This window comes from Epinephelus lanceolatus, chromosome 8, assembly GCF_041903045.1.
Source record: "Epinephelus lanceolatus isolate andai-2023 chromosome 8, ASM4190304v1, whole genome shotgun sequence".
Taxonomy (NCBI): Eukaryota; Metazoa; Chordata; class Actinopteri; order Perciformes; family Serranidae; genus Epinephelus; species Epinephelus lanceolatus.
In genome coordinates, this window is record NC_135741.1 from 27,744,371 (window position 1) to 28,010,607 (window position 266,237).

The window sequence follows — 266,237 nt, forward strand, 5'->3', positions numbered from 1 at the left end:
TTAATTCTATGAACTTATTGTATTGTTTTACTCCATCGCTATATGAGCTTTTCATCCTAATGCTGGATTACAATAGCATTGTACTTTGTTTTTCTCTTAATTGTCCAAACTTTCTCTTCATTTTTTTTTTTTTTTTTTTTTACAATTCCCATTTTCCCTCCTATTGCTGCCCTCGCTGTGCAAGGTGTTTAGGGAGTTTCTATCTTTGATTTTCTTTTCCCAAGCTTTCCTTATTTTCCCCCTAATGTGCCAAGGTTTTTATTCTCTGAGTGTTTTTGTGGAGTTCTTGTATAGGTCAGGATCTGTTAAACCTTTAAAGCCCACTGAGACATTTTAGGGCTATAGCAGTAAACTTGACTTGACTTTAATATGCACTGCACACACACACATGCAAACCCACACACACACACACACACACACACACACACACACACACACACACACACACACATTCAATGACACATTTATGAGTCACACACCACTGTTGACATTGCACGAACTGGATGGAGCTGGCTCCCATGCAAACTTTACCTGTAATGTTAGATTTGACATCTCTACTGTCCATGATAAGAAGTTAGGGACACAGAGTTTGACTTGTCTGGGCTCATAATACCTAAGTTCTTATAACTTTTCACACTCCAGTGGTTGCAAGCTTCCCTAAGGAGCTGTGTCCTCTGCATCTTTCAGTCTAAATCACCTCATTTCATTTGCCTCCATTATACTCCATCACACCTTATATCTCCCGTATGACTTCAAGAAACCTAATTTGCCCTCCATTGTCTTGGCGACATGCAGTGATACACAGCGGGGGCGCCTCTTCCTCAATTAGTGGTCAGTCATCCTCCTCTGGAATCCATCACGTCCTGCCTACCTCGTTTATTCGTACTTCACCCTTCTTCTTAACTCCGCATTTTCTGCCTGAGAGAAATCTCCCCTGACATGCACGATTACTAGAAAGCCTCTCACTGTCCTTTCCCATCATACTTATTCAGCTGTGATGGAGCCTAATTCTGCTCTATAGAAGGCGGAGTGTGAAATCCAGTCTTTTCTATATGTCATTTGCTGTATGTGGATAGACATGTTTGCACGCCCAAGACAGCAATTTCCACTCAGTCAGTCATTTCTTCCTCTCTCTGTATTCTTTGGCGCGTAGAAAAAAACAGCTCTGCAGAATGATGAGTGTATATAAACACTTGTTTACATAATGTTTTCGTGGCTCTGCATTGGTTACACATAAACCCCCATGCTGTTAAGCCAACAGACCTTGCCAGGGCATGAAAGAAAAATCCCAAGGTAGCGTAGAGTATCATTGACCCCTAGCCCCCTGAGCTCTTCTTGCTCCACTGAAGAGCTCGCCCCTCACACTTCGCTGCTGTAATCATTAATTTGTAATGATTCCTGGATGGAGGGAGCACGTTCAGACACCATTCAGAGCTCCAGGAGAAGGCACTCGCTTGGCATTTATGTGTCAGTTGCTACTAGCGCCTCGGCAGGGTCACGTCTTTGGAAAGAAACTTCACTGTACTCTGCACCTTTTTTTAGTTACAGTACATTAATGCTGCTTTTGTCCTCAGAGACCAATTTTCTCCTGTCTGCTGCTGAGTGCTGTAGGAGACAAGAAGGGCTACTGCGGTGGCACTGCTCTCTGGCACCGCACACCGAGACGGAGAAATAAGCTCTGTTTGCAAAATATATGGAAGTACCTACTTTTGTTTTATTGTGTACGCATTCAGTATATTTGATTTATCGTACGACAGGAATATTTGTTATACAGGAGGAGTTCCTTCAGAGATTTTGCTGTATAAGATTCACAGAGGAGCTCATAAGCAGTAGATTTTATAACTCTTATCAAAGACGGAATAAGTAGTAGCCTTGAAGCACAACTGCAGTGTAGCATCCTATTAAATGTAATGAATTACCAGCTGCCTTACATAACCAGTATTCCACTAGACCTGGTGGGCTAGTGGGGCTTGTGAGTTGGCTTATTCCCAGTATCTTGAAGATGGTAATGAAGAAGATGAATGAAGATGGTAAATCTTATTGTCATTTCTATTATCTTTTATTGAAGGACCATGTGTTTCTCTCTCCCCAGACAGTAGGTAGCTCAGTGGTATATACAGTTCTTGGAAAGCTTCCATGCCACTGAGTGGAGTATAATCAGAAAACAACACAGCAGGTCATAAAACCACAGCGCTATCACAGAGAAATTTGTTGTCTGTACTGTGGTGCTCTTTTTTTCTGTTCTGCAGAGTACAGGGAAAACTTTCCAGAGCCTTCAACACAATTACAAATCTTCATCACTACTTCGGTCACAGGGGCATCATGTCGTACTGCACATAGAGTGTCATCAAAATATTTTCACTCGTGCGGTAAGAAATGTGAGTTTCCCAAAGAAAAATGTTTCTAAATTATACACTGAATAATTGGCACATTATTCAGAGTAGTTTCCCACACACTAGCAGAGCACAGGTACAAGAGTTGGTTACTTTACTGGGGAGTTTTCTTTCTTTCTCTCTTGTTCCATTACTCCACGCCATAGTTAAAAAATGATCAGCAGTAAAACATTTTCAGATGATCATTGTCTTGTTTTGTAGATGCATACTGCCGTCAGTGCTAACCTCTGTGACAGCTTCGCCTACAAATCACGTCTGTATGTTACTAAGCCGCCGTCCTAATTACGTTGTTGTGGCAACGTAATTGCTGCTTGGATTATGTTCAGAGACAATATATATATATATATATATATATATATATATATATATATATATATATTTTTACAGGTAATGAAGTATTACATTTGTGTACTGTGTGCGCTTCACAAGGTGGTTGTTAGGGAGGATGGTGGGTGAACAAAGTGCAGGACTGGTTCATATAGGGTTGAAGGAACAAAGGCACTTTGGCTATGGTTAGAGAAAGATAATGAGTTTGGTTAAAAGAAAATCATTCTACAGTCACTACAAGTGAATACTGTAATGCTAGATTGCCTATTTTGGTGGAAAACAACTCAAGTAAATTGTCATGTTCAATATCAACATTTCTGCGACATGCCAGATACGTTTATGAGCAACATTTCCTTATTGTGTAAATAGAAAATGTAATTTGCTTGACATTATGTTTCCCCAAAGTGTATTTCAATCAGGAGAGACAGAAGAATGAAGTAAAGATAATATTTAATTCAGAATATGAGCTTACAGATTAACAGATTTAACAGAAGTCTTTGGTGCTTGGACACCAGAGGGAGATATTTTGTGATCAAGACACATCTAAGAGTCCAGACACTGGTGGTGATGGTGGTGGCTGATGACTCTGAGGCTGCTGACTGCTGAGACGTATGAGGCTGATGAATCCGCAAAGACTACGTGGGCGGTGATGGGGAGGCGGAAGGTGCACATGACGGCAGCAAGAAAGAACTACGGCAGAGACAGAAGCATATTTAGAATAAGGAGCAGTGAGGTGATGGTGTTTAGATGTGCTATTGCTTGATTGTGAATCAGCTGATGACTCAGTCGACCTACCCAGACAATGACAACCGGAGACAGTGAATGAACCCATGTGCACAGAGTGAATGGCAGGATGTGAAAGAAACTTACAGCCTGAGCATGGAAAGTATTGCCCTCTGACTGAACTTTCGCTAGAGCTTCATTTGCTGTTTCAAGATAGCTGTACTGTAACGTGATTTCTAGGAGAAAGTCCAAAAAAATTATAACTATAAAGTAAAGTTTTCAGTCTGTTCTGCATTTGTAAAAATTGAATTTCATGATTGTACTAAACATCTAAAGCAGCTTTCTAGTTTTAAGCATCTTTTTCAGTTATTCTGCTTATCATTAATTATGGAGTATAACTAAAGTCAGCTGTCAACCTCCCCCTCATTTAAAGTGGTCATAATCTACCGTCAGTGGTAAATTATTGGTTTGTATATGGACTATATCCTTCAGCGAGTTGTGGAATTGCCTGTGGTTGATCAATCTATGGTAAACAAGGCAAACAGGTTGGTTAAATAGAGAGGAAATGCCCCGCAGCAACAGTATGTATTTATTCTGAGTGGTTATTTCAGGCTTTTCCAAAGGCATTATTTCTAAACCTTACACTCTTGGATTGGTGGAGTGTGCAATTTCCGCTTGCAGTGCGACCACAGATAGAGGGACCTTTTTCAAAGGGTGACAAAGCAGAAATCTCTTATCAGAGTCCTCTCTGTGACATCCCACTTTTTAGACAGAGGGAATTATGGGCTGCGATCAATCGGAGAGAGAGAGGGGGAGAGAGGGAGAGAGAGGATGCCCTGATACAACAGAGGCGGCTATCAGAGCAACTGTAATTTCAAGCATGCATTATTCAACAACGCTGTAAGATCTGTGAAGCTTCAAGATTATTTACACTTTGAAAAGCACTGGCAGGGCAATTGCAGGCATGTCCTGTGGAGCCCAGAGGTAATATCTCAGCATTTGAGGAGAGAGATACAAGTTTTGTAAATTTGAGCACGCACAAAATATATTATATTCTACAGCTTTTCCATCATCATTAGCTGAAACTGCCGACCATGAATAATATACAAAATGCCAATAAGATGACAGAATTATTTGGAGGAAATCTTTGTATGCCACATTATCCACAAACCTGACTTATCCAATGTTTATTTCAAGATGACAGCAGTCAGTATTGTTCTCCTGTGAAAGTTCATGGGCTATTTTTTGCAGTAGTGTCTGTGTGTCCAGGCCTTTACATTCATTATGGTAATTATCCATGGCAGCTAGCGATGACTCCTGCATGCTGTGTGTCCACCGAGCTGGCATCACAAGAAGGGCATGGCCCACGCACTGTCTTGCATTAACACGCACTCTGTTGTCTGCGTGTGCGCCTGTGTTTATTTGTGTCTATGTGCCCCTGCTACAGGCATTGCCTACAAATATAACTCAAGCTTTCCATCCTTCTATTCCTAAGTCTTCCTCTCACTCTCTTTATCCTTTCTGCCTGTGTCTGTGTCGGGGTGCTGGGTGTGATGCTAGGGCTCTGTAGCTGTAAGCGTAAACATCTCTCCATCTCCACAAGAAGACAAACAAGGGGGCATTATCAGGCACAGGGACAGACCCTGCATTCAATCTTCAACTATAAAATAACCCCCTACCACCTCCTCATTGATATTCATGAGGTGAAACAGCAGCTTGGAAAAGAACAGGCGGTCTGTTTGCAGTCTTATTCGTCTCATTTGTTTAATCAAACATCACTGCATAGAATTTATCACACTTTGTCACTCTCCTGGCTCCTGCCTCATATGAGCGTCTTGACACTGGACGATTCAAAACGCACCTGTTGATGTTAATTCTTCCCGTGCTTTTTTCAATATCAACCACATGAAGAATGTCAGCTTTAACATTTGAGAAATATGCTGATTTGAGTTCTTGCACAGAATTAGATGAGAAGCACTGTCAATTCAGTTAGCGTAGCGTAGCTTAGCATAGCTTAGTTCAATGACTGGAGAGGGGGGAAACAGCTTGCCGGGTGGCTGTGGCTCAGAGGTAGCACGGGTCATCCACCAATCAGATGATCGACAGTTCAATCCCCGGCTCCTCTAGTCCGCATGTCAAAGTATCCTTGAGGAAGATACTGAACCCCAAATTGCTCCAGATGGCTGTTTCATCTGTGTGTGAGTGTGTGTGAATGGTTATTGAGTAGCAGGGGGCACCGTGTATGGTAGCCCCAACCACCAGTGTGGGACTATGTGTGTGAATGGGTGAATGGTGCCTTGAGTGGTCTAGAAAGTCTAGCAAAGTGCTATACAAGTTCAGTCTATTTACCATTTACTCTGTCCAAATGTAACAAAATCCACCTACCAGCACCTCCAAACCTCACTCATTAGCACCTTATATCTTGTTTGATTAAAAACGCTACAAACTATTGTGTTACAAGGGGTGATGTGGCAGACTATTTCTTGAGGTGAGGCGCAAAAAATTCCTGGAGTCTCTGCCGGTTGCCAGGCAACGCATAAGCAGATAAATATTTGTCACTCTGAGCTAATAATTTGTCATTTTAGCTATTTAAAGTGTTTAGCATATAAGCGAGTCACTGAGTGACACTATATGATTTAGTATAGTAAATTAATCTCTAGTTTCTTGTCATCACATCTATCTATCTATCCATCTATCTAAATAAATAAATCTTTAAAGGTCTAATGTGTAAGATTTAGTGCCATCTAGTGGTGGAGGAGAGCTACTGTGGCTATGTGAAAAAGCTAATGGCCCTATCTAGAGCCAGCATCTGGTTTGTCCTGTCTGGGCTACTGTAGAAACAACATGGCAGACTCCTTAGGAGAGGACCCGCTATGTGTGTAGATATAAACGGCTCATTGGTAACAAAAATACAGTGTTTCTTATTTTCAAGTGATTATGAACTAATGAAAACAAAGTTATGAATCTTATATACTATTTCTGCTAATAGACGTCCCTAAATCCTGCACAGGGGACTTTTAAGTAGCTGGCTAACTTAAAGCAAGACTATGTAACTTTTGCTGAACAGTGCGTGTGGAGAAAACAAAATAAAACTTGTACTAGCAGATAGACAATGGATGTAGACACAAAATATATATGGACTGTGGAACAGTTAGTTTGACGGAAAGTGATCAGCACCAGATGGAAACTGGTACCTGAAGTAAAAGTGTTAATTTGTTTAGCAAGTCTAGGAGCAGGTAAACAGTGAATGTGTTGCCGTCGATCCATGTGTTGCTTTTAAACAGCGTCTATTCATAGTTACATCCTGGTGTTGACAGTTGCTGGCAGTCTTCACTCGATATATATATATTTGTGTAGTGCAAACAAAAGTGGCTGCTCAGGAGCAACATCTGGCAGTGTCACATTGGTGTAGTCGCTAGTTGGTTTGTTTGTGCATGAGTATTTATGCAATACACACATATTAGAGATCACAACTTTGGGCTAAACCACAAAGAAAACACAGTGTGTGCTCATAAACAGTGTGGTAGTGGTTTTATATATACAGTACAGGCCAAAAGTTTGGACACACCTTCTCATTCAATGCGTTTTCTTTATTTTCATGACTATTTACATTGTAGATTCTCACTGAAGGCATCAAAACTATGAATGAACACATGTGGAGTTATGTACTTAACAAAAAAAGGTGAAATAACTGAAAACATGTTTTATATTCTAGTTTCTTCAAAATAGCCACCCTTTGCTCTGATTACTGCTTTGCACACTCTTGGCATTCTCTCCATGAGCTTCAAGAGGTAGTCACCTGAAATGGTTTCCACTTCACAGGTGTGCCTTATCAGGGTTAATTAGTGGAATTTCTTGCTTTATCAATGGGGTTGGGACCATCAGTTGTGTTGTGCAGAAGTCAGGTTAATACACAGCCGACAGCCCTATTGGACAACTGTTAAAATTCATATTATGGCAAGAACCAATCAGCTAACTAAAGAAAAACGAGTGGCCATCATTACTTTAAGAAATGAAGGTCAGTCAGTCCGGAAAATTGCAAAAACTTTAAATGTGTCCCCAAGTGGAGTCGCAAAAACCATCAAGCGCTACAACGAAACTGGCACACATGAGGACCGACCCAGGAAAGGAAGACCAAGAGTCACCTCTGCTTCTGAGGATAAGTTCATCCGAGTCACCAGCCTCAGAAATCCCAAGTTAACAGCAGCTCAGATCAGAGACCAGATGAATGCCACACAGAGTTCTAGCAGCAGACCCATCTCTAGAACAACTGTTAAGAGGAGACTGCGCCAATCAGGCCTTCATGGTCAAATAGCTGCTAGGAAACCACTGCTAAGCAGAGGCAACAAGCAGAAGAGATTTGTTTGGGCCAAGAAACACAAGGAATGGACATTAGACCAGTGGAAATCTGTGCTTTGGTCTGATGAGTCCAAATTTGAGATCTTTGGTTCCAACCGCCGTGTCTTTGTGAGACGCAGAAAAGGTGAACGGATGGATTCCACATGCCTGGTTCCCACTGTGAAGCATGGAGGAGGAGGTGTGATGGTGTGGGGGTGTTTTGCTGGTGACACTGTTGGGGATTTATTCAAAATTGAAGGCACACTGAACCAGCATGGCTACCACAGCATCCTGCAGCGACATGCCATCCCATCCGGTTTGCGTTTAGTTGGACCATCATTTATTTTTCAACAGGACAATGACCCCAAACACACCTCCAGGCTGTGTAAGGGCTATTTGACCAAGAAGAAGAGTGATGGAGTGCTGCGGCAGATGACCTGGCCTCCACAGTCACCGGACCTGAACCCAATCCAGATGGTTTGGGGTGAGCTGGACCGCAGAGTCCAGCTCACCCCAAACCATCTGGAGAGCAAAGGGGCCAACAAGTGCTAAACACCTCTGGGAACTCCTTCAAGACTGTTGGAAAACCATTTCAGGTGACTACCTCTTGAAGCTCATGGAGAGAATGCCAAGAGTGTGCAAAGCAGTAATCAGAGCAAAGGGTGGCTATTTTGAAGAAACTAGAATATAAAACATGTTTTCAGTTATTTCACCTTTTTTTGTTAAGTACATAACTCCACATGTGTTCATTCATAGTTTTGATGCCTTCAGTGAGAATCTACAATGTAAATAGTCATGAAAATAAAGAAAACGCATTGAATGAGAAGGTGTGTCCAAACTTTTGGCCTGTACTGTAGATAAAGGCTATATACACACACACACACATATATATATATATATATATATATATATATATATATAGTGTGATGATGTAAGTTGAGTCCTATTGTACAGTGTGTAGCCACAAAGCAAAGTAAAACTACATAGTAACATATCCAGGAAAGTCATTTGAAGTTTGTCACTTTGTCAAATCCCACTGCAACAAAAGACAAAAAGTATTGTGATCTTTTCTCCTTTTTTTACATCACTCGCACACTCAACATTTTAAATACACCCAATCCGTCCTATTGATTGAAGCATTAACTACAGTTTATTTAATCAGAACCCCCCCCCCACCCCCCCCCCCCCCCCCCCACCCCCACACACACACACACACACACACACACACATAACACATACACACCCTCAAAAAGTAATATTTTCACCACAAAAATCAAAGATGTGTTGCTATGGAAACTGTGAATGTCAGTGTGTGTGACTGAAAGTCTGTCTTGCAGGCATGGTGGCTCAAACATCATTCTGGAGCTACATCTTATCACACTCCCCGCTTGTTAAAAGTTTGTGCCACTTTTGTGCCTGATCTCCATTCTGCTTCTCACTTCCAATCAATGTGCTTGACATTTCTTTTTAGCCTGAGTGGAGCTCATAGACACATGCAGCTTTAAAAGGTCTGCGGAAAATGTGTCAATTAGCACCTTCTCCGGAGTTGTAGATTGTATATAAAATTCATGCTGTCGCTTTGTTATCTCAGATGCCAGTGTTTTGCTTTTCTTTTGATGATGGATGATGCAAAACTTGCTGTTTCTTTTCTGCTTAGCCTTTTGACATAGAAGAAAATTCACTTAGTTTACTGTTGCACTTACTGTAAGTTGCTTCAGATGAGTCTCTGCTGAATGCCCCAGAGGAATACTTCACCCACAAAATGACCATCTGAATATCAATTTATCATGCGATGTTACGTGTTACCCTAAAGCTGTGAAGAAAACTTTCTGTCTCTCGCCACATGCCTCCATGGAAAACAGTGAAAATATTGATTTACTGATTGATTGGTTACCATGTGTAACAACAGCAAAACTATATCCAAAAACATCGGGTTACAAACTCTCACATAACTCATGCAGTATTACCTATAGCCCTTTTTAAACAGGAACTGTGCAAATTTGCAGGAAAGCCCAATCAGTCTTTTTTCAGCATTGGCAGTATAAAAACAAAATCGGGGAGTGCGGCAAAATGCCGCCTACCTACTTTTGTTTATACAGAATGTGCCTTTTTCGGGGCAATGGGGGGCTTGAGCAAATAACAAAACGTGTAGCTCAGCGTGTGACGTAAGCAGTGACGTGGGAGGGAAGCCGCTGCTGGTCAGCCCTTCTGCGATCCTCTTGTAAGTTGGCCCGTCCTTCACCGTTCCTGTCATCTAACTGTTAATGGCCTCTTTGTTTGTGAGGGCAAGGAGGGTGCGCAATTCTTTGTCTCCCCAGTTGCTCATCTTTACAGTGTCTGTCAGGTTTGCGTTTCCCTCTTGCTACTAGCTGCTGGCTAATTCCTGCTATCAGCTGTTTCCTGTTTATCCACCGCCAGTGGCTCGCATGTGCTGCGTCATCAACAGCTCCTCCTGCAAGTCTTCAACAGCCCCTCCGCCTCGGTCTTTTTAAACTAAAAGGGTTCCACCAATTTGACTACCCTACGAGGCGGGAAATTGGGCACCTCGGATCAACTTGCCAATAGTACTTCCCAAATACATGCATTTTCACTAATAAACCTTAGTATTGAATTCTGGCTTTGAACAGTTTCACTTTCAGTTCAGTTTTAAATAGTAAGGTTTTAGTGAAAATGCACGTGTTTGAGGAGTACTGAGCATACGCCTGGATAACTGAGACTTGGATTATACTGCAGGAGTCGTGTGGGGGTTTGGAAATGCGTGTTTTGATACAGTTTTACAATCAATAAATCAATACGCTTGCCATTTTCTGTAGCAGCATGAGAGTTTTCGTCAAGAATTCAATGTAACACAGCATGACTAATTGATGTACAAATGGAGATGTGAGTGAGTTGATGCACTGTATGCTCGAGCATACTCACATAATGTAGATCAGCTATAAATCTGATGTATAACTGCCTCCCCTGCTCAAGTGAAGCTGCTGCATGTTTCATTATGTTGTGACTATTAATGGCATCTACTTCAGTAGTGATGTTGATATTTCACATATAATAGCATCTCATCTTGATATGGACTATGATGACCTTAAGTCAATTAGCTGTGGTATTAACATCTATGTATGCATCATCTCAGTGACATATACAGCACGGGGACATTTTCCGCTCACTGCAAACCTCAGTGAGGAAACCTTGACTGTCAGAGCTGTAAGATTTGTCTGACAGTGAATCAAGCTGGCTGCACCATGAAGTTCAGAGTGAAAAATAACGCAGAGGTCTGATAGATAACAACATCCCAGGATGTTGCAGCAAATCTTTTTTTTTTCCTTCTGTATCAGCACACAGTCCTCAGTATTGGCTATATGCCTGCATAAATCACTCAATTTTCATCGGGCTTATGAATCTGTTTAGCGGATCTTTACCACTTCGAGAACACAAAGTCTGACCCCAAGACACGAGAAAGCCACTGCGTTTTATCATTATTAACCTCAGTTTACCCCAGAGGAGATCGCATCTCTTCAGAGCTATTGTGTTTCCTGCTAACTCCTGCTTGAAACACAATCTTTGCAACGATGAGCTGTGAAATTTGCTACCTGTGAATCCGTGGTCATGCAAAATTAATAGGGGAGTCGAGTATTGACCTGGGCAGCATCTGACTTTGGAACATGAAGAAATCATACAGTATGTAAGGAGGTTTTTATATAAGTGTAATTAGGTAGCAACACCTGGAGTGTTTTTCTTCGCACTTTTTTGTGACAAGTCTCATTTCCAATGTTGCTCTGCATTTGTGGGGAAAAGGGGCTTCTTTGTTGTTTTTCTCTCACGAAAATAGCAGTTCTCATGAATAAGTCAAAAACGTACTTTTATTGGATACATTGTATTCATTATGAACACCCCATTTTGCTCTGCAGAAATGACTAAAAAATGTTCTAAACAGACAAAACTGGTATGAGGATATGAGCAAAACGCCTTTGCTCTGTCTGCTTTTGAATCTAAGCCACTTTGTTCGTTTGATTTTGTGAGAAGCAAGGTCAGAATTGCTGCCAGAGATTTCTGTCTCCTCTATTTATGCGTTTGTATTTTTGTCAGGTCTTTGAGAGCGGATGACTAACGACACAGAAGGATCGACAAGCCGCAGCCCCAAGCTGTGAGAGAGATATGATTTATCCCTGTTATTAACCTGTGCCATTTCCCTCCACACTTATTCAAATTCATGACCAAATCCATCTCTTTTCCTTGCACCATTTTTTCATCAGTGTGCTTTTGCATTCTCCCTGTTTTAATCTATATTCCAGGATAAAGATTTGCTGTTTATACAAAAGGAGCCATTTAGATGGCACCTGGTAGTGTGGCAAGGGAATGGATATGAATCTCATATGACAATGTATTCGATTAGAAGCAGCGTGAGGTGTGAGCTCGAGAAACGGCTGTGCTTAAAACTGCACCAACGCATGCATACAGACGAGTCGACTCCAGTCAGGTAGCTTACTGCTGGCACCCTGTAAGCCACCACACCACACAAACATTCAATCAGCTTAAACAGAGATGTACAGTTTTTGTTTACATTGAATTTCAAGTCTTTATGACTATGATTCTTAGCAAAAACACTTATCAGTAGAAAGAGGAGCAGTTTTGTTTTAGCAGACAGCAGGTCAAGATGTATTACAGCTTTCGCTGCGAGGCATATCAATACCTCTAACTGTCTGTCACTCCCACCACTGTTTCCACAATATACTTAAGTCATAAAGTGTCTGTACAGCACGGAAAAGCATGTTTATTTGTATAGCACCTTTCAAACAATTCTTTACACAAGGAGAAGAAAGGCATTAGAAGAACATTTAAAGAAAAATGAAGCCAATTAAAACAAAGCACAGAAGGGCAAAAGAACAATAGACCAGACATGCAGTTACAGTGCAGTAACAGTGCAGTAATCAGTTTACCCAGATTTAATTAAGGGAATAAAAGTGCAGTAGAAAAATGAATTAATCAAGGGAACTCTTGTATCAAACATGTAGAATGTTGTATTTTCGACACCAAAAAAAAAAAAAGCTGTATTAGATCAGATCATGATTTACAAAGCCGGAATGAAAAGAGACCAATGGCGGAGAAGGAATTCAGATCCTTTGCTTTAATAAAAAACACTAATACTATACTATTAAAACTGCAATTTACAAAAAAAATCCTGCACTCATAAGTAAAAAGAAAATGTACCTTAAGTATTTTAATAGTACTCAACGCAGAAAAAACTATGACTGTTATACTATTACATGCAACTACATGGCTTCATCTGCATATTGTATTCATGATCAGCTTATTTATTTATCAATTTAAGTATTTGTTTGTTTTGCAAATAGTGAGAAATCTTCATCACAATCACTCAGTGTGCAAAGTGACACTAAAAATAAACAAAAAAGAAAAAAGAAGCTAAACCATTAAAAATAATTACATGGAAAAGCAACAAATTGAGCTGGAAAGCTGGAAGATTGAAATGTGTGGCAATTCTGCATGAAAATGGCAAATCAGAATAATTGCCAGTTAATTTTCTGTCAATGGACTAATAGAGTCACGGACTAATTGTTGTAGCTACAGTATTAAATAGTCTTAAGTGGTTTACAAAACATCATGTTGAATTTTTTGTTTCACTAACCCTTGATTTGTTTTTTATTTTCACATCAGTAAAGTGACTGAAGTGGAGAAAATATATTTATTTCCCCCTGAAATTACCTCAAATTGGATTTTAAGTGAAATACTTGAGTACATGTACTAACTTACTGAAAGAGACAAAGCATCAGAGGACACAGTAATGAGAGTCATAATGTCGCCATGCAGTTGAGGAATTATTACTGCCATTAACTTATACTGATATGCATATTTTTGGTGACAATAAAAGTGATAATGAACACATTTAAGTTCAACTTTCAATATATTATTCAGTTATATACAGTACAATGGCAGACTGATAAAGATGGTTGCAGTATATATACTTTTTATCTGTGCCCATCCCCGACTTTAGAGAATGCGACAGAGTGTAATGTGTTTTTACAATGTCTGGGCTTTAGACAGCGCTGCCTTTTGGAGAGACAGGTTAAAAGAATCATAAATCCAGCCGTGAAACCAGTGGTGATATAAATAGTTGTTTTATGCTGTTGTAGGTCTAACAGCTCCATTTCTCATCCAGCTCCTGGCAGTTGAGGCATGTTCTCAGTGACTGTAACAGCCAGAAAAATCCATTGCAAGCATGACCTGAAACCCAAAGCAGCCATTCGGTGCCCCTAAAAGATCTGGGAGGAACTTTATTCGGTTTTGGACTTTATTATTTGAGTTTCACCTCGCTGTGTGGGTTTATTTTACACAGTTTCTCTCTCTCGCAGTTTTTCCCCGTCACCACAGGCACCTCAGCAGTTTTCATTTTGAAACTACAAAGAGATTTTTTAACGGATCGCTAATTACCTACAAGGTCAACACTTGAATCCAATGGGTACGAGTGCACCGCACAGAAGTCACCTCGTGACGCTGACTTTCACAAGTGACCCAGTTGGAGCGTGTTATTACATCCATATATGGGATGAAAAACAGTGCGAAAAAACAAAAGTCAACCACAAAGGAAACATGTCCTTGACACAGTTATATTTATAAATGATGCCTTCTCTCACTGGAAACCTTTTCAAAGAGTGTTTTTGTAGCCACTGTATACATGCAGTGTAAAGTGTGGTCTGCTGAAAAAAAAAACTCTCAAAAACTCCTGAATTTTTTATCATCAGCAGAGAAATTGGGTAATTGCTGTGCGCCTTCTTTAATCGGAGCGCCTCAGGACACAGTTGGATACCTGGGGAGTCCTCTGAGTGAAAGTTCACTGCTGGAGAAGCAGCAAGTTCACAGCAGGGGCCTTTCTCCAAACCCATGTATGCATATCAAGTATATCTCATATGCATCCTGCATGGTGATGCATCTTTTACACACCAAAGCAAAGCTGGATAGACGATTTTCATCACTTCTATTTAAAGTTATCAAACAGCATTTGATGTTGTGTGTTAATTCAAAGGCTAGAGTAAGTGCTTCGCTCCTCATCTGTTGTGAGCCACCCAATCAGTGAGCAAAACTAACAATTCACAATAAATTTAAGTTTCCGAGATCAACCCCCTATGTAATTATTTTAAACTCTTTGGAGCTCTGAGGTTTGAAGGGTGTTTTGACAGGCAGGGTGCGTTTTGCCGAGGAAGCTAATTGACTTGCAGCAACTAATTAATTCAAAGGTTGCAAGGTTGTGATAACAGTGTAATGAGAGAAGGGAATGTCAACACCAGTTGATATTAGCCCCGTTAACTATAGGAGAGATAATGCTCGACAGCTTTTCTACGGGGAACTGGGGTTTCCAGATGTAATAACAGATGGTGATGACACAATGTGGAGGCAACAGAGATCTTGCGGCTGTACAACATCGTGTTAGAGTGGACCTGCAAAGCTCAGGTTCATGGGACACTAGTTAAAAACAAAGCTTTTCTTAATAAATTCGACACAGCTCATTTTTCCAGTTACAGACACAAAGAAAGTGCAAAGTTCTGCACAGCAGTAAAAGACAAACAACTGCAAAAATATACTGCAAAGTTGCAACATTATTGAGTTTATACTTAAATGAAAGGCATGAGTGAGTCTCAAACTGACCCTTGTTTAGAAATGTTTTCCTCTAAATATTGAAGTTAGCAACACTGAAAGTTGTTTGGCCACATGTATACACTAAATTAAAAAGCAGATTTCAGCCGTCTGGAGTTTATTGTCACCCTGACTTGACATGCAGTAGGTGGATGTGGCTCGAGCATCAGTTGTAGTAACACCTTTCTGCATGGACTACACCCACTCGTTGTAATCCAAACTGTCAAAACCCCCGCTGGCTTGTCTCAGTGTCGAGGCAGGCATTTCTACCTGAACGGCAGCGAGCCTTTTAATAATCCCTTCCACTGAAAACCTCAAGCATTCGACTTGCGTTAGAAAGTTAGAAGATCACGGAGATCCAGCAAGTAGGACAATCGCCAAAACAAAATTGTCAGAACTGTGACACTTTATTTGAATATTCTGGAGTTGATGCTGCGACATAAACTGTCAGGTGTTCAAAATATCACCTGGCATTTTGCCACATATTTGACTGTGATTAATATCTGCAAACTGCTTTTCACATTATTGTCAGAATCACTCATAAAAGGAGACTTTTTTCCAAACATATTAGTGTCAGTTAATATCTGATTTAGGCTAATTAAAGGTTCAGTGTGTAGGCTTTGCCGGAATTACTGTCAGTAATTGAATACTATAGGTGAGTTAACTTTTGTGTTTAACCTGAAAACAAGAATCATTGTGTTTTCATCACCTTAGAATGAGTCGTTTAGATCTACATGGGTAGCGGTTCCTCGTCTGCCATGTAGCACCGCCATTTTTCTACAGTAGCCCAGAAGAGACAAACTAAACATTGGCTCTCGATAGGACCTATTGCATTCTTGCGTTGGCTACCTTGGTCAGTAGCCCCTCTATGAAAAGAGTGTCAGAAAAACACTGATAATCAAAATGCAGAAGTTTATATTACCAGGTACCCTATATTTTTGGATAAAGAGGAGACCTCTGCAGTTTTTCCCTGAGAAAAGTAACTCAAGCACTTCTAAAGTACTTTTGAGTATTCTACATTTCCTATTGGGCAATGGACCACAGGGCGCTAAGCCTACATTTTTTGTCTCCAAAATTAAAGTTATGGACCACTTGCCCTTCACTGAGATCCAATTCTCCCATCACAGCCGTCACTTTGACCAGTAGAAACACACAACGATCTGCTGCCGTAGACAAGTGTATGACAACAACACCCCAGCGTTTTTAATATTTCCTCTAGGGATGTTACCACACAGAGTAAAAGGGGGAAATGATGGTGTGAAACAGTAGAGGCACTTTGTCAACCCGCTGAGTTAACGTTACTGTCATTAGCATCAAGCTAGCAAACAATGGTACATCCTCACGGTCGGACATAAAGTAATAACATTTACAAATAGCGGCGGGGCTTTTGCTCACCACAACTGCAGAGGCTCCCAGCTTCATTTGAAACAAACTACATTATAGATGGTCCGTTATTTATTAATCCCTCTGTGTGTTTATATATTTACTTTTTATCCGCTCTGTTGTCTTTATAAAGTTAACATATTGCACCATCATTTCAAACTCAAAAAATTAAATCAAATTAAACGCCCCTTATAACCTCGGCTAGAGAATCCCTCCATTTTCTAAATAGGCTTTTATTCTGAAACATTTGTCAGAACTTCCTATGGAAGATACATTAGCTTGACAGTTTACGTATGGCACTTCAAATGGAGCTCCTGCCATCTGCTGACGCTTTTAGGTGACTACAACAACATGTCGGCTGGCACATGAACAGACACAGTGACTCAAATAATAGTCAAAGTAATAAAAATAGGACAAGAATAATCCGATGACATCACACACGCTGTGAAAGATGACCGGGGATAATTGGTGAGTACCAGCGTGTAGTGTGTACCAGGCATAATGCAAGTCCTGAGTCTGAAATATGTCTGTCAGCGAGTCCTACTCCACCTATTTAGACTCCACCATAGACAACGGCAGCATTTCTCCGACCATGTAGCGAGCCACAAGCTCCGTGGCTTCTTTCGGACTGATAGGTTTAACGTTATCTCCGTTATTAGAACCAAACGACAGCCGTTGCTGTTTCGGAGCTGAAGGATCAGAGTTCTAAAAGTAACGGAAGTAACTGATGTCTTGTTTGAAAATATACTTAAGTATTTGATTACTCAAACTCCAACTCTGACCACAACAACATGAAGCTCCAGGAAATACCCCACCAAAGGTGAGCCCTCCGTGGCTGTGAAGGTCGGCTGTAGCCTTGCGCTGGCTTAACAACCAAAGCTGGATTTTAATCGTGGACAGCTGCAGCTATGAAGAAGTGAGGAAGCTTGTGGTAGGATATGTGGCGGATGAAATTAGTGACTCACCGTCTTTCAGGTAGAGCCTTGTGAAAATACCGTTCACAGGCAACAGAAAACCCCCATGGGAAAAGGGAAGCTATCTAGCCTTAGATAGTACACTTACCGGTGATTACCCTGACATTCACACAGAGGCACACATCTGAATTTTTTGTGGTGTAACGGAAAAGTAATATAACGAGTAGTAGTGTAGCGAATAAGTGTTGGCAGTGAATAATAAGTAAAGTAATAATATTACTTTTGAAAAGACTAACAACTAATGAGTAATATATTCATTTTTAGAGTAACAAGCCCAACACTGGTCAGCTTCCACTAAAAACCCCCTGAACAAAGAACATTTTAGGAATCAGAACCGCAAGTTTACACTAGGCACATGGGAGAAGTTTCAGCTGGTTACAGTTCTCAGTCCTCACCACTAGATGCCACTAAATCCCACACACTGCACCTTTAAATACAATTTGACCAACAATGATATTTTACCCTGTATAGGAGAAATGATGGCGAGTGTTTAATATATATGCCATGGATCACTGCCTTTGGGGTCTGAAAACAACAACAAACTATGAAACATAATTGGTGTTTCTACTCAGCCAAAACAGGAATCAATCTGTTGTAATAGGGACAGTTGGGGCCCATTTGGTTGACCATGAAGCGAGGCTGACCTAATTGGCATGTCAATGTCTGTTACTAAGAAAACCCCTATTTGTCTCACTTTAAGCTAAGGCGAATCCTCAAGGGTATGACATGTTGGTATGTTTAAAATTGAAAAAAAGAAGCTTAATAAACCAGATGAGACACTGCTGAAATTAACTGCTGTTTAAAACACATTGTTCCCTGTGTCTCGGAAAACAAGTGATGCTGAAAACCTCAAGAGCCATCTTAGCTCAATCATGTTTTCCTGAGCTTGAACATATTTTCTAATTATGCCCTGTCCCCTTTGGCTGACAGAAATGTTTTGTGCGCAATAAAGTTGTGACATTTTAAAATGAGGGAAGCCAGACAATTAAGGCTTATAGTGGGTTTGCCTCCTCATGTATGACCCTATTGCATGATGGGATGGAAAGCTGCGATCAACCCAGTAATAATGCTCTTAATTCTTGCCTCATATGCTTTTTTTCCTTGTCCAAATGTCACACAAGATGGGGGATTTTTTTTCTTTCTTTTCTTTCGTCAGGGAATGCTGGGGTGAATGTGGCATGCTGCATGACTCTAAGGCCATTGACATCAGTTTGACCCAAGGGTCTGCCTGCAAAATGTCAAGTTTCTTGGCAATTTGAGGGAATAAACCCAAGAAATTCTGATAAAACGACAATAGGCAAGATTTTCACAGTGGTTAGATATTTTACGAATCGCCATCATTTGCTTGTGTTAATGTGAAACTACAATCTCATTATTGTGCCTGTTCCTAGTGGCTAAATCTCCTACAGGAAAGTGTGGAGGAGACCTGAGGACAAAAAAAAGGAGAGACAATCTATCATGCCATCTTGAGTCACTGTCAGAAAGTAACACCCATCCACTGCCTGCTCTTCAGTGGCTGCATAAATAGCTGCTGAGATCGCTGATTGATAATTATCCTTATCTCCAAATGTCTCCTGTTACGAGGAAACAAATAAGGGGAGAGGAAAGCGGGAGCTGGCAGGCAGAGGTCAATGGGAGGACTTCTACATTTCATCCGGCACACACTGAGAGATGGAGGTGCCACAGAGTGACAGTCTCCGACCCGTAGGTGAGATCTGAAAGGGATGATAAAGGCAACTGACGGAGAGAAAATTGGCAGATAATTACAAAGGCTAGAGGGGCACATTTTGTCTCCCCCTGTCCCTTTCTCTCTGTCATATAAAACACACACACACACACACACACACACACACACACACACACCCACACACACACACACACACACATACACCCACACACACACAAACACACAAGCATAATGCAACAACAGTGACAAGTCAGTGTGAACACTGCAACATCCACAGGTGGGCACTGAAATTACCCCTAACTCCTGTTCCACCATTATACCTGCTTGTTATTTGTTTGCTTTGGCTTGTTTTCAGGAGAACCAGGGAAAAGAATATTTTATTTCATGATCCTTCACAGGAAATATCCTCCATTAAAAGTATATACGTCTCTGCTGGAGATGTGAACAAATTGGCTCTCCCTGTATGGTGACTCTGCTGGTTTAAATAACATCAAGGATAATAGAACATTTGATTTTATGTCATGTTTGTGAAGTCGTTTCACCTCATTTGGGCTTTGAAACTGTCATCTACTGATCAGATAACATGAACTCACATTTGTTATTTACTAAAGTAACAGAGGGAGACTGCAGTGCCATTGTCAGACAGGTGCGGCACGGCAAAGCTATCAGCAGCAGAGAGCATATCCCAAAAAAACCTGTTTTCCTATAGGTATTAAGCCCATATGCGATCATTTCACACCTCATGATTTACATCCAATGCCTACACAGTGCCAATGCAGAAACAAGGGTGTGGAGGCTGGGAAGGTGTATGGTGTAGCAGTTACACCACCCACTGTGGAAAGCTGACTACTTTTTCTCTGAAAGATGAAACATTTGTATTTGTCTCATTTGTATGTGATTTTTTAAAATAACCCATATGACGTGAGAAGCAGCTGGCAGCCTGTCTGACTGGAGTTCACCTCTTGTTACAGACAAGCAATAGAGTGCTGCAGGGATGACGTTTCTCTGTCAGCAAGTAGGAAGTTAGCATCGTCCTAGTTCCCTTGACAAAAAGCCAATGTGATTTTTCCACTGGAATTTGGATGATTGCATAAAATAAGTTCTGTGGCGAGCAAATGCTCATTATACTTCAACACATTCTCACTCAGACCTCGTCAAATATAGACATGTGGTCATGGACTTTCCACATCCCGAGACGACATGCAAGGTACCACGGGTGCGATGGTTGTTGACACCGTATCAAGTTCTGCCTGTTACATGCATTGTCTTCTTTGAAAATACACTTCCATTTTGACAGGAAATTTACCGTTTACATACAGTCTCTTTCAAAATAAATGACGTTTTTTCCTTCAACAACACATGGACATGGTTAGGTTTAGGAAAAAAGAACAGGGTTTGGCTTTATAATCTCACACGATGTGAACATTGTTCTCCCAGGTGAAAGTCAGTGTTTGTTGGACCCATCCACTATCCCTCCCACCTGCCCCTCTTGAAATTTTGCTGTCTATATCATTAGTGTTGTCTTGGTGCATTTCCCCCTGACACTGCTGGGCGCACGTTAAACTGCAGGCAACCAACCACGTATCATGTTGGTGTAAAAGGACAGCTTTTTTCATCAGCGTCTGATGCCGCAAGTCACTGCCCAAGCACCGGATTTCGATGACTTTGGAGTGAGGCCGGGTTGGATACTCACGCCAGGGCCACACCGCCCGCGGAAGCGCTGCGAATAACCGCGAAGCACCGAGAAGCGAAGCCAGTTTCCTTTTGGCGCCCATGTTAACCGATTGTGTCATTCACACAGGCCACGCCATGCAGCTCCGTGGCCGGCCCTGCAGCAATTGTTTCGGCGTCTGGTCTATTTTCTGCACGAGCTGCAAGCGAATGTGTCAAGCTGGGCAGGAAGGAACAACAACAGCATCTGGTCAATTTTCAGAATAAAACAAATTTCAAAATAAAACACCCTGTTTGACAAATGCGATGTATATAATTTTATGAGGTTATTTACTTACCCATGATGGAAAAACAGCCCCAAATGTGACGGAGACAACAGCTGGGAGCAGAAGCGCTTGTCAACTGGCGTGGAGAAATGCGCGTCTGAAGTGAACGGAAATGCTCCGGCTCGCTCAAGAATTTCAATGTGCTGCGCTTCGCAGCTCTTCGTTGGCAGTGTGGCCCTGGCGTTACAAACAAGATAACTTTCAAAAATGAACACAACTTCTGTGATTTTTGAAGCCTAAATGCAATCGGCAGAAGTAAAAAGCTATCGTTAGACTATAAACCAACTACACCACTTTTGCATGACTTAACGTCATCACCACAACCATGCTGTATGTAGGACATGTTCAGGGTAATGACTCTCTGAACTCTCATTTAGCTACTAGTTAGCAGCAACCCAGTGACTTTGAGAAGAGGGAATTACAAATGCAAAAATGCTAACTCATTTACAGGTTTAAGGAATGATTCCTGCACCACTCTTTTCGTGCTGGATTTTTATCAACTGTAATTATCTTTTTAACAACAACCAAGTGTTTTTGTTGCCTAGCCTCAACCATACCTTGTAAGAGCACTCCATAGATGTACTATCGGACTTCTATAGCATTGTCATTGACACATGATAGACTTCTTGGGGAAAAACAACAACAAAAAAAACTACATTACCCTCAATGCAACTTGCCCACCTACAGCTCAGTCTTAGATCTGGGTATGCTAGTACTAGCTAATGTAGCATTGAGCCACTAGCCTCAAGCAGAGAGATTTTTAATTTTCAAACTTGTAGTCTTCAGCTCCAACCAACACGGACTCAAATGACATCACATAAGGCAATTTATCAGCTTTTGCATATTTCCCACTGCAGCCACTAACAGCTTTATATAAGTCATTTCACAGTAGTACTCTCCAAGACCTGACAGCCAACCTTAACCACACTACCATATGCAAATATTACAATGTATGAATATTTTCAAATAACTTTTTCTTTTGCTATCCACTCTGACTATAATTGAATATATGTGTCAGATCTACTGAGGGACATCTTTAACCTGTGCTGACTTTCCACCTGTTCATTTACCTCCATGTATAATTTCCCTGAACGCTGTGTTTGGGGCTTTTGTCCCCTCCTTTTCTCCCATCAGCCACCTCTGTTACCCATTAATCATGTCATGCGTCTCTCACTGGACAAACCCCAGAGAGTGCTGAGGGGATAAGAGGACTGAACTGCACTTGAACTGGAAAAAATGCACCAGAGCAGCTCGACCAGCTGCACCAAATCATGTCTTAAGAAAATCATGTAAGAGAGAAAGGAAGAGAGGGAGAGAGATTAAAGTGCTGTGCCGTGGCGCCGGCTCACTGGCAATACGGTCCGAGAAGGATATGCTTGCCTCTTTAGTAATGTTATTCCTTCTGAAGTATATTCTTAATCCCAAACATTGTTTTTTTTTTCCTTCACAGCCACCCTCGCTGATTCAGACTGACAGAGGCAAGGTGGGCGCAGATTTATCACATTCTGTTTCAGAAGTGACGCCTTGCTTCATACGTACAGTCCTCACCCAAAAAGTAAGAAAAATGGCAGAAGACATTGTTCTTTTTAAAGTAAATTACATGTAGCTGAATAAATCGGAGGCATGTGATGTGTGGGCGCCTGAGCTGTAAATCTTGACTGACTCAAGAGCCGAGCCCTCTCAGGGCTGCTGGGAGTTGGATTTATTGTTTTCCACACATGAGGTTATTGTTTCGTCTCTGTGCTGCTTTATGGACAGCAGCAAACGAGGAATTCTGTACTTGTTTACTTGATTAGTTTAAGATACATAACGAGGCTTAGCTCCTAATGAGACTCACAACTTACACATTAAAGGAATAGTTCAACACTTTGGGAAATAACACTGTATCCGTCTGCTGAATATAAGGCTAGACCACTGATTCAGTAGGTGTCAACGGTGATTCAGTATCGTCCGTTCGTACATGTTCCAAACACCTTTTGTGAGAATGTGAGGTATTTGTCAAAAGCAGTGGTTTATTATAATCCACTCTGCATAATGCCAAATCAAAGTAGTATGGAAGAAAAGGATTTCTTGGCATCTTGATAAGCAGCTTAAGTTTGATTGTTCAATTTCACTGCATATAAATACTTTTCTGGTTTTAGAAACTTATTATATTCAGTCAATTTTTCATTATCCTCCAAGTGATTCATGGATTTATGTGATGAGATGCAAAAAAAACCTGATCTATAATTCAGCACAATAAGACAATGATTTGACACTGATACATCTGCAGATCAATAGCCTTGTTGACAGCGAATCCAGATGAGCCGGCGCTGCTGTAGCAATCGAGGGCTTGCTCCATTATGCTAAACCTAAGACTAGGGAGGGTAGCCCTAATTGTCCAAACAACACACAGCGCATTCCTCATTTGATGCGGCATTGACATCTAACATATTGGATTCCATGCTGGAACAATCAGGCCAGGACTGCGGCGTTGGGGCACTCCGAGACCCGACCAGGAGCCAGGATAATTAACATTTATTGATACATGACTACTGTAAGCCTGTTTGCCCAGTGAATTAAACCAGCTCATTACAGGCTTAATGGTGGGTAGGGGAGATAAATAATAGATGCCAGTCCACTCACTGGCACTTTAGCATGCATCAGGAGACCCCCTCCGCCACTGCCTCCCCCTCCACCTCCTTCCACCATCCCTGACATCAATTTGCCCTACACAAAGTCAAGACATCCTCCCCTGAAACCAAAACTGACATCACCACTTCAATCCAATCAAGTGGTCTCATGTGGGCTCGGTTGGATGTTTTAATGATGGCGGTTGTGGATAAAGGTTGAGTTTGGTACTAAATCCGAAATATGTGCACGTGCAGACACATTTTCAATAAAATAGGATATAATTATTAGCAGCAGGAATGTTTATGTTGCAGCTCTTTGGGATTTTTGTTTGTTTGTTGCGTTTGATGATAAAAAACACAGATGTCAAGGCAGAGGGAAAAAGTTGTTTGTAGGTGTCAACACCACAAAAGGGTGTTGCTCTGTTTTGCCCTCCCTCCCTCCTGCCTTACCTCGGCTCGCAGAAATGAAACACGAGAAAAACCAATACATTTTAGTGGAGCGTTACAGCAAGGCATCCTGACAAACAGATGATGCTTTTTGTTGTGCTTCTTATCTTCTGTGCCTCCCCTGTCCTTTCCAATTGTTCTCCTCCCTGACAACATAACTTTCACACTCCTGCTCCCCCACCTCTCTCCTGTAACCCCACATGAAATGCTGCCTTATCGAGCTTTAACCCAAAACACAGTGCATTTTCATCTGCCGCTCTGCCTTGTAAAATCCACTCAATACAAAGGCTCACAAACAGTCAGTGCTGGGTGCAAGGTGAGAAGTTTGAAAGGAACTAGTCATGGTTGGATGAGTGCTTTAATTCTCTATTTATGCACACCACTACCAGCCGTCTTTTTTTTTTTTTTTGCAATTGACCAGGTTATTTCAGACTTATTTTTACTGGCATTTAAAACAGTGAAAAATATGTACTATGCTTTGATGAAAGTTTCACACTACTTTAGATGTGATGCAGCCAGGGGTGTCACGATTCTTCAAATCTATGATTTGATTAGACTTTCAATTTTGAGGTCATGATTCCCTTTGGTTTTCAATTTTAAGCTTTTTTTTTTCAGCACTGAAGGCTACGTTATTCTTACACTATTGAGTCTTGATTTGTAAAGATCAACAGATTGTTGGTTTTATGCTCTGACAACACGCTCTACAGTTTCAAATTCTTTAAAAGGCTTGGCTACATGGTATGAAGTGTGATACAACAGCCTGTTCTCATTCCCAGGGCTTCAAATACTGCTGCTTTGTCAACCCACTTGGCGTGTGATATCAACACCAACGGCATTCTTTAACATGATTATGAGATGCACCATACATTCAGCAAACCCCAGTGTAAACCCATCTATGCCAAAATTTGACACAGAGAGTCCACATAGTGTGGGAGGGATGGGAGACGGATGGATCAAACGAGACTGCACTTTCAGCCAGGAGACCACAGTTCATGTGAGGCCAAAAGTCAATGTTGTTTAAAAGTAATGTTACACAATTTATACGTGGTTGTCGCACCTTATCATCAGTCCTTAAACCTAACCAAGAAGTTTGTTGCCTAAACCTAATTGTGAGTGTTTCCTAACAGTAGCCATGTGTTACAATGCGTTTCAGCTGTGCGTCACATAAATAGGCCAAAGGATGCCATTTGTGTTGCAGAGAAATGTCGAGTGGTGTGACAAAGCTGATATTTGATGCTCTAGGAATGATAATGGGTTACATATAACTACTATATTTTTGGGGGGGAATGTACCACATGGAGGCCATATGGCCAAATTAAATATTTATTTAGAATTTAATGAATAAACACAAAAACAACAACTGCTAGATGGCAGAAGGGTATGTAAAAGCAACATGTTAAATTCTCTCACCTGTAAAAAGCCACTTTCACTTTCAATTCACCCAAACAGGTGAGGGGTGAGGGTGAGGGTGGGGTGGGCGGAGAATAGTGATTTTGCTTTTGATTTCGATGACTGAAACAACGCATTTCATTTTGAAATCACACCTCTAGATGCAGCACAAATAACTGTAATCTAGCATGTTCTTTTCACCCTCAAAGAACAACTTCTGATGATGAATAGATATTATTTTCATTAAGTATGGAAGATTTTCCCAATATTACCTGCTTTGCACATAATTTAAATTGTATATCATATATATATCAATCAGAGAGTAGATTTCTTGTTTAATTTGATGATGAGTGATACAAAATTTACAAAGGGAAGTTTTTCTAAATTATGTGTAAACATTTTGTCTTCGGAATGTGTTATTTATTTCTTTGACAATTTTTCTACATAATCACATTAAACTGAACAAACAGAATAAAAGACATCTGTAAAATACAATCTACTGTTGTTAGTGACATTTTCAATAAGAATGGGAAGACAAAAGACATTTGTCTCATATGTTTTTCATCTTTTAGCCTATAATAGCTGTTCTTTGTTCTCCCTTTATTCAGTCAGGTGACATTCCTTCAAATAAAAGATAGCATATATATTTGCATATTTTGTATATTTTTTGCAGCAGCAAAGTGAGAAGTTAAACTAGTTGAGGTCAAAAAACAAATTCTCAGCTGTTGTTCAGTTACCTTTTAATAAATCATTTCTGTTTATTACAACCTGGAACTCATAGGTTTGCCCACGAGTGAAAATATAGATCTTAACTGCTTCCTGGCCCAGTCTAATGAAGGTCAGCGTAAGTTCAATCAGGAAGACACAATTCTCTCTCTCTATCCCACTCCCACTGCTTCCTCCAATCAGCTGATTATGGGCGTTCCCTCTCCTAGTGGCCTTTCAAACTTTGCCACAATCTCCTTCAGCTATTCATATTGCTACTGCCAACCTTTAAGGGCCAATCCGAATTCTCTTCCCTTAACCTTACCCTTTGGTTTCAAGTGCACTCACCAGATAGATTCCCCTCAACAACAAAGGGGTAGTGTAGAGGGGTAGGGAATTTTACCAAGAATTGGGATGCCACTTCATGCAAATGACCGTAACAGACGTGTTCACCTACGTCACGCCTATCGTCGACGTAGGCTTCTTGCACGGAGAACTCTGTAGATATTCATGTCAGCATTTTTTCAAACATTCATATTCTAACTCAGCGCTTACAGATAACAATGCATAATGCAGAAACATAACACATTCTGACATATTTTGGAATTTCTGCATGCTTATTTGCGAAAACAGCACTTAAAACTGCGTGATGGCTTTCTCATAGAGGCTGCCATCTTCCTGGAAAACTCACCTGGCTGGATAGTTTCGCAATGCATCCTGGGAAATTCAATCTTCCCCTCAGTTGAGATGGGTTCGTAAGTGTGCATTGCACTGCCCTTCAAATTAAGTGGGGATTTTAAGGGCTGAAAAGCACTAAAGTTTGGGACACCCTAGCCCTTCGCGGGAATGCACAAACACAAGGGGTAGTGCCAATTTTGAGGGGAAGTGTGAGTATTGGAACGGACCCTAGATCTGTTCTTCACTCTGTTCCTGTCAGCTGTCATTTCAGGCATAATCGTCACGCCTTCCTCCGCCTCATGCGTCTCCAGTCACTTGATCCAGAGCCCAGGACAAGCTCATCTAAAGCCCACTCCTCTTCACATCCAGATCCTCAACTCCCTCTTCATCTCATCACCACCATTACCACCACCAGCGTCTAGACTCTGTGGGAGGGGGTTCGCTAATCTATTATGTCACCACCCTCCTAGGATATATGACGATGGGGACTAATCACCAAAGATTTTCCACATTTCTCCTATGTCTGTGCACATGTAAATAAATATTATTTTTCTCAGAGAGAGTCTCTCCTGATTGAAATGTGATCGAGGCAGTCTGGATTGGTGACTGAAGAAGAAGTCTCTCTTTCCACTTGACACTTGCTTCTGTTACTGTGTGACCAGGTCCCTACTCATTTTACCTGAGGGTCATTATTGCACCATAAATCTTAATAAAGGCCTCGTTGTTTGATTCATGCCCTGATGCTCTCACACACTTTAACATCCCCATCTTTGGAGGAGCTATTTGAAAGCTGTGTTGAGCTGTACTTTTTTGTCATTATCTCAAATATTTTAACAGGAAATAAAACTAAAATCCGCTTGCTGTATGACAGTTAACCCGTATGTACAATTATGAGGAAAAATAGGGCAAAAAAACAACAACTGCAGAGCAGGTGCATTTGTTTTCACTTATTGTATCACAGGTGATATAAAATATACTGTTGGAGATTTCACACAAGCTTAAAGATTATGAGATTTTACATGCAGAATGTTTTTCCAATTATCTTCGACAGTTTTTCAATTTGTAAACATGAAGACGTTTCTCAGATGCTGGAATCAAACAGGACAGATGTTTGCTAAGACACAAACTGGAGCTGTTCCCCTGACAATGAGCGACTGACTTTGTAAACTTGTGGAATGCTGTGAATGTTTATAAGGAGTTGTATTTCACAGCAGCAGACTGGAACTCTGAGCCAGCACCTCAATATAGTCATCGTCCACACAAATGGTCATTCAATTGGCAAGCACATGCTGCACCTCAAAGAACTACACTCCAATTATCCGTCACAGTCAGGTTGTACTTGATTCAATATTATATAAAGATCTGAGCCAGGGTTCTATCAATACACTTTGTTTTGTGTCCTTTTCTACAAAGTATCGTAAAGGTCAGGGGAGGAAATTTTAACACTCCGACCATGTCTCACGGACACAGGCAGCATTCAGTAGTTCACTTGTAAGAGACGTACTCTCATTGTCCTCATTATGTCACTTCTGACATTTGCGATACTTTTGCTGGTTTGTTTGTTCTGGTTTGTAGGAGGACTCCTCCGGTGCCACCCATGAGGGTCTATCAGTATCAAAGCAACACGTCAGAAACCTGACACACATCACAAGGCTTTCTCCAACACTGCCAGGGCTGTGCTGGGAGTACACTGAAGTCTATGTGAAGCAGGCTCTTGTGAATCATATCAGAGGGATCTAAGAGCCCTCTGTAACTTATACAGTTATGGTGCAAGTGAGCATATAGATGTGAGGGCACAGGCAACTGTATGGTGTCAGTTTATTGACTGCTTTCCAGTCAAAAGAAGAGAAATAGAAACACAGAAGCTGGCATTGTGTTAGAATGAAGCTGGCAGTTTTGGAAATGTCCTCAGACTTTGTGTCTTAAACTTCTAAACAAATAGTGCACTGGATGCAACATTCTTACCAAGGTTTTGTCAATGCAACATAAACTATCATTTAAATTTGGCGTGTAACTTTATTTAAATTCTAATACAGCCGGCTGCAAGACATCTATCTCTACAGAAGGCCATGCAGTCCAGCTTTCTGCATATTTAAGAATACTGCCACAACAGCTGTCAGAAGACGACGACAACAAAACAGAGCCCTAAAGACTTCATTATGCAACAGAAGACAACATTGTAAACATAATGCAAAACACCTGCCCTGCCAAAATGTTCGGGGTAGATGATGTTTTTTGTTTTTACAGTTTCAGTTATCACAACAGAAAAAGGCAGATTACATTTGGATTTTTTCCAAGCAGTTAGAAGACTGGCTTGCAAGGAGGCTGAGGGCAGAAGCTTCACAATAAGCACAACATTTTTTGTTTGGAAATGTTGTGTCATTCAAATATGGTGGTAAGCAATTTGCTCACTATCTTCAATGGTATAGTAGCATGGTGTTATAATATGAATACAATGGTAGCATGCTACAGTAGTTATGAGTGCATTTTGCCTGATTTAGACCCAACCTTGAAACTGCAAACTTTATGCATTACAGTAGCACAGGACTGAGGACTGGGACAACAAGGACAGAGACAATTAGGACTGAGTGATGCGATACTTTCTAAGGTGTATGTCTGAGAGAGACAAAGGTGGACTATCACATACAATGCCTATGCAGGCTTAGCAGGTATAACTTACTCAAAGTGATGCTTTGTCGCTTTTTGAAACAAACATAAATGTCATAATTCAACCACTTTTTTGTAAAGCTGATATGTCTTCTTCTGCCAACTCTTCTTTTGCCTATGTCTGGAAACCAAATTTGGATGGATACTTTGCTTATGAGGCCTCATAGTGGTGCAGTGGTTAGCACTGTCGCCTCACAGCAAGAGGGCTCCTAGTTCAAACCCAGGGTGGTGGAGCCCTTCTATGCAGAGTTTGCGTGATCTCCTCATGTCAGTGTGGGTTTTCTCTGGGTTCTTCCCCACACAGTCCAAAGACATGCAGGTTAGGTTAATTGGTGACTCTTGGCTGTAGGATTGAATGGTTGTTTGTCTCTATGTGTCAGCCCTGTGATAGTCTGGCAACCTGTCCAGGGCATACCCTGTCTCTTGCCCAATGTCAGCTAGGCTTCAGGCTCGAGGCACTCTGTGGCCCCCAGTAGGATAAGCAGTTACGGAAAATGAATGAATGAGATTGGCTTATGATGTAATGTACAGACCGAATTACAATGCCATATGATATCACCACTGTAGTGTTGTGCAGCGCTGTGGTCAGACACTTGACTCTTATAAGAAGGTTTTTGTACAGCTTGAATGGTGCTTTTTAGAGCCAACACTATAAGGGTTAGAACCATTCTGGCCCTGTGAATGGATCTTTTCTACTATCTGAAGTATCAGCACTCAGTTAGAAGGAGCATTTACAGAACTGTGTGGCTCTTCAGTGGCTGCGACTTTGATGATTCCTGACTCTGACAGGCCAAGATGACTTTTGGAACTTGTGGCGAAGTGGTATCACCTCCGCGTTTGGAACAATTTAGCCATTCCAAGCTGTGCTGGAAACATCACTGCCGAGTCTCTGTAATATTGCCTATGGGTGCATGCCTGACTAATGGTTTCTTTCCCTTTTTGTTTCTGTCAGTACTTTCTTTTTTTGTGACCTGCAAACGGATGTTTTCCCCATCTTACCATCTGTCCCTGTAATCTAGGAGGCAAAATAAGCTGATTCACTGTCTCCATAGCTGCTTTTGCGAAAGAATATGGGGAGTTATTTTTATATGCCAGGCCTTCATCCACACACAAGATGCTCTGCTTCTTGCAAATAGATTTTAAATTGACATCAGCAAAAAAGTCTAAATTATTTCCTTTGCACAAATAAAAGATAATTTAAAATGATAGGTGCTTGTATTTCAGGCAATAATTACATTTCAAGAATGAATCCTGCCTTTGTTTATTTTTGCTTCCCTATTCATTTGCATTTGAGTCCTCACCAAAGATCACACACAGTAAAGTGAAAAACAACCTTCAAAGCTCTCCGACTGAACTCTTCATTCAGGCATTGAGTGTGTGTGTGTGTGTGTGTGTGTGTGTGTGTGTGTGTGAGAGAGAGAGAGAGGGGTGTCCCCCTCCACTCAAAATATGTTTTTCTTATGTTTATGTCCCCTAAAATGTCTTGTTTATCATGACAGGGGTGTCTCTGAAGGGGGCGATGTGTGTGCACCCATCAAAATCTGTAATTCCCAAACGTACCCCAGGAAAGCTAAATTAGGTACGTCACTAATACAAAAGCCCATTGCTGTCTAATACAGGAAACACTTATCGACAGGGGAACAGACTTTGATACAACACTAGCAAAGACATCTGACTCTTCCAGTCCAGAGCAGACTCCTCAGCACAGATAGCAGAGTTTGCATTAGCATAGTTAAAGCTTTGACAGCAAACATGGTAGAGTGTGCAGTTTTTGAATGTAAACTGGACCATGGAGCTTCCTTCCACTATCTATCAAAAACCCCATTGTAGCAGATATTACTGTATGTTATACAAACACTGATGCTGTTTCAGCTGCACTGCCAGTTAGCCTACAAGCTAGTCACTGATTCTGGTCCACAACAGAGTCCTCATCTGAGTCTGGGTCCGACTGATGCTCAAACATGTATGACTGAATCTGTCTGATGTTTCCTCAAATACTTATGCGAGCCATGTCAATGTTCACTGGTCAAGCTAGGGTGAAAGCATAAAGTGAAACCTAGCACAAGCAACAGCGCTGGTGGGTGGGGCGCGAATTTGAAAATCGTGGGAAAGTGAAGGAATAACCTGCCCTTTTCTCCCTATGATTGGCCATTACTTGTTGCCTTCGTTGGTTGGATTAGTCAGGTAAGAATGTCAGGGTAAGGCAATCAGAGGCAGAGTAAGGGCCTGTTTATACAGTTTATCTTTGCATTTGCACCTATCATTTACACGTAACCGGCGTTTTTCTCGTCGAAAACAGAGATTTTCAAAAACGGCTTCCAAAGTGGGTTTCTATGGAGACGTGTAAAAAGGGAGAACAGAGATTTTGGAAAACATTGACGTTGCAACCTAGTTCACGCATGCCCATTAGGCACCCGGGAACCACAACAACAATGGCGGATATATGTTTACGTTTTGTTAGCACTTTTGGGACTACTTACAAGCTTACAAATGAACTTAGCACTGCTGCATCAACATCAACATCACCGCTACATCAGCGCACAAAGATGTCTGATGTGCCCAATATTAGTAAGTGCATAGCAGTTAACTATGCTACATAATGTTAATGTAGTTTATCATTGTTTTTATCATTGGCACCAATAGGAAAACAAATCACTGTGCATGCGCAGAATGTTCTTCTATGGTGTTTGACATGTGGTGTATCGCCACCTACTGGCCTGGCATGCTAATTGCAGCAAAAAGCTGCCTTTTTTGCGTTTTCGTGTAAAAAGGGATATCGTTTTCACAACTGATCATGTAAACCTGGAATTTTTTTTATACGGGATAAATAAAAATCTGTTTTATTTGTATCGGTATCCGTGTAAACAAGGCCTAAGGCAGAGTAAAGGCCTTTGAATACTTAGTCCATTTTTATCCAGATTCATTCATTCATTTTCTGTAATGGCTTATTCTGTCAGGGGCCGCAAGGGGGCTGGAACCTCTCCTAGCGGATATTGGGCGAGAGGCGGGGTACACCCTGGACAGGTCACCAGACTATCACAGGGCTGACACATAGAGACAGACAACCATTCACATTCACACCTACAGGCAATTTAGACTCAACAATTAACCTGCATGTCTTTGGACTGTGGGAGGAATTTAATTCCCCGGAGAAAACCCACGCTGACACAAGGAGAACATGCAGACTCCACATAGAAGGGCTCACCCACCCTAGAGTCAAACCCCTCACCCTGGGTTCTAACCAGGAACACTCTTGCTGTGAAGCGACAGTGCTCACCCACATTTCCTCCTTTGCCTCTCTTACCTATCTGGCTGTCACCACTCCCGTCCTGTCTTTCATTTGGCATCGCAGCTGCATGAAGGGGCGGAGCTGTCCTCCCTCTCTGTCCTCCACATTCTGTGTCCTGTCCACATCCTCCTCCTCTTCATCATCATTTACCTGAATATTACCATCTGACCTGCTGAGCATGAGCTATCTGAGTCATGAAACGATTATGTGCGCCACGGGCCTCTGTCTTGTTTCAACTGCCTGCTGCCACATTTTCTTCACTGATTCTTGGTTAAAAAGCTCTCTAAAGGCAGAAAAATGCAGAAAATCAAACCTGTTCTGAAAATTTTAATGACAGAAATAGTTTCGGACTCAGTGTGCAACTGTGATTTTTAGACAATTTTGGACAAAAAAAAAAACTGATTCAGTGTGCAAAGGCATTAAGACGCTATCCTAGGATTTGCAAATTTGTGAAACTAGTAATCATTGCATCATTGCATACTTTAAAACATGTATGAAGTGAGACTTTAAGTTTCCAAATACAGGTATTGTATGCACTGAAAAATGCTGGTAATCATATTACAGTTACAGAATAAGCATCGTGATTCAGTATGTACAAAGAAAGCAAAATCCAAGCAAATCCAGTCAACCTTGTTTTTCCTAAAACACATTTTGCTAATGAATAATGATTTCATATGGATATTATTTGTGGTAAATGGAGCTCTTTCAGAATGTTTGCCTCCTTATTTCTTCTCATAAACAATAATATCACAATACAATCCTTGTCATTCACGCGCAATGAGCATTTGTTCTGCATATTGGCCAGACACCATTAAGCTCTCTGACTGACTGTAAAGCTGAAGGTTTGTTTTTGTGTATCTTCAGAAATGGACACACTGTCTTGAGTATTTATTTTATTTTTCTAGCGCTTTAGTTTTCCGTGACCTAAAACTCTGTAGAGGAGGCCGCAACGATCCATCAAGAGACAGAAAATTGTAGGAAAACTAATATGTCTTCCCAAAAAAAAACTAGATGTCACTGGTTCTGGCTTGGCCTCCAGACATGCAAAAGTAACACAATAGTAGTTTATCAAACCTTATGGCATTGTTTGCTGTGCTTATCACCCAGGCCATAAGCATTTCATACCTCAGATTCGAGACAGCTGACAATGATGAACCACTTCATTTAGGAGATTTCTGCTGAGAAAATAACAGGCTATTTCCTGCTCACTGGAAATCAGATAATTATGGTATGTTGTTTTGTTTATAACTTAGTTTCTCCCACATTTTTCTCCTGGTTTAAGAAGCAATTAATACTGCAACGTTTATTTACAAAACAGCATGGGCAGCAAAGGTAATAAGTGCATAGCATAAACACACTATAATCAAGACAACAACATTAAAAATGCAATAAAAAAATCACCCATCTAACAAACTAGAAATTATCACTACATAATGCCACAATATGTCGTGATTCCATAATTGTCTTTATCCATTTATAGTTAAATGTGTTAAATGTATTAAATTACAAATTTTCTAATTGATAGTAAAGTGTTGAGTGAATATCAACAGTTCAAACACATATATCCATGTTTTCACACCAAGTGTGGGTGATGTAACTATGAGTCTTCAACTGTTTTAATATTGTTGCATCACAGAATAGGATAAAAATTAAAAGGATGCATTTCTCTCTGATATATAACAAGAAAACACAACATGAAAGTAGAACATGTTGTTTCCGCCTCCAGTCCCACATTGCACACCAGTTTGAAGGAGCACCCTGGTCAAGATGAGTCAAATAAATTTTCTTTTGTAACCATTTAATCCCAGTCTGTTGTTGAAAAGAGGCATTTGCCTTCATCTGCAGCCGAACACAATAAAATCCTTTCACTGTATTTACCAGTTTTACCCGTGAGGATTGTTCTGCTAAATTATTCTTGATTAGGCTGATGATGGAGACAGGCAAAGGTAAAGTTCTAGAATAACTCATTTCACCCTAACAAGTGAGCTTCACCTCATTTAGTCAATGTTAACACCCACGATTATTGCTGGCAGAGGAACAAATGTAAATTACAATTAAATTCCACATTAGCCACGCTCCACCGATTTTAACTGCACAGAGGAACAGACGGAAACTGGCGGCCATGTTGAATTGAACTGCTGCAACTGCTGCAAAGTCATTTTCGAGAGGAATGCTGGTCAATCTCTGCTGAACAGCAAAACAACATGTGTCCAACAGCTTTCCATTTGGAAACTAATGGAGCTGTTGCGCCGAGATGTTGGAGACAAGTAAACCTGAATGACACCAAAACAGCTGGTGAGGTGTGATGATGATTAACTTCTGCACCGCGGGGTTATATAAAACAGGAACAGCAAGACACGCAATACCAGTGTATACACAGAGATGCACAATGCACAATACACACACACACACATCCAACTCACTAACCTCTCAAGAGAACACCTCCACAATCGTCTGTGATGTTTTTATCATTCAGCGTTTGATCCTACTCTCCTTCTCGAGTCTACCCTCAAGCCTGGCCAATTCGAGTGGCCAGGTGCAGCCTCTTCAGAGTAGCTAACACAACAGACCCTCCAATCACCATGTTCTCACCAGCACCACAATCATATGCGACAAATCATTCTGCTTTTTTACACTCTGGCACTGAAAACATCAAATCAGCTATCCGGTTTTTCTCCTTGGAAATTTTGTGACCCTTTACTGCAGCAATCACGCTGACATGCAAAAGACCTCTTCCTCTTACTTCTTTCTGAGAACATTTTTCACCAAGATATCCCTTTATATGTCAGATGATTTAACAAAGTCGTGAGGCAGGCTGGTGTTATGTACTGTTCGTGCTTATAACTACAAGAAGTAATACACCACAATTGTATTTTTCATATATAATCCACAAAATCATGAGCCAGTAATTCTTGTATAACTCATATATTTGGAAAGGTTGCAATTGCGTGACCAAATCACAGACAGGAGTAAAGAAAATGTAGTTTGCGTAAACAGACAGGTTAGGGAGTTGATGGGTACTTTTCCAACACAGGACATTCTTCCCCAGGAGACAGTTGTTGGGAACCACTTGAAACGAAATGAACTTTCAGTCATTTTAAGGTATGTTATCACTTGGGCTGCCCCTTAATAGTCCACCAAACGACCTCACATTTTCCAGGCAGTTAAAGCCACAGTATGTGTACGGCCCCTAATTTCCAGGGCTGGTACCTGCGGTTATTACACAGGCTAGTTAATAACATGTCGGGCAGGAAATCCAAAGTGTGGGATCATTGTGAGAAGGTGAAGGACGAACCCAAGGTGATATGTAAACTCATCTTCATTGGTCGACTACAAACACGACGTATCATCTGAAACATGGAAGTAGCTACGTGCCCATTAGCCACTTAGCACAATCATTACTGCTTTGCCGACAGCGTCATTAACAGGTGACTTGCTCAGTGTGTGACGTGCACTTGTAGATAAAATACTGTTACTTTTTAAAAAAGTAACCAGTTACTTTACTGCGTTACTCCCTGAGTAAAGTAACTCAATTACTTTAAAAGTACTTCCAACGTTACTCCCTGAGAAAAGTAACTCAAGCACTTTTAAGTACTTTTGAGTATTCTACATTTCCTATTGGGCAATGGACCACAGGGCGCTAAGCCTACATTTTTTGTCTCCAAAATTAAAGTTATGGACCACTTGCCCTTCACTGAGATCCAATTCTCCCATCACAGCCGTCACTTTGACCAGTAGAAACACACAACGATCTGCTGCCGTAGACAAGTGTATGACAACAACACCCCAGCGTTTTTAATATTTCCTCTAGGGATGTTACCACACAGAGTAAAAGGGGGAAATGATGGTGTGAAACAGTAGAGGCACTTTGTCAACCCGCTGAGTTAACGTTACTGTCATTAGCATCAAGCTAGCAAACAATGTTATGTCCTCATAATGGAGACGGACATAAAGTAATAACATTAACAAATAGCGGCGGGGCTTTTACTCACCACAACTGCAGAGGCTCCCAGCTTCATGTGAAACAGACTACATTATAGACGGTCAGTTATTTATTAATCCCTCTGTGTGTTTATATATTTACTTTTTATCCGCTCTGTTGTCTTTATAAAGTTAACACATTGAGCCGTCATTTCGAACTCAACACTTCCTGAATTTCTTTCAGATTAAAAGCCCCTTATAACCTCGGCTGAGAGAATCCCTCCATTTTCTAAATAGTCTTTTATTCTGAAGAAATTGTAGGAACTTGGTTGTGGAGGATACAGTAGCTTGAATGTTTACGTATGGCGCTTCAAATGGAGCTCCTGCCATCTGCTGACGCTTTTAGGTGACTACAACAACATGTCGGCTGGCACATGAACAGACACAGTCACTCAAATAATAGCAAAAGTAATAAAAATGGGACAAGAATAACCCAAAGACATCACACACGCTGTGAAAGACGACCGGGGATAACTGGTGAGTACCAGCGTGTAGTGTGTCATGTCTGTCGGCCAAGTCACGGCACGATTTTATGACTTCACAATCGTGTAATGTGACATAGTGACTTTCAGAACGGGCAGGAAAGTTGTGTAGCGTGTACCAGGCATAATGCAAGTCCTGAGTCTGACCTGTCTGTCAGCGAGTCCTACTCCACCTTTTTTAGACTCCACCATAGACAACGGCAGCATTTCTTCTACCACGTAGCGAGCCACAAGCTCCATGGCTTCTTTCGGACTGACAGGTTTAACGTTATCTCCTTTATTAGAACCAAAAGACAGTTGTTGCTGTTTCGGAGCCGAAGGACCAGCGTTCTAAAAGTAACGGAAGTAACTGATGGCTTGTTTGAAAATGTACTTAAGTATCTGATTACTCAAACAGCAAACTAACGCGTTAGGTTACTAGTTATACCCTACTCTGGTCGTCACCATGTTTCTTTTCCTAAACCTAACCTACACAGCTTTACGTTACCTATGTAACTTCATGTTAAAGGTATACTATGCAGTATTGTTGGTTACTGTTTGTAAACACACTCACTAGCGAAAGTGAAAGAAAAAGCCAACACTAGATTCACTGTTGTTTGGCGATTCACCTCATTTTATTTGCATTTAATCGGTGCTGCATTCCTTGGATGCTGGTCTGGCAGCTGGTTGCAACCTTGTTGTTTTAAAGCCCCGACTTCACCTGAGCGCTGTGGGGGCCAGGATCATAAATGTCCCATACACAGAGAATAAGAAAAAAAACTTGTAGAAGCTACTTATTTGCCTGTGATTGATTACGGTAACATATTGTAAATGCATGCAACCTCCTCCATTTCATGTAGCCTTGATTACCATGCATCTCTATGTTTCATTACAAATGCAAATTCACTTACTCATCACTGCATTGTTTATGATTTGGTGGGTTGGATGTCATTGACCACTATCTATAAAGCAATATTGGGTAAACTTCCGGCCTACCTCTGCACCTTCTGTGTGTCAGCTGTGGTGGTTACCAGCTATGCTCCTTAAGTGGTTGCGTTTTAGTGTACCCTTGGTTTTAACAGATCTGGGGAAAACTGCATTCCCCTGCTATGCGTCATGGACATGGAACAATCTTCAAAAGGATTTTAAATTAGAAACACTTACATGCACTGATGAATGTAAGGGCATAATAAAGAATGTAATGATAGAGACGTGCTTTTTTTTTTCTTGAGAGGCCACAATGTTTCAGTAGTTGTTGTTGTTTCATTGTTATTATTTGTATTGTATGCTGTATTTGTTGCATTTTATATTATATATGTATTGATTGGCTGCTACCTTGGCCAGGTCTCTATTGTAAAAGGGATTTTCAAGCTGAATGGGACTTCCTGGTTGAATAGGTTAAACAAATAAACTGAATAGGAAGAAATGAAGAAAATACAGGCAGATGGCAATACACCGCCAAACTTCTAGTGAGTCATAAGTGGTGATTGAGAGGCGTTACATTTGTATAATGTCATTAGTGAGGTGTTAATTTGTTAGGTATCATATGATCTGCTGTATGGGAATATGTTGCAATGAGGAGTTTTCTCAGCAAGCACTGTTGCATACGGCACAATAGACTTAGGATGCCTATCATCTGTATTTTTAGAATAGTTCATCAACTGACAATATAGAAGTGACTCGATGAAGCAGCAAAGAATTACTGCCTGAACCTGCAGCTCCCCTCGGCTTACCAGGCTCTACAGCAAGTTATTCGCTCATTGTTAAGCTGTCAGTTATTGCAGGTTTAGGTCTAACTTGTGGTCAGAGAATTTACTGTACAGTCGTTCAGAAAAAGTATTGTTCACTATGATGTTGTAAGGTCAAGCCATTGACCCACAACAATGCCTTGGGGGTATACATCCCCAAGTCTGGGTTAGCAAACAGTTGATGGGACTGAATGGGGTCAAAAAGTGAGGTTATTGGGATAAACACCAAATCAAAGTCAAGCCACGGTCTTTTGTTGGAGCTGTAGCGTGACCTATGGCTACTTTGTGGTTGCAGCTGAACAGGAAACATAATAGGATGCATCTGACATTTCCCACAGCTAGACAGGGATAACACGAATCCATGCCAGTAACAACCAGCATGCCACAATATTACCACAGTCTCGTCTATGTGCTAGCCAATGCACTATACAATCACAGACAACATCTGTTTAATTACATACCATTAAATCATTAGCTGATGTTTGTATAATGAGGTCATCTGCAGGGATGTTACCGCCTGATACACACCTCTCGCCACACACTGGCTCCACAGCCAGCGTTCGTCGGCCCAGTGTATCAACCTATCTAACCAACCGCTGCCTCCCTCACCCCCACCCCGACCCCCACCCCCACCCTCACCGCCACCACGACCTCTCTCAGCCATTCTTCTGCTCCATTGACTACAGAGCCACTCGCGCCCCTCTTGTTCTCTACTCAAGCAGAATCATTGGCAGTGACAAACATCATTATAATGTTCTTCAATGAGCGCTCCACCTTTAGCTGCATGTTGTAGCCTGCGGGGGGCTCTTCTCCTGAGTGGCGTCTATGTGCTGACCCGTGTTCGCATGCTCGCAGTTTGAACGTCCACTCCAGTGAATCACACACCCAATTCACTTCCCCGCCCTCTCTGCTTCCAGAATACTGAGCATCAGCTGGATTTTTGGGGGGGGAGAAGGCTGACATCATGTAGCATTATTTGCTGTTTCATTATAAGTTAGTGAAGTTCTGGTGACTCTTACATGACTGATTGCTGAGTATACAAATCAAAAAAAGGAAATGAAGCATCGGATTTCTCTTTTTTTCCTTTTACATTTTTGGAAAGGGCTTTATCTCATTTCCACTTTGGCTACACTCGTCCCTACTCAATTCACCTCAGTACTCGTATTTTTCTTGAATTTATTTTCCACTGCAGATGGGACCCCATCAATGTAGGCCGGATTCTTAGGGTGCTTTCACACCTGCCCTGTTTGGTTCAGTTTAATCGAACTCAAGTTCATTTGTCCGCTAAGCGTGGTGCATTTGGACATGTGTGAACACAGCAATCGCACTCGGATGTGCACCAAAACAACCGAGACCAAGGTCCCCTCAAGAACTCTGGTGAGGTTTGTTTGTGGTGAAAAGTGTACTGACCTCGAGCCGAACCAGCTGCAATTGCATTGTGCATCATTTGTATTAAACAAGCATGAGCATGTTACAGTCCTAGAGGATTATTAATGTGCACCTCCTCCTGTACTGCCTTAATATGCACATTCGGCACATCCAATGCATCAAAACATTGTTTTCTAGTTGGAGCCGTGCCTCGTTTTCAATGACAGCAATATAGTCCACGATGACCAGCGCTAAAATCAACCTGCCTAGTTGTCCCTTCATTGTGACATTAGAAAGTGTCACATTTGTCTTGCAATTGTACTCTTCAATGTTTTGTTTACTTCCTGGATTTTCAATCAAGAGATGCTTTCTTGTGGAGGCATTTTATCTGGTCTGCAAAAACTAGTCCCTGACTTGTACCAAAGCAAGCAAACTCTAGGTGTCAAAGCACCCTTGGCTGATTGTCATAGTGACACCTCTTGAAACTGCTCTGGCATCATCTTGAACGCAGCAAAATGCACACTGCTCCATTCCTCCCCTCACTGGATCCTTTCATCTGCAGTCAAACAGAGAAATGTCTGAACGTTAGCACGCTGTCATTTTTGAAATTTTAGGTTGAGTGAATTAAGAAATTGTGGTCGCTATAGACGGAGACTTGGCTATGTAGAATTGGTGGGTTTGTGCAGAATGTCACGAGACGCACCAGGGACGGTTCTCTTTGACCAATCGCTCCACTCGCTCCGAACATCAAACATGGTGGTACCAAAAAAAAGCACCAGATACAAAGTCCCATGCACGATGTGGAATCAAAGCTTTAAGTACTGATGATTTACAACACCTTGTGGAGCTGCAGCAAATTCATCTTATAACAATCTGATCTCAGCATTGTTGTGATATGATGAACCAGTGGATGAACTTCATTTTAATTGTACAATACACAGAGGCTATACACTAACTATGTGCATACTATGTAATATGTAAGTATGTGCGTGATTATGTTGACTTGTTAAAAAATATTCTGTATCTTCTGTCATTTATTACTGTTCTGCTTAATGTGAATTGCAGTGACGTTATATGCATTAAATAGGAATCTGTGGTCTGTTATCAGCACACTGTCACAGAGTCTGTTGGTGGCTTAAGTGTTCATCACGACAAAGCTGTGTTTGGAGTAAGTCTACTGCACTCTGTTTCAAGTATTAATGCCTCAGGGCCTTTGTGAATTTGACATAATATTGAGCTCCCAAGAAGAAGAACAAGTTAGGCATGTCCATGGGCAGGCTTTTTATATTTATAGCCTAAAGTTATTATTTTATTGATGATTTAAGCATTTAATTCTGACAGCAACATTAATGTTGCTAAACCTAAAATTCACATTGGGTCTCAACAACAAACAGCACAGTATGTCCAGCTTCTTTTTGCTTATGCATCTAATGTGGATTTTGGAGGTACATCAGTGATATGGCTCTGGTTAGGAAGCATGTGGTGACTTTGAACTTTCCTAACCTTGGCTAGAGGATGCTGTGACCAACTGTGAGGCCGGCTGTCCGTCTCTCACTGGGCCCCTTTCTTTAAGAGACAGGCCCAGCAACGTTGCCAACACATTTCTTTTTTTCTGATGAAATATATCTAAAAGCAATGGACAATGCTGTCATTAAGTTATTATGACAACATCTTTGTTGCCAAATTAAACCAACTGCTTTAGTAGCCACTAGAAAATGAAAAACAATCTGTGACAGTATGGAAATAATCTTGCTTATGCTGACATTGTAATTACCTTGTTAGTGTCATTGAATCTGGTTGTGCTGGTCCTTTCTGGGACAAATCATGAGGAACAGATGTACCTGTTGTCAGAGATGGAAGCCCCTGCAGGGCGGTGCTAGCTCCGTGCTCTGGGATCATGTGTCCACTCTGTTACCGAGTCCAAGAGGTGTGTGACACATTTGTGACAGGTGGATTGCCAGGTGTCCCAGTCGGTGGCAGGTCTTTCATGTGCTCAGGCTCGAAATGTCACATACTGTATTTTCAAGTGAGTGCTCATGAGGCCATTAAAGTGCATATGCAGATCTGAATGGGCCAAATAGAGGAGTGGGAACCAGTGCAGCTCCATGTGTCTCAAATGCTCCATGTCCATTTTCACTTGTCTGTTTTTAGATATTTCAGACCCCTCAGCACAAAATGTGTTCATTTTTGCTTTTACCAGTATTTTCTCCTCACAGCTGAGCAAGGCCAGACAGATAGTGAGCAGAAACTCTAATAAAACCGTGTTCCAAAAGCTGTGGCTTTATTGATGGCTGTTTTTTTGTAAAACAATACAAAGCATGTATCTGTTTACTGCCCACATAGTGCATTATGTGTATGCATTTGAAATAACAATGGGATTGTAAATAGTTTTAAGAATGAAATGCTCTTTGATTTAATGTGATGTAATTGACATCACATAATCTACTTCATAAATGCCCATGAATTTTAGCATAGACAACAGCAGTCAGGTGTGAAGCGTTGGGGATGAGACTCACCACCTCCAAATGTGAGGCCATGGTTCTCAGCGGGAAACCATTGGTTTGCCCCCTCTGGGTTGGGAGAGAGTTACTGCCTCAAGCAACAGAGTTCAGATATCTCGTAGTCTTGTTCACGAGTGAGGGTAGAATGGAGTGTGAGATGGATCGGCGGTTTGGTGTGGCATCTGCAGTGTTGCGGGCGCAGTGCCAGACTGTTGTGGTGCTGAGCCAGAAGGCAAAGCTTTCAATTTACTGGTCCATCTATGTCCCAACCTCCCCTATGGTCATGAGCTCTGGGTAGTGACCCAAAGAATGAGATCACGGATACAAGTGGCCGAAATGAGTTTCCTCTGTGGGGTGGTTGGGCTCAGTCTTAGAGATAGGGTAAGGGGATATCTGGAGGGAGCTCGGAGTAGAGCCGTTGCTCCTTAGTGTCGAAAGGGATCTGTTGAGGTAGTTCGGGCATCTGATCCGGATGCCTCCTGGGTGGCTCCTATTAGAGGTGTTCTGGGCCCGTCCCATTGGTGGGAGGCCCCGGGGTAGACCCAGGACATGCTGGAGGGACTCAATCTCCTCTGGCCTGGGAACGCCTTGGAGTCCCACAGGAGGAGCTGGCAAGTGTTGCTGGGGAGAGGGATGTCTGGGGTGCTTTGCTTGGCCTGCTGCCTCCGCAACCCTGCCCCAGATAAGCAGATGAAAATGGATAGATTCTCTTTATGGGTACGCAACTCAAGTAAGTATTAGTATAGAAACTGTACAGTTATTAGCTTAGCAAAGACCGACATACCCTTTGAGTTAGCCTTAACACTGCAGGTTGCTCTCTGTTCAACTGTAAACAAAATTGAGAATGGAAAATTAAACTTCAAGCACTTAAAATCAAGCACTACCTTAAATGCTCAGTAGGGACCCGTACTGCAAAAACAATCAGGGATCTAAAAAAAATCCAATTTTGCTCACTAATTTACCTCCAAAATATTTAATACACTGGTTATCAAACAGGCTCTCTAACAACACCAAGCTATGTATCTTCCATACCAATGTGAAGACACTCTGTGGTTCTGAGATGTGGAAAACCATCAAGGCACTCACAAGCAAGACACAGGAGTTTGTGAACAATACCTATGCTACATCCTAAAGCTGTGGTGGCCCATCAAAACCACAAATAACAAACTGTGGAGGATTACCAACCAGAGAGACATAGCTACCATTCAAAAAGAAGACAGTAGAAATGCGTAGGTCACACTCTGAGGAAGGACATGAATAACATCACAAGACAAGCCCTGGACTACATCCCACAGGGGAAGAGGAAACAGGGTAAGCAGCGATGTTGCAACTGGATTTCTTTCAGTCCTCTACAACCTGTACATCAAAATGAATCTTGCAACCTGTAGCTTTTTGCTGTAGTCTGTAATAATATACACCATTAAACAAAAGGAGTCGAAATATAAATAAACGTAAACGCAGGATCATTGGAATTTCAGATTATTTCCTTCAACTTAAGGCTATATATTCTATATATCTTTACTGTAAATAGTTTCTGTTTGTGATACAAAACAGAATCTTTTGATTAAAAACAAATTTTTTGATTGGTGGGAAGTGCATGAAGCTTAGTTTAGCTAAAAATAATGAGAGAGAGAGAAAGAAATATATATAGAGAAATGAAAGTATTAGGATGTTTAAATATATTTCATATGTCTATATTAAATCAATTTGATTTTTTAAAGGTGAAACAGTTGCATTGCAAATAAATCTGAGGTTCCAAAACAAGCCCAATTCAATATGGCTTCTGGTATAACCCACGCCCACTTCTGGTCTTTTATCTGAATACAGACACAGAGACAGATAACCTTGTATTGTTGAACTCATTTACACACATGCCCCGTGCACATCACTGTCAGTCCTTATAATGTGGTGCAGGTGACGGCAGAAAACATCAGACTGATAGTAAATAAGTAGATGCACCGCACACAAGCGGGCTGAATTGATTCTTGCTTGATTTAATCTTCACATTTCAAATGAATGAAGATTGAATTAAAAGAAGAGGCAGTTTAGCCTCAGTGTGTGGTGCATCTACTTATTTACTATCAGCCTTATATTGTTGGTTGAACAGATACAGGTACAGAAAATGGCGGTACACCTCTATGTCCTATGTCCCTGAATGAAGTAAGGAGGTTTAAGTCAGTCAAAGTAAGTCAGTTAATACACTAAATCATAAGAAATGTGATCAGTGACATTACTTTTTATAGACAGTATTGCACGTTTCTGTGGTTTCCGAAAAGCAGCTGCATCTGAAAATACAGTATGCGCTGATTAGTAATGTGAAAACAGCTTCCCCTTAGAGGCAGGTACAAACTAAATGGCATGCAAAGTAGAAAGGTGAGATGACTCCTGAAGTCTAATGTTACTCTGTGTGTGTGTGTGTGTGTGTGTGTGTGTGTGTGTGTGTGTGTGTAGGTGTAGGTGTAGGTGTGTGTGTCTATATAGGAGGCAGTACACCTGTAAGCCTTGCACTCACTGGAGCAAAGCCTATTAGAACAAGCATAAGACATATCCCTCAGACTGTGAACTGTGAACACACACACACACACACCCTCCCACACACACACACACAAAGTCATCTCAGGCAGACAAGACATTGTACAGCGCAGGCATGAATTACCATCTTGATCATACCCACAGCAGCCGCGGTGTCATGCAAACTTATTGTTCTGTCTAATGTTGAGGGTCACCTTCAACAAGACAACAAGTCGAGCTGTCTGCAACTGTGATGCTTTCTTCTAGCCCAGAAATGTATTTCTCATCCGCTGCAAATGCTTATTCATCAATTGATGTCGGAGAATCCTGTGACTGTCAAGGGTAAACTTATTGTTCTGCCTCCAGCAGAGGTAGCTGGGTGCGAGAGATCCACTGTAAACACGAGGTGTGGCATTCCAAAGTCCACTTAATGCAACAGTGATGCTCCTCCGAGCAAAAAGTTTATTTCTAATCATTTCTAAAAGATTAGTCATTCCATTGACAGGCTAGCTTTTAGTATCCTGGGCTCTTTTGTGCATTGTCCAATATTTGGTGCAGATTAAATATTGATTTCTATACATTTTGGAACACAGTGAAAAATGTTCCCTTGAGTTGGATTATATGGGGCGTTCATTTTTCAGATTCCTGCAATTTGACTCAAGATGTGAGATTATACCATACACTACGCTCTCTCGGCCTTATAGTGGTTGAGTATTCCGTAAGCCTTTCTCAAGCCACTTCTCCCCAGCAGTGATGAAACTCCACTAAACTTACTTTCCAGTGCGCTAAGTCCTTAAAGCAATCAAGGATGATGAGAAAATAGACAATCTCCAAGAGAGTATCTCATGCTGATTTGCTCGCCACGCTTATCCAAATAGTCTGGCTCCTTATCAAATTGGATTGGTTTATTTGAATGGGAGTGAAGTCCCTTTTGGTCAGCAGAAGATTAATATTGATTTAATCTGAAATTGTTAAATATGGGACAGATGGTGACAGTAGAAAGACCTTGAATTCTGAAGCCATTGTCTATAATATAATACACAGTGTTCTTTTGGTGTCTGCCTTCTTTTCTGTACAGAGACACATCTGGAGACTATTAAAGTATCTTCTAAGCAGCATTTGAGAGAAAAATAGCCATAGTTATAGACCTCTTGTACATTACAAGACCAATAATTTCTCATGCAGCATTGAAACTGAAAATATATAGGATCTTTATGCGTCTCCTGCAAACTGCACTACAATAAAGTAAAATGCTGGCACTCGTGGGGCTGCGGTAAAAGGTGTACGACTTGATGATCCTAAATGAATGTCTGTGTGAATACATGTTGTTTTCCTTACTCTAATATTTTCCAAATTAACAAACCATTGCTGCTCTCATCCTCACTAATAATACGCTGCTATGATCACAAAAGATGTTGCATATAATCATTTCTCTGGGGTCAGTGATGTTACTGATTGTGAAAAATGAGAACTGGCTGGTTCAACTGTAGAACGCAGGCTTTTCCAGCATCCTTGTCCGCAGCTCATTAAAAGCTCCCTCCTTGTGCTGGTAGATAATTGCAAAGGATTTACTGCAAGCCCTCGCCTTGAAATAGGGTAAGCTTCGTCGGGGCCGAGTGTCGGCTACCTGTTTTGTAGGCGATCACAGCAAAGTTGACACAGTCGCCACAGATCAGGTTCAAATGAATTTCTAATTACAGGTATCATAAGCATGGTGATGACGTGGCCTCTGCTTTCATCTGAGCACCAAGTAGTGAACTCCGGAGTATCCACGAGTGCACTACAAGCTTGATGCTTGCCGTGTTGTTATTCTTTTATCCCCCTACCCCACACAGGAGCAGCCTTTGAGCCTCTGCAGATGCTGGTGAGAGCTTGGAAATCAATGCACTCAAACAGGGATAAGAGGGACTTGGTTTTGGATAACTCAGGATGTCTTAGTGTGCATTATTCATTAGACAGGAGAGACACAGTCACAATTGCTGCCACTGCAGAGGTGTACTGGAGACAAAGAATATGAAAGCTTAACCATATCAATCCCTAAATCTCAGAGCAGAAGTGCTGCAATTCCTGGTGTTTAGCTTTCTCTCGCCCCCTCTGTGTCAGAGTGGGTACAATACAGCGTCATACGGTGGTGTTAACCTGTTAGAGATGGAAACAAGGGCAAGGCTCTTTCTGAAGCAGGCCTGCTGCATTCTCTGGTTTGATGTGGACAAAGCTAATATGTGATTATACTCACTGTAAACCAGGACTGCCACTAATGCTTACTTTTATTATCAGTAAATCTGCCCATTATGAATGTCAGAAAATAGTGAAACATGCTCTGTGTAATTTCCCAGAACCCAAGGTGATGTCCTCAGATGGTATCTTACCAGCAGTCCAAAAATCCAAAGCTATTCAGTTTATTATCATGTGTGGCAGCAGCTGTGGAGCAGTTTCATGGTGTGTGGATCTGCTTTTGTATTTTCACATTTAAGGAGCACAAAACCAGCAAATGTTTGGCTTTTTTGCTTTAAAAAAATATTAAAATGATTATTATTATCATTATTTTGTGATCAAAATAGCTTACAATCAACAACAATTAATTATTGATGATCGACTAATTAACTAATTTACTAATTGGTGCAGCTCTACTGTACACAAAATCTTATCAAAATAGTTTTGGGGGGAAGACCTTGAGTGCCCTAACATTGCTCCAGATCTTAACTGAGATGTTATTCTGGCCATGAGAAGGACAAGTGGAAAACTGTACAGGCAATCATCAGAGAGTAATCTACTCAAAAGAAATTATACCAGTTTATTTCAACCTGGTGTATGTCCCATAAGTGTAGGCAGTGTGACTCTTCTGTCGTGCTAATTTGCCACTCACCACCCATCTGTACAGTTTTGGAGAATGTTGCAAAGTTGTTGCAGGAGCCTCCTGCAGCTTTCCAAATAAACTTGATATTTACGTAAATCCTTTCAAATGCCTGTCTCTGACCTAACCATCCTGCAAAGTCATTCACTCAAAGCAGTTTTCTTACATCTGTGAAGCTGTCCTGTTGATATACTATCTTCTGAGGAGACACAAAAAGCTAAATGCAATAGCAGATTAAAGCTACAGTTGGTAACTTTTATGAAAATATCCTTGTGTCATATTTGCTTCAACTTTCACTATATTCTGAAAGACTTCTTTCTACTTCTTCTGATGGCATTCACTAGAATCGACCATGATGTGTGAAAACAACCAACAATCAAGGAGTCTGTAACACAGCTCTCAATCATGTCAATAACTGCTCTTCACATCAGTGGCCTTGTGAAGGCCTCCTCAGAGGTTAAATACCTGGGTTTCCACACCAGTTTGTCAGACTAGTTCCAGCCTAGTCAGACAAGCATGAACTGATGAAGCCTCTTGGATAAGAGCTGAAATGTCTTCTAAGACAAAACTAAGTCCAGTTGCCTTCGATTCAATTGCCTTGAGATAACTGCTCTTGAACATTGGTCAAACTGTCAAATTAGGCAGCACTGATTAAATATGAATCAAGATTCTGTTACTGCTTTGCCTATTTCTTGCCTAATGTTTTCAGATACATATTTTAGTGTACTGTTTACCTGTAAAATGAGAAAGTTTGTGACCTGGCTACCAGTGTTAGGCAGTAACGCGTTATTAGTAACGTGTTACAGTAACGCCATTAGTTTTGGCAGTAACTAATACTTTAACGCGTTAGTTTTTAAATTCAGTAACTCAGTTAGTAACTCAGTCGGTTTTACATCTGTCAGGCTGTCCTGTTGGTATACTGTCTTCTGAGGAAACACAAAAAGGTAAATGCAATGGTGGATTAAATCTGATTAAATATAAAACAAGATTCTGTTACTGCATCTCATGTTTCTTGCCTCAAATGTTTTCAGACATATATTTTAGTGCAGTGATTCCCAGGTGGGTTGTGGTCCAAAAGTGGGTCGCGGGTCCATTCTGAATGGACCGCAAGTGTGAAGTTTGTCAAAAAATGCACTTTTTTTTTTTTAAATACAATGAATTTCTGGCACAAGCTTTTATTTTGAAATGCTGTTTCATGCTGCAGAGTGAGTGAATAACGGAAAGCTACTCAGCAGAGACTAAAAACTTGCTCGACAACATGGCCAAAAGCAAACATGACATTGAATATATTAAAATTTGTGAACCTTGAACTAATAAATAAGGACAAATCTGGACCTTGTGTCTGAACCAGTTGGGATTTAGTGTACTGTTTAGCTGTAAAAATGAGAGAGTTTGTGACCTGGTCGCTATGTTGGAAATAGTTGACTGAGGTACATAACACCGCACACCAGCCAACCTTCTCATTTTACAGCTACACAGTACAATAAAATATGTTTCTGAAAACATTTGAGGTGAGAAAAGGCAATGCGGTAACAGAATCTTCATTCATATTTGATCAGCGCTGCCTAGTTTGACAGTTTGACTGCAGTTCACAATTGACATGATTGACATCTGTGTTAGTGACTCCTTGGATCTGATTGGTTGTTTTAGTTCACATACAGCAATGCTATTAGAAGTGCTGCAAGGCAACAGAGCAGGGAGAGGAACATGATTTTTTTTTTTTTTTTTTACAGATTATCTGTTTCATGTAGTGCTGTGTGAATACAGAGACAGTTTCAGCAAATATTGCAAAGAATTATTTGTTATAAAAATTACAAACACATGATTTACTTACACAAAATCAACAGGAAGAATAGGTCAGTGCTACTTGACCAAATTGCTAGATCTCCATACGCTAAGATGAATCGATTACAACATGTAAAAAAAAAAGCATCTTTATGTCAGGAGCTGCATGTGTGACCCATCTGTAATAAACTCTGGTTATTCTCCTTGATCCACAATCATCAGACATTACAATGATAACGTTAGCTGAGAGGAAGAAAAGGGACGTTGCCTCGGATGTACACTCCATACAGTGAGCCACAATGGCCACACTTGGGGGAAATATGGCAGTTGCAAATACATCATAATTTTCCTCTGATGTCCCCTCCTGTTTGTAGACGTATTTTTTTTTTAATGTACTGTAGGTGTCATCACAGCAGTTTTTAATTTGCATTTCCCTCAGGGAATAACTTCTTTTCAAGCTCTGAGATGAGAGCGAGAAATCTAATCAAAAGCAGCGTATACCTACTGTAAGAAGCAAATTCAACACTGATTATCACAACAGTAGAAGAGTGTATTGACATTCATTTTGAAATAACCTAAGCTCATTAAGTTCAGGCTAAATATATGAATATATTAATCATGTCGCTCCTACACAAAATGAGCCTGCATGTGGGTGGCCTTGGTGTGCACTAAGAGATTGGTGCACAGCCACATAAATATGGCAAAAAAAATATGGAATAGCAAAGACATACATCTCCCATACAGCTCTCATATTCAAATTAGTGAAAACACCTCAAGGGCATGCATTTACACAGGCGTACGCACACCCACCCTGCAGCACATACACACACAAATATACAACTTTTTCTGATTTTAATGCACAACAAAAGTGGAAGTTGTCATTTTGTCACTGTCAGTTTGTTCTTTGAAGAGGTAACTGTCACTTCAAATCTGGAATATTTCTTAACTACCATAGTGAGTAAAAACTCCGGGGGATATGTATCATATAAATCTTTTTTGGTGCATTTCGGATTCTCTTTCAAAAGTGTGATGTGTTTCAGAAAATATTTAATTTGCATAGGTGCACAGTACACCAAACACACACACACACACACACACACACACACATCCACAAATCAAAATTCAGAGGGAATTTCTGCATGCAGGTTTTGCTTTGATTGTGTTACATTCAGTGGGTGATTTGCCACATTCCTTCATCCCCTTTCACATCGCTCCCTGGTTGCATTGAGACAGCTGGGTACACAGGCACTGGATCGTACCCATACCTTTATAAATAAATTTTACCAAGTCTGGCAGCAGAGGCACTTTGGATCAGGATGAGTTTGACAAATTAATTCTGCTTATGTGTCATTGCATCTGCTGCATTTGGACAGGTATAAGATCCTGCATACAGACTTATTTTAATAACTGCTATGTGTAGGGTGTCCTGTGTCTTTAAATGATTCATTAGGAAATCATTGTGGCATAAAAAGGAGATTAAAGCAACAAAGTTCCAATAATGATTCGACTCCAATGACTTCACGACATTTAAAATGGCAATAATTGATTAATCTTTAAGTAGTCTGGGTTGTAACCTCCTTTCACAGGGACAACTACCTCCATTTCATGGTTCAAGAACTCAGCTTTTCTTAGTGAGAAGACAGATTGGCTCAAGGTTAAACGCTTTGGCTAGACAGTCATTAGTGTGCAGCAAGTGAAGGCTGCTGGTAAGAAAGAATACCTCTTGATTTTCTCTGAGATATCTCCCACACAGACAATTTTGCCCTGTGGAGCCAGAACTCACAAGTCAATATCAAAGCCGTTGTGTTATACTATTTCAAACTAACATGAGTAATTAGAGGGGGGAAAAAAAATAGTTACGTCTTATCGTGGAAGTATTTCCGAGAGTTTGCTTGGTTTTAAACATGTGTCACTGGATAACGAGTATCTCTGTCAAAATACTTGTTGTGCTTAATTAAGCTCATGTCAGTTGCATTCATGTAGACTGCACCTGATCCCTGAAGTGTTTCGCTGACAGAGGAACTGGCAGAAGCTCTTTCAGCATCTAAACACAATAATTACTGCACGCACACTGAGAATGTCCAGATCAGCTTACAGTTAATTTATTCAGCTTTACAAAACTGTGTGCAAACACTGTGGCTTCTTCTGTTCGGGTTTGCTCATCACACAATCAGCAACAGGTGGATCTGATATAGTTGGTACATGACAAAAAGTTGAATCTTGTCCAAGAATAATTGGCTGAACATTGTTATTCTATCATAAAAATGGACTCATATCCAATACTTCACTTTGACCGTTTGGCTCTTCAGTATTAAAGGCGCGTATCCAGTATATGCCTCTCCTCTCATTAGCTGTTTAATGGTGTTGCCTCCTCTTGGGTAAAGTAACTCTTTTTAAACCAAGAAATTTGAGAGCAGAGGCTGACCCACATTTCAAAAACCCTGTTGAAAATTATGTTCATAACAACTATCAGCTGCTATCAGCAAATGTGGGTTACAGGAAATGTTCTGTTTATTATCAACATAATGAGGAAACATTTGCAGGATGTTGAATGAACGTGCAACCTGTTCACTGCTGTTACAAACTGTTCCTATTCAATGTAACTGCAGTTTATTCATTTATTTATTTTGTTCCTTAACAAAATCCACTTGTTGGCCGCACAATTTTGATTTGGATTTGGGGATCTCAAAAGACCTATTTATAATACACGGCATAAGAGTATACGATGTTGAACATTTTGAATGATTTATGAAAGCTGCAAGACCGATGTGCTCATTGATAACATCAACATTTTTAAAAATAACCTTGTAAATAGCCTTTATTGTGTAAGGAGCATGAGTTTTCTTGGTCTTTCCTATGTTTTTCTCGTTCCCTTGTTGTTTCATTTGTGGGATATGTGACGTATGTCGCACAGGCCGCTGTCATTTCTTGAGAAACACACGCATAGCTGATTAATTTCCCCACACCTGTGCACACCTGTGAAATGGGTGGAGCAGTTTCTATTTAAGCTCAATGTTGGAAATGACGCAGCACCTTGACTGCTGACAGTTTAGTTGGAGTTTGTATGTTCTCCCCATGTCAGCGTGGGTTTTCTCCGGGTACAGTCCAAAAACATGCAGATTGGGGATAGGTTGATTGGTGGCCCTAAATTGTCCGTAGGTGTGAATGTGAGCGTGAATGGTTGTCTGTCTCTGCGTGTCAGCCCTGCGATAGTCTGGCGACCTGTCCAGGGTGTACCCTGCCTCTCGCCCAATGTCAGCTGGAATAGGCTCCAGCCACCCCGTGACCCCCAAGAGGATAAGGGGTTAGAAAATGGATGGATGGGTGGATGCTCCAGGGCTGAAAATGAAGCCAATGTGGAAGTGCCACAAACTGCACTTCCTGTCCCCGTTCATGACAACTGTACTGAATTTTTATATAACTCGCCTGTTTACATTTTATAAAGGCCTAAACCTACGCATAACTAAAAATACGAGCGCTTTGAGTGACAGGCTATCTGCATGGCATCACCATATGAGTCAGATCCACCCCTCGATCCTCCTCTCTACAGCCTTATCCAAATTTGGTCACCTCTCCAAAGCTCCAAAAATACAAAATGGAGACAGCCAAAATGTCGTCTAGCTACAAAATGTGTGTCCACAAACCAGTGGAGGACATCACTGTGGCTATGTCCATTATTTTCTGTACTGTCTATGATTATGCTGTGGCTAATGCTACCTCTTTTTAACTGCACTTTTTAACCTCCAGTAAACCTGAGCCGTACACTAATCGTGCTTCCTTCATTTATATTTTGTGGAGGTATAATCTACATTTCCTTCATTGCTTCTTCATGTTCGTGGATTATTAATTCAAAATGGTGTTTTATTCAAAGAATGCTCTCAACAGAAAGTCCTTGTTAATTTGCACATGAAGGACACTCTTTCCCCTGTGTGAGAATGAGGCCTGATGCAGACCTGCTCTTTCAAACTCTCAGAGTTTGCCTACATTGCCCAGCGGTATATTCACAGTCAACACAAGCCAAATAGTTTTTGCTCCTTGTTTCTCTGCCAGGAACTCTTTTGTGGACCTCACCTCTGCTTTGAACACTATTACCCTGGACCTGCTACACAGCAGTGTTGCAGCTTGACATTGCTCACCTCAATGAGTGGGTGGATATTGGACTTTCTGACATGGCGAAGGCAGCTACCTGTCAAACCCCAGGCAGCAAGCACAGGTGTACCACAGGGAGGTGTTTTTTTCCCCCTCTCCTGCACTCACTGAACATCTGTGATTGTGTGTCCTCACTTGTCCATCCAGCTTATTCAGTTTACTCTTGTAAACTAATGCTTGTCTTGTGAGCTTCAGATCCAAAAATCAACCAATAGGCTTGATGAACGCACCTACTGTACATGTGAACTGTGGAGCTGAGGATTCACTTTCATATGGAATGTAGAGCTGCGACTCATGATAAATGAATTTTTATTGTAGATTAATTCACTCATCGGTTACCAGTAGTCTATAAAATGTTAAAAAACATGAAGAATGTCCTTCACACGCTCCCTGGGCTCAAGATAATGTCTTTAAACTGCTTATGCGGTCCAACCAACAGTCCAAAACCCTAAGGTATTTAATTTACAATGCTATAAAACTGCTGTAAAATGGCAAATAATCACATTTGAGAAGATGGAACATTTCAGCACCCCAAACCTTAGTGACATGCCTGCCTCACTTTGATATTAAATGTGTAGTGTGGATGTAAACGTATCACTCCTATTCCTCCTTACTCCATTACATGGATACATTTTAATGTCAGCCATTAAACATGGCCGGACACTGCACTTTCAATTTGGTATTATTTCTTTTCCTTGTATCATAAGTAACCGTCTCATGTCAAATAGGATAAGTGCAATCATATGTTTTTGATCCATTAGAAGACAGGAATTCACCATTATTCATTCAGTTTGCTGCTTTAAGGCAACAGGGGTATATTTCTAATCCTTAAAGGGACAGTTCAAAGCAAAATACATATTTTTCCCATCACCTGTAGTGCTATTTATTAGTCAAGATTGATTTAGTGGGAGTTACCGAGTGTTGTAGAGATGCGTGCCTTCTCTCGAATATAATGGACCTAGATGGCACTCAGCTTTTGGTACTCAAAGCAACTAAAAATACATGTGAAAAACTCAACAGCAATGTCTCTTTACAGAAATCATGACCTGGTTACTTGAGGTAATCCACAGACCTTGTTGTGAGCAGTTTCAGATAGGAACTATTTTCTTATAACCAAACTAAACCCACCAATCATATCATCACGCAGAAGGAAGTGTGCATCTACTCATGAACGGGAGGGAAACCCACACTGACACGGGAAGAACATGTGGACTCCGCATGAAAGGCTTCCCCCACCCTGGGGTTTGGCCCCCTGAGGTGACAGTGCTAACCATTGCATCATCATGCCGCTCTGTAGTGCCATTTCTTAATCTAGATTGCTAGAGTTGGAGATATCGGCTGTAGAGATGTCTGCCTTCGCTGGAATACATGAAACTAGATGGCACTCAGCTTGTGGTGCATAGAGCACCAAAAAAAATACCTTTCAAAAACTCAACAGCAATTTCACTTTACAGAAATCAAGACTCAAGATGATCCACAGACCTTATTGTGAGCAGTTTCATGTAGGAACTATTTTCTGTCTACTGAACTACACCTGCCAACTGTATCATTGTGCAGAAGGAAACGTGCATCTACTGCTAGCTCACCTAGCACCACTGAGCTAGCTAACATTACAGCTCAGCTGAGGAGGACACCATTAATGTTCACATCTTGCCCTGTCACAAACATGAGCCTTTTGTCCATATGTAGGTGCACGTTTCCCGTTTCCTTCTGCACGATGATCTGGTTGGTGGGTGTAGTTTGGTTATAAGAAAATAGTTCCTACATGAAACTGCTCACAACAAGGTCTGTGGATTATCTTGAGTAACCAGGTCATGAGTTCTGCAAAGAGACATTGCTGTTTATCTTGAGCACCACAAGCTGAGTGCCATCTAGTTCCATTATATTCGAGAGAAGGCCAATATTGCTAACACAACTTACACCAAAACAATCTAGATTAGAAATGAAAATCGCCTATTTACTCCGTGTCTGTATAGCAATCCTTTATCAGGCTCTAAGGTTTAGCTGTCATCAGCAGCATTAAATGGGCAAGAAAATATGTCCAAACAAAAGCCAAAATAAAAGTTTAAATAGTGGATGCCAACTGCAGCTGACAAAGTTTAACATCACAGTCATTCCTGGTCCAGGTTTGCAGGTCAGGAAAGCATCCTCACATCAGGCATCAGCCTCTGGTTTCACTCCACGTCCTCCTGTCCTACGGATAAGCTCCAGTGTGCTGTCTGCATTGCTGAGCAGGCGAGTGAGCTGTTGACTGCCCTTCATTTGATTAAAAGTGAATGACATCATGCAGAGACAAGGGCAGGGAGGATTGCCCTAACTCAGTCGATGCACACCCAGGTTACCATCTGTGCCAAAATCTTTGCTTTAATACACAGGACAGGTCCTGTTCAAAGTCCCCCTTCACCTCAGTCACTTCTTACAAGTTCCATTTAAATCAGTTTCACCTAAAATGCAAAAGTATTAAATTCAGAAGTCAAAACAAGGTTTTGATGTGTTGCACTTCAGAGAACATGAATTGGAGTGTTGTAATTTTAGATTATACATGTTGATTTTGCTGCTACCATGGAGAAGTAACAAATAGTGAGTCACAGAATTAAAAGATAAATAGAGGATAACAAATCATATATTTCTCTGAGTTATCTTAGTTTAATAGTCTAAATCTGTAGTTAGGTTAACTTGAGAGTAACAGGAGCTTTGCATATAACAGTATGACACAAACGAATGAGCTAGGGAAAATGTTTGCGATTAAAGTCAATATTTTATTTAAGATCACCGGTTTGGATGTGTCTAAAGGAGCGTGTGGCAGTGTAACACCTCTGCAGAGAGTAACCTGCCTTTTTTTTGCTCTCAGAGAAAAACGCTTGTCTTCCTGACTCCTGGTGGCGTTGACAAGTTGCTCATTTCAGCATCTCATTTACAGCCTCAAGACAAACGTAATTCATGTATTTAAATGACATCTTCCGAACAACAATGAAAAGCTCATTGTCACACAGAGCTGGCCGCATGCAGTATCTGCCTCCGTGGAGAGCAGAGGGAAATGAGTAAAACTGCATGAGGTAAAATTCAGTTAGTTTTCCTTTGGAAGACCTCATCACAGTATAAACGATAAGAAAATTTCCCTCCAGTCTTGAGCATTAAAGAATTCATGAAATATTCAAGCCCAGTTGCAGATATTTGTGTTTAGGGTGGCTATACTATTAAGTGTTCCTTGGAGCTTTGATGTGCCATTATTAGCTGTGTGTATGGGTGGCTAAGGAATACTAAATGTTCATTCAGTAGGTTAATCCAAATATTCTTTTTCCCTTTGCCTTTCCAAGGCTCAGCGGGGCATTCAGTAATTTCTGCTGTAATTATCAGTCTCCCATTGGCTCAAACAGAAGTAGATTCTCTTAAATCCCACTCAACATTATGAGTGGATTATGAGCCAGAGGCATAGTGCATATAACAAGTTCTGACTGTTTAAACTTCATGAGCTGGCAGTCTGTCCTGTTTTGTCGAACAGAGTTACAAAATGATAGAAACAAATACATAATCATGCCCATACCAACTGACAAAGATGTGTTGCTCCTGATACTACTCTGCTTCTTTATTTCTTGTATTAATTTTGTGTTAATTCGCCATACCACACACACACACACACACACACACACACACACACACACATGGGGGGGGGGGGGGGGTTGAAAAAAAAGTTAACACCTCATGAAAAATTGCTGCAACTGTGAATAATTTTCCTACAGTTACAACTGCGGCTACAAAGGTAGGTTATTTAAGGTGGAATGCTATAATCATCACATTTTTTGTATGACTCAACGCAGCAGGAGGAGGCAACCAACAGCGGCTGAAAACTTCTTTTACCAAACTAAAGTTACATGTAGGAAAAAAAAAGTTTATATGTCAGTTAAATATGCAACTACATACATTTTAGAAGGAGAGAGCATTCAAGATGATCATGTGTTTTGCATGAAGGATCGAAATTTTAAGTCTCTATAGCTGTCAAATAAATGTAGTGTAGTAAAGGGATAAAGTGCAAGTACCTCAAAATTGTACTTGAGCAAATGTACCTAGTTTCTATTGTTGCAACAATAGTACAGTACACAGTGTAAAGCAGTGACACTCAGTCTATGGCCCGCTAGCTAAATATGGCCTATAATAAGGTGCTGGCTGGCCTGCAGACTATTTTCTATTTCACATTGAAACTAAATTAATCCATACTGGGAATTAATTCTGTACTTCTCAAGTAAATAAGATGCCAGAGTGCATAAAAAGAGCTTGTTTGTTAAGAAAAGGTGCCAGGGAGGTTCCCCCAGGCTGCCTGACAGAGGTCAGGGGCTTAAATCCTAGAAACCAGCAACCTGTCATTTTGCAAATGCGGCCCCCTGGCAAAACAAGTTGAGTATCTCTGGTGGAAAGGGTTGACCAAGGCAGCTGCTACCTCTGCGATTTAGCTACTTAAACCTGCAGTCTTTCCAATAAAAAAAAAAAAAAAACATTTATAGGTAGGCTACCTAAACTTTTCTGAAGTATTTCCCTGTCACAACAAACAACTTTACACTTTGATGTCACTACATGTGTTTGACAGCTGTTACCAGTTACTGTGCAGCCTGCACGTGTGTTTTTAATTACTCTGGCTAATTTGTCCTCTTGTCAGGTGTGTGTTAGATGGAATTAGATGATGTCACATGAACTAATTATATAACTCAAATACAAGAACAGTATCACGTACAGTACAACAAAAGCAACAGAGGGGTGAGGAGGGTGTCAATCAAGCACAGTTTGCACCGGCCCACACAGTCCTGAGAAGCAGAGCTCTAATTAGGCAACATAAGTGAAAACACCTGTGTGTGCGTGTGTGTGTGTGTGTGTGTGTGTGTGTGTCAGCAATGTAGTGGTAGCTGATAAGGTGGGTGTACAACTAGGTGGATGGGTGGGTTATTGAGAAGGAAGTAGATATACTCTCCTATATATTCCAATAGGAGGGAACACTGTAAAAAGTATAGAGACAAAGGTGGGTGTAGCCCTTATACCTGTGTATACCTTCCACTACACCACTGTGTGTGGACTTTGGAGGCACTTAAGGATTTTTTAAACAAAATATGTAATCACTATACAATATGTGGTGCCTTATTATTGATCCCACCACCAAGCAGTAAAATAGTAAGACTAGCTTTGCCAACTACAGCATTAAAATCCAGCATCAGTAATAACAGTCCATATCCTCCTGAGACCCTGCGTCCTCCTTTGAGGACATCACATTTTTGGTTTCCTGCACCTTATGCTTTATTCTGCTTAACTTAGACCTGTTGTCCTCCTTCGTGGACACTTTCTTGTGCCATCTAGTGGTAGTAAGAGCACAATACACTAATCCATGTAAAAACAAGATGGCGGCCATCTCTGCTCAGTCAGTCTGCCGCTGACCCTGACACAAACGTGGACAAGGTCCAAAATCTGATCATAAATAGTTGGAACTTGTTTATTTATGATTAATAATGTTTGTAGTTTGATATGGCAACAAATTTGACTAATTTTAGCAACAGTAACAAGCTAAGACACTGTAAATTAGGAAGTAGGCCTACTCGTTTGAGGACAGTGGGACTTTATCCTCAGCTTGTTGAAGGACATTGGGACTTTATTATCGTTGACAATGTGTAGTTTTTTTATACTTATCGGGTCCTAGTGATCCCAAATAGCTAGGAGACAGTAAAAATGTATACCAAACAAAAGTTCGAGTCTCAGGAGGATACACAGATATACACTTAAAGGGTCCTATCTGCATAATAGCATCTTTAACTTTACATTTTTTACAGTATTTACACTTTTAACTCAACATTTTTTAAAGAGAGTATTTTACTCTGTTCACACTGTGGTATTGCTACTCTATGTAAAAGCATCTTAACATTTTCACATTTTAATTCCTGACTGTCCAGAAGGGAAAAAAAAAGAACAAAAAACAACAAAGATCCCACACAAAACAAACAAATAAACCAACAAACATCAACAGCAACCAAATATTTCTCCTACATTCAAAGGCTCGTGAGTCTTCGTGTCATGTTGGGGATGGGACATCGTGGAGAGCTGTGAACCTGCAGCGTGGACAAAAAAAGAAAAACCACACGCACACCTACTGTATACCCACCTCTGATGCCCCATGTGCCACTGCCGCCGCGCGCGCAGGCAACTCCAGTCCTCATCCTGTGGACCAGCCGGACGCCTACACTGAACACCGCCGTCAGCCACACCGTTAAACTCTCTCTGCTCCTCAAATGAAATCACACAGCCATATTTAGAAACCTCCACACCGCAGAGCTCCTTGCTGGAAGCCACGGCTGCGGGTTTAGTTCGGAGGAGCCTGGCGGCGGCGCGAGCAGGACTGCCGGGGTGCCCTAAATGAATGTGCCGGGGACCGGAGTGTGGAGAGCGGAGGACCGGGCTGCGAGCAACCACTCGGACTCTGAGCACACCGAGGGCACTTAAGGGTGGGGAAGAGTGAAAGGGTAGCCTGCCTCTCCGAAGAGGCGAGAGGAGAGTTTTGGGGCCGTTTCTACGAGAGCAACATCCGCACTTTGAAGAGACCAACTTCACTGTCGCCGTCGACTCGATGCTGGGAGCTGTTGGCGCTCAGGGAGTGAGGAGATGCGCGGTGTAACATGGATATCCGAGAAGGGATAAACAGCCGAAAACACCACAGGGGACACACTCAGGTAAATAAATACAACTATTTGCTTTCCTCTATATTGTGCGTAAATTCTAATTGTCAACATTGCCAACGTTTTATTGCTTATTTTCGGTGTGTGCGATCATCAGGCTGCTCAGTCTACACAAACTTCCACTTCTGGCATCGCAGATAATCACAGGAAAATAGTGGGAAATGTGTTATAGTAGACATTCACCGAAAAACCAGCAAACATGCCGGCATGTTTTTGGGGTTTCAGACTGCTTATTTTGTATCTCTCTCAGTCAATAGTAGGCGGCACACACATAATAACAACATGTCCAGTGTGTAATTGCACATGCCAAGGCATACATTCGCATCCATGCCTTTTATAGCCATGTGTCAATTTGAAAACTAACACATTTGAGACACCAGGTCCCAGATGACAATTTCCACACAGCCCCTTTGAGATAATAACATTTCCTGTGCCCTCTAATTGCCAGGGGTATCATTGATAGCATGCATTTTTTCTGTAAGAGGGGCACAAATGCACCTATTAATTCTTCCTCATTTATAACCTCCTAGCAGAACTCATTTGTCGTCAGCCATCAACAGGGGATTGGACTCAGTCCAGTCTCATCATCTCAGCCTTTCTTTGATTGCACCCAGCTCCGAGCCTGATTGCTGCTCAGATTGTCTAAAGTCCTTTGGCGTGTGACTCTGGTGGAAATGGCTATCCTCATGAAATCAGGTGTCCATATGTCTGAGAGGAGCTGCCCTGCACATCATGATTCTGTCATTAAGTACATTAGATGGTGGCTCAGGATGGGGTCCTTTTGACAATTAACACCTCTGTTACTAAATGTTTGTGTCATCCTCCCCTTTGTTTGCAGGGAAGTCTCAGTGTTGTGAGCACTTTCTTTTGTTTCATGTTGACATAATGCCAGCTGGATGTGCCCTGGGCGTAACTGTTCCAACCAAAAAGCTGTGGTTTAATTCCCTACACAAACACTACTTTGGAGCGCAGTTACTCCTCTTACCTTTTAGTATCCAAGCGGTTGGGATAGTAGAGCTGCTACTACACATCTCCTTGGGGATGTGTGCTTATGGCTGGACACGTTTCTGGTGATGTCACTGGCTCAGAGAGAGGAGGAGGAAGGGGGTGGGGGGGACATGAAGTTCATAGTACCCCACTGAGCGGAGCCTGGTCTGCATGAGAAGTGGAGGAACTGCACACAGACTGTCGAAGGTTGATGCAGGCAAAATTATGTGCATTCTGATAGGTACAAGGAGGGTTTCTCATTTTTCCAGCATTTTAGCACAACAGCAGGCAAGCATAGGTTGGATGATCCACATGGTTTCTTCAGAAATCTGTTTTATGTCTCCGCTGTTCATTCAAAAATAAAGGAATGTAGCCGACCCCCCAGCATTTTACCTGCAGAGCTAAGCCAACCTTTATTTTTATTTCAAAGCAAAGTACAGGTATGGTTCAAAGGAAGCTACTAAATTCTACACGATGTATCTTTGAGAGTCTTTACAGTAATAATGTACAATCTGTAAGTTGGACAGCAGCAACTCAAAGCTGAAACCACCTATTGCCTTAAAATGCTTAAAACTAGCAGCTCGGATTTGTCCTTATCAGAATGCAGTACCTCAGTGTTTTGCTACATGTGTTGTTTTTCTCCATTTCTCATGCTCACCAGCTCAGCGGGGTACCATGGAGTTCACCTCCCAACCTCCTCCTCCTGTTTTCCAGTCAGTGACATCTTATATGTTATAATAAAATAACAAAATGAGGGAAATGAAAGCATGCACAGGAAATCTTTAAAATTTGGACGGTGGTGCTGATGGACATCACAGCAGGAAGTCTCCAGGGACAGCTCAGACAACATGAAAGTAAGGTAATGAATAACGGAAAAACATTTTCACTTGCTATTAGTGGAGTTTATACTTTTGAAATTGAAAGCAGCATTTGCGAGTTGTGGTTTGATTGAAATGCAGTGTGGTGTCAACACAGACCCTAGTTTTGCATTGAGGCGCAGTTTAAATGTTTCTCTATACAGTATAGTTAGCTGTATAGTTTTCCATACAGTGCCATCTGCCAGATTCTTTTCTCCCAGTTTGTAAGCCTCAGTGCTCGCAGACACTTAAAGTTTCTTGTCTGTAAGAGGATCTTTCATTCCTCACAGTAATAACAGCTTACTCTTTCTTTGTCGTGGGCTTAAAATTGCTTCCCCGTGATAACTGCTGGGTGCTACCAAAGTGTTTCACCAAAGACCTAAATCTGTGTATTTAAGGAACTATTAATTGGCAGGCTCTTAAATCCTAATGGGATTCTTAATTAGTACCCCAGTAAAGGCAGGTGCACTGGAATTGTCAACCACTTTCAGTCACTAATTGCGAGGCAAATACACAATATGTTTGCTGCGGGTGCTTAATTAGAGTGATTAAAATCTAGGCCACTCCAGTTTATTTCCAATAAAGTAAAAAGTCACAGAGATTTATCAATTCACTTACATGTATTGCGTGTATTAGGGTGTTTAGAATGAGTGCACTGCTCGTGGTTGAGCCATTTAATCTATTATGCTTTAAGGGTGTTCAGAAACTTTCTGCTGAATTGTGATGCATGCCTCTATAACGCTGTGTGAATTATTACCATACCCTGTGCTCATTATGTTAAAACTTGGGCTTGAGAGCATGCGTGCATGCAGGAAGAACCTTTCAGCATTCTTAGTTGCAGTCGTCACAGGGGAGAATGGGATGAGCGCTTTCGTGGAGCGCCCCTGTTGTGGTCTGGAGAAATGAAGAAGCTGGCATGTGTTATGTCATGCCTGCGGCTTGTGTGCTTAGATCAAAACACCATTAGTCTCTTTGTCTTGTGCCACTATTTGAGGTAGAATCTTGGCTAGGGAATATGTTGGCGCTTCCTTGACTCCCGTGGAGTGCCATTTGTGAGTGAATATGAAAAATTGGGTTGGCACGTAGAGGAGCTTCAAGAAAGTTTGGAGCTCGTTGGGTTATATGCACATAGATTCTTGAAGAGCAGGATTGGCACAGGGAAAGTTTAGGTTTGTTTTGTGGCTTTTTTCATGTCTGCGCAGCTTTGAAAGCACCACTGAGTTCAATGTTTACAGCCAGTACAAGCCGAGGGAAGCATGTTCAAAATACCTTTGGAAGCACTGTCGTTATTTTTCTTGTTAAAGTCCCTGTGAAAACGAGGTTAGAGCGCCCTTAGCTTCTGTGCTGTGACGTATTTCCCAGTGAGAAGTAATATTTGAATTTCAAATCCTTTGCATTTGATTGGGCCGCTTAAGAGTGGGCGGGCTGAGTTCACTGCTGACTCCACACACACACACACACACACACACACACACACACACACCTCCCTCTCCGTTAGATCACGGGGAGGATGAGGGAGAGATGAATGAGTTAGACGTCCACCCCATTGTTTGGAAATGACAGCAAAGGTTGTGCCCACTGATATCCAAACACACATCTCTCTCCATATTAGCTACTGCCATCCACAAACTGTGCAGTACAGTGTTATATGAATGATGTGGCTAGCTAGTCAGCGAAAGTCTGATTTGACTGGATGAACTTTTGTAAACGCCCCTGAGTGCAGGATGAGTCATCAAACATTTGAAAGCGTTTGTCCGGGTTTACAGAAGAGAATATACATAATATACAAAATATACAAAATACTCTGATACTGCTATTATTTTTACTTATATTTGGCATAAAACAAGAGATAAATGATGAGTTAACTCAGGGACACAGGATTAACACTGGGAAATGTATTTTCCATGTCATGCAGACTTTAAAATCACACATGTTTTGTGGGTACAACAGATATGACACCTACACATAGCAAGGACTACGTTCCAGTTTGATGACAAGAAAGAAAAACATTTGCAAACCTTCAAAGAGAAGCAGTTTAGCTATATTTGTCACTATATAAATATGTCCCATTGTCACACACATCTTCATTGCTGTCTTATACAATAATTGAATATTTAGAGTAAGAAAAAAACAAACTGTAAAATACTATTATCTGATTAGGGCTTGATATCATTATCACCGCCACTCTTCCACAGAGCTGCTCGGTAAATCTTTGATTCATGTGTGCGGCGAATCAAAGTGTGCAGGATTAGGGAGGAATTTCACGTTCCCTACTACTACGAGTCTCAACTGGAGCACCACCAGAAAATGAATTTTAAATGACTGGAGGCACTCAGAGCCGTGAGATGAGCCTCACATGCAGGAAAACACTGATCGAGCTGGTGTCTGCAGATTAAGTGAAGTCACAGCTCAGGTGATTAAAGATGCAGCATTGTATGCCATTTTTCCTGGTCTTGTCTCGTTCCTGCAGAGTGTGAGAGTCTGGTCTCATTCATGATTCAGAGCTTTGGGGGGTGTGGGCGTGCGCAAGTGTGTGTGGGGTGCTCATGCATTTTAGCGTGAGTTTTTATCTTCATCTGGACTCTTCAGCCAAAGGGACATGGAGTACCCCTCTATTAATACATTTTTGAGCCCTGAAAAATTGATGGCAGCAGAGAGATCGGGTGTAGTGGAGAGGGTCGAATCAACTGACATCACTGTCAGCGTCTATGGCTGACTGAACTACAATCTGTGGTTTATCAACTCCAGCTGGTGCTGTCAGAGAAGAAGAGGAAAAGAGGTGTCACTTTGACAACACTGAAATTTGGAGGAGCGCTTTGTCTCCGCAGATCTGAGGCTTCTCTCAAAGCAGCTGAATTTCCTCAAAAGTCAAATAGCGTTCAGTTTTATATCCAAGCTTTCTGCTTTACCAATACATGGCATTGATTCTCTGTAATTAAATAAAGTCCTATTAGACTGGGGAATGAACTCTGACTGGCCTTTCGGGTGTACAGTGCATGCTACAAGGAACTGATCATCAAGAAATTGTTGAGTATAAGATATCAAAAAATAGTGATGAAATACACATCACAATTTCCTGAAGTTTGGGTAACCTATTGCTTTTTTGTCTGATCAACAGTCTAAAACCCAAAAATGTTCAATTTACAATAAAATGAAGCTGAGCGAAGCAGCAAATCCTCACATTTACCCAGCCTGAATGAGTGATCGCTTGGCATTTTGGCTACTTGATAATAACTAAATTGTTGATTAAGCTTCAAAGAAAAATGTGCGCTAACACCAAGGTCTTCATATAAGACCAGACGTCATCTGGTATGTGGGATATTATGAAGTTGGACGTGACATTTGGGCGTTTTACACAACTGTTAAGGGAAATTTTACCCACGGATCATGAAGTCAGAGATGACATCTCTGCAGCTGCACCTGACATTTTGCAGGTCTCTTCTCATCATCATGACTCGCTTCCAATTAAAATGTTTTGATTTTCAAACATCAATCACCGGCAGTTTGGAACACTTTTAGTAAATCTATGTCTGAGCTTTTGAATTGGGCAGAGACCATTTATATTAGGGCTGCACAGTTAATGGAAATGTTATTGAAATCACAGTATGGCAAAGTGCAGTATCCAAACTGCAGGAGCTGCAACTTGTGATTAATGTAAAATGTGTCATAACATATTATTATAGATGAAGCAGTGTGGTGCTACAGAGATGAAATCATATTCCAAATGTAAGGGAACATGCTTGGTGTTACAGACCCCAGCAAAAATGACATAATCAACGGTACATTTTTTAAAATATTTTCATACTACAATCACAATATCTAGCCAAAATAATTGCATGATAATTTTTTTGCGTATCTTGCAGTTCTAATGTATATTTCCCCCAGAAATCGACATGTTTATGTAAGTGCTTGTGCTAAAATATCAAGTTTCATAGGCAGGGATATGAAGCATGTGACAGTAGGGCTGGGTATTGGTACCTGATAGCCATATCGCAACTTTTCCAGTCAAGTGATACCTGTATTTGATCCTTTTTGTACCCATATCTTGAGGAAAATTAGTATTTGCAGCCAATCACTGCAAGCGTCCTTTGATTTAACTTGACATGATTGGCCCACTACTGTAGCAACTGCAACCCATGCAGTCTGTGGTGTGGTGAGGTTGAGCGCGGTGTATTTGATGAAGTTGGCCATTCAGCGAGCCGAGATGTGGCCATACTACCAGTGTTGGGCAGTAACACGTTATTAGTAACATGTTACAGTAACGCTGTTAGTTTTTATATTCAGTAACTTAGTTGCCGTTACCAAACGGTGCCTTACTCCGTTATTTTTGGCCAACATTTTAGCCCTAAACAATAAAAGATAGTCAAGTCAGATAGAGGTATATGAACAATTCTTACCAGAGCATCTTAATGAAACACGTCTTTCACCATCTCTGAAGTCACTGTCGACCTGCTGGCCTCACCACAGTGCTGTAACGTTACATTAAGCGGTAGCGCTTCTGTAGATTTTTAGTCCCAGTAACGTTATATCCAGTGACGTGATATCCATTGTTATCCAGAGAAAGCTTTTGTTGAGGACAGACAATGTCTGCGGTGGGCGACAGACTTGACACCATCATGTAGCTCTTCAAATGTTCTCTTTAGCTCATTTTCCATATTTGTATCCAAGTACCGTAGTTATAAAACATTTAGCTGCCTGACAGCGAGTGACTCCACTGTAGAAGACAGTTGCATGTTTCTTATACCGTTTTGTCAAGTTGTAATCTTACAGTCTCTTGGCTAAACTCCATCCGCAGTCACTTAGGCGATGTAGCTACGGGCCAACTAAAACGTTACTTTTCTCAGTAATGCATTACTTTTTGGTTTAACTAACTAACTGAGGTACTTTTTAATGAAGTAACTAGTAACGGTAACTAGTTACTATTTCGCAGTAACTAGCACAACACTGCATAATACTGGCCTGTGGCGTCTGATAAAAATAAATGCATTAAATGTGGAGGGATTATTTCAGTAAAAACTGGGAAGATGAGTAACATGATAAAGCACCTCATCAAACATTGAGAAAACTTCCCGATTGACAACTGCACTGTGTTCAGGAAGGCAAAAATTTAGGTACTTTATTTGTATCGATATGACTTTAAGGGTACTGGTAATGGATAAGTATTGTAATTCTTCTAATGAGACCCAGCCCTACTTGACAGGAATAACGGTGTATGCAGCATGCCCATCACAAGGTGAGTTGTGGTGAAAGGAAGACAATTTATAAATGTGTGTCATATATTACTCTCCAGTTGCGAAACGAGAGGCTGAATTCATCGCCGGTGTGTCACATTTAAATGCAGTTGAGCTGTACAAATTGGGTCAGGAAATGTTTAGGCCAGGACTGTCATTCCAGCCTTGATCATATTCCATTTTTCAACTACTGGCTTTTTCCAGCGACATGAAAGAGGGGCGTAACTTGAAAGGCGAAATTTGAAAGCCTTCCCTATCATTAACTTTCATCTTATACAGCAAACAAATGAGAGAATCAATTTGGGATGAAAGTAAGTCATTGGCCTTGTCACTACCACTTAAGGTCACAAGGGTAATTAATTTGTGCTGAAGAGGAAGTCAAATACTGCCGCGGACACTCCCTGACTCCCTCAGCCATCATGTCAGTGCTGAGCTTCTTTGGATCAAAAGGCTGTCTCTTGCCCCCCTCTGCCCCCCCACCCCCCACCCCCCCACCCCCACTAACCTGCTGTGTGATGTCTGGTGTCTGAGGATTTGCTGAGTAATAAAGATCAAGAGATTGCTATTAGAGGCCATCAGATACCTGCTTTCATGAATGGGGTGTCTCAATGGTTCACATGGTCTGGCCATGTACACTTGTGGCGCTGTCAAAGCGGACTCAATTCATTTTAGATGACAAGAGTGTCAAACATTTACATGACTGACAAAACAATAGCTTGAGCAGTTTTTGAAAAATGTCACATTGCAGCAACAGCTCAATCAACGGCCTGTGTTTACTTTGTTAGTCAAATGAAAACTTGAAAATGTGTCTAATTTAGTTTTGATAGGAATGTTAGACGTTAACAAAACATTTAAATAACATGGTCCATATGTGGAGCCGGAATAAAAAAACAGTTTTGCTGAATTTCTAGGCTCCTCTTTTTTCGTTTAAAGACATTGTGCGGAGTAATTTATTCAGCACATCTTTCACAATTATTCCCTCAAAGGAGGAGCACTCCAAAAATATCCAGGAGCACAAGAAGGGATTTGAAGTCTCTCTGTTTTATTATTAAAAGCCAACATTTACTCATGACATTTGCATCCTAATAACTGCAAGATAAGTTGGAACTAAGATGACACTCTAAACCCAATCTCCATAATGAGATTTATTGGGGAAAAGTGTTGCCTTTTAATGGTTTAGTACACGCAGAAGGAAGAGAAGTGTAGGCGAACGTGTCAGGGACGCACTTGATATATTCACATAAGCATCAGTATGCTCAGTCATGCCTTTCAGTGGTGCAAAGATAAGAGGCACGCAGATAACTGGGAAACTATGAAAGTGTAATCTTTCAGTTGTCTCTCCCTTTTTTGGCACTCGCCTTTTGATAGACTATACTGTATGTTGTTATTAATTTTTTTCCCTCTCATTAATTTCAGCATGCCGGTGGTGTGCAGTCAGAGGAAACTGCGCCATCAGTCAGTTAAATGTACCAGGGAGAGTCAGTTTGAGCAAAGACAATGGCTAATTTCCTCTCTTCATCTTTTCTCACTCCATAACCAGCTCATCATATGCAAACATTTATCTGCCGCTTCATCAGAAGGGATCACAGCCATCAGCATGTCGGGGGGCGTTAGAGTATTTAGACGAATAAACACATCACTGTTTTATCAGTGACAGGAGGAATACGTCTCATTATCAGTTCACAACTTTTTTTTGGGGACTTCATTTGAGTCTTAGCTGGGGATAAATTACGGTTTAGTCCTTGAGAAAATCAATTGTGTGAGTCTCCCGGGGGACGGAAAATGGTTTTGCCCTGCGTGCAGTCATCTCTTTATGTCAGAAATACATAATCCCTCTAGCTCAGACGAATCCGAGGAGCCAGGACAGTGCTTTATTACATGCGAGGGAAAGTGTCTGACAACCAGCTTGCTTTTTTGTTTTGTCTCAGCAGGTTTGAGTACAAGCAATCCCTTTATGTTCCTCTCGCAGACATGATCCCTATTATGCAATGTTAAGCACACTTAAGCAAACTCTACAGCACAAGTGTTTTGTAAGTGCTTCGCTTGGACAAATTATTTTGTGTTTGCAGAAGACAGAGCGACTTCTCGATCGTTCTCGCAGATATAAGCGCACATTATACCCCCCAGACAATCACAGCGTCTGCAATTCAAAACAGAGCTGCTATTAACTGTCACCTTGACCTGAGAAGTGTTTGCAAAGATTTAATGTTATTAGAAAAGATTTTTTTTTTACCATCCTCTTGTATTTTATATTATAAAAAGTCCTTGCATAGTAAACAGAATCAATTGCTGTCCACTACTATTATATGGTGTCTAATGGCTTCCCCCTCCTTTTGCTTTCATTTGACAGAAGAACGGTGAAAGTGTTGGAAAGGACAAAGCCAGGATTCTACACACCTGTGATTTGATGTGAGCTTGTATTGACCTGAGACCATTAAAATGAAGTTGCTATGGAAACTTATACTGCTGCTGTCATTGGTGGAGTGTCTGGCAGGTAAGCCTCCCAAACATGCACTTTTTTATGTTGTTAGCATAGGGCTTATGAATTGTTATTTATAGATTTTTTTTGTGTCTGTGTGTGTGTGATGGCGCCTTGGCATACAGAACAGATGGCACTTAAAAGCAAAATGGAAAAAGTAAAAGATTTTATGGCAAAGAGCGCCCAAAGCTTCCCTCCAATTTTTTTTTTTTTTTTTTTTTTCTTTTTACAAATGGTAGGAAAGGTTCACCTTGTTTTCAGCTCAAGGCAGCAAATCAACATTCATTCAGTTGTGCATAGCAGCCATCTCTTTTTCCCCCACAGTGAATCCTGTTGGAAGAAGAATAAGCCAGGTTGCTATCTGTGAGAGACAGCCCCTATCTCGCGGTTGAATATGTAGTCATTCATTTTAAAAGGCCCCTCAATTGTTACCCTAATTGAGATTGCACTGGCAGTAGTGCAGAAATCTCGCCATTGATCTTGCTTTTAATGAGAGACCTAATTTTCCTCCCTTACAAAATGTTCAGGGTCAAATGCTAGTTCTCTTCAGAACGTCAGAGTCTGAAGCTGAGAACAAGATGAATAAGGGCTTTGTCGCATGAGCACAGTATCTTGAAGAATGAGTAATCTTTCATGTTGCCTTGCTCCAAATCAGCAGCCCCTCCTCACAGCCGGGACCTAAAATAATTAGCGTGCGTGCGTGTGTGTGTGTGTGTGTGTGTGTGTATGTGTGTGTGTGTGTGTGTGTGTGTGCTTGTAACTGTCACTGTGTGTGTTTTTTTTGTGCATGCGTGTCTCTTTTCAAAAGCACAACAGCACGCCGGCACCTAAATTTGCCTACATGGCAATTAGCACCACTTATCACTAAATCCAATACACATCAGTGGATGTTTAATGAGGCTTTCCGCAGGGAACTGTGACTCACTGTGGGATTAGGATCTACACCACAAGTCTGGATCACATATTATGTCCTACTTAAGCATTGTGTTGAATATACAGACGAGTGGCTGTCTTCGAAATCAGTGGAAATCCTGCCACAAACCTGACAGAGTTCTGATCTCAGACACACAGCTTGAAGGATACAACTGAAGTCTGCATTCTGTGCTGCGCCATAGATCCCCGCCACAAAATGCACTCCTGCAATCACGAGGTGGAGAAACCACATTCAGGGTTATTTATTCACAGCAAATTAGTGCTTAACAAAGGAGCAGAGGGCAAATCGTTTCTGAAAAGCATTGTGTTGCACAGCCCTTGCCTCACTCTTGAGGCTCACACTCACAGTTGGTAACACAGAGTAACCTAGCATTAATATTCAGCAAGGGGTTACATTACATATGCTCTGCTTGCAAGACAAGTATGGCGCAATATAACGATAGACCTCCAAAGCCTCTGTGTTCTGAGGAAGACTTGATAAGCATTTTAGTATGCAGACGCGCAGTACTGGGTAGAGGAAGGCACAGTATGCGGGTGTTAGATAGGTACTCCTAGGTAGTTTATTTATCCAGACTTGGAAGTGTTTTTTTTTTCAAACAGTAGGCATCGGCTGTGTGGGAGAGCACTGGGGCCAAGGGGAAGTCATTCCCATAGTGAGTTCATCGGGAGTTAACCAGCTCTCCCCCCGTTCCTCCCATAGGGTTTGAACGGCCCGAGGCAGGGGCGTGTACTGACAAACACACATAGTGTTTGTGTGAATATGTGAGTATGAGAGAGAGAGAGAGCGAGGGAGCAAAGAGGAGGCGTTAAGGTACGGCTGGATGCGGTTAGCCCCACACAGACACAGCTAACCTTCACACAGCAAGCCACTTCCAGCGCTGGATCAACAGTCTCCATCTGATAGAAGTGGTTTTGTGACATAGTCATAACCTGGCTGGTAGAGCATGCTCACAAAGGTGTGTAACCAAGAAAGCTCTATTTATTCTTATAAAGTCACTCATTATCTGTAAGACCTACAGAGGGGAGATGGAATTTCTGTTCTCACTGCGATATATATTAAAATATATTAAAGAGACAGTGTGCAGTGATCTGGTTATTAAGAAGAAGCTTGCTGGACATATTCCGTCTCACTACACAACTTGCCAAAAACATAAATCATTTGATGCAAAATATTGATTCCGAAACATTTTACGAGAAGATCGATGAATTTACAAGCATCTGCCGAAAAATAATTGGCAGGAGTGCAAATCAGAGAAACATCTGTAGTTGGCATTGAAGGGCTACAATTTAGGAGCACTGGAAACAGAAATGTAAACAAATCCAGGAAGATTGCCACTAAGGCTCTAACCAGTAATCAAATGTGTTGTGCTTTCAGAACAATTCAGAATTAATATGGGAAAAATCTTCCATGGTTAGTTGAGTGGGTGTCAACAGTTTCGGAGACGTAATGCATTTTTGGCACAGGGTCTAGGTGTTTAATTTAATGAAAGAATCAACAAAATCTCTTGGACTTGTTGAAAGTGGAGTGATATGATTAGATGTCTGGCTACAGAAATAACTCAGACTGTGTTTGTTGGCCAATCAAGTGAGTATTCAACAAAGCTGTAAAGAGTTTTTATTGTGTCTAACAAAAGTGGCTTAACACAGCCAGTCACTAGATGATGAGTTTGTCTTACTGGAAAACTGTAAGCATTAAAGGGTAACTCCACATTTTATAAGTCTATGTTAATTCAACACCAACATGTCTACAACCTTACAAAAGTTATTGATCGCTGTAATTGTTTCTCCTGCCCAGCCCGTACTGGTTGTGAGGGCATCCATTCCTAAAGTGATGTAATACATGAGGGACAAAATTCTCAGGCTTTGCTCCATGTAAAAATGGATTTTCAAGTTTTGAAGCTAAAATAAGCCCTCAGCAGTCTGAGCTGGTCAGATCATGTGGGTATCTATCTTTTGTTCATTTTAGTGTGAAATTCACTTTTTTTTTTAGTTACTGTTTCTTCAAACAGTGTGTCTTTGCTGAGCCGTAGGGAGGCACAGTTACAAATAGGGATGAGATGGTTACCAGTTTTGTGATAAACCACAGCAAAATTCCTGACAGTTAGTGTTACCGTTTTAAAATGTTATTTCTCGTTAAAACTGTGTTTAATTACTGTACTTAAATACTGTTAAGTATCAGCATCCAGCCTTCTAAGACTAAATCTGAAGTGTGGTCATATTTTGTCTTTTGTAAGAGTGCTTATTTTGGTTTATTTAAGAGTACTGAGGGAAACTTGTCTGCAGAATGAACAGGGCAGCATTTCCAAAACATTGTGTCCTGATGGAATGCAAAACAAATCACTTTTATTGCATTTGATATGATTTTCCAATGATTACATGTCGTCCTGAGACCCTGTGTCCTCATAAGAGGACATCATATTTTAGGTTTACTTGACCTTGTACTTAATTCTGCTTAACGTAGACCTGTTGTCCTCGTTCATGGACACTTTCCTGTGCCATCTAGTGGTAGTAAGAGCACAATACACTAATCCATGTAAAAACAAAATGGCAGCCATCTCTGCCATGTCAGTCTGCAGCTAGTCTCGTTCACCAGACCTTTCTCAAGAAAAGAAAGGTCTGGCTGGGCCGACTCTCACTTTAAGATTGGAGAAAATAACGCCCCAGCTGCTTGTATTTCGTTCAATCAATCACAATCGTTCTGGGCGGTGCCACAGCAACGGTGCGCTTGCAAAAATATTGTCGGGGGGAAACAGGTTTTGGTGTAACACGCCCACAAAAATATCTCTTACAGGATGTAAACCATGGCAGAAAAGTGGCTACATCCCCACAAGATCAAACACCGCAAAAGTTAGTAAAGGACGTGTTGAAAACGGTTGAAAACTGCTACACAACCAGAGGTGGTTGTGTGTCTTCCGCCCACTCAGACTAGTCTGCAGCTGACCCTGACACAAAAGTGGACAAGGTCCAAAACCTGATCACATTTTATGGTTGAAACTTGTTTCTTTATGATTAGTAATGTTTGTGGTTTGATACGGCAATAGATTTGACCAATTTTAGCAACAGTAAGACGCTGTTAATTAGAAAGTACTCGTTTGAAGACATTGGGACTTTATTGTTGTCCCTTTTGAGGACATTGGGATATACTTATCGTCTCATTTGAGGACATTGGGATTTAATTATCATTGACGATGTTTCGTTTTTTTTGTAGTTATGTGGTCCTACTGATCCCAAATTGCTAGGAGAAATTAAAAATGCATACCAAACAAAAGTTCGAGGAGCTCAGGAGGATATGGTATAGGCAATAATTTTGATGTTCATGCAAACAAAAAATGCACAATGCTGCTAATTGTATTTGTGGTTGTCCAAATAAAATTTGAAATGATTTCACTGTGTATCGTTTTAACAACACTGTGATAATACTGATGACTGTGATCATTTCAGTCACTGTAATTGTGATATGAAAAAAAATAAAAATAATAAATTTTGCACTAAAAACATATAATTTTGGAAGATAGCTTCATGATTTGTGTGACTGCAACTGCTGATCTCTCATATTAGCTTTGGTTAAATGGTGGGATGCACTGTGGTACAGAAAAAGGACTGTGCATTTGGCAGGAGGAATTATTCCATATGCAGTCCAAAAACTGTTTAAATGCACATATGAGCATGTAAATATAGAAAGATCGGAATAAACAGGAACCTTTCCTTTAATATGACACAGTTAGCAGTCGCCCAAAATAAATACTCACAAGACTAGACTTAGATCCCCCCACTGTTCATTTAAAGCAGGTTCACGTCTTAGTGATGCCTAGTGAAAATGAAGGGCTGCTCCTGGCCAGCACTATAATCTCTTAGAACTACTTTTACTTTGCTTTGTATCCCCCCTGTGTGCATCCCAGAGACGACTGGAGTTTCAAATATTGACTTACCTCATTGATTCATCAGAACATGGCAAAGCCTTTTAGGAATCCTTAAGCAAGGATTTTATTGCATCTTTGAAGTTCTGTATATGTGAAGATGTGGAATATTCCCCCATGAGTCTTTCCTCCCATGGCTGGCTGTATTTTTCACTTCATCTAGAAATGAAAACTCGTCCAATTTAACTGTGTTTGCGTACACAGTGTAGCGTTAATTATGGAGCCATAATAATGTATCCGTACTGTGTGTTATTTCTTGTAAATACATCACTATCAATTAAACAACGATATAAATTTGTGTCGGATACATGCTGTAGCCTGCAGCACTGCTGTGAGCTGCTTTTACAGGCATATTTCAGCGTCTACTGATGCTGCAGTTACTATTCTGTAAAGATTACTTAATATTACTTCAAACAGGTGACAACAGCGTGATGACCGTAATTATATTGCATCCATCAGAAAGAATTAAAGGAGCAGTGTGTAGGATTCAAATGATTAAGTGGCATCTAGCGGTGACTGCAGATTGCAACCAGCTGAAACGTATCCCTTGTGCCAAGTGTGGAGAAAGAATTCTAAAGGATTCCTTTAGTGTTAATTGTTCAGGAGGTTTTTACTGGGGACTGAATCATCCACAAGGTCTCTTCCTCTCCAAAACAAACACCAGGTGATTTAAACCAGAAAAAGTGCCCCAAATCTGTGTTTCTCCGATGCTGTTTGGTGAATCACAGATGGGCTGCTAGCCCAGTGCCTGCCAATGCGTGCTCATCTTTTTTCTCTGATAACTTAAGATACAGAAGTTCAGGAGGTTTTTATTTGGAGCCGAATCCTCACAGAGGTCTCTTCCTTTCCTAAACAAAGGGACAAGGTGATTTAAACCAGTAAAAACACTGAATAAAGCAGTTTCGTGCTGCAATCTGTGTTTTTCCGATGCTGTTTGGCTTGTAAAAGATGGGCCGCTAGCCCAGCACCTGCTAATGTGTGCTCACCTTTCCTTTTTCCTCTTATAACTTAAGATCAAGACGATCTGGAAGTTTTTACTTGGAGCCAAATTACCCGCAGAGGCCTCCTCCTTTCCTAAACAAACCTAAAAAAATCATCGACCTGGTGATTTAAACAGGTAATAAAACGACTGCTGTAGAAACATGGCGGTGCAACACGGAGGACTCTGTGGAAGATGACCCACTCCCTATATAGATATAAACCGTTCATTCTAAGGCAACAAAAACATGACAATTCTTATTTGCAGGTGATTGAAGAAGGCATACTTATTATATTGTATTCCATTTCTGCCAATATATCCCCCTAAATCCTACACAGTGAACCTCTAAACATTCAAATTCAGCATTACACTAAGCGCTCACACATACAGTAGCTTCATTACAGAGTCTAAACTGTGTTGTGCTGGTTAGCAAAATAAATGTAATATTTCCGATTGTACTGATGAGATTTATGTTACTGTAAGAGATATTTACAAAGTGCAGGAATCCGCACTGCATCGTCACAAAAATGAAAACCCCTGGTGAAATCAGGCTAGTTGTAAGTTCCTGTGGTTGGGAAACATTATGGTACAGTCAGTTTTAAACCATGATGAATGTTTCCATTAGTGCAGACCATAGCAGTTGGTAAGTGACAAATAACCTTCTAACCAATCTTGAGGAGGAAACGGTCGCAATATTACAACAATTAGATGACAAATGGCGTCCTCAGAAGCAATACGTTCCCAGGTTTATGTAGACATTCAACAGAGAGAACAATAACAAGAAATAGCTTTAATTTGCCGTTCCCACATATGGAGTCGGACCTAATCAATTCTGTGTTTCCCCAGTGAACGTGGCATCGGATACCCTGGATACAAGAGGTGTTATTGAATTTCAGATGCACTCATTTTGATTAGCCTGAGAATGGTGGTGTGACATGGTTGGATATTGGTTGGGAATGCGTTGGCCACATTCCTCTCCTTACAGACTGTGTCGCTGAAAATGTAATTAACTCAATTAACGAGAGTCTGCAGTACAGTGCAGTACACCCTCGCTGATAATCATAGCTGTAAAGGATGGCCTGGAACATTTTGTGTTAGTTTGACTCTTGGGCTGTTTCTTTTTATGTGTTTCTAATATATCTTCTCACTACTTCTTGACTACTGGAATCACAAGTGTGTCCTCCATTTACTGTTTTTCCTTCTTCATTATTTTATTGGTGAAATGTTAAATTATTAATGATTTTGTTATCCATGGTTCAGTTTTTCTGATTTTCAAAGACCCTGAAAAACAAGTTCAACAAATATCATATTTTTTGGAAGATGTGATCGAATCTATACTTTGCTGAAAACAAGCCAAACCTTCCTCCTGCTCTGGAGTAACATTTGCTGCCCCTGAATGAGAGACCTTAAAGGTGTACCTTATCGGCCTGGACAGAGGGGAAAGATGCTTTAAAAAGCAAGATTGGCTTTTTTTATTTGATGCATAAAACCCTGAGCTGAAACGAATGGATTTGGGACCTCACAAACGACCGATACCTCCCCCACAGCCGACTCCCCATGTGCCTGTTTATTCATGCTGAGGTAAGCTGAAGGAATTCATTTGCTGTCAGCTAGTATTGAATTTGAGATTAGTTTTTATTTCAGCCTCCTAAACAGCTCCCTCTGCCTTCCGCTTGTGCGCCGATGCTGAATCTTGTGTTGTCTGAGGAGTCTTCGGAAAAACGGCTGCACATATCACCATCTGGCAGCAGGTGACAGATATGAGTGGAGGCAGCCCTTTTTTTTTTTATTTATTTATTTATTTTTTTAAAGACCCTTTTCATAATGACCTCCATCTCTGTCCTGCGGCATTGTGCAGTCAACTTCCTGTTAGGATTCTGGATCAGTGCACTTCTCTGATAGAGCCCCTTTTCATCATTTTGCTGTCTGTGCTTTGGAGTGCTCAGTGTTGGACCCACCATCAGATTTTGACATCTAATGTCAGTGTGATTTTTGACTTCCTTGTAAATCCTAAAAGGGGCAACAATCTGTCAACTGAAGTGTCAGTGTTGATTTTAAAATTCAAACTTGTCTAGATATATCTCCAGTGGGCATCCACGATCTGGTTAAGCCAGTGGGTATATCACCAAAGTTAAATCTCCCTGGGAAAAAAGGGTGTATTTTGCCTGTGGATCTCAGTCTAGTGTAGCACCTCTGTGTTAGATTACCAGAAAGCAAGCCTTAAAAATTATTCCACTTTTCCCTACCGCATCTTACATTCATTCCCGTGAAGGCAACGAAAGAGTTTCAGAGAGTTTGCATCAGTTTGAACTGAGCCCCCAGGCACAGCCCCTGGAGCTCAATCCCTTCTCATTATTCTGACACTTATTCACCATTATAATAACAGTTGCCATGGTGCTGCTAAAGATCAGGTCAGTTCAGCGCTGCCATAACCCAGAATACGGGCTGCAACCAAATATCTGTGTCGATTAGTTTCGTATTAATTGAATATCAAGTTAGGTTTGTGCAGCGCGGTCCACTTAGGGATTGATTAAGAATGCAGTGCACACCAAGGTTATGCAAAAATGTTCTGACAGACATGGTTCAGCACGATTACGGTGTTTGCTTGTGGGTGCAGAAGGGGTAATGTAAGTTGTTGTGTTGAGCGGTTGTTTGTGCTTTAAGCGTAGCAGCAGCAGGGCGCCAGTGATAAGTGTGAGGTCCAATACATTAAATAAGCACCATGAATCACTTACTGTGCTTAAACAACATTTTGTCCCACATTCTTAATCAGGTGGCCATGAACATAAGTTGAGGATGAGCCAGAGCAGTGTATTTTTCTGTTTTTTTTTCTCTTAGTTTTTATGCATTCGCTGAGTCCTGACTCAACCTTAAATAATAAATCATAAAAACAACTGTAACAACAACCGTTGTTTATAAAAGAAAACAGTTATTTCAGTATCATAACCTTTATCACACAAAGCAGTTGCTCTTATAATTGCTACACTTGAAGGGTAAATTTAAATAATTGTGGAATATATACAGTACAATGTGCTGTTTATATGCACTGTGTTTGCACTGTGCATATGTATTGTACCCTGCCTCCCCCCAGCAGTTGCTAAAATCAAACTGAAACATGCACTCTCTAAGTCAAACTTTTTGGATTGTGTGCCATATAGGGATGCACCGAAATGAAAATTTGTGGCCGAAGCCGAATAAAACCCCCAGATGAACCCCCTCCAGATTAGTGTTGTCACGGTACCAAAATTGGGACCCACGGTACGATACCAGTGAAAATATCATGGTTCTGAGTAGTATCACCGCAGCGAAAATGAGGCAGATGTGCCTTTTGTCATTTATAAAAAGATAAATCACTTTTCTATAATACATCAATGATATTTCAATGGAATAAATTACTTATTGACTTATTCATACTTCAAAAACAGCATCAATAAGTGATTAACATAGGGGGGATCAAAATAAAATAAATAAATAAAATAAAAATCAAGCAGCCACCCTCCTCCCCTGACAAGTAAAGAACAGTCCCTTCATAAGTAAAGAACAGTCCCTAAAGTGCGGTGAGGTTTGTGGGCCGTTACCTGCCACAAAGACAGAAATGTGAACGGCTCGTTTCCCCTCTGACACATCACATACCTGTGTGCCGCCATGGCTCGGCTGTCCAGGTACGTTTGGGCAGTCATGACACCAAGAAGAGGACATTATTGGAGCCGGACCTCTCCGTCACCAGTAAGCCTAATCTTGCACTGCGAAGCACTATGGCCGCCATATTTGACAGGAATACATTACTGTCTGTGTCTGTGACCCCCGTTCAACCCACAACCGGCGGGATTCGCCTTTCGTTTCTGCTGCTGGTTGAAATCTGTACTCACACAGCGTGCTGAATGATTTATTTTGCTCGCACAAAACTATATTTAGTCGCAAATGCAAGTGCGGTGACGGACGGAGTAAAATATCGCCACACTGCCGACATTTTACTCTGTCCGTCACCGCACGCTGTTTGATTACGTTATCAAAACACACCGCTATTATTCGGCCTTGCTTTTCACTTATTCCACCGAATACCGAATGTGTATTTTTTTGCAGTATTCGGCCGAATATATTCGTATAACGAATATTCGGTGCATCCCTAGTGCCATATACCAAACAACATACGGAGCCAAAGGTCAAACAATAGTAAATGCAAAGTTTTCAGCCAGTTACACTGCAAATAAATCAGTGTTTCTAGACCAGAGGAGCCTATTCACCATAGAAAATTTGATTTCTATCAAAACTACTGCACAACATTAGTAAAAAGTTTAACGTTTGACATTATAGTAGTTTGTTGGTGTGCCCACATGTTACAAAAACTGTATCTCTAGCTTCTTTCAAGGTCCGCCACCATGTTTACTGAAGTATATGTTTTAATGGACTAGTACTCAATCATTGTAGGTGAAGTAGTGATATCAAGTGTTCAAATTAAGAAGTGCAATGGTAGGGCTTGCAAGCAGTTGTTCAAGATGAGACAAGCACAAAAAGTAAAGAAAAGCTAACACATCCAGACAATAAAAAATTAGGTGCTGGACAAGAGATCATAGAAGAGACGAAAAAAATAGAGTCTGCACACTAGAATCTGCTCTCATAAGTATTATTTTAATTAAATTACCACTGAGATGAGAGTGACATTGTGTTTAAACTAGGCTTTGCCATCTAAAGCACTATATCGTAGGCAACTGGACTTGCTTGAGTTTCTTGAAGATCTTTCATCTTTCACCCAAGAGGCTTCCTTCGGTTTTAACGGACTGATGCAGAGTCGCAGGCTTTAAACTCTGTGGGGGTGTGAACCCTTACAGAGTCATTGAGGTCACATGTTTCAGAGTCGTTACAGTCACATGTGAGTCATTGACTCACCCAGCCATCATGTGTGACATTAGGGTTTGATGGGTCCAGGTGGGAATTGGTGTTACATTGTCTGGGGAGGGATCCTAAGACTGCATCATAGGTGGGTGATTAGTGGTGTCGTAGGCCAACTCCTCTGTTGATGACAATCGTTACCTCACCGACTCTGTAAGGGTTCACACCCACGCAAAGTTTAAAGCCTGCGACTCCGCACCAGTCTGTTAGAACTGTAGAGCCTCTAGGATGAGAGGTGAAACGTCTTCAAGAAGATTACCGTGACCTGGATGACTGAGAAACTTCATCAACCTAGGCTGTGTGATGAACATACAGTGCAATTATTAGAAATGTGCTCAAGCTTCAAGGCAGTGGGCTGCGTTGGCCCACAGGCCATAGTTTGGCCCCCCTGCCCTTAATGAACCTTGATGCACTGTGCTGCTAACTGATATAATTTTATGTCTGTATTTATATGTTTTTAGTTATTTTGTGTTAAAGGGTAATTATATATATACTTTTTTATCCTTTCTTGTTGCACTGTTGTGGGCTAGGAGAAACAGCATTATTTTTAAGTAACAACTACACAAGAAAGTGTCAAACTACCTCTTGAATTATAAATACTAGTCCATACCCATTGAGTGCACAGTTGCCCACGTACAGTTTCACATGGTGTGTGTTTGGGATACAGGTCATAGGAAATTACAGATTAAATAATCAACTGAACCCATTAAGAAGAGCAATGTATTCAGACAGAGGTCTGATAGTACGATTGCTTTATTGAGTAGTAGTACCATTCAGTAGTACCATTGCCAATCGTGGGATAGTTAGTGGGCTAAAACTATACATTAGTAGTTGAGGTAGCACGTTGAAAGGCAGATAGTTAAAGTGTTTTTATGTTGTATTGACTTAAAAGTGGGGCGCACTGGTAGAATGAGTGACAGAATGACACACTCACAGTTTCCGTAATTATGTACAGCACACCATACCATGACTTAGTCATACCAAAAATTTGAAGAAGAAAAAAACAACATTGGTCCACAGGGGGAGCCACAGCGATCAGTCACATTTTAGCCATTTTTAAGCATTTTTCTGTTGTTATAGCGCCACCCAGTTGCCAATTAGAGTTAAATTTCTCCAGTCACCTTGAGGCGTCCTGTTCTACATATCTACCAAGTTTAGTAAAAATCGATATGACGGTTAGGCCTGGATAAGAAATTAGCTCTCTAGCGCCCCCATTTTGTTTGATGGGGTCAATAATGGAGGGGTCCCCTCAGATTATGTGTGGTCATATGCCTACAAAGTTGCGTGGTGATCGGTGAAACCCTTGAGATGTTATACACCTTTATGTGATGAGCCACGCCCTCAGCAATATTCATTGCCTTATAGAAGCTCAGTTTTAGTAAGTTTTCCAACTTTTGCCAAGGGGGAACTTTAGATATTGGTCCCTAGATTATGTTCACCGAGTTTCATGCAGATCGGTCAAACTTCCTAGGAAGAGATTGATTTTAAGTGTTTTTCAAAAAATTCAAAATGTATAACTGGAAGTTATGGGTTCTAGAGGCAGATTTGTTCCTCATGAGTAACAAATCCTGAATCCTAATGAATACCTTTTTAAGATCTCCTCCTTTTGTCAACTGTTGACATTATTTTCTGAAGTAAACTGTAGCAAACATGTATGATGAGTCATATTCCATTTAACAGGACTATACAAACACTGAATGGCAGTGCAGGTTTTATAAGGTTTTATTCAGGTGGGAGAATAATGTCACCTGACAGAACAAACACAAAACAATCTGATCTGTTTGTGTAAAGTCACACAAGTTAATTCTGGATGAAACACACATTTTCAAACTAATGATTTGTCTTTGAGTTGTGACTTTTGAATCGCTGCAAGTTAAAGTGCTAATTAATAACTAAAGGGCTGGATTATGTTTTGGGGCTGCCAGCTGAATTGCCCCAATTTAAGCATTTTTCAAAAACGATGCTAAATGCAAATGTTTGTGACTTGATAACTGGAATCATTTATCAATTTAATAAGGCACAGCGATTCATCTCATGTTTACCGCAGGCTTTATCATCCTTCCAAGTTTGTGTACAACAAGTGAGAGGATTTGTGTTTGAGTATGGACTGTACAAGAGGTGTCTCCTGGTAATCAATCATCTCTCAACGCTGCTTCGAGGGACACGCTTCATCTAACAAAGATTATAATTAGGCGGCCTTTTATTCTGTGTTACTTTCTGAGAGGTTTATCCTTGTGGAGAGGAACAATCAGTGTACAAGGTCCCTTGTCAAACATCCCCACCCTCTCAGAGTTATTTTGAGTCTTGAGGATAAACCTGTACTCCCATGGCGCCACAGACTTGAAAAGGATACCTGCCTCTCATACAAATTAGTTACCCTACAGAATCTTCTATCTTCTGTGTCATTACAGAAATGCAAATGCAGCCTGACAAATCCAAATGAATTCTCCCTCTGTCACAGAAAGAAATGTTTATTCCCAAGAAGTGTTGACTACCCCATGGGTCACTCTTACTGTGGGCTTTGCCTGCGTAACATGCACTCACTATTGTACCTTTGTAATTAACTAGGAAATGGATGTCACACTAGACATGCTGCTGTCTTTGTTGTTTGTGTTGTCTTGTGTTCTTGTTCTTGCAAAGAATATGAATCAACAATGCAATTATATCACTCTGGGAATTTAGAGCTACCGTACTAATTTATGTGCTGTGCTGTATATGTTTATATTTTAACATTTTTCACCACATTATGAATAATTAGGATAATAATAGCCAGTGTACACACACTGCAGAAATACTGTAAGAGTGTCATTCAGAGATATTTGCAAGCCACACTGGTGATTTGTTGTAAAATGGCAAACTTGCATTATAAATAATAATGGGTAGTTTGGATGCTTTTTGTTCTGAGGAAGCGGAATATAAAGTATTCAGAAAGAGCACAAGAATTTGTTTTGATTTGGTATTTCAGGAAGGAAAACAACTCAAGTATTTTCCCTCCAATTTTGGAAATTATTGGCTTTCTTTTCCATCTGAGTCACAAAGGGCACTGCGTTGATGGCATAAACGAGAGGGGCTGATTTTAAAATGAGACCATATTACCGTCAGTGTTTGTTGTAGCATTTGATTTCAAATTACTTATTGGATGACATCCCATGGGAAGGTGGTGATAAGTTTGAAGGGTTTAGATGAAATTGTGCTGAAGCCCGGTGGCAGCGGTGTGTGCCTTTGACAAGTCTGTACATTCAGATGTTTGCGTTAAAGTTTTATGAAGGTTACCGTCTGATTATGCAGCACCTCAGGGATCTAGCAACTTTTTACGACTAATATGAAAAATGCTCTTGGCTCTGCTCGCATGGCCGACGGATCCATGCTGAACAGACATTTTATAGGCATCCAACCTTCTCTTGTGCTGCACTGTTTCTCCACTTGCTTCCTTCCTCTGTGAGCCTTCGATATCTGCTTGCCGACAAAAAAATGTGAAAATTGGTTTTCATGCTCACCAGGACATCAAAGCTGATGTAGTTTTGCTGCTTCTCCACCCAGGTAGTGGAGTCCTGCTGAGGCCCGTGTTCACCAAACAACCCGGCAGTGTGGTGTTTCCCCTTCAACCTGGCGAAAATCGCAGAGAGGTGGTGTTCAGCTGTGAGGCCCAGGGACACCCACCGCCTTTCTACAGGTAACACCTCCAGGCATGGCTATATTCATAGTTTTTGTGACGCAGAACTTCCCCAGAGCTCTCAAGTGAAACGTTTGCCCTAATAACCAAGTAAGACTGGATTTATTGCCCTGGGAATACTTGGGATTTGTGGACCTTATGGCTCACTGCTGCTCACTGCCTACAGCTCTTGGTGTCACTGTCAGTCATGGTTAATTTGAGAATGATGAATTAATTGGCCTCAGTTGTTGGTTCATTCAGTTGTTGGACATTGATCTGCTGTAGAATTCACTTGGAGAGCTTCCTGTCATCAGTATCACTGACCATTGAAAAGATCAAGTGACCCAAGAGAATCATGCACCAAAACTCTGCTGCTCTCGAGACAAAGATCGAGTGGAGAAGAAAAAACACCAGCAGAGTGTATTTCATATACCAGAAATGATGTGGCAGAAGTTGTCTTTCCATATCCTAGCTTGCTACAGTAACATTTCATGTACAGCTTCACTGCTCAAGGCTGCACAGATATTGCCGCGGGGCATCTGATTCTGAGGTTATCGCTACATGATAAACATGATTCAAATCACTTGATGGACTGAGTTGCAGAAAAAACGCTGCTAGTCATTGTCCTTCCTCACCATGCGGGCCCTGTGAGGCTGAGCGGCAATTGTATTAGAAACAAACTGATGCCCAGTTACCCTGCCGCTGAAATGATAACAAATGAAAACAAATGACAAACAATGATTTGCTTTAAAGTGCATCAAGCACATAAGCTATTAATTCATAATCTATCAAATGGGGCCACATAGCTGTTGTACTCCTGTCAGTGTAATTAAATACAAATTGCAAAGCCAAGCATTTAATGTGTAATAGGTTGAAACGATCCCTCATAACATCAGCATATGCGGCCGTTAATGTAGCTTGAAGATCCTTGGTGTTATGCCTAATGGGCACAAATTGAAATGAATGTACAAGATCTTATCACTTGGATCGGCTGGAATACTTATTAAGCAATCAGTCGCTGTTTCCCTGTCTGGATAGTCCTACTTTTTTATAATGAAAACCAATTTATGAGTTCAAATCTGCAAATTTTTTTTTTTTTGGCCCCTCTGAGTTGAAGTTCTGAGAGCATGCCCGGCTCCATACCAAATCAAATTTGGCTTTAATGAGCTCTTTAATTACAGCAAGTGCCACCAACTGTGGCAGTTGATATACCACATTAAGAAGTGATCTTCAGATTGATCACAAGCTGTTATGATATCATACTTTTTCCGCTTTTAATGATGGGCCATATATACTCAGATGGACATATTGCTGTGTTGTTAGTTCAGTCAGCATACATCACAGTGCTGTCATTGCCTCGGCAATTTCCTTTTTTTATAAACCAAAGGTCACTTGTGGGAAGCTTTGGAAATGAGTTTTGGGTCTTTGTGAGATTCAGCAGCAGGACACCATATGCTGAGTGGCTCTTCACTGCTGCATATGAAGGCAGGTCTATTTCAGGGTCGCCGAGGACAAATTAATTTGTCTAAGACTACCCAATGACCGCCAGCACATAAAGCCCCCACTCTAAGTTGTCACCATGGCCCCTTGATTTGTCTCATCTGGAGCTGTTGGACCAGTTCCAGCTGCAACACCAAATCACTAAATCAATCTAATCAGCCAATCTGCCGTTGAGCACCGCTCTGCTGCATATGTCCCTCCATTCCCTCCCCTCTTCAACCCTGCCTCCCGCTGTCTTTGTCTTAATCCTTCCCACTGAAAAAGGGAGGAAGAAAGTCAGAAATAGAAACCTCAAGCTTCCTTTATGTCAGAGAGCTTTGAGAATCTAATCAAGACTGAGGAGCTAACATTCAACCTAATTGTCCCTCATTTCCTCGATGAAAAGCTATTTCTCCTTTTCTAAGTGTCACTTTTCTTGTTAGTCTTTGTTTACTCCCTTCTTTCGTCTCATTTTCTTTCCTTTTGACTGTGATTCGCTTTGAGACTAAAAAGCGCCATTTGCCCACTAACTTTGCCTGGGTATAATACAGACAATTGCAAGAACCTATTGAGTTGATGAAATGTATCTGCAGAAGTTTTCTGCAAAACAAGTTTAATCCCTTTCATGTGTTCTTGTAAAGTCTGTGCTGTTCGCAGTGAATTGAAACTCAACCTTGTAGTTGACGAAATCATTTCGGAGGTTATGGTCGCATGCTGCATTTGGTTGAACCTGCATCATCAACTCAGCAGGTTTTCTTAGACTATAAGCCTTAATTATGCAAAGTGAACAACATTAAGTCTCTTAAATCAAGCCACATAGGTGTCTTGTACAGTTAAAATTTGATTGCTGGCAGTTCCATCTTGATGGTGTCTCTCCCTCTTTCTCTCACACACTTACTTGCTGGACTCCCACATTATTCAAAAAACAAGAGGTTTAATCAAAAAGCACCATTATTCTGTGCTTTACATGTGGCCATTTTGTGCGAGCAGTCCTGTTGCTCGGTCTTCCCGTCTGATAATCACTATGATTGGGGGGAGGTTATTTGATTCATGGTGAAAAGGCCTCCCTCATGTGGTTGTCATTGATGGACAAACAGACTGAAAGGAAAACGGAAATGTCAGAGGAATGTAGAGCATTTGATTTGTGAGTATGAGATGTGTTTGAAGTGAGAAAAAGCCTGAATAGAAATGAACAGTCTTTTGAAATGACTGTTGCTGATTGCTTCTCCTTTCAGTTATACTCATTTTTTTGGTTTTGCTGCAACACACATCACACTGTATTATTTCTCTCTGCTTTATCCACAATTAGGGCCGTTTGGTCACAGTTTTTGGGTACTGGCTACTCTCTATTTTAAATTAATTGGACTTTTTGCATCAGCCTCAGTTGGTGTGAACAATGGAAAAATGCAGGAAATTGAAAGTTTCTCATGTTTCTGTTTTGTATCCTCTGCTTATGTTCGCAGGTGGAAGCTCAATGACTCTTTCATCCTGCCCAGACCAGGGTCACGTTATTCTCTAATGGGAGGAAACCTACACATCAGCCATCTGAACAAAGAGGAAGATGTTGGCATCTATCAGTGCCTGGCATCAAACTCGTTTGGTACCATCGTCAGCAGAGAGGCCAGTCTGCACATTGCATGTAAGTCCATATTATATTTAACTAAATAATGGGTCATTACAGAATGACTGGTAATAACCAGTAGCAGATTTGAGGAAGGATGTGAAGAGACATCATCCCCCTTGTTAGCAAAATGACCAAATTGCGCCCCGTCTTATGAACCTGCTATTCCTCTCCATCCTTGGGTCTGGGCCCAAACATTGTTCTGCCAGGACCCAGACATATAGGGGCCTTGATACACCAAGGTGATGGTCAATTGTTGGTCAGTGTTGAGCTGTCGGTGAGAATTTGTTGCCTTAGTTCTTTGCTGTGAGCCCCGCACCATTGGCACTAGTTGATCCTTGTTGGCCCCTGTTGGCTTTTTCTTTTTCGGTCGATTCGGTTAGTCTGTCAAAGAGAAAAACCTCTCTGATTGGCTGACTGCAACTCGGTGCAGGAAAAGAGAGACAGAAGTGAGGAAGTCAAACAAACTGCTAAAGTCAAGAGAGCATGAGATCAACACAAATTTGTTATGTTAGTTGTGATTATTTTTTTTAGTCATTTAGCTCTTTAGCAGAAACAGTTTGTGATGGTTTGTGTTATTGTGTGCTAGCACATGGTAAATATCCTTTGTTCTTTCAACATCTGGTTGTGTTGCTAATGTACTAACTGGCTAACTAGCATCTTGAATCCATCCTGTAAAGGCCCTGACACACCAAGCCGATGGTTGGCCATCGGTCAAAGTCGGGCCGTCAGTGAGCATCTGTCGCCCTAGTTTTTGTGGTGTGTCCCACACCGTCGGCACTTCGGCAGCGGCAGCTTTTCGGCCGATTGCGCATGTTGAATCGGCGGCGGAGCTTGTCGGTGAGAGGGATCACTCTGATTGGCTGTTCAGGTTTTATTTCCTCGCCCCTGTAGCGAGTGAATCTGCCTGTAGTGAAACCGGGGCTAACCAGTGCTTTCTCCTCAGGCTCCACTTCACTCAGCTGCCCACAGACCTGCTGCTTCTTCCCACTTTAACCTGAATAATAAACCGGGGCTAGCTGTGAAGCTAGCGGAGCGTTAGCCGCAGCATGACTGGAGTTAAGCACAGCCAGTTAGCCTCCGCTAGCTTCCCAGCTAGCCCTGGCTATCCGTTTAGATCCAACTGGGGCACCAAGCCCTGGTTTGTTATTCAGCTTAATGTGGGAAGAAGCAGCGGGTTTGTCCGCCAGCTGAGTTCAGTGGAGCCTGCGGAGGAAACACCGGGACCGTCTGGATGAAATAGTCCGTGGAGGTGCTGTGGTGCTCGGCTGCACAGATAGGAAACCCCTTGGCTGACAGGATGTACCACTCTCTCACTCCTCTCACGCAGGCGTAAGTGCAATGTAAGTGCTACTTGGCCATCGGATGTAGTCTTTGTAGTGCGTTCAAATGCAACTCACACAGGGCGACCTGAGGCGACATAGACGACGCAACAGCTGGCTTTCGTCGCCGCTTGTTCTTTGATGTCTGTTTGGTGTGTCAGCACCTTAAGTCGTCTAGTTTCCCTTTTTGAATGACAAATAGAGATTACTGCCACCTGCTGGAATGGGCAGTTATTCCTTCTCAACAAGCATATATGCCAGTTGGCAGTTGGCTGTGGTCTTTGCAGTGTGTTTACTGCAACTTCTTGGCTGAGACACAGGCAACACGAGGCAATGAAACAGTTAGCCTTCATCACCACTAGTTCTTTGATGTCGGTCTGGTGTGTCTGGACTTCAACCGCTGAATTATCGAGAACTATTAAATTTTTCTGTTTTAACTGATGCAGCATTTGTAGCATTGGTTTTGTGACCATGAAACTTACAGACCACACACACACACACACACACACACACACACACTGGAGAGACTAGATGAAAGACAGCAGTCGGAGAAATATCACAGTCAGAGAAAATCATTTGACATGGCGTGTTGTGAAGACAGAAAAATAGACGGCGAAAAACAGAGCTTTTAATGAAGAATGGACATGTTCATTCTTCCCAGGGGCAGTTGAAAACCAGTGCGTCTCATCATATGTTCTGAGACCATGGCAATTATTAAAACCGGAAGTGAGAAGCACCACTGTTGCATAAAGCAGAGTGCATCCTTTGAGCAAACATATCCACTCAAATCCGAACTGGGGGCACAGAAAATAAAAGTAGTCAATCAATGTATTTGTCATATGAAATCATGCAAGGTACACCTCCTGTGAAATTGAAGTCTTTATGCAAGTTAGACGTTGGGGGTGGTGGTGGGTCCATTCTACCTCTTAAATATTTACCAAATTGCTGGTAATAACCCTTCACTTATGAAAGCAAAGCTACAAGAATATAATAGTTTTGTTTAATTGTCTCGAGCAATTTTTCTTTTACAGTTTTATCACTTTACTTCACTTGAGTTTATTTCACCTCAGTTCAACTGTGCTTCTTTTAAGTTCAGTTCAGTTTTCTTTTCGCCTTAGAAAGTAAAAGTTTCATTAAACATCAGATGTTCTGGTTCACTGAAACTATAATGACCCAGCAGGATTCTCTGGAAATGTTGTCAGACCTGATCTTCTCTAACAAAAAAAACCAACCAGCGACAGGAGACTCTTACAGTAGGCTGATACTGTTAAAGTTAATAATGCGAAAAGACAAATTAACCGGCCATGCTCCTGTCATGGTGTGCTTTTATCCTTTAACCCTGATTAAAGCTCCAGTGCTCTTGTTTACTCTGTTCAACTCCTCACTCCTCTGTGATGATTGTGGTGGGCCTTGACAGACCCCGTATAGCTGGTGCTTTACAGCCTTCATCCATCACTTTTTATAAGACCAGAGTCTAAGGCATCTCTGATGGCAAGGTGAACTTGAGGCCTCCACTCTTGATGGGCAGCCTATATCAAATGACAGCCCTGGTATCTGTGAACAGATGGTGCAGCTAGATTGAATTCTGATGTCTGTTTCTCTGCCATCGCTGACGCAGGGATGATCCTTGGCAGGGAGAGCACCAGAGGTATCCATCTAGCCGCGATTTGGTGCTTCTTTGTCACAGAGCGGCATTAAATCTTCAGCATATAGTGTAAATCGGCGCCATGAGTTGCCAGCGGGCTGTTGATCATATTCACATTTCCTATCAATTTTCGAGACCTGACCTGAACTGTATGTCATTGTGATTGGTCTCATCCATTGCCTGGGCCTGACCTGGGACCCGCTGCTTTTGTCAACAGATGAGGACAAGCATCAGTGCTGATGTGTCATACATCTTATTTATTGCTCTCGGTTTAACTTAATTAAGTGTGCTCTATGATTGAGCGGGTCCCAGGTCAAGGGAATAATTCATGGAGGAGCAGCCTGTTATGAGAGTCAGTATCATGTCATTTGTAACAGACTCTGACTCAGAGTAGCTCAATATGCTCTCTCAAACACCAAGGGGCTTGCATCTCTCCATCTCGTAATAACTCTGAGAAACAAAGACCAGGTAAAGGCTGCTAATAACGAAAATGCAAGGATCTACAATAATGTGTAGCAGGTAATCCTATTAAATATAGTCGCCTAAAACCAATGCTTTTGGGCACTTCGCTGAAAACAAATGTAGAACAGTGATTACAGCGTGTTCATTATCAAAAACACTACCTTCTTTAACAATGTAGCCTATGTTTGGGATTTATTCATGGAAGCCCCCGCTGATGTGGTGAACAAGATTAATGTCTAAGATTTGCACCGACTAATGACGTCCCATAACATTAAAATTTTGTACTGCACGAATGTGTTGCGCATACATAGGAGTTCAGATAGCCTACATTTTAATCCTCTGGAGGATGGATGATATAACAGTGCTGCTACCATCTGGTAGGGGTTTAAACCTCTAAAAGTATAAACGTTCCTGATCCTGTTGACAATACAGACTTAAATGTTTAAAAGGTTCTGCTCGCCTGCTGGGAGTGCTGGAAGGAATAATCTAGTTGGTTATCGAGCCAGATTGAGTTTCCTAATCTCCAAGGGATATTTTCGGTTTAAGTGTAAGGATTTTCCCTGATGCAAGATGCAACATTATACAACAGATTTTAAAGGCCTGCAATACAGGCAGAGCGTATAGGATGCCTGATGTGAGGAAGGAACATGCTACTGCCTAAATGCTGCTTATAGAGCCACAAGGGTAACACAGTGTTTAATGAAGGGTGAAATAGCTGTATTTATGAAAGCAATGCAGGATGCGACTCCCTTGTATCTTGGTTCTCATGATTTCGTCGATCAAATTCTGTCCTGTAATTGCACATAATTTGCATTTTTTCCCCTTACTGGCTGTAGTCTAACCTAACTGCCTTATCTGTGTAATTACTTTGCAGATTTCTATCTTTTTTTTTTTTTTTTGCTTTGCTTCTCTCATTTCCATCAGCTCTGTACTCCTTATTCATTGCTTCTGCCTCAGGTGAACATTAAGTCTGTTTTGAGCTGGAGAGCATCTGAGGAAGGGACAATAACATTTATTGTCAGCACTGTGATGCTAAGTGCTCAATCTGGGTTTCGAATCCTCTTTTAGGGAGGAAGGTGGTGGGCATTTTCTGAACGTAGCACTTCACAACAGTGTCGTAATTGTCAGGAGACACCAGCAGTAGCGCTCTGTAAGAATTAGGCCTCTTTGATGTTTATCACTCCTCAAATGTCATGTGTCACTCACAGTTAGGGGTTCACTGCATGATGCCGCGCTGAGAACAGAGGGGAGTGGAGGGAAGACAACAAGCAGACTTAGATGAGAGGAGATGATGGTTTTTCACCATCCACCAGTGCTATTCATTAGAGCTGTACCGATAGTTCGAAGCTTCATTCATAACGTTGACATTAAACAACCTTTGAGTGCTGCACAGATTTTTATTTTTTATTTTTTGCTGCATGTCTATTCACTCGGTTTTAACCTGATATCTCTGCAGAGTTGCAGATAAAAATTAGGCTACACTGATATAATTAGTTGGCGGCATGGTGGTGCTTTCTTAGCACTGTGGCTTCACAGCAAGGGGGTGCTGGGTTTGACACCACCAGTTGGTCGGGATGACTCGGGGGCAGTTTGACAACCTGCTGTCTCTCATTGGACTGTATAGCTGTGGGTATCCAGCAACCACTACCGCCACTTTCTCCTCCATTGTTTAGCAACTGTAAACTTGTTGCCTTGACCACCACACAAGGCCCGCCTCTCTAATTATCTGATTGGACAATGGGGAAAATGATGCTTTTCTGCTCTGAGTTGCAGTTTATTTAACTCAAGGAAATGGCAACACGGCAGGCGACCTAGGGCGCAGAAAAAACGCGAGGTGCATTGCAGCGCAAAAACTGTGAGCAAAAAGCTTCATTCTCATTAAAAACAATTACAAAAAGAGGCCTTCAGCTGCTGAAATGCTTTCTGTGTGATCAGGGCCATAGATTTCAGCGGTGGCTGTGTCGAACTGTTTCCTACTCTTGTGATCCCAACATTTTAAAATAACTCCAGAGCATTGTCCAAAAGTTGAAATTTATATTAAAAAGATAGATGTAATCATTAGTAACAACCATGGATTGTCATTAGCACCCACCTGCCAAATGCAGATAGAATTTGTCAGTGGCGTGTGGTGGCGGTTGTCATCACTTGCCTGTGTTCAGAGGCTGTATCACTCCCTCTTCCTGTCCTTGCAGTTCTCACCTACTCATACAACTGATTGCTAACAGCAGTTAGTAATAGTAAGTTACCAGCAGAAGCAGTGGGTGTTTTTGCAACTTCATCTTAAGCCCTATTCGGACAGGATTAGTTTAACCTGGAGACGTGGGCTAAAGTAATTACTACCAGGGATTTTAGTCCCGTCCGAACGGGCCATGTCTGTAATCATTACGGATAATGTCAGTAAAAATTACAGCGACTTTTACCTTCTGTAAAACGGTCTGGAGAAAATACCTTGGGTAATATTAATCCCATGCGAACGTGATCCTCTGTAAAAATGTATGTAAATATTTCGCCACGTCCTGTTTACAACTAGTTTTCCACGTTTTTTCGATGATGGAGGCGCTTGAAGAAGCATTCGGTGTTGTCGGCAGTCGTGATACTGGACATTCTTCTAATGATCGCATAGCCCTACGTGGGAGACCAATCAAAAAGGTCGAGAAGAAAGCACTTTTCAGAGCCACGAGACTTCTGGTTGTGTTAGGTAGGCCTAAAATAAATCTAATCATTGTGTACACACAATCCTGATCATGGGCAATATTTCATATTGGGCTAATCATTAATTATTATCATCCTTCAGCTGATGCTTACAGAAAGCAACGTAGCACGCACATCCCGACAGGGAGGTGACGCCAGGGTGCACATCGAGTTACCACTCCCATCTCTGGGAGAATTATGGAGATTTCTTGTCCCGTGCGAATCGGACATTTATATTACAGACATCCTGTGGTAAACTGACATAAATCCACATCCCTATGTAAGACTAATCCCATCTGAATAGTACTTTATTGGATTGTGATATTTAACAACTTCAGTAATATCTGCTTTCTACATTCCACACACAGCTCCACATTCTAGGCTGGGCTGCTCTCTGCTTTCTGCCCTCTGAGGCACGGCAGCCTTCGGTATTGATAGGCTATCACTCATGACATGCAACCAATCGGAGAGTGATGCGAACAGGACATTGAGGGAGGTAACATAGTGGTTACTATAGACAGAGAGGCGGCAGCATCAGGGTCAAAGTAGTGCATTTTTCTATCAATTGATTTTATTGGCTATCAGATTTTTGAATAGGATTCTGATAATCAAAAAAATGCAGAATATTGTGGTCGATAATAAGCCAGGCTGATAAAATGAGGTCTTTCAACACACATACTTATGAGAGCTGAATACTCGAGGACTGTAGTGTTATACATTTTATGTAGTCTTGATTTGGGTGTTTGTGGTTATTTACATTTAGAAGGGATTGTAATCTAGTTCTTAAAGTGCTATAAACTGTAGCACACAATCAACTTAAATGAAATAAATACGTAATTTCCTAACAACAAAATTATGTCTAGTGATAATGTTGAGTGGCCTGTAACTTTGTAGAACTAATCACAGTGGCTATTGAGCAAAAAAACAACATATGACAACATGTTGATTGCAGCACATATTTACTTAGTGATTAGTAACCCTTCCCTCTACAGCCACAGCCAGTTTTTCCAGTATCCAAGAAGAAAAGACCGGATACTACATGGTGAGAATATTGACTTAAACTCTATCACTGTGCTGTAAGTATTGCATGAAAATGGCTGAAAATTACACCTGTGAAAAGAAGATGAGTGCTTTCAAAAATAGCCAGACATTATGATAACAGTATAACTCATGTGCCACACTTAAGCGACCGTTAGATTCTGAGGTTTCAATGCAACATCCCACATATATTGTGGACGTAGGAATTAGGACAATCATTCTCAATAAATTAGTTTTTCTCACAGTCACATTTTTGAGGGTTTACCCATTTAAAAAGGTTTTATTAGACCTTGCTGCACTGAACAAGTGTTTTTTCTTTCCTTCTTGAGTAATTACAAAAGGCTTTGACTCAGCTATTGTACTTGGCTGCATGTCAGAGTTTTCTATTAGGGCTGCTTGAAAATGGTTTCATTATTTTCCCCCCCAAAACCACATTCCATCTTTGATGTTAGATGTCTAATGACAAATTCATCGTGTGTTTGTTTATGTGAGAAAGTAGACATTTCAGAGCTGAATGAAGTTGTTACTTCTTAAGAAAAAGAGCAGATGAATTTCCATAAAATTCTTAGTTTTTCGCAGTAACACTGGTTAATAGCTAGTTTTTTCAGGGGTGGTCATGTTAACCATAATTTCACAGTAAATAGTTGATGTTAAAATGCTGTATGGGAGCTTTAGAATTAGAAAGATTCCAATATTGATGTATTTGTATAATAATAATCTTAATGTGTCCGTGGCTGAGTGGTTTGCCTCACAGAAAAGTTCTGGGTTTGACTTGACCTTTGTCCTTTTGTACCGTTAACATGTTCATCATGTGTCAGTTTCCTCCAGGCACTCCATTTTCCTCCCACGCTAAACACATGCATGTTACATTACACGTTCCCCTGCCATTGCCCTTGACCAAGGCAAGACATGATTATAATAGTAATGATAATGTTATTTGTATGGCACTCTAAAAGCAAGGTGCACATACAGTAGCACTTTCCAGTGAAGGTAGATGACATAAAAAGACAATCACACATATAAAAACAACTGCAAAAAGAAGTCACCATCCATTGGTGGAAAAACAATAAAACACTTTCAACAAGAGTAAAAACAAACAAATAAAGAGTCTAGTGGTCACACAAGTTGGCAAGGTAAGGCCTAAGAGCTGGAGTTGGTCTTAAGTGCAAGTATAATTTGATCGGTAGTGTGTAGATAACACAGCAGCGGGACAAGGGATCCAAAATGTCCTTGGCAAAAAACCACCTCATGTCTTTGCACTAACAGCTTCATCATTTCTTCATTTAAAGCCCTGAATTTTAGATGCATTAAAACACACTTCCATGCCTTTTTAAGTAATTCAGGAAAAGTGAGTCATTAGGTAAAAAGGCTTTATAGAATGATGGCATTAGTCAGTGAAGATGAAAAATCAGTGGATGTCATCACATTAAAATTGGTTCCAAGGCTCTTTCTAATTGCCGTTTGACTACAGCTGGGTGGGAGGTGACGAACTCACTGGCAACTCACACAGCCTTGGCTGTTTCAATTTTGCAGCTCCAAAACTGATTTGGCTTGGTTAGAAAAAGGAGGTGGCTCTTGTGAAAACATATTTAGGGCATTTTTGTCTATTTTTACATAGTTTTCTTTTTTATTCATGACAGTAGGAATTCTAGCAATCTAGCACTTTGGTCCAGTGCTGTACAACCTTGGTCACTGGATTGATGGACTTTGATGATACCCTGGTATTTCATCTTGAGCCAGCAGCTGGTTCAAATTTCAACTTAATCACAAAATGCATTAAAAACCAATGACAAAAATCCCATCAGCTTTGGCTGTAATTCCACAAGTTTATGCCAAGTTCACATCTCGTGGGAAGGAAATTGGAAAGTAGTGATAGAGAAACCTTTTTACATTTACCAGATGATAATTACCGTTCATACTAATATTCTATTTCAAATGTAAAATGAAACGTCTTTGTGAACAGTGCTGTTTGATTAGTAGGATAAACGCCAGAGGGTTCTACAATTTTTTAATAGTATATTCTATCCAAACCTGCTGCGACTGGTCAGCATACATGAGAAACACAGAATAACCTCTTAATGGAGGTAAATTATACCATTGCTAGATAACTTAAAATAAAGCCCCTTTTGGAAAGTTTTAAAAACTCTTTATGCCTTTTGTCCAGTGGTTAGGTGACAAATGTAACCACATCGCAAATTGCCCTCGAGCTCACACTCCAACAGAATGGCTTCAATTTTTCTTCTCTACAATCGCCTCTCATTCATTACAATGGGTCACATTGATGTAGCTAGCACAAAAAATGCAAATTCACATCCAATTTCATGGATCTGAAAGCACTCAAAATAGCCTGAACCCTGCCATGGAGAAGCACACGGAGGTGCAGAGCCGTGATAGGCTTGATAAGATGATCCACGGGGTGCAGAACAGCTTGGGTTGTCAGGCATTGTTGGCTTTTAGTGTGTCTAGCTCATTTACGCCCCACCATACTCCAAAGGAATATTGATCAGGAGAGCTTCACTCTCAGTATGAGTTGAGCAACTCTGAAATTTTCTAATGTGTGTGCCTGATTTTTAGAGAAGAGTTAAATCTGTTCCTGTATGTTGTTCGCAGTGCCTGCTGACGGAAAGGGCATGGCGGGCAAAAGACATCCAATATCTGGCTCTGTATTTCTTTGTAATTATGGTAAAATATTTCATTTGATGCACTGTTTGTCGACCCCAACTTTGTGCTCCCTACAGCAACCACACACACAGAGCACACACACACAGACACACACAGACGGTTGTTTGGAGCAGATGTCTTACGTGAGCTGTTTCAAATATTGGTAAAGAGCGGATAAGAGGAGTTGTTGCATAGTAATTCTGCAGTTTAATCAGAGACGACAGTTACATCAGTGAATGAAGTCTGTTCCTTTTACAAAGCTGAGAACCTTCGTCACCCGTGCAGCTGGTCGACTGACAATAAATTAAAAGTCTGTTATATTCAAGATTCTCAAAGAAATATAGTACACTAATGCATGTGTAAGAAGAAGTTGTTCCAATTCAAAACATATGTCATCCAAGCAAACTTACAGACAAAAAAATGTATGTATGTATGTACTATATGTTATATATGCTCTTAATATTTTATTTAAAAATGTCATTGTTTCACTTTAATTATTTCATTGCCTTATGCCTATTAATAGTAATAATAATAATCATAAGCAGAGTTACATTGTTGGAAAACCTTAAATCAGGGAGCAGACTCCTGAGGCCAGTAGACATTTTCTCAGGAACCATCAACATATTTTATACACACAAAATCCTTGTGACAGTGGACCAAACATTTTTCTGCAGCAACTGTGAAATGACAGATGACACACTGTAGATAGTGAATTATTGCTTATCAGCATTCAGATGACACCACTGTGCAGAATATTAACTCAAACCAAAGGATTCAGCTGCTGGTGCTGCGACTGTCTGACTCAGCAGCCGGTGGCCCTGCCACAGCAGCTATAGTTTAATATGTTACCAGGTAGCTTGTTTGCCTGCTCGCTAAGCCAGAAGAGTATGTGGAGACAGTCGAGAAAAAAAGCGAGCAACTCATAAAAACCACTCCCTCGTTTTTAGACACACTGGCGGCATGGCTTTAGGGATGGCTCTGTCAGCTGGTTGTTCCACCACTGAGTGGATTGTTCTGAAATTTTGCACAGACAGTCATGGTCCCCAGAGGATGAAACCCTCTGAGTGGTGATCCCATGTCTTTTTCTCCAGCACCAGTGACACATTAGTTTCATTTTAGGTACTGAGTGAAATGTCTCAACAACTACAGTATAGGCCTTTTTCACAGCGGACATTTTGACATGCCATAGTAAGAAAACACTGATTTAAATTATAAAATTAATGATGGACGATTTCCATTTAGCTGCTCCACCACTAACTGGAGCTCATGCGATAAAATTGTAGGTGCCAGTAACCAAAAACTGAATTTGGATGGCATGTATTAATGTATGAATTTAGTCATATTAAATTGACAGTATAACTGATGACTGTATGCATACTGAAATGACCAGAAAAGACTTGTGTTTGTAGGTTAGCATGCTATACCCACATTTGTTTCTTATTCCAACATGACTTAGCCACAGGGTCAGGGCTTCACAACTTAGTAACACATAGGACTACAGATGTATTGTGCTGGCAAGATGGAAAAAATAAGAGAGTTGCCAAAACTGGAAAGTATCCAGCCAGTGTGCAACCAGTTAGCACCGTGACAATGACCATGGTAAATATTATTCCTACTAAACATTAGCATTTTCACATTGCCATTGTGAGCATATTAACATGCTGATGTTAGCATTGATCACAAAGCACTTTAAGTGCAGCCTCACAGAGTTGCTCGTGTGGCTGTAGACCTCTGTCTTGTTTTAAATGTTTGTTTCTATCTATTTCAACAAAGCAGATGAAACAAGATCAGAATTATATGCTTTGATTAGCCAGCTGAAAGATGATTTTTATCTCTGTTGCTCTGAGTTTCCAATGCCAATTGCAAGCAATGGCTTTTGCCAACTACTGGATGTCGTGACCGTCTCAAAGCTTTAGGTTTAATTCAGTTTGAAGACTTACTGTGGTTTCTATTTTTCACAGTGGTTACCCCACTGATGTTAAATTACAGTGGAAACAGGCAACTATTTAACTTTTCCCTTATAAGCATTTCCCTTATAAGCATCCCTTATTGATATTATAATTGGTGCTGCTGTTGCAAAGACAAATGGATCATTTCTCATTTTCAGAACCTAGCTACTACCACAGTTTCCACACTTACTTTGGTTGTTCCACCGTTGCCATGTACGCCACTGGGGATATTAACTGCACAGTGCTGATACTCTTTGGTAACTTGGGATAGCTAGCGATACCTACTGAAAAAAAACAAAAGTGCTATTCTCTGTCTGTTTTGGTTGCACAATAGTTGATGGACTCTCTTTGTGCTGTAAATCAAGCCTTCATTTTCACAGGAGATTGTACCCTGTAGCAGACAGAATTGCATAGTGGCTTCTAGGGACCCAATCTAAAAGCTGATAGTTTCATTATTCTATCTCCATTACACTGTGCAATCAGCATTTACTTCATAATGATAAGCTGAAGTAAAAAAAATGTATCTATTTCCACTTTAAGAAGTGAAGTAAAGCATGACATTACATGAACATCATCAGAGGTCTGAAAATGATTGCTTTTATTAACATTTCTGGTATAAGCGGCATAAAAAGGATAAATTAATACATTTCTCACATTCACTAAGGAGCTTTATCACATCTAGAGGGATCTACAGTGTAGACGGCTTGCTGGTCCAGAGGGACCCTAATGGTGCCCAATCTGTTCATGCACAAAGAGGCTTCGTGCAATTGTTACCCACGGATCAGCCATAGATGTAGAATTGGCCACTGAAGCATTCACACAATCTGTCCGCATCAAATATGAAAATAACTTAATGATCTCCTCATTAATTTGTGAAGTCATACAGAAGCTTTCCGCTAAATCAGTTGTGAACCAAAAGAAAGCTGCTTTCAATTGTGATAATGCAGTACCGTTCTGCTGGATGCAATTTTCCATTACTCGCGAGGTCTGCAAAGATCACGTACTGTATTTATTATGCAGCGGCTCATCCTGCTGTGCTTGTACACAGGAGGTGTCAGTTTTGCATTCTCTCTCCCTGGTTTTGAATTCAGTCTTGATTATGTCATTATATGGCAGCCGCATATGGCTGCACTGCCTGCGATATCTCCAAGAGCCACAGCAGGCAAGAAAAGGCAAAGTGTTCAAGGATTGCTGTCTCTATTTGCTTTCTCTCAGCAGGTTGTCAACAAGTAATCAGTCTCCATACAAATGATGTTTCAGTCTTAGTCATTTAATTGTTACTGGTCTGTGTGCAGTGGATGAAACACAGAAAGTGATAACAATGTGCAGTTCCAATTAAATTCACTCATGTGTGACTTATACTTGAGGAATTGCTTTCTGCTCCAGTCAGAAGTGTTTAGGTCTTTACAGCCCTTTGTCTGCATTTATGCAAACATAGCATGTTTCATGACTATATGCAAAAGTTCTGCATCATATAGCACTGTTGAACTCTGGTCTGCAGCTGTGTTCTAACCAGATAGGAAATTATTGAGCAGCCACAGATATGACTTGGAGTGCATTTTTATCTCTGTAAACAACTGGACATGCCCTTTTTGCGTATGGCTTTTGCAAGGAATGAATTTATGATTTTTGCTTTATTGCTTTTGTACTGTGCTTAACAGACTTGGAGAACTTCAAGACCCAGAGAAGAAGTCCAGTGAGGGTTCGTGAAGGTCAAGGAGTGGTCCTACTGTGTGGCCCACCACCCCACTCTGGAGGTAAGACTGTTCTGATGTTCTCTATCGTGTGATTTTTATTTTAATCACTATCTTACGCAACTAGTCATATGCGCTGCTCTTCCACTAAAACTATCAGTATCAGTAAAGGCTCATCTCGTGTTTATCTGGGCAAAGAGGAAGTCACGTTTGTGCTCTCCCCGTCAGATCTCTTGGCTGTTTGTTTGTGTTGTTGAGGTCAGTGGAGTGAGTCATTTTTACTTTGGGACACTCAGGCCTGTCAGCCTGATTTTCAATGGGGGCAAGGAAAAACTTTGGCATGCAGACTGGAGAGGTTGTCTGTAGCTAGGGCCCTGCCAAGCTGAGTAATAGAGCCTCTCTCTGAAGGTGCTTTGTTTGCTTCACATCAGCCCTTTGCATCCATGACATTATCATTGGGAGTTAGCATCCCGTGCTATTAACTCCTACACAGGGGTCTGGAGATTGGATTTTAGTTTCTCCAGCGAGCAAGGCTGAACCTAATTCTCCATTGGAGAATCTGGATGTACTGTAACACAGTGCACACAGCAGGAGTGGAGAGGAGCTTTCAGACATTATTGCTGAAGATAAGTTTTATACTGATAGGGTTTTTACTGTAGGTGTTTTTCTCACAGACAGTTTTCTTTGAAAAAGCATCGACTCATCCATTTTGTGGCGATCTCTTAAGGTATGTTATAAGGATATACTGGTATTTCCAGTTGAGCCAGAGCGTAAAATGTTTTGTGTCAAAAAGCTGTGGTTACTTTTAGTATTATTTTTATCTTGTAATATTATTCTACCACCATGATTTAATGTTATTGTGTTTCATCTGGTTGTATGGTAACATGACAATTTAAATATCTCATTTAATGCCAAAGAGTTGAACATGGTTAATTTTATCTCTCTTTTTTTCATTGTTTAAGTCATTTTGCATACATTACACACATCATGATCACAGACTGTATAAAAAAATGACGGTAGCCGACGTGACGTCACCCATTGGTTTGTGGACTCTGACTATGGCATTTTGTCCGTTGCCATCTTGGATGTTTGGAGCCAGAAGTGACCATATTTGGATGAAACGGTGGAGCTAACCCTAACTCTAGCTGCTGGCTAGGTTAGACTTACAGCTTAACTTACAGTTAGTAGTTATGTTAGCTAGTTATGATAACTTTGATAATATCAATGCTAATGCTGATTTTTGCACTGGAAAAACACTCATCTGACTCTTTAGAGGGTCTTTTAATACAGCCAAACACTGACCAGACTTTTTTAGGCAAGCAAAATGTAACAATTAACTTTCATGCACTGGGAATACACTAAAACAGCAATAACTATGCCTGACTCCTGTCTGGAGTTACGGCATGGTTATGCCACCTAACCAATGTTGTCACTTTGATAGCGACTTGTCAATGGACGACACCAAACTTTCACCCAAAGCAGCCACGCCCTTAATTATAAAAGCCTTAGTAATATTTAATAGGGTGAATTATATAAAAATTCACCCCCATGCAGTTGTCATGAAATTAGCTAAAGAGACCAAAACTGTTCTCTGTACCAGGCTGTAAACATGTTTATTTCGCCAGCCTCAAGTGGCCATTTGAGTAACTGCAGTTTTCTGTAAATATTCAGATAAATACTGAAAAGTTTTGTTTTTTTTTAAATATTATTTTTTCTGGCTTTTGCCTTTAATGAACAGGACAAAGTGAAATGGGGTGAGAGAGAGAGCAGGGGGTGACGTGCAGCAAATGGTTGCAAGCCGGAGTCGAACCTGCGACCACTGCAGCGAGCCATTGCCTCTATACGTGGGGCACTGGCACTATCCACTACGCTACCGACGCCCCATAAATACAGAAATGTTGATCATTTTAGTGCAGTGTTACCCAGAGCTTTACATCTCTCTATTTCTACAGTACATCTCCTATGTCGATAGGCCTACACACTTATAAACAGCAACCGAATGAAGATCAGCTCTGCACTCAGGATTTCAGCTAAATAGGCTCTATGATGCTTGTTAAGGTTGCTTAGCAACCTCAGATGCAACCTGCTGCTGCGCTCTTAAAGACTGGCACAGAAAAGTCACAAGAGTAGCGCCCAGAGCCCGACCTCCCATTTCCAGGCTGTTAAAGATGCAGTATGTGCAAGGCCCCTAATTTCCAGGGCTGGTACCTGCGGTTATTACACACAGGCTAGTTAATAACATGTCGGGCAGGAAATCCAAAGTGTGGGATCATTTTGAGAAGGTGAAGGATGAACCCAAGGTGATATGTAAACTTATCTTCATTGGTCGACTACAAACATGACGTATCATCTGAAACATGGAAGTAGCTACATGCCCATTAGCCACTTAGCACAATCATTACTGCTTTGCTGACAGCGTCATTAACAGGCGGCTCGCTCAGTGTGTGACGTGCATGTGTAGATAAAATATAGGCCTATATTAATGAAGGTACATTAGTATGGTTTTGTATTTCTCTGTAGTGTAGCACAGTGTTAACAATGTTACTGATATTATTCTTTCTCACACCTTCAACTCAAACCATTGTGTTGCCTCGCCCCAAAATATGTTATCTAATAACTAGTCAACTAATGACCCTAAATGACTAAGGTTGACTAAGAAAATTCTTAGTCAGGGCAGCCCTAGAGGTGACGTTATATACAGATGTAGCATTTCGTAACATAATATTGACTTTTGCTTTCACACAGGACACAAACCCCAGTCTCCTTGGTCAAAGTCCTGTCTTAGTTTGACCCATCAACAACCCCGACCTTCCTCCCTGTGCAGACTTTTTTCACTCTTTATACTATGTGACTTCCTCTTTCACTCCAGTCATATCACAGGGGATAACCTGCAGTGCAAAGGTCACATGATCACAGCCTGCTGCCTCGCGATTACGTGGGTTATAAAGAGAATATAATGCATTACATTTCATAGTGAATAAGAACAGCCTGCCTTAAATATACAGTGTGGCAGTGAGGAGCAGCTAAAAAACTGAAAAACCTTTACTAAAGCTTTGGCTGCTGGGTGCTATATGTAACATAAACACAAATTATTGCTGGTGTCATTTAGGTAAAATTTAGTCCACTTATTCACACTGTGCTGTTGGAGACCATGCTGTTCAGCTGCTGAAATGAGAAGAGAATGATGTGTTTTTGTTTTTATCACACAGTCACTTGCAAACCTAAGAGTAAGCTTACATTTGCAGTGCTTTGTTGTGTAAATGTTATAATGAGACATCTCACCTTGTGTTGACAAGAAAAGCTGGGACAATGAGCCATATGCTTACATTTGGCAGCCTCGTAGTGTAATGGCCTTTTTTTTTTCCTTTCTTTTTCTTTTTTTTTTTTTTTTTTGTTAGACACATCCCCCGGTGGAAGGTGTCCAAATGCCAACACACACTCCAGCCAGCTAAAAACAAAACAGCGGCATTGTCAGGAGTGTTGGGCTGTAGCTGCAGTGTCATGACAGTGTCCAAAAATATTTTGAAAGATTTGGCAACAACAATTTAAATTCAACAGTTTATTCATTATTCGTAGGGAAACAGCACTGACTTAGTCAGAGCAGTGTCCCATATGCAAAAATTCTGTCTGGTTTCCTTCTACAGGCTTGATGCACTGTCTGGTGTGAAGGCAATCGTGCAGGCACCAGGCTAATGTTTACAATTTGGAAGAGGGAGATTGCTTCCTTTTTGTGAGTGCATTGACAGGGAGTGTGGCGCTCCCTGGACAACCTTTCGGGTTTTAGCGATGAGTGCAGAAATGAGTCGACATTGACTGACTTCTCCTTGGAAACATTGCATGTGCCAAATCCTCCTGGGTAATTTGCAAACAGGCTGCAAGTACTGTTTGCAAGCCAGTCAGAAAATGGAGGAGATGCTCAGTAACTAAGCGTTAATTTATGCGCTTGGAAATGTATCAATGAAGTTTAATGAGTCACCTTCAAGTCACCTTTGAGTTGAGAGAATAATTTTGACTGTTTGTGTGGTTAATGAATGCTGAAGTCAGTGTAGGTTACACTGCTTTATTCCTGGCTACATACTGTACATTGTAAAGCGTTTTAAATGCTGTATATAGTTGTTGCAGCATTGCATGATCTGTTCTAGTGGGTTAAATCACGCTAAGTGGAGCTACAGGTGTTCAATATCCACTGCAGGTAATTGTTTCTATTCAGAGCAAGTGATTCATTGCTTAATCTCATATCCCTATTGTGTGAGAACAATCCTCATATTTTTGGCAAACTGAGGCCAGATAATAAAAATCAAAATGTGATGATGTGCAGTAATTGTAATTTAAAGTTTGTCAAACCTGGATTTTTCCTGATGGCAGTCGTGCGAGGACACAGAGACTACTACATGTTTAGCATAAGGGTGGCACAGGAACAAGTTGTTAAATGATGAGTACGAAGGAAAGTATTTGAAAGATTGCATGTAAGATAGAAGAAGAAAACCAAGGGAGGTTATTAATGTTAAACCTTAGGAATTATTCAGTGCTGCTGCTCTGCTCTGGTAGGGACTAGAGGTGTTGGATGACCTTGACCAGAGGTTGTAAGGCTCATTGTGTAAAAATCACACCTGCATTTTAAATCATAGAAACACATCTAATGAAGGATCTAATTTTATTCATGTTAACAGCAGGTGGGAGCTTCACCCCCGTGAGAAACATCACGCGTGTCATTTAAAAAAACCTTCCAAATTCACCTCCTCTAATCATGTGCATTATCTCCATGTTATTTTTCTCACACACATTAAGTGTGTCGCTGTCAGCGGTGCAGCTTCTTTTTTTTTTCCTGCTATGGATGATGAAATGTTTTGTTTGACCTTTTAAGTAACAGATGGTTAAACCAGCAGGGGCTTCTATTTTCATTGTCATCTCTCGTTGTTACACTCTTGTGCAATGAGGGGATTTCAGGACACAATTTTATTTAAATCAGCATTAAAAATGTAACATCTCTCTTTATAAACTCATTTTTATAACATTTAGGGGAACTCCCTCGGCTTCTGATGCTGCACTTTGCTCAAGAACTCCAGCTGCTTTGTTGTGGCTGTGATCTTGCATATTTGACAACATCACATTTCACAGATGTTTACCAAGATGTATGCCACAGTGTGTTTGGGATAAAAGTGTGACTAAATCATCGCAGTTGCTATATCTAGGTCTTGATGTTTTTGTCTTCAGGGAAATGTTAATAGACTTATTCAATAATTCTCTTCAATAATTCATGCTTATCTTGTCTGTCATTTGTTACCAGAACTTGCTCCTTTTTATTTTGGACCCCAAACTCCCTCCGGACCTTCCGCCAACATGACGCTGATCATTTGGGACTAGAGTCCTGGAGGGGTTGTTGTCAGTAACCAACACTGTTACATTGCACCTGGCCCATATCTGTCACATCCAGTCTCATATGAAGCCTTTACCTGCTCTAAAAAAAGGAATGATAACTGCATGCATGCTAATATAAAATCTGTAGGACTGTTAAATGTTTGCCATCATCATTTTATTATCTAGGGGAGACACAAAGGTAGCACTTCTGATGTCACTGAGCTGCATAAACTCACATTATATTTGGAGTAAATGCTTCCTCTCATTACATGAAAATATAATCCTATGATTTCAGATTTATGTTTATACATGCTGTGTAGCAGTCTCCTTTGCTGCTTGTTCCATGACTCAGTAGTGCCCCTCTGACTTATTAGTGTTGATAAAGTACATCTTATTAAAACCGACTCTTACATATGAAAAGAGATGCATCCATTTCAAATATTGTAAACGTCACTGCCTTCATACTTCCATGCGTCCTTTATGATTGCATAGATACAGCAAATAGATGGAGTCAAAAACTTCACACAACGAGGAACAAGGTGACGAGGGAGGAGGTCGATTATTGCGCCCTTAAATGGTGGCAGCGTTGTAGACGGCGCTGATGTCTGCGGCCATAAATGTTATGATCCTGGCATGTGGGCAGAGAATTCTTTCCACTATATTAAAGATTTGTTCCGTTCCTCCATTGTTTGAATTTCTTCGTCATCTCGTACGGTCCTAGCTTGCTTGAAATATGCTACACTGACTCCACAATCTTCAATGGTACTGCTCTGTTTCATTCATATCTGTCAGCTTTCAGAAAACGTGCACAAATATGGTTGCAATGAATGCAAAGTACACACAGCAGGCTCAGTATGTCTCCATCTCTATATCTAGCACTGAGCGTAAATGAGCCCTTATCTGGTATTTGTTCGATTTGTTTATTTTTTAATATTAATTCAACAATTTTTGAGTTTTGAGTTAATCTGACTAAAATGTATAAAGCCGATTTCACCTAATTAGTTTAAGGCCAATAAACAACACTATCATTGTGCACTGAAGATATTGTGCCATGTTGGGGCTAAATGGGTGGAGTTTCCCAGCATGCCTTGAGACAATGTGTTTAAGGCCTTAAGCCGAGGAAAACTGTGTTTGAATGTGTTCTATATCACTTAAATTACCCATTATGCAGTGATTAATGTTCATGTATTTGACAATGGTTCTAATGGGTTACAGTTAATGTTGTGGTAAAAGACATTTTGCATTTTGAGTGAAGTGGTACAGTACACACAGTTAGTGACCTTCCGCCTGTGTGGATATTAGAGTGTCTGACACAGAGTTGTGCTGAGGTGAAAGAATTCATGTCTTTGCCTAATTTTAGTAACAGAGAAACTAAAGCTCCCCACAGTATATCTTAATAGATCAATGAAGTTTTAAAAATAAGTTGTAAAATGTGTACTTAATGTTTTTATGTTCGTATGACATTGAATTAAATGCTCAAACAACAGCTACAAAAATTATTTTAAACTGACATGAAATTCCTGTCAGATTAAGGTCATGTGATACATTTATTTTGTCTAGTGTACACAAAACTTTTATGTTACTGTATTGTAATAAACTAAAAATTGTGAGTGCAAGCTGTTTAAAAAAAAAGTTAAGTTGTGTTTTTTTTCTCCCCTAAATTTTCTTTGAGGATTTTTTTTTTTTTTAGAAAATACAGTGAATCTATTTTTTACAGAAACTGTGTTTGAGAAAAAGTCAAACTAATTAGTGAAGTGATGCCAGGTCAGTTTTTTAACATACTGTTCAACATATTGTTAAATTAATTTTAAAAAATGGATGCCAAAGACTTAGAGGGTTTTTTTCACAGAAGAGAGATTTTGTTCAAATACATATTCAGAACTGACCAAGAATTACACATGCATATATGACACTTGATACAAAAACGTGAAACACAAAGTTGCTCCAAATCCAATAAGCATTATCTGCACTCACACTGTCCACAATAATGTTATTCGGGTGAATGGTGATTAATTGCTACTCTCGGTCAAATTCATTCAAACCGGGTCAGCCTGCTTCCCTGCTGTTTTTCCTCACACCAAAGACACACAGCCAGAGCGCACTTTTGTCTGACCGACCACTAACGTGCAGCCTGCTTTTGTTTCTACCAAGAGCCCCTTCATTCCTTCTTGTTGCGATAGATCATAGCTGCTCTCTGGAGACCTAGCACAGTGCTCAGAATGATCCATTTTCTGACAATATTTTCGGCAGCTGTCATCGTACATTATGCCTATTGATGGAGATGTTGAGGATGCTGAGATGTGCTTGAGGATGAATCATCTCCAATTTTCTAACATCTTTGCTGAAAGGCTAGCCCGACCGTATCTGCTATGGTAATGATGTACCCCATTTTAGGTACATGCTCACACATTCATGCATACGCATACTGTACACCTACACACTTTACAGTCACAGCCTCTTGTCCACATTCAGCCCCTTTCTTAAACTACAGATATGAATGGCTGTTCTGACCCTGGTCACTCTGATCCACTGAATTCTTTTAAAGAGAAATAGGGCTGCAGCTAATGATCATTCTTTTATTTATTCATCTACAGATTTTTTGTCATTATTAATGAGCAGAGTGTAAAATTTAGAGGCATCTACTGGCAGAAATAGTTTATAATGTTCATTTCTATTTACATGTGTAAATGTTTTCAGTAGTTCATAATCACCTGAATATAATAACTGTTGTGTTTTTGTTACCTTAGAATGAGCCGTTTATATCTGCATACAGAGCGGGTCCTCTTTCACAGAGTCCTCCATGTTGTTCTACAGTAGCCCAGAACAGACAAATCAAACGCTTGCTCTAGATGGGGCCCTTTGCGTCTTTGTTTGCAGATTTTCGTGAATTCTCACAGGCGCACAGAGGGGATTTTAGTCTTGCAACCTCAGCGCTAGATGCCACTAAATCCTGCACACTAAACCTTTAACTGCTTAGTCATTTGGGCTGTAAAATTATGGGAAAAAAAAAAAAACCTTCACAAGTTTCCTGACTGAATTATGTCATTTCAAATATCTTGTTTTGTCCGCACAAATGTCCAAAACCCCCAAATATTCAGTTAATTATCAGAGAAGTGCGAGGAAATTAGTCAATTTTCACATATAAGAAGTTGAAACCAGTGAATGAACCAGTGAATTTTGCTTTTTTTTTTTTTTTTTTTTTTTACTAAAACAATACTTGAATAATAAATGTTTAATCAATCAAAATTGTTGATTTTATTTGTTTTTTATGTGTTGGTCAGCTAATCAAATAAATATCTTAATATTTGCAGCCCTGTGAAAACTGAAAAAGAGTATACATACATATAATGCAATATTAATACTAATAAATGTTAGGAAACTTTTTTAAAAAGGAGAAAAAAATGTCTGAACCAGTTTCATACAAGTATCAATAGGCAGCTGACTTTATCGCCAGATGTTTTAGGTCCTAATTTAGAAGAAACCTTATCTGTCCATGTCTGAATTCTCATAAATTAAATTAGATTTTTAAATTGGATATGATTTAGCAGAGACATTTTACTGAAAACTGTCACACGTGGGCGAAGAGACTATGAAGGCTGCAAAATAACAATAAAAAAAGAGTGAAAAGATTTAGGCAAAAATGAGATGCATTCATGGAGACAACATACTGGTGTGACAATTACATGATACATGCTCTACTCTGTTTACAGCACTATGAATGTATTGTTGCACATCTGAAACACAGAAATTCGGCTGGCATTTGAATAGACTCTCACAGTGTTGGAAAAGTGAGAAACACGCTCTCATAAAGGGTGACGGGACATAATTCATGATCAGCGCAATACAGCCTGCCTTAGACAAGGATCTGCCTCATCTCCCCTTTAAAGGATTTCAATATCCCATGCATGATTCAGGAGGCCATTATTTCATTTTAACGATGCCTCAAAACCCTCAAGACAGCTGCAGGAAGTAGTTTGGTGCAGCCAGGATGCTCTAAAACTGTGAGACAGTTTGGAGTTGCACTTAAAGAATGACCAAAATATTGTCAAGTGTCCAAGACGAGCTGCAGCGGTGTTACTCCTCCGCTCTGTAGTGTATTTGCATTAGATGTCAGTCCGTGTCATCTTCTGCTTTGAGAGGGTCTGAATGACTGTGGTTAGTCCAGCACCTAATGCATCTGACCTCCTTTCACTAATGGAAGCGAGCCTTTTAGATTTACTCAAGGCTGAAATCACTTGTTCTCTCTTTGCAGTGCATATACCTCAAAACAGAGGCTGCTCGTTGGCCAGTAACAACACACATAGCTCGCAGGGATTTCTCCCATGTGCGTGACCTGAGCCATTTCGTAGAGTGAACTTGTTGTGTGTTATGAATACAGATAGGTAGCCCTGGTTAATGGCTGTTACTGTCTAGGGAACAGACTCGCGAGTACAAACTTTGACACAAGTTGTGCATATACTTTTCTTTGATACAATACACACTTGTGCAAAAACCCACTCTGGATTCAGTATGTCCTTGGCCTGTCATGTTGTATTTCTCATCCCTTCTCTCAGATCATTAAGGGGGAATTGATGCTGCCTGTTCATTATACAAGGACTAAATGGAACCACAATGAAAATCTGCCACTCACTGTCAGTCATGATTGCATTATTCCATTACCGCCCATCTGCAGGAGGCTCTCAAGTCAAATACTCAAGTACAACCATTGGTACTTTCCACTTCCTATTTCCTGCTTCCTGTTTCTCACCATGAATCTTTAACTAACCAATTAGTAACCTCTTATTTGCTGTTGTTCCAGTTTGTCGTGCCCTGCACCTTTGGAAGATATTGTTTCAAAAACAGACATTAAATATACATGACCTTGTCAGGATGAGAGCTGGGATATATTATTTAGTGGAGAGGGAGGATAATACAGCTGTTCTCTCCGCAGGTCGGATGGATCAAGCCAAGAAGTTATGGTTGATACACATGACAGGCTGGGCTGGAGTTCATGGCGGTAGAAACAGCGAGCAATAAACATTGGAAATGAAATGTAACTTCTCTTACCATGCGTCTCTAAACAGTCTATCAAAGTTATTAAAAGAAAAGTCTACTTTTTTTGGAAATACACACATTCACCTTCTTGAGGAGTGTTAATGCCCAGCCACACCAAACCAACATCAAATAACTAGTGGTGATGAAGGTCGACTGTAACTTTCCATACCAGTAGGTGGTGGTAGTCTGTATCCATCATTCAAAAAGGGAAACAGAAAGACCGACAGGACGGATTCAAGATGCAAACTAGCCAGTTAGCACATCACCAACACAACCCAATAATGAAGGAACAAAGCATTTTTACCGTGCGCTAGTGGACAGTAACACCTGATATACGCTTCTGTTGACGTTATCCATTGGTTTATCCATTTCTCTTCTGGTGCATTGAGCCGAAATGCCACTGAGAGTGATTACATTCACATTCACACCAACAGCCAATTTAGAGTCACCAATTAACCTAATGTGCATGGCCTTGGACTGTGGGAGGAAGCCGGAGTACCCAGAGAAAACCCACACTGACACAGGAAGAACATGCAAACTCCACAAACCCCCCACCCCGGGTTCTAAACAGGAACCCTCTTGCCGTGAGGTGACATTGCTAACCATGTGCCGCTGTACCGAATGTAAATTACTATTTAAACCAGTATCAGTTTCAAATAACCTGTCAGAGTTTAGGGGAGTTTGCATGTTCTCCCCTGTGTCAGCATGGGTTTTCTCCGGTGCTCCGGCTTCCTCCCACAGTCCAAAGACATGCAGGTTGAGGATAGGTTAATTGGTGATTATCAGTAGGTGTGGATGGATGGATGGATGGATGGATGTTATCTTGCTCAAAGACACAACACCTTTTTAGTTCTTACATCAACCACAGTGCAGAGAGACGGGGTGAAAGAGACAGGTCTGAGCTCTGTGAATGAAGTATTACAGTCAAGGACAGTATTTTATTTGTTTATATTGTAATGTGTGGGTATCATTTGCTGGCAGAGGTCAGCCAGGTGATATTTTGCATCTATTAGTGGACTTTTTCTGGCAAATGGATAGAGAACTGTGCACTGGCGGCACACAGGGAAGCTGGGCACTGCTCATCTGCACACACTGTGATGACTCAGAGGTGGTTGAAAATCAGCAGTTTCCCTTCAAAAGTTGTTTATGTTGAAATAAATGTAGTTATATCTCTCATTGTATTGGTTTATGGACACTGTGTGAGAAATAGATGGTTCAATCCTGTTTTTTTGTTGTTGTTTTTTCAGAGGGAATAATGGAATGTCATTTTTTGTCCAAGTTTGACAGCACTAATGCTAAGCTTACCGTCTATTGGCTGTAGCTTCATATTTACTGTACAGACAAATGAGTGGTATTGATCTCCTTATCTTATTTCCAGCAACAACATAAATAAGTGTATTTCCCAAAATGTGAAGTTATTTCTTTAATGCCAGTGCACATCTGCCAAAAGGTTGTCAGCAGATGTATAAAGCTAACAGCAGGATTAGACTACATACTGTAAAGTCATATATATCTCTCTGAGGAGACTGATCTGTCTAATACACTGTGTGTTATGCAGTATGGAATCAGTGCATAGTACAGTTGTCTGTCTGTTCAGCTTAAAGCTAGACTGACTAGACTGCTGCATATTTGCTCAAAGATTGTGGGTCAAGCGCTTGAGTTAAGTCTCAAAACTGCGTTTACTAAAGGAATGTTGTCTCTGGCTGTTAATATCACGTCCGACCCCTCTCACAAGTTATTTGAAGATTATGAGCTTTTGCCATCACACAGAAGATTTAGAGTCCCGCAGGTTCAACTGAACAGGTTGAGGAACTCATTTATTCCTCAGTCTGTCAACCTATTAAATCAGAGTGTGGCTTCTAAGTAGTCTGGGTGGAACACTGAATGTAATAGGCAATGAGTAATATGTTGCACTGCATCCACTTTTCATAATATCTGTTGTGATTTGTAGCATTTAGTTTTTGATTTGTTGTTTGGTTAAATGTCGCATGTGAAAGAGTCGATGTCTTTGTACACTAGACAAGTTTCAGAATGTTCTCTGACAATTAGGTGAAATCAATCAACATTTATACCTTTGAAAATGTGGCCTATTAGACAGCAGGAAACATCATTGGCACAAAACAGACAGACAGATGTGATTACACTGTGTGGTCCAAATTTCAACCTCATGTTGTGTTCTCGGGATGATCATAAGGTCAGGTTGTCCTCTACCAGTCCCACCCACGTAAAAACACCCACGCTGTACTTGTACTTGTTGAAAGGGAGCATTTTTCCCATGTGCCTCACAAGTTCTCAAGATTCTACATCCTGTCGTGATCTGCAAGGTTTGCAGTAATATGTCAAAGCCCACACATCCTCTTGCCCCCTAAAGAGCAGAAGTGAAGAACACTGAGTCAGTAGATGAGTGTCCAACTCACGTCTCAATTATTCCCTGTACTGTAGTGCCGAGTCATCGCTTAGACAAGTTTTTACCAACGGCCAAGATTGCTTTTGGGACAGGGATGCAATATGGTCCAGAGCAATCTATCCTTGTGTCAATATGTCAAAACACCATCATTCCTTTTTATAATGCTGCTGCTTGTTAGTGCAAAGCCTCTCTGACTGCACTCCATTTGGTTGATAGTACTGGGAGTCTTTCCCAGAAGTTTTTTTATTATGGATGATGAATAGCAGACTAGATGTTACCATGCTGAATAACATGATCTGTACTACATTGGTTTTATTGGACATTATACAGTTTCTTATGCAGGATCTGCAGCTTAAGGGTTGATTTAAGGTCCTCCGCTGCTACATGACAAGCACAAAGGGAGATGCTTGTTGTTGTTTTTTTATGTACAACCACTGTGTCTGTGTTTTTAAATAAATTCGTATTAGGTAATAAATCCCAAGAAGAGGTATGAAAAAAGAAGGTAGATGAAAATAAAAGAAGGCATAATTTAATGACACCATGATAACACACTTAAAGACATGTTATTTTAAGCATTTTTTACACTGGATAAATTCACTTAATACAAATACAACTCTCCTCACATTTACATAGAAATTCTGCCAGAACAACCATAGCACTGTGTTAAAAAAAACTGCCTGCTGTTAATATAAATATCTACCTCTCTGAAGAGTCAATCATTTGTACTCTCAGCATCATCACTTCAATATAGTGAAGCTGTGAAACTTTTATCATATTAAGGGCATTTATCCAACAGTGAGTAAGAGTAATTGCTCTTCAATTATAAATTGTGTTTTTAATCATGGACGGCTGGCACTCAGTCCGATCCACTAATTGCTTTATCCCTGAAGGCATCCACTCACTCTGAAGTGATGAGACTGCTGATGAAGCCCACTTTATCTTTACATGGGTATAGATGATGTATAAATACAGTATGTGTTTTTGACCTGTGCCCCGCACGCTTGACTTTGTTCACAGAACTTACCTTCACATGGATCTTCAATGAGTACCCGTCGTTTGTCATCCAGGACACGCGGCGATTCGTGTCCCAGAAGACGGGCAACCTCTACATCGCCAAAGTGGAGCCCTCTGATGTGGGCAACTACACTTGTGTCGTTACCAACACGGTCACCAAAAGCAGTGTTCAAGGACCACCGACTCCTCTGGTGCTGCGGGTTGATGGTATGGGAGTTTTACACTACTTAATACACACAGAGTACAAAGTAGGGGAAAATGTGATGAATTGTTTTGTTTCTAGGCGACGCAGCTTCGAAATTTTGACTTAAATCAGCAAAGGTCTGGCATGTTTCAGCTGGCGACCATCGATTTTGCTGGTTTCTGGCTTGTTGTCAAAATGTTGCCAGCAAATTAAATCATCTGTGGCTCATTTATGTCTAAGACTTTTTGCTGTTGTCTGACTGTCTGGTTGTTGTCTAAACTTTTGTTCTCAGACAAAGACTGTTTTGCAAAATAAAACACTGCTCAGTCTGGTGAATTCACAAAAGTATTGTGCAGCTTTTGTGGTTGCTAAATTGGCACAAATAATAAATTAGACAAAAGAAACCATGTAATTCTCAAAGCACCAGCAAAGGGCAAAATGCACTCTTGCTGCACTGCAGAGCAAATAGCATCTCAGTGCTCCTGTGCAAGTTGCACATATTTAATAGGGTAATTTGCATACATTAGGTGCAAAACTGGCCTCTGAGCCTCATGGCAAAGACAGTCCAGTTCACAAATCAGTGCAAATAGCCACACGCAGCTACAGTGAAATTATTAGCATCTTTGGAGAGTTGCTGATAGCTGAGACACACGACCAGACCGGGATATTATCTGTGAAATATTAATTCCTTGCCTGACGTTTTGAGGAATGCCTCTGCGCCTCGTCAGTAAGGACCGGTAGCTTGCGGTTTCAGATTTATTTTTTCTCTCAGCCACGGTTCTGCCCACTGTGTTCTTGGCACAAAGGCCACATGGATAATTGCAATCATACGCAACAAAAGGGCAAATTGCACTAAGTTGCAAAACTTTATGGCCGTGTTTGTGCTGTAATGTCATGAGCACAATATCTTTTGCAAATCAGACCTTGAGATGCAGCAGGTAGTGGTTGAAAGTGATGTGCAATTCATGGCAGCTGCATTCTTCGTGAACTCGCCCTAGTGTTGTGATGAAATTTGAAAGGACAGAAAGTAGACTGTGGTTCTGTTGGTTTTCTTTGAAGCTGACATACATCTGACCGACTGGCTTGAAAAAGAGAACCCTGAGAAATCTTATTTATAGAACTCTCATTGAGCGATGATGTCCACCAAGGCCAAATGCTTCATCTCCTGATGTTTATGAAAGTGAATAATAAATTGTGTATTTGTCACGTGATAGGGATCAGCTCCAAAATGTAATGGGTTCTTCCTTGGCCCATGCTACACCCTTCCACCAAGTTTAAGGAAAATCGGGCCAAAAGTTTTCTATAATCGTGCTGAGAAACAAACAAATAAACAAACTGAACTGTAACCATAGCCTTCTTGGTGAGCAGAAAAAAAGCATTGAAGTCACAATCCTAGTAGAGGTCAGAAAAATCACAATTAGATGTTTCCCCCTGAGCCACTGGACACAATACAGTGCTCAAAGAAACAGAGTTATAAATTCTTCCAGCTAACACAGTCATGACCTAAACTTTGTTTTGATCTTGTTTCTTTGTGACCTTTTCAAGCCTTGAGCTGAAAGAAATCCCTTCAGACAAACATGGCATCATTTCTCTATTTCTTTTTGCAACTCCAGGTGTGATGGGCGAATACGAGCCAAAGATCGAAGTGCAGTTCCCCGAAGTTGTCCCCGTTGCTAAGAGCTCAACTGTCAAGCTGGAATGTTTTGCACTTGGAAAGTACGTCCCACTGTGTGTTATTATACACAGTCATATCTACACCATTAGCTGTTGTATCAGTCTAAGCTGCACGGTAATGTGTGAGGACCCTGTGAAGTGTCTTTGACAGCAGAAGATTTCACATTTTAATGACTTCATCTTGTGTTTTACAGAAGAAACACCCACCAGATTAATTAAACATCGACATGCTTTAGTAGTGTTTTTCAGTGGTATCATATATGTGTGTTGGCCTGAGCTGAATCCCTAGTTGAGATGATCTGCAGGAGTATTTTTCATTTCGTGGCCTTGCTGTGTGTGTTTTTCTTGTGCTTTTAGTCCAGTGCCAACCATCAGCTGGAGAAGAGTGGATGGAGCCTCTTTTGGCAGGAAGGTGGACATAAATAAAGCCAGCGGAGTTTTAGAAATCCCTTACTTCCAGCAGGAGGATGCGGGAATATATGAATGTGTGGCTGAGAACACCAGAGGAAGAAACTCAGCTAAAGGAAAGCTGTCTTTCTATGGTGAGTGGGAGGATGGTTTCGCTGACTTTGATCCAAAACTGATCTCACTTCACACTTTTTTGTCTTGGGAACAAATAATATCTTATGCCTTCAACCTGTCAGTGCTCTTCCCAACATATCATGTACATTTATAGACTTTTACCAAATCTTCTACCTATTGATTCATAGCCTCGGAGGTTGACTACAGCTGAGCCTGATTGAAAATCTTGCAGAATAAAAGTGTAGCTCTGCTGCGAGTCCAACAAAAAAAGTTTAATTTGTTGTCATGCAATCTGCAGCTTTTATTAGAACCCATATATAACTGCATCATATAGTGGAATGTGGTAATAAATTAAGCTATTACCAGTAGTTCATTTCTGACAAGCTCTTTATTGTGCCAGAGGCTAACACGGGGCCGTAGTGCACACAGATTTATACCACCTTTCAGGGAGAGGTGATTTTTCCCCCACCAACACTGGACTTATGGGCCATATTCTGAGAAAGCTTTTAATGGCCCTTGATGAAGGATTTTTATGGTTTCTCTCTCCATTATTTTGCAGTTTATGCATTGATGATGTCTGCCCACAAGGCCCTGTAGGGATGTGCTTGACTGAAATCATCAAATCCAGATTTTTCTTTCCTGTGAAGGAGGGAGCCTTTGATATGATAATACACAGTTTTTTGCGGCACCTGTGGGTAAGATGAAATGCTTGCAGTACCTGTAGGCAGGCTGAGGATTAAACATGGTTTACTTTAAAGAGAAGTGCCTGCTCGTAGCGCGGTATAGAATCACAGCACCGGGTCTTAAAGACTTCGAGGTTTTAAAACAATGGAAAACTGTGTGATTGTGTTAAGGTCATTTTATAAACAAGGTCATATAAGTTCTCGACAACCTGTAGCTAACACTGTTGTGGCCTGCCTGTGCACATTTTTGTTGTGTGGAAGTCATGTTTCTCCTTGTGAGATTTAAGTCCTGTCTCATCTCAAAGCCTCACAGACTGGCTGTCCGCCAGGTGATGAAAATCTGTAATCTCATTTTAAACTCCCATAGACAGGAGCTTGTGGGACATCCATCAACTCTGTAGAAGAATGGGAGAATCAATATGGGGATGTGGTGTTTGCGACACCCAACCAATGCGGGCGCAGGAACAATAAGGGGAGGCCTCTCTTTCGATTTCCCACTTAATTGTCCTTCTGTAGTTCCAGGGGGATTTATGAAATTAGATCATGGTTTAGCAGATGACTGCGTCTGAATGGGCTCACACACGATCAGATTGACTTTGTATGGAAGCCGCTTGCATCATGTCTTCCCTTCCATTATGTTATCTCTGACGGTCTCATTTGTAATATTGCTAACAGTGTGTCATGTAGTATTTGTCTCTATTTCCAATTCAGCAGTGCTTGCTGGTTTCCGAAAGTGTTTATTGTGCAATTTCCTTTCATAAAAAAAAGAACATAAAGTGAGCTTTTTCTTTTGATAGCAAAATATTATCTCACTTCTCATATGGGGCTACTAAACACTTCGTCTCTGCAGGCTTTTTAAACATTACTTGAGTGAGTCGGAATTTGTTCTCACCAAGTGAAATGCACTTTAGGCAATGCACGCAGCACCGTTACCAAAGATAGGAAATACAAAGAGAAATAATCAGCAAGAAACACCTTCACTCATTTGGAAAAACAACGTTGTTGTCTGTAGGCTTCTAGACATTTCCTCTGTCATCTAACAGTTTAATGATTTTGCCTTTTTAGTTGACAGGAAAAAACAATTTCTGAGCACCAACTGTTGTGGGCAGGATACGATAATCAACTCCCCCCCCAAAACTAAACGTCGACCCCCTTGTGAGCGCCACAACATCACTGATTTAAATAGATTTACACCTAACGCTCACAGCCACATCATGACCTAGCGACAGGAAAGACTGTACCCTTGGTTTTAGCCCCTGTGTGATGGTGAGTCTTTGCCCCGCTAAAAAGTCCTTGACACCGAATGTACCGTGGATACTGTTCCAGCAGTAACTGTACTCTCACATCCCTCGAGGGAGATAAGATGAAAGGCTGTTTCAATCAAGAAAAATTAATTGCATTTTTATTAATATTATTACTTTATCAAAGTAACACAGCTGGGCAAGCAGACAGACCGACTCAAATACCTCGTTCCACTTGACCCTGGCAGGGCGTCCTGTATTTATGTGGGTGATTCACAAGGACCATAAATCTTCTTACACTGTCGCCAGAGATAAGGTACTAGTCATTTATGTGACACCAGGACCACCATCATAAATATAGAGGCATATTCTCTATGGATTTCAGATATTTCAGAAGACAAAAAGGGAATATAACCTGTGTTATTAACTGCATTGCTAGAAAAGAATTACTACCATCCCGTTGTACTGTAAGCATCGCAAGAAATATAATACCAGATTGTTGTAAAAGATCTGCATCAGTGTTACTGATTGAAGCTGGTTGCACTAAATCCAATAGCTCTATATCCTTTAGCTTTTAGCCTCACAGTGAAAGGTTTCAACCAACCTATTGATTCTCCCACGTGTTAAGTTTATACAGTTGTTTTTATTTATATATTTTTCAAGTCGAGGTGAGCTTTGGGTTAATTGGAAGTGGATTTATGATTTGTGCCCTTGGATGCCTCTTTAATGAAGTAATTGCCTGCTTGGTTGGTTCATTGATTTATTCTAAAAGTGCTGCGTACTGGAAATGCTCAAGCGTTTGTGTAGCGTTTATGTGTTCATTTACAATGTGTGGTGTGTGACCTCACAGCTGCACCTCACTTGACTGAGAAGCCCCAAGACGTTCAGAAGACCATCGATGACACTCTGGTGTGGGAGTGCAAAGCCAGCGCCAAGCCCAAACCCTCGTACCGCTGGATGAAGAACGGAGAGCCTCTGGACCCCATGGAGGTAAGGGAGTTTTTTTAATGACAGAAACAACGAATGCACAACATGAATGTGAGAATGAGTTCCCTCCACCGTGCAGCACTAAACCCCAATAGCACAGCAAAAGAAAAACAAAACCCCATCAGATAATCAGTCAAGAGTGTCCACCACTCTTTCATGCTGTAACGCCAAATAATGAAAGATGTTTGGTAGAATGATCAAATATTTACTGTCTTTCCAAACCAGACTCCAGACTAATTCAATCGATCGCTGTGCAAAGCTCCGCCTCTGGCTCTCTTTCTAACTTCATTGTAGTTTAAACTGTAGCTCCTACTTTAAATTAAACATTGCTTATAAATTCATTGCTGTTGATAGGGATGGGGATTAAGAACCTTTTTCAGTTGAGAGCTGGTTCCAAATCGTCCCATCCACTGGACTCATATGCCTCCGAGCTTATCATTTCCTTTTATTGCCAGCATATTACTCTGACAATTGTGCACTGCAAAACAGTGATGCTAAACTCATGCGTCTACACTGCTGGAAACTTGCAGCAAGGAGGAGTCATGGCGGATGTCCAACTTCATTTCTAGAGGACAGATGACAACAGTGCAGCTTGTAATGTTCGTAACATAGTGATTTTAAGTCAGGGTGGAAACACCAGTAACATGGTGAAACATCTGCAACAAGGCGCGATTTCCAGGAATGCCATGTATTTGACACTCAACGCACCAGCGTCACTGCTTCCCATGTCTGTTATGCTGCGTTCAAATGCAATCAGGGAGATGGGTGACAGCAAACCGGATATTACTTTAGTGGACGAGAGAAGCACGATGAAATTAGGTGAAGCTGGCAGAGAATACCAGCAACAGTAATGGTATACAGCACTGCCATTCAGATGTCAGATATGTTAACTTTGCTATCCGCAATGGAATTTACAATCAGATGTTATGTACCTACTTCACACTAGGCAAAAATACAGGCAACCTGGACAGTGACTGGACATTACTAGAAAAATTAGACAAATACCTTTTATTTTACATATTTTATCCCATTATTTGTAAACAAAACAGCATCATTGTCAGGCGGTTTGTTTTTCTTGTGCTGTCCAGAAGGTGTTATCTGTTTTCTGTCTACCTTTTGCCTAATTCTATGTGAACGCAACATAACAGAGGGTAAATATCCTATGGTAAGATAACATTTCAATCAGGGGAGACAGAAGAGTGAAGTTAAGCTAATATTTAATATGGAATATGAGTGTACAGATTGACAGATGATTTGTGCTGGTTAAGATTTGAGTGAAGTCTTTGGCACTTGGACACCAGAGGGAGTCTAGACACTGGTGGTGGTGGCTGCTGACGCTGAGGCTGCTGGCTGATGAGGCAGATGAGGCTGATGAATCCATAAAGACTAGGTGGTGACGGGGAGGTGGAGGGCGCGCACGACGGCAGCAACAAAGAACTACGGCAGAGACAGAACTATATTTAAAACAAGGAGCAGTGCGATGATAGACCGAAACACAGCTGATGACTCGATTGACAGACCCAGACAATGACACGTAGAGATAGTGAGCATGCATGCAAGGTGTGAATGGCAGGGTGAGAAAGAAAAATTAAGCCTGAGGGTGAAAAGTATTGTCTTCCTGACTGAACTTTCTCTAGGGCTTCATTAACACCACACAGGCAGGCCTTGCAGGTTTTTTGTTTTACTAAGAAAACCATTAAACAGTGGAGCTTTTACACACCTGAGTCACACGCATGCCTTGTTTCTACTCTTTCTCCACGCTGTGTTTATTCTCAGAGATATTTAACCAGTTGCATTGATGCTGAAATCCTACATACACTTTTTTTTTTCCCACACAGAAAACTGATCAGGAATCGATAAAGAATCCAACCAATGTGCAGAATCAGTTATTTACTTGTGCACTCCAACTTTTAGCAGTGCCCAGTCTTATGAAGGTGTGCAGCATCCTTCTGACAACAAACACATTAAAACTGCTGAATGCTGCAAGGCTCAGTCTGACAGGTTTGTATTTAAATGGTAGCCTGTTGTTGTTGTTAGCAGAGTGTCAATATATTGTTTTCATTAGAACAGCCCCCAGGCAGATAAGTGGATGGATAGAAAGGTAATTTAATGTGTAAGATGAAAGATAAGACTACAGTAGATTCAGCAGCATGCTACTTAAAGGATGCACTGTGTGTTACCGCGCTGTTTGCTGGATTCATTTTGCTGAGGAGCGCGCCATGGTTCCAACTCTTAGGCTCGTACTTGGCAAGAACATGTCACTTTGAAATGGCTGTATTTGCCTGGGACTAAATCTGGCAATAAAAGTGTGTGTGTATGTGTTGGGGGAGGGTGTTTGTATGTGTTTTGCAAAGAAGCCAAAGTGATGCCATTTTCTGCCTGTCATCAACCAGAGACTCGACAATTTAGCGCTCAATCCGTCCTATCTGCTTCTCTCAATTTTATCATTAAGTCTCTTCTCTCTGGGGAGGGTGAAAAATGCCTTATCATCCAAAATACATTTCACATTTAGGCAATTTGCCTTGTTTTGTGTTATTGTGCTGCTGGAGTGAGTGTGCTTTCTGCCTAGAAAGAAGAGCTCCAGTGAATCACAGTCACTGATAGCGTCAGTGTTTGGATTGGGTAATGAGCCCAAAAGCAGTCTGTTGCTGTTTTGTTGGACACGTCTTTAAAGGGGGCAGGTGGGTTTACTTTGCTGCAACTTCAGTTGCGAGCTGAGATAATATTCAAAATCTGGAGCACTTTAATTAAAGAGCCAAATCACAATGCACACGCAGTGGAGAGATTACAGAGTTTTGCACTCCAAATAGTTTCCCATTATGACAGAAGTAGTTATCTGCAAATGCTGTATGTGCAGCGAGTCAAATTTGAATCCGTATAAATGGGCATCGTTGTCATGAACGCTTCCTCTTCTTGTCATTTGTGACTGTTGGGTGACAAAGGTCACTTCCTCTATTTGCCACACATCCTTAACCACAGGAAACCCTTATCGCTCCACCTGTGCATCTCCACTATTGATTTGTAAATAACACTGTAAAAATTCCTTTGGCAGGTGGCCAAGGTAACGTATTCTCCGTACATGTGGCTATATTAATGAGGTGGGGTGTTACCATTTTCAAAATGCCACCGTCAACAGCGGCAACAGTAAATCAATTTCCAAACCCAAAGGTCAGCGATGTAGAGAGAGGGAGGGAGAAGGAGAGGAAGGCCAAGGGAGCCATTTGTTATTCCTCATTAGAATGGATCAGTCCTCCTCTCCCTCTCCTTCTCTCTTTATCTCAGCATCTCTAGCGCTCTCTTTCTCTTTCGTATGCTCTCTTTCAAGCTTTTTTTTCCCGTCCACTTTCCCCTCTCTCTCCACCTCATTTTGGGCCCCCTCCAAGGGAATTAAATGGCGCAGAGGAGGGCTGTCACTTCAAAATGTCATCCCGGTGAAACAAGGACCCACTCACGCTTGTGTTTTTTTCCACTCCACCACCAGCTCCCCTTTCAGTTACATACATGAGTGTGTTTTTTTTTTTTTTTCCTCCCTTCAACCTCCAAAGTCAGAGAGCTGCCTTCTGAGGAGTTACCGCGCACTTTTAGTGCACCTGCTGCAATCAGGGAAAGGATCGTAACATCGCCGGCATACAACAAAGCGCCCATGATTTGCCTTTTCACAGCTCAACTTGAAACAGTGCTGGTATCAGAGAAAAGTCAAGCATAATTAATGATAGCCATAAAGCAGACGAATGCCACCATTTGTCTCCAGCGATAAAGAGATTGTGATAGAGCCACCACCGAGTCTCTGAGGGTTCTTTAACAGGGCAGTGGGTACACAATGGCGTAGTGTGGCACCAACTGATGCACTTACACAGATCTCTTTCATCCCTTTCTCCCCCCCGGGCCCTTGCACTGTGTAACCTAAAAAGGACCATCTATCATCTATTCAGACGCTATGACTCCCTCCCTCTTTCGCTCTCACGTCCCCTTGAACACACATATAAGCATCCAGTCCCGCGCTGCCAAAAACCCAGGGACTACTTGTGTTCCACTTGGAAACTATTGTATCCATCCTCACCCAGGGCCCCCTCTGGCGGCGGCTCTAGCGCCAGGTCAGCCGTGTGTCCATCGTGTGACTGGGCCTCAGAGAGAGCCCTATTTGAAGATGCTCAGCAGTGTCACTGATGTTAAGGGACAGTCCTTGTCTTTTCAAGTGGCAGTGCTGTAATGATTCCAGACGACAGACAGACTGGCGGCAGGACCCTCTGGACTACTTTGTCAGTGACATTTAAAAGGTCTGGCTACACTCAATGGGAAAGATCAAGGGCAAGAACAATGAGTGTTGCCACACTTAAATTGACACAACTATAAAAAGGAAGCAGAAAGTAGTGCCAATCCGTGTAAAGGTCAAAAGGAGGAGCAGTGGGAAGAGAAGAAGTTTGTTCTGATGCTGTGTAATTACTATCTGTACTCTGAGTAGGCGATTTTAAAATTGCATGTGTTTATTTTTAAACAAACACTGTCACATGCCGAGTATTTTCTTTTTTTTTGTGTCTCTGCCACCTAACGCTGTATCAGACTTGGTGGAGTATAAAATAGCCTATGTGCTGCAGCTTATTCTGAACTAATTCCTGCAAGGTTTGATTTCAACCACCGTTTGATAATGTCTCAGTGCAATGTTAAGCAGAGGGGGGTTACATCTAGTCACTGCGGGCCTATTAAGACCACAAAAAATTAGCAGTGTTTCAATTATCAACCCCCCTGAGGAGAGAAAAAGTGTGGCTAAAGCTCGAATTAGATCAGGCCATTCATCAGAATGAACACAGTTGGCATCGTGGTACTTAAAATGTCCATATATAGCACTAATTACCCACCTCAAAGCGGTTTTAGTCCAGCGCTCTCATATTAACACCTAGTATGCGATACTGTTATGGCACTAATTGGAGTGTTTTTAAGCTATCCTTAAAAGAAATGACAGAAATAGTTGTACATGTTTCTTATATAAAGTGAGAGGTCAGTGATGAAACAGAAAATAACATCCACAGAGTTTGTTGTTGTCTGTAATGGTTGTTGACTTAAGGATATTATATTCACTATGGAGGTCAGTTTAAATTGAGGTACATGTTCAAAATGCTGCTCCAAAAAGACACCTAATACCCTCTTTGTCACTGGACTGGCAAGAGAGCATGAGGTTGTTGTGGTGTTTCCTAATGAAGATGTCCTGACCTGCTCCATGTGTCAGAGAAACAGGCCAGGCTTGTTTGGAAAACATCTTGCTCTGGATCTATTCTGGCGCAGCTTTTGCACACCTCCAACCTATTTTCAGAGCAACAGCAAGCAATTGCCTGGGCTCAATCATGGCTCGATAGGCTCCCTGAATGTTGTTGTAACAGTCAGCTCTTAAAATTTTATCTAAGCCATTTTGTTGACTCATAGACAGCAACAGTACACCAAGACAGTGGTTTTCAAATGGTGTGCTGTGCTGCTAATCCAGGTGTGGTGTGGGATTTGTGATAACCACACATTATTATTGCAATATTCAACTTGGCCTATAGAAAATGTTATGAATGAATTTTTAATTGGCTGTATCAGTATGTTGTGTGCACCCATGTCCTAATAAAGAGGCAAACTTTAAACTTTAGCTGTGTCTCAAATCACATACTTCCGCCATTACACTTCCATGTAGTATACTATGTGCACTATGTACTTACTGGCATAGTGAGCAAATTTCGACAGGGTAGTGTTGTCTCAAACCAAACACGGCCGTTATGCACTAACTGGAAATGACGACCGCAATTTAGCTAGTTAGCAAACTAGCATTAGCATTTGCGTTATCGTTTGCGGTACCAAATCATTACAGACTGCTAAATTAACCCAATAAACATACTGCCGGCAACAATATAGTGGTACTTAGTGCAAAAAACACATGTATGCCAACAGTGCAGCGACGTTCGCGGTCGCACAGTCCTCGGCCGCCATTTCCAGTTTGAAAAGTGGTCCCTCCCCTTCCGCTACATAGCCAAGATGGCGACCATTGAGGGCCAGAAGTGTCCATAGTTCCACACTCAACTTCTTGACCATTAAGAGTGCACCATCTGGGTACTCACAGTGCACTGCATTTTTTCATGCATCTCAATGTGAACGCACTTAAGCACTCAAAATATTAAGTGTAAGTACATAAGTATGCAATTTCAGACACAGCTCTTCACTGGGGAGCTATTTGTCCTGTTTGCACGTTGGTAGCCCTGATTGGCAGCCAGTGTGAGAGATGATAACATGTAAAAGGAGAGAGCTGTGAGTGTGACAATGGATCGCTCTATTGTACCGAGAAAGTTACAACACAGCCCCAACGAAGACGACCGATCACTGAAAGTACATCGTACATTTTATTGACACAAGTGTGAATTTGCCAGGCTTTAAATTGACACATTTGTAGGAACCAAACAGAAAACTGTCTCCTGGAATTGAATTACTCTTGTATATTAGAAAACCTTGATCTGACTGTGCTCTGTGTTCTGTTCATATAACAGTATTGTTATATAAACAGGTGTCAGTCCTTTCAGGGATTAATGTCTGATTTGCTAAAGGATCATCCGCTGAGAGCATTTTAAGGGCCAGGATGGCTCATGTGTATCTGAGGCCAGTTACTGTAACCTGTTAGCAATGCTGCCTGGATGGAAGCTCTGTGGATTTTATCCACTGGTCTCAGCAGAGGCTGATTAAACTTCTGTCTCAGCTTCACTAATCAATATTTTTTATTAATAGTGGATCCAGTGGCTGCATGTAAGGTGAAAAGGGGCACTGCAGTGACAGAACTACAGAGAATATCATCCACTGTACACCATTTCCTCAGCAGCAGCAGACAGATACAGTCAGCTGCTGGTGGAAATATCTTTCTCAGGAGTTAGTGGAGACCAGATAGATAAAAAAAGATGGTGAATACTGGAACATGACTTCAAATGACAGCTACTGTTGCTACTTGTTTGCTCCAATATATAGGGTATGAGATTTATTTTTCCCTTTCTCAAATTTCTAATGAGATGAAATTCTTCATTTTCTCTTCTCTTCATTTTTTTACTCTGTTGTCATATACACACACAGGCCCAGAATGCACACATGCACAAACGGGACCTATACATGCATTAAATAAAGAGATGGCACAGTTAGGGGGCTGCCCATGGGCAGGCGCCCTGAGCAGCTGGAGGTTGGGTGCCTTGCTCAAGGCACTTTGGCAGTGCCCAGGAGGCAAACTGGCACCTCTCCATCTACCAGTCCATGCTCCATATTTGTCTGGATGAGGACTTGAACCATCACCCTCCAGTTCCCAACCCCCAAGTCCCTATGGACTGAGATACTGCCGCCAGGAGTGAAATGTTTTTCATGTTTATAGAAAAATGGCCTGCTGACATGTGGTATAAACCAAAACTATGAACTTATTGTCTCATAAAAAAACAGCTACATTATGGAACCCTACATGAAGTACAAGCTAAACAAAAGACAAAGGAGGCGCTCAGGAACGTTACCATTAGCCTTAGAGACTGGAAGGTTCAACACCACTCCAGTGCAGGACAGAATTTGTTTGCTGTGTAATTTAGGTGAAGTTGAGAATTAGGTTCATTTCCTGTTTTACCATCCTGTATATAGATATGTAAGGGATGTACGTTTCAGTAAAATGATCTCCATTATTTTGGTTGGAAAGTGATAAAAATTAGAGTTTTGTTTCACAAGGGGAACCTTTGTTGTGGCTGAATTTCTTTGCCAGGCCTGGGATAGAAGGCAGAGTATTTTGGGTTGAGCATGTGTTTATGTGCATGACACAAAATGAAAAAAAAAAAAAAATCATCAAAAGTCATTGAAATCAAATAGTTAAAGCCTTATTTTTACAATATACTATTCAGGATTATCCAGGAAAAAAACAGTGTATAGATTATACACAAGTAATCCCTCTCAATCCTCAGTTATGACCCAGTACAAGTGTGTGGTGGTGTAGTAACCTGCAGAGACCCTCTGCCTATATTTTATTATTTTCTATGTTTGGGACATTTATGGGCGTGGACCCCAACAGCGCTAAGAAAAGGTTGGGCTTTATAAAAAAATGTAGTGACCAGGTGCCAAACCGTTAGCAGCAGGTATCCAAGAAATACAGCCCCGAAAAAAACTGCAAATACAGCAAGGTGAAATGCCAAATAAGAGTGAATCTACAGTGGGCTTTTACTTTCAGTTTCACTGGCGAGCTTTACAATTTAGTAGAGTTTACAAACCTGTATCCAACAATCTGGCACACTACAGTATACTGTAAAACTAAAAAAAAGTTTTATGGTACCTTTAAGATTGTTTGTTTTATCTAAAAAGATATTTACCAAAAATAGGTGTGTGTTGTATCTGTGATGCAATAAAAATATTTGTTTTAAACAAAATGTAAGGTAATGTGATTTCAGTATGTTTTAGTGTCATTTTAGTTTTATGTATATTCCAATGATTAACGGGATGGTATTGTGGATCGCAGTTATTTTGACTTGGATAATCGTGTAATGAAACATTTTTGTGTTTGTCCCATGCCTACTTTCAACAGTCCCAGCACACAGAAGGTCCTGATTGGATGTGAATCTTTCGCTGTACTGGGGCACATTTTTCCACCAGAGGCAAGAACTCAAGCCTCTTGCTGACTGCTCACCTTGTCTAAACCTGTTTAGTGTTTGTTGTCAGGTTAGCACAGCATATTCCAATTTGAATCATGTGGTGCTCAAAGTGTGTATCTGTGTGTGTGTGTGTGTGTGTGTGTGTGTGTGTGTGTGTCTTTAGCACGACAGGGTTCAGGCGAATAATGGAGTGCTGACGATTAGTAGCCTGAATCTAGCTGACATCGGCATGTACCAGTGCGTGGCAGAGAACAAGCATGGCCGAATCTTCACCAACGCTGAGCTGCGAGTCATTGGTAAGTTCTGACACACAACACTTTGTTGATGGCCATATTTCTTACACCCACAGTCATGTTGGCAGAACATTTCAGTTTTGCTCGCTGGATTACCAGGATAATTTTACAAAAACTTGTTTCCACCCCATTTTTTTTTTCCCCCAAAAAACAAAGGCTGTTCAGTTCATCTGAACGATAAACTCATTCACCTGCTTCTCCAAAGATTTAAACTGAGCACTTGAAAGATGAAGTTTGTTTCTGTTCTCGCCTCTGTGTTGAGCAGACTGAGGAAAAAGACATTCGTGTCTACAGTTCTTTCGCCAGTAGTTTGCCCCAGAGTGCACCCTGGTTCTGCTCTCATAATCAAGTTTGCTGGGGGATGAGCAGTTGTGTGCTCTGAGAACAGCTGGAGACGAGAGCACCACTTTTCTTTGTTAGTTTAATGTTAAATTATTCCAGTAAAGAAATCCTCCTGATTGTCTTTCCCCCTGCACGGCTGAGCTCAGTGTTGTGTATGTAACATTTAATCTTACATTTTCTTTTCTAATTTTCAAATGCATCGTTATGGTGGAATTCATTTGGTTGTTTTCTCTTACTATGCTTATGTTATGCACTGGTGGGCTGTACCATGCAGCCAGTTCAACAGAGCCAGGCTCTCTTTGTCTGAGCTGGCTTCACAAACCCTGAAGCTTCAATCAGAGATGACGGGGCACCAGGAAGGTGGTTATCAACTTGCTCTTTTAACCAAGGATTTCTGCTTAAGACTCTTCGTATGCTCACTTAAAACAAGTCACATGATGCATTCACGTGTCATTTGACACTTGAAATCGATCGATCTGTGCAGCCTACTTACACCTTTGAAGAACATTAAAAAGCATTACAGTAAAAAGCAACAAGGGTGCTTGCATGAATATTAGTAATTGTGTGAACGCATTGTTGAATATACTGGATTTATTTTATCCCTCTGTTTGTTTCCAACGTGACAGCTTCACATTCTGCAGCTCTTTAAACTCTTCACCTTTAAACTTGATGGAAATCACTTGAGTTTTGGGGTAAATCAAGGTAAAATGAATTCTACTGAGTGAATAGGCTATTATCTGTGATAAATAACAGACTAATCAATTTTCTAATTACTGTCCTATTAGCTGTAATATACCAGCAGTGTATAAAGGACTTCATCAAATCAGGAGCAAGCATAAAAATTATTGCAAAGTGGTAACGTTACAGTGGTTTGAAGGAATTATGTCACATTGCATATGCATATAAACGTCATCCTGATTAATAATATAGTGAGCTGTTTGCTACCTGTGATTTAACAAAAGGTTCTTTTAGAGCCAGCGAGGGCAAATGGACCAGAGAACAGTGAGAGCAACAACAACCTTGTGAATAAAATGAAATCATTTTCAGCAACACTGATGTACCGTAGATTCCCCTGTAAAAAAAAAAAAAAAAAAAAAAAATACTACTTTAATTTCATGGCTTCATTCAGGGGCATGTATGTAACGTTATGGCCATAGATGAACAATGACTGTCATTCTGTTGTCATGGTTACGGCTCCACAAGTTTGATAAAGTGCATTTATAACATTTTCCCTCAGCTGACAATCTGTATCGTTCATAAACTGACGTTGACTATAGATTGACGCTACTCAAAGCAGCGGTGAAAGGTGCCTTTTAGCCGATTTCAAGCTGAAACTCAGAACACATTGACCCGACCAGGTTAGGTTTGCTGCATAAGTTACCATGGCGATATAGCCAGGTTAAAGGAGAGCCACCTTCGTAGGATGGAAAACTCTTGCTAAGCCATTGATCTTTCTTCGTGGCACACCTCTCAGCACACCACAGAAAACTCCATTTATGTGAAAATCTGCTTGGCAATGAACCATATTCTGATTCTGATTTTGATTATTTTTGATTACTTTAAAGTCGGCTGGCCGTATTCACTGTGACAGAAGGAAACCAAGCTCATTTACTCATTGTTTCTTGCAATCAGTATTCGGTTTTACTTGATCTTAATTTGACTTTACTTCACAGATTTAAGATAAGATCAAGTTAAATTTCCATTTCACACTTTTTGTTGTCACGGTACATGTTTCCAGAATGGCACCAAGAAACCTCCAGCTCCAGTGAGGTTCTTATATCTCAAGTAGTGTTGTCACGATACCAAAATCTTTGTTTCGGTACCAATACCAATATGAATTTCGATACTTTTCGATACTCTTCAGTACTTTTCCTAAGGAAAAGTCCTTTTGGATACAAACCTTTAGAACAATAAATAGTAGCGGTTTAACGGTACCAAAAAAATCATGGTTCGGTAAGTACCTCGGTACTTTGGTTGCTCAGATGTTTCACTAAGTTGGTGTTGTCTCGTGTTGTCTCCCTTTGCGAGGCAGACTTTCTCTTGGCCCAGCTGCGAATGTTGATACAGGTGTTGTCATACACACCACTTGCGCAATCTGTGCTCCAATAGGAACAAGAAAGGCGTTTGTGTGCATAAATTAGTAAAATAAATTAACTAAATTAATGAATTGAATCAATTTCAAAGTACCGGTATTTTCCAAATGCAGTATAATACCGTTTGGAATACTCTACTACCGCGGTACTATTTTAGTACCGGTATACCGTGCAACACTAATCTCAAGTGTCTCTGCCTTGTTGTGGAGAAAAATACATTTCCTTTAGAGCTACTAACTGTAGAAGCAATGCCATTATGAAAGCTGAATGTCAGCCTGCAGCATGTAGGGTTACAGTTAAAGGTGGTGCAATTATGTTAAAGTCTCTCAGGCTTAAGAATTGTCAAACAGCTTAGCAGGCAAACAGGTACAGGTTACATGAAAGGCTACGATGCTATATCCAACAGGGCAAGAAAAGTTCTATACAGTATGTCCCTCACATCATGTAGACATTAGCTTCTATGTATGTGCTTTACTGTTTTGAAAATGAGGTGCAAACTTCACTACTTATATAACCACGTAATAAAAAATAAAACTGTTTCATATCCTGGTATAAGCACTCACAGCACTTTGCTGTGGCAGTTTGACACAATGGCAAGTATTAGTCTGTCAAAGCCCCTTTACTTCCAGACACAGCGGCTTTAGGTGGTTGTGTTGAGAAACATACATAACTCTGATTGGCAGCTCGACACAAAGTAACTGCATGTATGCAGGCAGGGTTGGAGCTGCAGGAGTTGGAGCTTAAATGGCTGTGCTGTAGGTGTGTGGGTTTAAAACAGATCGTTAAGTGTAGAGGTGAAAAGCCTGTACATCACAAACTCTTTTAGACTTGGACACAAAGGATCCCAACAGCGGGGCAACACAATGGTTTGAGTTGAAGGTGTGATAAAGAATAGTATCAGTAACATTGTTAACACTGTGCTACATTACAGAGAAATACAAAACCGTACTAATGAACCTTCATTAATATAGGCTTATATTTTATCTACAAGTGCACGTCACACACTGAGCGAGCCGCCTGTTAATGACGCTGTTGGCAAAGCAGTAATGATTATGCTAAGTGGCTAATGCGCATGTAGCTACTGACATGTTTCAGATGATACGTCATGTTTGAAGTCGACCAGTGAAGATGAGTTTACATATCACCTTGGGTTCGTCCTTCACCTTCTCAAAATGATCCCACACTTTGGATTTCCTGCCCAACATGTTATTAACTAGCCTGTGGAATAACAGCAGGTACCAGCCCTGGAAATTAACCTGACTCCTGTCTGACTGTGGAGCGTAGACACTTCCTGTGTCCTTTCAAACTAAATTCCCACATGGTGCAGTCATATAGGTTTTGATTTATTTTGAGGTACAGCTCCTAGTAGAGTTTCACGGCTTTTTTTTTCTGCAACTAATGACATTATTGGTCGAATAACATTTGGTCGACTATTAGGGGGCAGCCCTAGTAGCAGAGAACAGCAGAATGATTGTAGTAAACATTAACAATAACAGAGAGCAAGAAAGCACAGCTGGTATTGGCATACCAATACTCTGGAAGTGTTTCAACAATCAGAACCAATATGTATTGATCAATCGATAATTTTTGACACTATTCTGCATCTCTTTATCAAGAAAAATCTTGCAACAGTATATACATGATAGGCCCTCATTTTTAATTGTAACATGTAGTTTTACAAACAGTTACTGTAGATAAAGGAGACATCTCTCCCACCTTGTTAGCCACACCTGACAAAAATATGGACCCTATATTCAAGGCTGCAGCTAATAATCTGAATGACTATTAATTTTGTCTGAAGATATCAGAAAATTGTGAAAAATTACAATCTCTCAGAGTTGAGGGTGACATCTTGAGCAGACGTCCTAAATCCAAAAATATACAATTTGTAAAACAAAGAAAGACAGCAATTCTCCAGTGAATATTGGGCGATTATGAAAATTGTTTTTCTGTCAACTAATCCCTAAATCATCAGTCATGAAATAAAATGCCCAACGCCTTACTTAAACTTTGATATATAGCTTTTGTATTATTGACAGTGGTATTGATAAAGTATTCCAATTTCCATCCTTTTAAATGCCGCTTTTATGATATCAGGGTGTTTATCTGTTTGTCATATAGTAATGAAAGTAATACACCAAACAATATGTGGTAAAAATGTCTTACTCTGTTTAAATGCCCCTCCTACAGACTAGAGGATCTGTAGTACCTTGCTACATTTATACATGGGAATAAACAGATTTAATTGGAGCCATAAATCCTCCAATTCTAGTTTTAGATATGAGTTCATATAAATTCCATCAATGTGTTATGAGAAAACAAGTATGACAAATGTCGTTTGTGTTGTTAGAGGAAACGCTGGCACTTCACACTCTGTGTCAAGAAATAATTGTGAGATGCAACATGTGTATGAATACATGTGTCTCGCAGTGTGTGAGCACGTGCACCCGCACGCGTTGGCAGGTGCTCAGCCATGTCAGTGGCGCCAGGCTGTGTGTTCACTTTGAAGAGCTTTCTGCTGAGTCGGTGCGCATACAAAACAGCTCCAGACGACGGCGCCTTAGTAATTAAGGCCTAAAGGAGCGGCAACAAAGCCTCCCTCTCGTTTTACATTCTCTCATTTTTGCTTCGGAGCCCCACGGCTTAATTCTTAATGCATAATGTCCTCCTAAGGAAAATTCATGGAATTAAAAAAAAAAAAAAAAGAGCCCTACCTACTTTCAAATAAAATGCCTTCTTAAAAATGATGTACCGTGTCTGTTCTCCTGCAGTGATGTGTGCATCTCTCTGTGTGTGCAAACAAGGGTGTATGTGTGTAGACGGAAAAGGATGTGAGAGCTGACCTACCTAATGGATGGAGTGACCTGCATGTTTTTAGGATGCTTCTCTACTCTCATTTCCTCAGTAGCTCTACCCCCCTTCGCTCCTCTGTCTCCTCTGACAGTAAATTAAACCTCAGCTGTGTTTTTTTCTTCTTCTCCTGTCTCCCTAACAATACTTACAACCCTCTCTTTCCACTCTTCCTATCAGCCATCGCTCCAGACTTCTCCCAGAACTTGTTGAAGGCCCAAACTCTGGCCCGACAGGGTGGCGACGTTCTGATCGAATGCAAGCCCAGGATGTCTCCTCGGGGTGTGATTTCTTGGAGGAAGGGGAAGGAAGCCTTGAGAGAGAGCCACAGGTACCCGGTTTCTTTGTGCAGAGCAGTAATCGCATTGTGTGCGGGGCCACGATTGTTTAGTTTGTCTGCTTTACTTGCAGAATCGTATTTCATCGACTTGTTATTTTATTTTTCCCTACTTTATATTCATGGTGACAAACAGCGAAGAACAGAACCACAGTGTGACACAATACAATTTGAATTGCATAACACGTTCTGCACTCCACCACTTTCCCCCTGCTATCTACATTTCTTCCCTCAACTCCATTGTCCTTTTCTCTCCTGGCTGTGCTCAGAGCTGGTTTCTGCACTGTTTACTTGAGGTAATTGGCCGTTCCTGGACTGCGGCACTTGGATCGATGCACTGATCCATCAGCTCATTAGCAGCATGTAAGGCCTGGAGGGTCATTAGAGCACAAGGCAGATGATGATCCAGGCTACCATCGAGATGGGGAAGAAGCAGGTGAAATCCCCAAAAGGACTGATCAATGGCTAGCCGTTGAACAACATACATTCTCGTGTGATAGTGGCGGTGACACCGGGGGAACTAGCTGGACACCTTGTTTTATTAGAAATCAGGTTAAGTGCAGATCAATGCAATACCTCTGTGAGCTGGAGAGAAGAAGAAAAAGGAAAAACAAATGTTAATCAGACAAGAAAAACCAATTCTCCCCCTGAAGTAACAATGCCGGTCATGGCAGCAGCAGGATATAAAGTCTGTGATTGATCAGGATTCATATTGTTTCATCTCACATGGCAGCAATCAGGGAGATATGCAGTTATGGTAGAATGCAGCTTCAAACAACAGGGCCTTCATATCATTTTCCACTGCTAGGAGCGAATTGGACATATGTTTCAAATGCACAGTCACCTGCACAAACAGCCAATTACAGGAAATATACCGTATACTTGTACGTCTTCATTTTCTGAAATGTCACCATTTGATGGTATTTGCACTCTTGCAGTTCTCACAAGCTTGAAACATCCGACGAGATTAAATTGGAAGGAGCCAAAATGCCCTGATGTGCTATTGCACTTTTAGTTGTTGCGCTGTCAGGAAAAGTACCAAACTTTTTCTTTTTCTATCATTTTTTTGAGAAATTGTTAGCTTTTCAGGCACGCTCTCTCACTATATTAAACACAGTGCGGCCTACAGAGATCACTCAATGATTCATGTTCACTTTCTGTTTGATTACATCTTTATTTTGTGCAGGAATGCACCAGCAGGAGGCAAAACACACCTGCGGTCACATGCGGTGACGTAGTGGGGGTCCAGATTTCTCATTTGATATGGGATTAATTGTTCAACTGGCTCAGCAGCTTTTCCACGCCCAAACCACAGTGGGAGTGCAGCAGGTTTAGTCATGTCTCACCTCCCCCTGTCCGACAGTATGTTGGAGAAACTAAAGGTGCGATGTGATTGTTAATATATAGATGCCAGGCGGAGACATTTGGGTTACAGAAGAGAGATGTTTTATTTGAGGGGGAGTAGCAGAATCAGCATCAAGATTATGTGTTGCAACGCCTGCTAAATGTTGGACCCAGCTTGCAGATTTATCATCCTCTCTAGTATTGAAAGGAAAATGCATCCATACTGCAATGTGCAATATCAATCGCGCCCATAAAGGCGAGATTTCCCATTTGAGACTTAACGTTACAGCCTTGCCCTGAAGTGGGTGAGCTGCATACAAGATGTTAGGCTTTGACATTATTGCAGCATCTCTCACAAACCTATTCCCCTGTTCCTGGCTCGTTAGCATTTACTTCCCTCCATATCGAAATGGGGCTGCTACCAATGCTATTACAGCAGTGGCACAACACTAATCCATCCCACTGGCTCAACTAAAATACCCATAATTCCTTCTAATCTTCCAGGGATAATGTTTTCAAGGATGTGGAGCAGGGGAGAACAAATCAACTAAGAACAAGGCAGGATCTGATTAGTTAATGAAATCACGTTGTGGTGATACCTATATCAGCTCATATCCCAGGCATGTATAACAAGATAGCCTTATAACAGGGTTGCTGTGCACTTACGCAGGGAGCTACGAGGTTAACAATAAAGTGCTTACCCTAATTTAATTTCACCGCTGACCACTGCCAGCAATTGTAAAATGGATATAGGAAATAGCTCTCAGGAATATTACCTTTATATTGAACTGCTGTGTTTAAGATTGTTACGCTAAATGATATGTATTGCTTCATCATGTAATGTGAATCAATTTATAACCCTGCTAGTAAAACAGCAAGAGCTTTCTGGATGTGTTGCCAATACAAGAATGTGCATTGCTAGTGAATGAAATAAGCAGTACTTGAGAATACTGCAAGTTCCCAGTAATATACTGAGTTAACTATGCAATCCTTCTTAAGTGGTTAAAATAATGTTTTTCATTTACGGCCTCTTAGGGGTTTTTTTGTTACACCACGGAGAGGGCAGAGCAGGCCTTTAGATTACAGCCACTAGCTCACTTTAACACCGGCCAATAAGGCTGAGGTAAAGTGCCTGTTTACTATATCACACTGCTCAAGTTTTATGTACCCCACAAATTCCCCCAATACCTTAATTGCTCCAGGGCAACCTTTGAGAGAGAAGGGAACAATGTGAAAGCATTTCAGACGGATAATGCTCCTTACATCTTTATCTTGCGCTGTCCCTTTGTAGCTTTGGAGAGGAAGAGGCCTGACATAGGCTACTGCACAGTTTAATGGCAAGTCTTATCCCTGTGACATCTCATATCCATAACTCTTTGTTATAGTCCATTACAAAGAAAGGCCCTCAGTTCAGTTAGGAGAATATTCCCCCGGCTCCACGGGGAATGGGCACGGCAGAAGAGGCTAATGTAGTTTAATTCCTTCAGCCTTTAAGGCGATGCAGGTAATTTTTGATCATTTTGGGAGGTCCAGGCTGCCTTCAAGGGATCTTTTAGAGAGGAGCGTTCAAGTTCTACTTTCAACCTGGTTATGTTTGAAACACCGGCTCAACCCCATTACACCGTTGTGCCGTTTAGAAGATAAGATGGGAGCTGCTTCTAGTGAGGATTTGCAGGGCGAGGCATTTATCAAGTAGGATAATTAATTTCGGAGTCCAGTGTGGTCGGGAAATTGTTCTACAGCTGCAACTGAAAAGAAGTATCAGAGATTGGTGGAATAGAATTTGACCAGAATGGCATGACTTTACTAACTGAAGAAACTGAAGAGTGGAGATAGATTTTTTTTTTCTTTTGGTATCACTTTACAGTATATGAAGGTACACACTGTGTTTTTATTAGTCATTATAAGGCACTTATTAATGCCTTGTTCTGCACAACCGTATTCTACAACTATTAGGCCATTAACTAGGAGATTTCCCTTATTTTCCTCCAAATTACTGCTTATTGATAGGAAGTAAGGAAGTTGTTGTACACAATTAAAAGATGGTAGTACCACAAGAATAGTCATTTGCCATTACATGAACAGTATGTTAGATTAAGGGGGATTTAGTGGCATCTAGCAGTGAGGATTGCAGATTGCAACCAGCTGAAACTTCTCCCAGTTAGAATTCCTTCAGTCTTAATGCTTCAGGAGGTTTTTATCGGGAGCCAAATTATCTGCGGAGGGCTTTTCACCACCAAAACAAAAAAAACCCCCAGGTGATTAGAACCAGTAAAAGACACTAAATAAAGTAATTTCATGTTACAAATCAGTGTTTTACCTACACCGTTTGGCTCATCACAGACAAGCCACTAATCCAGCACTTGCTAATCTGTGTTTACCTTTTTTCTCTGATAAGTTAAGATCCAGACGTTAAGGAGGTTTTTACCAAGCTAAATTATCCGCAGAGGTCTTTTTTCTCCAAAATAAATGGATCCAGTGATTTAAACCAGAGTTTCATGTTAAACAATCTGTGTTTTTCCAACACTGCTCATCCCAGGAGGGCTGCTAACTACAATCACCGACACAAAAACCTTTCAAACACAAATGGCCCTACTAAAGCCAGTGTTTGTCCATTCTGGCCTACTGTAGAAACATGGCAGTGCAACATGGCGATCTCCGTGGACGAGGACCTGCTTCGTATGTAGATATTAACAGCTCATTCTAAGGTAACGAAAACACAAAAAAATCTTATTTTCAGGTAATTATACACTAAAGAAAACAGACTTATTACATCATATTCCATTTATGCCAATACATCTCCCTAATTCCTACACACTGGACTCAAATATGGTCTATTCTCATGTTACGAAACACAAAACTACAAGCGCTTAAAGTGTCCAAACAACTCTAAATGAAGTCTTTTTAACTCAAATTATGTTCCCCATTCTAAAATGAGATACTGCTCATAACTAATTCACTAGTACACACGTTCCCTATTCTATTCTCGCCTCCTCTTCACACTTAGTAAATCCATTATAGCACAAAACTACTTCAATTAATATCTCCTTTATTATGCACCACTAAAGAGATTTTCAAACATATCTATTAAAAGTGTACTGCGCATCACTTAAGAAAACAGGGTGTGTTAATCGCAGTAGTTGTATAATATAATGGATTTATTAAGTGTGAAGAGGAGGCAGTTTTAAAATAGGAAACCTGCGTGGGTGAAGAAGTGTCAAACTACTTGTGTATATGTTATGAACAATACCTCAGCTTACAATAGGGAGCATAATCTGATTTAAAAAGGCTCAATTTATTATTTTGACACTATTAAGACTTGTGTGTTTTATTACATAAGAATAGACCGTATTTAATAAAATGACTATTCTTGTGGCACTTCCACCATATAAGGCCCGAAAAGTGTGACAAGCAAGGAAGCTGCAGTGCGTTAATTACTCAATAAGCAGTAATCAGGAGGTTATTGATAGTTGTAGAATATGGTCACGTAGAGTAAGGCATTAATAAGTGTTTTAAAATGGCTGATAAAGAGCCAATATATAACTAATATGCATGCTAATAAGCAACTAATTAATGGTGTAGCTCGACTTCTGTGCTTTGCATCCATCGTAACTGTCAGTAACAAATTTCTCCCACGAGCACCGAGTGTTTGCAGAGTGTTCTGCTTTCTTTTAATTTTTCTTTTTTTTTTTTAACAAATCACTTTTCAAGACAGAAATCTCAACATGTGCCAATGATCATGGATATCCTCCCTGTGTGTGTTAAACGGTGGCACCAGGATATAACTCTCGCAACTGTTTCACATCATGAAATATTAATCTGTGCACATGAGGCTTAATGGATATTGCCTGTTTGTAATAACTTTGATAACACCAGGCCAAATTAATTATTAGCTCAACAAGCAGTGGCTGTCTTGTTCCCTCGAGGGAATTCGTTTTTAACAGTGTGATATTTTATTGATCCCTGTGGGGATTTTTTTTTTTTCTTCTCATGCCTGCCACCTCTGGGGAGATCAGAGCTGGTGGAGGCTCAGCGTTGCTTTAGGACAGCTCTGCAAGGCTAATTCTTGACTTCATTGTGACAGCTGAAGGATGGGCGCTGTAATAGCAAGCCTGGTCTGCCTATTTTATTATATTTGATCTCTAGAGATATACAACAGATACTCTGTGATGATCAGGGAGGGTGATTGACCCTTTATTGACTTTGTTGTTTCCTTAGGGCACTGCTGCAAGTCTTAATGTTCAGTTCTGTACTTAGGTTGTTTGAGGACGTAACAGGTTTGAAGATGTTGCACCTCAACTGAAAATATTATTTGCTTTGCCTTATTTGATATTCCCAGATGTGTCACATTTGTATCATCTCAGAATAATTACAATGTATTAAATTGTGACACTTTGCAAGAGGAAGTCACATGAGATTGGAGGTGGTGTCTAATTCACGATTGCCTTTTTTCTCCACTGCTCTCCCCAAATTCACACATAGATAACAGGACAACATTATCCATCGCATTAGGCCCTTCTTCTGTATATTAAAACCCATTTAGGTTGACAGACCACATTAGGACACCTACCTCAGCTTTAATTAGTGCAACAAATAGACAAAATACAGCTAGATTATGCACTATCACAGCTTACTACTGACATGTCGTCACAAGGACAAACATATTTAATCAGTATTTATTTCAGGCCTGCTTACTTTGAAAAACAAGATAAGGGAAAAAGCGGTGATTGCTGTATCCACAAAGCATGATAGAAGCACTGGGAGACTGTGAGACAGAAGGAGAACACAGGAAGTCAGCGAAAACCTCAGTCACGCTGTCTTTTAAGGGATGTGATAGATTACCTCCAGTAATTACAGAGATCAAAGCAGAGGGAGCAATGAAAATGTGTTTTCTAAACTTGCGGAAATGCTTTGATAACAGGAAAGACAAAGGGATCAAACGTGAGCAGTAGGTATTCATAATAAATAATTAAGTGATACATTATAACAAGCTAATATAAGTGGTATCTGATTGTTTTTTGATGGAATAAGGGTTTGAAATGAACGGTTCTGCTGCATGAATGGACCCTTTTTTCAGGCTTTTATTCGGAGCTTTCTGTGCAGTGTGTGGCCACTTTTTCACTAAAGCGAGGGAATGCTTTTTTGGCATCAGAGTAAATAGAATTAATCAAAACATTTTTTTATTTTTTTGTGCCTCAATCACCTGTGACCCTGCCATTAATTTTCAATTTTATGAAGTGTTTGGTCGTCCTAGACGCGCGTGGATCTTCGCAAACAACTTTCGCTTAAATGTTTTTCTTCTTTTATCCTCTATCCTTGACTCCGCTCGAAAAAGGCTGCAAAATGAATGTCATTACATATTTTTCATAACAAGTTCTTTATATGCGTGTTTTCTGTACGCTGTATTCAAGGCCCTGCTGATATGCTTTTAAGAACTCATCCCCCCTAAAAACAATTTCAACAGGGGCCATCAGCATTTCTTAAGTTTCAGCTTGAAATTGTATTCAGTCATGTTTCTCTGCCGGTACTTAAAATAAGAGGAAAAGCAGTTTGTGATTAGTAGTTTATTTGATTTTATTATAATTGAATGTCAGAATAAAGGCACAAGATGTTAGCAAGAATGCTCATTTAGTAGTTCATAGGCAGGGAACAAAAAAACGGAAACAGTATACAGATACAAAAATACAATACACAAATAGAAAAAGTTAAGCATGACTGATATGTATAATCAAGTGAGTGAAATGGGTGGATAGATTTAATTGTTGCTGTGAGATGACACAGTAGTCGCCAGATGAAATATGAACGTGAACAACACCAACAGATAGCCTGGATCATGTGCACTTCATTCAGCCAGCGTCTTGTCGCTGACCTATCGTTCATATTTGGCTTTACGTCACTCAAGCGACTTGTTGGACTGCCGGAGTAGAAGCAGTACACCCTCTCTCTGTCAGAGGGAATCTGTCAGGCTTGACTGATGACACCGGCAGATGAAATGAGAGTCTTTGTAATTTGGACTCGCTGGTGCAATCTGTCATAGAGGTTCAACTTATTACAACACAACCAGGCGGGTCCAATTTGTTTCTCTGCTGGTGAAATGTTCCCGACACATACAGAAGACTCAGTTGGATTAAATCCATTAGTAGAAGTTGCTGTCTGCAGTGTTGGGGAGTTGTGAACTACATGTTAATCAACTAGTAGTTTAACTAGTGTACATTTTGAAGTATTTCGGTACATTCATATTTACATGGTGGTTCAAGCAGTTAAATTACTTTTTTCCCCATTTTTTTGTGAAACTACAAACATATTTGGGCCATGAAAAGAAATTACTTTTTATTTTAACTTTCTCCTCTTCTCTACATGGCCTTGCTCCTACATACATTATAGATTTATTCACGCCCTATGAGCCTAGGCTCTGCCTGCGTTCCTCAGGTAGGACCCTCCTATCTTTTTCCACAGCTCGCCTCGTTACAAAAGGAAGCAGAATATTTTCCGTTAGAGCCCTGCAGCACTTCTCAAATCACTCCTCAAAACGTATTTTTACAGGAAGGCTGGGTTTTTATTTATTTATTTATTTTTTTACAGTAAATCTGTAGTATGTCTAGTTTCTATCCCCTCTCTAATCTTAATTTTACCTTTTTTTATTACATACTCTGTTTTATCTGGACTTATGTTCAGTATTTTTATTTGTTTGACATATGTTATTGTTGTTTTTTTTTTTAATCTGACTATGCAAATAGTTTATTATGATTATTATTATTATTTTTATTTTATTTATTTATTTATTTATTTTAATTTTTATTTTTATTTTTTTCAGTTGAACCCCTTTGATCCCAATTGGTCATAAGTAATGATTATTGCTATGTTCTGACAAACGTTGAGAGAAGATGTTACATGTTAGGGTAGCTCTGTAGTTTAACATCTTGTGAGGTGTTATTGGTATTTTCTAGCACTTCTTTTTATGCTTTTACTGTTTCTTTTTTTGCCCATGTAAGAAATTAACAGCCGCAGCAGCCACATTATTATGTGTGAACCTAACAGTTCTCGGAGCTAAATGATCTCAGCTCTGCTTTGAAAAATTCAGGTTTCGTGTGACATATTTTCGGCCGTAACTCTGTTAAAAAGTTGTTTTACACACTTTTTTTTATGCTTGTCAAAATGCTGCATTTGCCTCGTAGCTTAACAGTGTATTCAGAGTGAGGTGTCTTAACCATCATGTAGCGTTATACGCAGGAGCGCTGGATGAACTGTATTAAAATGAACACCTCAGATGCACGTAGAATAGCATATGTGACAGCCCGAGTTTCTCAGGTAACAGCCCACTTCTATGGGAAACCATGTTCCTGTTTCATTTAGTATTCATGTCTGCTGAAGCAATATTTCTAACATAACACTTATACAGACTCAGTAGATCTATAACATGCAGTTATTTAGAATCCCCCTTGATATCCCCTTGAACTCGAAATGAGACTTTCCTCCTCTATCCTGCACTATTTCTTATCAACTCAGTGCTGAGAAATCAAACTGTAACTCTTCACACTGAGCTTCTCCTTGTGTCACGCTAAAGCACAGGGAGCCAATTAAAATGTGCCGAGATAAACTCCAGGCTAAAGTTGAAATGCTTTAGGACACTGGACTAGATTTTTATGCACTTTGAATATATATTTAAAATGACAGCCACGCAAGCTTCCACTAGTAGAGCAGTGTGTCAGTTGAACTTTATTAACCCAACACTGGTGTGCTGTCACTTAACCTAATATGGTAATGTGATATGTATATGTATATTCTCACCCACAGAGTAACCGTGTTGGATAATGGCAGCCTGCGGATTTCCAATGTCACTAAAATGGATGCTGGACTGTACACGTGTGTGGCCAGGAACCAGTTTGGAGTGGCGAGCAGTGCCGGCAGCCTTCTGGTTAAAGGTAAAATATAATTTCCTTGACTTCAAACATCAGCTCTGGTCGCTTTACTGTAAATGGCAGCTGGATATTGCTTGTTTGTTGTTTATTTTATCCCCAATAGCTGTTTCCTTGGCAACAACTGTTTTTACTCACACAGCAAATAATACAGTTACAGCAATAATCCCCTTTTATTCATACAATATCACTATTATACCAGACTGTACAATTACATCAAGCATGTAATATATCAAGCATTGACAGCTTTGCTTTTCTTGTGTATTTAAGGAATGGGATTGGGTTTTCTGTGTTAAAACCTTTTATGTAATCCATTTGAACATCATGACTCCTGCAGGTTTTATTATACAGGCCTTGTAATAAACCAACACATCATTTACGGTTGTCAGTATTTTGGAGCAACACAAAGCAAATGTTCTGGCAGTCTGTCACAAGAGCTGCGAGACACGACCGACCGGCGCTGCATTTAAAATTAACCAACACTGACCCTCACTGCACGCTTGATGAACGAACAGCGAGGCAGCGTCGCTTTAAAGATGACACTCTCCCTACCTGACGCATGTACAGTCCAATTAGTTGATTGGCAGTGGCTGGAGGAAGTGAGACACGAGGCTCATTGCATTCATGCGCCTCCATGTTTAATTCATACTTCATTTTTTTTTTTCTCTCTCTCTGTACGGTGGCTCATAGCCATGCTCGGTTTGTTTAAGATTTCAATCCATTTAAATCACACACTTCTACAGTGCAGTGAATTTTCTAGGTCTTTCTAAAGAGCAGAGTCAACAACAGTGCTCTATTAAAATGCCTTTTGGTGATTCCTCTTCACAAGTTTTTTGAATTGCAAATTGGCTCGCATAGAAGCCCAATTTCCCCCACAGCCTCTTTACATGTACGAACGACGCTGTTATACAGTTTACTGTATATTCATACGTGTGTGTACTCATAATATTAGTCAGAAGTGGAAAAGAGGTGGTAAAATATATTCATTTGGTCTCGTATTTGAGTACAAATTCAAGGATCTGCATAAGCGTAGCACTTTGCAGAATAAGGTTAAAAAACATAAAATATTACTCACTGTGAATTTAATCTAAGCACCATTATGTTAGCAGCTACTGCGCACAGGCCAGGTTGTAAGGCTAAAATGAAACATTATTGACATTAAATAAATACTCTAAGTGTTGATTGGGGCTGTAACTACTGATACTTTCTATTATTGATCACCCTGAAGATTATTTCCTCAATTAACTGTTGAATTGTTTAGTCTATAAATGTCACCATAATTTCCCAGAGCCCATGAACATCTTCTTCTAATTTTATTCAGACATCAGTCCAAGACATAATTATGTTTCATTTAAAAAGATAATAAAACAGAGAAAAGGACTTCCTCAGATTTAATTAGCAGGAAACGGTAAATGTTTTGACATCTTTACTTGGTAATGACAAAATAAGCCATATATCAAAATTGACTGAATTTAATTGAAGTTATTAGCAAAATTGTGACAATAACATATATTTTCAATTGAGAATGAATCAAATTCACAGTGTTATACTTGGTTTTTTTTACAATTTTATTAATTTTTTTTAGAAATTGTAATTGTTTAACTCTCCTGTCTAATTAATTACAGTTAATTACATTTCACCTGGCGTCTCAGGTACAAGTCAGTCCCACACTTCCACACAATCAGTTACTGCTTCATCCCAGGCGTGTTACTTTGACTGAGCTGAACCTCAGGCGTACCATTTAAGATTGACTTCCTCAGAATGCAGATATTTGGCCATTACAACACATCCAATTCCTGTGCTAATTCAAAAGGACACGTTCAAATCCAGCATGTATCTACACAATAAAATCAGCTCTTCATGGTTGTTTGAAACATGCTGTCATTCCATAGGTCTACAGAATGAGGACTGCCACGCACGGAGCACACTGAGGGGAATGAGGGAGCCAATTTGTGATTTTCCTTCCAGTCATAACAGGAAATGAGCGTGACAGCTTAGCAATCGGTAGCAGAAAGTTTTACCCCTCTCATTTCGCATCTGGTGCCAAACTTTGCTAAGACTCACCTGGAATGCACTGCCATGACCAGTCGGTTCTCCTTAGGGGGTGCGAGATAAACAAGCTGGCTTGTTTTGACAGAGCTGAATATAGACCTTTACTCCCCCTGACATGCTGCATTGGCTTGCCTGTCCATTAGTTGCTTATGACATGCATGCATAATTCACAGTGGACTGGTGTATGGGCCTCTCAGCCCGCGCTATATTCTGTGCACCGCGCTGCTGTTGAATGAGACACCCAGCCGAGACGGACCAAAGATTATGTTGATGCGCACCACGCTGAGGATGAAATAGGATGGCTTTTTGTCTCGGCACAAACAGAGCCAAATTATAGACTCGGATCTGACCTGCCATAATGGTGGAGTTTTTTCCTTTTGTTTGTTTATTTTTACTCTGTCTGTTGTTTAGTGATATATCAGGCCATACTCTGATTTATGAAACTCAAAGAAAGAGATGCAATATAAGCTCACAGGCAGACTCAAAAGTAATTTATCTTGTTTGTTTAACATTCAGGACAGGATCTAAAGAAGGGCAGGATTTGTTTTTGAGTGTGGCATGTATTTGCAATTATTTCTCAATGTGTGGGGAGCATAAAGAAGTACAAACAAGCCAAGTGAAAGAAGGTTATTACCATGCAACCCATATAGCATGCAGTCTGGGCAGTCTGGAAGGTATATCTACTCTGTTGAAGGAAAAATACGGCCAATTTCAGCATTTAAATACATTTTATTCCTATGTTCTGAGGCAGTCTAAAAATATTAGGAGATATAAACAACTCTCCCAAATCCAATAACAGGGGTGCTAAAACTCAAATTTGTGATGTCATCAAGTATAAAGTCTGGAGCTGCTCCATAGACAATGAATTTGGAAGGATGTTATAGTTCAGTGGTTTCCAACTGGTCCAGCCACAGGGTCCAGATTTCACTGAGCTAGTTTGCCATGTCTGCCAAGTAGCTGTCCATTAGTCACTCACTCCACGGCAGAAAACAGCACTTCAAAATAAAAGTTCTGTGCTGGAAATTGACTGTACATGAAAATAAGAATACGTTTTTGACAAACTTGACACAATTGCGAGTCACTTGCAGTCCATTCAGAATGGGCCCGCAACCCACTTTGGGACCATGACCCACCAGTTTGGAATAGTTTGGGTTCGTTATAAATGACACTGTGAGCACCAAGTGGAATGTTCTTAGTATAGACCAAATCACCGTGATGCTATGCTGACAACCACACTTCACTTACGGTAGACAGCGAGCAATTGATTTTAACTCTAGAGATAGTTTGTGAAAGCCGCAAACTTGTTTATTTCTGTTGTCATATCTATAACATATAAATCTGTATAGTTATCATGGTGGTCCGACCTATCTGACGTTTCTGCTGTGTTTATTTTATGTACTGTGTTGCTGTGCTAGCATCTTTGATAAACCAAATCTACCAGCACCGAGGCTAAGCAATGTCCTGCTGTGGACAGAGGCCTTTGCAAAATGTATTTTAACTATCTAAAAAGCCCCACCTCTAAAAAAAAATAAATCAAAATACCAATTGTCGTATATGCTATATATTTGGAATATTGGCTCCACTTAACCTTATACATAACCAACTGAGGCAGCAGAAGACCAGCAACTTCCTTATTCTAAGAAATAAAATTACTGTAATAAAAACAGTAGGACTGTCCTGATTGTAAACTGAAAGTTTCAAAAGATGTTCAAAAATGCAGTCCAAACTGAAAAGTCCGAGGCACAGGGATATCTACGCGTTTCGACTCAACGAGTCTTCATCAGGATATCATATCCTGTGCTTATGCCCCACCCAGACACGCTTTCTCACTGATGGATAAATTGGTGCTGGCGTGGTGTATTTATTATGAATACAGTTTCTGCTTTTCGCCGTTTCATCACTACTACAAATGCAGCTGTAGCCAGTATCTCACTATCACGATCCTCATTTATGTTTCAATAACCTACAAATTTAATTCAGCCACAAAATAAGCCTGAAAAGCTAGAAATCAGAACAGGAGTACAGAGAGTTGTTGCATAGAGGTGATACACCATCGCATTGCAAGTAGCTGCCTGTCGCAACTCGTCTCGTCGTGACTCATTACTCTGAACTGGGCATTAAAAAAGAAAACAACCATTCTGTGAGTCCACAAAATCAGGCTCCCATTCATTGTCTGTGGCGCAGCTCCAGACTACTTTATGACATCACAAAGTTCAGACTTACTTCTCTGGCTTTCACAGAGAGAAGCACATGTTCACAAATACTGACTGAACTGTCCAAGGCCATGGAAATGGCATACTGTAATTCTGAATTTAGGTGGTGTTCTCCTTTAACATGTCCCCCTGCTTTCTAACTTAGTGCTGCCTGTTTACAGAGCCAACTGTGATCACCAGTCCGGCAGGTCATCTGGACGTGACCGTAGGTGAGAGCATCGTGCTGCCCTGCCAGGTGTCTCATGACCCCACGCTGGACCTCAAGTTCACCTGGTTCTTCAACGAGCAGCTCATCCACTTTGGAAGCCACTGGGCATATTTTGAAAAAGTTGGTGGGGTAAGTCAGTAATGTTCTCAGGTCCTCTGACTCTCTGTGTCTTTAGGGTAAGACGTGAAGAAAATATATGTTGCAGCCTAGCAGCCTCGCATGAACTTTTTTTCTCTTTCAGATAAAAATCATAAGTGTGTGCTACAGAAATTGTACATACACAAGTTTCTGAGTTGTTTAATTTACCTTTAGACTTTTTATTATTGCAGAGCTACAACATATATTTTAAGCACCACATTTGAGTGTTGGCCAAGTGACATTTCCTCAGTTATAAAAACAAGTGCTTCTATAAGTACTTCTATACCCTCTTGACAAATCTGTTTCCACTTGAACGTGGAGACTCTTAAGACTTCACCACTTAAAAAAGCTTCTAGAATCTGAAGACAGGCTTAACGCAAAGTCATATGTGAAAAGTTACACTCCCCTTGATACTCAAAACGTCTCTGCATACCTACTTTCTATTATAGATGAAACTACACATGCAGTAGTTTAAAGTGACTTATAAGGAAATAAGCTGTTTGAACTCCATTAAAACAATCGTTAACACATTTACGTCTCATTTCTCGACAGCTTAATTTCAGCTTCATCTTACAAGGCAAAGTATTGAACGCTAGCTAATGATAAATCATAAAGATGAGATTTTTTTTTTTTTGTGACTGAACAAGAGGGCCCTATGTTTGCCTGTTCGGCTTGTTAATAACACCTCCTCCATTGACAAAGCAGCAACCGAGGAATTCATTATGCAGTGCTCAGTCATGCTTTACATTTGATCATCTAACACCAAATAATTTTTCTCTTTTAATTAGGAAAAGCAATTATGAGGTCTTGGCTTCTTTATCACCTCTTGTTGGTTTCTTTTCTTTTCCTGTTTTTTTCAGCATCCGGCACGATAACAGCAAGAGCTTTATAATTGCATGTAGCCCTGCAGTTTATTAAAACACTTGACTCCTCAGTACTAAACCTCACTGATGTGGTTGTAGAGAGACTATTGATATATCAGTGGTGGCTGGTCATGTAACTTGAACTTTCCTTATCTAGTTAATATGGTAACATAGTGAGCAAAGTAACATTTTCTCATTTGTTTTCTTTTGGAGTGCATTGTGACATCATGTTAATACAGTCTACTGTGAACTCAAGGAGAGTAAAACTGGTAACATGCAATATCAGTGAGTCATAGCCTTATATGGTATGTAAGATGTAGGCATTATCAATTTATCTACATTTGCACACCAAGTCTGTATTTTTTGTTCGCATTTAAAAATTAAATACGAACCCATGTTGTGTCCCAGTCTTGTTTTACACACTAACTTCGTCATTAAAGTTTTCGGAACAGGTTAATTTTCTGTTTTTTGTTGCATCTGTCAAAACCATTTCGAGATTTGTTTGACCAAGAAGCAGTGAAGAAAATGCAGCGTAACCTGCGGGACCAGCCCTGTTTTCACCAAACACTTTCGGTATGGTACCTTTGGAACCAAAAGTACCCTTCGGACATGGTACCTAGACCCTAGTGTTTCCACCCCAAACAGTACCCTTAAATGTGTGCGGGGTTGTTTTCACTCACTGCTCTGTCTAGCACTCACTGTATTTCCTCATTATTGGTGACACAGAGGGAAGTCTGCACTGACATTCTCAGAACAAAAAAGAGCAGGCTGCAGTGAGAGTCTCTCTCCATGGGATATTTGAAAATAGTGGGTTTGTGCATTAAGTTCTTCTCAGGCAAGCTCAGGGGTTTAGCGTTGGCATAGTCCACAGGAACAACGCTTTGCAATGCTTTTTTGTGTGAGGATTAGAATATGCAGTTTACATAACCCAGTCAAGATTAAAATATATTCATATATCATTACTAAAAGTACATGTCATACAAAACTAATGGAATGGTCAAAGTTATCACAGTGAAATTTAGGGTGTGCTGATGGATTCAGGTCATCAACTTGTGCATTGAGTAACATTACAAGTTAACTTTCCACCTTAAAAGTCACCGGCAGTCGGCCCAGTGAATTAAGTTATTTTTTTCTCAGACTCCAGCTGCTGCGAGAGGCAGCAAAACATGCTTTCATTTTATAGTTAGTCTGCTAATAAAACTCTCCACAGTATGAACAGTGGTTACATGAGCTTCAAAACCAGCCACAACTCAGCCCTGAGCAGAGTGACCGTCGGCTATTGACCAATCAGACTGCAATGTTCACAGCTCCACCTTTTAGTACCAGATCTGTGTGCTACTGTAGGTACCCCAACAGAGGGGGGACCAAAAATGGGGACGGTATGGAACGGTTCTATTGGTACCATCCACAACTTTTTACAGTGAAAACAGAAAAAATGTGTACCAGACTGAATTGTACTGTACTGCTTGGTGGAAATGGGGCTTTAGATCGGCAAGAAGAGAGGAACAGGGCAGAAGAGGAGAGGTGTCCAGAGAGTATAAAAAGTGGAAAAATATGAAGACAGTTACCTTCTTGAAATCTACCGCGTCAAGAAGACGGTAAGCCAGGAGGTAACTCCAGCCGAGAGAAGCAAGGGAGCAAACGTGTCTCTCCATTTTGCCTCGTATTTTGCTTTGCCCGATTACAAAAACACAAACGAAAAGGTGTGCAAAGGCCTTAAGATCTAAGTGCTGCTCCCCTAATGTCTGAATCCCAGTGTTAAATCTGTCCCTCTGCAGTATTTTTTAAAATGTTCAGACTTCTTTTACAAAAAGAGAAATATGTCTCTTCAATTCATAACTGTCTAAGCTGAAAAATATCAGTTTAAGTAGCTGAGTGAGTCATACGACATTTTAAGGATTATTATACCTTAATGTTGGAATATTACTGCTTGAATAAGCATCCAGCAACAAGCTCCTTGAGTGCTGCATGATGGCTCAGTAATGGAAGCAAACTTGGTTCAATCATATATTACAGACTAACATTATTTTCAGATTTACTATTGAAATGATGACAGAGTAGTTATAGTTAAAAACCCTGTAGAAACACCGTTTACCTCTGCTGGTAGTGAATATACTGCAAGCACTGAACAATATGAGAAGTGTGTGCCTCCAGCAATATTTACACTGTTGGTTACAACCTTCTCTGGGGTTGGGTTTGTAACGTTTTGCAGCTCCAAATAGAGCCATGTTTGTTGTGTTTTGTAGGGCTGAGTGTTAGTGCCAGAGCTGCAGTCACACTGCTAATTATGGGACTCAGGGTGTCAATACAATACTCATCTGGAATTGAAAGCCATTTTAGGTTAGACAGCACAGAACAAACTGGAAAATAGTGTACAATAAGATACTGAATGTTTTTGGTCTGATACAGGCCTATGCATATTTGTATCATGACAGTGAGGGTAGGATGTGTAAATGACCTGTGGTAAAGTCGCCTCCATCTTACCAGTGCCGAGATCTCCCTGGTTTTATCTCACCTGGCTCTAGGGCTGTTGCTCCAACTACAGAATGTACTTTGGTGTTTTCATTTGCCCGCCAACACGTACACAAAGAGTAGAAGTAGATCAAGGGAGAAAGACGCTCCTCTCTTTCTTTGTCTCTCAAACTCAGACCAAACTCAGATCAAACTGTAAAACTAGGCAGTACTGATCAAATATAAACCAACTGTTACTGGAATGCCCAGAAACATACTTTAGCGCATTGTTTGGCTGTAATATGAGAAATTAATTGAACACGAAGTAGGCACCATACTGTTTCCTGCACAGCGAGGCTGAAAAAACTGAGATCAAACTGTAAAACTAGGCAGCAGTGATGAAATATGAACCGAGATTCTGTTACTGAATCACCTTTTTCTTTTCCGTTTACCTGCCATTTGCTGCCATATTGTCTCCTGTATCAAAACGACCAAGCTTGTGTTAGCATTCATTGGTCTGGTGTGGCGCCATGCATTCTGGTAGTTGTAAGTTAAGTTGTAAGCCACAGCACTTTTCCTCTGTTTTCTCTGGTCATGTAGCACCAATTTCAAAAGTATTTGTGTATTTTGTCTCTCTACTGCACAGACAGCCGGGTTTCATAAGACGACCATCTTTCCAGCAGTGAAATATTTCTTTAGGATGAAAGGGAGGCAGAAAGGCTGACTGAAGGATGCATTGGCAAACCCCAGTGAAACACAGTCAGCACTTTTCAGTACTGAGTGAGAAAAATATCAGTGTTACTGTACATCTTTGTAATTATCTGATATTGCAGTTTCTATTTTGCTCCGTTTTTTTTCTTTCATGTAACCCAACCGCCCATAAATCATGACAAGTCAGCCTTAACATAAAGCAATTGCACTGCCTTGCAGATACAGACGTCTTAAATCCACATGATGTATAATTTTGCATTTTTCAGGGCTTTTTGCTGTCTCTCTTGATGCAGTAAGCAAGCTTGGAGGTTATTTTTTCATGCTGTTTATAAAATTTGCCAAAGTGAGAGATCTGTGACCCGTTCCATCTCCACTTATATTATTTTAATGATGGCGGGGAGTTTCAAAGAGTGAATGACTCGCAGCAACTGAATTTTTATCTCTATAAAATGTCCCTGATTATACATCAAAGTAATTATCGAGTCTCACACTGTTTCACAGTCCCTTACTTTCATAGATAAGACATCAACTTAACATTAGCTCTTACTTGAAAGTTCAAAGCTAATAATGTATTTGGCATTGAATGGTTGTCTGTAGAGTAAATGGAATCAGTGGGAATAAAAAAGAGAGAGCTGAAAGAAGCTTTTTAATTCCCCACAAAGAACTGTCCTCATAAATGGTTGCGAAAACCTTCACTCAGTCATTTAGCGTGTCCCTGGACTTGTATTATTCCTTTCTCCTCCATAATCTAATAAAGTGAATGCCAAAAGGAAATCACTGTGACATTGCACTTGTTTCTGCAGTAATTTTAGTTCATTTTGCAACATTTTACTGTTTCTTTCCTTCTATCTTTTCCCCAAACAGCGCTCGGCCGGTGACATCATGATCCGGAACATTCAGCTGAGGCATGCTGGAAAATACACCTGTGCGGTTCAGACCAAGGTGGACAGCGTGTCTATTGCCACAGATGTGGTAGTCAGAGGTAAGAACGTCCCTCACGCTCCATTTTAAAAAGGAATTAAAACCCTTGCAGTCACATTAGTTGTGCGTGAAGAAGTCATGGCACAGTGACAGTGTGAAGCTACGTTTAGCCAAGCCTCTTCTACTACAAACCCTCTGCTAGCCAAGAATGTCACTTTCCATCATAGTGAATAAAAGAATATCAACATGAGCGCTGTAACTGAATGCATGGCAGAAAAAACAAACCTTCACGTTACCACTCTGCTGTACATCACAGTGATTAAAAGCTTATAATAATAATATCACTGTTGTGCTAATGACACACAGATCCATCTCTCTGCCAAACCCAGTCACCTAAGTCAACTTCTTTCTCCTAGGCCTGTCACAATAACTGTTATCAACTCGTCACACTGTACACCGACATGACCTCAATCATTTCTGCTGACCTCAGTGTCCGTTACGCTTACATCTGTGTTTGTTTACATATGATGATACCAGAAACACTTGGATGGACAGCCTAAGCATTTTTCACTGCCCCTAAAGCCAAATAAACAATAACAGAATATGCTGAGATGTTGCTGCTTCTGTCCTTTCGTCTGCTGTCTGTGCCTGACTCTCACCGTGGGCGGGCCTCAGGCAGCTCCTCCTGACGGCTACTGACCAGCCAGAAAGTTTGAGATGGACTTGGTTTCAAAGTTGCACCTCACAGCTGTGGTGTGGGAGCATTTTGGGTGTCAGCTGAATGAGAGAGGAGAGCCCATTAATGTGTGTTCTGTACACACAACATTTGCACATCTGTCTGTCCTGAAAGAGGAATTCCTCCTCGGTTGCTCTTCCTGAGGTTTCTTCTATTTGTTCAAAACACCAAGAGCAGTTTATCAAATCCAAACCTTTACGTAGGCGGTCAGGGTTCATACACGCAAAGGCAGTCGGCAAAGGCAGAAAAATCCATTCAAGAAAATTACACAAAAAGCCATAAATCCAAGCAGAGTCAAAAACCAAGGAATCAAACACGAGGAGAAGGCCAGAGAGCATGAACACACTAGGGTGACAATGACAATCTGGCAACTGAATGTGGGAAACACTGGACTTTAAATACACAAGGGCTGTGGCTACGCACAGGTGAGTGAAATAAGACACAGGTGAAACACATGAGGTAATCGACAAAGGCGGGAAAACTCAGGAAGTAAAAGAAACACTTAAAACAATGAGAACACATTTCAGAATAAAACAGGAAGTGGACACAAACACATGAACATAAACTTGATAGAATATCACAGTGAAGCCCTCTGAGGTCATTTGGATGTGTGATATTGGGCTATATAAATTGAATAGAATTGGATTGGATTGGATTGAACTGAATTGAATTGAATTGAATTGAATTGAATTGAATTGAATTGAATTGGATTGAATTGAATTGAACTGAATTGAACTAAAAAGAGCAGCAACAAAATGGCTACACAACTATTCTGTCTATTGCCTGTTAGGGAATGAATGACTCTCTGACCCTGTGCCAAATGTTTAATATTTATTTAATTGCAATTTTTATTAAGTGAGCCAAAGAGTCCATTTTATTTGTTGTTTTAGTTTTATTTTATTTATATTTATTTGTTTAGGATATATATATTTTTTCATATCTTAATTTCAATGTCTGAATACTCTAAAGAAATAAAATTCATTGCCCTTTGAGATAGTGCACTAGTATTATTAGGCTATTATATTATTATTATATCAGTGGCATAAAAAGGTCTTAAAATGACAATAATATAATTTATCACAATTATTTCTGGGACAATTTATTGTCCAACAAAAGTTGTAATCGTGACAGGCCTACTCCCACCATAACTGCTTAGCTGCCACCAAATATTCAACGTCTCTCCTAAAATCCTTCACTTAAACCCTAACAGAACAGAAATTCTTTAATTCAGAATTGATAGCTTTCTTCACGTCATTTAAATATCAAACCTGACGCTAAGAATCTTGGTATCACCAGTATATGACTTTTATTAAGCTCATCCAGTCCTGTTTTCTTCAGCTAAGAAATCACAAACATCACATGTATCTTGTCCTTTACAGATCTTGAACCATTAGTTTACCCTTTTATTTTCTGTTATCTAGATTTTGTAATTCCTTCTTCACATGCCTCAGTCAGTTGGTCTAAATCGTATAAAGTTGGTTAATAATGCAGCTCCCAGGCTTTTAACTAAACCTTACCATTGGTCTCATATTATACCTTCTCTTGCATCCCGTCATTGACCTCCTGTTAAATTCAGAATATACCATAAAATCCTGTTGATAACTTTTAAGGCACTGCATGATCTTGCCCCCAGTTACATTTCCGATCTCCCGTTCCTTATTCTACTTCTTTAACACTCTGATCCCCAAATCTCGACCTTTTATCCATCCCCGACTCCGACTACCAAACAAAAGGTGATTGCACTTTTGCTGTTTTAGCCCAAACCCTCTGGAATCATCTTCCTCAATCTGTCAGATTTACTGAATCTTTGGGCTGTTTTAAATAGCTTCTTAAACCCCATTTTTATAAGCAATCCTTTTTATACATCTCCATCTCTGTCTCATGGTCTGGTTTGTTTTAGTTTGGTCTGTCTTTCGTTGTCCTGTGTTTAATATTGTCATCTATTTTTCTGTTTTTTATTGGTCCACTTTTATTGTTTCATGTATGCATGTAAAGTGCCATATAGACAAAGCTTTACTCACTTACTTCTCTTTGCCCGCTCACATAAAGCCCTGTACGGCAGTGGTTCCCAAACTTTTTGGTTTCTGAGTCACATACTGTGTGTTTATGAGTTCTGAATTTGTGATTTCCCTTTATAATGTCTTTTAATTGTTTCATTCATTCATGTTTATTGGAGGTAAACTGTCTTGTTACTCACAAAAAGCAAAGATTAGAGAAGAATAAATTAGATTTTTGCATGTTTTTTCTTCTTTCTATCCTGTTAATCATCTCGTGACCCCTGTGTTTTAACTTGCAAACCTTTGGGGCAATTCCAATTCATGTTAGGAACCACTGCTGTAGGCATGTTATGTCCTTTTTTTAAATTTCCTGAATTTTAGTACAGTAAATTGCACTTCAGAAAAGCATTACATGAGATACAAAACCTGCTTATTTGTTCCTCTATTAGATTTATTTTTGTTCTTTTCTGCCTGCAGTGTAACAAACTGTATTTGGCTTGGTTATAGTTTAGTACTGCTCTCACAGCTGATCCTCTGAATCCTCTTCCTAATCAGTATGTTACATCTGCTTTGCATGGCCACCTACTCTGCATCTCCATTATTCTGCCTCTTGTCTTCATTCATCTCTACAGTATAGTGTATCAGCCTGCATGAGGGAACTTTGACTAATTATCCTCACAGGTCCCCCAGGCCCGCCTGTGGACTGCCAGGTGACTGAGATGACAGAGACCACTGCCTCTCTGTCCTGGGGACCCGGAATGGACAACCACAGCCCCATTCTCAGCTACACCATCCAAGCCAGAACGCCCTTCTCTCTCGGGTGGCAAGCCGTTACCACCGGTAGGCTGGTTTCATCTGACAGTCTGAGTGCAGGTTGTGTGAATGCAAAGTTCTTCGCATAGATAAAAAAGAGAGAGGCACGTGGGCGTGACTGGTATCCTTTTCAAACCCCACACATGAAGTGACAGTAAATAACACATCACCAGCTTGGCTAACTTTCAGTGGCAGATCTTGCAAGGTTTTTGATGAAAGGTTATTTCTGTGATGTCTCTCAGTTCCTGAGCTGCTCGGGGGGAAGCAGCTGTCATCTACTGTCATTGACTTGAGTCCCTGGGTGGAGTACGAGTTCAGAGTCCTGGCAACCAACAGCATAGGAACAGGAGAGCCCAGCAAACCCTCCAAAAAGGCGCGCACCAAAGAAATGCGTATGTAACAGAAGCTCTTTACGTTTCCTCTGCTGCCAACAGTGACACTAATTGTTTGCAAATGACGTCCATTATATACAGAGGGATCCTACTTCAGGACGGTAATTAGATCCCTCAATATAACTTTATTGTACTGGTGTATTTCTGCTTCCTCAGAGGCGCTCAACACATGAATGAATTAAATTCACAATAAATATATTGATGCCTGGCAGCTTCAGTCTGACAGTTTTACCTGTGTGAGTGTGTGTGTGGAAACAAACACGTCTCTTTCAGGGCCGTGCAGAGACAGTACATATACTATATACAGTGTCTTTGGTTGAGAGCCATGATGCATCAGATGCAGTCAAAGAAGGGGATTTGAAGGAGACTTAATTTTAAATTTGACATGAAATTACACATTAAAAAATCCCATCATACATTATATTGTCTACATTGTAATGCATTTGCTTGAATATACAAACTTTTTTTAACACTGTGGTTGATGTGTAAGTTCCCAGGGTGACACCGGCCAGAGTGAACGGCGGCGGTGGAGGACGTTCAGAGCTGGTCATCACTTGGGAGGTAAACTTGTATTTACCAGGGTTCCTGCAGATCCTTAAAAAGTCTGAAATGGCATTGAATTCATTAATCTGAAAAAAAAACAAGGCCTTAATTGGTGTTTTAATGATCTTAAATGAATCTTTTAAAATGCTCAGACATGGAAAGTAGAATTTCAAAATATTTGGTAACATCTATTTTGAGCAATAGTTTACTGAATGCCAGTCACGTTAACATCAGGCAGATCAGGATAGAGGCACCAACAAAACTCATTTTGTTTCCAGACAGGATATTCAAAGCTGAGGATGCACTGACTGTTAGCCAGCTGTCAATGTACCTTTGGTGACAATAACAGCTACTAACCAAGATTTAGCTGCATGGCTGAAACCACTTCAAGGCTCAGTGTATTTTATGCAAAAAAGTTTTTCAAATTGGTCATGAAGGGAATCAAGGCAGTGGAATCCGTATGTAGAGGGAGAAACACAAAATCGCCAAGAAAACCCACCAACAAATACAAAGTTTTTCCGTAGTATCACTGTTCTGCACTTGTCTCCGCCATGTTTTATGTTACAATAAACATTTGGGCAAAACTGTCCCTAACCCTAAGTTATTGTGGGTTCATTTTTATTTTTTCTTCAGTTTGGTTATTGCAAAGTTGGTCTTTAATTTCATTTAATTCAGAGTGGCATTTAAAAGGTCTTAAATCCAACTTTCCTCAAGCTGTAGTAACCCTGATGTGCTACATTCAAGTGCACTCTTTAAATTGAATTTAATGTAAAAAAAAAACTCACATACATTTGACATATATATGAAATGCATGATTGAAACAGTGATGAAATATTGACACTTAATATTTGTTAGTTCGTTCTGACTTCACTGTGGTTTGTTAATGAATTTTAATGTGAAATTGAAACATACAGTGTGAAGAATAACTTCACAGCTGTGTGTGGATAGCTCTATTTTATTCCTCCTCAGTATAAACCCTCTTAACCAGACAGAGTGATAAGTTGCAAGGCTTGCAAGTACAGTACCACCCTCAGCACTTTTCCTCTAAGTGCCCTAATCCGTGCATAGCTGCATTTCTTTAAGGTATTAATATCTTTAAGATCAGTCATCTTGAGTCATCCCTCTGACTCATACCTCCTTTAGCCTGTTCCCGAGGAGCTGCAGAGCGGTCCAGGCTTTGGCTACGTGGTGGCATTCCGCCCACTCGGGGCACCAGGCTGGATGCAGGCTGCTGTCACGTCCCCGGACGCCTCTAGATATGTCTTCAAGAATGAGAGCATCCCTCCTTTCTCTCCGTACCAAGTCAAAGTCGGGGTTTACAACAACAAGGGAGAGGGCCCTTTTAGTCCAGTGACCACTATCTACTCAGCGGAGGAAGGTGTGTTCTTTTAAAGTATACAGCAAAGCATGTTCGACACAGTCATTACAGATCAGATTAGTTTTAGTCTAACAACATTTCAGATTTTTTTCACCCCCCCAACTGACCATTTGTATATGAATTACTCACCCCGTGCTGCGTTATATTTATTAAGAAAACTCTGTAACACTTTACCTGAAGGTATCTACATAAGGGTGACATGACACTGTCATAATTATGACATGACACTGTCATGAACATTATGTACATGTCATAAACGTTTATGACTGCTGTCATTTAGTGTCATTCAGTTTTTGTAATGATAAGTTGTTTGGGTTGTCTTGACCAGGATGACATTACCAGAAGATGTGTTTATGTTAATGTCAAGTTGTCATAATAAGGACATCCCAAACAAATTTAATGTCAACTTGTCATGAAAAAGACAACTTCTGGTAATGTCACTTTGATTAATGTCAAGTTGCCATAATCAGGACAACCCAAACAATGTCAACTTGTCATTACAAAAAACGAATGACACTTAATGACACCGGTCATAAACGTTTATGACATGTACATAATGTTTATGACAAGTTCATGACATTGTCATGTCATAGTTATGACAGTGTCATGTCACCCTTATGTAGATACCTTCAAGTAAAGTGTTACCAATAAGTCTATATTTCTCACATGCCTCTAGTGAACTAAGAATCAAAAATTCTTGATTAATTGAAGTTAAAAGAATCTGCAACTTTGGTGTTTTAAAGTTTTAGATCAGATTCACCAGAGTCACACAATAACACACATCAATTGAGGCAGCGTTAGACCAGCAGCTCCCATGCTCAGTGAGGTAAAATTACTGTTTTTGTCAATAGAGTCTGGCTTTGAAGAGAGCATCAATAAATTTCACTTTCAATTTAGTTCCCCATCAGAAAGGTCTGTCTGTTTGGGAAGTACTGAGCAAACAAATGGATAAATGCTAACTGTAAAGCTATGCAAGACAAACAAAGTTTTCTCCGTGAATTCATCATAACGCAGGGTGAGTCATCTATATACAATTAGTCATTTGTGGGAGGTAAAATATTCCTTTAAACACCCAGTGCTACAAAGCCACAAGTACACCAACAACTCTTTACTTAACATTCCAAATAACTGTCACCAAAAGTGAACACTGGGAGATCTTCTGTCACATTGTTTGAGTCTAAAATCCTGTTTCCAAACACCCCGAAAGGCTGAGAAAACATATTTTCTCCAAGAGTTTCATACTATGATTGATGTGCTCCTACCAGAGCATAAAACACTTCCACCAAAGTTCAAACAATTTGGCTTATTTCACACTGTGTGTCTGTCTGAGCTCCTCTCACTGGTTTGAGGTGGGCAGGACTCAGATGGAAAAAGAAAAGTGATGTTACACATTTCCAGGCACCGGTTGGGATTCAGCAATATTTGAGCCAAATTTTGTTGAGAGTTGTTTGGTTACTTGCTGCTACTGAGACAGCACTGTCAATCTTATCTGATCAAACCACACCAACACGGAATGATGAAGTAGATCAGCTTAGTTGTTGATCGGTAAACTCCAAATAAATGATGACAAAGGATCTGTTTTCTGAACTCAGTCTTAAATTGTTGGCATTTAGTCATGAATATATGATGCTACAGAGAGATAGCAGGGGCTGTTACTTTTTATTTAGTAGACTTTCCAGGACTTAATATCGGAGCACTCACTCCTCCTCACGCATTGATATGGATAGATTGGATAGAGCTACAGTGCATTCAATAAGTCATCCTGCAGATGTGGGTGGAAGTGAATCTGTGTCTTCCTCCTTATCTTGACTATCCTGTGTGCCTAACAGAGCCCAGCAGAGCTCCAGGGAGGCTGAGGGCAAGGAGTGTATCAGCGTCCGAGGTAGAGGTCACCTGGAAGCCACTTGCCTGGAGCAACAACCGCAGACGCATCCTGGGCTATGAGGTCAAACCAACACTTGCCCACACAATAAGAATTGTACAAATGTAGTGCCAACAGCTAGTGGCATAATATCTTGGATAACAGTGTGATGACCTTTTTGTACTAGTAGCTGTATAATTATTCATTCATGGAGTAAACTGCAGTATGTGAGCACGATGAGGCCCTTGGTGGTTCAAGCCCACAGTAGAGCATATGGAAGTATTAAGTAACAAATCACATGGAAGCTGATAAAGTATAATGTGTGTATTTGCTGTGTGTTATTTAGTTGCAGTACTGGGGTGAGAAGAAGAAGCAGGACACAGCCAGCGTGATCAGGACAGTGGGGAATAAAACTTCAGTGCTCATCAGGGATTTGGAGGGCAGCAGTACCTATTACATGTCCCTGCGGGCCTATAACAGCGCTGGAGTGGGTCCACAGAGTGTCATAGTCAATGTCACAACTAAGAAACCACGTAAGGACTTTGAGCATAGTGAGGAGACTGACTGTGACTTTTTGTGCATGACTTTTTTCTTTGTTTTAACCTCTGGCTAAAGGTGCATGGTCCATTTGGTATATAATTATTTTAACCGATGACGTTTCACTAATTATTCGTGAAAGTGGGGAATAACCACTACACAAGAGCACCTTAAAGGGGCTGTTGACCCCAAAATCATGAAATACATATTGTTCCTCATATCTGTAGTGCTCTTTATCAGTTGAGATTGTTTTGGTGTGAGTTGCTGAGTGCTGGTGATGTCGGCCGAGGAGATGTTCACCCTCTTTCGAATATATTAGAACTAGTCGGCAATCAGCTTGTGGTGCTCAAAGCGCCTGAAATATACACTTGAAAAGCTCAACAGCAATGTCTTTTTCCAGGACTCATGACTGAAGATAATTCACAGACCTTGTTGTGAGCAGATTCATGTAGGAACTATTTTCTACCGAACTACAAGGCCAACAGTACCACTGCGCAGAAGGAAGCGTGCATCTACTACTTACTCACCTAGCACAAATGGAGTGACGCCTACGAGCAAGTCAACTCGAGTTGTACTGATTCATACACATACGTTATATGTCACCCCCTTCATGTCATCCACAAAACACAAGTTACAGCTCAGCTCATTAGTGTTTACATCTTGCGCTGTCACAAGCGCGCTGTCCATGAGTAGATGCATGCTTCCTTCTGTGCTGTGATACTGTTGGTGGGTTTAGTTTAGTAGGAAGAAAATAGATCCTACATGAAACTGCTCACAACAAGGTCTGTGGATTCTCTTGCATAACCATGTCATGATTTTTGGAAAGAGACATTGCTGTTGAGTTTTCCAAATATATTTTTGGCACTCGCAGCACCACAAGCCAAGTGCCATCTACTTCCATTATATTCAAGAGAAGGCAGACATCTCTGTGGCCAATATCTCTAACACTTGACAGCTCACACCAAATCAATCTGGCCTGATAAATAGCACTACAGGTAAGAGGAAAAAAATATATATTTGATTTTAGGGTGAACTGTCCCTTTAAAGGTACCACATGAAGGTGTCTTGTTTATCCACTGTTGTATTTATTTAATGCCCACGGTTCAACTCGCGCCAGGGGACCCTCGTTGGATGTCATACACAGCTTTCTGTCCCTACATTTGTAGTCTTATCGACATGAATAGTGTGAGACTGAAGGACGTCATGTAGCACTCCTGTCATTTGATAGACATGCAAATCTTTGATGTAAATGCCAGCGTAATTCACAGTCACACTGTGCAATTTGACACACAGACTTTGCTGGAAAATAATGAGATGCTTCCTGCTGAGCGATTTCCTGCAGTTAACTCCTCTTTATATTGTTTTCTTCCTCTATGTCACCTGCATGCCAGTAACCATATACATGTGCATCTGTGTACATGCTTGCAGAGCATGAGATTCAAACAAAACAGTGACCCACTCGTCAAAACACTTCTATAAGGAGCCGCTAGTGTTTAAAAACTTCCCAGGGCCCTGACAGATGAGCAGCACCTGGTGTTCATATAGGCTAATAATGTAAATTAATATCACAGTTTTAATATCTCCACTGCACACTCGCATGTCTCTTCTTCACATCTCTTCATGTCACCTCATCCTCCTCACAGACAGCCGTACACTCACTCCCACACACATATTCCTAGAGTCGCCACTCGCTCCTAACAGTGGGATGATAAACTGATAATGAGAAATCTCCTTCATGCTGAGTTGGTTCTGGACTTTACTGTTTATCGAGCCGGTGGTTTGTTGTTTTTCTGCCTCCTCTTCCTCTCCCTCTCGTCCTCCTCCTCCAGCACCCAGTCAAGCCCCGGTCAAAATCATGTGGAACACTTCCAACTCCAAGGTCATCCTGAGGTGGGACCAAGTGCACGCTCTGGAGAATGAGTCAGAAGTCACAGGATATAAGGTAAGGCTTATATAAGGCTTTGAAAGGTGACTGGTTTTATAGATTGTAACATAACCGAGAATGACAGACTGTCACCTGCTCCATTTACTCCAAATGAGAGCACCGTTACTTTTTGACTGCACTCATTAATGAATACACTGATTTTGCTGATAAGTAAGGAAGCATCTAAACTTGTCACCGCTGAGGTAACTGCATTTAATTTGGAAGTGCAACAAGCCATGCACTAACTATTTCATACAGGATTTGTGGCGGTGCGATGTGTAGCTGCATATTCATTTAATATTGAAGACCTCCACAAATTGCCAACTCCCCTTAAAATAACAATCCCCTGGTAACCACAACTCCCACATCCCATTATTTTTAGCCACATAATTTCAGCCACAGACAAAAATCTGTTCTGATTGTTTTGTCAGGAGGGGAGTCATTATCGGAAATTATACGTTTTGCCACGAGATTGATTGTCATCTTCCCAGATTGGGACATTTGACTTTTCATGGCAACATCATATGCATAATACATATTTTAATGATTCTTTCAGAAATTGCATTTCAGATTGTTATGAATCCTTCTGAGGTGCCACTGGGTTTATCAATCTACAAAAAATAGTTCAGACATGAAAGTGGAGCCTCTTACATTTAGAATATGAAATTGTGAAATCCGGTGTCCATGTCACCTGCAGTCACTGCACATTATTCTGACTACATTAAAGGGGTCTCCTGAGAGTCGGGCTCACTGTATAATAGGGCATTCATTTTAGTAGACATGGACTACTCCCAAAAAAGTCGCTGTCTAGTCTGTAAATTGTGGGAGATTTTATTTTCATCCAATAGCAACAATCAGTTCTCATCAAAATGTCTCAAATACAGCCAGTAAAGGGTTAACTAATGTAGGTGGGACCTGCAGGGGGGTTGGTGAAATAGCAGAGTCCTCAACTGGCTCTGAGAAGCTGTTATCAAGTGAGCCACGATCTGATTGGACTAAAGCCCCAGCTAGCTTGCTAGAGATAAGAACTGTGCAATCCAGTACCTAAACCATACTATTTAGTATGCCAGAAAAGATTTAGTGTGTCCCAGTACATACTATGTCAAATATCTTATGCCAAAAATATCAGACTGTCTTACTACATCTGGTTGCATTCTTCAGTATGCAGGCCAGCGTGCACAATCCTCTGCATGTCACATTGCTTGAGTTGCACACAGATGACAGCTTGACAGTTCGTTGACAGCTGATTGACTGTTCACTGACAGCATTTAAATGACTAATGACCAGTGGAATAGTAATAACAGGAATATTAATTTTTTAAATGGACAAAATAATCAGAAATATTACAAACAACAAAAGGACATATCTATGAAAATAACGACAGAGAAATGCACGTTTTTTACTGTGATGTATATAGTATGTTAGAATCTACAATGTATGTAGTTATAACTTAAAATTTTAAATTACATTCATCGTAAAGTAACAACAGCAGAGCTCTCTGGGTTGACCTTTGTCTCTGGCGATTTGGCAAATGGCGTTTTGTGTTATCTCCAAGGTAACAGATATATGAGCATGCAAGGGTACATACTTTTTAAGGGCAGCTGCAGTACCTACTAAATATAAACAGAAAAAGTATGTGTTTGGGTGGACTCTATTTCAGTGCGTAGTCGCTAAAAACACAATAGCAAGAGGTGGGAAACCTGTTCAGATAAAGTGAAATGAAGTGTAATTAATAATAACCACGTAACAAAACAAACAAGGGTAGTTTTCCTAGCTGATGAATAATCACCTGCATGAACAGTAATGTTCATAATATGATTTTTTTGTAAGCCTAAATGACATTCATCAGCCTTCTATCTTGTCAATCTCCTTGACTTGACACTTGTTTGTTTGGGTCATGTGGTTGTGATGACAGAAACACTCCTCTCGCGGCTGAAATTTAGCGATGGGTCCAACAGATCTACTGGCTAAGATAACTGTCAAATGGTGTACAGACTCCGCCTACTCGACGTACCTCAGGTGTAGGAGCCATGAATTAATTTAAAAGGGAATGAATCTTGTAAGATTAATGTGTTTTGGGATGGTTTATGACTTTGTATTGTTATATGTTTTGGGATATTATTACTTTTTTTTTTTTTTTTTTTTTTGTGATTCAGGTATTGAGAGAGTCAGGTCACATGGGTTTGGGCGGTGACACTTACAATCTATATCAGCATCTTATCTTGACCTATGTGTGGGTTTTTTTTGGTTGGGGACAGAGGGTGAGTGGGATGCCGTATTTTTTGTTGACCGCACTTAACTGTGATCATCTTAATTATAAGTTTGTGCACATTATAATAAGTTGTTTCCTTTTCATTACTAAATTGATTTAATATGTTTTGAATCTCGAATCTTTTGTCAGCGTGTCACACAAGTTAACCGGCCCCAGCCTCAGCCTCTCAGCGACTTTTAGCTTGTTTCCTGCAGTCGCTACAGCAGGTGTCATCAGCGTGTTAACAGTTTAACAACACTGCTGTCTTGTAGGGACAACAGTAGTCTCTCCTTCTCTACCTTAAATTCTGTTTTTGTAACATGGCCTAACGTAGAAGACGATTGTTCAAACAAGTGTAACAAGAGAGTTGGTCATTTGTAGAATAGCAGAGTGAGTGTGTGTGTAATGGGAGTGTGTGGTAGAAAGAGAGAGCTGTGAAGACATCAAGTGAGTGTACAGTAGAGTTTACAGTTTGTGCCCTAATTAATGCTGCAGCTCCTTAAGACCAGCAGAAGTTTCACTTGTGTTGTCATTCTGTTGACACATTGCCATTTCTTTATTACTGAATCGTGCTAAAGCCACAAGTGAGTAATTAGTCATCAGCCATGCACAGTGTCGACTAGTTGACTACTGTGTGAAACCTCTTGTGTGTATATTAAAACGTTCAGATGCATCCACATTCCAGAGTCAAGCTGCAGCTGACTATATTGATGCATCTCTACTCTCCCCTTATCTCTGCTGCACCCTCTCCTCTGGTGGTCCATCACAGCCATGTGCAGATATCTACAGTAAGATTCATCCTTGTTAGTTTGGGAGGCAGCACATTACATCTCGCAGTGCTGTCTGACGGAAACAAGAGCGAGAGCTCAGTTTTTCTTGTCAATGCATCAACAACAGGCAGCGCTCCCTGAAACCACTCTCATGATGTATTGTGTTCAGAGCGGCCTCACGCAGCACCCTCACGTTGTCCTCGTCTTTACCTCTCCACTGCCCACAGGTGATGTACAGCCAGGACAAACACAGCCGCCCCAGCGTGGTGGAGACCAATACCACCTCCTTGGAGTTGTCGCTGCCGGTCAACCAGGACTACGTTATCCAGATCAAACCCTTCAGTGAGGGAGGGGAAGGCAGCAGCAGCCGCCAGATCACCATCCCCAAGATAGCAGGTGGGACAGCGCTGAGACATGAAACATGAAAATGATGTGTGTCTCTGTTTGTCATGAATTCAGTTGAGCAAGTTTGTAAAAAACCCAACTGCCATACTAACACACTACTGTTCTGAGCATATGAGGAATTACTTTGCCTACACTTTTCCCTCAACTTCTTTTGTCAACTTCTTCCTAAATTTAAATACCAATGTGTGAATGTAAAAATATGCACTGTGAACACAATAAGCTCCGTAGCTGCATTGCATTATGGCGTTTTCAGGCTGCTGCCTTTAGATAAATTGGTATCTCTGACTCCTCTATGAGGTGTTTTCCCCCCCATTAAATGTTGGTGCAAAATGGTGAGTCTTCAAATAAGCCTTTTGTCTTTGAAGCAAAATATGAACGCTGTGTTTACAGTTGTCTTAGCTGTAAAAATAAAGTCTCTTACCCACAGACTGAGAAATATATATCATCAAACAATAAAACGGGCTCAGACTTGCAGAGAATATTGGCAGTAGCTAGTTGTTTAAGAGTGTGTTTTTTTTTTTTTCTTTTTAATCAAACTATGTCTGTTGCCGTGCCCACCCCACGTGTCTCCAGTCTGGCTCTTTGAAAGCCATAACGGAGCGCAGCGTACCAGTGCCATCTATTGACACGTTTGTGTACTCACACCACACTGTGGCTCTTTGTAGTGAAGGCTTTTTCTAATTGGTCTGCTGTATTTTTTTTACTCTGATAATTACTCTGAGACCTCCATGACAAGGGGTCTCACTCAAGCCATGTTTACAGAGCAACATTCCTTTGTTGGATTTTGATCTGCTTGTGTGTTTCAGGCTCCATAGCCACGGGAGCAGCTCCGGAGTCTTCTTCGCTTCCCTTGGTCAACCTCGCAGCGTTAATCCTCACAGCCAGGACTGTACTATGACAAACATCTGCATTCACCCGGCACTACAGCTGCCTATGAAGAGGAGAAACAGCAGGTCAGAGACAACAAGAGGCTGACAGCCGCATTTCTACCTGCTCCCTTCCCTACCCTACTGTGTCTTTCCTCTTCATTCTACAAAGATCTCTTTCTGAGGAAGATTCTTTTCCTCCACCTTTCTGAAGGAGTTATTGAAAGGAACTGGCTCTTTCAGAAGTTGCTTTTATGGAAGTGAAAGGACACCGTGACTTGACTGCAGTCTCTTTGAAGACGTTTCTTTCTTTGCTCCCTTCTGACCAGTGGATATTCTCATACGGTTTTAACCTTTGAGGCCCAGTGGTGTGTGATGCACAATAGGATGTGTATATGTTTTTTTTTCTTGGTGGGGCTGTGCAGGTTCTGTTAAACGGATATTGTATGTACTGGACTTTTCTTGGATGCTAGGATTTTATCTTAACTAGGGATGGAGGAGACTTTACATAGCTCATATTTATGTGAGTGAAGTTCTATTTAAGCTCGGTTTAAGACAAGAGATGTCTTCTCCCTCCTTCTCTTTGGACCGTCTTTTGGAAACTTCCTGCACTGTCTAAGAAGGAAAACCAACTGTTACTAATCCCTGTCAAAAAACAGGGAGCTAAGCCTCATTGCTTTATGACAAACCAGAATTTGGGACCTTTGTAACTTTGCCTCGATTTTATTCATGCTTTTACGTTACACCACATTACATCGAAACCTCAGAGTTGCCATGAAACTGACTGTAACCAAAAGGTATTGAGCCGGCGAGGTTCAGTTCCACCTGTTGTATAATTGTGAGAAAATGCAGCGTGTATGCCCCCAATATGGCTTCCATTGTAAACAGCAGACTTGTGTTGATTAATTGATGTCTTACCTTCCTCCCTCGTCCATGATGAGTGTGTAACAAAGGCACGCTGAGCAGTGTGAGCCGCATTGTTGTACACTGTATGTATGAAATCCTCAGGTCCCAAATGAGCCTTAAGTCTTATGATTACGATCCATGTTGTTATGATTCAAGAGACGTTTTATTTATTTTTCCTCCTCTGTTAATCCGCATTGTGTTTTGGCTCACTCATGCTATAATTTATGAATAACTGACCTTCGCGATGTCGAGATTTTTCACTTTTGTTACTTTCTAGATCATATTTTTGGGCGTTTTGGGCTCAGAAACAACATGCCTTTCTCCTACGTCTTTCATGATGAGCATTGTAATACAGTACAAGTGGCAGTGGTTACTGACTTTTCTAACATAGCTTGCAAAGGAGGGATGGTATTTTACTGTCAGCTGCTGTTTGGCATGAGATTGGTCAGTGTGTGTACCTACGTTGCTAAGGATGTCTGAATGGATCAACCTGCTTTTAATAAATATAATGCCATTTTCTTCAGTTCTTCCTTTAATGTCAGAGGAGGCCAAGAGGCAGGAAGGTCGTGCCTCATCAGGCCATGTTGCTGTGTGAAGTAAAGCTGTTATGGTGTTACTTAGCGTATGGAGTTTGCTCTGAAAAAAAAAGTAGTGAGTCGACTTTGAGGTAAGTTTTTTTGTCAAACTACTTTTTCCAAGGTCATAGTTTTATTAGTGAAAGGTCACACTTTAAAAAGCTGTCACAGTTGAAACTGAAAATCAACATGAAACACACACACACATAGAATAGTAACTCTCAGTTTGTGTTATGTAGTGGCTGCTTTAACATACAAGGTCCTTGGCCTTGTGGAGACTTACACCTTGTTTCCACGCAGCTCTGTGTATGTTTGCAGGTCAACCAGCAATCATTTAATGCCTATGAGAACCTCCATGATCTTCGATGTGTTTGCAAATGTCGTTTGTCTTTTTTTTTTTTTTCGTTGTATGTTAGAAAATTGAACTTTTGCAGCAGATTTTTGACGTACTCTAAACTATATAGAAATACAGACACAAAACAAAACTGTGTGGAAACAGGGCGTTAGTCTTCAACGTATCCCAGTTTTGACGTGGGACGGAGAAAACTTGAACAAGGTTTATTTGAGACTGGAAATACAGCAGGTAAATTCCTTCTAACTTACATTTTACCCGATCCACTATCCTCTTGATTTCCTATTCCTGGAAATCCTATTCCAGGGCTGAAAAATGAAGCCAACATGCAAATGCCAAAAACTGCAATTCTTTGGATGGTGACTTGAGGCTGGCTCCAGAAGCCAGTTAATCCCCACAGACCCCCATGTTAAAATGTCAAACTTTACAGTAGAAATTAACACCTTTAAATCCTGGTACAAAGAACGGTTTTGGTCTCTACAGCTAATTTCCCCCTTTGTGACAACTGTACGATGGGTGAATTTTTTCATAGCTCACCTGTTTACATTTTATTAAGGCTTAAATTTAAGTATAAGTAAGGGGCGGGCAGCATTGAGTGACATGCTGTCTGCTGATAGTGTCCTCGGCGTCTCAGTCAGATCCACCCTGCGCTCCTTCACAGCGCCAGCCTCTGGCCAAATATGGTCACTTCTGACTTCAGTCAATGCTTCAAAACTGGAGCCCACAAACAATGGGTGATGTCACGGTGGCTATGTCATTTACTTTTACAGTCCAGGGTTATTACATGCTACATAACATGGTCAAAAACTTACTGTGATTAAAATCTACAAAGACGTCACATCGTCTTCCAAGCAACACATTTTGCCACATACACTTGACGGCTTTAAGGCACTTTACCAGTCATAAAAAACAAATTATACCTGTAATCCAACACAGAAATAATAATTATAAGCAAAATCTTGGCATAGTCTACTACTATACACCATTCAAAATATACAGAAACTGTTGTATAAACTTAAATAATATCAGGACCTTTATGATATGTCACACCAACGCAGACACTTTGTGTAGGATATTGTTACCGCATTCACAGTTCTGGAAGCACTAACTCTAACCAAATATATATATCCTGTAGCTGTGTTTCAGACCAGCAAAAGCCTTTCAGTCCATTTCTCTTCACAAGAACTGATTCATTTCCTTGTTAAGTTTTGGCTTTCCTGGAGTAGGCGCTCACTTCAGTATTGCATTCAATTAAGATCACGACTTGATGGCAGACATACATAGACAGACTTTAATGCCATACTTACCATACTGCCATTCAGATATCTTGAGGTTAGAGGTCGAGGGACCTCTGTGAATATGGCCATGCTGTTTTTTCCTTGCCAAAATTTAACCTGACTTTCGAGCATTATTTAGCCCCCTTCCTGAGAAGCTAGCATAACATGGTTGGTCTAGCTTTAAAACTCAGCCATCCATAGCCTCTGAACAGGCCCAATGAAAACACATTTAAAGTTAAAATAAGATGGGAAACTGAGGGTAATCTGACTATCACACAAGGGGAATGGGAAGACAGTTTAAACAACAATGGAAAACAGCAAGCTCTCCATCCTGGAGAGGATTTAGTTGGAAGAATGTCATGCATAATTTCTGTTCTCCTGCCCAGAAAAAAAAATCTTACTCAAATCAGACAGACTGTTGGCCATCTTGTGGAGACAAAGAGGCAAATCACTTCCATATTTTTTGGGGGGCTGTCCCTCTGTAGCTCCTTTTTGGACTTAAATTCATGGCATCCTGGAAACTGTCTGTTCAACCAAAATCACTTTTAATGTTGAACTGATGTACCTGATCAGACTAGAGAAACTTTGATGCCATATAAGAAATCCCAAACCAAGAAATGGCTGAGGACATACGAAGTGTTGAAGAGTGGATTGACTTGGGATATATCAATGTAATGGAGAGAAACACCTTGTAGTGTAACCAGTTGCTCCCCATTGTCACTGTGTGTATGTTTTTATTTTTGTGTTTAATTACTTTTTCATTTCTTATTTAACATATTTTATTTTTTTATTTCATTTTTATTTCACTTCATGCTCGAAAGGTTTTCGTGTTCATCTGGTTGTGGATTTTGTATATATATATTGTTTTTATAAACCAAAAAAAAAAAAAAAAAAGAAAATTCCAAAAAAAGAGAGAGAGATCAGGACGTGCCTCGGTAGTTTCAGAATTGTAAATTGTAATCTCCTTAAGCCGTTTTGTTGTAAATGTATTTCTGTGCTCGGGGTCATTGTCAAACTGTGTTCAACACTTTCAAATTACACCAGTGAAAGAGAGAAAGAGCAGCGCTTCTTCTCCCTTCACAGTTTCTCCTGATCAATTTCTTGCAAACAAATACTCATGAATGCAATCAATACCTGCAGTTCTATACCTGTAAACTGTGAATTTGTTCCCTCCTCGAGTCGTCTGGTGCTCTTGCAGTGATCTTCACACCCGCTGCCCTCACAGGGACCAGAGAATCAATGCTGAGTTTGTTCATGCCTCTGAAAGACCGGGTTTGTGTTTAACTTCAAAGTGTCTGTTGTGGAGAGCAGAAGCGTCACAGGGCAGGACACAGTGTCACCATGGTAACTCCATTATGTAACTACCCTTTCACTGACATAATGTATGTGTTATTTTTAATACAGATTGTGTAAACGTATGATTCAAACACTTTCTTGTAGCTGTGAGGAGTCTTTGTAGCATCTTAACTACTGCTTACTAACTACTTAACAGAACATTAATATGGCAGCAGATAAGTATTTGCTATGTAAAGACGGAGTGGAGTAATGCTGTTCTGGGCAGAGAATGAAGTCATGCTGCCTGTGTGTGTGTTTCAGTCCAAGCTGCTTTGTCATTCGTTGTAGTGGATGGTCCAGCTGTGCGTGCGTGAGTCCCTGTGAGTGAGTGTGTCCCATAGATGTATAATAATAACTAGATAGCAGACCCCAAGATGGTGTCTTTTCAGTCCAGTGGAGCTACACACCTGGCACATATGCCAAAAAAAGTTCTGAGCATCTGGGTTTGCTTCTGCAGTATGTGGCCCACTGATTATGCACAGTAATGTTTGTCTTGCTGGCCCTGTCCATAAGTACCTGCTATACATATAGGCTGTGTCCAAAATCACTCACTACTCACTGTATAGTCCACTATATAGTGAGTTTGTATAGTCAGAGGTATTATACCCTATATAGTGGTCTTAAAGTTTCCCACAATGCATTGTAAGAAACAGTGTACAACCGATGGTCAATAACCAAGCACTATATCCCATCATGCATTGCGCTGAAGGAACAGACAGACTGGTTGGGACCAGACACAAAGACGACGACAGGAGAGAGTGTTACTCCAATGCAACCTGTTTAACTTATTATGATATGTGGAAGTTTATTCGACCAGTCTCCTAGCTACATAATAAATTGTCAATTTAATATGTATTTGTCAGTCCCCAGAGAAAAATAAATTGGCAATTAAGATTTCTCTATAGCTAACATCACTGTACAGAAGAAGGCTAAAGCTAGCTAATGTTAGCATGCTGGGTTGCTACTACCCATGGTTAGTTCCGTAATGGTTTAATGCACAATGTTACACATTAAATTCACAAGTTATTACATGACTAACCAGTAAAACAAATTTCAAAATATCAAATGCTAAACGGTAATTTACATTAGTACGACAGGTCGCAATCGCGCCATTCTCTTTCCTCTTGTCCGACTGTCAGTATAACGTTAATAATATGTTTAATGTGAGCAACAGAACACAAACGGCCACAGAGTAATTCGTAATGTTATTTATTAATTTTAGGGGAAATACCTCCGCATAATATCATATATTTATCACAAATATGCATGTCGGTACTTGTTATGGATAGTTTACCAGCCAACATTTTGGGACGTTTTATTTGTTTGACGGCAATAATGTAATTAATGATGCAGAGAAAATGACTCGAGTAGTGTCCGAAGTGAAGTGTTTTTTCATACTGCAAATGAGCTCACTACAATGTCGTCTACATAGAACTCGCTAAACAGTGAGTAGGGAGTGGGGAATGAGTGTTTTCGCACACAGCCATAGACTTTACATTGCAATGACATCACTGGTTTTTAAATTGTTTTCTCAGTTCAAGGAAAGTTTTATAAACGTGAAACCCCCATTGATAAAAAAATGCATAGCAGAAAGAGTCATAATTGACCTTGTTTGCAGATCGAGATGGCCTCTCAAGAATTTTAGAGACTTTTATAAAAGGGGAAAGTGCTTTTGGGCCGCGGGGTTGGTTTTTTTTTTGGTTGTTTTTTTATTGCTGCAATACCAGGAGTGGCCTCTGGTTAAAAAATGAAAGCAAGACTGAGCTGTGTTTCTGGGGGCCTGGTGTATCCTACTGGCCGGCTCATTACCGTCATCCTGCTCTGTGCTAATACAGTGGTTACTGCTGATAACGTCGTACCACACCCACCTTCTAGCCCCCTCCTACGTTAACACCATAAGGTCTGTCAGCACTGTTGCCCTTGCACTGCTGGCTGCGTGCTGGCTCAGACTCTAATTTTAAATACAGCTCCTTCGAGTGTATTAATATATTCCTTTACCTTGACAAACCCTGACAACAGATGTACTTGGTACAAAAAAAAGAACTATAAAAATCTGAGGAACTAAAAACCTTATTTTATACGACATAATTTTTTCATGATTGAAAAATACAGTGGCTGCACTTCACTATTGGGCCTGGAGGACAAATACAGAGCAGCCGTAATAATAAGACAAACACAGATATGTGCCAGAGATCAAACAAAGGGATTCCCTTCTCATCTTGTTCTCTTTTTCTCTGTTCTTTATTCATTTCGAAGGAATGCAAGTACACTGTACAGCAAAGACACGGCACCAAGCAATGGAGAGCAGCAGAGCAGAGGAGATGAAGCTGCTCAGAGAGAGGAGGAGGAGGAGGGCTCTGTACAGAGGGGAGAGGGCTAGGTTTAAGGGTCAGCCGGAGGTCGTCCAATCAGACTTCGGCACCAGGTGTCTCAGCCACAGCCAAATGTCTCTGATTAATCACAGTCTGGTTATTATTTGACAGACATCCAGGGGCAGGCCTTTTCTGGACAGAGGAAGGTAAGTTTGACCTCACAGGTTGATCCAAGGATGATTTGGATAATTTCGCCTCGTAGTGAAGAATGTGAGGAGGATTTCAGCTGGGTGTGCTCGATGTTGTTGCAAAGCTCTCTTCTTGTTTGGTAACTGGTGCCCCCTAGTGTACATCAAGCCCATGGCCATTAACTACTTTACGTCTTCACAATCCACCAAACGGCACCGAATATACAGTACAAGGTATGCATGGCTGCATTTTTTTTTTCCACCTTCCAGTTTGACACCCACATCCATGATTAACCATCACTTTAAAGGATTCTGAACCAAAATATGAAACAACAGGAATTACACTACACATGTGAACAGTAAAGTTTAGTGTCTGAAAGCCAAAGCCGTACTTCAGTAATACTCTCATAAACCTGACATGACAGTTTCAACGTCGTCGATCTCAGTTGAATGAATCTGAGTGCATTGATTTGTATATAAAATATGACATTTGCAAGGAGACAGAAATTTCCAGGTGATGTTGAAGACACCGCAATTAAAGGGAAACCTCGCCGTGTCAAGTTTATGCGTTTTGACTTTCTGGCACCTCTGTAATTAAAAGTAGCTTGTTCATACAAATAGTTTCATATAAAATCAGAGTTTGTACAATTTGACTGCTACCTTAATTGGCACACTACATGGCATCCCGCTAACATTCATGTACCAAATGACACAAAACTAAAAGTTCAAAGCTTCTGCTCCTACTGTATATTTTATTTATAACACTGTACTTTGCTTGAAAGAGTATCAGAAGGGCTGTGATGCATAATAACCGTTACTGCAGGGTATATTGAAGGAGGAGGAAGGTATGTTATAGCGGTGAATAAATTTCAGTCACCACAACTGAATGTAGGCATGACAGGCCGACTTCATGTTGCTTTACAGGGAAATTAAAAGCTAATAATGTAAAATAACGTTATATAACAGCAGCAGTGGCTGGATTGAGATGAAACTTTTAAAGGGTTGTAACTGAAGGAAGAATCTGTAGCCACTGTGCTGTCACCTAAACCTGGGCATAACTAAACTAAATGTATTGTGTGCTTGTTATCTCCTGCCAGGAATCTTACTTTCTTTTTTACTTGTCAGAGCTCAGATTCGACTTCAGATTACGGATAATTCTGCCATTATATGTTGATCATCACGTTTCATCCTTCCCATGAGTGAATATCCATATTACTCAATTACAGTCCAATAATGCAAGAAATTCTCATGCAAACATTATCTCAAATACTAGTTTTACCGATGCAGCAGCCCGTTCTGTGACTTGAACAAGGGTGTGAGTCTACTCTATGTACTGACTACACAATGGCCAAAGTGTTATTATATACTGAAAGCATATCTAAAGGCTGTGAAAGGAGAGATAGTGGGCTCATTCTGGAACATCAGCATGCTCAGAAACTACATCGCCACCATTTTGAATAAATACAACGGGTACACTGTGTGAATTAACAGCTCTTAACGTCCAAACACATACGCAGGAATTCTCTAAAAGTCCAATCAAAGTCCATCAAGATGCTCGCACATCATGGTCAACTACATTTTACAGAAGTAAAACCTTTAAGGTGAGACAGATAAGAGGGAAGTATAGCGATCAGACTAGCTCCGACTTTGGTCCTCATGACAAACACTTGGATAAACACCATCAGGCGACCTTGTTGGCTCTACATGATCCGTTCTGCTCAGTGCATCGTCATCAGTCAGTGTGAAGGGGGCGGGATGAAGCTCATTTGTTCATTAGAGGGGGGAAACTAAAAGTAGGAATCGCTCTGTTCTAATTTAACTCCGCTTCACAGGATGCTCTAACTTTACTGGAGCTACATGTGATGGATTAAGTGTAAGCACACACAGTGGGGTTTATTTTCTGTATTTTTTTCCTCACACAGAGCGGGGATCTCATGATTTCTTGTTATTCAGTACAGCAGCAAAGACATGTAAATGACACTCTCAGGTGCACAACCTTTTTTGTCTGTTTTCCAATTAATGCGTGGGATGAGTACCAGCATGGTACGAGCTTTGGAGTATTCCACAGTCTGAATGAGTGCACAGATTCCCTCTGAGGAATACTGGAGCAAGTGGGTTGAACAAAGAGGCCCTGACAGGTTTGCAGGGAATTTAGTCGGATGGGACCTCTTTAATTGTTCCAGATGGTTGGAATTCTGGTGGCATATTGTCGGCCAATCAAGGACCACGAGTGTTTTCAGCATGACCACCAAATCACTCTGCTGAGCATGAATGATTCCAATAGTAAAATGTTTGAATTAAAACAAAACACAAGGGTTTCAAAGGAGTCTTGTTTCAGCTGTGTGTGTGTGTATGTGTGTACAAGAGGCTCCAATTGAGCGCCACTGGCAGTAGTCTTTCAGTAGGGATGGTGGGTGGCAATTTCAGGTCGGGCACTGACACTTCTGGTCCAAAGGGGGGCGCTCTCATCTCAGGAAATCAGGACTGCAGGTAGAGAAAGAAGAGGAAGTCAATCTTAAATCCCTAAATCTCACAGGAGGGTGGTGAGGCTAAATCCTGGCCAGATCTTATCTGTTGGAGTCAAGATGGCACCCGTACCTCTGATGCGCTGTGTCGATCCTCAGTGGACGATTCTGTTTCCCTGACAACAATCGCCTTGGTCACCTGCATGTCTGGATGCTGCTGCTTGGCTTCCTGTATTGCAATAGCCAGAGCCTGTGAGGAAAGAGTGAATCACAGGAAGGAATGTTTCACTTTTGTCAGGATTTTTGTTGAGTTCTGTGTTTTATGGCTGAAGACTGTTTTGTAGTTAAAGTTCTTCTTCAGTCAAACAATAGAATTGAAATTTAATATAATGTTAGTTCATGAAAGAGATTTTTTCTGCACTAGAAAGGACAATTTGAGACTTTTTTTAATGCTTAGAAATAGAGCTGAAATTATTAGTCCATTTATTTATTAGTCGCTGGACAGAAACATAATTTGCAGTTATTTTGTTTATAGTAATTATTCAAATAAATTCAAAATAATTTTTCAAATAAAATGCCAAATATTGTTTTGCACTTGCATAGCACCTCTCTAGTCTTCTTGACCACTCAAAGTGCTTTTACACTACTGAGTCATAGTCACCCATTCACACACACACACACACACATTGACACACTGGTGGCCAAGGCTACCATACAAGGTGCCACCTGCTACTCACGCTCCGATGGAACAGCCATCAGGAGCAATTTGGGGTTCAGTATCTTGTCCAAGGATACTTCGACATGCAGACTTGAGGAGCCAGGATCGAACCCCTGATCTTCCGATTGGTGGACAACTCGCTCTACCTCATACATTATTGTAATACGAATATCTGGGTTGACCAGATTGACAAACAGGGCATCCAAGATTTTATTTTGGCTTCTGGGAACCTGCGATAGGTATTTCTTTTTTTCAATTTTTTACTATTTTCTGACTTTTTTTAATTAATTTAATTAAAATAATAATTATTAGTTGCAGCCCTTCTTGCAACAAACAATTGTTTTTTTTATCTTTGTATAATTTTTTTTATTCCTTAATGTATTTGTTCAGTGTCAAGAAACGTATTATTGATCAGAGGAAGACTAATGTTTGCAAAAAATACATGCAAGTTATACTGTATGCAAGAATCCAAGGCATATCAATGACTTTTTAGCACAGTTATGTATATTATATATATTAAGTGTTTAAATAAAATGCAGGTTATAAATAGTCCCATTAGCAAAATAATAAACAATCAAAACAGACAATTAGAAATGTACTTACAAAGATCCATCCCTTTTCTGTGATATTTTGCTTTAATAGTTACTTTATTGTTTTTACTCAGCTTAATTTATCTGCTTTTATTGTCTTGTGAAGCACTTTGTAACATTTGGTTTAATATCATTATTATGCACATGGTTCCTTTGAGTTGAAGGTTTAATCCACAGTTCATTTTAGCTCACCTGTTCCTGGTCTACATCATCGTCTCCTGTGATTATAATCCTCTTCTCGATCCTGGTCTCTGAATATCCTCCTTTCACCGTCTGCAACACACAATGGCTTTTCTTTTAATAGCCTTCACAAGTAGAGCCCATATTTAACTGTATTCAGACAGAAGAGATGAGCCGCACCTCTTCAAGTTGCAAAACCCATTTTTATCATAATTTTACAGTAAACTGTGCGCTTTCTAAGTTCCACTTAAGCTTCTCTACCTTGGTGACTTGAGTGGTTGCCGAGGTAACATTTTCAGTGACGAGGATGGGCGACCCTGACGCCTCTCTGCCAAGACTGCTCATATGCACCTGAGAAAGCCGAACAGCTGGCAGCATTAGGCAAATAGTGTAAACATACAATATGCACAAATCATTACAGATTATAAATCATTATGTTTTGATATTCCAGGACATCCAGACACACATTCATAAATTCATGTCTGTGGTCTTTGTACACTAAGTAGGTTTAAACCCGAGAGAGCAGGCAGGCGTCTGTTGCGGGTCAAGTTGAAATTGAAGAGGTCACTCTGTTTGTACTCACAGGGGATACGCTCTGTCTCGTAGAATAAGAGACTTCACTCAGGCCAGTGAGACCATGATCCTGAAACAGACAAATTCATTGTGTGACTTGCAGGCAGGAATACTTTAGTTCTAGCTGCATTAAAGGTCCAGTATGTAAGACTGAGGGGAAGGTTAGTGCCATCTAGTGGTGAGGATTACAGATTGCAACCAGCTGAAACTTCTTGTGGTTAGAATTCCTTCAGTGTTTATTGTTCAGGAGGTTTTACCAAGAGCCAAATTATCCATAGAAGTCTCCTCCTCTATAAACAGACTGGGTGATTTAAACCGGTAAAGACACTAAATAAAGCAGTTTCACGTTACAAATCAGTGTTTCTCCTCACTGTTCCACTTGTCGGTACAAGGCCACTAGCCCAGCACTTGCTAATGTATGCTTGCCTCTTTTTTTTCTCTGATAACTTAGGCTCCAGGGAGGTTTTTACCTAGAGTCAAATTATCTGCAGGGGTCTTTTTTTACCCAAAACAAACAGACCCAATGATTTAACCCATAAAAACACTGCTAAAAGCAGTGTCACATAAAAGAAAATTGTGTTTTTCCGATGCTGCTCATTGTGGAGGGGCTGTTAACTACAGTGACTTGTGCGAAAACGCGAATGGCAGTGTTTGGTTTGTCCAATCTGGGCTAACGTAGAATCATGGCAGCTTCCATGGACAAGGACGGGATCCCTACTTAGATATAAACGGCTCATTCTAAGGAAACAAAAACAGGTGATTATACACCAAAGAAAACATACTTACTATGTTATACTCCATTGCTGCCAATGTATCCCTCTAAATCCTAGACACTGGACCTTTAAATATTCTTATCTACAATATTTCTCACTAAAATATAAAACCAACCTGATCTGTGAACTCCACAATGGTCGTGGTGACCTCTGACCCGTTGGGCTGAGTCTCCGTCCTGACGTCCGTCTTCCTCACTGTCGGTGTGGGCATGACATCACTGGCCTCCCTGCTCAGCGGTGTGATGGCAGAGACACGACCGGCTTCTCTGTGCGACTGTTCTCTGTCCACAGACGATGACACTGGCACTGACCTCTTTGGTTTTTTGGGTACTACAGGCTTAAGTCAGGGAGAAAAAATTAGTTTTAAACATATGACAGATGAGCTTGAAGGTCTGTTCCCTTTTATTTAAATTATAGTGGTAAATCAAGGCTTCAAAATGGCCCAGATTTAACTGCAAAAATGAAGACATTTATCTGAAGCCAAAAGAGCACAAAGCAAAAGACAAACAAGGGACTGCAATGTAATACGTGGCTGGACCATGTGTTTTGAGCTCAGTGCTTTAGGGAGATATTTTGTCAGTACTGAGATTTAAAAAAGAAAGAGAAAGAGGGAGGAGAAAAGATGAAGGGTCTTTCTTCACTACACTTCAGTGCTGCTTGATGAAGAGCATTCAACTCAAACCACATATTATTACAGCCACTTACTGTGTCCTTTGTCCGCTCCAAACTTGCCTTCAGCATATCAGAACCACCAATATATATTCAAAGTACATTTCACAACGTAGACTTTTATATTGTGCAGCTTTCTGACAATTCAAATCAAAAACCTAAGCTAACACCAGACACAGAAAAGCTCAATGAGATGTGTGACAAACACTTCGGGGTGTGATCACACCAAGATTTGTTGGTCTTTTTTGTTTTTGGTTTTTGTCATTTGAACCACAGTGGAAATGTTGTCATTGTTCTATTTTGGTATGTTTCATTCACGTTCACACTGACTGACTCCTGCACAGGCTTGTAAACAAAACTTGCTTGAACCCATCAACAGCTCGCTTTGGTGGCTTGTCATCACACTTTGTTGGAAACTTGGGTGGTACTAAGAGGAGGATAAGGTGGTGTTATTGGGGGGGGGTGGTTGGGTTGTTGCTGTTGTTTTGGCAAAACATGTGCCTTCACCCTGTCATCTATTTCTTATGCACTTCTGGTTAAAACAAATGAAAATATAGCTATAAAACACTCAGGGTTTCATGGCCACGCTCACCCACACTGCAGTTTGATTGAAAGAGGACACATATTTTTAGGTGCCTAAAAATAGCCCAGTTCTTCTTACCTGCCTGAACACATCAAACCAAACAAGGAGGAACTACAAAGACATTTGATATAAAAAAGTCTACCTGCACATCGGGCCGTTTGACCTCTGGTCGGACTTCTTCGGCCTGGATATGCTTTACCGGAGGGCTGCTGCTGACTCCTCTGGACAGAGGAGCGGACACTAATGGAGGAGGCGGTTCAGGGGGGCCCTGCTGCTGGAGCAAGTCCATGCCAAAGCACAGACCCACATCAGGTGACAGATCCCTCTCCCCCAGCTCTGTCATGCCCCTGGAGAACTCCTCCATTCCCGTTTGCAGGTCTGTGAGGACGGTGAAATCTACTTCGGCCTCCAAGCTGGACGTGGAGCTGACCGTGATGCTGGAACATTTGCGCTCAATGCCCAGGTGGGTCTCCTTCAGGTACAGGATTTCGTGGTCCTGGTCATCCTCGGAGACGGAGCCCAGACGCCTTTCCCACGGTTCCCTCTGCATAGAAGAGGACAGAACATCAGATTTATAAAGTACAAATAAATTCACTTATATTATCAATAAAATAACAACTGCATTTTTGCATTCCTCTACAACCAGGAGACTGGTGGAGCTAAGAGACGACTCACTGAAGCTTCGTTGAAAGGTTCCTCGTGAATAGCAGGTGTGGGAGGTGTTTCCTGTGGAGGAAAAACAAACAGGAAGCAAACATTAAAATACTAAAATGTGTCAAGTCATAGAAACAATAACCACAAACCATGATACCAAACTATGCCACAGTATAACCAGTGTGTAATTATATCAGAAGAGAGTCACAAGGTTGTCTTTGTCACTGCATTAACATGTTCTATTTTCAGCACGACTCACGGCTGATAGAAACACAATGTGTCACATTAAGAGAAACAGTGTTCTCACAGCTTTAAAAGCTGTGAGAACACTGTTTCTCTAAATGTGAATTGTTCATTGCTAATTGTTTTTGAACTGGGTGGATTTCTCTACATTATTATTTATACAATATAAACACTTTAAGTTCCAGTGTGTAAGGTTTAGGCAGATTAAGCATATTCTCGCAGTGAGGATTGCAACCAGCTGAAACTTCTCCTGGTTAGAATTCCTCCAGTGTTCATTGTTCAGGAGGTCTTCACCAGGAGCCGAATAATCCACAGATTCCAAAACAAACGGACTGGGTGATTAAAACCAGTTAAAACACTGATTGAAACAGTTTAACGTTACAAATCATTGTTTCTCTGATGCTGTTCATCATGTTGGAGATGTGCTGCTAGCCCAACAACTGCTAATTAGTGCTTACCCTTTTTCTCTGATAACTTTAGATATAGGTACTGAGGAGGTTTTTATTAGCAGACCCCCTGATTTAAAGGAGAAGTCTGGTATTTTGCACTTTGAGCCCCATTTCTGGGTTGTTTATGATGAAATAGAGTGGCTAAGACCAAAATAGTGACGATTGCTCGTTTTGGGAGAATTTGGCTTTCCCCTGCCTGGCTTAACACTGCTGCCTATGACCATGTGTGAACCTGTCCTAAAACCACCCTAAACGTTCGTTTTCAAAGCCATGAAACTCACCGAGTGGTCAGTGGTGTTCGATGATGTTCTGACATCGTGGCAAATTGTGGTTTCCATCTGTGTTTTTGCTATTCATCTCGATTGTGGAACTGTTTTTTCAGCTGCCTCACACCCGTGTGTAAACTTCCACTTGATCGTTCGTTTGACCCTGAAGCGTTATACACTCCAGCCCACTTGATGGCAATAATGCTCCTTTATGTGGGTGTCGCCAACCAGCAGGAAACCATTGCAATGTAATGGGACACAGAAAAGAAGAAGGTTGGCGTTGTGTTCAAAGGCATTGTACTGCGAAGGTTATTTACAAGCGAGTAATCCATTGTGCAGTTGTTTAAACTTATTACAAAACCTTTTCGTTTGTTCTCGTTCTTCCTCCAGGAGCGTAGACAGCACTTTTGCTGAGCTAAAAGACTATAATGACTACAACCTTGTCGTAAACAACCCCCTTTCCATTTCCGGTGGCGGATAACTACCAACGGACAATGAGGCTTCTTATAGAAAACCAATGGTGAGTTTCATGGCTTTGAAAACGAAGGTTTAGGGTGGTCTTAGGACAGATATACACATGGCCATAGGCAGCAGTGTTAAGCTAAATTCTCCGAAAATGAGCAATCTTCAGTATTTTGGTCTTAGCCACTCTATTTCATCATAAACAACCCAGAAATGGGGCTCAAAGTGCAAAATACCGGACTTCTCCTTTAAACCGGTAAAAACATTGAACAAAGCAGTTTAACATTTAAAGAATCAGTATTTTCCAATGATCTCATGAGAGGGGCTACAACTACGGTGGCAGATACAAAAACACAAATGGCCCTATGCCAGTATTTGGTTTGTCTTTCTGGGTAGCATGGTGGTGCAACATGGTAATCTCCTCAACGAGGACCCGCTCCCTATGTAGATATAGACGGCAATTTCTGCCAGTATCCTCCTAAATGCTACACACTGGACATTTAAAGGTGCTGCATGTAATTCTGGGGAAAGATAGGTCCACTTATCAACACACAAAATCATGGCAAGTGACGACCTGGGAATGAGACTGAACGAGCAACTATTTTTCCCCAGAATTACAAACAGCACTTTAAAGCCATCCTCCAACTTCAGGGCTTATGTTAAATTCACACCATAAACACACATATAAGAACTCCCTAAGACTGTAAAGCTTACGGCTACTGTCAGAAGCATGCACATAGGGTATATTTTACAGTTTGACATCATCAGAAATGACTGCAAGTGCAATGGTAATGCCATGCACTGAAAGGTTAGATTTTTCAAAATCCCTTTCAGGAAAGAGGTATTCATATTTGTAAATGCAGCATATGAATGCCTAAGCCCTGAAGAGGTTTGGCAGCTCTGCAGCCTGTGATTACATCTAATCGCCTTTTTCATTTTCTGCTGTAGCCACAGAGATGCCAAGGCAGAACATTTGGTTAAAAATGCCCTTCTCAGCCATTTACATAAAGGATTTAAATTATGTGAAAAGGAGGTTTTCAAAGAAAAATGGTGGAAAGGTCTAGTGCTCCTTGCAACAGCAGCCACCTTTATTCTGTGAGGATGTTGGAAGGAGAGACCAGGTGAGAACGTGACAAGTTAAGGTGGGATAAAAAAGGGACGCCTGAAGCTTAAGCATAGGGAACTTTGCTTAAAGGCCCGCAGCGTTCTGAAATGGCCAAGCAGATGTCAAGCTTTGCGAAGGGGAACAAGGGAAAGCAAAAAAAGCCCTCTGGGCCATGGACGTGAACTGAGTCGGTCAATGATGCGATGCCAAGGGACGTGAACTTTTGCTTTCTCATACACAGCCACATGAGTTCTGAAGTATGTGTGATTGTTTGTTTTTAGATGGTAAAAACAAGATTCGCACGACATCGCCTGAAGCTCATGCAATGCTCTACTTTCCGATGATTGAGAAAGAGGTTAGGGGGCAGATGGGTTTTACCGCTTGCTTCCTCTTGGCTGTTTCTTGGCCGGGCGTCCTGTGGTGGATGTGGCTGCTGTCCATGTTGCTCTGTCTGTCTCGCGTCCACTGCGTTTTCAGTGGGAGGGTCCGCGGGGGAGCTGTTGGAAATTTGCTGCTAGGGAGGAGACTCTCTTTAAACTCTGAGTTGTTCTGAAAATTATCTTCAAGTCCCCCTCGTCCTGCTGCTGTACCTCTGCAGTCTCTGAGCTCCTGATGTCCAAACAGCTCATTCTTAACGTGTTGATGTAGTAGAGCTTGCTGCTGATATGACATTGCAGCCTCGCTGTGGTACTTGGTAGCCCCTGTGTTTTCCTTGGCAACATCTGTGGCAGACTGCAGTGCATTATCATCCACTCTCCTTCCCATCTCACAGGATCCGTCTTTTGATTTTGTCATCTGTACATCCCCCATCGCACCAAAGATGCCTCTGTCAGACCGACTCTGAGTTTGAGGGTTTACAACACCTGTGTTCTCCTTGTTCAAAGACTTCTTTGATCTCTGTGGCTTGAGAGGAACTATTTTGGTGACTTCTGAGTGCGAGTTCCCTGTTTTGCTGCAATCTTGTGCTCCCTTGGGGCTCGAGTCTTTTATTTTCTCACAATGCCTCGCATCAGTATCAGTTCTGCCTCCATTGCCTTTTGGGAGAGAATCCACAGCCACCGGAGCATCGAAGTTGTTTGGTCTCTCTCGATGAATGTTATGCTTATACTGACTATGCCTTATATCTCTGGTGATCATTGCACTCCCCTGTTTGTCATGTGGAGAGCCATATCCATTTTCTTGAATGGTGTTCCTCGCTAATACAGCATCGTAATGCCCATTAGTTGCTACTATATCATCCGCAGGGTTCATATCCGTTAGTCCTGTTGCTGTAAAGTCTGGAGACTTTCCAGGTCTAGTTATGAAAGAGTCTCTGGCTGTTTGACAGTTGTTCATCTTTGCTTCAGTCCAGGGTGTCACAAAGAACATGTCTCTACCCATAGAAGAGGTCTTACTCTTTTCCACTTTAGAGTAAGTATCCAGATCTCCTTCATAAGCATCCTGCTTGTCAATCAATTTGCCACCACCGGTCGCCTATGTTGACATAGAGTAGACAGTTGCATTAGCCTAGCTAGATACACCGCTCTTCCACTTGTGATATCATTGTAACCCCACATAGTTACTGTAAATATTTAGTGATCAACTGAGGGACCTATGACTGTGCAAGCTTAGATGCATTTTCTTTCTCATTTTATGAGTTTTGGCACGATAAAATTATAAGTTTGACAGAGAATGGAAAGTGTAGATAGAATGGGAAAGGGCTGACCAACAAAAATCCTAATATGTAAAAAAGTAATTGTAGAACAGCGAATATTGTAACTTGGGAATAAGATCTCATTCTTACTGGCTTCCGCTCGGGGGTTCCTCCAGGAGGAGTAGCCGAGGACAGGCGTTTCTCCCTCTGGGCCATCTTGCTGTTGGGCTGCCTCAAAGCCCTCTTGAGCTCATTGATGCTAGCCTGGTGCTTTTGCAGAACATCTTCAGACTTATCCAAGAACTGCTGCTCACATAATGAGGGGCACATCAGGGACACACATTGACATAAGTTAAAATCCTACATCTGAATCTAGTCTCTGAATCTGGATATAGTCATTTCTACTTTTGAACTAGATATGGATTAAGTTGAAAATAACTCTGAAGATTTGTTATTTTTACATTCTTACTCTGACTCTGCTCTGATGGTGTGGTGCATGAGTGTCTGTTTTGTAACTGTGCTATAGGATGAATGAAATGCTGCACCACATAGAGGACAATAGAGGTCTTGATAATGATCAGAAACAGATATAGATCTCACTATAATACACTCAGATCATATCAGCAGTTTTCTTTTACCTTGAAGCACAAATATAGTTTCAGTTAAAGGTTTAAACATCTCCCAATTACAGGGACAAACTCACACCGTACATTTTCCAAAAGAACTTTGGACTGTTGGTGCACTTTTCTTTTTGTTTTACATGTCAGTGAGCACCTGGCAATCTTTGGAAGATGGAGCACAAAGCCCCAAACTTGAGGTTTGTATTATGTAGTGATCAATGGCTAGATATTAAAACATGAATGAATTAATTAAGCAAAAGTTTTAACTGGCAATAGTTTCAGAAATGTGACACAAACTGAAGTGCACCAAACAACTATGTGCGCTGAGTAGGCATGGGATGATTTTACTGGCCAAAATATTTGCGATTCATGATATTATCCCGAAAATCATCAAAATATGTTTGAAAACTTAAAATGGCAGTGAATGAAGTCATTGAAATCTGGTGCTTGGGCAGTGACTTTTGGCGTTAGAAACCAACAAAGAAAGGCGTCCTTTAATGTTTGCATGATATGCGGCCGGTTGCCATTGCAGTTTTACAGCACCCGGCGACATCAGGGGGAAATGCGGCAGGACAAGGACGAAACTTAAGAAGCCGAAAGTCTGAATGTGGTGTTCAGGAGGGTTGGTGGACAGGTTCAACAAACACCAACTTTCACCCAAGAGAGCAGTGTTTGTGTCCCGTAAGATTCTAAAGCCAAACCCTTTTTGTTTTTTCTAAACCTAACCACGTGCTTTTGTTGCCTAGAACCCAACCATGTGTGTTTGTTGTTGAAGAAAAAAAAAAAAAAAAAGGTCAATTTGCAGTGTTGTACCCACATAGTGCATTTATTTTGAAAGAGACTGTATGTAAACATGTATGTAACTGTATGACTGTATGTAAATATTTTCCTGTGATAGCGGAAGTGTATCTTTAAAGAAGACAATGCATGTAACAGGCAGAACTTGACACAGTCTCCCAGAACGTCAACCACCAACACACCCAGGGTACCGTGCACATTGCATGTGGACGCTGAAAGTCCATGCCAAGCATGTCAATATGTGATGAGGTCGGAGTGAGAATGTGTTGGGAATTGTTTTCCCTTACATTTTATTAAGAATCAAATATTTCTATTGCACCACGGATAGGACAAACATTTTTTTAGTGATCATAATTTTAGTGAAAAAAAATCTTAAAAAGCATCATATCTTTTGATATAAAATATGTCAATAACTAATCAAGATCTTTAGCGTTATTTGAGGTCGGATTGTATGCAGCCTGTTTTTGCAGAGTCTTTCTTGTTGTTGTTTGCCAAGCAGTCTCTTTAGGTGCTACTGGACACAATATTTCTAATTATCCCAATAATGGAAATTCACCACGATCAACTTAATGTGTTTATTATCGCAATCTCCAGTAAAATCGTCCCATCCCTAGCACTAAGTGTTTTCAAGATGAACTCTATTGCTGTTGCTGCTTGCTGTGTTCTTAGAGTAAGTGACTGGCACAGTTATGGATACAGAAACACAGCACACCTGGTGAGGGTCAAACACAGCACATGCCAAAAAGAGAGGACAAGCAGTACCTCCTGTTTGGGCCGAGGGGTGGCCAGATCCTTGTCCAACAGATGAGGGAGCCCGAGGTGGGGCAAGTGAGATGAAGTGAAGGGTTTTGAGCAAAGCAGGAGGTTGAGGATTTGGGTTAGGTGGATTGGAGAACAGATGCGTGCAGAGACAAAGAGGTAAAGTGCTGCAGGTGAGTCAAAAAGGCAGGCAGCCAGACGGACAGACAAACAGTTGACACCATCGGGGGGCTTTTGACTAAGACTGTTCAGCCATTTAATGTTCTGCCAAGAAGACAGGGACAATCCATTTCAATGTCAGCCAATTGACAATTAATGCAGTCTTCTATTGACTGAGTACAAGGGTTTGGAGCGGGGGATTATTCCCATACTTCTTCATCCAAAGATTTGGTGAGAGGGAATTACAAACCACAAATGAACAGACCGTTAAGTGACTAATGCAATGCCAATATTTCCTGCAGCACTTAATAACACTACCTCACATACCTACACAGGAATAATACACAGAGGTGGAAGCAAGTCATTGTGTTGCAAGTCGCAAGAAAGGCCCAATCTCATTTCTACCCCTTAAATCTTCCACTTGGTATTGAGTGCCCTCGTTTGTGAGATAGCCCTTGATGAGGGAGGTGAGAAATATAAGGGATATAAGAGATCTTTCCCTAAGAAATGAGACACCACTTCATGCAAATCAGCATGGCCGACGTGCAGGCATACGTCACGCGTAGTAGTGACGTAAGATACCGGTAGTTATTCAGGTTTGAAAATGCCGGCTCCAGCGCTTGTGTTGTGGCGTGTGCTATGTTTATTCTTCTCCGTCTGATGAATCAACGGAGAAGAAATGCTGAAAACAGGAGGCGCCTACGACGTCTTCTAGTTCTGATCGATTCTGTTCTGTTCTGTAAGTCGATTTGTTTAAATATTTTGACGCTGTGTTCAACCGAGCTGCTGATGAGTTTACGCTAGTCCAACCATCTGTTGTTTGTATAGCCTACATTCCGATTGTACAGTAACAAATTGTTTTCCAAAACTTGCCGAAGTTGCTGACTTCACAAGGTGTTCGGGGAAATTTCATCTTCCACTTCGTTGAAAGTGTGGGTCGGGGCTCCCTTGGAATCTAGGGCGGGTTTTAAGTGTTGGAAACCACTTCCACTACCTCAATTCTGTTTTGGGAGACCACAAGCCTAAACGTGAACGTGCACAACCAAGTGCAATTGGGAATTTCTACGGGAAGTGTGGGTATTGGGACAGGCCATAAGTCTCAAGTCTTTGCAGTCAAGTCCCAAGTCCTTAGTGTTGATTTGAAAGTCCCAAACAAGTCATGATGCACTTTTCACCATATGTAATGCTATTTTAACAATAGGAATTAATGTTAGCTAAGTATTAGCTCAGTATGCTAATATTAGCCTCAACTTACTGTTCTTTGTGCAACTTCAAAACTCAAACCAAGTTGGAAGTTGTTGCATCTCTGTCTACAGTTTTGACCCCAATGTTTTTCAAACTGCAATTCATGCTGTGTTGACCACCACATAGTTTTTTTCGCAAACAAAATTATCTTTGGTGTATTTTTTCCAGCTGGCGTTACCATAACGTTAGTTTGTCATGTTCTCTCCTTCAATTTGTTTGGATAATTTTGGACTCATTCCAACAAAGTGGATCTGGGGTATTACGTGCCAACTTGCTGGGAATGAATCGCATTGACATTAGTAGATTAAGGGAATGATGGGAAATTAACTGTTTTACTGCACACTTTTTAAAGAACATACGGTACTTCTTAATCTTTGGGTTTGGAGGAAGGTATCAAGCATTTTTTAAGTCAACAGGCTCAAGTCCAAGTAAAGTCACAAGTCACAGATGTTAAAGTCCAAGTCAAGTTGCAAGTCTTTTCTGATTTTATCAAGTTGACTGACTCGTCTGCCTCAAGTCCAAGTCATGTAACTTTAGTCCACACCTCTGATAATATAAGACTAGATACACTGGAAATCTTTTACCATATAAATAAAACATAAAATGAATGTGTGCATCTTAACAATAAATAAGAGTGTTCATGTAGAGCGCTGGCTTTGCATAAAAACAATGTTAATTATTAATTAAATACAAAGATGAAACTTTGACGCATCTCAGTTGGAGTACCAGGAGATTTGCCAACTGGGGAACCACTGATTCACTGAATCATCAGCAGTGCTTAAGGGCCATCTGTTTATCCTGCTAATAACAATCAATCCCTCTAATTTCACACAGGGACACTGTTAAAGACGTGTTGACAATTGAAAATAAAGAAGCCTTTTTCCACTGCTTAAGTCACTCTGGATTAGAGCTAGGCTAAATGCCCATAAAGGAAATCTTATACGAATTTCCGGTGGGCAGACAAGAAAAAAAAAGGAATGAAAGAGTCTGAATAAATCCATATTAAACATTTAGTATCTATTCATCTGAAGATCGATTCATGCAGTTTCCATGGATTATACTCAATGGAATCCTGGAAATCGTGACATGAAAAGAAATAACATTCCCTTCAGAGACAAACAATCAAAAAAAGGATAGGTCGTGTTTAACAAACACAGAGTACGGGTGCATGACCTACAACAACCAAAACCACACAGACAAGACACTAAGGTCCAAGGCCAAAATACCTCTGGTTTTGAGTCTACAGGCGAGCCTTCCTCCTCACCCTGCAGGAGAGGACGAGGTAGATGACAGATAGGTCAGAGAGAAGAGAGCAGAGGTTAGCAGAGTGTGTTAACAAGAACAGTTAGAGGCAGGATGTTGGGTTCAAAAAAATATTATCTGCAGCAAAGAGGTCAAGTTAGACTTTGGGAGGGGATTGCAAAAATGGTGAGGAGAGAGGACTCATACTGAGAAGTCTTATAAGTCTACAGAGGAGCAGAAAAAAAGGGGAAATTAGGCCAAGGAGAGAAAAAGTAGGGACGGTGATTACAGTCTTAAAAGAAAAAGAATGAGAGAGAGAAGAATGATGAGTGTTAGTCAGAAGTTCACGAGGGATTTACAGACTGGAGGCAAAGCCGTGTCTTTTTTAAATGAGCCAGCAAACTGCTTTTGCATGTTTCACTGCACTTTCCCCAAAACTATGAAAAATTTTCACACTTGAAAAGGCAGTATTTCACTTCTCAGGTGAGTGTCTTTCATTTCATTTCACTGTTTATTGACTGGCTAAATAACAGCTCTCATCTTCTCAATGGCAGCATTTAATTCATTCACACTAAGATTTAGCCTCTTTTAGCAGCCAAATATTAAAGGGATGGTTTAAACCTTTTGAAGTCAGATTGTATGAGGTACTTATCCATAGTCAGTGTATTATCTACTGTAAATGGTGGTCGGTACGCCCCCAGTTTGAAGAAACAGGGAGGAGTATAGCCATGGAAGCTAAGCAACTGCTGTGAACGGGTGCAGGAACAAAACATGAAAACCTAAAAAATATTGCCCAGAAAAAATCAATATCAGTTTGAGTGTACACTATATTTAGAATATTTTTACCACTTCACTTTGCCACAGACAGCCCTTTCCAATGGGGAAGCCATTCACAGCTTCAGTTCCCTGTCACTAGACTCCATTGACAAAAACAGCAATTTTAGCTCACTAAACAGGGGAGCTTCTGGTCTGCTGCTGCTTTGATGACTTAGTCTTTTTGTTATTGTGGTACTTTGGTGAATCTGAACTAACCCTTTAAAACACCACAGTTACACAATGACACAATCAACATCACTGATTGAGGCGATGGTAGACCAGCAGCTCCTGTGGTCATTGAGGTAAAATTACTGTTTCTCTGAATGGAGTCTGGCTTTTAAGAGAGCAATATAACAGCTTCAGTTTACCATCAGAAACTGATGTATGATGGCAAGGTAAAGCAGAGAAAATATTCTAAATATAGCATACACTTAAAGCAACACTTAACCTTTCTGGAAATTTTACACTTTTCCTCGTTTAGGTTAAAATGCTATTAATTAGGCTGACCAAACATCCTCTTTTGCCCGGACATGTCCACTTTTCACGTCCCGTCCGGGGCGTCCGGGGGTCTTTTATAAAGTGATGATAATGTCCGGTTTTCCGTGTGTTTGTGTGTGTGTGTGTGTTAGAGTGTGGCACTGGCCGCATATTTCTATCCGAACCCGAACCGAGCCCGACATTATTTAATGACAAAGCAGTTTGTGTCACACAGTTGTTACGGTTACAGGCTATTTAACAGGCCGGGCGTGCGCTGTGGGTGCTCAGCTGTGGAGAGGGAGACCTCCGTGTTTGAGACGGGAGCGGGCGGCGGGAGGTCCGACGCTTCCAGCGAGAGGAGAGGGAGAAATAAAACAAAATAAGATAAAATAGGAAAAACCTGTCTCCCTCTTTTATTTTATTTTCAGCGTTTAATCAAGGCGGAGGCGGGCGGCTGGAGGTCCGAGACTTCCAGAGAGGAGAGAGGTAGAAACAAACAGCCAATGTGTGTCTGTGTGTGTTATGTTCAGGTGTTGTCATGTAAATAACAGTGCCCAAGCAATAAACAGGACAGACAATAGGATTTTATTTATTTTTACACTACATTTTCACTGAAAGCTGACCAAATCCGACCCGAGCCCGAATACAATTTATAGCTACATTTCTGACCAAACCCGCCTGACCCGTCGGTATACCGTCGGGCTCGGATCGCCACACTCTAGTGTGTGTGTATGTGTCCCCTATTGGGGCCTATCTGAATTTCTGTCTTTGAGAGATATTATTTTGTAATATAACTGAATTTTCTATCCATACATATAACTTTAAACATATTAAAATGATACGGCATCTTTGAGTAAGCTACGAGTATCATTTAAGTAGGCTATGTCGTGGCCGGCCGAATGTCCTCTTTTTTGGAAATCAAAATATGGTCACCCTACTATTAATAAGCGGATGGCACAATAAAATGTAAGTGAATTCCACCAGAGATAAAAACTCATAATTACATGTATACCATTCTCATATGGTTCTAAGAAAACGCGTCCTGTCTGTCTTCCCCACGTGGAGGCCTCTGACTGACGTAACCGCTCACGTAACATAAAACTCATCAGTCATCACTGACCCTGGATAAGTTTCAAAACTCTGGGGTTGCGTTTGACTGTGCAGGACAGGTAACGTTATGTTTAGTTTGCTTCTTATATAACATATAGCGTTATATGACAGCACAGCATCCAGTTGCTAATGGCTAACGTTAGCCTACTGTAGCGTAGCCTCTGAAACATTAACGTTATCTTCCTTGTGCATTTCCACTTACTAGTAACGTTAACGCTACTATCTAACATTAGCACTGTAACCTTATTCTGAAACTCATCAGTCATCACTGACTCCGGTTGAGTTTTAAAACTGCGGGGTTGCGTTTGACTGTCGTGATTGTAACGTTACACTCGCTCTCCTCTTCCGTGTATCTAACGTTACCTTGCCAGCGCCTACGTCTATCTTAGACGTAATGAGGACGCAATGGAGGAGGGGGGATGGGATTTTGGAGGAAGGCGGGAGTTGTGGATGTGAAATGCAAAAAAGGTAAGAGTAGCTTTAAACTGATATTGATTTTTTTAGGTGGCTAAAATATATTTCGTTGCTGCCCCCCTTCACAGCAGTATATTGCCAGCTTCTATGTGCCAACATCTACTGTATGTAATACACTGACTGTAGATTAGTACCTCATGACCCCAATTAAAAAAAACGAACTACCCCTTTAAGACAGCGATGGCTGCTAATAAGGCAGTTTTTTGTGTATTTGAACATATCCTCATATCTTGTACCTTGAGCTCCAAAGTCTTGGTGGGCGTTGAGATGTGGGCACCACGAGCAGGCTTCTGAACTTGAACTTGATCCTGATCCTGACCATCATACTGGTCCAGCTCCTGATCTGTGTACTGGTCCTGGTCTTGATCTTGATACTGGTACTGATCGTGGTCCAGGTCCAGACTTCCCTCTTGGTCTAGATCTTCTCTGGACATGAATTGTGTGCGTTCGCTGGAGCTTCGCTGGGACAGCTGGTCCATACTGTAGCCCAGAGCTGAAGCTGGTGAAGTGCAATGGGAGGGAAACATCAACCACCTGGACTCCACATAATCTACAGCACAGTGTGTAATCATGCCAAATATGGTGCTTAGTTAGGAAAGATATCAGAAGCTGCCTTTATTGCTGTTTTTGCCAAGAAATTTCAGGCTCTGATAACACTAGGAGATTTAGGCGCTCCCTTCACTTTTAGGTCCATAACACAAAATCAATAAACCCTGTTGCTGACATTGCTCAAAGTATGTTTTCATGCATACATTGCTGTCAATCCAATTTCCAAACCTCGGGGCTCGGAGCCAAGTTATTGCATTGCATAATCCAGGAAATATAAGTGTGCCTTCATAAAGACAGTGAAATCCCCTGGGTTCTTACCTCCATCAATGCTTCGGGGCAGCATGTACCTCTTGCTAACGGACCGATCAAACTGTGGGGCAGGCCTGTCAATCAGAGCACTGGCTTGTCTGGTCTGAGCTTGGGTCCGCCCACTGTAGCGAAACTTGGAGCCAATCACCAGGAAGCCTTTAGGGGGCGGCTCTGGGGAAACCAACCTGCAGGAGGGTTCAGTTTGTGTAAATCTACCAGAAATACTCAGATTAAACACCTTGTTGACATCTTCTACTAAAATACACAGTTTAGAATCTTAAATGGGTTTGTTCTGCTGGTCTCCAGTGTCCTAATAATTTCCTGGAAAGAACTTAATTTTTGTGATTTGGTAGTAATTGTAAGAAAAATAAAGACAAAGATCTAAAGTTATTTCAGTCAGGCTCTGCCCAAAGTAAATACAATTTCCCAACGAGCACCTCCAACCCTTTCTAGAGTCACTTTGAGGGAAGTTACTGTGCCTAGCCAAGGAATAGTCCATCCCCATAAAACCACAACATGTAAATTTTACACTTTTATACTTTTTTTAAATTATACAAATGGGACTTCAGTGTTAATTTGTGAGTTTTAGAGGTGCTGGTGGGCAGACGCAGTGTTGTGGGGGGACTAATGGGTCAGACCTCCCCACTTGTACAACTGGCCCATTCCAAATGACACAGCTAAGTTGCATTCAACCCCAACAAAACGTTTATTTAAACAGAAACACTGTTTCATTGAACACCTTGTGGTGTTACGCAGGTGCACTGCCTTTAAATACGCCAGCTTTTAGTTCAGTTCAATTTAAAGAGGCTTTATTGGCATGGGAAAACTTACATTTACATTGCCAAAGCAAGTCTGAAATAAAAACAAAAATTGTATGTACCATAAGTGAAGATCTAACAGAATTTGTTTTATATGTACGTCGCTGCTGATTTGGTACACCTTTGACACGCACCTCAAAGCCCACTGCACACCATTTTACACCATTTCGCAGAAACACGTCATTCAACCTGGATTCTGTAGCAAAATGGTGCACACCATTTTCAGGTTGAACATGCCCCTGGAAACTGATGTGTTACTACAGCCTACAGTAAGATGTGTAAAATGAGTATATCAGCGGTTAGAATGCAGATACAGTGCAGACACTGTCTAACTCCATAGCTGCAAATGCATTTCCTCTTGAGACTAGAAGAACCTAGAAAACAATGTGGGCCAGACAGAGGTAAAGCTGAAAATCCCTGCCTGACTTGATTGTCTCTATTGCCTTGAAAGCATGCAGCATTTCTGTTGAGACAAGCTTATGAATTGGGAGCACAGTGTGGCACTCTGCCTTGTTTGAGACAATCAAAGAGCAGTCGAATTCTCTCCCTGCAATCAAATCAAACAAATAATAATCCAGCCAGGTCATCCGAAGATGGTATTTAGAATATCAGTGTTCTGAATGAATGTATGTACTGGTCTAACATTTGAACACCCACAGCAAAAATAAACATGAATACACTGGTGTGTGCCACTTGTAATGAATACAAACTGTCACAGGTAAAAAATAAGCTGAGGATTGAAAATGTTTTAGGAAAACATTTAAGAAGTACCATAATCAACATGCTCGTCGCCTTTCACAGCATTATATTAGTCCTTTCGTTTTTTAGCCAGACTACCAGTTGGAAATTGTCAAAGGAAGGTAAACAGTATTTATTTCTGAAATTGAAAAGCCCATACAAAATCCTTTTGGCCCATCCAAAATTGAACACCTGCCTGAGACAGAGCCATCTATAAGCTAACCATCCCTTAGCGTTAGCTTCATATGTACCATACAGACATGAAAGTGGTATCAATCTTCTTATCTAACTTGACTGGAAAAAGTGACAGAAGTTCATTTAAGTCCAGTTACTGGAAACTTTATACTGAGTGCTGAATTGTGTGATTGCCTGTCGACAAAAGTCTTTATGTGGAGGCTGTTTTGCAAGTTCAGTTTACCTGCTGTGCGCTGACTAATAGACTCTCCAGCTTACAATAACAATTATTTGGAATTAATTAATCAGCCTTGTACCAAATGATTTCTGTCTCCATTTCACTTACAATAATTAATAGCAAATTATCAGAAACAAGTACCCCTCTATTAATTTTCACTTACATATTAGTTCCTTTAAATACAATTATTAAGAACTATGGAGTGAAAGGTTTTAGGATAAAAAAGAATCAAAGCATTTTCATGAGTGTCTTTTAAAGGATAGCTCTCTGGTGCAGGGTGTTATCAGTTCATGCAGTGTGCAATGACTACAGTGCAAAAAAACAGAGTGTGTCTGTTTGTGTATCTGTGAGTGTCACATCCTACCTGAAGAAGGTGTGGTGCTCAATGCAGACCTTCCACAATCGCTTCGAGGCCCGATGGTTGGGCAGCTTGAAGCCTATGGTGCTCTCAAACTGTTCATACTGAGCAGTGATGGAAAGGAGTGGAGGTGGAGGAGGAGGTGGGAGGTGAAGAAGAAAAGGAGAGTGAAGGGAGCCAGTGCGGAAAGAGATGGAGGGATGGTGGCAGGGTGAATTGTGTTTACTCCGCAGCAATGGAGAAATCAATGCTGTTTTTCTGTTTACTCGTAGAGACATATTCTCCTACTGCCATGTCAGGTTTTCCATCTCTAACCAACCCACAAATTAGCCGTCCATGCATTCACTCCATCAGATGTTCACCGGTGTGAGCAGGAGAAGACGCTCTCAAATCAATACGTTATTAGCAATATAACAGGTCTTTAAACATCAGGACTAGTCCATTCACAAGAGGAAGCCAACTCTTGTCCCACACAAACAAATCTGTGGGTACAGTTTAGAATAAAAGGGCTTCAAAACACAATGATGACCCTCCAGGCAAATCTGAAGTGACAGCTGACTTAAGAGGATAGAGCTGCAGAACAGAGTATATGCACAGTATGGCCTTGGTATTCGCTATGAAGATGTCAGTGTCAGTTTAACAGTGGATGTTAAACACACTGCACATACCCTAAAGGCCAAAGAATGAAGGGGAAAAAAACAGCAAATCATAATAATTTTAGGGAGTTGCAAACCAAAGCGAGCATAATGTGCCTCTAACATTTGCAAATAAAATCCTTGATGAAAATGCAAATCCTCATGACTGGCTAATCACGCTTTAAAGTCGCCGTAGAGGAAGAGAGATGTAGGAGAAGAATAAAAACATGACCTATCAGTCCTATCTTTAAGAGCGGTATCTCTGAGGGCTATAAATAATGTCCTCGTCAGTTGTCACATGGTTTGCTGCAGATAAATCTCAGAAGTAACACTTTTAGCAAACCATGAAATGACTATTTATGCTGCTTGGGCTGAGTCAAGGGAGACAATGATGTAATTTTAACAACTGTGAAACCATGAAATAGAAATGTGGAGTTGGCTCTTAACCAAATGATCCTCTATTCAACTTGCCTCTGCTCTGCCAGAATGACTGTCATGAGCTGTTTTAGTGGGAATGTGCAGGCAATAATTGTGAACTCCTAAGTCAAACAAGATGCAAAACACAAGATAATGATGGTTTTTTTACCTCTCCTGGGCGGATCTTGATGTAGAAGTTGCTTCTCTTATAGGAGATCTTCAGGATTTTTGGCCAAGCAAATCTGTTGATTCTTAGACGATCTCGGTAGATGAGCAGACCATTGGCACTCACACCGAGCATTATGTCAATTCCTTCCGAATCCTGATAAACACAGGCACTGAGTATCAGAAAACCTCAGACAAAATTGCATGGACAGATACCAGATACTTGAAGAAGTATTTCACTGTTGGAAAAAGTAATCTTTTCATAAAACTGAGCTGTCTGTGCAGCAGGAAGATGCATATACTTTTGGGATTGGTGCTACATGACCAGAGAAAGCAGAGAAAAGGGGCTATGGCATTCGCTTTTGGTCAAGAGTTAGAAAACCTACAATTACCAGAATTCACTGCACCGTACTGGACCAATAGTCACTTCCACTGGTGAGTGACGTAATGCAAGGTTGTTTGTTGTGAACTTAGGCTGTATACATAAATGGACGACGCAATGAAGCCAAAAATACCCCAGATATGGCCACCGCCATCTTGCACTGATGACATCATTTGGAGCCAGAGTCTATGCAGCAGCAATATGGGTGGCACCCCAAACACCTGTCTGACCAGTCACGAGTAGGGATTAGCACACATAGCTGTCAATCATGATATCACACCCCCTTTTTAAGGCATAAAATAACAAATTAAAATAAAACTTATGAAGAAAAACAAACACTAGGACATTCAGCAGCATGATAAAAACCACCTGAAATGACAGAAACCATCTTTGGAAATAGTTTTTTATTTTTGGTCCATGTCCCATCCCCTAGCATGGAGGAGGCTGGGTTTATGACCTATAATGCAGCCAGCCACCAGGGGGCAATCAAGATATTTTGGCTTCACTTTTCATGTCATGTTATCAATCTTTGTATACAGTCTATGGTTTTGACAGAGGAAACAATATGGGGACCAGTAACAAACAATCTGCAATTACAGTTAAACGGTAAGCTAAAATATATTTCTGGAAAAAAGAGGTGAGAAATGGGCACTGCAGAATCTTGGTCCATATTTCGGTTTACCAGCCTCTGCTTACAATATACAGGAAACAGTATGGCGCCCACTTTGTCATCACAAACTTGTATTACAGCTGAATGGTTCACTACAATATGTTTCTGAAGACATTTTAGGCAGGAAAGAGACAATACAGTTACAGAATCTTGTTCTTTATTTGATCAGAGTTCATTTACACACACTACCCTCACTATAATGCGACAAAGCTGGCTGAAAATTGTTAAAGTATCCCTTTAAATTTTATCTCTGTACCTTAGCATGATGCAGGTCCACTCCATACATTGAAAGCTTCTTGGCATTTTCTAGAAAGTTCACCTCTGCCTCTGCTGGACTCATTCCCCTACAAGACAAATGCCACAGATGATTATTATTCATTCTTTTCATATTCTTCCCACAAATCAAAAACACCAGCATTTGCCATTATCCTGATGGCATTCAATTTAATTATTGGAGCCGTATATAATATCTGACCTGTAGTTACGGTGCAGCTCCATCACTCTCTCCTCCAGCTCACGAGTCTGGTTGGGTGCAAAGCGGAAGTCGCTGACGTAGTCGGGGCCATGTTCCTCAGGCTCGTAGTCTCCCAGTTCAGCCTGGACAGTGTAGGAGCCCAGAAGGGCGTGGGTGACAAACGAGCAGGGCAGACGACCAGACAGGATGTCGTCCCTCAGCTGCAGGCACAGGTAGTACCTAAAACAATACATGATGTCATCAAGAATCATCTCGTAGATCCACTGCTGGACTGCAGTCACAATCTTTATTTGATGTTTGAAGTTTTTAGCAGTGCTAATGGTGTGTCTGTCTGCCGGTCCACTTCTTTCAAGTGTGAGATATTGTAAGAACTGATGTAATAATTGCTATTACATTTAGTATTTTTTGATATTTAAGGATGAATCTTACATACTCTTACCATTAGATCAAAATGTGGCTTTGTCCGAAACTGCTGTATGACCAAATACCTGCAACTCTAATGACATTCCTGTCATCCTCAAGCTTCTATAAATGGATTGAGTCAGTATCCTACGCATAATTAAACGGATGACACATGGCCTATAGGACATAGCTCCAACCAATTGATCTACATTTTGGCCTATCCAACTATAAAAGCTGGTTCACTCAAATGACCAAAAGTATTTTGATCTCTCACTCACTCCTGGTGCAATTTTTTTGAGGTTTTTAGATCTCATTGTTTCATTCACTGAGAATTTCATTGTCAATCCAACATCCATAATTTCCATGTTTCATAACTGTGGTAGAAATTCGCTGAGAAACCCAACAGCAACAAGTCTTTCCAAACAATTCCCAAGGTATTTCGGACAATCCACAGACCTCACTGTCAACAGTTGATTCTATGTTCACCATCAAATATGTCCTGAATAATAATAATGCCAACAGTTTTCATAGAGACTTCTTATAGAAAGAAAGTGTGGATTATTCAGAGTAACCTGACTAGCTACTGTTTTAGGAAGGTTCTGTGTAGCCTCAAACACTCTGAGCACCACAAACCACAAACATCATTGGAGTGGCATAAACTTCAGAAAGCGGTCACAACCTCATTATTTCACAACCTTTGCACAGAAAATGACAGTATAATACTACTAGAGGTAAGCAAGAAAATGTGTGTATGTGATTTGGGTGAATAGACCATCTAAGCAATTCCTCATGGGTAATTCATGACGTTCATGCACGTTGTTCTGACCTTTGGTTTGGTCATAATACTTGCTCTTGACCAAAGCTCCTATATATGTATGCATGGAGTAGCCTACATAAAGTTAAAACAATGTATACTATTGTCTAGTAAGAACAAAACACATTATAGTCTACTTGCTTATCTTTGTGCAAAGATCATAGTGCCACACATTGAACTGTCCTGTTTCAAAGAGAAGCTCTACGGATATATGGATTTTTACTTAGTTATTAAAGTGTCTTGCACCACATGGCGTCCAGCACATGTGGACTAACAATCCGCTAAACAAAGACAGTCACGTATCAGCTCATAAAGTTCACAAATACAGACGTTTTTATGATCAACGCTTGATCTGCAAGCAGCAGGTGGTTTCAGTCGAATACTCTGTTGCTAGTAGCAACCATTACTGGCACAGTTCTAAGTTTAACTGACACTGTTACATCTAGACTGTTATCAGAAATGTTTCAATCTCAGAATCAATCGGCTATTGGTCTGATGACGATAAGCCTCCGGGGGCAAGGGCCGATACTTTGTGGTTCTGGTGTAGCCAGCAGATATATAGGATTAGACTTCCTCCTCCATGCACCAGTCATTTCAGATAATCTCTATGAACAGATATCTGCATATGAATACAGATCAATCTAAAAAAATCATCATACAATAGCCGATGCCCTCCAAGATTGCATTTCGCCTCTTTTGCTCTTCACACTGACTAGTTACCTGCCGCTCAAACTGGATAGGTCAGTATTATTTGGACTACAAAACCAAAACATGAACTGTTGCCTACAGATTCTGCATGGGTTCTTATGCAGATATTTCTTCACAGAGAATGTGGAGGTACGTCACACTGTGTGAGGTGGGGGTGCCATCTTTGAGGTTTGCATTCTGTTATCTCTATTACAAAAGTATGCACGCAGTCCAAAAAAAAAGTTTTCAATATCCATGTTTGTGATTGGAGGTAGTACTTCTGGGTGTGTAATCCAGCCTTTGGGCTTCCAAATCATTTGGATCTATGTTGTTTATCGTGATTAGTTTGTCCAAATGCAAGTGCTTGACCACTGTAGCAGGCACCGGTAACACGTCCTTTCAAAACAGCCCCCTGTTTAAAAAATTTAACACAGCCGGATGTGAACTTCACTTTCTCTATAGAGGTTAGAAATGTTTTAGCAGGCATTTTTTTTATCTACTAACCAAATGCATCCAATGTCAGAGTATAACAGTATCTGCAGACACTCTTTTTATGATAGCTGTTATGTGATTGTTGCTTTGTGGTTTTCTTTATTTAGTTCTTCAATTCTGCAATCAGTAGACTGCATTCAAGGACAAGTAGCTGTTAGCTAATTTACTGCTGGGCTAACTGTTAGTCTTGTGGACTTGTGTTTGTATGCTTTCTAGATTAATGACAGCGTCTTGTGTTGTTAGTGTTAATTTGTCACTGGTGACACTGTGATTCTTACTGACGTTTTTATTTGACAGCTAGCTAGTCCATACTTTTGTGATGTAGTGTAATTCATTCCTCCAAGATGTTTCCATTTTACTATTGTTTATAGTATCTCATCATTTTCTGATTTGGGATCACTCTCACTGGAACTGTTTTCACAGTCTCACAAATGCCTACTTCAGACTACTTCAGCCAAATGTTTTCAACCGTTATTAGAATGTGTTAAGCTCGCTGCATAGGGTGTCTTAGCTGTTATGTTCTTTCTATAAATCCTGCCAAAACCAAAATGTCCTCAGGACAACTCCGCATTTCAGCTTCAGACAACCAAAACAAATCAGGGCTCTTTAACTGTGAGCTGTGTTGTTGTTGTTGTTTATGTATTCACACCTACCTGGTGATGTCTTCAATGAGCACAGACGGGTCTGGAGGGTAGAACTTGACAGAAAATCCAAAGATCCAGGAACCAACTGTGGACAAACAACAATCAGAGTTGTTTTGTGAAGGACTGCTATATGTGTGTGGATTTGTTTGATGCGTTTCCTTGAAGTCCTGGTTAAGGTTGTGTCATAATAAAATCTGTTGCACAAAACACCCTTAAATTTTCTCCTTAAGGTTTCCTTAAAATGTTCACTTAAGTATTATGGTTTTCTCTTTGCCTTGGTCTTATACTTAAGGAATCCCTAGACTGTTGCACAAAAGACCTTAGCAACCAAAGCAAGGTAGAAAACAAACAAACAAACAAACAGACTTAAAGCCGCTACAAGGAACTTTTAACTGGATATGCAAAAGTCTCTTGTTTCTGCTGATGTCTGTGCGTGATCTACAACAGGAAATGAGACCATCGGTGTGAAGATAAGCTATTTCTATATAGTGTATATCCATACCTTTAGGAAACTGTCTCCGGGTCCGCCCCTGGTCGCTTCCAGGACGAAACGATTTACGGCACTCAGACGGCACACGCCATCTTACCTAGCTGCTTACATTTAGTGACTCTTATAAATAGTCGCTATTCCTCCTCCTCGACCGACGTCCACGGGGAGTTAAAATAGCAGCAATCATCGGGTAAAAGTTGTGTGAAAGCACTGGACTCACCAACAGTCAGCCACGTCTCAGTCACACAGAGAAAATCCAATCCTCGGGAAGTCAGGAAATCCTTCAGGATAAACGTTTTGTTCGCTAGCGATATAGCATTTACCAGCCCAATCCTTGAGGCCTTCAGCCTTACCAGCCGACCGCTGCATTTACCCCGGCGGCGGTGGTGCTTACGCCGGAGAGGTGGAGCTGGGGCGCGGCAGAGGTGAGCTGGGATCCCCGATAGGAGTGGGGGCAAAGTTTTCCTGTCTTGTTGTTTCATTCAACCCCAAAATAAACACATGCGCGAGACAGGTAAGTGTCTTTATGACAATACGTGCTAGAGCTCATGGGAAATGTAGGCTTCATTCTGGCAAAAAACTACCGCTTTTGTCCACAACTCAAAATGAAAGTTCTTTGTAGGGGCTTTAAGGTATATCTGACTTTACCTTAACAGCATCACGAACACACCCCAAGAAGAGTGCTCTGTAACCAGGATAACGCACTGGATACTGAAATAATTTTCGTTGCTTCTTCCTACAATTGTTTTCTGTTACCTGGTATTTGGGGATCAAATGTACTTTGTAGGATTTCCTCCTCTGACCAATTTGGTTTTCTTGTCTTCTTTTCATTTGCCATTTTTCCCACTAATTACTATAAACCAACTTTTTACGACAATAACAGGCATCACGAGCATGAGTCCAAGCAAAGTCTCCATGGAAACTTTTACCGCTGTAAAATCTCTTTCAACACAGTAAATGAATTAATGCTTTTCCTTAATTAAGGAAACCTTTTAAGGGATTCTGTGCAACTGTGTAAGTCCCTCAAGTAAGGAGAATTTAAGCCTTAAGTGTCATACTGACGGAGAAAACTAAAGGTGTTTTGGTGATTTTTTGGATCAGCGGTTAAGTTTAGGGCTGGGTCAGAGTTGGAGTTAGGGTTAGTGTAAGTCTTCAGGAAATTAATTTATGTCTATGTAATTTCCTCAAAAGTGACCTAACAAAATGTGTTTTTCTGTGTGTGTGTGTGTGTGTGTGTGTGTGTGTGTGTGTGTGTCTGCTGCACTTACCCCGAATTTGCTTCTTAATCTCTTTGGAGGGATCCAACCAATGCTGATAAAGAAAGAAAGAGACAATCCCCTTTGAGAAATCCAGCCTCAGCAAAATCATCCATATTCACATTTTTAAGAGCCCTTTTAAGAGCTGTGCCTCACCGGCTGCTCTTCCCCCTTTTTTTTCAGTCTATTCCCTAGTTGAAAGCTAAATAAATTCATACCACAAAAAAATGAATGAAGGCTTCTATAAACACTGAAAGCATCAATATTGGGGCTATAAATGCCAGTCGAATCCAGCTCCCTGCGCTTAATGTCACTAGAGCTTTCATTGTGCACCGTAGACCCCATGCACCATTTCTAAAAGGCCATACTGTCTAATCACATTTTAAAAGGTTAAAGGCCATGTATGCCACTCACAGGTTGTAAGTGGTTAAGTACAGCTAAAAGGGCAACCGGGGACTCGCTGCTTTATAACACCTGGAAAAACAGTCTGGTTAAATGTGTTGCTTGGCTGCAGGGCTGGGTGACATTTGCTCTGAAATCAGAGACAAAATCCAAAAAAGTAAATCGTCTATTAATAGCAGATGTAAAGAAACACGGCAAATTCATTGTCAACACATATTTTCGGCCTTGGACTCTACAAAGCTATTCAACACAGACGGTCCTAAATTACCCCCACATAATGTCGGTATTGATCACGGAAAAAGAAGATCTTCTAAAGACATCGGAAATAAAGTCTGCTCCACTTTAGATGATGTTACACAATAAACAAGCACAAGCTGCTGAGTGCTTGTAAATCAATGAATCACGAAACACATTGTTAGCAAATAAAAATGCACTATTTCCACAACAACTATAAATGTGCTCCACCATTTTGTGCCAGACTACAATTCACTAAACCACAGGTTAGAATTCTGAGGGTTCCTGTGTTCACTTGAGTGCTTCATTATACTCTGCATGATTCAACTCGGCTAGTAAAAAATATTTTTTAATTCATCATATAGAGCCTTAAAGTGTAAATAAACAGAAATGCGACCGCATCCCAGATTTAATTTTATTTTATGGGTAAGAACTCAGCGAATGTTCATCAAATAATGAGATATACAGTACAGGCCAAAAGTTTGGACACACCTTCTCATTCAATGCGTTTTCTTTATTTTCATGACTATTTACATTGTAGATTCTCACTGAAGGCATCAAAACTATGAATGAACACATGTGGAGTTATGTACTTAACAAAAAAAGGTGAAATAACTGAAAACATGTTTTATATTCTAGTTTCTTCAAAATAGCCACCCTTTGCTCTGATTACTGCTTTGCACACTCTTGGCATTCTCTCCATGAGCTTCAAGAGGTAGTCACCTGAAATGGTTTTCCAACAGTCTTGAAGGAGTTCCCAGAGGTGTTAAGCACTTGTTGGCCCCTTTGCCTTCACTCTGCGGTCCAGCTCACCCCAAACCATCTCGATTGGGTTCAGGTCCGGTGACTGTGGAGGCCAGGTCATCTGCCGCAGCACTCCATCACTCTCCTTCTTGGTCAAATAGCCCTTACACAGCCTGGAGGTGTGTTTGGGGTCATTGTCCTGTTGAAAAATAAATGATCGTCCAACTAAACGCAAACCGGATGGGATGGCATGTCGCTGCAGGATGCTGTGGTAGCCATGCTGGTTCAGTGTGCCTTCAATTTTGAATAAATCCCCAACAGTGTCACCAGCAAAACACCCCCACACCATCACACCTCCTCCTCCATGCTTCACAGTGGGAACCAGGCATGTGGAATCCATCCGTTCACCTTTTCTGCGTCTCACAAAGACACGGCGGTTGGAACCAAAGATCTCAAATTTGGACTCATCAGACCAAAGCACAGATTTCCACTGGTCTAATGTCCATTCCTTGTGTTTCTTGGCCCAAACAAATCTCTTGTGCTTGTTGCCTCTCCTTAGCAGTGGTTTCCTAGCAGCTATTTGACCATGAAGGCCTGATTGGCGCAGTCTCCTCTTAACAGTTGTTCTAGAGATGGGTCTGCTGCTAGAACTCTGTGTGGCATTCATCTGGTCTCTGATCTGAGCTGCTGTTAACTTGCGATTTCTGAGGCTGGTGACTCGGATGAACTTATCCTCAGAAGCAGAGGTGACTCTTGGTCTTCCTTTCCTGGGTTGATCCTCATGTGTGCCAGTTTCGTTGTAGCGCTTGATGGTTTTTGCGACTCCACTTGGGGACACATTTAAAGTTTTTGCAATTTTCCGGACTGACTGACCTTCATTTCTTAAAGTAATGATGGCCACTCGTTTTTCTTTAGTTAGCTGATTGGTTCTTGCCATAATATGAATTTTAACAGTTGTCCAATAGGGCTGTCGGCTGTGTATTAACCTGACTTCTGCACAACACAACTGATGGTCCCAACCCCATTGATAAAGCAAGAAATTCCACTAATTAACCCTGATAAGGCACACCTGTGAAGTGGAAACCATTTCAGGTGACTACCTCTTGAAGCTCATGGAGAGAATGCCAAGAGTGTGCAAAGCAGTAATCAGAGCAAAGGGTGGCTATTTTGAAGAAACTAGAATATCAAACATGTTTTCAGTTATTTCACCTTTTTTTGTTAAGTACATAACTCCACATGTGTTCATTCATAGTTTTGATGCCTTCAGTGAGAATCTACAATGTAAATAGTCATGAAAATAAAGAAAACGCATTGAATGAGAAGGTGTGTCCAAACTTTTGGCCTGTACTGTAAATCTCGACACATAATAAACACCTAGCGCACGCAAGAACGTCATGTGTGAGGTCTCTTATAAAGCACATTTGGAAATGAATTTTGGACTTCACATTGGCTGATACAGGGTAGTAAAAGGTTGCTCTTTGTTTGGTTTAATTGCAGCTGCATTTGGCTCGAGCAACAGAGGCTCGCCGACAGATCACACATTGAGTAAAAATATTTCTAAATCACTCAAGTAAAATATGTTAATGCATGTGTGGGTGGGTGTGTATGTGTTCGTCTTTGTGTTGCCGTGTGTCTGACCTTGGCGTTGTCCGTGTCCTGGAAAGTCAGGCCAAAGTAGTCCCTCTCCAGCAGGTTCAGATGGCCACACACCATGTCCAGCAGGGTCTGGCCCTTGGCAAATTTCTGTTACACAAACATATGTACACACACATATAAGAACACACAGCGAGTGGGCAGGTGACACAGTGCAGGTTCAGGTTGTATGATCATCGCGTGCTATAAAGGGAAGGAATGAGGACAGAGTGTAATAATGTGATTCAATAAAGATGTGTAAGACTGCCAGGCACCTGCTGGCCTTGTGCTTAAGCCTTGTACGGCATAGCTGTACTGAAACCTTTGTTGAATGTCATAGCCTTCTTTCTCTCCCTGTATGTCCTGTCTTCATCTAAAGTATTTGCAAAATGCAGAAAATAATCTTTATATCTCTATAAGCTGTCAGGTTATCTCATGGAATAATAATAACACTAATATCTTTTCTTCATATTTCACAACACAAAGGAGTAAAAAAAAAAAATCAGTGACATAAAAATCCACCCGACTGTGGTCTGAGCGAAGCATCCAGTCTTTCCTCTCCCCTGCTGAGCGGGAGGAGCCACGCTCTGTATGCCTATATAAGGGGAGGAAATGCATTTCGCATCAGTGGCGTTTCAACAGACCACACCTATCCTCCATCCAGCCCTTCAGGGCTGAAAACAAGGCCTCTGTGGGACGCACAGACGGCCTTGGCAAAACACCATCTCCACACACACATGCACGGACACAGAGGAGCGTGCGCACACACAGGAACACACATGCCAGATTCATCTCCTAGGGAAACCTGGCTCCTATGGCGACAAAGCAACCAAGCAGCTGTTACCATGGAAACAGAAGTAATAGGTCCCTTCTGTATGTGCCCTCTCACTTTCTCTATCTCTGGTTACTACAAGGCCACCACAGAGCTTTGTTCAGCCCGTGTAGGAAGCACCAGCCGTACAGTCAACATACCTTTTAAATATTTAAGAGGAGACTAATTAATTAAGCATTATGGAGTGATCTGTCTCTCAATCATATCAATAATAATTTATATCCTGCTGCACTGAGGCTGCCACGGGTGAAGCAGTCAGAGAATAATGCTGATTAACAGGCAGAGGCTGCAGCTGGTGATTTTTTTTTGGGGGGGGGGTGCGGCGCATATATTCGATTTTCTTACAAAATGAAATTGCAACACACATCTCAGGTGGTCCCCCAAGCATGGCAACCAATTCAGGAGCTGCTGATGAGATTTCGTTGTCGCTCCAATTGGCTCCAATCACATTTCTGTAACTAGTTCTGTGGGCTGATTGTGTTAGCAGCCATTTGGCGTAATCCTAGAAATCCATTTTGCTGATCGCCTCACCCATGCAAACAAGATGAGGAGAGACAGTGTGTGCGTGTGTGTGTGTGAGAATGGGTTAATGAAGAAGAGAAAGTAAATCTTTCGAACTTAGTCACTTTAAGTAATGCAGGTGGAGGGATAGCACCGTGGAATCAAATAAGTAGAGGAAAGCTGTGGCGGTAAGTTAGCCTGAGTCAGTGTAGCTTCTATTATGGGATGCAATTGCACAGCTATGTTCTTAGATATAGTGCTCAAACTCTACAGTCAGGTTGAGTAGAGCAAATGACAAACTACCCTGCCAGCAACAGAAGAATTTCAGCAAAGGAGTGCTTCGGGGATTTAGTATCACACCTCCAAAAAATTGGGCCGCTTGGTCAATGTTAAAGCAGCAGAGGCCAACAGATCCTGACTGTCAGTCTCTATCACGGACAGAGCTCACAAAATGCTGGAGGCTACGTTATATATCATCTTTCACTGGATCTACTGATGCCCATGTCTTTCAAATCCCTCACGCTCAGTTTGTAATACAGGCCTTGTGTTATAAACTTGAAGCCTCAAAATCCAAGCCAAGATAACCCAGATGACATCACAAGAGTGAATTATTTTTTAGACTTCAGAAAGATCCCCCCAGAGCAACAAAAGACTTCTTACACCCGTTTTCACAGGCTTTGTAGAACTCCTCGTGATGAGTAATGCCTCGTTCACACTGCATGACTTTAGCCCTTATTTTCCACTTGCTGAAAATTTTTCGGAGCCTCCCAACAACAGCCCCAGATCAGAGGCAAATTGGCGCTGGCTCGGTGCTTGCGAATCGGTGCTTGAGCGTATGTGTGAACTCTTCAAAGAAGCGAGCTGAGTGGCTCAGATATCTGGCGGGCTAAGTATCTGGACCTGTTTGGCACCTTGTCAACGAGCTACTGGCAAAGAGAGCGCAAGACACAAGTGTGTGTGTGTGTGTGTGTGTGTGTATGACAGGGAAAGAGACACAGAGAGGGAAAGAGAAGGTGGAAGGTGGATTATTGCACGCAAAATGTATGTTTTTAATAACCAGTGCCTGCCTGACTGGCGTGTCAACCTGCGCAACCCATGTGTTTGGCCCGACAAGACATAGACGAGGACTCTTGAAAGATCTTGTAGAGTGTGACCTCCTGTCGCTGGTCAGTCATGTGAAAACCAAAACAACTTCAAGACTCCTGATTACAAGACAGCGAATTGTACCGTGTGCATGGCGAAGTATCCTTGAGCTCCTTGAGCAAGAGACTGAACCCCAGATTGCTCCTGATGGTTGCTCCGTCGGTGTGTGAGTGTGTTAAATAACTGAGTAGCAGGTGGCACCTTGTATGGTAGCCTCTAACACCAGTGTGTGAATGTGTGTGTGAATTGTGTGAATGTGACTTGTAAAAAGCACTTTGAGTGGTCAGATGACTAGAAAGGCGCTATACAAGTGCAGGTCCACATCAGTAGAGCAATCTGACGAGTGACAGTCAGGTAGAGTGACTTTAAACTAATCTTCGTGTGTAAAATAGGTGAAATGCCTCTATAATAAACAGCAGCCTCAAGAAAACTTGGCATTGGCTTGACATTTTCTTGATTTCACAGTCATGCCGTGTTTTGTAAGCACGTTTCAGTTGAAGTAAACAAACAGAGGGTTGTTCTTCACACTGGCTGCCGTGCTGGAAAAACATGTGAATGCAATAAACATTTAAATTGTAATAGTTGATGTTGGAGAAACCAAGTATCTTCCTGTTCCAGAGTCATTTTATTAAAAGCCTTAATAGCTCGTTCACCGAGTATGACTCATGACCGCTTGGATAAAAGCCTCAAAAATACATTTGATTTGTTCTGAGGATCGGAAACAATAAATCTGTGAATTTTCAAAAGTCCTTGTAGCTCAAAGCGCAGTGTCAAGCAGCTGGTTCGCAGGATGTGAGCAAAGGCTGCCCTTCCACTAGACAGGTTGTGCTCCACATGGCAAGCACACACTCTTAAGTTTCCTTGAGCAAAAGATTGAACTCATTTAAACCTTCAGAGGCTCAGGTCTGCTGCTGATTGTGCACACTCTGAGCGAGCAAAGCTGCGGGGCAATGTGTAAGATGGGTGCTGCTGAAATGGGAAGAAATTACGCAGAATATACCGTCGATAAACTGATGTTATCATTCTTTAAGCTTTCTCAAAAGAGGCCAAGCTTGTCATGAATCTTTCATTTGGTTTAACTTGTTAGCCACATGATCACGTGAGCCTTACATTTATGGAGCTTCTCTCGCAAAGCACTGAATATATAAGAATGCTGAGCGCTCTGGACGGTAGGTTTAATGCTTTTCATCCTGTGCATACATCGATGTATCTGTTGTCCCGCTTTTTACTGCATGATTATTGCCACTGCTGCATCCAGGAGAAACGCTACAGAAATTATTTGGTTTGGGTCAGCAGTTTGTATTACAATCAGGCTGCTAATGCGAAAAAAGGAAACACATTTCAACAGTGCCAGCATGGGACTGACTGAAGATAAATGCATGAGAGCAGTTATTTTTATTATTTCTATCACTGTGTGAATGAGGCACGTCTAAAATAGCCTGTAGCTGGACAGCGTCAGCAGCTGAGCTCTGAAATTTCAGTGGCACAGAAAGCTTTGCAGGCCCTAAACAGCCCTGCCTCTCCAATAAAGTGGAAACTCATGTGGTCGTGTGGTTAACCAGCAGAAATGAATGAACCGTGGAAATGAGCATTAGTATTGCATGGATTGGACCTGCGGAGGAAATTACGTTCAGCCAAAGTTTAAGCAGTTAAAATACCGGTACAATGGTCTCCTCGGGATGTTATTTAAAAAAAGCCAGATGTTTCATTCATGATGGTTTTCGGGGGAAAGTGATAGAGTGTGTGAGCTGGAAGGCTGTAGAGTCCTGTGAGCAGGTGGAGTTCTTTCCTAATAGTGTGGCTTTAGTTTAAGGACTGGACAAATGCACTGAGCTCAATCAATATCTATAATGTCGTGAGCCAAACATCAATAGAAGGCTCTGGCTGCCTCTCTGTGTTTATATCATCAGTGCACGCTCGCTCAGTGGACATCATGGCTGTCATTAAAGCAATGATTTCACTGCATTCATCATTGTGTCCCCGCTTGCCTTTTTTTTTCCCATCACGCACACAGTGATGTACACACTCGCATACAAACTACAGTACACAAACAACCACTCCTAGTATCCACGTCCTCTTCATCTTTTTCTCCACCTCCTCCCCCGCTCTCTTCATCTTTTCCTCCTCCTCTCTCCCTCTCCCATTCTATTTTCGCCCCGGTCAAACATAAGAGCGCTCATCTGTCAACCGTATGGATTTCCCGTCAAAGCCCAATACCTCTAGTGTCACTGCCCAGGTGACATGAAGAAATGAGTGTGTGTGTGTATGCAAGACAGAGGGAGAGGTGGGGTGTGGGGTTGAGTTGAAGGAGAATGTGTGTGTGATGCCTCGGTCAGGACGCCTGACATATTTCTCCACTCGTAAGTATAATAAGTGAGGTCACGTGAGAGCCATAAAAGGAATATAGTGACATGAATGAGGCTGAGCCAACAAGATCATTCCTGTCACACATCACCCTCCATCAGCAGCGGCAGCAGCAGCCAATGAGGTTCCAGCGCTGGCTTTAATGTGATTCACGGCAGCTGTGTAAGTCCTGCCCAGGATCTCCCTCTGTTGTGGAGCACCCTGCTTTGACACCCTTCGCTCTGCCTCCACAGTCGTTTTGCTCCAGATTAATTTTCTGCAGTGTTTCGATCGTGATGAGCGTGTGGGCTGCTGTGAAATTCAAATAAACCAGGAACTACGCCTGTCTGTTTACAAACACAAAAGGCTACAGAGTCACGATTCATGGAAGCTGGGGATTGCTCATCTGAGCCGTCCATCCCCCACAATGCAGAGCTTGTCTTACCTCTCTCCACCCGTCACTTGCCCTCTCAGGGAGAATAGCAACAGAGCTGCATTTCCTGACTCAGTAGCGTGTATTACTGAGGGAGAATAAATCCCACTGAGGTGTGCTGTGGTGTTGTGTGCTGAGTCAAGGGCTCTGTTCAAATGAGGGAGATGTACACCGGCTTCTTAAAATGCTGTGTTCTTGGTCACTCTGCATAGCCAGGTATGAAATCTAAGCCTCTGTGCATTTAAGCGTGGAGAAACAGCCAAACTGTGTTTTAATAGCACTGCAAAACATTTTCAAATCATTATTTCTAATTATGTTTCTGCATGTTTGCAGAATTGAATCCTGATGTTGTTGTTTTTTCTACAGCTTACAGGTTGCTAGAGAAGGTTTCTTACCATCCTGTGTTTTCAACATTATCCCCGGAACAGATTTTATGAGCAGATCTTTTCCAAAGAAACTAATTAATGTGCATTTCCGTCCTCTACTTTATGAGAATATTAGGAGATGGATGCCTTCAGATAAACAGTCGGTACACTAATGCTCCACTTATGTGGCATTAAGCCACTGCAGAAGAAAGTCAAACCACTAACAAGAAATAGTAATGCAAAACGTGGTAGAAATATGGTGTTTCGGTTTATTTCACACATTAAGGAATGCACGCCCACAAAACAATCGCGTTACCTTGAACTTCTAATGAAAACTTTGTTATTCTTGCCCCCACAGAATGCTCGCTTTGCTGCATGAAAAATACCTGCTCAGCGCTGTCTCATAGGAATGCTTGGAAGCTCTGCGTCCACCGTGCTGACACGAGAATGTATGACAGGGAGGTCCCGTTTGAAAACTGGTGATAAACAGCTGACGTGTGAACATCATAGTCATGATGTTAAGTGCATCCTAGCGCACGTTTAATGCAATGTAAATTCTTATTTTAATGTAAATTCAATAGTGCATATTTGACCATTGCTTCTATGAAATTTTAGGGGAATTCAGCCTCCCTTGTTGTCTCAGAGCAATCGCCCCTGGTCTTTAAATAGTCTTGTTGTCATACATGGTCCTCAGTCAGTCAATAAATCAATATGTTTTGCCGTTTTCTGTGGAGACGTGAGAACAATGAAGTACTGTTCACAAATTCAAGGTAATACAGCATGACTAGGGTGGCATGATGGTGCAGTGGTTAGCATTGTCGCCTCACAGCAAGAGGGTTGCTGGTTTGAGCCCTTTCTGTGCGGATTTTGCATGTTCTCCCTGTGTCAGCGTGGGTTTTCTCAGGTACTCCAGCTTCTTCCCACAGTCCAAACACATGCAGGTTAATTGGTGACTCTATATTGCCCATAAGCTTGAATGGTTGTCTGTCTCTATGTGTCAGCCCTGTGATAGTCTGCCGACCTGTCCAGGGGGATAGGCTCCACCCCCACCACGACCCCCAACAGGATAAGCGATTACAGAAAAAGAATGAATGACTAACTGATATACAAATGGTCATTTTGTGTTCGAAAGTTACAGTCTCCTAATTGCTTTACACATAACTGATGTTTTCGTCTCCCGCTATTTTTCATCTCTTAAGTAAAGCAAAAGTTTGAGTGGCATGTGAGTCACAGGCTTTGTTTACCTCAAGATATTTTTGTATGTCTGTCTCCATTTTTAAGGCTGCTTTCTTTTATTGTTTGTTTTTTTAATTGATGCCAACCTTTTTAGCAACACTCCGATTTCATTTTCGATTTCTGACATTTCCACTCACCAATTGAAAAAAGTGCATAAACACAGGTGAATGGAAATGCACTTACAGAAGGACCCAAAAAGTTTTATATTTATTCCTTATTGTGTGTGTGCACAACTACAACAAGTGCTGCAAGCCCAAATTGGACAATGAAGTCAGTCTGTAAAACATCTAGGCGACTTTTCTATTGCTTACCTGTTGTTTTGTTTTAAAACCCTGTCAGACCGCTCATGTCTGACCTGTCCCAGGTCTTAACAAAAAAATTTGGTGGGTAAAATGTGATTATTACTGACAGAAATGATATTAAATTATATGAAATGGTATGAAAATTATGAGAAGAAGACCTATGTTGATATAACTTTTGAAACACATAATCATAATCATTAGTCAGCTATTTTCCCCATCTGTGATGATGCAAAGTGAGTAGCATACCTCAACTCCAGTCTCATAATCTGAGCCGTCAAGCAGAGTGACTTTGACGGGGACAGTCTTGGGCCGCTTGTTGCTTTTCTGGGGGGATTTGGAGGCTTTGCTGGGGGTCTTCTCTGAGCTATCGTCCATTTCCCCCTGGTCCTCTGGAACCTGGGAGAGAGAAAATCCTTCCTCTAAGTGAGTGAGCCTCAAATCACTGTACTTTGTCTTTCATTTAAATATTTGAATTCCGAGTCCCGAGGGGCATTATGTACTTGTCTTTCAAAGTGATTTAAATCCCAAATCTTTGATCATGTGAGGCAATCATCAAATGCATGATGTAGAGTGAGCTGCTGCTCTAAGATGTTAAGATGTTAAGTTGCTGGCACAGGCAGACGGGGGTTAGCGGTCTTGCATATCAAACATGCTGGAAGGCCCCTGAGTGATTGAGAGGCCTGAGTTAAATGATCTACAGCTGCTGTGAGTTCCACAGCGCTCCCACCTGATTGGTTCTCCTGGCGTCACCCTCCATTGCGCTCTTCAATTCCCCAGCCAAAGCCGTCTCTGTTGTCATAGAAATGGATTGCAGTCCTGAAACCACACATAAACATATTCATAACATCAACTATTTTCCTGTTCAAAAAAAAAAAACAGTGTTGAGTGCTTACTGCTGCTGTAAGTCCAATCTGTGTATTCCTGATGGACTCATGAGACGTGAGCAAAACGCCTACCATCTGCACACAGCATATGAAGTCTTTACTTTAACTGACATTTTGGCAAAATGAATGGCTGCCGAACAAATACCTGTCGTGACATCACATGCAATTTGTCTTTGCAGCTGCTGTGTGGTATCTGTAATTATGCCGTACTGCCATGCAGATTGAGCGCTTCTTCACACGCATGGTCATTTCATTGTGCATGGAGAGATGGCAGAGGAGAGAGAGAGGGTAGCTCAGTCAGTGCTGGCTCACAGCCTCCCACAGGAGCACTCTGCATGAAGAGTGTTGGCTTCAGGACGCTCTCCTCTCACACTAGCAAAGGAGATAGCATAAATTACATCAGCCAGAGCCCTGCGGCACGGCACAAGACAGCAGACACACCGAGATAGAGAATGAGAGAGAGAGAGGGAGGGAGATGACGTGGAAGGAGAGGGCTCTGTGAACGTGACAATCTAAGGATGAGACAAGAGAAGGGGAAGAGTAGCACAGAAGAAAAGGCAGAGGTTACGAGGAGAGAGACACACAGGGAAAGGACAAGAGAAGGGCTGCAGAGTGAGACATACAACAATGCTGATACAATATTCAGCTGAGCTGGAGACAGATGAACCTTGTCATTTGAAGGTGACCACTGCTGTACCCGAGCTGGACTCCTGCACGGTGCTCTTTTTCCGGGTGACAGCCAGTACAATTGCTGATATTCAGATTAGGTGGTACAGCTAAGAGAAACGAATCATCAGAGATAAAGCCCAGAGTCAATCTGTAGCTTTAGTTTGAAAAGTGAGCATGGGGTCACGAATTGAACATTCCTTATATGTCAGCTGAAAACATTTCAAGATAACATGTGGAATTTTCCTCTGAATTGCAGGGTGTTTAAATTCTACACTTAAGCCATTTTTGAGAGGGACTGGATTGTGATAAGTCGGTAAGGGTGCAGAGTTTTATGTGTGTTTCTGTTTCCCAGCCAAGAAATATAGAGAGGTAATTGCCAAATTATGAGGTTGCCCCTTTCCTCAAGTATATTGTTTATCTTAGAATATCCCCATTTTTCAGCCCCAAGAGAAAGTGCAAACTCTGCTGCATAATGCAACAGCTTCTTCTTAAGTAACTCCAGGAAATGTGTCAGCCTCAGGCATGTGTAATATTGTTCAAAACCTACTTCATTAATGACTACCTATAAAGGGTGAAATGGCTTAAAAACCATAATGAAAATGTGCTTCTCACTTCAAAGCAAACTGTCATCTCATTGTAAACCACACTTGAAAACTGTTGATATGAAAGAAAGGAAATATCAGCTAGTCTGAATATGTACCTTATCTCACACACACTGAAGATGTCTGAAATACAAACCTTGAAGCCGGAATGCAAAAAAGCAAAAAACAAAAAAGTGAAAAAAGCATAAAATAAAGCAAGAGGTTAATGAAAGGAAGGGATTAGTGAGGAGGGGACATGGGAAGCTCTGATAAAAAAGCACAAAGCTTCCAGGGAAAGCCGTCATTAGGGAGGAGCAAAACAGAAGCTTAATTTGGTCTAATAACGGCCAGTGAAGTGTTTGTAAACCAGGAAAAGATATGGTAGTATTTTTCCCCAAAGAAGAGGCTCTAATTAACAATTTTTCCCTCTACCAGCTGTCTGAGTGTATCTCTCTGTGTTTACAATTTGGGAGGCTCGAACACAGCACGTCTCAGCTTTCATGATAGGTCAGCTTCCCTCTGCATAATGAAGCCGGATCAAAGAGGAGAGCAGCCTGGCACTAGGAAGGCTGCAGATGTCACACAGCTGACTGGCTCGCACCGTGCACTGTTCCTCCACAACTTTGAAGGACCTGAGGGTTGTTTGATTAATCTAATTAATGAATAATACCCTAATTGATTTCAAAAGATATTCTCTTTGTGACTGCATATTGTATGCACAAATAGCATTTTACAGGGTTTCGGGTTAAGGTGATAGAGATAAAGCAGATTTCCATGTGAAAAATTGTCTCACACGACTCATGTTTATGCAATGAGACAATGTCAAAGTCAGACAAAGGAAGCAGCCGATTTACATGAATGCATATCTACAGTAATGAAGAGGTAGAGAAGCTGTGAAACAACACTCTGCTACCACAAGGAGCTTACTGATGAGTGAACCTGACCAGGTTTTTCATTAAATAACGTCTGCCCGCTAGTTCAAGGATATCTGGTAGTCAGGGTGTAAATTCACAAGCTCAATACTGACAATAATTAAACTTTATTTACAGCACATTTTATTACAGGTGGGAAATTATTCAATATTATCACAGAGTGTCATTTGCTGTAATCATTTAATAGTAGTGCTAATATCATATAATGATACTGGTTCATAAAAGTCTGTTTTCCAAATGAATTTTTCCCAAGCGATCATGATTATAAACTGCTAAAAGCAGCATGACTCTGTAATGGAAATATCAATCAGTTGATCGGCATCGCTTTGGTGTAGACTAAAATATCTCAACTATTCAATGACATTTTGTACAGGCGTGCATGGTCCCCAGTGGACTTTGTGGATCTCCTGACCTGTGGTATTGAGTGAAACCTGTTGCATGGGCATGTATAATGCCCATGCAACAGAAAGACTAATGATATTCTTATGAGTCTTAGCCATTTGTGTTAAATTCTAAGTGGCAAATATTAGCATGCCAGTACACTATACTAAGGTGGTGAACAAAGTAGACGTAGAGTGCCCAGGAATGAGTCCTAAAACCTGAAAATGAGTTAGCATTTTTGCACTCCTGGTTTCCTCATCACAAAGTTGAGGAGTTTTTTGAAATGGGAATTCAGTTAGATGCCTGTAATAAGGTCTGTGTTCAGCACAAGCTCAAGAGACTTTCACGGTTTGTTCTACAACATAAAACACATTAGTAGATATTCCACTGATGAATTTTGAAGCTCTAATGTGTCCTAGAAACGGTGGTTGCCAGCAAGTGGCTAAATGAGACTACATAATGCTTTATCTTGCATTCAGGTTTCAAAAATCATTTGGTGAAGTGGTGTTCATTTGTGAAGTCTATCTTGCCGAACAAAACGTGTAAGTTTCACCAACGTTTGTTTGCCACAGAGCTTATTTTCTGCAATAATCCAAAATCCAATGGAAAAATCCCATTGGCTTTTTGAAGAGAGAAACAGGGCGACACTAATCAGCCTAAACAGAAATGTCATCCCCGGAGCACTCTATTAATGAGAATGTGAAGTTGACATCACACCGTGTTAAATGTTTTGGATGGGGTGCCATCTTGCACTGCCTGCTACGTGGTCAAGCAACGATATTTGGACAAACTAATGGCAACAAAAAAGTGTAGATGAGTTTAGGAAATAACAACAGGGTTTGGCTTTATAATCATACGGGACGCAAGAAACCGCTCTCCCGGGTAAAAGGCTGTGTTTGTTGGACCCATCTACTACTGCTGAGCGCTGTTAACCTTTAACACTGACTGGCCCCGTATCATACTGATGTTAGAGGATGGCATTTGGGCCACAAGTCACTGCCCAAGTGCTGGATTTCAATGACATCGGAGTGAGACCGGGTTGTTGTAAACTGTCTTGTCTTGTCACAGTGTGATGTACCTTCACATTCTCTACCTGCTAAACATCAGCAAGTTAGCATTAGTAGTGTAAGCTTGTTAGCATGCTGATGCTAGCTAACAGAGCTTCTGGCATAGCTAAGGCTGGATATCGGTAAAAAAGGATCTGACACCCGACTGAAAAAGGATCGAATGGAGTTATCGTTTGACTGATGAAGTTTTGATACTACTTGGTACTGGGTTCTTTTGTCCAACACCTTAAAGGTAGAGATACCCAGCTCTAACGGGTGTAGACTCTCAGTCCTGTTTAATCATAAAGTGTCGATACCATCATGACACCGTTTCATATAACAGCTCATTTCACACACTCTGTTAAATACTGAGGAACACAATAAAGAATTCCAGGTCTATTCTTTTATCTTGACATCCATCTCTAATCTGATTTCATTCCTCTGCTAAGTATCAGTTCTCATGAACACTCGCTCACCTGAGCCAATCACATCTGCCCACTGCAATACCCCAACTCAGAGCAAATGTCAGCTCCCTATGAGCCAGCTGTCAGAACAATAACATCAGTGAATCACAAGCAAACTTGAAAAGAATCCTAATATATCAGTGTCAGAGACTTTGGGGCGCTCATTTCACACACATCATGATCGCGAGGCCAATCAATTCTTTCATTTGGGTCACTTTGTGATTCAATCACTCCTGCTCCACATCAGTTCTGGTCTCCGCACGCCTAATCATCTGTGCAAGGGAGATGATGAAGACTGAGGAGTATGAGGTGCTGTGGCTGCTTAGACTCAACATTCCCGTAACAGTCACTGTCTTCAAACAGACTCCCATTAAAGGTCTTTCTCCACAAAATCATCTGGGGCCCTTTGGTTCTTGAACTTCAAAGAGCAGACGTCAAGGAAAGTCTTTGTGAAGTATGACAGCATCGGGATGGGTGATGCTCTGAAAACCATGTGCATGATTGAAGGCCTCCATAAATAGCTGCATTTCATGAGTTAGCTTAGCTTTACTTAAATAGACAGTATTTATTTTTATTTATACCTCAGAAGTGTATGGCCCAAATTAAAACAATGCCAGGCGAGATTTGGGAAAGTGCTTTTAAATAATACATATCATTGCCCTCAGACACCACTGTGATACTGTACTACAGTTTTTAACATTTGCTTGAGTCACAGACGACCAAAATACTCCCAGACAGTCTTGCCTCTACTTCCACTCCTGCCTATTAATCACAAACTGTGTGGGCACTGTGGTGTATGTGTGTGTGTGTATGTGTGTGTGTGTGTCTGGATGAGTTTTAAATGCGTCTCTGTCCTGATGAAAACTGATTGCACTTAACTTACTAAAGGTCGCAGCAGTCCCAAACTACCGATGATGGTAATTGTATAAGACATGAAGAGACAGAAGTCGATGTGATATTGATGGAAAAACGGGGGAAGCTTTGCAGTCCATTCTCACTGTTTACCCTCGCTGTTGAATACAGACACCGTGTTAAAGGTCCTGAGAACCTATTTAACAAAAGATATAAGAATTTCGGTTATTTCAAATCACAGATACAGTATTTTTCTGTCTTTGTGTTTTTGTCTGTGCTCTTCTCACTAGTTAGAAGTGGGCGGGGCACTGTTGGAAAGAGGCGATGTCACAAATTTAGGCCGAGGCCTAATACAATCAATTGCAATAGTCATACAATAAATAGTAGTTTTCAAGCCTCGACATTAGATTTTATCTTGACTAATTCAGGTGTTGATCCTCTGCAGTGATGTAAGTCTGATCATCCAATCATCACTAAAGCGTCTGTCATGCAAGAGAGCAAATAAAAACAAATAGAATGGTCCAAGCTGTCATATGAACATTTAAGATATGATGATTAATTCACAAGGTGGCCTCTGAGCAGCACTTAGTCAATAGCCATACCTTTTAACTACTAAAGATGAAACATTATATGAAACATTCTCTCATTTTATACTTCACTGATGTATGTATTTACAACAGCCATGCGCGTGCACACATGCATGTCAGTGGTGTGCTCTGGTACTTGAACAAATAGCACTACACCCCTGATCCTCTGCCTCGGATGGAGGGTGGAGGGTGGACGAGGCAGAGGATCAGGGGTGTAGTGCTATTTGGCTGTTGTAAATACATACATCAGTGAAGTATAAAATGAGAGAATGTTTCATATAATGATTCATCTTGTTATACTGTATAGCACCTCATAAGTCCAGATTGAGGCAAATCATCTCTTTGCCAGTCACCACAATTTATTGGCTTGCAAATGTTCAGTACATGAATTCTTTCCAAAACGCTCAGTAAAGCTTGTCCTGTTTCCATTTACCAAATAATTAGAACAAATTGTTTTAGAAATTCTGATTACAGTCTAAATATTAGTGTTTGCTGAGCACAAACTGAAAACTGTGAGTTCTGCTCAAAAAGCTTTGTCAGTGTGTCACTCTGGTTTGTGCCAGTGAAGACAATTTGGAAATATGAAGCACTACCTTTGAAGCCCCCCATCCACCCCGACACAAAAAACTGTTCAGTTCTATCTCCTGTAAATATTATTTTTATATATATAAAATAAGTATAGTTAAAGGTATGCTATGCAGAATTGTCGGTTACTTTTTGTTAACATCGCTTGCGAAAGTGAAAGTAAAAGCAAACTCCAGAGTCACTGTTGTTTGGTATTTTGCTTCACTATATCCTCCTGTGACCCTGTGTCCTCATATGACGACATCACATTTTGGGTTTACTTGCCCTTATACTTCATTCTGCTTAACTTAGACCTGTTGTCCTCGTTCATGGACACTTTTTTGTGCCATCTAGTGGTAGTAAGAGCACAATACACTAACCCATGTTAAAAAAAAAAGATGGCAGCCATCTCTGTCAAATCAGTCTGCAAGACACAAAAGTGGATGTGTCCAAAATCTGATCAGATTTTATGGTTTAAACTTGTTTATTTCTGATTAATGTTTGTAGTTTGATATCGCAACAAAACTGACCAATTGTAGCAACAGTAACAAGATTAAACACTGTCAATTAGCAAGTACTCATTTGTAGACATTGGGACTTTACTATTGTCTCGTTTGAGGACACTGGGACTTTATTATCATTAATAGTGTTTAGTTTTTTACACTCATCCTACTGATCCTAAATAGCTAGGAGAAATTAGAAATGCATACCAAACAAAAGTTTGGGTTTCAGGAGGATAAATCTATATAATTTTTTGCACTGTATCTATCACTAGGCCGTAGATAGATAATAATAGATGAATAGACCTCCACACACTTCCAGCGGGTTGTAAGTGATGACTGAGAGGCATTACCTCTGTATGAGTCAGTATATTATTTTTCAGAAACATCCCGCACAGTATGTCTTTAATACCTCTGAATGACCCTAAAATCGAAATGGTCTTCCAAAATCCACCAACATTTAGCAGATTTACCTGCATAAACATTGCCATTCATTTAGTATGGGAGACAGCTATGAGTCATTTACGCCTCCTGGGTTGACTGTCACAACACAGAAGAGTGTGCAGATGGTCCAACTCTGTTAAAATACAAGGCATCTGTAAACTTGTATTCTTCTGCTGCAAAGTATTTGCCTCCACATTTCAAACATTTGTCATCGCGTCGCACTTTGTTTCAAATATTTACCGTCTTTGTGGGTGAAAAGCAAAGACGCCGAGTCTAATGTCTATGATGTGCCGTATCTCCGACTGTCAAAAAGAACAGATCATATCTTCGTATCAAATGAAGGTGCTTTGTTCCCATAAGAAGTGTTGCCAATTTATGTGTGTTACAAAACACTGCAGGCATCAATGAGATAAGCGGTGTTTAGCTGCTCAGCTAGTGAAAATCCTTTAAGATAAGACAGAGATATGCAAGATTCAGCACAGTTCCTTTATTGTATCAAACACACACACAGTTCTCTATCACCGACTCATTCAGGATTCTATCTGCCTGGCCATGTCAGTCTATCTCTGGAGATGACCTCCTCTGCGCTCCACATTTCAGAGTCAGACCAGATACAGAGTAATCATTACTGAGCATCGCAGCTGTCCTGATGTAAGCCTGGATCAGCTGCAAGATTTTAAAACTGCACTCACTGAAGAGGAAAGAAATCTCAAACTGCTGAATGTCAGCTCCTCTCTGACTCAAGAAAGCAAAATGCAGACAAAGTGACGCCCCCAAAACCCTCATCGTCTGCAGCAGGGCAGCTCAGATAAATTGCCAGATAGTAACGGACATGATGGCTGATCATCTAGGACAGAATGATGCCCATGATGCACCATTCACCGCGGCCCGCACCGTGCCCGTTTGTCATCATGCCGTCTCTCAAACAAAGACTCTGTCAATTTAGAGGCCCCAAGAATTGATGCGTCTTCAGGCAGGCGTCAGCTGCCCACAGGCCCATCCTTCATCAGCAGGTGGGCAGGAGAAATCTGTCAAGTATGTCATCTCAAAAATATGTCACAGCAGAGCAGGGGAAACACAGCTTGTGGATTCCTCTCGCTCCTCAAACACAGTATGCTGTCAGAAAATTGTGCATGTGCTAACAGCATCAAGTGTTTGCTTTCCTCCAGAGTATATTGGACGGAAAAATGATGTCTGGTGTAAGATGTGAGCAAACAGTGACGACAACCACAGTGTCATCAGCATTTCCTCTGGCCACAATATAAAGCTTTGCATGAGTAAGATCAATAAAGTCAAGACTGTTCTGTAATCTGAATAAACAATCCTGTGCTGAGTTTATTTTAAACTGATACTGATACTGGTTTTAAATAAAACAGCACATCACAGGAAATCCCCAACCATGCCTAAATTCTGAGGGAAAACCTACCTTATTTCTAGATAACAACCCACTGAGATTTTAAAGTCACCTCTCAACATTACGTGTCAGGTTCTAGAGCTCTCATCAGCACGTCGAGGGAGCTGCCTCCCCCTCACCATGAAAGCCGTTGATTGCTCTATTTTACAGCTTTTAGATCAAAGTGCAGCATTTAACTCCGTAGATGAGACCTGCCTGATTCAACGAGGTCTATTTGTACTCTTCTTTTCTTGACAGCTACTGAGCTGTTGTTGCAAGAAAAGCATCATCCTCTCGAGCATTTCCCTCAACATCCCCCAACAGTTTAAGCCCCCGTACTGCATTTCAATATTACTTGTCTACACTTGGTCACGTTTCTTGCAAATGTGTTTCCATTCAAACCACTGATTCCAGCAGCTTCCCCCATAGTCAAAGTGATTTACTATGAGAATAAAAATAAAATCCAAGGATGTTTAAGGGACAACTAAATTACAAAGGGAGTGGTGGGACATTTGGCTATAGAGACACTGGATGTGAACAGAATTGCATTACTGGTGCTCAGGACAATTTAAAGACCTCACTATGGAGACCCCCCAAGGGTCACTGTATTATTTTGTTTGCCTGTCGCATTCCCTCGCAAGATGTTTTGCATTTCCTGGCAATATTCTGTGTTTGTGTTCTCTTGCAATACGTTTCTTCCTCCATTCCCTCTGAGCCATATGTCTGCTGCTCCCAGCGTAATGCCCCAGTATGGATTAGCACATTGAATTTTACTCTGAACTGGCATTAAGTATGCTGATATACACTGGTCAGCCACAACATTAAAACCACTGGCAGGTGAAGTGAATAACATCGATCATCTCATTACGATGCAATATTCTGCTGGGAAAATTCATGTTGATGCCACTTGACACGCATCACCCACCCTAACATTGCTGACGACCAATTACATCTCCTCATGGCAACGGCATTCCTTGATGACAGCGAAGACACCCCCAGAGATCCTGTGTCCATGCCTCAACAGGGAACGAAGAAAAAAATCTCACCTTGACTCTTTGGCGACTCGGTACTAGAGATGAAACAGTATGAAAATTTTATATCACAATTATAGTGCTCAAAATGATCTCAGTTATCAGAATTGTCCAGGCACCCAGTAGCTCAGTGAGTAGAGCAGGCACCCTGTGTACAGAGGTAATGTCCTTGCTCCAGCAGGCACAGGTTTAATTCCAGCTTGTGGCCCTTTGCTGCATGTCATCCCCTCTCTCTGTCCCACTTTGATGCTTCAACTTTCCTGTCAAATAAAGGCAAAAGCTAAAAAAATCATCCAAAAAATGTGCTAAAGATGAAAAAAAAAAGTTCTGATGCACACAATGAATTCATTTACTCAAGTTCTATAGGGAAAACCACAACAAATTAGCAGCACTATGCATTTTCGATTACATACCTACAAACATTAAAACAATAGCAAAGCCAATACCTTATGTAAACATATGAAAACCCTATCATTAAGAACAGCCTGTCTCTGAAATGCTTGCTCGGGTGTCTCTGCATCACTGTCAGTGGACAATGGACCAGTGGCATCGCTGGGTTTACCTGCTGCACACCTACTCTGTAAACAAGGGAATAGCAAAACAAACCCACGTTGCATGTTGTACCTGCAACTGTTGCTAACTTTGGTTGATGCTGAACAGTATTTACCATGAGTTTGTCAAAGCATGGGAATCAAACATGGTTTTCATGAATTACAATTTAAACAGTAATAACTAACCGTCAGGAATTTTACAGCAGTTTACCGTGAAACTGTTCTTACTCCATCCCTCACTGTAAACAGTGGTAGATATCCAAATAAAACTCTATCTGTATGGCTGGATACTCATAAGGGAGGGGAATGAAACATGTTTTTTGTAATGTTGGTTGTTGTTTTGTAATTAAAGTTATCTGAGCCTTTAATGAAGATATTGATTTTGTTCGGCTTGTTAAATTTAAAGTCCATCAATGGCCCATTTGACCATTCTGATGTTCTGGCTAAAACTCCAGGCTTTCAACATAAGAGTGCATCATCTTATGGACGGCCTCACTAACAAGATTAGGATGTGGATTATGACAAGACTGCTAATTTTTACAGAAAGGCTTTTATAAAACACGTGTTTGTCATCAATCTTTGCTAATCCAATCTTAATCCTACAACAGCAGTGTTAAAAACAAAGTAGTGATAGTAGTAGTAGCAACAGTAGTAATAGTATGAGTTATGTGTAATCTGCAACAGAAATGAGCACACAGATAATGTGCTTACTGTGATCTCCAGGCAGTGTTTTTCTGTTGCCAGACTCTTTTGAGACTACATCATTCACAAAAATGAACAAAGCATGCCTCAAACTTCACTCCTGTTAATTAGGCTATTCATTAATTTGCAGATTTAAAGGGACATTACTTTCGGCCAGAAACAAAGACAGTTTGCTCCAACCAAACCATCTGTCTGTTTCCGGGACGTTTGGAGAGATTATTCTCATCGACTGTAAATATGGATCTACGCTTCTTCATTTTGTGCCAAGTGTAAGAGTATCCTTGTTGTTTTCCAGGGAGTTAACTGGACAGGTTGGCCACCCTCACAGATTTCTGGCACTTTTTGGAGTCTCCATGGTGCCTTTGACTAGCACAAAGAGAGGACTTGATTGTTATGACTGAGAATCCCCAGTAAGAGGGGAATGTTTGGTTTGTTATATCTGAACAATAATTATGTAATTTCTGCAGCCACACTAGTTTTATAGATTGCAATACTGGCTGGCTGATTGGCTGGTTGGTCCACTACTTTGGTTCCGGACTAAAACATCTAAAGGACAAAATTTTGTACAGACATTCAGAGGATGAATCTCACTGATTTTAGTGATTCCTTGACATTTTCTCTTTTGCTTTTCAGTAACAACCACTGGATGGACTGCCACTGACGTTTGGTGCAAACATACATAGTTCTCAGAGGATGTATCCCAATAACTTGGGTACTCCCCTGACTTTTCATCTAGCGCTAACAACAGGTCGCAATTTCAATTTGTCAAATGTCAAATGTCAATTTGTTTTATGGTGACTACCTACAAAATTAATGATATTCCCTCAGCTGGACTTTGTATTTAGCGTTGTTAGCACGGCAATGTGCTACACTTAGATAGTGATCATAGCAAATATTATACGTTTTTAACATGACCATGCTAGCATACTGACGTTAGCATAAAATATCACTGTGTCAAAGTACAGTCACATAGAGCTGCTAGCATGGCTGTAAACTCTGATGAAGCTTTAGCAAAATTTCCATCAGGAAGTATATACTTTTACACGCTTAGGCCTGTAATTTATTTCTCACACCATCTGCCATTTACTCCTCGCACACATGTTCACTCACAATTTCATGCTGTCATTTCAGATAACAGCTGTTCTATCAGCTGATTACATTCAACTAATAACATATCAACACACCTTCATTGTTAGCCTATCATTTTGCTGCTGTTTTTCTAAATATGATTGTCTTTCTGCACTTAGTATGTTCATGCTGCTTTTGCACTCCACCTCGCCAGTCTTTACAGATTCATCAGCCTCATTAGCCCATCAGCCACCACCGCCACCAGTGTCCGGACTCCATGGAGGACTTATCTTGCTGCTGCTCAGGGTGGACGCCTCTCGATTACAAAATCTCCCTGTAGATTCTAAGCGTCAGTCTTTCTGTGTATTCTCAATCATCAAAAATCATCTGTTAACCTGCAATTTGTATCAAATAGTTATCTTTACTTCATTAACCTGTCTCTCCTGACTGAAATATTGTATACTGTTCTTATTGCTAAGATTACTAGAATTTATGTATATAACAGAGTGCGCCAAGACTACAGTGCTTACCACGACTACTAGGCTGAACAGGTATCAACAAGTAGTTTCTACCCTAACACCATCACCACACTGAAATTTATTTATAATATTTATTTTGACAATACATATTCTGTGTCCTATATTATAGTGTCCTATATTCTGGAATAATGATTCTGTATCAGTAGAATACCTAAAGGTGCATACGTAGGCATAATGTGTATGCCTGTGTGAATCTGTGTGTGTCACAGTATGAGTGCTCACATGTGACTTATAAGAACAGATTTTATTCTTCTCACTCTTTTACTGTCATTTGCACCTTTACAGTGACAACAAAAATATATAAAGTCTATATTCCATATACAGTTTATGTTTTAATGTGTAAAGCAGCTGCTGCACTGAGGCAATAGAACACTCTATCACATAAAAAGTATTACCTGCACTGTATACATCTTATGCTAAAATTAACACTGACAAACACAGAAGCCACCCACTGTATTAGCCAATCGCTGAGCATTTCTCAGTGAGCCTTACCATTTTATCATGCAGCTCCCTCCACATCTCAGCTTTATAATCAGTGCTTCCCTTCTAATGGAATATACAGCCAGTCCATCAATCCTCTCTGGGCGGAGGCTAGCTCTGGGAAATCAGGTACAGGACCGTGGGGGTTGGGAAAGTAGGAGTGTCGAGATGTCCTTGTTCAGGGGGAAACCACATACACACATTCTCTAAAACCTTTGGCACTCAGCAGTCCTGGAAGCAGATTGCGTAGCACGACTGTTAAGTCTGCCGCAAATCACGTTGCACCACAACAGAGATAAATGATACGACTTGCGAAGCAATGAGGCTGCAAGTTCATCCTCCCCGAGAGAAAGCAAGTCCAGAGGAAGTTGTGCTACCTGCGACATAGTACGAGCACTCTCTCATGGGAAGGGTCTGCACTTCAGCAGGGGATGTTACAGGGCTTGGTATAGCTTCTATGCTTCAGCACGTGCAGTGCTAGGATCCCCTTTTTGAGCTGATACAAAAAGACAAATAGTGTGATTGCAAACTTATCTGTGTCTGCTTCATTATCACTCTGAGTCAAAGAAGGTGGCAAATGTGCGTATCCAAATTATTAGAGCACTGGGAGGGGGGATAGGGGGGTCATTGTGGAGTTAATCCTCAATGATTAAAACAAATCAGGCAGTAAAATCTCTCAAAATGAGCTGTCAGAATGCATCGTTTGATTTATGAGATGAATATCTTAAATATTAATCAGTTTACACAAGTGGAAAAGCCAACCTCCTCTATTCCACGCCACAAAGTAATCTTACATCCTTTTACTGAAGGGGTCATGTCAGGGTATGTAACAAGGCTCGGGAACATAGCGTTAAAGGTCAAAAGCAATTTGAATTTCCTCGAACATGATTGGAAAACTCAGACTGCTTGGATTTTCATTCCTATCAAATAAAACACACAATTATTCTAAGATCCGTCACAGTGCAGACACTTGTGTGGTCGACACTGATTGTGAGACATGTTGACATACTGTTGATACACTCGCTGACAAACACAGCCCAGACTGACAAACATGCTGCATCACTTCACATATAAAATGAGACAGAGCGAGGCAGAGTGCAGACTGTAGACTTTACATGCTGTACTATTTCTTTAAACACAAGAGTCTATAGTGTGTGTGTACAGTCACAGTGTGAAATATTCAAAACTACACCGTTAATACCGAACCATAGAGTGGAATCAGCACCTCCTTGGCACGGCCTTGAGAGAGTCTGAAGATTATGGGCTTCACCAAGTTAATATTTCTTGCAGTGCTATTTCACTGATTACATAACCTCCTATAGGTAAGGCTGTTATTATATTCACCGCTTGTGCTCTTAAAGCTTGTGACAGACAGATGTCTAGAATAGGAAAAAAAAGAAACAGTCGATTTTAAGGGTGCTTTCACACCTGCCCTGTTTGGTTTGGTTCAATCGAACTCAGGTTTGTTTGCACCCTAAGTGCAGTTTGTTTAGACAGGTGTGAACACAGCAATCACACTCGGGTGCACACCAAAACAACTGGACTGAGACTTTCTCGAAGACGTGGTCTCAGTCCGGTTACAAAGGAACTCTGGTGCGGTTCGTTTGTGGTGAGAACGCGTTCCAACCTTGATCCGAACCAACTGCAGTCACATTACACATTGTTTGGGTTAAACATGAGCATGTTACAGTCCTGGAGGATTATTAATGTGCACCTCCTCCTGTACTGCCTTAATATGCACATTCAGCACATCCAATGCATCAAAGCATTGTTTAATATTTGGGGCCGCGCCTCGTTTTCAAACTCTATGATTTGCTTAAAATGAACGATGACAGCAATAAAGTACACGATGACCAGCGCTAAAATCAGTCTGTGAAGTTCTGACCAATCAAGAGGCAAGGCATTTGATTTGGTCCGCTTGCAAATGCTGCCATGAGAACACGAACCAACTCTAGGCAATTATGCAACTTTGTGACAAAATTAGTCCCCGATTCGGACCAAAGCAAGACAACTCTAGGTCTGAAAGCACCCTAAGAAAACACCCTCATCCTACAGCTCCCCCTTCACTGTTCTAAGCCCCTCCCATCAGACGACCATGGCATATGAATGCACTTACAGAAACCCAGTGGTTCCCATACACTGATCAATTTAATATTATTTTGTTGTACAGTTGCCTGCACCACATTCACCCCTCCCTGCCCCGCTATCTCTCCGTTAATCAGACCACAAATGGACAAGAGTTAGCTAGCCACCCCACTGTCCCTCCACCTCTCTCTGTGCCACTGTGAACTGAAGACTGTGGATGCATGTTAGCTTCTTATTGTCAACATGAGGCTGCAGCTGTGAACCTTTGGCTCCTGTTAGCAGAGGGCTAAAGTATTAGCAACATTTTCTCTCCATCTCTGAAACCATTTGCTGATATTGTTTTCATTTATTGTCAAACTTTAATTCCATCTTCATTTTTTGGGTCGCTCTGCAGCGTAGGCAGTTGTTGCCAGTGCTGGTATAGCAACTTTCTCCGCAGGATTCGCCGCCATTGAAGGGACATGCACACGCATTTGCACTTGTAGAACAGCCAATAGGAACACTCTCTCTCTCTGTAATGACCTGCGATTGGCCAAAGTCTGCCGTCATGGACTAGATTTTCCAAAGTCTGGTGTTGTCTCGGTTTACTTGAACTACAGTATGCTTGCCCAATGGTGCCAAAATGGAAGAGCCTACCCCAGCTGGTGATCAGCCGCCTGGTGACCATCATGACTTCAGCTGAATGGAGTAAGTACAAAACAATGCATTGAGTAAATTAGTTTTTTTTTTCTAGGTGAATATATATATAAATATCAAGCCCAATTCATCCATTAATATACAGCCTTACATTTCCCAGATTTTTAATCACAAGACTCACACTTAACTAAATGAAGGACAACCATCTTTCTGTATTTCCAACAGTAAAAATATCTTCTGCATACTCACGGTGTATACACTGATGGTTCCCTCGCTTTCCTCTATTCAGTTTTACAGACCTTTCCTTGCAGAGTCATATAGAAAAAAACAAAACAAAGCTTGTCTTCATAACAATGACAGGAAAATGACAGGCACCACACTGTGCCTGCAGCACAGTTCATTTTTTTTCTATTTGACCAAAGACAAGAGTGTCACCACTAACGATGGTTAACACACAGACATCAGGCGTGCCTGTTTAAAATGCAGTTACCATGGGAACCCTAGCCTAACATCGTCTGTCAAGCATATCAAAATAAGATAAAGAAAAAGACAAAAAGAGAGAGAGAAAGAAAGAGAGAGAGTGACACGGTGGTGGTGGTGGTGGTGGGAGGAAGAGGATGACCAAAAATTTCAAGTGGGATTTCAGCCTTTAGTCTGCTTTGTAATGCCCTGCCATGTACACAAAGGGTTGGTGCAAACAGAGATGGAGATGTTATGTGTGTCACAGAGGAATGACAAGATTATATAAGATTATTATTTAAACATATTAGCCGTACGTCCTTTGGGGAGGATTATTTCTTGCTCACAAAGGTGGATATTCAAACCAAATATACAATATGTGATGTACCGTATAGCTGTCAGGGTAAAAATGGTGAGGTGGATTCTCTTTTATGGGAGAGATCCTTCTTATGACCTTTACTGCTCTGTAAATTATCACAATAGAGTCTCTATTCAGGATATGTGCGGTGATATTGTGCCATAAGTCTTCAAATGCAGGGATTGTAAATGGAGAAAAATGTCCCCATATCTGCACATAACTTAACACTCTGTCTTCACTGGTACTTTGAAAATCAGTCAGGAAGATGCAAAGTTTTACAGCATCAACATGAAGTGCTCCACACAGAAGCTGCCAAGTAATTAGTGACTGATGAAATATCAGCCAGACGCCAGGAAAAAAGTTGGCATTGCACGTTTCTGCAAACCACAAATACATCACATTTGTACACTTCATGTCAAGGTTTCTAAAGCGATGTAATGTATTAGCTGCCTTTGTCATCTGGAGCAGTGGTTCCCAACTGGTGGGTCACGGTCCAAAGGTGGGTCGTGGGTTTGTAAAAAACATACATTACTTTGAAGTTCAATGAATATCAGGCACAGAGTTTTTATTATGATGTGCCGGTTCCTGCTGTAGAATGAGTTAATAACAGGAAGCTATTTAACAGAGACAGCAAACTAGCTCAACGTCATGGCCAAACCCAAGTATGATGCTGAATGTATTAAACTGTGTGGACCTTGAGCTAATGACTAAGGAGAAATCTGGACCCCTGTGGCTGGACCAGTTGGGAACCACTGATCTGGAGGTTGGGGGGATTGTGGACGGCGCAACACTTAGGTAGGATGCCTACCAGACCACTGCAGACCACAGTTCAAGACCAACAAATAAGAACACCAGTTGTGATTAAGCACGCCATTGCTGTGTTTCCAGCTGCTTTTCACTCTCCAAATGTGGGTGTTTTATAACGACCCATCACCGTTTTTCCAGCAGCTTTTAGGCACGAAAAGAGATTGGTTTTTACTGAGACATGGCTGTTTTATCTGCTGGGATCGTGGCATGAAAAGCATTTGTCTTTCACCAAGACATCGCTGCTTTTACTGCCGGGATTGTGCGATTAATACTGGGCATTTTAAGTCAAAACATCATCTTTTTCTAACCATAACCAAGTGGTTTTGTGCCTAAACCTAACCAAAGCTTAACCACAGCATTGCTGAAATGTTAAGTTTCAATGTATCCGCTATATCATTGGTTCCCAATACGTCCAGCCATGGGGTCCAGATTTCTTCTAAGTCATTAGTTCAAGGTCCACACAGTTTCATACATTCAGCGTCATACTTGCGTTTGGCCATGTTGTCGAGCTAGTTTGCTGTCAAGTTAGCCTGGAAATCCAGACTCAAATCTAGAAAGATTTTGAGCCTGGCCCTCACAATACACCCTTCCTACCCAAGGGGCGGCACTAACTGAAGCATATTAAACACTGCCTCATGCAACTGGATAGCACGATGGCCAATCAGAGCAAAAAACAAGGTGACGTATTCATTGCACTAAGCCCCATTTGTTTGCCGACCAGTGGGGCTAACTGATATATTATCCTTCCTGGAAGCGAAGGTTTCAAGGGCAGTCTTCTGTTCCTCTCTCAAGGAAAAAAATAAGTGTAGTTGGCTTTGTGTTTCTTCCAAAGCTAAATTGAATGGACGCGGTCCTTTGGCAGCTGCCATTTTGGCTGTTTACTTTTCGACTCCTACGGCACAGCACTGTCGTCATCATGTTACGCCCGCCCAGAGCCCGCCCCTGTCAGATAGACTGATCTGATTGGTCCGATGGCGATTCAGCAGGCTCTGCCTCGTGCAGTGCAATTTCGAATTTGCTAGGGGCGGGGCATCTGGATTTCCAGGTTACTGTCAAGTAGCTGTCTGATAGAAACGGCACTTCAAAATAAAAGCTCTGTGCTGGAAATTCACTGTACTTACAAGTAAAGTGTGCTTTTTACAAATCTGACACATCTGTAAGTCACTTGCAGTCCATTCACAATGGACCCTTGACCCACTTTTGGACCACGAACCACCTGTTAGAAACCACTACACTACATAATAATGCGCAAATGTAGCGTATCTGTGGTTTGCAGACAATGCCAACATTTTGTTTCTCACGACTGGGTGGGAAATAATTTTTTTTATTATTTTTATCCCATGAGGATTGTTACATTTGTTCAGACCTGCTCATCTGATCACTTTAATTCAGTTTACTCAGTCATTCGAACTAAACTGATCACAACTTCATTTTCAAACTGCCTTTAGTTTTGCTTTCAGTCGAAGGCAAACTTCATTCATATGTATTATTTTGCCCTCAGCGATCGCACTCATTGCCTTCAGAAAATTGACTTTTTCTAGGTTTAAATTGACACACACTCATCTTATTATTGGATTTAATTTGTGGTTTGGCATTTAATGATGCCAATAAGACATGTCAAACTGAGTTACCAGTCATAACTTCAATATGATGTCAGATTGCCAGAAAATGGGATGTCTCGCCGAGTTAGGCACTGCATCCCACAACACATCATTTGTGATGATAATGCAAAAAGTGACAGTGTATTACACGCTGTTATCTTTAATATGCCTTTGAAAGCTCCTCTCACTTCTAAGAGACCGCGAGTTTATCTTGTGGAGAATTCCAATTTGGCTGTGAACAGACCACTGGCCCTGCTTCAATGAGCTATTACAAATCGATCATGGGATGACTCGGAATAGGACTCGAGGGAGAATTGTATCGAAGTGTGCAACCTTAAACAAGCAAGCACACTGAATTTACGCGCACAGAAACGCAGACACATAAAATGCATCCTGCAGCCGTACAACATGTGACCTAACCTTTACCCTTATGGCGCACGTTTGCCTTGGTGACAGATTGCACAGAGGTTACACATCGACCGAAAGGTAATGGAGTTGCCGCCTGTGAACACCATGTGCATATCTGCCATGTAACCTTGCTAGTTCCTTCCTGTTTTAACTCAGGAGTTTGCTTGGCTGTCTGTTTCATCTTACCTGTCACAGATAAGAGCAAATTGCTCTGTGGGAAATGTAGCATGTAATTCCATTATTGAATTACCTGCAGTGAGACTCCTTGATCCACCTTGACAACAGCCAGGAAAACAAGTATTCAATATTTTTCTCCTGTAAGTGTTTAACACAACATGCAATCACACAAAGAGGCTTTGCCCTTTAAAGTGAACAAGAAAAGGGGCGTCACAGAGGAGCAGCACACTGCTTATAGTTGCACCATTGTAATGCACACCAGGGAGGCTGGAAGTGGAGCAGGTGAAAGAATGAGAATGAGACTGGAGGATGCATGGAGGGACAGAGGCACGGATGGACAGATGGATGGATTTTTAGATCTAATTTGCCCCCTCCCTGACTCTGCCTCCACAAATTCAGAGTCTGGGAGTTACTGTAGCCTGTGGCATGGCTGCAAAGGAGCCAGATACTCGAGGACTGACAGTCTGCGTGAGTAGGATGAGGGTGAACAGAAGGATGCATTACTGATAATGGTAACTTTTACAGTCTGACTTGTCTGGAGGTGTTGAAATAAAAGTTGCTGAATGGTGCAATTATGTAGATTTTTCCTGGATTGCACTTTGCTTGTTGGTAAACTCTCTTTGATGTTTTGTTCTGTGCAGAACTTTTACTGCAGTGCCTGAGTTATTTGTTTCTGTCCCCAGTATGTGGGAGGATGCTTTATAGTTTTATGTTTCCTGCAGACTGCTGTGTTGGCAATAACTGTCAAAAATCTAATATGAAATTCATATTTGTTTATAGTTTACATAATATCTCATTTTAATTCAAAGTGTCTGCTATTTTAGGGAGAGAAAGAATCATGTGGCAATGCATCCTAAAATCATTAGTGTGTGATTTTAGTTTTCAGCTAGAATATAGTTGTGCGTTGCAGCTTTAAAAATGTAGGATATCTGAAACCCTCTGCAAAGATGCTCAGATGATTTATTATGGAAAGGCAATTACCTGTTTCCTAATTAACACATTTATTAAATATGACAGAGGAAAGCAATCTGATAAACTGGATCAAGGCCAGTTTATTTATCTCTTCAAATACATGTTAAGTTTCTTTAAAAAAAAAAAAAAAACTCCTTTCATTCTGGTTCCAGAGCATTTCCAGTTTAATAGCCCACTTTCTCACATTGCAATTCACACACTCAGGAGACCTTCCCATCGCCGAGGCGCCCACGCCTGCCCCCTCTGCCACACCCGCGACAACACACTCCGTCTTCAATTAGCTCATTATCTTTGAGCATCAGCTGTTAGCCTATAGCTCCACATAGAGAAAACACAATCCTCACACACACACCGGCATGTCCGAGAATAGCTCAGAACAATTGTATGTGGGCTGAATGTCTCCAGAAACAGGTCTGATCAGGCGCAATGTGATCCAGTAAGACGATAAGAAAGGTGCACCTGCTGACTCTTTCTGCCTACTGGGCCTCGATTTGCACGGAATAAAGGATGCCCTGATTCTATGCAGCTTATTAAAACCAGCCTGCCGACCATATTGGTCGGATTAAAGCTCTGTGGCAACACCCTCCCCATCCGTCCATGACACTTGAAGCACAAAGCGGTGTCTTTGCAGCGCATGCAGCGCACGGTTTTTGTGTCAAAGCATGTCACCGGTGCGAAGATGCTCTCCGCTCCATGCCTACAATGTCATTTCCGAACAACCGGCATATGCAGCATGCACCTGTTCCGCTGTCACCGTATCAGACAAACAAAACACAACAGCATACCTGTCCTGTCAGGTCCGTGGTGTCAAGCTTCAGTCCGGATTGTGATCATTGAGATCGCAGGAAATTTGGAAGACGGACGCCGCCACCGCCCCGGAGCGCCTTGCCTCTGGCACGGGAGGTGTAGCCCTGCAGGCTGGGACGGCAGACAGGCACAAGCCGGCAGGGATGCTCACGGTCGGGGAAGGGCTAGGAGGAGAGTAGAGGGGCGTTTTCACCGTGTAAGCGAGGGAACTCCTAACGTCGTGCGTGATATGTGAGGACCGCTCCGCTTATGGCACGCAGCGCCTCTTACCTCTTGCTTTACTGATTTTCGGGTCATCTTTTCACACCGTAAAGCGCAGTGTTTAGAGGGTTAAAAAAGATGCTCTAACGCACATGGAGTCTTATAGCCTTGTTTCACTGCCAGCTAAACACATTTAAACCCACTTATAATCAGGCCTATTGTCATTTCTTTAAGACACAACTTGAATAGATTTAATAAACATCGTCTCTTGGATGAGTTTTCTGCGCTGGTAAGAAGGATTCCTGATTGACAATTGCATGTCTAATCGTATATTCAAATTCAAGTACCCACCTCCTTAAAATGAAGAGGGGAGGACACCTGCTGAGCTGCTGCTCCAGAGCTTTTAGCACTGCTGCAGCCTGTCTGTGCCAGAGCGCCCTCAAATGCCATTTACGCATCTGTCAGTTACTGAAACGCCAAATGCATCATTAATTGCAAATCAATGCTCGTGGCTTTGCATGAAACTAATGGAAAGTGTTACTGATAATTGTTGGCAAGAGGATGGATTCAGGGCCAATGAGGCAATGTCAAATTAAACTTTTGTCTTGTTTTGATCATAACTGAGAAAAAAAGATTGTAATATATGAGAGTTCTGGTATGTAATGATAAATGTACACTTTCTGGGCTGCTGGAAAAGAGCTTCCAATATGTTATCACACATCTAACAGGATTTGACCCCTGACACATTTTACATTCAGAGACATATCTTTAACTCAAGCATTAAGAGGAAAAAGAAATGGTCATACTGTTCCCTGCATAGCAAGGAGCTCGCTGAATCGATGAAGGCTAAGTGGGTGATGTATTGCATTGGTGACTCATAGGAACCTTCTGTGCTGAACGCCCTCTTTGGCTTTCACGCACAAGTGTTCTGTTCAAATGCAGATATGCATACAGAAAAAAATCAATTCCCGTCACGCTTCAGAGGGTCTCCTTCAGTTGCTTACAGGATATGCAAAAAAAAAAAGAGCAGCCGAGTGACTTCATTGCCATATGGGGAAGATTTCTGGAGCGTAAACGCATACTATATATAGGATGTGTCTTAATTTATTATCCCTGTAATGATGCTGAGTAAATTGAATATATGACACCCTTATTAAAATCATTCAGGATGTCAATGTAACATGTACTTGTGAAAACAAGAAGCCAAAATCACTCCAAATAGTTGTGAGGAGGTTTCTCCACATGGTGGCGACCATCTACCACCATCACAACTATGAGAACAGTGTAACGTACTGTACAGCCTGCACATGCTTCACCCCAACATGATGAAGACACCAGTTTTCACTCAGCAATTCATTTGCTTTGCAGTTGCATACTTAAGTATATAATTACACATGTCTGCTGGTAGTTTCAACACTTACGCCATCATCAGATTCCAATACATGGCTTATGTGGCTCCAAGATGTCGCACATGTATTATCACATTTGCGGTTATTACCTCTGCACACTGAGACTGAGCAGGGTCATAAATCTCTTTACCGCCTCACTATATACCTTACAATGCTGTCATATTTGTATTTCCTTGAGGCAAACACAAAGATGAAATATTTCTCTGAGGAGTTTAAGGTTGGGACCAAATGTGAGATCATGTCATCACCATGTCCTGTACGTCTTTGATTTATATTTACATCTTTTTTTTTTTTTAAGAGAATTCAACACCTCGCCTTTGTTGCCGCAAGTCAAAGAACTTTATGGTTCATATGTTTGGTTTTTTCAAAATACAGCTTTTCACTGACATTTCATCTCAAGACAACGACGTATCTGACTGTTCAAAAAATCTTAGTTGTAAAACATCATACGGAAATTCAATGGAATATTTTATACAATGTAGATAAATGTTTGAATCATTTAAAGTTCATTCAACTCAAATTTTCTTAAGACCCTTGTTTTTATAGTTTGAAAACAATAAACATACACAGCATACATAAAACTTACTGTGTGACCTCAATCCATGTTAAAGGGTGAGTTTGGCATTTTTCATCCTGTATCTTATTTTCCCTTTTTTTCCCCCATTGGTCTGAGTGACTAATGAGAACAACAGTTTTTGAAACTACTTAAGATAATAAATCTTTACTTCAGATTTTTATACCTTAAGTACTAGTGTTAAACACGGCAGCATAATGCACATTTTATTTTTTATTTTAATGCACATTTCATTTTATTTTTTGTTCTTTTTTCATTCTTTATTCTTACTTCTTATAATTCTCTATTCTTTACATTGGAGCAATTGTAATGAATCATAATTTCCCCCCAGGAGATCAATAAGTTATTTCTGATTCTGATTTCTGATTTTCTGAAAGCGGTCCAGTACTGAGCAAGACCTCTGCAGACCATAGCTGTCAAACAGGCTGAAATGTAAACACTCAGGGCATGTTCACACTTTCAATTTACATCAACTGAAAGTTCTTGTTTTGCCACTGACAGGCTCAGATTATTACTATGAGTGTCTGACAACATTTTGAAAAGGATCCCTACAGAGATAGACCTTTCTGTTAGAGAGTAAAATCCTTTTTGTTTAATCTGGAACAGCCCCGAAATCATTAACGCCAAACCCACCAGACTCCGTTTAAATAAACAGTCTGTTTATTTAAACGGAGTCTGGTGGGTTCAATCCCAGGAGGGAGCCCTTCTGTGCAGAGTTTGCATGTTCTCCTCGTGTCAGCGTGGGTTTTCTCCGCGTACTCCGGCTTCCTTCCACAGTCCAATGACATGCAGGTTGGGGATAGGTGAATTGGTGACCCTAAATTGCCCGTAGGTGTGAATGTGAGTGTGAATGGTTGTTTGTCTCTATGTGTCAGCCCTGAGAGGCTCCAGGCTCCAGCTCCCCCGCAACTCTCAAGAGGATAAGCGGTTACAAAAATGGATGGATGATTGTTTCATTCAAAGTCAACAGAAACAAAATAAAACTGACAAAAAACACCTTGGTTCAGCTTTGCACTGTTCCCACAATCACTAACTCCAGTGTGGTAGATATGAAAATGTGCTGGCTCTGTATGCAAAAAAATATTTCAAATAGAGTCTGGTGAGTTTGTCTCTCTGTGGGGATCCTTACCATAATATTGTCATACACTTAGAATAACAATCTGAGCCTGTCAGTGGCAAAAACAAACATTTTAAGTAGATGTAAAGTGATGGTGCCAACACACACTGAAGCCTGTTTTACTGGTGCGATCTGCAGCAGTCTCATTCAATACTGGACCAGTAACAAAACTTATTTGTCCTACTTGCCATTTAAATACAAAAACATGAAAATTGGGTTCAGGTTGAAAAGTACTGAACTTACCCTTTAAATTAAATCAGTATTATTTCTCCTGGTACAAATGAAAACAGTACATAAAATTCAGCTCCTACCAAAGTACACAAATTAGTATTATATGTCACTGGAAACAGCCCGATGAGTTGTCTTTGTATTAATTCTGGTAGTAATTCTGTAAGATCTTTGTGTCCAATGAAAAACAGACCTCAAACTGAGAAACTGTGAATGGAAAACAAATCTGTTTGAAATGTGAGTCAGTTTGACTCAACAATTTATTGAACTTGGCTTATCGCAGTTGTTCTTCACAACTCATGAGCCGATGCTGAAGTAATTACTCAACTTCAGTTGAGTTAACTCACATTTGAAGGCAGTTGTGGAATTTCTGTTTTTAATTTTAACCACCTCAAAATGTTTTAGAGAGTGAAAATGCTGGAATACATATTGTAAAAGGGTTTATGTTTTAGAATCTTAGGGAAAAGTGTTGCCCTTATTATTCATGTTCTTCAGTCCTTTCCAAGTGAAGTGTCTTTGTTATACAATTGTAAGTCAAAAACCACGTCTCCATGTGCTGAATATAGGCCAATTACAACAGAACAATGGCTCAAATAATACCAAATGCACAACTGTGCTTTGAATGTTGCAAGACAGTGGTGAATCAAAGCATCTCTGTGGTCTAGCAGTTCATCAAGCGCACCAAAAGTGAACTTCGTAAATGTTTAGCGATGGGAAACAAAAGTGCTACAGTATTTTGTTTGTCAACTCCTCATTTGCGAGATAAAGGGCACATTTAGTTCGCTGAAAGTTGCTCAGATCTTTGACTTTGCTTTTATCCGCCCTTTTGTACCCTGTAAAGTACAGCACAATAACAGACTGCAAAACAAAACCCAACACAGAAGACCTGGACCACATGCATTTCTTTATAATGGACAGCTTGAGGACACTCCACTTAACGTATTACCTGAAGGGTCAAGGATTAAAAAACATGTTAAAGTTATGAAGTTGGTGCCAAAGGACAGTGACAGTGGTTACCTGACAGGGTAAAACAAATGAAGCTCTAGTGAAAGTTCAGTCAGGAAGACTATATTTTGCATGCTAGGTATTTAAAATATTTCTCATAACATATACCATTCACTCCTTGCACATGCAAGGTACCCTGGGTGTGTTGGTTGTGGGCGTTCTGGGACATTGTGTCATATTCTGCCTGTTACATGCACTGTCTTCTTTCAAAATACACTTAGTTTTCACAGGAAATTCAACATTTACATACAAATTGACATATTTTTTTCCGTCAACAAGAAACGTAACAACGATTTGGCTTTGGGATCTTATGGGACGTGAACACCGCTCTCTCGGGTGAAAGCTGGTGTTTGTTGGACCCATCCACCACCAATCCCACCTGCCCCAGTCGGACTTTCGCTGTCTTAACTTTCATTCTTGTCCTGCTACGTTTCCCCTTGACACTTCCGGGTGCTGTTAAACTATAACCAGCCGCATATCATGCTGACGTTAAAGGACGCCTTTTTTTGTTGGTTTCTGACGCCGCAAGTAACCGCCCAAGCGCCGGATTTTCACGATTTCGGACTGAGACGAGGTGCTATCATCTCACTGCTTCTTGTTTTAAATACGGTTCCCTTTCTGCTCGTAGTTCTCTCATGCTGCAGTTGTGCGAATCCTCCACCTTCCCATCACCGCTGAGTCTTCATAGATTCATCAGCCTCATCGGCCTTCACTCTCAGAGTTATCAGCCACCAGGACCACCAGTATCTGGACTCCATGGGGGATTTATCTTGCTGCTGCTCAGATGCGGCGCAAACAAATCTCCCTCAGGTGTCCAAGCTCCAAACACTTTCTGTCAAAATATATTCATCACATCATCTGTTACTCTGTACACTTCCAATCTGTACTGAACAATCATCTTTATTTCATTCACCTGGTCTCACTTGTTGAAATGTATTACTCTGAGTAATCATTTAACCTTTTCAGAATTTATGCTCCAAACACACTCAAAATATGCACATTATAATGATGGATTTCTACCCTAAATGTACTCATAAATCATTGCTTGAGTATGCGTCATCAGCTTGTTGGTCTAATGGGACCATGAGTGAAGTATGAGGTATGTGTGTGTGTAGTATGAGTGTTGTCAGATGTCTTATCAGTGAGAACGCTTTATTTTCCCCCACCTCACACGTGTCTCCCAAACATGCTGATTGTCATTTCCTCGTCTGACAGGCTGTATATTATGAGACACTGCAGTATGTCTTCATACCCAGACCACCAACCTGCTAACTTCGTGTGACCCCTCTCCACCGGGGCTTTGTTCAGTTTAGGCCGGGCCAAAAGCACAGCGAGCATCATGGCTACTTTCCATGGCCATACAGGCAGATACATTTAACATCTGGATCTCAGTGAAATATTGTGCTCCTATAGAGCTATGTAAGCATTTTGAAATCTGTACGTGGCTTCTCTGGCTTGTATTACTGGAAGACGTGAGCTCTCAAGAATTTCATCCATCCGCCATAAACTGAGCTTAATGGATGAAAACAGAAAGTGCTCATGTTGCTGACAATGATTAAATTAAACCACAATCTGCTGAACTTAATTGACTTAAATGCCCTGTTGTCAGTGCTATAGAGGACAATGATTTTTACATTATACAGTGAAACCACTTGAATCATAAGGATGTGGTAAGAGAATAGAGGGCTCCGCTTAGGCTCAGTAGGATCAAACTGTGCTTAACACATCTGCTGTTCCTGCCTCGTTTCACTGAATACAACCTGGACACGGATAGAGTTCAACTCTTCCTCTATGCCAAGTCTAACCCAGGCGAGGATTGGATAAAATACTAGACAGAAAAATGGAAAATTAGGAATTCCACCTGCTTAATGTAACCCCAGGGACAGCCCTCAAACTCAGAGGCAATGATTGAGATGAACATATTTTTGCAATGTGTACCGAAGCAATAAAAGTAAGTGTGGTAGGAGCAGTTGTTCTGCTCAGTTTCCAAGTTATGCATCCACTTGTACTCTTTCCGTGCGTCTTTGACCTAGAAATTGAGAGGCATTTTTCACTTGATGAGATGAGAAGTCGCTTTGTCACTTTACTAAATGCTTGATTAATCTGCTAAAAGGCATCAAATGGGCTGAAATGTGTTCAGTAAGTGCATGCTGTCACTGATTGTTGGAACTATTAAAGGTCATATCAAAGGCTGAAAAAGGGAACTAATAGTTTTAATGTGTGTGTGTGTGTGTGTGTGTGTCTGTGTGTGTCTGTGTCTGTGTCTGTTTCTGTGTGTCTTTGTCTGTGTGTGCGTCCAATTTTAATTAAACATTACAAAAGTCTTGAGTCTATTTAAAAATCTCACTGATGAATGCTTATAGACTGATATAAGGCTGGCAAGACATTCGCGGTTACAATATCGTGATTGCTATAAATAATTTTTAAAAAAAAAAGCTTTCAGTCAAATCTACAGTACAGGCCAAAAGTTTGGACACACCTTCTCATTCAATGCGTTTTCTTTATTTTCATGACTATTTACATTGTAGATTCTCACTGAAGGCATCAAAACTATGAATGAACACATGTGGAGTTATGTACTTAACAAAAAAAGGTGAAATAACTGAAAACATGTTTTATATTCTAGTTTCTTCAAAATAGCCACCCTTTGCTCTGATTACTGCTTTGCACACTCTTGGCATTCTCTCCATGAGCTTCAAGAGGTAGTCACCTGAAATGGTTTTCCAACAGTCTTGAAGGAGTTCCCAGAGGTGTTTAGCACTTGTTGGCCCCTTTGCCTTCACTCTGCGGTCCAGCTCACCCCAAACCATCTCGATTGGGTTCAGGTCCGGTGACTGTGGAGGCCAGGTCATCTGCCGCAGCACTCCATCACTCTCCTTCTTGGTCAAATAGCCCTTACACAGCCTGGAGGTGTGTTTGGGGTCATTGTCCTGTTGAAAAATAAATGATCGTCCAACTAAACGCAAACCGGATGGGATGGCATGCCGCTGCAGGATGCTGTGGTAGCCATGCTGGTTCAGTGTGCCTTCAATTTTGAATAAATCCCCAACAGTGTCACCAGCAAAACACCCCCACACCATCACACCTCCTCCTCCATGCTTCACAGTGGGAACCAGGCATGTGGAATCCATCCGTTCACCTTTTCTGCGTCTCACAAAGACACGGCGGTTGGAACCAAAGATCTCAAATTTGGACTCATCAGACCAAAGCACAGATTTCCACTGGTCTAATGTCCATTCCTTGTGTTTCTTGGCCCAAACAAATCTCTTCTGCTTGTTGCCTCTCCTTAGCAGTGGTTTCCTAGCAGCTATTTGACCATGAAGGCCTGATTCGCGCAGTCTCCTCTTAACAGTTGTTCTAGAGATGGGTCTGCTGCTAGAACTCTGTGTGGCATTCATCTGGTCTCTGATCTGAGCTGCTGTTAACTTGCGATTTCTGAGGCTGGTGACTCGGATGAACTTATCCTCAGAAGCAGAGGTGACTCTTGGTCTTCCTTTCCTGGGTCGGTCCTCATGTGTGCCAGTTTCGTTGTAGCGCTTGATGGTTTTTGCGACTCCACCTGGAGACACATTTAAAGTTTTTGCAATTTTCCGGACTGACTGACCTTCATTTCTTAAAGTAATGATGGCCACTCGTTTTTCTTTAGTTAGCTGATTGGTTCTTGCCATAATATGAATTTTAACAGTTGTCCAATAGGGCTGTCGGCTGTGTATTAACCTGACTTCTGCACAACACAACTGATGGTCCCAACCCCATTGATAAAGCAAGAAATTCCACTAATTAACCCTGATAAGGCACACCTGTGAAGTGGAAACCATTTCAGGTGACTACCTCTTGAAGCTCATGGAGAGAATGCCAAGAGTGTGCAAAGCAGTAATCAGAGCAAAGGGTGGCTATTTTGAAGAAACTAGAATATAAAACATGTTTTCAGTTATTTCACCTTTTTTTGTTAAGTACATAACTCCACATGTGTTCATTCATAGTTTTGATGCCTTCAGTGAGAATCTACAATGTAAATAGTCATGAAAATAAAGAAAACGCATTGAATGAGAAGGTGTGTCCAAACTTTTGGCCTGTACTGTATCTTTAACATGGTTTATTGTACATTTTATCTCTTTTTTGCCAAAAGAATTACACTCCAAATACGAGCGCAGGGAGATGGAGGGTCTGTAACCATGACTGTACAAAAGTGTACAATAAGTGCAGGCGGCCAGGCGGTTCCCTTGGGTGATCTTGGCCACTCTAGACAGTTCTTGAAAATCCATCTGTTGCTTTAAGAAGCTCCCAAAAGCTATGAAAATTATGCGTCTCGTCTAGTTTTTGCTGAGCCATGGCCTAACTGGACTTTGAACAGTACTAACTTTGTCTGTAGGCCAGCACACAACAAAGAATAGATGTAAAATCATATCCAGATAAAGGATTCCAAGATGGCGCCAAGTCAGTCTTAAGGAACTGCTCGCCTGGCTAGCAGCTTGGGGAAAGTTTTACAAATATTAAGCCTTCATGGATGAAAATTCATGATAGAAAGAGTCTTGCAGTTTAATGTCCTGTCAACAGTTAAACAGATCTCTCTTTCACAATGGTGGGCTATGGGGATTTTTTTTTCTTTGCTGCAATACTGCGAGTGGCCACTGGGAAAAATTGCATCCAAGGCTGAGCTGTATTCCTGGTGGCCTGCAACTAAGTAGGACACAACAGTGAAGTCAGTTAAACTGGACCTAAAAATAAACCATTTAACGATGTAGCCTGCCTCCTTACATAAAGTAGACGTACACATATTAAGGAAAAATGACCAAATGACAAATTCTGTAAGTCTACAAAATTCGGCAGGCAAAACCCTTTGCTTCCGACAGCAGTTCGCAGTTGAACCATGGAGAGCTGTGCCCGGTGGAATTGTCTTTCCCATATCCCTTATAGTCAAGATGGTGGTGAAGGTAACAAAAAACGAGATTTATTCATCTTGTAACATGATCCATCCACCAGTGGATCATGATGCCAAACATTTCCATAAATGAGCCACACAAAACCCAAAATGTGGCCTGCAAGACAGTAAGGCTTGGCTACCGGCCAGTTTAGAGGAGTCAGGAGTCAGCTGTCAATGACGGTATAAAAACAGTCAATAAAACAGTTTTTTCAACTAATTTGAATCAAAAAAATGATGAGAAATCCTTGAGCATACATTCATAAATGTGCACACAAAATAATAGGCTGACTGGTCTAATAGTATTCAAGATTAGCTGCGCGTGGAAGGAAACACACACTCAAAAACATGCATACACATGACCAAACACATGATCCCCTCCAGGCTTTCACCTAGCAGAGACATACTGTAGTGTGACACCCCTGGTCTGATATATAAGCATTAGGGTGTAAAATGTACTTATAAATCAATTCACAGTCTTGCAGAAATTGTGATCAGCTGATAAAATTCAAGTAAAGATGCATAGAATTTCATATCTTATTTCTTTACTGTGCAGCACAGAGAGAACTCTATTAAAGTCATAAGAAAATGTTGTGACGCATGAAACACAGGTCTCACTCATTCAATATTTCAGTAAACCACAATATCGTAGCAAATCTAAAAACCTAAAGAAATCAAAACAGTGACAGATGGTTTGTGCTGTTACAGTTAGAGATGTCTGAGATGTGATATCCAAACCTCTAGCAAAACTCTGCCTGAAACTTGTGTTTTGTAAGTTATAGGCCTACTGTAAGTAGACAGAAATTACAAGAGACAGATAAGACTGAGGATAATGACAGACAACCAGAGTATTTGTCTGGACAAAATCAGGTGTTGAGCTACACGCATCTAAATCAGTCCACCTTTCATTCAGTCCTCTAACTCAAATGCATGGCCTCCAGATGCTCTCCATGTGTGGAGTCAAACCAGACAACTCTACAGGTAGCAGCCTCCAGCTACAGCAAATATGACTTGTAACATGTTTGTGTCTTTAAACAGGTTTCCAGGAAATGTCCTAGTGTCGTCTTCTTCTGCTAATCTTTACTGTAAGTCCCTGTGACCGCCGAATGGGAATGAGTGAATATAAACTAATAAACAAATCCCCAACAGTCCAGTGCAGGTGCAGAGGGCACTGATACTCAATGAGTGACACAACACTTAGTGAACTGTTTGAAGCCAAGGTCGCACTTCGCTCTAGCGTTCATGCTATGTTCTGAGCATCCATGTAAAGTGGACATTAGGCACATGACCCTGAACATCACATTAACTTATTTGGAGTGTTAAGAGAGCACTGTGCTGAAGGTATCCAACATCGCTAGCTGCGTGGCTTCAAGGATAGCATGTTGGTCTCTCTGTCCACCATTTTGTTTGTGACCATATGGCAAAACTTAACTAACTACATTTATTCAAGAAATGTATTAAGTTCTATTTTGAGGCACTTGTGATTGTACTTGAGTATTTCCATTTTAGGTAAGTTTTTGCATCTGCACTCAAGTTACGAGAGAAATACTGTACTTAGTAGTTACATTGCTGAATGAATGTGCCTACTAGGAGTAAGTTTTTGAAAATATAGGCCTATTACTTCACTTGTTCTTTTTCCAAATCATACAATGAAGTAAAAGACATCTTGCATTATAAATAAACCCTGGAGCACGGGTGTAGCTTGCCTGCTGATTCATCCATGTTACCTTTTGGTAGTGCATCACAATCATGAAATATGTTACACCAAAAGGTACTGCAAGATGTCATTGTTGCCATCTGTTTGGGACTGTTTACCAGTACCGTACCGTCGGCAACCATCCAGTATTCACAAGAACAAAAGTTAAAGTAGCAAAAGTCCGAATGGTGTGGGAGGGGTGGTGGATGGGTCCAACAAACACTGACTTTCATCCAGGAGAGTGGTGTTCATGCCTGCAATATTCTACAACCAAACTCTGTTCTTTTTTCATAAACCCAACCGTGTATTAGTTGTTGAAGGAAAAAAACTTCAATTTGCGGGTTTGTGCTAACGTTGTGTGTTTATTTTGAAAGAGATTGTATGCAAATGGTACATCTCCAACAACCAACACACCCAGGGTACCTTTCACGTTGTATCTGGACGTGGAAAGTCCATCACCAAACATCGATGTCGATGTGAGAATGTGTTGCTTTTCATGGTTTTATGTCTCTTTGACTTGATTTTCTGTCATTTTGCGTCTTGTAGTAATTTTGCGTCTCTTTCTGGTTATTCTGTCCATTTTTGAAGTTAATTTGTGGCTGTTTGCAGACCCTTTGCATCTTGCTGTAGTCTCTTTGAATTTCCTTGTGGTCTTTTTGAGTCTCTTCCTTGATTCAAGGTAACATATTGCAGGTGAAGGCCAATGGGACCCCTGACATTTTGGGCTCCTGGGCCTGTGCCTGATAGGCCCATTCAGTAATCCATTCATGGGAGCTGGTGAGTTATAATATTAAATATGACAAACTTACACCCTAAGTGAAGAGGCATTGCACGGTACTTATCAGTAAAATACACAAAAATTTTATTGGCAGTTTTGTCGAGTGTTCCCAAATGTTTGACTTTGTACTTTTTTTTTTCGAGCACAAAGAACAAATTTGTAAGATAGATGTTACAATCTGTTAATAACCTTGACACCAAGAGGTGTGAATAGATTTATTGTGCAATGTGCTCTTAAACCTAATCACGTCATCAATCTGACAGTTAAATATGTCCTTGAGGCTTGTCAACGGTTGCAAATATAACTTCTGACAAAAATATCCAGACAACAGGCAAATGAAGTGATCATCTGGAAGATTTTTATGCACCAATAAAACGTCTGATCTCTTTTTATCTCCCCAGTTGTCCTGTGTTTAACAGAAGCTGTCTGGATACTATTATTAGAGAATGAGGCTTCAGGTTAGGAGATTTATAAGAAGCATGAAGCTGAAGACGCACATCCCAAAGCATCAAAGGTAATGAGAGTAGACATAAACCCAGGAGGTAATCATACAGCCAACACACCGTGTAGTGCTCCCAAGTTGTATTTAAACATAACCACATAACCAGTATGTCCTGTCACTGTCACGCACAGTAAAAACACTGCACCTGCAGTGATGTCACCACTGCACACGACCATAGCTGTTAGCATTCTTGCACAAAATTGTGAAATCTGTAACGAAAATGGGGATCTCTCACAGCTATAGCCACGTCCTAATCATTCATTTGCCCACTTGATCTGTCTACCTGTCACTAACTCTGCCTGTCATTACAGATCAAGCCACTTCCTCCTGCCCAGCATTAACCCCTTTGCCACAATTCCCCTACTTGACTAATTCGGCTCCCCATTTCTCAGATTTTTTCTTTCGTCTTGCAGTATATATACCAATCCATATCCACTCTGTCCTTGACAGACTGTTTAGTGTGCATCTGGCTAGCTTTCCAGTGTTATTATGCCTGTCTGATTCTCCCAGCCTGATCTACTGCCTGTCACACAGTTTGATGATTCTCTGCTTCGTCCTTCATTAGATTTTGTTTTCATTGATCTGACTGTCTGTCTGGTTTTGACCCTTGTCTGCCTTTTTGAACTGACGAAACAGGGACTTTTATCTGACCTACCTGTCTGTGACTCTCGCTTTTGGGTTCATGCTTGTCTATTCTCTGCTTGTCTTTTTTCAGAGCCGTTATAGTACAGTTCCTGGTTCCCCAACCTCTTTGGAGTTCTCCCGGGGTACATGGAGCTGAAGGAGGTTTTCAATAAGGCTCAAGCCCCTCTTTACTTCCTCATCAACCCTACGACTGCACCATCAACCTCCCTTCTTCTCCCTGTCCCCCTCCAGAAACATAGACCATTGAGGTCCTCCGGCCCTGTATCAACTTTCAAGGTGTAAGTGACATCATTATTAATGGTCACCCTCTCCCACTCATCTCCTCTGCCTTTTAATTGTGACAAGATCCACCATCTCTCCCAAACCCGACCTCAGGACCACACCTTTTGCACATGATGGAGGGCGATGAGTAGAAAACTACTTTCAACATTCCCAACAGTCATTAAGAACATTTGGTCATGCCTCTTGGTCTCACTCCTGCTGTTTTCCAGGCTCCAGACTGGTTAACAATGTTCTTTGTTTTTCTACCTCCATGATATCTTCATCTTCTCCAAATCCAGGCAGGAGCACATGCAGCATGTGCAGTGTGTTCTTCAGAGGCTTGTGGAGAACACATGTTTTTGTCAAGGCCAAGAAGTGCGAGTTTCTTGGAGGGACAGTAGAGTGCAGTCAATCACATAAAATGCTGTCTGATGTTGTCCTTGGCTTTGGTAACAGCATACTAGATGGTGCTGAAGGAGGTGTGGCTGGACTCAGGGATGGCAGTGTCGAAGGGCATCAGTATCGTCTATGACAGGTTGAACTTCTTCAGCTGCCGACATGCTCACCTTTCTTGGCCATTCTTAACAGACAGATAAAGAACGAAGAGACGGAGTTGGTTCTACACTGTCTTTCATCTTGCAATCCCTAATCCATGTCCAAACAACTGCTATGCACGGAATATGCCCATTCACTCTTCCCAGCTCTGCCACATGACTCTCCCCCTTCCGGCGCTCCCACTGGGAGGTGTGAGGTAGTTATGAAAGGGCCCCAGTGCATGCTAGGTACTTGTTATGACACACACACACACACACACCACTGGTGACTGTTTATAATTAAAAAGAAAAGGAATCTATTTTAGGGAGCTTTGCCACCTTCTCCTCCTGATTTTTTTTTCTTGTCTTTTCTTTCTGCAGCTTTTTCGTCAGAAGGGCATGACTGCTCACTTGACTTGCAGATTTTCTCAGCCTGTCTTGACAGATTGTACACCTAAACTAGCAACTATATATTGTATAGTCTCATCACATGATCAAATAGAAACTTATAATATATAATGATATTATTATATTACCCATTAATCATCCCTGTGTGTCTACATATGACAAAAATACTAATACAAAAGAAATAAGAAACTAATCATTTATTTGTCATTTTTATAGACAAAACCCCAATATTTGTTTACAATAACTTCCACATTAAAAAGAAGCTGCATAACATACAGTGCTGAGCAAGATAGAAGAGGAAGAAGATGATTAAGTTTTGTTGTGTATGGGGGTGCTGGTTAACAATAAAGACAATAAAGAGTGGAGAATGGTGCAAGTTTTTCAGATTTCCATCTGTGAAGAGCAAACATGCTCAAAGACAGCTCTGGACTCAGCGTCCAAAAAGAGAGATCGAAAAGACCATGGCCCTAAAGTTTCAGGAGTTGGGAAAACCTGGCAGCCTGGTCCTCATGACCAAATTTCTGTGAAGCATTTTATGACAAGCATGCTGTATTTCTTATTCAATTTGTAGTAATAAAAGAGACAACTGGTTTGAGGCGGCTGATGTTGCATTAGTTAGGCTTACTTTAGGCTACTGAAGGTCACTGTTGAGCATTGAGGCTGGTGAGCTTATTCTTTGTTTTTAAATTAACATTAGTTGAAATATAATATATATAATATAATATAATATGATGACAACTGGCAGGATGGGATCATGGGCAGCACGGATGTAACTTTATAACGACGTGTTATGCGTGCAACCCACTGCCGGGAGATTTAAAAAGTAGCTGTTAGCAGTTAGTGGCTAACTCAAAGAAGGAGCTGAAAATGTCCGCAAATTGAGAAAACAATGAAGTCAGGGAGCTCCTTACCCTCTGAAAAGAGGACGAGATCAGCTGCGATATAACAGAGATGCTCAACGATTGTTATTACCATGTTACGCTATTATTATTGTTTATAAACCGTTGTTATATGTCACACAAGAAGCCGACGCCCTTGTGTCATATGTAACGTTTGTCACTGCTCTTTTGATTCCACGATGATGACATGCTATGTAAAATCACATTTGGGAGTGGGACGATGCCCCGTTGTTTGGTTCTGAGTAAAAAAAACAAAGGCATAAAGAAGTGACTTTGTTGCGGCTCTATCATGTGATCTCTGTGTAAAAAAAAAGGCTACAGTGAGTCAGCCTATACTTTATAAAGAAAATGCGCATTTAATTGTGTAATCGATTGCTACTGTTTTACCAAATAAATGAAAACCATGATGGAGATGAGTTATTCTTAGAGCACACGCATATTTCTGAGGGTGCAATCTAATTCATTTGCAAGGGCCCCTACCTCAGCCCCCCACATTATTGGAGGGCCTGCTTTCTCTACCCCTACCTCACGAGCCCCAGTGCAGCTGCAGTCCCTCTGTCTTTTTTTACACTCAAGAGCATAGGTTTAATGGGGGACACATATATAATGGTGGATTTGGCAGTCTTTGCCAGAAAATTTGGAGCATAAAACATGTCATTTTAAGTAACAATTTGTGCCTTTTCTTGCGACATTTATGGTGTAATGTATTTACTTTTGTCAGTCTAAAAGTGCTCTGCTACTTGTCCTCTGTCCTCTGGTCCTTGTCCTCTGACCTCTGGTCCTTGTCCTCTGGTCCTTGTCCTCTGTCCTCTGGTCCTTGTCCTCTGTCGTTGCATTCCTGCCCCCCACTACTTCTCTAGCAGGAAGGTCTGGCTGACCACCTGTACTGTCCAGGAAGTTGGCTCCTCAGTTCATGGGTCCCTTAACATCCTCAAGATCTTAAACCTATGTCCGACTCCACCTCTCTTACTCCATGAGGATCCATCAAACATTTCACGTGACTCCACTCAAACCCACTTAGAAGGGTCATCTCCCCATCTCTAGCTTTCCAGCTGTATTCTGTTTATTTTCTGAGCTCTTATAGTGTGTCATGTCTTCAAAGTTTAAATAGAAAAAGTCCTGCTGAGGTGAAATGGAACAGTGGTTTCAGTGGTTTGGTAGACCGTACAAAATGTGTTGCAGAAGTAGATCTCTTAGGGGCAAACATTAATCGAGCCCAAAGGCCCACAAATCAGTAATTCATAGCGTTAAATTCTTTGAGGAATCTTCACACATAATTACATGAACATGCAGCAGGTGTGATGCTACAACATGCACTGATACACTTTACTTCTCAATTTCCCGTGGGCATATCAGCGAATAAGGCTGTGACAGACAAGTCTGTTCAGATAAATGAGAAAGTAATCATCATCCAAGACAGTCTGATTTATACAAGTACAAACATTTTACTTTTACTCTGCAGTTAATAAACATGTTTTCACTTTCAGCTCTCAACTTTTAATGACGCTGATGTGTTACATTTACCACTTCTTGTGCTTTGTTGTTTAAGCTGCTATTATGTCATTATGGTTAATGGTTATGTTGAGGTTGGGAAGCACATGAAGAAAGAACATCCTTAATTGCTGGGACAGGTCTCTGAGAGTCATTACTGGTGGACTTCAGAGGGCACGTTACCTACTGTGAATGTCATTAGCTCATTTTTTCTTTTCTCGGTCAACACCAGTCTTCCAAATAACGGACATATATTTTCCTCTCATATATTTATAAGCTTAAAATATGGAAACAAATTCAACCAAGATCTTCTTTCAAAGTTAAAAAATATTATTTACATATTTTAAATTTTGAGTTTAGCACATAAAACACAGCTGCTCTGCGTCACAAGGACTGATCGGGTGTGGTTTGTTTAGATTTGATAGACAGTGACATTACCAACCCACCTACAAATTTGCCAAATCTTGATTGGTGCATGGAAGTTGGATGTTTATGCTCCCAGAGCTTACTTTCTATTTTTTAGAGTGCCGAAAGTGCAACATAATATTTAAACCTCAAAACAACATCTGTTCCTTAATTAAGTGTTTGACAGTTTTTTAATTATAATTTTAATACAGCAACAGTTGAGGTCACTGAGTGTGAACAACAGCTCCAACGCGAACACTCCTCACATTCCGCACCTGATTGAACCAGTGTTTGCATGTTACTGTGTTCCTTCAGGTTAGATTCTCAGCTGCTTAACAACTCAAATGTTTTGAAAGACTTTCCACTCTACGACTAACCTTTGTGGTGAGGAGTCCTACGAATTCATGCCCTGGGGCAGGAATACATTTATCTTCAAGATTCTGAAACAAACCTCATCCTCGAAGCAGCTTGGAAATCTATGCTCGAGCACGTACCCTGTAGGTGCAATGTACGACGGTATTGCGAATTCCAGGTGCAGTGTGTCGTCAATCTAATTCCAATCACAGGCTTTTATATAACTTCTTCTCAGTCATGACTCTCATCTGCACCACACTTCTACCCTTTATGTTGAGATGAAAACGAATTGAGGTGGACGCAGTACCAGGAGAGCAATGAGGAGCAAAGAACATCTGTGCTGCTGCTCTTGAGCCAAAGAGGCCAGAGCTGAAGTAGTGTTTGTGATGCCTGCATTTCAGACGTCACGACAGCTCTGATGGTATAAGGGATAGTTTGGATTTTTTGAAGCAGGGTTGTGTTAGATACCTATCCATGGTCAGTGTATAACCCACAGCAGATGTCAATTGGCAGGCCCTCGGTATAAAAAAGTTGGCAGGAGTACTGCCACAAAAGATAAGCTATGTCAAAAATAGTTAGATATCAGTTTAAGTATACACTATATTTAGAATATTTTCACAGCTTTACCTTGTCCTCAGACTGCCCTCTCTTTCAAGACCTCAAACTCCTTTGACAAAAACGAATTTTACCGCGCAGGACTCGAGAGCTGCTGGTCTACCGATGCCTTGATTAGTTAGTTTGTTATTGTTATTGTGGGACTTTAGTGTTTTAAAGTGGTTAGTTTGGATTCACCAAAGTCACACAATAACACTATCAAATGAGCTGATAGATGCAGCAGTAGACCAGCAGCTCCTGTGTTCTGTTGCTGTTACTGTAAAATTATTGTTTTCGTTAAAGCAGTGTGGTGGCTTTAAAGAGAGCATAGATAACACACATCTGTCAGCCAACCACATGTAGACACGGGGAAGACAACCTGCTGGATTTCAAACCGAACATCAAAAAGGGGAAGAAAGGTGATTTAAGTTACTTTGAACGTGGCATGGTTGTTCCAGACTTGTGCCAGACAGGCTGGTCTGAGTATTTTAGAAACTGCTGATCTGCTGGGATTTTCACACACAACCATCTCTAGGGTTTACAGAGGATGGTCTGAAAAAGAGAAAATATCCAGTGAGCACCAGTTCTCTGGGTGAAAATGCCTTGTTGATGCCAGAAGTCAGAGAAGAATGACCAGGCTGGTTCAAGATGATAGAAAGGCAACAGTAACTCAAATCACTTGTTACAACCAAGGTCTGCAGAAGACCATCTCTGAACCAACAACACGTCCAACCTTGAAGCAGATGGGCTACAGCAGCAGAAGACCACACCAGGTGCCACTGCTGTCAGCTAACAACAGGAAACTGAGGCTACAGTTCACACAGGCTCACCAAAACTGGACAATAGAAGATGGAAAAACGTTGCCTGGTCTGATGAGTCTGGATTTCTGCTGCAACATTCAGATGGTAGGGTCAGAATTTGGTGTAAACAACATGAAAGCATGAATCCATCCTGCCTTGTATCAACAGTTCAGGCTGCTGGTGGTGGTGTAATGGTGTGGGGGAGATTTTCTTGGCACACTTTGGGCCCCTTAGTACCATCTGAGCATGGTTTAAACACCACAGCCTACCTGAGTATTGTTGCTGACCATGTCCATCCCTTTATGAACACAGTATACCCATCTAATGATGGCTACTTTCAGTAGGATAATGCACCATGTCACCAAGCTGGACTCAATCCAATAGAGTACCTTTGTGATGTGGTGGAACAGGAGATTCACATCTGCAAATCTGCAGCAACTGCGTGATGCTATCATGTTAATATGGACCAAAATCTCTGAGGAATGTTTCCAGCACCTTGTTGAATCTATGCCACCAAGAATGAAGGCAGTTCTGAAGGCAAAAGGAGGTCAAACTCAGTACTAGTAAGGTGTACCTGATAAAGTGGCCGGTGAGTATATATGTTTATAAGTGTGTGTGTGTGTACTGTTCAAAACCAACAAACAACAAAAAGTGAGTATTTTCAAAGACACATTGTGACATTTCCAGCCCCGTTTGTTGCAACAAAACTGGGTATTTTAAACCAAAATATTATTTTTTCCTAACTCTAACCAAGTGGTTTCTGTTCCCAAACCTAACACACACATTAACTGCAGCTCTGTTACAACATGAGGTTGAAATCATATCTACACATGACATGTACAATGCCAACATGTATTCTGGTGTTTAGGCTGTTCACATATAAGTAGTATGTTCATGTTAGTATAAATATTCCGACTAGCCACTTAAGGGGCGCTGTGTGTCGCAACTTAATGTGTCTACAGCTACTGTGATGTGTGGATGTGTGTTTCTTTTGGCTGTTTGCAGCAGTGGAGTTTCCCTCAGAGGCAAATCTCCAACTATTATCTCTATCTATACATTATTTCAAGTCCAAACATAAACCTTTGTTGCAACAACCCTGCATGTGACTGACAATTACCCAAAACACACGCGATGTGTAATATACAGTTGCATGTTGTGAAACAAGGCCACAAGTCAGACACACTAACAGAGCACCAGATATACCTTCAGATGTAATGACTGTTGTGGTATGCAGTGGTTACATACATTAAATATTTTCTCCAAATTCAGGGTATGAAAACCTCAAGATGCAGAGCAGAGTTATGCTGTGCATCACTGATGGTTATAAAAACGTAAATGGGCCTCCCTGATAGACGTGAACATGCTATGTACATGTATGTCAGACACCATTATTTCCTAACAACACACCTGCCTCATGGAAAAATGGACTGATACCATCTGCATGTGTGAAGTGATGAATGCATTTGCGGAGTGATAAACAGTGAAGTCTCTTAGCACTGAGCTCTTAAAGTGCACATGTATAAATATGTTTTCCTCAAACCACATGTCAGTGAATATTGTTCCACATGTGTCAGCATGTGACCGCATGTAAAAAATGGCTTGGGGGACCCATGAAGCCTCAACAATACTACACTATTAACCAGAGGTGTGGACTCAAGTGACATAACTTGGACTCGAGTCACAGATTTGATGATTTTAGATGAGATTTGATGATTTGACTTGAAAATTAAATAAAAAGACATCTAATTCAACTTGGACTGTAACACCAATGACCTGTGACTTCACTTGGAGCTGAGCCTTTTGACGTAAAAAATATTTGAAATTTTCCGACCCCTAGCCAGTATGGGAAGAGAAAGTTATAGATATCAGCTGAGTGCAATATCAGCACCACATTTTTATGAACAAGGTCAGTTGCACTTATTTTAACAAACCTGTCTTAACAAATAAAAATACACTTTAAAAAGCCTTTATGTTTTTTGTAAATGTGAATCTAATCTGTTGTTAACATGGCATTATATTTGATGAAAAGCACATTGTGACTTTTTTAGGACTCCAAATTTAAAGTTTAGGACTTGGGACTTCTAAGTCTTGACTTGGTACTTGGGTGCAGAGACTTGAGACTTACTTGTGACTTGGAAAACAATGACTTGGACCCACCTCTGCTATTACAAAATATTAAGAGATTATTGCGTCTCTGTCTCTATAAAATGATATATCATTGTTTGTTTTATTGATCAGTGAATTATTAGTTAGTTATTGGACTGTTAATGCTATATACAGGTCATTTCTATTTTGGTACATGTCATACCTATTACTCTCTTTATAAGTGACCACATTGCTTTTGAAATTGCTTTTTGTTCAGATAATGACTGCACAGTTTGTCAGTAGTAGTAAATTTTGCCACTCCAGTATGTTATCTCTTTTTATTAACTTAAAAGTACACTGGTTCTCAAGGGCACTGTAATAACCACTGGACTCTCATCTCATTGTAGTCTTAATCTTGAAAATGGCCCTAAATCACTCATCTGTGTGTAATTATTTTAGAAAAGGAGTGAAAAGATGAAATCACTGACAAAAGGAAATGAAAAGCTTCAATTGTGTTTTTCCTTCCTTGTGCAGGTTATCAGAAGAGATGAAAATGTTTAAGAGTAATTCCTTAAAGGTGCAGTTGGTAACTTTTTTAATCTTTTTTTTTCATATATGGTGGCTGAGTCACAAACGTTCTCACTTTACAGCTAAACAGTACACTGAAATATGTTTCTGAAAAAGTCAGATGTGAGAAATAGGCAATTCTTCTTCTTTCGGCTGTTCCCTTTAGGGGTCGCCACAGCAAATCATCTGCCTCCTCTTCTCTTACACCAACTGACTTCACGTCCTCTTTCACTACATCCATAAATCTCCTCTTTGGTCTTCCTCTAGGACTCTTGCCTGGCAGTTCCAACCTCAGCATCCTTCTACCGGTATATTCACTATCCCTCCTCTGAACATGTCCAAACCATCTCAGTCTGGCCTCTCTGACTTTATCTCCAAAACATCTAACATGGGCTGTCCCTCTGATGTACTCATTCCTGATACTATCCATCCTCATCTCTCGCCAAGAGAACCTCAACATCTTCATCTCTGCTGCCTCCAGCTCTGCCTCCTGTCTTTTCCTCAGTGTCACTGTCTCTAAACCAAAAACACTACTACTACTCCCTGTAACCTCACCGTTCCACTTGGGTCCTTCTCATTCACACACATGTATTCTGTCTTGCTACAACTAACCTTCATTCCTCTCCTTTCCTGGGCATACCTCCACCTCTCTAGATTTTCCTCCACCTGCTCCCTGCTCTCACTACAGATCACAATGTCACCTGCAAACATCATAGTCCATGGAGATTCCTGTCTAACCTCATCTGTCAACCCGTCCATCACCATAGCAAACAAGAAGGGGCTCAGAGCTCCTTGATGCAGTCCCACTTCCACCTTAAACTCCTCTGTCAGCAATACAGTAACAGAATCATGACTCATATTTGATCAACACTGCTAAGTTTGGCAGTATGACGGCACCTCACAAGCAGTGCTTGACAGCTGTGCTACAAACTCAGCTCTGATTGGTGCACAGCGGTAGATCTAGTAAATGCCATTCCAAGCAGTCGATAAAGATGGTTTATGGGTTCACAGGTTTTCCGTTTCATGTACTTATTTCCAAATGTAGTGACAGTTTCAGCAAATATAATACAAAGTTGTTTCCATAAAAGTTGCCATGGTAGTTTAAAAGTTAAAGTTAAAGTTGGCATAAGGACATATGGGTAATATTAGTTCGATCTTCTCTAAAAATGGAGAGACTGTGGCTGAGTACATCTTTTTAACTGATCCACCTGCTTTTTACCAAACAGACGATTCACAGATCCAGGACATTTTCACCTAGGAAATGTTACAAATCTGAAACTAAATCAAAGCTACAGGAAATTTATCGATTGAGCTCTTGCTGTTTCCAGGAAGTGTATTGCATTAACCTGGAGGTCAGATTCGCCCCTCTCTATATCAAAGTGGACATCAGAAATGATGGTTTGTATGCCTCTAGAGAAGATCACCTGTGTCCTGGAAAACAGATATAATGCACTTTTAAAGGTTTGGCAGCCTTTCAGTGAACATATAGAAACGTTACTCAACTGTGGACTCACTCTAATCTCTGAACTGGCTCCATTGTAAGCCAATAGTAATGTCCAGGTGCAATGTTGCAATATCTAAGTGACAAGAGAGTCACAAAATAGATCTGTTTTTTTTTATTGGTTCGCTGTTTTTGTGAGATGCGTCTTTACATTGAAATTTAGTTTGTTTGTTATGTTGTCCGGAGGACATAGGTTGTGATTGTCATGCTAAATCGACAAACTTCAAATTAGATTATTTAAAAAAAATCAGACGATACACTTATTTGAAAACCGTAGAATTTGAAAACTCACACATCAATTGCGGGACCTTTTTTTTTTATAGCTGATAAATAGCGGTTGTAAGGTTTAAATGGACAATGCCTCAACCTTCCAGTCGTGTACATTGACAGTTTCTAGACCTCTACACAAATTCTATGGTCTACTCCCTGCAGAGCGATATAGTGTGTGTATCACTCCAACCACATCTTAAAATGTTTAACTCACGCATTTTTTAATAATCCATATCGGCTCAAATTTAGTGGCCCTGTTTGTCCTAAATCACACAGTTCGACAGGGTTTATCACCACTGGGCTACACTTTGGCTGTAAATGTGCAGACCGCAGACTCTTTAACATCAAGTTGGAGTCTCAGTCCACTGAAGGACATCTTGAAAAACATCAAAGTACGAAAGGAAAGCAGCACATACGTGTGAATTCATACTGTAGGAAAGGAAGTGGCTTTACACTCATTCTGGGAAAGCAACGAAGCAGGAAAAGGATCTGATACTTTGTGCGTTATTTAGTGTTTAAACACAACATCATTGTTTTTCATGCACATCATAAATTAAAAACAAGCTCGAATGCTGTTATGTTCTCACCATAACATCAGAGACTTCAGTGCATCATTACATCCTAATTACATATATCCTGTTAATAAAATCATTACTACAAAATTATTGCAAATATTATGATGAAGACACACCCTATCAGGTTATCAGGTATTTGAGCAACATAATATTACTGTGTGTAGACTAGATTATTTTTACAATTGTTATCTGCTTTATGCACCAAATCAAGCATAACAGTGCCTTTTTAATGGATTATCTACATGTTTTATACCCAAACCTAGAACCAGAATACACACTATGCAAAATATTAACATGATATTACTGTGTCTGGAAATGTTTGTGTGGTTGGAGCAGATGCTTTCAGCTGTGTGTAACCAGCAAAAGTTCACTGCATGGCACAAAAGGTCTGCTCATCTAATGAAGCAGAATACAAACAACAAACTGTAAGCCACGCTAGGGGCCCTGAACCTGCCGTTACGTGACCAGGATGTCTACAAGTATTTCCCAGGGTATTCTGTGGGAATGGGGTCTTTCTCTCTGAGCATTATTATTAGTGCTCACTGCAGAAGGTTCATGCTGAGGCTCCAGGGTAGGCTTATTTAGGGAAGACTCAGCGTGAAATTCCAGGATGATAGGTGGTATTAGGGCCTCAAAGGGTCAGGTTGGTCTCACGTTCTGTCTTATAAGGGGGAAGGTGTTTATGTGGCAGAAATGCAGTGACTTGCAATATATTCTCTACTTTACAACAAAATATATATAATTTATTATGAAGAACAACAAAGACAAAAAACATTAGTTAGCGTTACAATTCTGTTTTAAAAAATCCTGTTATCTGAAGAAAAACTACCTCGCGATCTTGCGATAACAAAGTGGCTTTCTTGTAATAACTGGTTCATTTTCTCTGTCTCTCTTGTGCAAACAAAAAGACATTTCCTCCAGTTATCAAGAAAACTAACCCATTACCACAAGAAAATTATATTTTCTTTCCTCCAGATAACAAGAAAATGATGCTGTTATCATGAAAAAACATTCTTATCTTGAGATATTTAACTTGTGATCTCCCAATAACAGGAAAATCATCACAACCACAGCTGCTTGCCATTTCTATACTGTACATTTCATTATTTAATACTTTTGTACAGAGTTGCTTTTTGTATTTCTCACCTGTATCAAGCTAAAAAAAATCATGTGTGCACTGTGAGAAGGTACAGCTGATGCAGGTACAGCTGCTCAATTTTGTCTTGCAGTTTAAAGCATGACATTCAAAATGTATGAGATACTGTGCAATGGACTGGCCCACAGATAAAATATGGAATGACACCACAGACAGCACTGAGAATTGAGAGCATGTTTACAGCTGCATGTGGTGTTAGTTTATATCAGTCATTGTTAGCGGGGCAAGTCTAGAGTGAACCATAAATTCAATTCAGCACACATGAATACTCCATGAGTAAGCAACTTTGGCAAAACGAGGGTTAAAGCACAGCAGTTGACCTTCCACGCGCCAGACAGACAATAAAACTCCAGGCTATCCAGCTGTGCTCCTCCCCACATTAGACCACATTCCCCCCTAAGACTTAAGACACTCAAATATTCCCACTTAAGTATTTTACAATGCTAGGTTTGAGTACTTATTTTCTCTGCATGGAGTCTGGCTTACAACAGATGGCTATGGGCAAATATGTTCCCAACACAGAAGGAACTAATGCTTATTTTCATGTTATCTAACTTAGTACAATTACACAAGTGACAATAAACATTAAATAGATTTACTTTATAGTTAGTGTAAAAAGTAACCACATTTGTTTGTATCTATTTTTAGTGAAAGCTTCAGTGCCATTCTTGAATAAGAGCTCATGTGTGAGAGTGAAATCATCCGTATAACCATGGAGACAACACAGACTGGTTAATGCTCTGCAGCAAAAGGTTAGTATTGAATGGCCACTGAAGCCAGTCAATCCCATAGACTGTAAAAAATAATTGAAGCCTCAAGTTTGATACTTTGGCAGTCACCATTTTGTTTTTTGAGCAAGAAGTGACCATATTTGGGTAAGAGGCTGGTGCTGTGGAGGAGGGAGGGGTGGAGCTGACTGAGAAACCGAGGACACTATCAGCCTGTCACTCAAAGCGGCCTATGTACAGTTTCACATAGATTGACCACGTCAGTGAGTAGAAAAACGTGGGACAGACAGAATGACTGACTGACAGTTTCCGTGATTATGTACAGCATACCATACCATGACTTAGTCATACCAAAAATTAGAAAAAACAAACAAACATTGGGCCACAGGGGGAGCCACAGCGATCAGTCACATTTTAGCCATTTTTAAGCATTTTTCTGTTGTTATAGCGCCACCCAGTTGTCAATTAGAGTTAAATTTCTCCAGTCACCTTGAGGCGTCCTGTTCTACATATCTACCAAGTTTAGTAAAAATCGATATGGCGGTTAGGCCTGGATAAGAAATTAGCTCTCTAGCACCCCCATTTTGTTTGATGGGGTCAATAATGGAGGGGTCCCCTCAGATTATGTGTGGTCATATGCCTACAAAGTTGCGTGGTGATGGGTGAAACCCTTGAGATGTTATACACCTTTATGTGATGAGCCACGCCCTCCGCAATATTCATTACCTTATAGAAGCTCAGTTTTAGTAAGATTTCCAACTTTTGCCAAGAGGGAACTTTAGATATTGGTCCCTAGATTATGTTCACCGAGTTTCATGCAGATCGGTCAAACTTCCTAGGAAGAGATGGATAGTGTTTTTCAGAAAATACAAAATGGCAGAAAATCTATATAAGTGGAAGTTATGGGTTCTTGAGGAAGATTTGTTCCTCATGAGGAGAGGCATCTCTGTGCAAAGTTTCATGTCTCTACGACATACGGGGCATGAGATATGCCCATTCAAAGTTTGCAAATTCAATCGGTTGCTATAGCGCCCCCCTTTGGCCAATTGATGTAATATTGCTTCATTCGCATCCTCCCATGACCCTCTACCACTGTGCCAAATTTCACATGGATTGACCAAGTCAGTCAGGAGAAAAATGTGGAACAGACACACAGACACACAGAGTTTTCTTCATTATATAGTAAGATAGCTTTACGCCTTAATAAAATGTAATCAGGCGAGTTTATCTCCAGTTATCATGAAAAGGAAAATCAGCTATAGAAACCAAAACCATTTTTTTGTACCAGGCTGTAAACATGTTTATTTCTGCTGTAAAGCTGGGCATTTTAACATGGGGGTCTATGAGAATTGACTGGCCTCTGGAGCCAGCCTCAAGTGGCCATTCAAAGACTGCAGTTCTTGCACTTCTGTGTTGGCTTAATTTTTCAGCCCCTGAGGATTGCTGCTTGGTTAATCCCCATGAACACTCACATTAAAATGCCTGAAAACAAAAATGAACATGTTTACAACCTGGTAGAAAAAAATAAACAAGATGGCGATGGCTGAAATACCAAACCCGATGCTTCATAACAGGTGTCCACAATCCAGTGAGTGACGTCACTGTAGCTACTTCTATTTTTACAGTCTATGATGTTAGCACATGTTAGTGCATGTGAGTCTCATGTGTGTATCCCACTGGTTAGCTATCAGCACTGCTTTGCACAGTGCTATACAACACAGGATGGCAATGTTGTGTGAGCTTTGTGCCCACCGTCCGGTACCACCCCCCAAAATCTACCTGGTTAACATCTGTCAGTGTTGTTTGCCCTATTAGTGCTGTTAGCTGTCGGCTCAGCCACCTCCAAGTTGAGAGCAGAGTGCAGACAATCTTTGAATCATAGACACGTTTCTCATGTTACATGAAGTCAACATATATGTCTTGTGCACAAGGTGACCCATGATGCAGTTTTTGGAAAGTCATTACTTTTATTGTACCAGAATGACTATGTCACATAACATCACTGAAACTGTCAGAATGGAAATACATGTTTGATGTCAACATTTTGATCCAAGCTGTAGCATATGCTCAAAAAGGTAACAGCTATAATTCTCTATGCCGTGTTTTTATTAATCTATTTAGCAACAATGAATGTTTTTTCAAGTGATGATACATTCTTGGCAAGAAATTGGGCAAATCAATAGCCTATAAATATAGAAAAATTGTAATCCCAGTCTAAGCTTCAGGGCACACTGGAAAGTTGTGCCAAACTTAGAGTGTGTTTTCTTGAATTGTCTCCGCACATTAAACTCCTGTTTCATGGGAATGCTCTCAGTGCACCGTAACTACAAAGGCAACAACCCAACAGGCATGAACAAATACTTCTCCACTTACTGTTTTCATTATTCCTGATTGTTTACTAGAGAGTTTACCGCATGATTAGGTACATCTTGGTGCAGAGAGACACAACAATACCCAACATAAAAGAGAGACAACACAAAAGCTTGTCTGTAGTATTCTTGTGACAAAAGCATTCGTGCTGCTGTTGATTGAAAATTAGCAAGGTGCAATCATTTTAATAATATAAACAAGTAAAAAATTGTTACCTTAGTATTAGTCATACAAATTATTGAACAAACCAACCCTGTCTCCAAGAAATTACGTTTGTAAATTACTACATTGCATTCACAATTACATTGCAATGACAATGCAACCGCTCCCTGGATTATGTTAAGACATGTAGTTAATTTGAATTAATGAAACACTACATTAATGTACCATGCTGGATTTTGAGGGAGGTGATTTGGGTGGATGGCGGGCATACAAAGTGCAGGACTGCGACACCAGCATCCCAGGTTAGCATCTAGACTCCTGTCTGTGGTTAGGTTAAGGCAACAAAAGCACTTTGGTTAAGGTCAGGGAAAGACTGATTGATTTTAATGATAATGCTGTAG

At 40.9% G+C, this 266,237-nt stretch overlaps 2 protein-coding genes across 5 annotated transcripts; one reads left to right on the top strand and one right to left on the bottom strand.

The window, feature by feature from the left end:
• Positions 1-60,986: 60,986 nt before the first annotated feature.
• On the top strand, positions 60,987-170,159 carry cntn3a.1 (contactin 3a, tandem duplicate 1). Its single transcript, XM_033629325.2, has 23 exons — positions 60,987-61,312; positions 70,744-70,887; positions 85,132-85,264; positions 88,186-88,361; positions 101,773-101,868; positions 115,622-115,825; positions 117,416-117,518; positions 117,834-118,018; positions 120,773-120,912; positions 129,694-129,826; positions 135,289-135,439; positions 144,584-144,711; positions 149,132-149,307; positions 154,206-154,323; positions 157,677-157,835; positions 158,051-158,200; positions 158,691-158,761; positions 159,887-160,121; positions 161,951-162,066; positions 162,329-162,515; positions 164,349-164,461; positions 167,692-167,860; positions 168,676-170,159. The coding sequence occupies exons 2-23, from the start codon at positions 70,833-70,835 to the stop codon at positions 168,765-168,767; spliced, it is 3,090 nt and encodes a 1,029-aa protein (XP_033485216.2). The 5' UTR covers positions 60,987-61,312; positions 70,744-70,832; the 3' UTR covers positions 168,768-170,159.
• Positions 170,160-175,402: 5,243 nt separating this feature from the next.
• Positions 175,403-237,766, bottom strand: LOC117258229 (band 4.1-like protein 1). Of its 4 annotated transcripts, none has more exons than XM_033628889.2 (23): positions 237,580-237,718; positions 216,351-216,439; positions 215,870-216,019; positions 208,475-208,579; positions 205,469-205,511; positions 203,720-203,795; positions 200,672-200,890; positions 200,453-200,540; positions 199,149-199,301; positions 197,934-198,031; positions 195,611-195,786; positions 194,980-195,242; positions 191,851-191,889; positions 189,224-189,253; positions 187,194-187,349; positions 182,907-182,957; positions 182,374-182,775; positions 181,095-181,316; positions 180,217-180,276; positions 179,895-179,984; positions 179,646-179,726; positions 178,279-178,395; positions 175,403-178,164 (listed from the first exon to the last, which is right to left on the bottom strand). In XM_033628889.2, exons 2-23 carry the CDS (start codon positions 216,420-216,422, stop codon positions 178,159-178,161), a joined length of 2,697 nt encoding a protein of 898 aa, XP_033484780.1. In that variant the 5' UTR covers positions 216,423-216,439; positions 237,580-237,718; the 3' UTR covers positions 175,403-178,158. The 4 variants fall into 4 exon arrangements, with proteins under 4 accessions (XP_033484780.1, XP_033484782.1, XP_033484783.1 ...); XM_033628891.2 differs by lacking the exon at positions 237,580-237,718 and adding an exon at positions 216,653-217,017; XM_033628892.2 differs by lacking the exon at positions 189,224-189,253 and having other exon boundaries at positions 237,580-237,766.
• Positions 237,767-266,237: the final 28,471 nt, after the last annotated feature.

Coding starts and splice junctions, on each gene's coding strand:
- cntn3a.1 (XM_033629325.2), top strand. CDS start 70,833: ATGAAGTTGCTATGGAAACTTATACTGCTGCTGTCATTGGTGGAGTGT. Junction 101,869..115,621: donor CCCACCACCCCACTCTGGAG/GTAAGACTGTTC, acceptor CTTTGTTCACAG/AACTTACCTTCACATGGATC. Junction 118,019..120,772: donor AGGAAAGCTGTCTTTCTATG/GTGAGTGGGAGG, acceptor GTGACCTCACAG/CTGCACCTCACTTGACTGAG.
- LOC117258229 (XM_033628889.2), bottom strand. CDS start 216,422: ATGACAACAGAGACGGCTTTGGCTGGGGAATTGAAGAGCGCAATGGAG. Junction 205,512..208,474: donor AGGACACGGACAACGCCAAG/GTCAGACACACG, acceptor TTTCTTTATCAG/CATTGGTTGGATCCCTCCAA. Junction 191,890..194,979: donor CCAAGACTTTGGAGCTCAAG/GTACAAGATATG, acceptor CCTCTCCTGCAG/GGTGAGGAGGAAGGCTCGCC.